Source organism: Scyliorhinus torazame, chromosome 17 (assembly GCF_047496885.1).
Source record: "Scyliorhinus torazame isolate Kashiwa2021f chromosome 17, sScyTor2.1, whole genome shotgun sequence".
NCBI lineage: Eukaryota > Metazoa > Chordata > Chondrichthyes > Carcharhiniformes > Scyliorhinidae > Scyliorhinus > Scyliorhinus torazame.
In genome coordinates this window covers 6,025,571-6,256,343 of record NC_092723.1, presented here as the reverse complement: position 1 = coordinate 6,256,343, position 230,773 = coordinate 6,025,571, and the positions used below count along the sequence as shown (strand labels likewise).

General features: G+C 49.6%; 1 protein-coding gene and 1 long non-coding RNA gene across 3 annotated transcripts; both read left to right on the top strand.

The window, feature by feature from the left end:
• Positions 1 to 20,501: 20,501 nt before the first annotated feature.
• On the top strand, positions 20,502 to 49,706 carry fmoda (fibromodulin a). Of its 2 annotated transcripts, none has more exons than XM_072479956.1 (3): positions 20,502 to 20,668; positions 40,942 to 41,858; positions 46,219 to 49,706. In XM_072479956.1, the coding sequence occupies exons 2-3, from the start codon at positions 40,943 to 40,945 to the stop codon at positions 46,368 to 46,370; spliced, it is 1,068 nt and encodes a 355-aa protein (XP_072336057.1). In that variant the 5' UTR covers positions 20,502 to 20,668; position 40,942; the 3' UTR covers positions 46,371 to 49,706. The 2 variants fall into 2 exon arrangements, with proteins under 2 accessions (XP_072336057.1, XP_072336058.1); XM_072479957.1 differs by lacking the exon at positions 20,502 to 20,668 and adding an exon at positions 20,933 to 21,045.
• Positions 49,707 to 80,684: 30,978 nt separating this feature from the next.
• Positions 80,685 to 184,041, top strand: LOC140393669 (uncharacterized). The gene is made up of 3 exons (XR_011935707.1): positions 80,685 to 80,804; positions 111,978 to 112,130; positions 181,373 to 184,041. It is a non-coding gene; the product is annotated as an uncharacterized lncRNA (long non-coding RNA).
• The last annotated feature ends 46,732 nt before the right edge of the window (positions 184,042 to 230,773 follow it).

Genomic DNA, 230,773 nt, shown 5'->3' with positions numbered 1-230,773 from the left:
TACCGGAGACTTCGGCAACCGCGGGGGCGGGATTCACGGCAGCCCCCGGCGATTCTCCAACCCGGCGGGGGTTCGGAGAATGACGCCCATGATCTCCGCCACTCACTGTTCTAACCATAAGGTCTGACGACACAAAATTCTTCTGTCATTTTTACAATGGAACAGGCTTGCGTAAGCCCGATGTACCACAAAATTATCAACACTATCTCGCTTCCTTTTTCAAACAAGGTACCCCTGAGTTCAGCCTGTTTCCTTCTGAGTTTTGGAAAACCCCCCAGCTCTAAACTATTGTTGCCGGGTACTTTCTACTCACAGAGCTCCCTATACTGCTCCAGGTCTTTCTGGGCAGAGCATGTGACGAGCTTCTTTTCAATGTTGTTTCCTCTGAAATCTACATTTAAATTTTGGTTCCTTTGATGGCCGCTACCAATACTTGACACCCATCCATCACCAGATTTGGTGTAGCGAAGCTTTTAGCTTCGTAACCCTTTTCCGATGTCTGTACAAGGGTCGATGATTTTTCTATTTTATTTAGTTCTCCAGGAGTCTTCCAGCAAGGTTCCAACTCCTCATCGACAGTTTTCCTTTTGATATTTTTAAAATAGATTTAGTTTTCCAATTAAGGGGCAATTTAGCGCGGCCAATCCACCTACCCCGCATATCTTTGGGTTGCGGGGGCGAAACCCACGCAGACACGGGGAGAATGTGCAAACTCCACACAGACAGTGACCCGGGGCCGGAATTGAACCCGGGTCCTCGCCGCCATGAGGCAGCAGTGCTAACCACTGCGCCACCATGCCACCTCCTTTTGGTATTTTTTGAAGGATAGGCTTGCAGACAATGAAGGTACAAACAAACAAGAACTTTATTGGAAAGGTGTTTGCCCTACCACCCATTGGGCAGACTGCCCGTTTGCCCGCACAAAGGGCCAGTGACATCATCAACACGTCATGTGATTGGACTCTTGAAGTGACATTTTTCCAACTGGGAACAAACACGAATACACAACAACTACCTGCTGCCAAAAGGTGAGCCTAATCAAATTACCTAAACTCAAACTGCAAGTCGTGTCAGGCCATGTCAGGAGGGATGTATTGATGGGCACCTTCTTCTGACCTGGACAGGGATATGTGGGAAATGAAGACAGGAAAACTGGGCAAAGCAATATAGAGCTGCTACTGTACGTTGACTGCACCAAAAGCTCCATCGTCACATTGGAGGAAAGGTAGAAACGTAAAATATAATCTAATCAAATTACTGCACTGCGTCAATTGGGGGGGGGGGGGAGCGAGTACAGTCTTAATCTCCTGAGTTGCTCAGGTCTGTTAAGTGAATCAGAGTAAGGCTGTTCTGAAGGTGAAAAGTGGACTCATTCTTGGATCCATAAATGCAGGAGCAATTGGAGGAACAGATGCTTGATGTTGGAAAGTCAGATGATGTTTGGAGAGTGAAACAGCTCAAAACAATGAACCAGAAAATTGATTATAAAAATGGTCCAGCTTCAGTCCCAATGCCGTTGTATCTTGAATCAGTACTTTAAGAACAGAAATGTATAAAGAGGGCAAATAAATCTTCACCTCAGAAAGAATCGCAAAGACACATTTGAATTGTTTGAATTCGGTGAACACTGACTAATAACTCCTTCCTGGGAGACACAATTTGTCTGAGTTCTGGCAGCCGCCGAGAAAATAAATTATGGGCAGCTGGATATCCTGCACAATGATATTTTGGAAGTGTCTCTATGCCAAGGCTCTAAACACTTGTGTGTTACATTTCTTTCGCACAATGAACTCCTGTGAACATAATTAACTGTGAGCGATGGAATTATGGTAGAAATGTACTCAGTTTAAATTTCAAATCAAAGATGAAATGCAGGCATCAAAGATGGGAAAACTGGGGAAAGTATGTGTGGAAGAGGTCAAGGTCAAAATTCAAATAATCAATTGGATAAACAGATCAGAGAACCACCACACGAAAGGCAAATGTGTTTATTGTCTCTCCGGTGGGAGTTAATGATGTGGGCAGCATGGTAGCATTGTGGATAGCACAATTGCTTCACAGCTCCAGGGTCCCAGGTTCGAGTCACTGTCATGACAGAGTCTGCACATCCTCCCCGTGTGTGTGTGGGTTTCCTCCGGGTGCTCCGGTTTCCTCCCACAGTCCAAAGATGTGCAGGTTAGGTGGATTGGCCGTGATAAATTGCCCATAGTGTCCAAAATTGCCCTTAGTGTTGGGTGGGTTTACTGGGTTATGGGGATAGGGTGGAGGTGTTGACCTTGGGTAGGGTGCTCTTTCCAAGAGCTGGTGCAGACTCGATAGGCCGAATGGCCTCCTTCTGCACTGTAAATTCTATGATAATCTATGACTCCGAGGTGGAATTCTGATTGTTGAGAAGAGTTTTGTCTGAGCAGAACTGTTGATTCCATGCATGGTGTGACAATCCTAAATTTAAACTTTGAAAATGTTTGACCTGGAAATTGGACTGAGCTGTCAAATTGGGGAAACAATGCCCCGTGCACAAGTTTAATGAAGCTGACAGCAGGAGCATGACTAATTGCAGTCTCGTTCTTTATTTTTAATTAATGTTAATTATTAGAGGTGTCGATGGACAGATACAATCCAGGTTACACTTTCACCCATTAGGTTCACCATCAGCATCTTCAAACAATGGCTCAAATGCTTGGAAGATAAGTGAGAGTAGTAGCGTGCAGCACCACCAAGACCTCAAAGCATTCTTGCAGCTTTCTGCTTCTGACAGAGTTTGATTATTAAGGGACCAGCAAGTGCGCAGGCAGAAGAGGAAGATCAACTGCCACCAGGAAAGGTCTAGTGTATTGATGGCAGTGGGAGATTCCTGGTACTGTGGAGAGTTTGCCACTTTCTCCTCTTGGCTCCGAATAAAACAGGAGACAAGCATATTTTAGCATTTTGGAGCCAAGTCACCTCTTGAAACATGACAAGGCATTGGGGGGGGGGGGGGGGGGGGGTACATTAAACTGCAGTGATTGCTCACTGGGGAAGAACTAGGGGCGGTACGGTAGCACAGTGGTTAGCATTGTGGCTTCACAGCACCAGGGTCCCAGGTTCGATTCCCTGCTGGGTCACTGTCTGTGCGGAGTCTGCACGTTCTCCCCGCGTGTGCGTGGGTTTCCTTCGGGTGCTCCGGTTTCCTCCCACAGTCCAAAGACGTGCAGGTTAGGTGGATTGGCCATGTTAAATTGCCCTTAGTGTCCAAAAAAAAGGTTAGGGGGGGTTATTGGGTTAAGGGGATAGGGTTGAAGTGAGAGCTTAAGTGGGTCGGTGCAGACTTGATGGGCCGAATGGCCACCTTCTGCACTGTATGCTCTATGTTCTAACTGCACAGCTTATTTTCACTTTCACCATTTGGGTTTGGTCGGGTGAACGCTGGTTTATTCACGGTCAAACGAATCTGCCCTAAGGCAGTAAATACACAAAGTGTTATTCAGGATGACCACCTTGCCGGACATCTTTTCACCACTCTCCCGATGTCAGATTCAATCCCTCGGCCCCCCAGACATAGCTCCTCGACAATATCTTCATCTTCAAATTTGACTGAAAGACATATTTATCTCTCTTCAGACGAACGCCGTTTGGGAGAATTGTCTGAGGACCTCATCCAGATTAGAACATAGAACATAGAACAATACAGCGCAGTACAGGCCCTTCGGCCCACGATGTTGCACCAAAACAAAAGCCATCTAACCTACACTATGCCATTATCATCCATATGTTTATCCAATAAACTTTTAAATGCCCTCAATGTTGGCGAGTTCACTACTGTAGCAGGTAGGGCATTCCATGGACTCACTACTCTTTGCGTAAAGAACCTACCTCTGACCTCTGTCCTATATCTATTACCCCTCAGTTTAAAGTTATGTCCCCTCGTGCCAGCCATATCCATCCGCGGGAGAAGGCTCTCACTGTCCACCCTATCCAACCCCCTGATCATTTTGTATGCCTCTATTAAGTCTCCTCTTAACCTTCTTCTCTCCAACGAAAACAACCTCAAGTCCATCAGCCTTTCCTCATAAGATTTTCCCTCCATACCAGGCAACATCCTGGTAAATCTCCTCTGCACCCGCTCCAAAGCCTCCACGTCCTTCCTATAATGCGGTGACCAGAACTGTACGCAATACTCCAAATGCGGCCGTACCAGAGTTCTGTACAGCTGCAACATGACCTCCCGACTCCGGAACTCAATCCCTCTACCAATAAAGGCCAACACTCCATAGGCCTTCTTCACAACCCTATCAACCTGGGTGGCAACTTTCAGGGATCTATGTACATGGACACCTAGATCCCTCTGCTCATCCACACTTTCAAGAACTTTACCATTAGCCAAATATTCCGCATTCCTGTTTTTCCTTCCAAAGTGAATCACCTCACACTTCTCTACATTAAACTCCATTTGCCACCTCTCAGCCCAGCTCTGCAGCTTATCTATATCCCTCTGTAACCTGCTACATCCTTCCACACTATCGACAACACCACCGACTTTAGTATCGTCTGCAAATTTACTCACCCACCCTTCTGCGCCTTCCTCTAGGTCATTGATAAAAATGACAAACAGCAACGGCCCCAGAACAGATCCTTGTGGTACTCCACTTGTGACTGTACTCCATTCTGAACATTTCCCATCAACCACCACCCTCTGTCTTCTTTCAGCTCGCCAATTTCTGATCCACATCTCTAAATCACCCTCAATCCCCAGCCTCCGTATTTTTTGCAATAGCCTACCGTGGGGAACCTTATCAAACGCTTTGCTGAAATCCATATACACCACATCAACTGCTCTACCTTCGTCTACCTGTTCAGTCACCTTCTCAAAGAACTCAATAAGGTTTGTGAGGCATGACCTACCCTTCACAAAGCCATGCTGACTATCCCTGATCATATTATTCCTATCTAGATGATTATAAATCTTGTCTCTTATAATCCCCTCCAAGACTTTACCCACTACAGACGTGAGGCTCACCGGTCTATAGTTGCCGGGGTTGTCTCTGCTCCCCTTTTTGAACAAAGGGACCACATTTGCTGTCCTCCAGTCCTCTGGCACTATTCCTGTAGCCAATGATGACATAAAAATCAAAGCCAAAGGTCCAGCAATCTCTTCCCTGGCCTCCCAGAGAATCCTAGGATAAATCCCATCAGGTCCCGGGGACTTATCTATTTTCAGCCTGTCCAGAATTGCCAACACCTCTTCCCTACGTACCTCAATGCCATCTATTCTATTAGCCTGTGGCTCAGCATTCTCCTCCACAACATTATCTTTTTCCTGAGTGAATACTGACGAAAAATATTCATTTAGTATCTCGCCTATCTCTTCAGACTCCACACACAATTTCCCATCCCTGTCCTTGACTGGTCCTACTCTTTCCCTAGTCATTCGCTTATTCCTGACATACCTATAGAAAGCTTTTGGGTTTTCCTTGATCCTTCCTGCCAAATACTTCTCATGTCCCCTCCTTGCTCGTCTTAGCTCTCTCTTTAGATCCTTCCTCGCTACCTTGTAACTATCCATCGCCCCAACTGAAACTTCACACCTCATCTTCACATAGGCCTCCTTCTTCCTCTTAACAAGAGATTCCACTTCCTTGGTAAACCACGGTTCCCTCTCTCGACGCCTTCCTCCCTGCCTGACCGGTACATACTTATCAAGAACACGCAGTAGCTGATCCTTGAACAAGCCCCACTTATCCAGTGTGCCCAACACTTGCAGCCTACTTCTCCACCTCATCCCCCCCAAGCCATGTCTAATGGCATCATAATTGCCCTTCCCCCAGCTATAACTCTTGCCCTGCGGTGTATACTTATCCCTTTCCATCATTAACGTAAACGTCACCGAATTGTGGTCACTGTCCCCAAAGTGCTCTCCTACCTCCAAATCCAACACCTGGCCTGGTTCACGTGTTGGATTTGATTGTCTCAGTGCTCTTTCTTAGTGGCCGGCGTAAAGAGAACTTTATTCAGATATACTGCCACTTTGGGTAGCCCCTGGAGGATGCCTTCCATCAATCTCTGGAATATTGCACGAGCGGAAGAGACTCCAGAGGGAAGGCGAGAGTGCCCGTATAACCCCTTTGGGTATTTATGGTCACGGACTTTCGGGTTGTGGTACCCAGCTCTAACTGAAGAGAAGCGTGGCTCCTATCTAGTTTTATGGACAAGTAGCCCCCAGCAAGTTTCATGTAAAAATCCTCCACATGCGACAGTCCATGCGGGAGGCTCTGTTCATAATCATTTTATAATCATCGCAGAGATGAATTGACTTATCCGACTTCAACACTGGGACCACTGGTGTGGTGCACTCTGCAAATCACACTGAGCTTATGATGCCCAAACTCTCCAGGCACTGTAAACTTCATCAGGAAGGCACAGGGTCGTGATCTGAAGTATCTGGGCTGGGCCTCCAGGTTGACATTAATGGGTGTCTTGGCTCCTTTTATTTTGCCTAGACCCTCCTGGAATACCTCCGGATACTTCCCGAGGACCTCATATAGGTTTCCGGTGCCCATCCGAAAACCCAGCTGCCAATCAAAGCGAAGTGTTCGCATCCAATGAAGGCCCAACAGATTGGGTCCTGGTCCCTGTGCCCCTATTAATGGCAGTCTGCTGCCCATGGGTTACTAGGGTCACAGTGGTTCCAATAATGTACAATGGTTCCCCACTATATGTCGGTAACCTGGGTTTAGTATTGCGCAGGTTTACTGGCAGGATTCCTGCTCAAAGCCGTGGGGATGGTGGGGACGGCAGCCCCTGTGTCTGTCTCCATTACTAAGGGGTGTCCATTTACCTGCAGTTAGACCTGAATCGGTGCCACATTATGGACCATGATGCAGTTCAACTGCATCATGTCATCCTCCTCAGATTGGCCAAGTGCAAGTCTCTGTATCGAGGCGACCTCATCGTTTGTCCAGGGCGGGAGGGGTCCTTTGTCGATTTTGCCGACCTCGGTTGCCATGCGTTCTGTGACTGCAGGCTTGGCAATGTGAGCGGTACTCACCGTCATCCTATGGGGAGGTATCACGTTGGTCTGTGATGACCCTTGACCATTGCGTCCCGTTGTATCGTTGGTTGCTTTTCTTTGCAATATGGTCATATGAGCACTTCCATGAGAGGGTGCTGGACTCCAATCTGGGGGTCAAGCAACACCATGGACATTATAGCCCATGGAAGCTTGGAGTTCCTAAACCCCCTTCTCCGCATTCTCGCGGGACAGCATTAGTTCGATGGCTCTGAGTGGCTTCCTCTGAGTGGCCATATTATTAATCCCACACACCACCCAGTCACTTAACATCTCCGCAAGGAATGGACCAGGCACGTAATGCTCAGCCAGCCTTCGGAGTCGAGTTAAAAAGTCTGAAATTGACACCCCCGGGGCCTGCACAGCAGTAATGAATCGGTACCGTTGCATAATCACGGGCTTTCTTTGGGTCATGATGGTTAGATACCAACGCCACCAATTCTGTAAAATATTTTGCCTCCGGAACAACCGGGTAGTTGCGGTTTTTAACGATGCCAAAGATCGATACCCTGCCCTATTCCTGCAACCCAACCTTAAGGCGCAATTTACCATGGCCAATCCACCTAACCTGTACATCTTTGGACTGTGGGAGGAAACCGGAGCACCCGGAGGAAACCCACGCAGACACGGGGAGAACATGCAGACTCCGCACAGACAGTGACCCGAGGTTGGAATCAAACCCGGGTCCCTGGAGGCTGTGGGGCAGCAGTGCTAACCACCGTGCCACTGTACCACCCCATCTTGATTGGCCTGGTCCAGGTCAAGGGTGATATAAAGTGCATGGGATTGTGGGTCGTGTCTTGAGATCGACAGGAAAGCTGGTTAGCAGACAGGAAGCAAAACGTTGGAATAAATGGGTCTTTTTCTGATTGGCAGGCTGTGACTAATGGGGGACCGCAGGGATCGGTGCTGGGACCCCAGCTGTTCACATTATATATTAATGATTTGGGTGAGGAAACTAAATGTAGCATTTCCAAATTTGCAGATGATACAAAGTTGGGTGGGAGGGTGAGCTGCGAGGAGGATGCAGAGATGCTTCAGCGGGATTTGGACAGAGTGAGTGAGTGGGGCAGATGCACGGCAGATACAATACAATTTGGATAAATGTGAGGTTATCCACTTTGGTAGGAAAAATAGGAAGGCAGATTATTATTTGAATGGGTGTCACTGAAAGAGGTGGTTACTCAGCAAGACCTTGGTGTCCCCGTGCATCAGCACGCAGGTACAGCAGGCAGTAAAGAAGGCAAATGGTTGGCCTTCATAGTGAGAGGATTTGAGCATAGGAATAGGAATGTTTTGCTGAAATTGTATAGGGCATTGGTGAGGTCACACCTGGAGTATTGTGAGCAGTTTTGGTCTCCTTATCTGAGGAAGGATGTTCTTGCTATGGAGGGAGAGCAGCGAAGGTTTACCAGGCTGATTCCTGGGATGGCGGGACTGTCATATGAGGAGAGACTAAGTCGGTTCGGATTATATTCATTGGAGTTTAGAAGAGTGAGAGGGGATCTCATAGAAACTTATAAAATTCTAACAGGATTCGACAGGGTAGATTTCGAAAGAACATTCCCGATGTTGGGGGAGTCCAGAACTAAGGGTCAAATGTGTAAACCTTTTAGGACTGAGGTGAGGAGAAATTCCTTCACCCAGAGAGCGGTGAATCTGTGGAATTCACTCCCACAGAAAGTAGTCGAGGCGAAAGCATTGGGTAATTTCAAGGGGGAATTAGACATAGCTCTTGGGGGTCAGCACGGTGGCACAGTGGTTAGCACTGCTGCCTCACGGCGCTGAGGTCCCAGGTTCGATCCCGGCTCTGGGTCACTGTCCGTGTGGAGTTTGCACATTCTCCCCGTGTCTGCGTGGGTCTCACCCCCACAACCCAAAGATGTGCAGGGTAGGTGGATTGGCCACACTAAATTGCCCCTTAATTGGAAAAAATAATTGGATACTCTTAATTTATTTTTAAAAACATGTAGCTCTCGGGGCAAAAGTGATTAAGGGATATGGGGGGAAGGCGGGATCAGGGTATTAAACTTGTTGATCAGCCATGATCATAATGAATGGCAGAGCATGATACCTAAGAAAGACAAAGACCCAACGGAATGTGGGTCATACAGACCCATCTCACTGCTGAATGCAGACGCCAAAACACTGGCCAAAATCCTAGCCAAAAGGTTAGAAGACTGTGTACCTGAGGTGGTCGCAGAGGACCAGACGGGCTTTGTCAAAGATAGACAGCTGAACGTGATAATGACCCCCTCCGGGGAGAGAATACCAAAGGTGATCGTCTCCCTAGATGCAGAAAAGGCTTTCGACAGGGTCGAATGGAAATACCTCATAGAGGCACTGGAGCGGTTCGGGCTTGGAACAGGTTTCACCTCCTGGGTAAAGCTCCTATACAACGCTCCCATGGCGAGCGTACGGACCAACAATACCAACTCCCGATACTTCCAGCTGCACAGGGGCACCAGACAAGGATGCCCTACTGTCCCCGCTGCTGTTCGCTCTGGCAATCGAACCACTAGCAATCGCGCTCAGAGCTGCAAAAAGCTGGAGGGGGATCCGAAGGGGAGGCAGAGAGCACAGAGTCTCACTCTATGCAGATGACCTGCTCCTCTACGTTTCGGACCACAGAGCAGCATGGACGGAATCATCGCGCTCCTGAAAGAGTTTGGCACCTTCTCGGGCTGCAAAGTCACCATGAGCAAAAGCGAGATCTTCCCGGTACACCCACAAGTAGGTTGGGCAGCCCTAACGGGACTTCCGCTTAAACAAGCCCGACACAGATTCCGCTACCTGGGGATCCAGATAGCCCGTGTCTGGAAAGGGATCCACAAATGGAACCTCACCAGTCTGATGGAGGAAGTAAAAAAGGACCTGCAAAGATGGAACACACTCCCACTCTCCCCCGCGGGGAGAGTCCAGACGATCAAAATGAACGTGCTGCCCAGGTACCTCTTCCTATTCAGATCCATCCCGATCTACATCCCCAAGGCCTTTTTCAAAGCACTGGACAAACTAATCATGGCATTCGTATGGGAGGGGAAGAATGCTAGGATCCCAAAGAAAGTCTTCCAAAAACCACATCCAGGGGGGTGCTTGCCCTCCCAAACCTACAACTTTACCACCGGGCAGCGACGGCCGAGCGAATAAGGGGATGGATCAAGGAGCCAGAAGCCAAGTGGGTGCGCGCGGAAGAGGCCTCCTGCATGGGGACCTCCCTCCGGGCCCTCGCCACGGTGGCGCTCCCATCCCCACCCAAACAACACTCCAGCAGCCCGGTGGTAATAGCCACCCTCCTGTCCTGGAACCAATTACGGCAACAATTTGGCCTGACCAGCATGTCGGGTAAAGCTCCCATCTGCAACAACCATAAGTTCACGCCAGCGCTGACTGACGCCACCTTCAAAAGGTGGGGACAGGACAGAAGGACACTGACAGTCAGGTACCTAGACACGGACGGCAGGATCGCAACACTGGGAGAACTGACAGAGAACTAGCCAGGGGGAACGACCTAAGGTACCTGCAACTAAAAAACTTCCTACGAAAGGAGACAGGGACATACCCACAACCACCATGACAGACACTACTGGAAGAGTTACTGGACGCAAGCATACTAGACAAAGGAAACTGTAGTGGCATGTATGACCGACTGGTAGAAGGGGCCGACACCGTATTGGACGCAACAAGAATGAAGCGGGAGGAGGATCTGGGGATTGAAATAGGGTGGGGACTCTGGAGCGAAGCACTGCATAGGGTCACTTCCACCTCCACGTGCGCAAGGCTCACCCTGACGTAACTAAAAGTGGTACATAGACCCCACTTAACAAGAACCCGTATGAGTAGGTTCTTCCCGGAGGTGGAGGATAGATGTGAACGGTGCCAAGGAGGCCCGGCCAACCACGCCCACATGTTCTGGTCCTGCCCCAGACTTGTGGAACATAGAACATAGAACATAGAACATTACAGCGCAGTACAGACCCTTCAGCCCTCGATGTTGCGCCGACCTGTGAAACCACTCTAAAGCCCATCTACACTATTCCCTTATCGTCCAAATGTCTATCCAATGACCATTTGAATGCCCTTAGTGTTGGTGAGTCCACTACTGTTGCAGGCAGGGCATTCCATGCCCTTACTACTCTCTGAGTAAAGAACCTACCTCTGACATCTGTCTTATATCTACCTCCCCTCAATTTAAAGCTATGTCCCCTCGTGCTAGACATCACCATCCGAGGAAAAAGGCTCTCACTGTCCACCCTATCCAATCCTCTGATCATCTTGTATGCCTCAATTAAGTTACCTCTTAACCTTCTTCTCTCTAACGAAAACAGCCTCAAGTCCCTCAGCCTTTCCTCATAAGATCTTCCCTCCATACCAGGCAACATCCTGGTAAATCTCCTCTGCACCCTTTCTAATGCTTCCGCATCCTTCCTATAATGCGGTGACCAGAATTGCACGCAATACTCCAAATGTGGCCGCACCAGAGTTTTGTACAGCTGCAACATGACCTCATGGCTCCGAAACTCAATCCCTCTACCAATAAAAGCTAACACACCGTACGCCTTCTTAACAACCCTCTCAACCTGAGTGGCAACTTTCAGGGATCTATGTACATGGACACCGAGATCTCTCTGCTCATCCACACTGCCAAGAATCTTACCATTAGCCCAGTACACTGTCTTTGTGTTATTCCTTCCAAAATGAATCACCTCACACTTTTCTGCATTAAACTCCATTTGCCACCTCTCAGCCCAGCGCTGCAGCTTATCTATGTCCCTCTGTAACTTGTAACATCCTTCCGCACTGTCCACAACGCCACCGACTTTAGTGTCATCTGCAAATTTACTCACCCATCCTTCTACTCCCTCCTCCAGGTCATTTATAAAAATGACAAACAGCAGTGGCCCCAAAACAGATCCTTGTGGCACACCACTAGTAACTGGACTCCAGTCTGAACACTTCCCATCAACCACCACCCTTTGTCTTCTTCCAGCTAGCCAATTTCTGATCCAAACTGCTAATTCTCCCTGAATCCCATGCTTCTGTATTTTCTACAGTAGCCTACCATGGGGAACCTTATCAAACGCTTTACTGAAATCCATACACACCACAGCAACTGCTTTACCCTCATCCACCTGTTTGATCACCTTCTCAAAGAACTCAATAAGGTTTGTGAGGCACGACCTACCCTTCACAAAACCGTGTTGACTATGTCTAATCAAATTATTCCTTTCCAGATGATTATACACCCTATCTCTTATAAACCTTTCCAAGATTTTGCCCACAACAGAAGTAAGGCTCACTGGTCTATAGTTATCGGTGTTGTCTCTACTCCCCTTCTTGAACAAGGGGACAACATTTACTATCCTCCAGTCTTCTGGCACTATTCCTGGAGACAAAGATGATTTAAAGATCAAAGCCAAAGGCTCAGCAATCTCCTCCCTAGCTGCCCAGAGAATCCTAGGATAAATCCCAGCCGGCCCAGGGGACTTATCTATTTTCACACTTTCCAGAATTGCTAACACCTCCTCCTTATGAACCTCAAGCCCTTCTAGTCTAGTAGCCTGAATATCAGTATTCTCCTCGACAACATTGTCTTTTTCCTGTGTGAATACTGACGAAAAATATTCATTTAGCACCTCTCCTATCTCCTCGGACTCCAAACACAACTTCCCACTACTGTCCTTGACTACTCTTACCCTAGTCATTCTTTTATTCCTGACATATCTATAGAAAGCTTTCTGGTTATCCTTGATCCTACCTGCCAAAGACTTCTCATGTCCCCTCCTGGCTCTTCTTAGCTCTCTCTTTAGGTCCTTCCTAGATAACTTATAACTCTCGAGCACCCTAACTGAACCTTCATGTCTCATCTTTACATAAGCCTCCTTCTTCCTCTTGACAAGTGTTTTGACTGCCTTAGCAAACCACGGTTCCCTCGCTCGACCACTTCCTCCCTGCCTGACAGGTACATACTTATCAAGGACACGCAGTAGCTGTTCCTTGAACAAGCTCCACATTTCTATTGTGCCAATGCCCTGCAGTTTTCCTCTCCATCTGATGCATCCTAAGTCTTGCCGCATTGCATCATAATTGCCTTTCCCCCAGATATAACTCATGCCCTGCGGTATAGACCTATCCCTTTCCATCACTAAAGTACACTTAATCGAATTGTGGTCACTATCACCAAAGTGCTCACCTACCTCCAAATCTAACACCTGTCCTGGTTCATTACCCAGTACCAAATCCAATACGGCCTTGCCTCTCATTGGCCTATCTACACACTGTGTCAGGAAACCCTCCTGCACACATTGGACAAAAACGGACCCATCTAAAGTACTCGAACTATAGCATTTCCAGTCAATATTTGGAAAGTTAAAGTCCCCCATAAGAACTACCCTGTTGCTTTCGCTCCTATCCAGAATCATCTTTGCAATCCTTTCCTCTACATCTCTGGCACTCTTCGGAGGCCTATAGAAAACCCCTAACAGGGTGACCTCTCCTTTCCTGTTTCTAACCTCAGCCCATACTACCTCAGTAGACGAGTTCTCATCAAACGTCCTTTCTTCCACCGTAATACTGTCCTTGACAAACTATGCCACCCCTCCTCCTCTTTTACCAACTTCCCTGAGCTTACTGAAATATCTAAACCCCGGCACCTTCAACAACCATTCCTGTCCCTGCTCTATCCATCCATGTGGAGTACTGGACAGCCTTCTTCGAGGCAATGTCCAAGGTGGTGGGGGTGAGGATGGAGCCATGCCCGAAAGTGGCGGTCTTCGGGGTTTCAGGCCAGCCAGATCTATTTCTGGGGAGGGGGGCAGACGCCCTTGCCTTTGCCTCCCTGATCGCCCGCCGTAGAATCCTGTTCGGCTGGCGGTCAGCAGCACCACCCAAAGCTGCAGACTGGCTGGCGGTCAGCAGCACCACCCAAAGCTGCAGACTGGCTGTCCGACCTCTCGGAATCTCTCCAAATGGAGAAAATCAAATTCGCCATTCGAGGGTCAGACAGCGGCTTCCACAGAACGTGGGAGCCATTCACCCAATTGTTCCGGGACCTGTTTGTGGCCAACAAACAAGCAGAAGAATAGCCAGGTAGCCAAGAAACAGGGGAGAGTAGCCAAAGCATGAGAGGGAGAGATAGACCGGGAGGAGGGAGGGGGGTGGGGGGACACAGCTAAATCTAAGAGGAAGGAAAGGCGAGCCACAAGGGGGGAGGGGTGGCAGGAGCAGGGCGAGGGGGGTAGAGGGAAGACACGGAACAATAGAGGAGAGCCAGGGAGGGAGAGGGGGGAGGCAGAGAAATGTTAGCAAACTTAACGTCCACAGGAACACAGAAAACGGGGAAGACAGGAGGGCCGCAGAAGCGGAAGTGCGTAGAAGCGGAACGAGACGACAACGGCAGCGAACTCTGTCTGGGAGAAGCAAGGGATGACAACACCACGAACAGATGCCTACTTATGTGTGTAAATAATTTTGCCAAGTGTACAGAGCTGCTGCTGTTGAGTGGGGGCATAATACCGTCCGATGGCTTCTTAGGGAAAATTAAAACGTCAGCAGCAGCAGCGACCAGTAGGGGAGTGAGGTGAGTGCTCCATTGGGAGGGTGTGGGAAGACTGAGGCATGTGGGGTCACATCTAGTCAATTACTATTGTATATTCTCTTTTTGCACTATGTTAATGTTCACTCTATTTTGCTGTGTTAGTATTATTATGAAAAACTTTGCAAAACTTTAATTTTAAAAAATATTTTTTAAAATGAATGGCGGAGCAGGCTCGAAGGGCCGAATGGCCTCCTCCTGCTTCTATTTTTAGTGTATGATTCTATGTGTGAAGTAGAAACCTGGGCACATGGGGCATCCGTCACCTCCTGGCTGCGCCTGTGTGCGGATGACTGTAATATGCCACACAGGAGCACTGTAGTGATTTCTGTAGTGACCCGGATGCAGTGACATTCATGGCCACCGGGAGAGGGTGTCCTCCTCCTCCTCAGGGTGCCATGTCTGCGGCACAGGTGCTGCACTGTCTCTTTGTTGAGACGGGATCTTCCATGGCACATGATGTCCGTCAGCTCATCGAATGATCAACGATGTCTGTACACCTTTGGCCATCGCTGGCCTCCTCCTCTGGGTCCCTCCTCAGCCTGATGCATGGCTGGGGTTTCAGGGTATGTGTCAGCCCCCTGCACAAAGGGTTCTGTCTTCAGCCTGCATGGTTGCTACGGCCTTGTATGGTGTCTGCGCTTCTCGGCTGGCACAGGCACCACGAGGGCAGCGACAGCGGGATCGACTCCAGCAAACATAATTTTATTTGGATTGAATTCGAGAAGGAGAGTGATCAACAATCATTTAGGGCTTCCACCCTGGGAGCCTCAAATCTCCCAACCCTCCCCCACCCTTACCATCACTGTCTTCTCTCAGTGTGCCATCCAGTGAGCCATTTGTGCTGGCAAACCACATCAGGAGCCCGACACCCCAACCCTCTCTCTGCCTGGGATATTAGGGGGACTGTGCTCAGTTGCCCTCCACTCATCCACACACCTACCCTTTGGCTGCGAGAAGATTCACAGTGCTGAAGTTGTGCGCTTTAGTGTTTGATCGTTGGCAGCTGCCTTTATGGTGCTGCCTCTATGGTGCTGACACTCCTAGAGTACAGGAACAGTATCTGCCATCAAAGTTTGTTGGACATGCAATGCATTAATTATCCTCTGAGGCATGGCATGTGGGCCCTTGAGGTGGTACTTGAGAGTTGAAGAGTGTGAAGTGCTATCACAACTAGCAAGGCTAATCCCTCATTTGAATTAACCTTCAGCTGTGAAGCTAGAGGCTGCTCACAGTCAAAGAGAGTGAAATTGGCTTTCAGGACAAAACCACAACAGGGCTCTGACTGTTTTGGTAAAACAGACAGGTTGTAGCTGTAGTTGCCCCTGTTATGGGTCTCCATAATGTTTAAAGATGGTTTGAAGGCCTCACAGATGCAAATCCCCTCACCACCCACCCCCCCCACCCCCCCCCAACCCCACCCCTGGCGCAGAGCCAACCTCTGACCTGGAATGCTATAACGCCTTGACCAAGCCCAATCCCCCTGAGGTTTTCCCTGCTCTGCCCCCCCCCCCCCCGCCCCCCCCCCCCGGCCCCCCGCGAGCACTGGGGCAGCAACTTCGGTGCCCTTGAGCTGCCTGCTGAAACATTAAAATAGTTACTCACCTCCTCACTTCCCCTCAGCAGCATTTGCAGCAGCGTCATGTTTTTGAAAAGGAATACTAAACGATGCCCGTGTGATTTCCCGCTGGGGAGTTGGGTAATTCCCAGGAGGCCGCTGCATTCGACTTCAATCTCGCTAATGAGATTGAGATTAATGCAAATGAGGGTTAATGATATTCTTGCCATTTTTGGGCGAGATCCAGAACTCGTTATCCGGGGTGAGTCGGGTGAATCACAAAACGGTTCGCTGCCGCCACAAATCTCGATTTTACCCTCTCCCACTATTCATCCGGCTCGCCCTGATCTGCGTCGGGCACAATGCGGTCACTGAATCGCGCACATTAACTCGGTTTCTCTCTCCACAGACGCTGTCAGACCTGCTGAGTCTGTCCAGGATTTTCTGTTTATCAGATTTCCAGCATCTGCCATATTTTGCTTTTATTCTTGCGATGTTGTGTTGCCGAAATGCGTTTTCACATCTGCCCTGTCCGATCACTACCATCGGTGCCAAGACTGCATGTGTTTTGTTTCTTGGTGTCAACATTTCACACCCATTTGTTCTCTGCGTGATGTGTACATGGAACGTCTGAAATCCGGTGCAGGCTGCAGCCAGAGTTTGAAAGAGAAAAATAACAGGAAAAAGCAAGGTTGAATGTCACATTAATTTATGACTTGCTATGTGGAGCTGCGGTGTATTTTCATGTCAATGAATGAATCGAGTGAGTCGAAGTTTGCATTGCCGATCTGAAAATCCCCGACAACGTTTACCTTGTTGCAACTGCAAAAGCACAGCTGCAATCAGGAGCACCTTCAACACGTGCCTTCCAGATTTCACTCTGGACACCCTGAGAGAGGCCATTAAACCTTTTTTGCAGCAATGAATCCCCATTGCTTTAGAAATTGTCCATATGGCTAAAAGGCTAAAAAAAGAATTGCCAGCGGGAATTCACCAGATCAGTGCTGTTTGCTTTTATGACGGAATTTACCATAAACCAGAGATTAAAGGAAGGCCTGTTTAGCAGCTTTTTTTGTGAGCTGCATTATCTGGGGCATTTTGTTAGGTAAGATGCATTGTACAAATGTCTCTTTGCTGTCAATGTAAAATCTACTGTTTGTTGATTCAGCAAAGATTGTAAACTCTGATTCTGCAACGTTAGACCATGATACCAGCCTGCTTATTTCAGATTTTTGGAGGATTTGTTGATGTCAATCATCTCTATTAATGTTGCATTTCTCTACACATGTGTTATACATGTGTTATATGTGTTATATACATGTGTTATATGCCAGATTAGCTAAAGAAACAATAAGTAGGTGTAAAATACAAAGTAGATTTACGACATGTTTGAAGTTCCAAAGACTGTCGAGCCCTTTGCACAAAATGAACAAATTGAGTCACACCATTTGTCCCGACTATAGAAAAAAATGTGGACCAGCCAAAATGCATTGATCAGTATATCAATCAATCAGCTGTTCAGTCAGATACCTCTGAACCTCAAACAAGTCTCGAGCAGTTCCAAAATTGTAATAGCCCCAATCCTATTCCCAACCTGACTCTGTAGATAACATGGGTGATCATTCGAAACAGAGATTAGATCCCTTACATATGGAAATGATTGGCCTCGTGCCAATTCGAGATCCCTCTCGCCAAATTGTTTGACAACAGTGGAGGAAGTCCATTTGGGATTCAATAGCAACAGTTCTGATTGTCAGAGACATGCGAGTACATTATTTTTTAAATCCATCAGTAATTGGTGCTGTGGATCTATGAGGAGAAGGTTTACCCTCCCAGCACAAAAGCATTCACAATTCGCACCAACATTGTGGCTAACCTTCGGTTTGCCATTCACTGCAACAAAAATCTGCAATCATTGATTTGTTCAACCCTTCCCTCACCTCCATTGTTCAGGGCCTTACCCCAGCAACATTTTTACTCTTTCTCATTGCAGTTATTTTCCTCAGCATTACAGCCTTCATCTCTGCTGCAGGTTGAAAGAGCGACAACTTGACTGCCTCTAGTGGACAATTGGTTTGGACAGATATTTTCAGTCGGTGTTCACTTGCCACCTTGCACCATGGCCTCTGGAATCCTTGAAGGAGCGAACTCTTTTCCCCCATCCTTTTCATTGGAGATTTTGCGGGGCTAGAAGCCAATCGACATGAGGGACACGGTAATAGTTGAGTCGGATTTGGTGTGATAGGGCAGAGTTTTGGATAAGCTTTAGCTTACAGAGGCTGGAGTACCGGAGTCCTTTTGTAGCATCTGCTGAAGATGTGAGATCAGCTCCATGTGAACTGCCAATAGCCAGCTTCGCTTCTCTGTCACAGGGCCAGTGTACCTACAGGCTGTTTGGATGTTTGTTTTTTCCTATTCTGATCTTTTGCCTGTCCTCTTTATCACATTGTGGTGTCTGTGTGTTCATCTTCTTGGACCTCAGGACCCAGAATACCTTCTCCAAATCCCGCCACCTCTCACTCCTTCTTTGAAACTAGAATTCCTAGATTCGGCCTATCGATTCTGCACAGACACCCTGAAAGAACACGCCACCCAGGCCCACATCTCCTCCCCATCTCCACAACCCCACCAAACCAGCACATCCCCGCACACTAAGGGGCAATTTAGCATGACCTGCACATCTTTGGACTGTGGGAGGAAACCGGAGCACTGGAAGGAAACCCACACAGACACGGGAGAACGTGCAAACTATACACAGTCACCCGAGGCCGGAATTGAACCCGGGACCCTGGAGCTGTGAGGCAGCAGTGCTAACCACTGTGCCGCCTCTTCAAGGCATTTCTGAAAACCATTCCTTCAGCAAAACATTTGACCAACCATCAGAATGTCTGACTCTTTGTCTCAGCCGCATTCACTTGCGATTATGTCTAAATGATGCACTTTCAGGCAATTTTCCTCACTAATGTGAATCTTCAGTCTAGAATGAGAGGATTGTCTTTTGAGGAGTCACTCAGTGGACTAAATCTTTATTTTCTAACATTTGGAAGAATAAGAGATGATCTAATTGAAACATATACAATCCATAAGGAGCTTGACAGGGTGGATACTGAGAAATTGTTCCCCCTGGCTGATGAATCTAGAACTGGTTTCACAGTTTCAGAATAAGGGGTTGGGCATTTAGAACTAAGTTGAGGAGAAATTTCTTTGTTTTAAAAGGTTGTTGGATTTTGGAATCCTCTGACTCCACAGATACTCAGTTGTGGAGTATATTCATGACAAGATGGATAGATTTTTGGGTACTAAGGGAAATGTGGCTAACGTGGGAAGATGTGGTCAAGGTAAAAGATGGGCTCTGGTTTTATTGAATGATAAAACAGACCTAAGGGCCGAATGGATGGCTCCTGCTCCCATTTCTTATGTTCTTGATGGGCGGCATGGTAACACAGTGGTTAGCACTATTGCTTCACAGCTCCAGGGTCCCAGGTTTGATTCCCGGCTTGGGTCACTGCCTGTGTGGAGTCTGCACGTTCTCCCCGTGTCTGCAGGGGTTTCCTCCGGGTGCTCCGGTTTCCTCCCACAAGTCCCAAAAGGCATGCTTGTTAGGTGAATTGGACAATCTGAATTCTCCCTCAGTGTACCCAAACAGGCGCTGCAATGTGGCTACTAGGGGATTTTCTCAATAACTTTATTGCAGTATTAACGTCAGCCTACTTGTGACACTAATAAAGATTATTATTATGGAAATGAATTACATTCTTGTACTTTATAATTGAAATCTTTATTTCATTTAAAGAAAAATGAATGGAGGGTTAGGGCTCCTTGGATTCCTTTTGTGGACTGTATTCAGCTGTATTGTTGTTGCTACATTTCTCAAACTGAAACAGCAGGACACACGGAACTGAAATTTCAGAGCAAAGATCAAAGAGATCCCTGGGGAATTGGGGGGTCTCGCTCATCACTTTGAACTCGGAATGAGAAATAAAACTGAGCGTGAAACTATTACAATGGGACGTTGTCACTGAGCAAAGGCATTCTCCTCCTTAATGCGTATTATTCGGGATTGTCACTTTGTTTACATTTTTTTCAAAAGACACAACAAATTGATGAAGGTTTCGTTACGAAGCTTTGTTGTTCTTCTCAGTCCATTCGTATGAAACAGCTTGAAACCTTCGCCCTCGTGCTATTAATTGAAGCCCACGTTTATAATGAGAGAGACAGAGTTAATCAAGAAATGTAAAGGGCAAAAAATAATCATCTCTTTCACAGACAGCTCACAAATGTCTGTGGTACCAAGTTACCACAAGGTTATAAAAGGACACTTGTATATTATAACTGGGAGCAGTCCAGTAATCGGACTGTTTACTGTCACTGGCGTGAAGTCATTCATAAACTTGTAGAATTTTAAACGGCTCCTTGAAACGAGACACCTGAGTTGGAGCAAAGCTAACAGGAGCTTTAACGGGAAGTTCAGGTTGGTACCAGAAAATACAGAATTTCTGCACTTATTGGGTGTTTTTCTTTAAGGTATTTTTACTTACCGCAATATTCAGTTAACCTGGGGTATGGAAGAATGTGTGGGTGCACTTTTGAGACAAAACCTATTAAATCGGGTTCGCCATAATTAAGTTATTGATTCCTGTTTTGCAACATGGCTAAAGAATCAGGTTGTTTTAAACTAACTCAGATCTTTAAAAAATATGACTGGTAGTAATGTGAGTTCATGCTGGTTGTATGTGCCCATTCTAGTCCATGCCATCTTTGCTGTTTGTCTTCATATTAATCCACCGGGCCGGGAAACTGAGGAAGGTTTGAATGGAGCAACAAAACAACAGTCTCTGAACTCCTCAGGTACTTATATTGTATGTGCTGCTCTAATGGGGCTGTGCTTTTAAGTTTGAGGAAAAGGTTAAGTCAATAAAGTCGCGATGAAGTAGGACTGGAGGAGGCTGGTGTGGAGAGTAAGTGCTAGAATAGATCAGTTGGGCCAAATGGTGTGCTTCCGTGCTGTAGATTCTGTGTCGGTCTACATAAGTTGAATTATCCAGGCCATAAGCATTTAAATTAGAAGAGTGATGGGGCGATTCCAGAGCAGCTACCTGATGGTTTAAATGAAGCAACTTCGAAGTTCTTCCAGTTTTGGCTGATTTGTCTCGTGGGTCAACAGTCAACGTTCTGGGAACAATGGGAGCAATGTTGCAGGCTGGTCCCAGAGATACTCTTTTCTGGAGGAAGGAGAGATTCAAAATAAAATTTATTACAAAAACTGAACCTGGAATGAAGCAAAATTCACATTCAAATATCGCAAGATACCGCTTGAAACAGAGACCGTTGCTTGGATATTGCAAAATACTGCAACCAGTCACGTTTAATATCTCAAGAATCAATAAGTGCAAAACATGATTTATTTTTTCCGGTCCAGGATTAGAAGAGTAATGCCTGTAGGATCTAAAGCTACATTCTTCGAGGAATCTGAAGGATATTATCACACTTGTCTGAAGTCTGACTAAAATTTGGCGAACTTTCCAGCAATTTATAAATGGGCCATTTTCTCTCTTTCCTGAGCTTTAAAATAACAACATTTAAAATCCGTTCCAGGGCCACTGCTTGGAATTAATGTTAAATGTTATGTACAATCGCTTCAGACAATCAAAAAGACATAACTTAACCATTTTGACAATCTAATTTTAATTTGAAACGAGCTGTTTATTTTCCCTCTGCAAATAGGTTCGGATTTCAGAGTAAAGAATGATTCTCAAACCGAAATCTCTTATCCTGCAGCATCAGGGCAACTTGAAAATTGGTAGCAGATATAGCCAAGGATGTGATGCATTGTATCAGGAATATGCTGCATGTGCAAGAGATAAAGTGTCACTATCAGGATATTGGCTTTTGTTCTTTTCGAAAGTAAGTCACGGGGCGCGGCGGATTCGAGTTAAACGCTGCGTTTAGCGGAGTGTTTCCTGCACCTGCAGCGTCAAGAAAGACCCCGAGCGTTGTTTTGGTCTCAGCGTTGAGCTCCCCGTCGCGGGCGCACTTTGAGTCACTTTAAGGTTACCCAAGGATGGACGCGCCATTTTTAAAGGCAACCCCAAACTTTCGATCCCCCTCAGCATATCCACTGCAGCCTCTGGGCCCACCCACTTCACCCAACGTCACTCTTCGGGGGCGTTGGGCCTGCGCTCAGCCTGCCTCTTATGGACAAGGCCCCCCTGGGCTATCCCTGGCAAGGGCAACCTGGCGTCTGGGCACCTTGGCGATGCCAGTCTGGAAGTACCGCCCGGGACACCTAGCCATGCCAAGGTGCCAGGTTGGGAATGCCAAAGTACCCAGGTGCAAGGGGGAGTGCCAGGGTACCACCCTGCCCTGTCTCCAATCACCTGGGGGTTGCCGATGGATTGTGGGGGGCCTCCCCCATGTGCCATTACAAATGGTCCATGTTGTGCATGAGATCAACTGATGATGCCCCCCCCCCCCCCACCCCCACCCATTGCTGTGATGTTCCAGGGTCCATTCCGAATTCTGGAGGCAGCCCCAGGCATTTTTTGGGTGTGTCCCAACATCTGCACCTACATTGTCCCAGGCATGATTTCCTACTGGCGTCATGGAGAACTGGGTGTCGGGAAAAGACCTACTGGGCCTTCAATGTCACCCCATTGGCAGGATGCAGATCAGCTTCACAACGGCCTCCAGTGGCTTTCCCAATCCACCATTGTGGGCACCAGCACAAGATCCACGCTGGGAACTTCACAGCGGCACCAATCCGATTTTAGGACCTCCTGCTGTTTACCCACCATTGAACCTGCCGGTGGGGGGGCGTAGGGGAATTTTACCCCTAAGTCAGGTGTTTCCGGCCATTCACGGGCCAAGATCTTCCTATCACGGTGAGCTGATTTTCGGGTGTAGAATGGCAATTGAGTCGTCCCCGCTGTCTCCCAAACGGAGAATTTCGCCCATTGTTCCTCCCTGAGGTTTAGCTCACAGAATTGCTTCAAGAGCATCGCGGGTGGTATTGGCTCCGGCTGAGAGATCTACTCCCTTTCCTCCCTCTTTCAGCAGTAGGCCCTGTTCTGCTTACCCTCCATTCATTCCCCAAGTCCTGCTGTGGTCTGAGAGGAACGCATCACGCAGCACCCTTGGCATGGAGCAGCTTTTATCGTGCAATTTGAAACATCTCTGGTGAATGTTTGTAGAATAATAGCAGTAGCCATAAGAAAGAAACAAGCGATTAACCTGAAGTAGTTGATAATTCCTTCAATTAATGCTGGGGGTGATAGGCGGCTGGTGAAATTCCAGCTACTAAACTTGTTTTTGAAGTTGAAAGAGGATATTGATTGGAGCATTGAGCTCCAAAATGGCTTCACTGGTGTCAAATTGCAACATCTGTTGACCTGTGTACACGCTAACGCCATGGCCAACATGCTACCCAATCTAATTCCCAATGCAGACACCATTTTGGAGTTTTAAGAGCACTTGGAAAGTCTGAAAAATGAGTGCAAACAATCTCAATTTCTCAGGGTGCCCTAGATTAATTCCCGGCCGAATCAATTATTTCAGTGACAATCCAGTCCAATATTAATGACAGACCAAGCAGGCAGCAGTAAATTGCTATTTTCCAAAGACCGACAAAGCAGCCCCTGTTCCATAAAGAAAGAAATGAAGATTGAACATATCAGTTTCAGGAGCTGTCGGTTAAGGGAATAGCCAAGACATCAGGGGGTCCTCCCCGCCTCTCTTCAAATACATTCTCCTGGACAGGCAGACAATGCTCAGGGTTAACACCTTGGGCAGGATTCTCCGCCCCGCCAGCCCCGTTTAACGGCGCGGCGTGCCCACGCCGGTAGCGGGATTCTCTGTTCCTGCAGTGGGCCTAGGGGTTTCCCATTGTGGCCACGTCACACCATCGGGAAACCCGCGGGGATGGGCGCGCTGCTGGCGGAGCGGAGGATCCTGCTGCCGAAGAACTCTGCTGCTCATCTGAATACCAGCCCCTCTGACTGTACAGTACCCCCTCAGTATTGCCCCAAAGTCTCTATTCAGTGGGAATCAAGGGTTCCTCTTTGATAAGGAGCTGGGGCTTCTGTCCGTGGTTTTGACTGACTTTCTTATGACTTATCAAAAGGTTTTTTCTCCATTTCTTGTTTTTAATGTCAACAAGATTCAGGATAGTGGAATATGGAAACTTTTTTTTTGCCTTCAAAGTACAGCATTCTCAAAGTAACACAAACCTGTTTTAGGTTAATGTTTTTGCTTCCGTGACACTGAAAAGGGGCATTATGCACAAGCCTTTCTGTGGGTTTCCATCAATATGCCAAAAATGAATAAACTAGTATATTTCTCATTTTAGGTTTCTTTTACAGTCTTGTTAAGTAATAATAGTCTCCAGTGTGAGGGAAAACCACCAGCTTGTGACTGTTTAACCCGTGGTCTCCTCTTGCGGCAGCTGAACTGTGGGGGAGAAAATATTGAAACCTTTTACCTCACAAAATGCCTTCAGGGAATCGTGAATCTTTGGAGCATTTTTATTGGCAAAACGAATGCAAGAAACTGTGCCGTGTGCGATAGGCCTGGGGCAAGAAAGGAAGTAGTAAAGGAAGGGTTTACAGGCTTCTCTCAATCTGAATCAGTCCACAAATACAATCCTGGAAATTGGCCAGTCACAAATAAGGGCTGTCTGGTCTGCTGACTCATATGATAGATGCCAAATTGCCCCCACAGCGACAGAGCAGGGTGCCAACTCATTCCAATCAGATTGGCTGCATAACCCAACGATGGCCCAACCATTTCAGTCGGTGTTATGGGCCAGGAGTTCATAGAATTTACAGTGCAGAAGGAGGCCATTCGGCCCATCGAGTCTGCACCGGCTCTTGGAAAGAGCACCCTACCCAAGGTCAACACCTCCACCCATCCCCATAACCCAATAACCCCACCCAACGCTAAGGGCAATTTTGGACACTAAGGGCAATTTATCATGGCCAATGCACCTAACCTGCACATCTTTGGACTGTGGGAGGAAACCGGAGCACCCGGAGGAAACCCACGCACACACGGGGAGGATGTGCAGACTCCGCACAGACAGTGACCCAAGCCGGAATCGAACCTGGGACCCTGGACTTGCAAATGTGCTATCCACAATGCTACCATGCTGCCCCCATAGAGACCACCAAAATATATCATGGAGTTCACCTGACCTACAACTGTTTATAGATTTTGGTTATGAGGAGCATAAGGGCCTGCCTTTCAGAGGTTATTCAACAGAGACCTTAGACGCTTTAAATCAAAAACAAAGTTTATTCTACGAATTCAATTAACATTTCTATAAATACACATAGTCAGCATTTTTATCAACTACAAACCTAAATACCCCACACAGCTACAGTACTCTATATTTAACCCTTAATAATTTCCCTTTACTGTTTTTCTCAAGTAACAACATCCATAAATCAGGCAATCCCTTTTACCACAAAACAGTAGGTTTGAATTCCTTCCAGAACACAGTTATTAGTTTGAAGTTACCAAGTGACCTGGAGACACCTTTTTAACGTGCAGAGAGAGAGAGACTCCGAGATCCTTGTAGTCTGAATGCAGCTTCCAACTGTCTGAACAGAAAGTAAAACTCAGGGCCACAGCCCAGCTTCCAGCTCAAAACGAAAGTAAAAACCAGAGCCACAGCCCAGCTCCACCCACACAATGACATCACTCTAGCCATTTGAGAAGACAAACAGTTCTTAAAGGGACATTCCCATGACAGTCGGTGCCTGGTTTAATAACTGCGGCAGCTGTCTGTGGTTTTTGTTCTGAAGTAGGAGCAGATTGAACAGACTTTGCTCAGTCCCTTTCAATGATAATCCAGTGTAAATTTAACAGCAGACCAAATGCGTAGCAGTAACTCGGGCACAGATAGATGATTAGTGAATCATTCAAAATAAGTCATGTTAGCTCTTTAATTTGAAGCTGTAACTGCAAAGACTTTTTCAACACTCTTCCTTCTGATCACAACAACTTACTATTTATTGAGCACTGGGGCAACCCAATTTGCCTTTTTGTTTCACATGGGACAGCTTTGAAAAGGGGTAAGTTACCGCATTTCTTTAATGAGCCTGTTCTCGAAGAAAGAACAGCTTGGGGGCTGCCCCTTCACTTTGTATGAAACACTCAAGAACAAGGCGACGGGCTCATAAATGGCATTGCGGTTAGAGAAACAGCTGCTCACATGACTTAATGGATGCATGCAGAACTATAAAAATAAACAATCTGATTCATCGCTTTGATGTTCCAGAAAGCTGTCAGTCATGATGCTTTTAACAGGCACTTGAGTGTAAAATTCAATGTAAACAATCCCGTTCAAAGCATTAAGCCTCCTCGCCATACACACTGATATCAATACTTCAAAAGGGATGAAATTGACTGTGAAAACCACTTAAAAGGTTTCTATCACTTTAAAGGGATTACTTATACCTTCATCTCACAAACGTTTCAACTTGGCATTGTAACAAACTTTTTTAAAGGTTTTGTGGTACAGATGGAATCACTTTCACTTTATTATGAGAAACTTCTATTTTTTACACACTGATCTCCTGCTTAAATGGTTTAGGGATGTAGATAAGAACACTGTCACTTTATTATTAAGAATGTGTACTTATGAGATGATGAGTGACAGTCTCAATGGTTTTGGGGTACAGATGATCACATTTTCACTTTATTATGGGAAAACTTTAACTTTTGCACACTGCTTAACTGTTTAATGGGTTTTAAAGGCTTCAGATGTGGAGAGCAACCAAAGGACCCCCATCCCACGGAAACCCCCCGATCTGAGCCCCACCAGCTCAGCACAAGCCCTCCTGACCCCCACCTCCCAGGCAAGACTCCCCTCGGCACCCTGGCGGCAATTGTTGGGAGGGTATTGACCACCTTGCCACCATTCAAAATGCAATCTGCCAGGTCCACGCTCCTCAACACTTGCATCAATTCATACCAGCGGGACTCTTGGCTGGGGGGGTGGGGGGGCTGGGTTGGGGGGATTGGGGGGGGGGGGAGTGACTGGTGAATGGCACATCCCACCCAGCAATGACATGCAAAATAGCTCGAATGAGCGATGCCGGATGCAAAATTCACAATCGAACGGAGATTGGGTGGAATGTACAAACCATGGGCGTCATTCTCCGACCCCCCGCCGGGTCGGAGAATGGCCGTTGGCCGCCGTGAATCCCGCCCCCGCCCCCGCCGAAGTCTCCGAAGGGAGAAAAGTCGGTGGGGCGTTAATGGCGCCGCTGCCGCGGAGAATGTCACGGGTCTGCGCAAGGCAGCCGATTTTCGGCCTGCCGATATTCTCCCTTCCGGATGGGCCGAAGTCCCGTCGACGTGATGACCGTTCACGTCGACGTGAATCAAACCTCCTTTTCATCGGCGTGACCCGGTGCTCCAGGCTCACGCCGACCAGCGAGGAGGTGAGTGACGGCCTGGGGGGTTGGCTCTGGGCAGGAAATGGCGTGGCCGCAGACTGATTGCGTGAGGAGAGGTGTGTCTCGGCTTGTGTGTGTGTGTGCGGCCGGGGGGGGGGGGGGGGAGGGGGGGGTGGTTAGAGTAGGTTGGGCTCCGGGGGAGTGCCGGGAGGGGGTCCGTGCCGGGGTGGAGGTTGGGGGGGGGGGGTCCGTGCCGGGGTGGAGGTTGGGGGTTGGGGAGGGGGTCCGTGCTGGGGTGGAGGTTGGGGGGGGGGGGGTCCATGCCGGGGTGGAGGTTGGGGGTTGGGGAGGGGGTCCGTGCCGGGGTGGAGGTTGGGGAGGGGGTCCGTGCCGGGGTGGAGGTTGGGGGTTGGGGGGGGGTCCGTGCTGGGGTGGAGGTTGGGGAGGGGGTCCGTGCCGGGGTGGAGGTTGGGGAGGGGGTCCGTGCCGGGATGGAGGTTGGGGGTTGGGGGGGGGGGGTCCGTGCTGGGGTGGAGGTTGGGGAGGGGGTCCGTGCCGGGGTGGAGGTTGGGGAGGGGGTCCGTGCCGGGGTGGAGGTTGGGGGGGGGTCCGTGCCGGGGTGGAGGTTGGGGGTTGGGGAGGGGGTCCGTGCCGGGGTGGAGGTTGGGGGGGGGGTCCGTGCCGGGGTGGCGGTTGGGGGTCGGGGAGGGGGTCCGTGCCGGGGTGGAGGTTGGGGAGGGGGTCCGTGCCGGGGTGGAGGTTGGGGGTTGGGGTGGAGGTTGGGGGTTGGGGGGGGGTCCGTGCCGGGGTGGAGGTTGGGGGGGGGGGGGTCCGTGCCGGGGTGGAGGTTGGGGGTTGGGGGGGGGTCCGTGCTGGGGTGGGTGATGGGAGGGCAAATGAGTTGGTCCACCTGGCCAGGTGCCAGCCTCCAACAGTTGGACCCATGCGGTCCATGCCACCTGGCTGGGGGGAGGAGGGGATATGGGCAATGATGACATGTCGTCGTTCCCCTCCCCCCCACCAGGCCGTCATGTTTTCAGACCATCCAGCGATGTTGGCCGCCGTGGTGGCAGCCGCTCATGTCTATGTTGCCCTGGATGAGGAGGAGGAGGAGGAGGAGGAGCGTGCCAGAGAGGCGGCGCAGGCTGCCGCAGAGGGGCAGGCGGCAGCCGCCCAGGCTGGAGGGACACCTGACCGACAGGACGAGGAGGGGGAGGAGGACGTCGCGGCCCCACGGCAACGGAGGCACCCGAGGGCGCCCCGTGTGTACCGGGCCCGGCAGTCATACCAGGACCTCACGGACCGGGAATGCAGGAGGAGACTCCGGATGAGCCGGGAAACCGTGGCACACATCTGCCACCTGCTGGCACACCTGTCACCGCGTGGCACTGGCGGGGGACACCCTCTCCCCGTGTCCGTCAAGGTTACGGTGGCCCTGAACTTTTATGCAACGGGGTCATTCCAGGCACCGAGTGGGGACCTGTCCGGCATATCGCAGACATCGGTGCACCGGTGCATCCGGGCAGTGACAGATGCCCTTTATGCCATGGCGCACCGCTACATCCGCTTCCCCGTGGACCGGGCCAGCCAAGATGCCCGGGGCCGTGGGCTTCTCTGCCGTTGCCGGGTTTCCCCATGGTCCAGGGCGCGATCGATGGGATGCACGTCGCCGTGCGGCCACCTGCAGAGAACAGGGCCGTGTTCACTAATAGGAAGGGGACCTATTCAATGAACGTACAGGTGGTCTGCGACCACCGCATGATGATCCTGCACGTCTGCGCCCGTCACCCAGGCAGTGTACACGACTCATTCGTGTTGTCGCGGTCATCCATCCCCGGCATGTACGAGGGACGCCATCCCCGGCTGAGGGGCTGGTTGCTGGGCGACAGGGGCTACCCATTGCGATCGTGGCTGATGACGCCTATACGGAGGCCACGCAATGAGGCGGAGAACCGCTACAATGATGCCCATGTAGCGACAAGGGGAGTGATCGAGAGGTGCTTTGGCGTGCTGAAGATGCGTTTCAGGTGCCTGGACCTCTCTGGGGGCGCCCTCCAGTATCGGTCAGATAGGGGTCGGCCGCATCATTGTGGTGTGCTGCGTCCTGCACAACATAGCCCAGCAGAGGGGCGATGTGCCGCAGGCAGAGGAGGGCGGAGTGGAGGAGCAGCAGGAAGAGGCCCAGTCCTCCCCAGATGAGGGGGATGGGGGGCAATGGTCAGGGCAGACGGGGTAGACACAGACGGGTGGCTGTCCACCGTTACCGGCTGGCCCAGCGGGCACGGGACAGACTGATAGACGCCCGCTTCACTGACTAGATGGGCGTGGGAATCGGGTAGTATGGCCACAGACCGCACACCATGACAACAGCCGACCACCCACACCCCCCACCCATCCACCCACCCAGCACCCTCACCCCCCTCCCCAACCCCACACGCCCCACCCGCATGCACACCACCCCCCCACCCCCAATTGCCGATCCACCGGCGGCACAACGGGCCCGGGCTCACCCAGTTGCGGGTGGACGCGTGTCTATCGCAGGCCATGGAGAATGATGACAACCCGCCCTGCGATGAGCTCCTGGCTCTACATCGTTGGACTATGTCTGACCCATGGCCACAGTACCACCATCCCACCCGGACCCATCCCTGCATGCGGCTGTGACACTGCAGCGCACGGTCCCGTCCTCTGCCCGGGGGATGTTGATGGCGGCCCAGGGGGAAGGGGGCAGACTCACCTGGGGCTGAGGTAAGACCACCCCTCACACACACACTTGCGCTCAACGTACATGACACCCCCGCACACTTTGGACAGAGCACAAAGGCAGCTTCGGTAGGTGTAACATTGACTTTAATAACCAAAGGAGTTCATGCACGTGCCCTAGCGCCTAAAGCTCATCTGTGCCCTGCACCCGTGCCAACTTACCCAGTGTCTAATTGTTTTGGCCTTACGGGCCCTTTGACTACGTCTACGTGGTTCCCCAGACGGTACAGCAGAACTGGAGGTGGACTCCTGTGATTCCTGCCCTCTGACACTGGATCCCTTTGGCGGCCGTTTCCTGGGGCGTCCTGGCCTAGATGGGCCAGGCTGCGGCCCGGGCGGACTGGGATGGCGAGCTGCCAGCCTGTCCTGCCCGTTGCCCACCCGATGCACCTGGGACGGAAGGGGGGGAGTCCGAGGTGTCGCGGGTGTACTGGGACCTCCCCTACAGAGGGAGCCGGGACGGACCACACCACCTCCTCCTCCCTCGGGGGTGCCCGATGGCCCCCAGGCCTCTACATGGGTGGGGGATGCGAACGGACTGGCCATCCGACGCGCCCCCCGACATCTGGCACTGCCAGTCCTGGAGGCCCGTGCTGGTATCGACAGGGGTCTGCAGGTTTGCAGCCATGGAGCCCAGGGGGTTGTCGAACCCTGTCTGCGACAGTGCGACGCCAGCTCGCACATGGCCACTGGCGCCGATGCCCTCAGCGATGGCCTGCTGAGACTGGGCCATGGCCTGCTGAGACTGGGCCATGGCCTGCTGAGACTGGGCCATGGCCTGCTGAGACTGGGCCATGGCCTGCAGAGACTGGGCCATGGCCTGCAGAGACTGGGCTATGGGCCTGCTGAGACTGGGCCATGGCCTGCTGAGACTGGGCCATGGCCTGCTGAGACTGGGCTATGGCGTGCTGAGACTGGGCTATGGCGTTGAGCGCCTCTGCCATCTGGCGCTGGCACTGGCTCATGGCCTCCTGTGAGAGGGCAGCCATTCCCTGGGCCACAGACGCCGCCTGCACGGAAGGCCCCAGGCCTCGCAAACCGTTCCCCATGTCTGACACCGTCGCACCCATTGCCTCCACCGCGGACGCCACCCGTGCGGTGTCAGCCTGGGTGGCACGCATGACCGGGACCACTCCCAGCTCCTGGACGCGGGTGGACTCCTCCACCTGCGACCCGCAGCCGCCGCAAGCCACCCGTCACCCTATTCGCTCGTCTCCGTGTCAGTGGTTGCATCGGATCTATGTGTGGGGTGTGGTAACTGCAGGAACCCGGGATCCATCTGGGCGGCAGATGTTCGCTTGGCCTGGGCTGCCCTCCGACCCGCCCGGTCCCTCTGCTGCTCCTACCTCCACCTGCTGTACCGGGACGGCTGTGTTGTGCGCACCAGTGAGTGTACCAGACGCCTCATCACTAAAGTGCCCAACCGTGGTGAGTGTTTATGCGATGGTGGAGGGTGTTGGTGACAGCAGTGGCGTTGTGTCGTGCTCTTCGTCCCACTCTGAGTCCATGGCACTTTGGGGTGGGGGTTCGTCTCCACCCATTCACTCTGAGTCCACTGTCCGGTATTTCGTCTTCCCGGGTAGGGGTGTCCCGGGTAGTGCTGTCCCGGGTAGTGCTGTCCCGGGTAGGGGTGTCCCGGGTAGGGGTGTCCTGGGTAGTGGTGTCCCGGGTAGGGGTGTCCTGGATAGTGGTGTCCTGGGTAGTGGTGTCCTGGCTCGGATGTGACGGGGGGCCTGTGGCTGCCCCCCTCATCGCTGGGTGGTCGCTCCCGCACGTGACGGGGGGTGTCGTCTCCCTGTTGCTCCAGGTCTCTCCGTCTCCCGTGGTGTGCGAGGGGCATCCTGCGGGCGTCGCATGCTGGAGGGTCCGGGTCTCTCCGTCTCCCGTGGTCTCCGAGGGGCATCCTGCGGGCGTCGCATGCTGGAGGGTTCGGGTCTCTCCGTCTCCCCGTGGTCTCCGAGGGGCATCCTGCGGGCGTCGCATGCTGGAGGGTCCGGGTCTCTCCGTCTCCCGTGGTCTCCGAGGGGCATCCTGCGGGCGTCGCATGCTGGAGGGTGCGGGTCTCTCCGTCTCCCGTGGTATCCGAGGGGGCATCCTGCCGGGCGTCGCATGCTGGAGGGTGCGGGTCTCTCCGTCTCCCGTGGTCTCCGAGGGGCATCCTGCGGGCGGTCTGCATCTGCGGGGATGGGTGCCTGGACGTTTGGTCCTGCGATACACAATGAAGCATGCATGGTTAGACATCAGGCAGTGATCAGGTGATACGGGGGAGGGGGATATAGGGGAGGGGGGAATATGGGGACGGGCTGTTGGTGGCTCACTTGCTCGTGGGGCCCCGACCTCTGCATCAGCAACCTCCCGGTCCTCAGGTCCGCCAGCCAGTTCCAGGGCCCTTTCCTCGTGTACGGTCAGTGGCCTCTCATCAGTGGGCCCTCCTCCAGTCCTCACATGCTCCCTATTGTTGTGTGCGCGCTTCTCCTGGGGGGGGGGGGGGGGGGTGGCAGGGGTAAAAGGCAACAGTGTTCGGCAGGTATATGAATGCACGCCATCGGTTGCGCGTGCATTGCAGAGGTTAAGGTTAGGGCTGGATTCACTTGGGGATATGGGGGAGGGGGGGATATGGGGGAGGGGGGATATGGGGGAGAGGGGAATATGGGGGATATGGGGGAGGGGGGATATGGGGGATATGGGGGAGGGGGGGATATGGGGGAGGGGGGATATGGGGGAGGGTGGATATGGGGGATATGGGGGAGGGGGGATATGGGGGATATGGGGGAGGGGGAATATGGGGGATATGGGGGAGGGGGGGATATGGGGATATGGGGGAGGGGGGGATATGGGGGAGGGGGGATATGGGGGATATGGGGGAGGGGGGAATATGGGGGATATGGGGGAGGGGGGATATGGGGGATATGGGGGAGGGGGGATATGGGGGATATGGGGGAGGGGGGGATATGGGGAGGGGGGAATATGGGGGATATGGGGGAGGGGGAGATATGGGGGAGGGGGGGATTTGGGGGAGGGGGGATATGGGGGATATGGGGGAGGCTCACCCTGCCTGCTCTGACGAGGTCGTTCACCTTCTTGTGGCACTGGGTGCCTGTCCGTGGTGTTAGGGCCACAGCGGTGACGGCCTCTGCCACCTCCCTCCACAGACGCCGGCTGTGGCGTGGGGCAACTCTGCGGCCGTGCCCGGGATACAGGGCGTCCCTCCTCTGCTCCACCGCATCCAGGAGCGCCTCCACATCGCGTGATTCGAACCTCGGGGCTGAGCGACGGCCAGCCATCAAGTCGGGTGTTGCGGTCGGGTGTTCCAGTCGGGTGGGGGGGAGCTGCGCGGCCTTATGAGCCGTCACGCCGTGCAGCGCGTATGACGCTGCACGGCGTGAACCACTGCGCAAGCGCGGATCCCGTTACGTCGCTGCTAGCCCATTTCGGGCCGCAGAATATCGGCCCATTTTTATGACGTGACGCAAGTGGGATTTGCGCCGTTTTTTTGCGCCGATCGGCGGACTTTCCGCCGATAACGGAGAATTTCGCCCCATGTTCGTGCCCAGTGCTGGCGGGTCCACTGGCATGGATTTAAATCTGATTCCTGGGTTGGGCACAGAATGTTGCACCCTGCCGCGATGCTCTGCGGCCCGGCGGGGCATTTCCGCCCAAGGTGAAATAAAATGTCAGAGACCCGTTAGATAGCAGGGCCCTTTTTGGCGCTGCAGGCAGCAAGAAATACCCCCCTTTTTGCACCCAAACCGGGACTCTTTTGCATGTCAAATCGCACCCAATTATTGAATGGGAGAGGAGACTCGAGAGGCCGAATGGCCTACACCTACTCCTATTTCATATGTTTGTGACAAACTATTTAATCCCATAAGTCTAAAATGTTCTCAGAAAGGGTGCAGTAGATATCAAACAATACTTGCATCTGCACAATGAGACATTTCCGTTTTCCCAGTGCTTAGAGTTTGATTTTGATGTTATGCTGCTTGGAGTAATTTACTGAAGCAGGTGACCAATCCAATCCATTTTGCACCATTATGTCCCAAATCCTGCAATAGTAATGATGGTGATATTGTTGCTGTCATTATTACACTGAAACTGACAGCAGCTCCTGGATTTTGCACATGCGCAGTTCTATGTCGAGTTGACGTCCCCCAAGTCTGCAAGCAATTAAAATAATTGAACTGACGGGAACTAGTGATTTCACACCATTAATCTCACTATAAAAATTCTTGAAATAGTTACGTTTTGGTGCCTGAGGTGTGACTGGGTTTTTAAAATGCAGACTCGGTTCATAGTTACTGCTCAAGAGCTCCACTGGTCCTGAAGAAATTAAGTTTACATTTGATTTATTTTTATTTTTTTATCTATTTTATTATCACATGTACCGAAGTACAGTGAAAAGTACTTTTCTGCAGCTGAGGGAATGTACACAGTACATACATAGTAGACAAAAAAAGAATAATCGACAGAGTACATCGACAAACAGTGATTGGTTATAGTGCAGAACAAGGGGCCAAACAAGCAATACATGAGCAAGAGCAGCATAGGGCATCGTGAATAGTGTTCTTACAGGGAACAGATCAGTCCGAGGGGGAGTCGTTGAGGAGTCTGGTAGCTGTGGGAAGAAGCTGTTCCTATGTCTGGATGTGCGGGTCTTCAGACTTCTGTATCTTCTGCCTGATGGAAGGGTTTGGAAGAAGGCAATTCCTGGGTGGGAGGGGTCTCTGACAATGCTGTCAGCCTTCCTGAAGCGGGAGGTGTAGACAGAATAAATGTGGGGGTGACAAGCTTGTGTGATGCGTTGGGCTGAGTTCACCACACTCTGGAATTTCTTGCGATCTTGGACCGAGCAGTTGCCATACCTGGCTGTGATGCAGCTGGATAGGATGCTCTCTCTCGCACATCTGGAGAAGTTTGTGAGAGTCGATGCAGACATGCCAAATTTCTTTGGCTTCCGGATGGCTTCCGACGGCGATCGCGAACGGAGCGGCCGCAGCAAAGACGCTCCCGCATGGCTACGCAATCACGGCTTTTTGGGGGGGGTTTTCCCGGGGAATTTTCAACAACAAAAAAAAATTCTTTAAGCCCCGTGAATTCGGCCCTGCCCAGGCGCAAAGCTCCGATCCACGGAGCTGGAGAGGGAGAGAAAAAAAAAGGAGGGACTGGTCCCGGTGAGCTGCATGTGGAGGAAGAGTGGGGATCGCTCGGAAACGGCCGGAAAGTCGGAGCATGGAGAGGATCACAAAAAACAAAATAAGAATTTTTTAATTCTACCTTCCTTGTTCCTCTCCTGCAAGTTTTTTTTGAAAACTTTTTTAAAGGGAAAAAAAAAACTTTTTTTTAAAAAATCCCTTTTTATTAAAAACAATCGTAAGGGTTTTTTTTTCTTTTGGGGGAAACAAAAAAAAAGAATTTATTTTTCGTACCAAAACCCAGGAAAAAATTAGAAAGGGGCAGACAGAAATATGCCTCCAAATAATAAATTGGGGGGACGGTGAGATGTAAGAAGGAACAGCAGCGAAGGCGAAGGAAAAAAGCAGGAGCTGCGGCCATGCAGGCAGACGACCCCACGGGGCGAGGCGGAGGTTCAGGCGAATCAGGAAGCGGAAAAGCTGGCGAGCCGAGCAGCGGAGCAGGAACAGGACGTGGTGACCATCCCCCCCCCCCCCCCTGCACAAGGGGAGGAATGGAGAAGCGTGCTGAAAACGGAAATAAACGCCATAAAGGAGGAGATTAAAATGGAGATAAACGCCATGAGGGAGGCACTCAGGACGGAGCTCCACACAATGATGAAGGAGATGCTGGCGGAGACGATAGAAAAAATGCAGCGAACCATCAACGGCCTGGAAAGGAAGGTGGAGGTGCAGGGGAAAACTATTCAGGAGTTGGAGAGGGCCGCCTCGGACCAGAGCGACAGGATGGTAACTCAGGAAACCGAGGTGAAAAGGCTGGTAACGACCCAGGGGAGCCTAAGAGGGAAAGTGGAGGACCAGGAAAATAGGTCCAGATGGCAGAATGTTAAAATAGTGGGTCTGCCAGAGGGGATGGAGGGCAGGGATCTAACAGGCTACGTCACCCAAATGCTGGGCAAGCTAGTGGGAAGGGAGAAGTTTCCAAACCCCCCAGAAATCGACAGGGCGCACAGGTCGCTCCGACCCAGGCCCAAAGCCGGGGAGCAGCCCAGAGCGATCATCGTGAAGCTGCACAGGTTCCAAGACAGGGAAAAAATCCTAAAGTGGGCCCAGCAGACGAAAGCGAGCACGTGGGAAGGGAAGACCATAAGGGTGTACCAGGACATTGGGGCGGACCTGGCCAAAAGAAGGGCTGAATTCAACAGGGTAAAATCAGCACTCTACAAAAGTAATGTGAAATTTGGGATGTTATTCCCGGCCAAACTCTGGCATTTGAGGGGAAGGAGCTGTTTTTTAACACCCCAGCGGCAGCGGAGGAGTTCGTTAGAGCGAACAAACTGGGTGGGGGGGGGAACAGCCACAACGGCCATCATGAAAGCGACGGGGATGGAAAAGAGCAGCGGGCAGACCGCAAACAGAGACAATACGATCACGGACTGTACACACGTGTTTGGTGCACTGTGCGGGACTGTGCTGACTCGTTCCCGGGCTCGTTCCACCTCTCAATGCAATGGGGGGGAGCGAAGCAAGGTGAATGAGGGTGAAAAAAGCAGACAGGAGGGCAAGACAAGGGCTAGCAAAAGGAAGGTAAAACAGGATCAGAGCAGGGCAAGTGCTGAGAGGGGGGCCACCGTGCTAGCGAGGAGGGCCAACACGCGAGGGCAGGAAGAAAGGAGGGCTGCGGCGTGCTTCCCGGGGGAGAGGGAGCGCCTGGCACAAAGAGAAGGGGGGGGCAGAAGGGGGGGGGGAGAAAACGGGGGGGGGGGCAGAGGAACAGGGACAAAGGGGGGGGGAGAGGAGTCGGGGGGAGAGCGCAGAACAAAAGAGAAGCAAAGGGGAGGCTGAGGTAGATAAGCAGCACGAACACAGGCCTCGGCAAGCATGGAGCAGGGCGAGGAACCAAGATGGTGCCACAAACAGCCACTCGGGAGGCCTTCAGGACGAAGGGAGACCCTGGAGTGCAGGGGCGCAGCTACATGGTGTACACACAGCTGGCGGCCATGGTGGGTGCCCCCTGGACAAAAGGAAACCTGGGAGCCCTGGGGCCTGACCTCATGGTGAGAGCGGTGACCGCGGCCATTTTGTACGGCCCCCTAACGAAGGGAAACCCCAGAGGGCAGGGGCACACCCACCAGGTAAGTATGGGTGACCCCGCAGGACCAGGGGGTCAAAAACCCCCACCAGGATTGTTACCTGGAACGTAAGGGGACTCAACGGCCCGGTCAAAAGATCCAGAGTCTTCACCCACCTAAGAAGCATGAAAGCCGACATAATCTATCTACAAGAGACGCACCTGAGGGAGAAAGACCGACGGCTGGTAAGGAAGGGCTGGGTGGGACAGACATACCACTCATGCTACGGGACGAGGGCTAGGGGAGCAGCAATATTAATTAGTAAGAGGACGAGGTTTACGGAAACCAAGACAGTTACGGACCCAGGGGGACGGTACGTCATGGTCAGTGGTGTCCTGGAAGGGGCACCTGTCGTACTGGTAAATGTGTACGCTCCCAACTGGGACAACTCAGAATTCATAAAGAAGACCATGGCGGAAATCCCCGACCTTGACACACACCGACTGATCATGGGGGGCGACTTCAACTGTGTACAGGGCCCACTGACCGACCGATCAAACCCCAGAGCAGGGAAAAAGACTGGCATGGCTAGGGAACTAGGAGCATTTATGGAGCAAATGGGGGTGGTGGACCCATGGAGGTTCCTGCACCCGGGAGAGAAGGAATTTTCATACTTCTCACAAATACACAAGGTATACACACGTATCGACTTCTTTGCAGTGGGGAAATCGGTGCTTCCAGGGATCACGGGAACGGACTACTCCGCGATCGTTATCTCTGACCATGCTCCACACTATATGGATGTGAGGTTGGAGACAGACCGTGCCCAGCGCCCCACATGGAGGCTGGACACGGACCTCCTGGCCGACAAGGCCTTCAGTCAGAAAACATCGCGGGCCATAGGTGATTACGTTAGTAACAACCAAAACGGGGAGGTCTCACCCTCCACGTTCTGGGAGGCACTGAAGGCCGTGATTAGAGGAGAGATCATAGCCTACAAGGCAAGCAGTGATAGGGAAGAGAGGGTGGCCAGGCAACAACTGGTGGACTCCATCCTGGAAGTCGACAGAAAATACTCCGAGGCCCCGACCGTAGGGCTGCTGGCGGAGAGGAAAAAGCTGCAAATGGACTTTAACCTGCTATCCACTAGGACAGCAGTGTACCAACTCCGTCAGACACTGGGGACCTTCTATGAACACGGAGACAAGGCTGGCCGCCTATTGGCTCACCAGCTGAGAAAGCAGGCAGCCACGAGGGAAATAGCACAGGTAAAGGACAGCAGAGGCAGACTGGTAACAGAACCAAAGGACGTCAATCGGGCATTCGAGACCTTCTACCGGGGACTGTACACCTCCGAGCCCCCCAAGGGGATGAAACTGTTCCTAGACAGACTGGAACTACCAGTTGTGGGGGAAGACAGACGGGTGGAGCTGGAAGCACCAATAGACCTGGGAGAAATCATGGAGAGCATCAGCTCCATGCAGGCGGGGAAGGCACTGGGTCCCGATGGGTTCCCGGCAGACTTCTACAAAACATTTGCACCAGTCCTGGCCCCACACCTAAGGGACATGTTCGCGGACTCACTGGCCCCAACTCTAGCGCAGGCCACAATCTCACTAATATCCAAAAAAGATAAAGACCTGACGGAATGTGGATCATACAGACCCATTTCACTGCTGAACGTGGATGCGAAAATACTCGCAAAGGTCCTGGCCAAAAGGCTGGAGGGCTGTGTACCAGAGGTGGTCGCAGAGGACCAAACCGGCTTTGTCAAGGGGAGGCAGCTCACAGCGAACATCAGGCGGCTGCTGGACGTAATAATGACCCCCTCTGGGAAGAGAACACCAGAGGTGATCGTCTCCCTGGACGCAGAAAAGGCCTTCGACAGAGTCGAATGGAAATACCTCGTCGAGGTACTGGTACGGTTTGGGCTCTTGTACAACGCTCCCAAAGCGAGCGTCCGAACTAACACCACCAGCTCTAAATACTTCCAGCTGCAGAGAGGAACAAGACAGGGCTGCCCCCTGTCCCCACTCTTGTTCGCGCTAGCCATTGAACCCCTGGCGATAGCCCTGCGGGACGCAAAAAGCTGGAAGGGAATCCGGAGAGGAGACAGAGAGCACAGAGTCTCACTCTATGCAGATGACCTGCTCCTCTATGTCTCGAAGCCACAGGAGGGACTGAAGGCAATACTGCAAATACTGAAAGAGTTTGGAACCTTCTCGGGCTACAAACGTAACCTGGGCAAAAGCGAGGCATTCCCAGTGAACCCAAATGGGGGAGGGAGAGAGCTGGAGGGGCTCCTGTTCAAAACAGCCCAGAACAGGTTCCGCTACCTGGGGATCCAGATAGCCAGAGACTGGACACAGATCCACAAGTGGAACCTGACCAGCCTGGTGGAGGAAGTAAGAAGAGACCTTCAAAGGTGGGGCTCACTCCCACTCTCCCTGGCGGGAATGTACTGCCAAGATTCCTCTTAATGTTTAGATCCATTCCGATCGTCATCCCCAAGGCCTTTCTCCAAAACGTAGACAGTCTAATCATGGTGTTTGTGTGTGTGTGTGGGGGGGGTGGGGGGGGGGGGGGTGTAAGAACCCGAGAATCCCAAAACAGACACTGCAAAGAAGGAAAATCAAAAGGGGCTTGGCCTTACCAAACCTACAGTACTACCACTGGGCAGCAACGGCAGAAGAGTGAGGAGATGGGTACAAGAACCCGACACAGACTGGGTACAAATGGAGGAGGCATCCTGTAAAGGAACGACCCTCCGGGCCCTGGCTACAGTAGCACTCCCATCCCCCTCAACAAGATACGCAAGCCCAGTGTTAGCGGACACGCTGAGAACATGGACCCAGCTCAGACAACACTTCGGGATAACTAAAATGGCCCCCATCTGCGGCAATCACAGATTCCCCCCAGCCATGCTAGATATCACCTTCAAAAGATGGAGGCGAGACAGGGGCACATTGACGGTCGGGGACTTCTACATAGGGCACAGACTGGTGACACTGGATGAACTAACGAGGAAGTGGAGGTTAGCAAAAGGACAGGAAATGAGACACCTTCAAATAAAACACTTCCTCCGCAAAGAGACAGTGGGGTACCCTGGGGCCCCAGAAACCACACTTCTAGGGGACCTGATAGTCCCCCCTTCCCTCTCAGTGTTGTAAAGACGTATGATTGGACCAATGTATGAAAAATATATGTTTATAGTCAGTGCTTGTAAATCATTATTAATATTTACCAACAATTCCTTTAACTCAATGCCCATGCTAAGTAAAGCCAATTGTAAAGTCACAGTCTTGCTCCGATTTAATCTTAATGTATCCACAGAGTAACAAGGTGCCAAAATTAACTCCGTCCATTTTAATTCCCCAGGATGAAGCTGACCCACATGCTGGTATTTGTGGCCCTGTTTGGGGGAGGTGCCTGTCAGTACACTTATGGATATTTCAATTGGCTTTCGCGTATTATGGGATATTCTCGATCATACAGTAATCGCTATTTTGAGACGGAGCTGGAACCTCCATTGCCAACCGATTGCCCTGCTGAGTGCACGTGTCCACGGATCTTTCCCAAGGCTATGTACTGTGACACTCGCAGGTTCAAATATATCCCCAAGGTGCCAGCCCGGATGAAGTACGTTTACCTGCAGAACAATCAGATTGATGGTGTTCCAGAAGGAGTGTTTGACAATGCCACCCACCTGGTCTGGGTCGTCCTCCATGGGAATAAAATCTCCAATGAAAAGATAGGCACCGATGTATTCTCCAAGCTGACAAACCTGGAGCGAGTATACTTAGACCATAACAACCTGAGCACAATTCCTTTCCCCTTGCCAAAGTCGCTGAGGGAACTGAGAGTTGCGGGGAACATGATTTCAAAGGTTCCACCCAATGCATTGGAAGGGCTCGACAACTTAACAATGCTACTGCTGAATGACAATCAGCTGGAAGATATTGGAGGGTCCCTCAAAGTTTTAAAGTCTTTATCCTTCTTGGACCTCAGCAACAACCATCTGAAGAAGCTTCCTGATGCACTTCCAAACTCACTCCACCAGCTTTACCTGGACTTCAATCACATCAGTGTCATTCCCAATGAGTACTTCAAGCAATTTCCTAAACTTCAGTATGCAAGGATGTCAAATAATGAACTGACAGATAACGGGATACCTTTAAACACATTTAATGTGTCCAGTTTAATTGAGTTGGATCTCTCACATAATAAACTGCAGAAGATTCCTCCTGTCAACGAGAACCTGGAAAACCTGTACCTTCATGCTAACAAGATCAAAGGTAAGTGAGATATGATTCCATTATGAATGGGCTACAATGCTCTCCTAAGAGTTTTCAATGAAGTTGACCCCAAAGGAGAGGTGGTGACGTCGTGGTATTGTCACTGGACTAGTAATCTAGAGACCCAGGGCAATGCTCTGGTGACCCAGTTTCAAATCCCACCACAGCAGATGGGGAAATTTGAATTCAATAAAAAGAAATCTGAAATTAAAAGTCTAATGATGACCAGAAACCCATTATTGATTGTTGTTTTTTAAAAACCATCTGGTTCACTAATGTGGTCGAGGGAAGGAAATCTGTCACCCTTACCTGGCCTGGCCTACATGTGGCTCCAATGTGGTTCACCCTTAACTGGCCCTCAGGTCAACGGCAACAGGGATGCGCAACAAGTGCCGGCCTTACCAGTACCGCCCCCATCTGCTGAAGGAATAAAGGAAATTCCTAACTGTCCTCATCCACAACTTGTTACCAATAATAGAGAAGCTGGGAAATATTATCCTTCCCATCCTCACTACAGAATTTGAATGCAAAAACTCAAAGCTCTCTGAGGGATTGTCAGGGGTCATTCCTTTTGGATCAAAACCTGAAGCCCTGCCTGCTTTCTCAAGTGAACATAAAATATCCCGTGGCTCTATCTGCAAGGAGAGCAGAGGAGTTATCCCCAGTGCCCAGGACAATATTTATCCTTCGATAAACATCACAAAAGCTGAACACCTGGTCATTATCACATCGCTGTTTGTGAGAACTTGTAGCATATAAGTTGGCTGCTGTGTATCCTACATTACATCAGTGACTGCACTTCAAAAGTACGTCATCGGCTGTGAAGCACTTGGGACGTCCCATGGACGTGGAAATGCTGTATAAATGCAAGTTGTTTTTTTTCTTTTCACCTGAAGTAAAGCTACATTTCAGGAGCGAATATTCAACAGCGTCCATTGCCATGTTACACTGTCACTCACTTCACCACATTGTCCACAGAGAATTAAATCTAACGCTACCAATTAACTAATATCATATATCTACTTAATAAAAACTAAAGGAAACATCTGTTGACTATTCATAGGTGGCGTTAAATGTATTAAAATTTGCTACAATGTCCCTTGGTCTCGCAGGAAAAATAACAATCAACTGCTCAACATTTCCTACTAACTCCCTTTGTGCAATGCACGAGAGGTTGTCACGAGGTCAGGGTAATGTTTAGCTGTGATATCCCCTCTTAACAATAGGTTTCTACACCCAATATTTAGTGCCACACATGAAAAGCGGCCATTTGGACCAAGTGCAAGATGCTGGTTATAGGTACAATCCATTGGGGAATTATACCCCAGAAAACACCTTTAGAAAATAATGGTGTGAACCACCTCAGAACGCACTTATTTATTTCAAAACACAGTGGATCTTGTTGCTATCTGCATGCAGCCAGGGATTCCTAAGGATCTTTCAATAAACCCAGAGAAGGGCGGCACAGTGGTTAGCACTGCTGCCTCAGAGTGCCAGCGACCCGGGTTCAAATCCGGCCTTGGGTGTCTATATAGACTTTGTACATTCACCCCGTGTCTGCGGGGGTTTCCTCCGGGTGCTCCGGTTTCCTCCCACATTCCAAAGATGTGCAGGTTAGGTGGACTAGTCGTACTAAATTTCCCCTTAGGGTGGGGTTGCAGGAATAGGGTGGGGAAGTGGGCCTAGTTAGGGTGTTCCTTCGAAGGGCCGGTGCAGACTCGATGGGCCAAATGGCCTCCTTCTGCACTGTAGGGATTCTATGATGATAAATATTGGTCTGTTTTAGCTGTTACGATTTGACCTCCGTCACTGAGAGCTATTTTTGGGGGTTACGCTGACTCCTCCTTCTCTGTGTGGTACTTACATCGCTCTTTAATTCACTTTGCTAACCCTCATGAATGCACTCCAGGAAAAGGAAGGTTTTATGGTCAGCTGGATAATAAATCAGAATTGGGGGTAGGTGTGAAAATAACAGTGTTAAGTCAGAGAAATGTATTCGGGCCATAGCTTTAGTTTCATTGTCAGACATTGAAAATGTATATCCAGCAGATATGCACAGAGTTATGGGCTGATCAGAGGAATCTGTCAAATCTAAAGGAAAAAAATGTGCAAAACTGTTCAGATTAAATTCAAAGGTTTGGGGAAATGGGAGAGGATTCTTGCCTCATTCAGATGTCCCTGCTTCATAAACAGGCAGTGCTGAGGCTGGACAGGCGTTGTCACATCATCTCCCTTCAGTTCATCAAAAACTCCACTTTGATCATTTTGTAGTTCTGGAAAGGACTGATTGATGAACATGTCCACGTAAAATACTCTTTTATTGACTTCTCCTATGGACCCAATAGTATTGCACATATCAGCCTCTCCAAAGATTCGCCCCTCCCAAAGGGGGGGGGGGTGCGTGCGTGCGCGCGTGTGTGTGCGTGTGTGTGTGGACAAGGCAAAGAAGGTCTTTAGTTAAAGCTAGTATCGTGTTAACCCACAGTGAGAGTATGTTAAACAGTTAATGATTCAATAAAATAGTGTTGCACTATTTCAAGTGTTGGTGACCTGTATGTGTTCCACGGATCCAGAACACCCCACACATCAGCCAGCAGCACCGGGTCATTTCCTGTAGCGGCCTAGTTTATCCATGAAGGACCTGCCTTTTCAACCTTGTCCCTTCCCTGAGGTGTGACAGTCCTCAGGTTAAATCACCTCTCTCTCAAAAGGACAACTTTCACGTTTTTTCACACATTCTTATTGGACTGCTGTGACGCTAGGCTGGGTAAACACAGCAGATTTCTTTTGCCCTAATGGGCATGAGAGTGATCCTTGTGATGTAACAGTCTGACACTGCCATGGAGCTATTTTCCCTTAACCGCTGGAGAGGAGATCACTGACATGCGCCTCACCGCACTTACATTGCTGGCCATGGCTAAGATATTTCAGCCCCTCATTCTTCACAAGGCTGTGGGAAACGGTGACACTTTGAAGATGTCACTGGCCCCTCCTGAACCCGAAACAGCACCTTCAGTGGGCTGGATGAGTAGAGGGCAGGTGAAATAAAGGGGAGATGGTGAAGTGCCAATTGAGATGCGAGAAAAAAAATATCCTGACTGCTTGTGTTTATCAATCATCACTCAAATGATTTGCTGCCATTATTCAAAACTGATGGCCAGGAACAAGGGAGTTCGTCCATTGAGCCAGTGCCAACAATCAGGTTACAATTAGTGGAATATTACCCAATGCTTCACTGGGGCCAGGAGCAACCATAAGGGAGGGAGGAGAAGATCGGGGAGGGGAGATCATGGAGGGGGCAGAGGTTGTAAGCGTTGGGGGTTGGGGTAGATGAGGGAATGACGTGGTTTCTGTGAAGTTGCTTGCTTGTTGGGCCTTGAGAAAACACTCCTGCTCCTCCAGACCCACAAGGAGTGCTGTAAAGTCACTTCGACCTTATGGATCCGGCCCTCGACACCTCTTTTCACCCATCAGGTTTCCCGAGATCCAGAAACCCAGTTAACATTCGTCAAAAATAAAACCCTTTAAAAGATTTCAATGACAGTCTGCCCCCTGAGAGAGGAATGCACGTCCACCGGCCCCATTTCTCTCGCCCATTAAAAACAGAATTGGAATCAGGTTTAGAATTTTTTTTAAATTACTTCCCAGCCAATCAAAATTCACTAATTCTTGAGTGGTTAAATTTGTCAGTTTTTTCTGTCCAGGGAATCCAATCGTTTGAGCTTAGGTACTGCATTGAACTAAGGCAAGAGTGGTATTTTAGACTAGTTTTGATTGCTGGAATAGGTGGGGCGGCGGGGGGCGGGGCGGGCGGTGGAGTGGGGTCATGGGGGAGAGATGGGGGGTAGCAGAAGGGGTGTTTCCGGAGAAGGGTCAGAGAGCAATTTTCCAGGCTTTTTCCCCCCAAAATTGGCCTGGGTTTTGATCTGATATTTTGCATCTCTTGGGAGATCACTAGGTTTCGGTGTAGTTCTGGTGACTCTGGTGAATATTGTGCACACAAACCACAGCTGCATGGGAGACGAGTGATGGAGCAGTGGGTCTGTTCCTGTTCGTCATTGTTTTCATGAGATGAAATTCTCCAGGATGTCTCTACCCCTTCGGTCTGCTCTCCGCTCAGGAGTATTGTAGAACTGATGCAGAGACCCTGGTGTCACATTTATACTGCGAATGGCTCAAAGAACTGAATCAGTCACTGAGTGATCTGAACAATAAGCAATGGAACTCAGTCATGTGTTTTGTGAACGGCTTAAATGATGGACGTTCCAAAGGGTTTGATTGTATCTGATGTGCTGCAATTTATTAGTACTTTGTACATTTCCAAGCATGTCTCTGACGTTTCAGTTTGTGGTATTTGCAGAGTTTACTGTGGACAGCTTCTGTAAAACCATGGGATGGATGAGTTTCTCCAAGATTCAAGTGATTCGACTGGATGGTAACAGCATCAGACAAGATAATATCCCACCAGAAATGCATCAATGCCTTCGCCGAGCAAGGATAATAAACATTTAATGTGTATTCACCAATCTTATCATGCAAACTTTCTTCTATAGCTGGAATATATAACTGATTGGACAACTAGCTTCTTATCTTCAGAGACTTTTCTCTATGTTATCTGCCTCTTGGAGCAGGTGATTTGTTGCAGCAAGTTGGAGAGCTATTCCTCCTTGGACCTACACAAGAAATCGTTCCCACAGCATCTGGAACATTCTATCATGCATTACAGTGTTCGAGTGGGCAATCGGACTATAAGTGGTGTGTGATTGGCTGCAGGATAAGCTACCGCAGCCAGACACGTCTAATCATACCCATCACATACTCAGCTGCAGGCAGTCCCTTTTTGAACTAACTTTATTTACACCTCCCCACCTTTAGGCAGGGCGATTAAACAAAATGCCCAGCTCTTGCAATTTAATGCACCTCACATCAAGAATTTCCACTGAGACCCTTATTAACTTTTTGCTTTACACCCTGGGCTCATAGTCGCTGGTTTAGCTCAGGTAGCTTGACAGGTGGTTTCTATGCCCTATTTTGGAAGGCCCTACCAAACTCATGCCTCAATGTACATGGGGTTGTGCGCCACAGTCCTCTGGTTTAATTTTTTAAAAATAATCATTATTGTCACAAGTAGGCTTACATTAACATGACAATGAAGTTACTGTGAAACCCCCCTAGTCGCCACATTCCGGCGCCTGTTCGGGTACACCGAGAGAGAATTCAGAAGGCCCAAATTACCTAATTTACTAGTTTACTGACTTAATACTGAGTCACTGCTGCCTGCGGTGCTGAGGATCCGGGTTCGATCCCGGCCCCGGGTCACTGTCCGTGTGGAGTTTGCACATTCTCCCCGTGTCACCCCTACAACCCAAAGCTGTGCAGGTTAGGTGGATTGGCCACGCTAAATTGCCCCTGAATTGGAAAAAAATATAATTGGGGTACTCTAAATTTTTTTTAAACTTAATACTTGATCCAGGGTACATCGAAGTTGCGTCCAGCATGTAGGATACAATCTTTCAACCATTTTTCAAATAGCATTTGTAAAAGAATCGTAATTTCTATTGAATTTTACATTTCCATCTTTTATTTTGAATCATTCTTATTTCATTGCTTTTAATTCTTAAGTGTGTTACAAAGGAACAGGAAACCCATGATCTATTGATTATTCTTTGCTATCAAATCTTTAAATCTATTTCAAAAATGAAGACACCACAATCCTTTTTGTGATTTAGCATCTTGTCTTCCTGAGTGACAAGATTGGGAACTTTAAATTCATCCATTTCAATGCTGTTCAATTTCAGAGAGCCAGCTGACGAAGATTAGAACTGGAGCTTAATCTCTTTACACTTGATAAACTTTTACTTACAGAGACACACATGGCAAACACACACCTCCAAACCCAACAACCATAGTTTATTGTTCCGACATGCAGGAATGCACGTGAATTCCCAGTTCATACCCACCATCTGAATACAATTGAGCACTCAATTAGTATGAATTAATGATTAACAACCGATTCCCAAATCCCTGTCCTGCTAGTTTCTATTGATCTATTTTAAATGTGCCAAATTACACAGGGTATAACCCAATGTGTTGGAAGTCTGGTAACTGCTCACCAGATATCCTCATCTGTGAGAGTCAGCAGGCTAATTTATTATTGGAGGCATCATAACGATAGCTGTTCCTGCCCTCACCCTGTGGGCAGCACAGTGGTTAGCACTGTTGCTTCACAGTACGAGGGTCCCAGATTCGATTCCTGGCTTGTGTCATTGTCTGTCCGGAGTCTGCAGGTCTCCCTGTGCCTGCGTGGATTTCCTCCGGGTGCTCCGGTTTCCTCCCACAGCCTGAAGATGTGCAGGTTAGGTGGATAGGCCACGATAAATGTCCCCATATTGTGCAGGGATGTGCAAGTTAGGTGAGGTCGGGGGAGTTGACATGGGTTCATTCAAAATGTTGGTGCAGACACGATTGGCAGAATGGCCTCTTTTTGCACTGTAGGGATTTTGTGATTCTAACTACACTTCAGTGCAAGAGCGACTGGATAGAAACCAGCAACGGAAACCGGGCTGAATTTGTATTCCACATAGTTCAAGTGTGACTGTGGACAGCTGTACTGTACTGCCTAGTGTACCAATTGATCCAAGGGCCAAGAACCAATCCATGGACTATATCCCCGGCCATTTCTACATTTGATTAAAAACAAAATGCATCCCGAGTGAAAAGGAGGGGAAAGAGGAGTTTGATTCAGTCAGGCAGCTCGAACCAACTGCAGAGACATAAAATATTTTAAAATCCCCTTCAAGTGGTAGCATCGTGGTTAGCACAGTTGCTTCACAGCTCCAGGGTCCCAGGTTTGATTCCCGGCTGGGTCACTGTTCCGAGTCTGCACGTTCTCCCCGTGTGTGCGTGGGTTTCCTCCGGGTGCTCCGGTTTCCTCCCACAGTCCAAAGATGTGCGGGTTAGGTGGATTGGCCATGCTAAATTGCCCTTAGTGTCCAAAACTTGTTAAGTGGGGGTTACTGGGTTATGGGGATAAGGTAGATATGTGGGCTTCAGTAGGGTGCTCTGTGTAAGGGTCGGTGCAGACTCGATGGGCCGAATGGCCTCCTGCTGCACTGTAAATTCTATGATTCTATGATAAGTGCCATGTCACCACATGTCTGTCATTGTACCCTGGTGAGGGAAGTGTTATATTAAGGAAGATGTTAATGCAGCTGGGAAGGGAACATCTGTCAGTAATTAACACCATTGTTTTCATGGAGTCACTGTGTTCCACCAGCCCGCAGTCAGCAACTGCGGACATAATGTGCTGTAACTATTCCATGATTCGATCGCCTTATTCCACTCACAGCGATGTTGACATTGAGATTGGCACCAGTTCAGGGGTCATTTGGCTGAGGTGGCCCATCCACATGTGCAGAGATACTGCTGACCTCTTGAGCTCAGTTCCTGCTCAGCTGCAGAGTTTTACAAATATTGCTATATTGTGTGTACCAGGTATTAAAATAACTTATTTTTGATGGGCAGCACAGTAGCACCAGTGCCTAGCACTGTGGCTTCATAGCGTCAGGTTCAATTCCCGGCTGGGTCACTGTCTGTGCGGAGTCTGCACATCCTCCCCGTGTGTGCGTGGGTTTCCTCCGGGTGCTCCGGTTTCCTCCCACAGTCCAAAGACATGCAGGTTAGGTGGATTGGCCATGATAAATTGCCCTTAGGAGGGGTTATTGGGTTACTGGGATAGGGTGGAAGTGAGGGCTTAAGTGGGTCGGTGCAGACTCGATGGGCCGAATGGCCTCCTTCTGCCCTCTATGTTCTCTGTACACAGCTAACCTGAATAGCAATCCCCCCCCCCCCCCCAAAGTCCTCTCGTGACCCTGGTTCACTTCCTCCACCTCCTTAAGCTGCATCAGCGGTCATTCCTCAACCTCTGTGATAGACCTCTAACCCCACTTCCCCTCCTCGATGACACTGTAAACATTTCAGTGAATCATCAGGTTTCAGGTCATAGAATCATAGAATTTACAGTGGAGAAGGAGGCCATTCAGCCCATCTAGTCTGCTCCGGCCCTCGGAAAGAGCACCTCACCTCCACCCTATCCTCGTAACCCAGCAATCCCACCCAATCGTTTTGGACACTAAGGGCAATTTATCACGGCCAATCCACCTAACCTCCACATCTTTGGACTGTGGGAGGAAAGCGGAGCGCCCGGAGGAAACCCACGCAGACACGGGGAGAACGTGCAGACTCCGCACAGACAGTCACCCAAACCAGGACTCTAACCTGGGGCCCTGGGGCTGTGATGCAACTGTGATAACCACTGTGCTACCGCGCTGCCCTATAATAATCTTTTATTGTCACAAGTATGAAGTTACTGTGAAAAGCCCCTAGTCGCCACATTCCAGCGCCTGTTCGGGTAAGCTGGTACGGGAATTGAACCCGCGCTGCTGGCCTTATTCTGCATTACAAACCAGCTGTCTAGTCCACTGAGCTAAACCAGCTCATTTTCCTACCATAGGTCCTATGTTAGCAATCCTTCTTCAGATCTCAGAAAGACCAATCAGTGAAATAATGAGTCTCAACCAAATGTAAATAAAAACCGTAAAGAGCCGTCTCCTCTGCATCAGCCGCTAAGCAACTTAAAATCAAACTGACTATATTGTTTTTCTGTCTATACTATGTACACATTGTGGTAGTCTGTGTTAGAAGGATTACGGTACCTGGTAATGCCGGAATATCATTGGTGGAGAATTTACTTGTTCCCATTGGTTAAGCTTGTATGTTAGCTCCGCCCTGCGTGGCGGGGCATAAGAACCCGTGCCACCCCAGCAGCTTCCTTCTGTACCTGCGCTGCTGGGGAAAACATCGAGCGTATTAAAGCCTTCAATTGTCTCCAATCTCGCTTCTGGAGTTATTGATCGTGCATCAATTTAATAAGCTAGTTTTAAAGGATGGAGCTCCGAATCAAGCTGGAGTGTCTGCAACTCAGCCCCCACGCGGCAAACTCAGCGGCAACCTTCAAGCACTGGCTGGCGTGCTCCAACGGATATCACGGGACGTCCGAAAAAACACCCACGGGAGAACAGAAACTACAAGTTCTGCACTCGAGGGTGAGCCCCGAAATCTATACCCTCATCGAGGATGTGGACGATTTCGAAGCAGCAATGGAGCTGCTGAAAGGGCATTATATTCGCCCTGTAAACCAGGTCTACGCCCGACATCTACTAGCGACGAGGAGACAAATCCCTGGGTAATCACTAGAAGAATTCTACCGTGCACTCCTGGTGTTGGGGAGAAACTGCAGCTGCCCGCAGGTTTCGGCGAGCGACCACACAGAACTTCTTATCCGGGACGCTTTCGTTGCAGGTATGCTGTCCTCCCAAATCCGCCAGCGATTGCTGGAGAAAGAGACACTAGGCCTCAAGGAGGCAAGGGCCCTTGCCGGCTCCCTGGACGTGGCCTCCCGAAACGCCCGCACTTACGGCCCCGACCACGCGGCAGCCCCCTTGGCAGCGTGGAACCCCTGCGCGGCCGACCCCGAGGCATCTCCCATCCCCCCACAAGCTTGTGCTGCAAGACGGCCTGGCAACCCCGGGTTGCCTGGCTGCTATTTTGCGGGCAAGCCAAGCACCCCCGACAGCACTGTCCGGCCCGTTCATCCATCTGCAAAGGATGCGGCAAAAAGGGCCACTTTGTGGCGGTATGCCAGGCCCAGGCGGTGGCTGCGGTCTCCGGAGGCGAATACGGACCGCCACCACAACCCTCGCCACGGTCCCCGTGCGACCAGCGGGCGCCGCCATCTTCCTCCTCCAGGGCCACGTGTGGCCTCCGGGCGCCGCCATCTTGCCCCACGGATGCCGCGTGCGAGGGATGGGCGCCGCCATTTTGTGCACCCCCAGCCATGTGCGACCAATGGGCGCCGCCATCTTGGATGGACTCCCAGGACCCCAGTTCGGCTGACCACACACCGCCCGAAGAGAACTTCCAACTGCTGCCACGAGTAGCCTCGGTGACCCTGGTCCAGTCTTGGCCCCGAACACTCTCGACTGCTACGACGACAGTGCTTAACAATGGGCATGAAACATCCTGCCTAATCGACTCTGGGAGCACGGAGAGCTTCATACACCCCGACACGGTAAGACGCTGTACTCTCCCCGTCCACCCCGTTAATCAAAAAATCTCCCTGGCCTCCGGATCTCACTCAGTAGAGATCAAAGGGTTTTGTGTAGCTAACCTCACGGTCCAGGGAAGGGAGTTCAAAAACTACCGACTCTACGTCCTTCCCCACCTCTGCGCGGCCACACTCCTTGGGTTGGATTTCCAGTGCAACCTCCAAAGTCTAACTTTCAAATTCGGCGGCCCGATACCCCCCCCCCCCCCCCCACTGTCTGCAGCCTCGCGACCCTGAAGGTTGATTCACCTTCCCTGTTTGCGAACCTCACCCCGGATTGCAAACCCATCTCCACCAGGAGCAGACGGTACAGTGCCCAGGACCGGATCTTTATTAGGTCAGAAGTCTAACGGTTACTGAGGGAAGGTTTCATTGAGGCTAGCAACAGCCCAAGTAGTGGTTGTAAAGACCGGGGAGAAGCATAGGATGGTCATCGACTACACTCAGACCTTCAACAGGTTTACGCAGCTTGACGCGTACCCCCTCCCCCACATATCCGACCTGGTCAACAGGATCACGCAATACAAGGTATTTTCCACGGTGGATCTTAAGTCCGCCTCCCACCAGCTCCCCATCCGCACTAGTGACTGCAAATACACTGCCTTCGAGCAGATGGGCGGCTCTACCACTTCTTAAGGGTTCCCTTCAGTGTTACTAATGGGGTCTCGTTCTTCCAACGAGAGATGGACCGAATGGTTGACCAGTATGGCTTACGGGCCACATTCCCGTACCTCGATAATGTCACCTCTGTGGCTACGATCAGCAGGACCACGACACCAACCTCCGAAGATTCCTCCAGACAGCAAAAATCCTTAACCTCACATATAACAAGGATAAATGTGTGTTTAGCACCGACTGCCTAACCATCCTCGGCTTCGTAGTGCTTAATGGAGTTATAGGCCCCCACCCTGAAAGCATGCACCCCCTTATGGAGTTCCCCCTCCCGCACTGCTCCAAGGCCCTGAAGTGCTGCCTAGGATTTTTTTTCCGACTATGCCCAGTGGATCCCCAACTATGCGGACAAGGCCCGTCCACTGATCCAATCCACGTTTTTTCCCCTGTCAATAGAGGCCCGCCAGGCCTTCAGCCGCATCAAAGCAGACATTGCAAAGGCCACGATGCACGCCATCGAAGAGTCCCTCCCCTTCCAGGTCGAGAGCGACGCGTCCGACATAGCTCTGGCGGCCACCCTCAACCAAACGGGCAGACCCGTGGCCTTCTTCTCCCGAACCCTCCACGCCTCCAAAATCTACCATTCCTCAGTCGAAAAGGAGGCACAGGCCATAGTGGAAGCTGTGCGACATTGGAGGCCGTCAGGAGATTCACTCTCCTCACTGACCAACGGTCGGTTGCTTTCATGTTCGATAATGCACAGCGGGGCAAGATAAAAAACGACAAGATCTTACGGTGCAGGATCGAACTCTCCACCTACAACTATGAGATCTTGTATCATCCCGGGAAGCTAAACGAGCCTCCGGATGCCCTATCCCGCGGCACATGTGCCAACGCACAAGCGGACCGCCTCCGAACCCTCCACGGGGACCTCTGCCACCCGGGGGTCACTCGATTTTTCCACTTCATCAAGACCCGCAACCTGCCCTACTCCATCGAGGAGGTCAGGACAGCCACCAGGAATTGCCAAATCTGCGCAGAGTGCAAGCCGCACTTCTACAGGCCAGAGAAAGCGCACCTGATAAAGGCTTCCCATCCCTTTGAACGCCTCAGTATGGACTTCAAAGGGCCCCTCCCCTCCACCGACCGCAACACGTACTTCCTTAACGTGATTGACGAGTACTCCCGGTTCCCATTCGCCATCCCCTGCCCCGACATGACCACAACCACCGTCATAAAAGCCCTCCATAGTATCTTTACGCTGTTCGGTTTCCCCGCCTACATACGCAGTGATAGGGGGTCCTCCTTTATGAGCGACGAACTGCGTCAATTCCTGCTCAGCAAGGGCATTGCCTCGAGCAGTACGACCAGTTACAACCCCCGGGGAAACAGATAGGTAGAGAGGGAGAACGGAACGGTCTGGAAGACCGTCCTACTGGCCCTGCGGTCCAGGAATCTCCCAGTCTCCCGATGGCAGGAAGTCCTCCCGGATGCCCTCCACTCCATCCGGTCACTGCTCTGTACCACAACCAACCAAACACCTCACGAACATCTCCTTGTCTTCCCCAGGAAGTCCTCCTCTGGGACCTCGCTCCCGACCTAGCTGGCAGTTCCTGGACCCATCCTGCTCTGAAAACACGTGCGTCACACAAATCAGACCCATTGGTAGAAAAGAGTCCATCTCCTCCACGCTAACCCTCAGTACGCCTACGTGGCGTACCCCGACGGCCGACAAGATACGGTCTCCCTACGGGACCTGGCACCCGCTGGATCCCCACACACACCCCCGCCACCAGCCCCACCCTCCCTCTCACCGGCGCACCCCACAGCCGCCCCTTCCCAGGTGGATCGGTCCTTCCACTGGCCCCGTCTAGGCCCTCCCGCCCACAGGCGCACCCCACAGCCGCACCCTTCCCAGGTCAGTCGGTTCTTCCACCGGCCCCGTCTAGGGGTGATGAAGCTGCCACAGAAGCCGAAGCCATGCTTCCGGAGTCACAGATGCTCAAACCTCCACCGGCATCACCACCAAAGCTACGACGATCGCAGAGGACGACCAGGGCCCCCGATCGACTACTTGCTTCATTTTGAAATGTACATTACTGTTGTAATTAGTTAAAATGTAATAAGGCAAAACGCTGTACGGAGGTATTACGGTACCTTCATAACTGTAACTTCTACCACTTTTACCACGTAGTAATACAAAGCTACCCCCTCCGCCGGACTATTTTAACAGGGGGTGAATGTGGTAGTCTGTGTTAGAAGGATTACGGTACCTGGTAATGCCGGAATACCATTGGTAGAGAATGTTCTTGTTCCCATTGGTTAAGCTTGTATGTTAGCTCCGCCCTGCAAGGCGGGGTATCAGAGCCGGTGCCGACCCAGCAGCTTCCTTCTGTACCTGCGCTGCTGGGGGAAACATCTCGCGTATTAAAGCCTTCAATTGTCTCCAATCTCGTTTCTGGAGTTATTGATCGTGCATCACACATAAATGTGAAAAACAATGGTTTCAGGAGCTCTGGTCAGTGATAAGCCGGGACCTGTGTTAATAACAATTTTCTGGCGTGGTTTTATGTTAATCATTGAGTGGACAGTTTTTTTCAGAATCACATTTTGTACAGGACTGGGGTAAGTCTTCAACCTTCAATACCCAAATAGCATCCAATTTCTATACTGAGCTCCATGCTGCTAACCAAACAGATTGCACACTTCCCTCAAGATGCACACAAAATGTACAATTATTTGCAATAAAGATATCAATGCAAATGCATCTTATTTTGTTCAATGTAATTATAGCTCATTTAAATACAAACTGATATGTGCACATTCCAGATTATGCAAGAATTTGGGCAGGTTGATGTTTAATCGGTGGCAATATCCATCCGTGGACCGGTAAAGGCTTCAATAATTAATTTTTAAAATGCAGTTTAAATGCAATACAACCCAATCATAATTCAACTCACTTATAATTTAATTTTGTGATTTATTTGGAGATAATTGGATTTGAGAGCGAACATTCTCACATTCTTAAAAGGTCACTCATTTAATTGCCGGAGCTTAGATGTGTACGAGGTACGAAGACATGATGGTTTACAGTATTGAAAGATATAACGGGGGGTGATCCTCCAGTTCAGAAACTTAAGTGCTGATGTCGGGATTTCTATGACAACTAAATTGCCGCCGGTCCCGGAGTAATTCAGGATCCGTTAATGGGCTGGCACTGGCGCCACGCGGAACACGATCGATTGCAATGAAAAACGGTGTGCGATTCGCCGGATTCGGGAATGCCACTCAAGGGGCTGACAAGCTACAGCCACATATCAGCACTCCACCAAGGTCTGGGGCACTCTGTTTGGGCGGTGGACGAGGCACAGGGCAGGGCTGCCCTGTCACAGGCAGCTATATACCAAGACCACCTGGACATTGTAGCGGTGCTCCAGGGCTTGGCCCAATCACAATGGGTTTTGGCTGCGTGCATCGACGGCATTGCCCAGGTGCTGGCTGACCTGAGCCAGTCCCAGAAGGAGGTGGCACAGTCCCTGTACTCCATGGCCGCGAGCATTGAGACCCTGGTCGAGATGAGAGGGGACCTCCAGGACTGGGCCAGGTGGCAGGCGAGCACCAGGGCTTCACTTCAGTCACAACCCCCCATCCCACGAAGACACCTGGAGGCCATTGGGCACCCCGAGGGAGGAGAGGATGATGAGGCCCATGTAGGTGACCCCCGCCGGGGAGGTGCCGGAACTACGCAGTGCCTCAGACCCCACCCCTCCTCTCCCTGGCGCATCTGGTGGGCAGTGGTCTGAACAGGGTGGCACCACGTCACCTGGGACACCCGAGCACCTGCCGGACACATCCAGGCGCGGCCGCTCCGGAGGACGGCCGCCAAAGGGGAGCCAGGTCACAGGACGGGAATCGCAGCAGGCCGCCTCCACCTCTGGCTGGCGATCCACCGAGGTGGATGATTAGGGTCCCTGAGGCCAGAAAGGTAGACATCAGTTAAATTGGCACAGGTGCAGCATGCAAGATGGCGTTAGGGGCTAGGGTACAAATCATTATAGGGGTCGGTGGTGGTGCAGGGAGGGTGGTCATGGGAGGGGACGATCAGCTGGAGAGGGGGTTGGTGTGGGGATGCGATGAGATGTTCCTGCGATTAGAGTGTCCGTGCCCGCCGGCCCTGGGGCACTGGTTGTACGGCCTCCGGTGACTGCCCGGGCCCCATGCCCTGCCCATCCTGCCCAGCTCTCACATCCTCCCCATTGGACGAGGCCTAATGTTCATCCTGTTCCTTAGCACGTCAGCCCTCTGCTGCGCGATGTTGTGGAGGACACAGCAGGCCATCACGATGTGGGAGACCCTTCTAGCTCTGTGCTGGATGGCGCCACCAGGCAGCTGAACTGCAACTTCAGGATGCCAAAGCACCACTCAATCGTGCCCCTGGTCATGGCATGGACGTCGTTGCAGCGGGTCTCCGTGTCGATCTGCAGCCTCCGGATATGCATCATCAGCGGATATCCTCTGTTACCCAGGGGCCCACCCCTCACTGGGGGGGTGCGCTTTGGAAGGTGTCAGGAACCGGTGAGTGTGCCAGGCTGAAGGCGTTGTGCACAGTGCCCGGGTACCGGGCGCAGACGTGCATGATGTGTAGCTCATGGTCCCACACAATGTTGCTCGCCAACATTGAGGGCATTTAAAAGTTTATTGGATAAACATATGGATGATAATGGCATAGTGTAGGTTAGATGGCTTTTGTTTCGGTGCAACATCGTGGGCCGAAGGGCCTGTACTGCGCTGTATTGTTCTATGTTCTATGTTCACCAGCTGCACGGTCATGGAGTGGAGCCACTTTTGGTTTGTGAAGACCGGCCTGTCATGGGCTGGTGCCCGTGTGGGACATGTATCCTGCCAATCACCCCCTGGGCCTGTGGCACCCCGGCGATGGCAGTGACACCCGTTGTCTGGGCATCCTGGTGGGCTCGGTCCACATTGAAGTTGATATATTGTGCTGAGCGGGCATACAGGGCCTTTGTGATGGTGCGGAAGCTCCTGTGCACCGAGGTCTGTGAGATCCCAGATAGGTCCCCACTCACTGCCTGGAAGGACCTTGTGGCAAAAAGGCTGAGGGCAACTGTCACCTTGGCGGCCACGGGGAGTGGGTGTCCTCCCCCATACCCCGTGGTGCCAGATATGCCATGATCCAGCAGATGTGTCGCTCTGTCCCCTTGCTCAACCGGAGTCTTCGGCGGCCTGGCTGGTCCAGCAGGTCCTCGAATGACAGGCGCTGCCGGTACACACGAGGCCTGATGTGGCGCCTCCTTCCCGCCTCCTCAGGCCGAGTCTCTGGGAACATGTCCTACCTCCTCTCTCTCCTCAGCAGCTACGGCCCCTCTTTCCCGATGTTTAAAACCACAAGTGAACCTCGCCATCGGAAATTCCTCCTGGCGGAGGCGAAGCATCGCGGAGACCCCGGAGACTACCGGCTCAGACCGGTCAATGATATGCCAACGGTGTTTACTATATGTGCGCAGGAGAATGCATTGACACCACTGTTTGGGTACCGGAGCCATGGCAGTCCATCGGGCGTCCGGCACCGGCCACAGTTTTTTGGCTCAAGTGCAATTCTCCGCCCAAGCGCGTTTCGCGATTCCAGCTGGACTGGGCAGACAATTCCGCCCCATTTTCTTTGAAAGACAAGCAAGATCAAGATGTAGTCATTCACTGCTTGAAGGGAGGAATTGTCATTGGGTACACTGACCCTATTAAAACTCGATTCTATTGAAACTGGTGGTTAGGGTGTCCCTCAGTGAATGATGAACTTAGCAGAACACAAGTTGGGCGAATCTGACGGTGAGGGAGCCAGTATTGTCAAGATTCACGTGGAGCTCATTTATGGCACTAAGTGCCCCTGAATACAGGCTGGAATCTCGCCAACGCCAAACATCCCGCCAAACGCACCCAAAAGCGGACTTTAACTTTTGCCGGCTGAATTGCGGCCAATGTCTACCACAGGCCCACTTTCACTGGCCTGTATAGGCATTGGGTTTCCGACAGCTCCACACGAGCGTCAGGCTTAAGCAGCTTTTGGGATGGTCATGATGCAAGAGCAAAGCGATGACGGATTCACAAGAAGGTCAAAGGCAGAGAAATAGAGAATGCAGCGGGTTGTAAATACACTGATGTAATCTCACTTTAGCAAAGCTGATTCTGAGTTAGGCATGTTGTTGGCTGTGGTCATTGAGGATCCTCATCGAGACTCCAGTCTGGAATATAAAGGACACAGTTAACGTCTATGGTTTTCCATGTGCAATGGTAATGTAATCCTCATTTGCTCATCTTACGAAACGCCAAATAAATACTTCAAGAGCTGGCATGATCAGTCAGATAGAACCTTTGTGCCAATGGATTTCTTTAAAATAATTTCTCACTGTGCGTCCAATTATTTGAGATAACAAGACATCTTTTTCACTGAGTCGAGTTCTGCTAAGTTCTTTGTTCAATGAGGGACACCCTAACCATCAGTTTCAATAGAATCTAAAATTGAGGGGGGGGTTTCAGAATATGGTAATTACTGCTAATTAAATACAACTTTGGTTTTGCTTTGTAAAGAACGATCCAATCTAGACCTTGGAAGGCATCCAATTTCATAAAGCTTTTGCCCAGTCTCTTTAGCGTGAATTAATGCTAATAGGCAGTTTGCCACCTACTTAATGGTCTGACTGAACACTTTAGTGGCACTGGAGCATTGAGACAGCACTGCACAATTTTAAATGTCTACCTTTGTAAAAAATGCCCTTGTTACGGTACAAATTATTCACACAGGAGCACGTTTTTTAAAAATCAGTTTTAATGTAAATTAGGCTGTTCGCTATCGGCCAATACTTGTATTTCACAATAATACCCTGAGGAGTGAAACCTTTTTTATAAATGTTTTTTTATTGGGTTTTTGAACAAAGTATATTTACTGTTATGTACACAGAATTATATATATATATAGAAGAGAAGGGCACACCCAAACATACCCCCAAAAAAGTAATAATAAAAAATAAAATAAAAAATAAAAGAATAACTGGTAGGGTGTTGTGCACCAGCTCAACAGCAGCTACGCTGTACAACTGGCAAAATTATTCACAACACAAGTAGGCGACTATTTGTGTGTGTGTGTGTGTGGGGGGGGGGGGGGGGGGGGGGGGGTGGAGGGGGGGTGCAGACTGGGGAGGTAAATATACATTTGGGTGCCGGAGAAACAATTACAGTGGGCAATACTCGAATGGGTTTGGTGTTGGTGTTGTCACTTGCTTCTCCCGGATGGATCTTGCTGCCGTTGTCGTCTCGCGCTCACCTCCGCTTCAGCCGTTCCTCCCGCCTTTCGCCTGGATTCTCCTTGTTCTCTGTTCCTGGAGATGCCAAGTTTGTTATTGTATCCCGTGCCCTCCTTCCGGTTGTCATTTCCCTGCCTCCCCCCCCACCTCCCTGGTTCTCCTCTTTTGTTCTCTGTCCCTTCCCTCTCCCCCCTCCCCCCCCCCTCGTCTGCCCCCTCCCCCCCTCCTGTGGTACGCCTTTCTTTACTCTCAGGTTTAGCTCCCCGTCCCCCCCCCCCCTCCCGGTCTATCTCTTCTTCTCATGCTTTGGCTACTCTCCCCTGATTCTTGGCTACCTGGCTATTCTTCTGCTTGTTCGTTTGTTGGCCACAAACAGGTCCCGGAACAATTGGGTGAATGGCTCCCACATTCTGTGGAAGACATCGTCTGACCCTCGGATGGCAAATTTGATTTTCTCCATTTGGAGAGATTCCGAGAGGTCGGACAGCCAGTCCGCAGCTTTGGGTGGTGCTGCTGACCGCCAGCCAGTCTGCAGCTTTGGGTGGTGCTGCTGACCGCCAGCCGAACAGGATTCTACGGCGGGCGATCAGGGAGGCAAAGGCAAGGGCATCCGCCCTCCTCCCCAGGAATAGATCTGGCTGGTCTGATACCCCAAAGACCGCAACTTTCGAGCATGGCTCCACCCTCACCCCCAGCACCTTGGACATTGCCTCGAAGAAGGCTGTCCAGTACCCCACAAGTCTGGAGCTAGACCAGAACATGTGGGCGTGGTTTGAGGAGTATAAACCTGAAATAAAAACAGAAAATGCTGGCAATGTTCAGCGGGTCAGTGGATATACAGACAGATTTAACGTTTCAGGTTGATGACTTTTCAGCAGAACTGGAAAACGTTTGAGATACGATGAGTTTTAAGAAAGTAAAGCAAAGAAATACAAACAGATAAATAGAACAAAAGTGGAGGACAGTGATAGCGTGGAAGGTGCGAATGATTAAATAGCGATTGAGGTCAGCGCAATGGCTTTCAAAAGTAAAATAACAAGAGTTTGGATGAGCTGTTGACATGTTATGTTGCGTTGTTGCCACACGAGACAACGTTGGCACCCTGATCAGCAATGTCTCTGTTTTAAAATTCTCGGCCTTGTTTTAAAACCTACCCATTGCCCTGCCTCCCACTCTATTCCTGTAACCTCCTCCAGCCCTGCAACCCTCTGAGATCAATGCCCTCCAATTCGGGCATCTTGTACACATGGATTTTCATTGCTCCACAGCTGCCTCATCCCGAGGATTTCATCACTAAATATCTCTGCCTCTCGACCTTTCTCCTCGCTCTGCTTAAAAGCAGGCTCTTGCTCGCGTGTCTTAATATCTCCTTACGTTGCTCGGTGTCAAATTCTGTTTCATTGGGTAAGATTTTAAGAATGGTGAATGATTTGCGCTTGCTGTCCTGAGAGTTGGTGCCTTATGCACAGGGCCGACCTTTGAACTCCCAATGCTATTTAGCGCTCACCTGAGCGTTGATCGGCAGGGGGTGGGACGTCTGTCCGCTGTTGGAAGGAAGTCCCACCCACGAGAGCTGTCTGCCAATCGGATTGGTCAACAGCTCTTCAACCCGGCCATGCACAGCGCTGCAGTGGCCAGAGGCGGCACTGCAGTACTCTGTCTGGAACTAAGTCACGGGAGCTTTGAAAAGATAAGTCCTGGGGTCCTCGGGGTGGGAGGGTAAGGGCTACCGGGGTGAGGGTCGGGAGAGGGAGGCTATTGGGGGGGTAGGCCAGGTTGTGGTGGGGGGGGGGGGGGTGATCTCAGAACTCCAACATCCTGGATGCGAGGTCACCTCAACTTTAGAGAGTACCCACCTTCCCACCGAGATGGGGTAAGGTTTATCTGTCACTTCCCCACCCTGCTCACACCCAAACCCGCCAGCCTAGAAATTGAGGCTTTGCGGGATAAGGCCCTTAATCGGTGAATAGGTGGGTCTGATGAATGGAGAATTTCAGAAGTATTGTATGATTGGTGCAGTAAGGGGATAAAAAGTTGGGTTAATGTGTGTATGACTGCTGTTGTAGTATTCTTTTTAAAATCCTGGTTTGCAAGACAGGTAGGCTTTTTTGAGCCAGAGGTGCAATTAAAGCATCATAAAAGTTTGGGCAAATGGACTTGTATTTATATTAAGAGGGTTACCTGCAGAGTAGTTAATTGGAGACATTGTGTTCTGTTTAATGAGGTGATGTAGTTAATGGGAGGAGCAATGGTTGCAGCAGTCAGATATTAAGGGTTTTTTTTAAACATAGAATTTACAGTGCAGAAGGAGGCCATTCGGCCCATCGAGTCTGCACCAGCTCTTGGAAAGAGCACCCTACCCAAGTCCACACCTCCAACCTATCCCCATAACCCAGTAACCCCACCCAGCACCAAGGGCAATTTTGGACACTAAGGGCAATTTAGCATGGCCAATCCACATAACCTGCACATCTTTGGACTGTGGGAGGAAACCGGAGCACCCGGAGGAAACCCACGCAGGCACAGGGAGAACGTGCAAACTCCGCACAGACAGTGACCCAGTGGGGAATCGAACCTGGGACCCTGGAGCTGTGAAGCAATTGTGCTAACCACCTTGCTACCGTGCTGCCCTTAAGTTTCTATCAGGGTTTTAGTTTTTGTCAGGAAGTGAGCCGCGAAGGTTTCTGAAGAAATACAGCCAGAGATTCCGCATTATTCTGACAAGGGATCAGGCCTTTAAAGCAGTTTCAAAAGATATCGCTTTCCCAAAATGGGGTTTTCAAGACATCTCTCTACAGTAAGTATTGCTGAGTGTTAACTGTATTTAAAAATGGATTGGGATCTTAGATGGTTCTGTTGTTTGAGTGGGAATAAAGATAGCAGTTAAGGGTTATTGCGTCACTGTGTTGATTAACATTGTTTAAGGGGTAATTGTGAGCTATTTTTCATGTTCAATGTTAAAGATATTTCCAAACTGTGTTAGTAATAAAGTTTGCTTAAATTTACCATATGCCTATTTTGCATGAAAACTGTTTCCTCTGTGCTGTTTGTCTGTTTGTGTGTGTGTGTATAGAGAGCGTGGGGATAGTTAGAAAGAATGGCTTAGGAAGCTTATTAGATAGTCATTTGTATTTTTTGTGCCTATTTAACTATGATACTGTACAAAGTAAAAGTTTAGCTGTGCTTAAAAGTTATGAAAGCTGGTGACTGCAGTTTATTGGGGCTTAGTCAAGGACTTGGGTATTTTAAGTAATGTCTAATTTCTCTTGTGTTGCGACTCCGGGTCAAGTGGGGTCGGAATTGATCGCCCTCTAGCCCAGGGAGTCGCGCCATTTGCAACAGAACATTTGGTGTTAAACTCCAATTATGTCCCAGTCTGGCTGGTATGCACAACAGGACAGCACCAAGATGACATGCAAGGATTTGCTACAACCTTTATTCTTGAATAAATCATCCAAAGAGATGTTGGAACAAATTAATCTGTCTCAAGAAACAGCCAAGGCATTTAAGTCAGTCGCAAACATCCTTTTTAAATTGTATGCTTATTTGATTGTTTTGTTTGAGTTTGAGATATACATTTCCAACGTCCTCTGTCATAATTTATCTTCAAAGGATTTTCAATGTGGATCTTGGCCTATGTTGCTCCACGTTGACAATTGTCCACAAGCCATAAGGGCATTCCAAAGATTTTATGGTATATTTAGCAGAAAACCATCAAAACAGATTAATTAGGAAAATTGTTTCAGATCTAATTTTATATTCAGGCTGAATTGATCTTCTGATTTCTAAAACTTAGGGAGGAACACTTAATTATCCAATAATTAAGTGGGCAGCAGGGTAGCACAGTGGTTAACACAGTTGCTTCACAGCTCCAGGGTTCCAGGTTCGAATCCCGCCTTGGGTCACTGTCTGTGCGGAGTCTGCACGTTCTCCCCGTGTCTGCGTGGGTTTCCTCCGGGTGCTCCAGTTTCCTCCCACAGTCCAAAGATGTGCAGATTAGGTGGATTGGTCATGATAAGTTGCCCTTAGTGTCCAAAAAGGTTGGGTGGGGTTCCTGGGTTTTGGGGATAGGGTGGTGGGCTTAAGTCTGGTGCTCGTTCCAAAGAGCTGGTGCAGACTGGATGGGCCGAATGGCCTCCTTCTGCACTGTAAATTCTATGATTCTATGATTCTAATCTTGGCTGTTTAGTGTAGCACTTAGGATTTGGGTTTATTGTCACGTATACCGAGGTACGGTGAAAAATATTGTTCTGCGTACAGTCCAGACAGATCGTTCCAGACACGAAGAAACTTAGGACATATGTTAGATACACAATGTAAATACATAGACACAGACATCGGTGAAGCATACAGGAGTGTAGTACTATTCAGTAGAGAGATGTGTGAAGAGATCGGAACAGTCCATAAGAGGATCATTCAGGAGTCTGGTAACAGCGGGGAAGAAGCTGTTTTTGAACCTGTTTAGTGCGTGTTCTCAGACATTTGTAACTCCTGCCGGTGGAAGAAGTTGGAAAATAGATTAGCCCAGGTGGGAGGAGTCTTTGATTATACTGCCCGCTTCCCCAAGGCAGCGGGAGGTGTAGACAGAGTCAATGGATGGGAGGCGGGTTTGTGTGATGGACTGGGCTGTGTTCATGACTCTCTGAAGGTTCTTGCGGTCTTGGGTCGAGCAGTTGCCATACCAGGCTGTGATGCAGCCTGATAGGATGCTTTCTATGGTGCATCTGTAAAAGTTGGTAAGAGTCAATGTGGACATGCCAAATTTCCTTAGTTTCCTGATGAAGTAGAGGCGCTGTTGTGCTTTCTTTGTCGTGGCGTTGGCGTGGGTGGGCCAGGACAGATTGTTCGTGATGTGCACACCTAGGAATTTGAAACTGTGAATCGGCAGCCCACGGTCGTGCCTCTCCGTGTATTCCCTCCTCCCTCTCCCTTGTAAGCCATGGCGCCTGTTCGCCGTTTTTTAAAAGCACAAGTGAACCTCGTCATCGATAATTCCCCTAGTAGCGGCGGAGAATTGAGGAGGCCCTGGAGAATACCAGGTCAGACCCACTAATGATATGACAAGGGTGTTTACCGTATATGCGGAGTGGAACGTGTTGACGTCGCTGTAGAGGAACCCGAGAATTGCGAAACCGGCGCCCACTACAATTTTACCGTCAAAATCGATTCTCCGCCCAATCGCGTTTCCCGATACCGGCGTCGGCTGACGGAGAATCCCACCCAGGATCTCTCCGATCCTATGGCTCAGTTGAAACAGGGATAGGGGCTGTTCTTGTCGATATTTAACCCTCAACGAGCACCACTGGAACAGTTTAATTGGTCACTTATTTCATTGTTGTCTATAAGAGCATGTTGTGTGTTTCTCTATATTACAATCTTCCACAGTAATTGTAACCCGATGTGATCCTGTGTTGGCAAAACAGTAAAAGGCACAAATCAGATACAGAAAGTTTGTTCATCCTCCCACCCTTGCGAATTTCTCATATGTGTGATCAGGGCTATTTTCCAAACGTATCTTTGGATAAGATCTGAAGAAACTAGAATTTCTTATATCAACTGCTTGATCCTCACTCCTTCCCCTACTTTATAATCTATCCTTTCATGTCCCACTGCCAAAGACTGATGCTTGAATAAATAGGATGTCAGTCTGTCTCTTTAACTTGCGACTATAAAATGTTAAGCAATTGGGAATGATTTTTGCTGGAATTAATCAAAATATAGTAATCATCAGGGGCTGGTTTAGCACACTGGGCTAAATAGCTGGCTTTTAAAGCAGACCATGGCAGGCCAACAGCATGGTTCAATTCCCGTACCAGTCTCCCCGAACAGGCGCCGGAATGTGGCGACTAGGGGCTTTTCACAGTAACTTCATTTGAAGCCTACTTGTGACAATAAGGGATTTTCATTTCATTTTATGTGTATCAAGATAAAAAAATATCTTTTGGCAATTCGGAAATGAAACATTTCCAAAAGCACCTAATATCGGCCCCAAGTTATTGCCATTTAGTTGTAGCACAGGCCGTGTGGAGTGGCTTTTTATTGTGTCACGGCAATGCACCAGCTTCCCTGTGAGAATAGCCTTCCTCCATGAAGCACTGGAACTTCATGTGTCCTTCCCTGTCTATTCTCATGGCTTTTCCATTTTACCATTGCTATGTTTAAAGATGGTGTGGTATTTTGGACTAATTTTGAATTGACTTGAGACATTTGCACACTCATTTGGAACTAATCCAGCACATTGATAAGAGAGAGGAACTTCAATGCATCTGCTTAAGTAGCGAATGGCTCCAGGTGCAATGAAAATGTAATTAGAATTATGTCTCCACCCAGCCCCTTCATCATTTTTCTAAATGTTTCACCTTAATATACTTCTTCGTGTTCCATTCAATTTTAATCTAATTTTAACAGTTGTAATTACAGGTGATCTGAAAATCCTTATAATCCAGCCAGAGGAGTGATCAAGTGCCTCAGTAAGCTGATGAATTAGCGTGCCGCACTGTATAGTGGAGCAGTACAGCACCCTTGCGCCATTCCCCGCACCGTGAGATCTTGTTTCAGCTGGCTACCAGAAAGAGGCACAGCGACGGATCAATTCACACCTCCATGTAAACGTCGAAGGGAAAGTTAGACAATCAAGAAACCTCGAGATCGAGGAGCCCTCTGAGGGAATGATGGGAAAATGGAGGAAGAAAAATAACTCAGGAATGGAGCAGGGTAAATAAAAATTAAACGAGGCAACATTACATTTTTTAAAATATTTTTATTGGCATTTTGCACTTAATGTCAAAACTTTGCGGAACAATACGAAACAACAATAATAAACAACTCTGTAACACCATCAATACAGGTACCACAGGCTGTCTCGTGTCTGTATCAATGGGCCCAGTTCTATCTTTTCTAAAAAACTATAAGATACACTCAAATGGAAATAGAAGTGTTCTGGTCAGGACTCTTAACATTTAGTGATACATGTTACACACAGCTTTACAGATGTATCCACAACTATTGCCAAGCCAATTTACCCCCCCCCCCCCGCCCCCAGTTTGTTGCTGGTTGTGAACAGGTCTGTAAAGAGTTTTGTGAACTTTTTCCACGTGTTGTGGAATCTCTCCTCAGATCCCCTTCGAGAATTTTATTTTTTCTAATTGCAGGAATTCGGCCAGGTCGAAGAGACACCCTGGCTCTACGAGCCCCCTTGGGGATGAGTGACCATAACATGATAGAATTTTTTGTCAAGATGGTGAGTGAAGTAGTTGATTCGGAGACTCGGGTGCTGAATCTTAATAAAGGGAACTATGAGGATATGAGGCGTAAGTTGGCCTTGATAGATTGGGGAGAGTTACTTAAAGGGATGACAGTGGATAGACAATGGCAAACATTCAAGGAACGCATGGAGGGACTATAGCAACTGTTCATTCCTGTCTGGCACAAAAACAAAGGGAGTAAGAGGGCCAATGCATGGCTTACAAAGGAAATTGGAAATAGTATCCGATCCAAGGAAGAAGCATACAGATTGGCCAAGAAAAATAATAGGTCTGAGCATTGGGAGCAGTTTAGAATTCAGCAAAGAAGGACAAAAGGATTGATTAAGAAAGGGAAAGTACAGTACGAAAGGAAGCTTGCAGGGAACATAAAGACTGACACTAAGAGTTTCTACAGATATGTGAAGAGAAAGAGATTGGTAAAGAGAAATGTAGGCCCACTGCAGACAGAAACAGGGGAATGCATAATAAGGGACAAAGAAATGGCTGAGCAATTGAATACATACTTCGGTTCTGTCTTCACAAATGAGTACACAAATCAGATCCCAGAAATGTTGGTGAATGAAAGGTTTACTAAGAGGGAAAAACTGAGGGAGATCAACATTAGTAGCGAAATGGTGCTGGGAAAACTGATGGGATTGAAGGCGGATAAATCCCCAGGGCCTGAGAATATGCATCCCAGAGTGCCTAAGGAGCTGGCTTTGGAAATAGTGGATGCATTGGTGGTCATCTTCCGGGATTCTATAGACTCTGGAACTGTCCCTGCAGATTGGAGGGTAGCTCACGTCACTCCGATATTCAAAAAGGGAGGTAGAGAGACAGCAGGGAATTATAGACCAGTAAGTCTAACATCGGTAGTGGGGAAAATGCTTGAATCCATTATCAAGGACTTTATAGCTGAACATTTAGAAAGCAGTGGCAGGATCAGTCAGAGTCAGCATGGATTTATGAAGGGAAAATCAGCTTGACAAATCTGTTGGAATTCTTTCAAGAGGTAACCAGTACAGTCGACAAGAGGGAGCCAGTCGATGTGGTATATTTGGACTTTCAGAAGGCGTTTGACAAAGTCCCGCGTAAGAGATTATTGTGCAAAATTAAAGCACATGGGATTGGGGGAAATGTATTGAGGTGGTTAGAAAACTGGTTGGCAGAGAGGAAACAAAGAGTAGGGATTAATGGATTATTTTCAAATTGGGAGGCAGTAACCAGTGGGGCACCACAGCTGGGACCCCCGTTATTCACAATATATATTAATGATTTGGATGAGGGAACAAAATGTAACATCTCAAAGTTTGCAAATGATACCAAATTAGGTGGGAGAGTGAATTGTGATGAGGATGCAGGGATCCTACAGCAAGATCTGGAGAGGTTGGGCGAGTGGGCAAACCAATGGCAGATGCAGTATAATTTGGATAAGTGTGAGATTATTCATTTTGGATGCAAAAACAGGAAGGCAGATTACTACCTGAATGGTTGTAAGTTGGGAGAGGGGAGCGTGCAGCGGGACCTGGGGGTCCTTGTGCACCATTCGCTGAAGGTAAGCATGCAGGTGCAGCAGGCGGTAAAGAAGGCTAATGGTATGTTGGCCTTCATTGCGAGAGGTTTCGAGTATAGAAGCAGGGATGTGTTGCTGCAAGTGTACAGGGTCTTGCTGAGGCCACACTTGGAGTATTGTGTGCAGTTTTGGTCTCCTTCTCTGAGGAAGGATGTTCTTGGCTTGAGGGAGTGCAGCGAAGGTTTACCAGATTCCAGGGATGGTGGGACTGTCATATGAGGAGAGATTGACTAGGGTAGGATTGTTCCCGCTGGAGTTCAGAAGAATGAGGGGGGATGTCATAGACACTTATAAAATTCTAACAGGACTAGACAGGGTAGATGCAGGAATATATTCACAGTGATGGGTGTGTCCAGAACCAGGGGTCACAGCCTGGGGATTCAGGGTAAACCATTTCGGGCAGAGATCAGGGCGGGATTCGCCGACCCCCCCGCCATGTCGGAGAATCGGTGGGGATCGGCATGAATCCTGCCCCTGCCGGCCGACGAATTTTCCGGCACCGGAGATTCGGCGGGGGCAGGAATCGCACCGCGCCGGTCGGCGGGCCGCCCCCGGCGATTCTCCGGCCCGCGATGGGCCGAAGTCCCGCTGCTGTAATGCCGGTCCCGCCAGCGTGAATTAAACCACCTCCCTTGCCGGCGGGACCAGGCGGCGCGAGCGGGCTCCGGGGTCCTGTGGGGGGCGCGGGGCGATCTGGCCCTGGGGGGTGCCCCCACAGTGGCCTGGCCCGCGATCGGGGCCCACCGATCCGCGGGCGGGCCTGTGCCGTGGGGGCACTCGTTTACTACGCGTCGGCCTTGTAGGTCTCCGCGATGGCCGACGCGGAGGTGACTCCCCCCTTGCGCATGCGCGGGGATGACGTCAGCAGCTGCTGACACTCCCGCGCATGCGCGGACTTCCGCCGGCCGGCGGAGTCCCTTCGGCCCTGGCTGGCCTGGCGCCAAAGGCCTTCCACGCCAGCCGGCGGGACGGCAACCACTCCGGCATGGGCCTAGCCCCTAAAGGTGAGGGCTTGGCCCCTAAATGTGCGGAGCGCACCTTTGGGGCGGCCCGACGCCAGAGTGCTTCACGCCACTCCATCCCGCCGGGACCCCCCGCCCCACCGGGTAGGGGAGAATCCCGGCCAAGGAGACACTTCTTCACCCAAAGAGTGGTGAGCCTGTGGAATTCATTACACAGGAAGTAGTTGATGCTAAAACTTTGAATATATTTGATATAGCACTTGGGGAGAATGGGATTAAAGGCTATGGGGAGAAAGCAGGATTAGGCTATTGAGTTGGATGATCAGCCATGTTCGTGATGAGTGGCGGAGCAGGCTCGAAGGGCCAAAAGGCCTCCTCGGGCTCCTATCTTCTATGTAATGTGCAAACTCCACACGGACAGTGACCCAGGGGCAGGATTCGAACCTGGGTCCTCAGCGCCGCAATCCGAGTGCTAACCACTGTGCCACATGCCACCCCACCATCGTTTTCTTGACGATTTCTGCATCATCCCAGTTTGGGGGGGTATATTTTTACCAAGACTATGAGGGAGCCTTCCAGGGTCTCACTGACCATTATGTATCACCCCCGCCCCCTCGAGTCCACCACTGTCCTCATTCCCATGAATGAAACTATCCTGTTAATTAGTATGGCCACCCCTCTCGCCCTGGTTTTGAAACATGAAATTAACCATTTGTCCCACCCACCCCTTCCTTACCTGCAGTCAGTCCCTATCTCTGAAGTGCATCTCCTGCAGGAAGGCTACATCCACCCTCAGATTCTTAGATGGGCGAGGACTCTGGATCACGTCACCCGCCGTTGTAGCCCACATGTTAAATGTTACTATCTGGATGTGGCGGGGGCGGCTGCCCCTCCCCTCACATCCTGGGGGATCAGCCATAGTCACCCTGTGGGCCTTGCCCTGTTCGTTCAGGCCTACCCTCACTTACGGGCCATTCAAAATGGCCACCGACTGCTTCTTCTTTTTCGCCATCTCCACATGTCGTCTGTTGCAATGAGCGCTCTACCCTACCCCCACCTCTTCACCCCCTCTGTTTCTCCCCTTGTATCCCCTACCCTTGTGCTCCTCCCTCCTAATTCTCCCTGCCCCTTCACTTTACCCACTTCCCTGCCTCCCCAAAACACCCTCTCCCCCTTTTCACCCTTTGTTTCCCCTGAAGTTCTGTTTTTCCCTTTCCCTCTGTCAGGCCGTCCCTCCCTCCCGGGAGGCGCGCCGCGGCCACCTCCTTCGCGGTACTCCCGTACACCAGCCTGCCCGCTAGTGTAGCAGCTCCCCGAACAGTTAGTTTCTCCTATTTATTCCCTGACTCCCTCTCTCCCCCATCCCTGCTCCCTCCGAACCTCTGCTTGTGTTTCCCCGCCCCTCTCGACCTCTTGCAGCCTACATCTGACCTTTGCCCTCTATCGTTGGTTGCTCAGTCCATTTTTCTGGACAAGTTTGTTGGCTCTCTCTGGTGTGTCAAAGTAAGGTTCTTTACCCTGAAGCTTGGCAAGGTAGACCATGCCAAACCTTACCCCACATTTGTAGAACGTGGATTTGGCACCGTTGAATTGTGCCCGACGCTTGGCCAGGTCGGCACCAATGTCCTGGTACAGGCAGATGGAATGTCCTGCCCACGTACACCCTCTCGCGCTCTTCGCCCACCTCAGGATCCTCTCTTTGTCCTGGTAACTGTGGAGCCTCACAGTTATTGCCCACAGTGGCTCCCCAACCCTGGGCCGCTGCCGATGCGACCTGTGGGCGTGGTCTACCTCCCGAGGCTTGGCGAAGCCCACCTCGCCAACCAGCTTCCTGAGTATCACTGCTACACATTCCCTCCATCCGGCAGCCCCACCATTCTCAGATTCTGCCGATGTGCTCGGTTCTCCTGGTCATCAATTATGTCCTTCAGCCACTTCTGGGTTCTGACCAGGCTCGTTACCTTGGCCTCCAGTGGCACGGCCCGGTCCCCTTGGTCCGTGGCGGCTTTTTTGACGTCCCAAGTAATTGTATCCTGGCCTCTAGCTCTCACTTCATGGGTGAGATTCTCCGACCCCCCCGCCGGGTCGGAGAATCGCCGGGGGCTGGCGTGAATCCCGCCCCCACCGGTTGCCGAATTCTCGGGCACCGGAGAATCGCCGGGGGCTGGCGTGAATCCCGCCCCCACCGGTTGCCGCATTCTCGGGCACCGGAGATTCGGCGGGGGCGGGAATCGCGCCGCGCCGGTTGACGGGCCCCCCCAGGCGATTCTCCGGCCCGGATGGGCCGAAGTCCCGCTGCTAGAATGCCTGTCCCCCCTCGATGTTGGGGCTCGGCCCCCAAAGATGCGGAGCATTCCGCACCTTTGGGGCGGCGCGATGCCCGTCTGATTGATGCCGTTTTGGGCGCCAGCCGGATTAAACCACCTGTCTTAACGGCGGGACAAGGCGGCGCGGTCGGGCTCTGGGTTCCTTGGGGGGGGTGCGCAGGGGGGCTATCTGGCCCTGGGGGGTGTCCCCACGGTGGCATGGCCCGCGATCGGGGCCCACCGATCTGCAGACGGGCTTGTAGGGCACTCTTTTCCTTCCGTCTTCGCCACGGTCTCCACCATGGCGGAGGCAGAAGAGACCCCCTCCACTGCGCATGCGCGGGGATGCCGTGAGCGGCCGCTGACGCTCTCGCGCATGCGCCGCCCGCAATGTCATTTCTGCGCCAGCTGGCGGGGCACCAAAGGCCATTCTCGCCAGCTGACGGGGCGGAAATCAATCCGGCACGGGCCTAGCCCCTCAAAGTTAGGGCTCGGCCGCTCAAGTGGCGGAGGATTCCGCACCTTTGGGGCGGCGCGATGCCGGACTGATTCTCGCCGCATATGTCCATTGCCCCCCCTCATGGAACCGTCGCAGGTTCCACTGCGATCTCTACAGCTGCAGGAGGTCTCTTCCCATCTCCTCCCTGTGTCTCCGGAGCTTGGGGGTGATGAAGTTTGTCAATTTGCCCCATCAGCGCCTGGATCTGCGCTGGATCTGTGCCGGGCCTGTGCCGGGCCTGTGCCGGGTCTGCGCCGGGTCTGTGCCGGGTCTGTGCCGGGTCTGCGCCGGGTCTGCGCCAGGTCTGCGCCAGGTCTGCGGTGGGAGCGCTGCGGGTTCGATCCTCGCCAGGTTCTGGGCCTCCACATGGGGTTCCCTGCTCGGAGGCTGACGTTACCCTCCCCTCATCCCCAAGGGCCTTTTGGCAGGGCGGTTGGTTCTTTCCCATCCTGCCTGTCACTGCGGGCAATGTGGGAGGTTAAACAGGGGGATTATAGGTACTTTCGATGCTCAATTGTTGGGGTTAAAAGGCCGTAGTCAAAGTTCTTAGGCGAGAGTCACCTTTTGTGCAACCACTCAGCTCATGGCTGCCACCGAATGTTCATGAAGCAGCATTGATAAATATAAATTATATTCATTGGGCACAATTTAATGTGCAAAAAATCAGAGACCTGGGGCGTCATTCTCCGACCCCCCAGCGGGTCGGAGAATGGCCGTTGGCCGCCGTGAATCCCGCCCCCGCCGGTTGCCGAAGTCTCCGGTTGGCGGGCCCCCCCGCTCGATTCTCCGGCCCGGATGGGCCGAAGTCCCGCCGAGAAATTGCCTGTCCCGCCGGCGTAAATTAGAGTACCTATTTACCGGCGGGACAAGGCGGCATGGGCGGGCTCCGGGGTCCTGGGGGGGGGCGCGGGGCGATCTGACCCCGGGGGGTGCCCCCACGGTGGCCTGGCCCGCGATCGGGGCCCACCGATCCACGGGCGGGCCTGTGCCGTGGGGACACTCTTTCCCTTCCGCCTCCGCAACGGTCTCCACCATGGCGGAGGCGGAAGAGATTCCCTCCACTGCGCATGCGTGGGAAACTGTCAGCGGCCGTTGACGCTCCCACACATGCGCCGCCCCGACATGTCATTTCCGCGCCAGCTGGCGGGGCAACAAACGCCGTTTCTGCCAGCTGGCGGGGCGGAAATCCCTCCGGCGCCGGCCTAGCCCCTCAATGTTGGGGCTCGGCCCCCAAAGATGCGGAGCATTCCGCACCTTTGGGGCGGCGCGATGCCCGTCTGATTGACGCCGTTTTGGGCGCCAGTCGGCCGACATCGCGCCGTTGGGGAGAATTTCGCCCCCTGTTCTTGGTGCACGCAGCTCCAAGAACACCCCCGCTATCTAACGGGGCCGGTTTGTTTGGCCTCGGTCGTGAATGCCCCACCGATGCGGCACCCACCACATTTCCTGCACTGAAGAGCTGAGCTTGCCAGTGCAGCGAGAGTATTCGCCGACTGGGGCGGCATTTTACACGTTTTATATCGTTGCTCAGAGGCAGAATAACTGATTGGGTTTTTATTTCCATAATCTTCTGGGAAGGAAGCATGAGCAATGTGTCAGAGCCCACGGCACGTGACACACTCTTATTAAACAAAACGATCACTGTCAACATGTTGGTGTGACGTTCCTCAGCCTCTATTTTGCTGTAGGCTTTAGCTGATTTATTTTGAGGGGAAGACTGGCAGACAAGTAAAACCCAGACAGTAGGCGACTGAGAGGTGATCTTATAGAGGCCGGTAAGGACGCCAAGTGAATAAAATGGACAGTTGGAGTTCAGTGAGCTTGCACACTGATGAAGAAATGAAGGAATTAAGGTTGGAAATTCATCCGCCAGTTAGCATTGTGAGGCTGTGTGGAGTTGTGTGAAGCCCAGGCTGAACAGAATTGTCCACAATATTGGCGGCTCCATGGATCGAATCACCTTTGCCCCATTCCGCTGCCCGCCTCGAAAAGGCCAGTCTGAGTTATTTGCTTAATCATTTTATCAATTGATCAGCATTTCAAAAGAAAATTAAAATATTGGTCTGAAGGAGTTATTCTCAATGTCAATAAGATAATATCAATAGAATCAGTGAATAACACTCTAAGTCTGCTCAAATATTCTGAAAGTCATTCAAATCAGTCATATTAAACGTTGTCACCCCCTGGTGGTGCTAATGAGCTCCTGCTACTTTAAAGCAAATAATGGATGAAATGTCCCCGGGACTGGGTTGGAGTCAATTGGGTCATTGGGGAGTTTGGGACGAATCTTCAGCCTTGCCAGCATTTATCCGCTGACAGAGCAGCCCCGCGCCCCCCTCCCCCACCATGTCAACGGAGGCGATCTTCCTGTCGGAGCTGGAGCAGACGGGCCGGATTTTCCCTGGGGCGCCGGGACCCTGACGTCAGAAACAAATGGCGTCCCGACGCCCAAGAGAAAATCCAGCCCAATTCCACCTCCGTTTGTTTCTGCTGGGTCAATTTTAACACCACTACTGGTCCAGCAAAAACCCAGTGGGGAAGGGCAGCACGGTGGTGCAGCGGTTAGCACTGCTGCCTCACGGTGCCAAGGTCCCAGGTTCGATCCCGGCTCTGGGTCACTGTCCGTGTGGAGTTTGCATATTCTCCCCATGTCTGTGTAGGTTTCGCCCCCAAAATCCAAAGATGTGCAGGTCGGTGGATTGGCCACGCTAAATTGCCCCTTAATTGGAAAAAATGAATTGGGTACTCTAAAAATTTTTTTAAAACAGTGCGTCGTCAAAACCCAGCTTGGTAACTTACCTGTCAACATCTCATTCCCTTGCCACCTTCTCTGCTGAGGCAAAAGGCAAACATGACTCCTTGAGGCAGGAAGGGTCCTTCTTTAAATATGCAGATTGCATTTTGATGTCATTGGGACCCAACTGCTATTTTGACGAGTGCACTGAGTGTTTTACAGAGGAATCTCTCAAACAAATAGCACAGAAAGAGACCATTCAGCCCACCTTGCTGGTGTTTGTGCTTCACTGGAGCATTGTCTCATAGAATTTACAGTGCAGAAGGAGGCCATTTGGCCCATTGAGTCTGCAGCAAACCTTGGAAAGATATCATGGCCAATCCACCTAACCTGCACATCTTTGGACTGTGGGAGGAAACTGGAGCACCCGGAGGAAACCCACGCAGACACGGGGAGAACGTGAAAACACCACACAGACAATCTCCTTTGTGCCCTGTCCGATTTCTCGACATCCTTTTCCTAATCCGGTGACCTAGTCGCAGTGACAGTTCCCCCTCAACACTGTTGACTTTGCAGTTGTCGAGTAAGTCACTCAGTTGCATTAAACTGCTGCAAAGAATGAACTCTTCACCCAACAACATTGGAGAAGCACCGTTACCACACAACGGCAGAGCTTTTAGAAGCAAGGCCCAATAGCAACTGGTAATGGCCAGTCAATGCCAACCTTGCCAGCAATCCCAATGTCTTTAGAATGAATGAAAATGTTAATCTGTCAGCAGGCTTTGTAGAAATAGGAATGAATCAACTTGATCTGTATAAATGCGATGCTAAAATGAGAGAATTCCTAAATTAAGCACCTGCCTTCACACCATCTAACTTCCCAAAGATTTGAGTAAACCACCTACACAGTATCAATATGTTAATTAGTTGAAATGCTTTAGTTGGGATCTTTCAATGACACCCTTGTGTGGATCATTCAATATGGGTATAGGACTGAGAAGAACTATCGCACAAGAAATTCTTTAAGGATAATATACATTATTTTTTGGAATAAGTTGCACATTCCAAATCGTCCCACAGGAAGAGTAGGCCCATGAACCTGTTCCACCTTTTCGATAGATCATGGCGGATTTGTGTCCGAACTTATCAACCCACCTTGCTTTCCATAATCATTAATACACCTACCGGACAAGAAAGTGGGACAGACAACAGGCGTGAAAACCCTGGGGGTCACATATGCAATGAGAACAATTAGAATTACTTGTCTCAATGCTCAAACCAAGTGTTCCTGTTCAGAGGTTAACAGGAAGATGGCTTTATTACAGCAGAGCTTACCCCTTTATTTCATTGTGTCCTGCGTGAGCCGCGATTCAAAAATTTTAGAAATGTATCAATTTCTCCAAAATGACACCGTTCTTCTTGAAAATCGGAAATTCCACGCAGAAAATTCCAGTGCTACTGCTCTGGTTTACATTGTCCAGACAGCTTGCCTTTTTATTTGAAATGTGTTAAACATGTCAGACCTGGTTTAGTGGTAGTATTCTAACCTCTAAGAGCATTCAAAGCCACATTCCTGAAACTTGATCACATAATCTAGGTTGGGGCTTCGGTCCAGTATTGTCAGAGCACTGGACTATTGGAGGTAGGGCGGCCCGGTGGCGCAGTGGTTAGCACTGCTGCTTCACGGCGCCGAGGACCCGGTTCGATCCCAGCCCCCTGTGTGTGTGAAGTTTGCACATTCTCCCCGTGTCTGCGTGGGTCTCACCCCCACAGCCCAAGATATGCATGGTAGGTGGATTGGCCATGCTAAATTGCCCCTTAATTGGAATCATTAAAATAAAACATCTGTATTGTTGGAGGTGCTGCTATTGAGCTGCTATCCCGGGCAGAATTCTCCGGCCGTTTCGATTCTCTTTTCCAGCTGGCAGCGCACCCTCCACCTGTGGATATCCCGGCGGCCATGGGGTGTCTTCAATGGGAAATCCCATTGACAAGAGGCAGGAGTAGTAAATCCTGCAGCCAGCGAACGACGCAGATGTTGGACCAGAGAATCCAGCACCCTGTCTCGTTCTCCCAGATGGATGTTAAAGGTCCTTTGGAGCAGAACAAAAAGTAGACAAATCCTCCCGGTGTCCCCACCAACATTTTCCCATCAGCCAAATCGACCAAAGCCAATGATTTTCTCAATTATTTCATTGTTGTTTGTGAAATCTTGCATATTGTTTGTCGTATGTACATGAACTGTGACTAGAACGTATTGACTCCTGTTTTACATAGAGTATAGAACATACAGAGCAGAAGGAGGCCATTTGGCCCATCGAGTCTGCACCGACCCACTTGAACCCTCACTTCCACCCTATCCCCCTAACACAATAACCTCATCTAACCAGAGGAAACCCACGCAGACACGGGGAGAACGTGCAGACTCCGCATAGACAGTGACCCAGCAGGGAATCGAACCTGGGACCCTGGCACTATGAAGCCACAGTGCTAACCACTATGCTACCACGCTACCCAAAGTTCTGGCACTTCGTAAGGATATCGTAAGCTGCCATAACAGTGCAAATTCATTCTTTCTAAAGGGCCTGACAAGAACATACAAATTGCCAAGCCTCTACAATCTCACCCATGTTGCGAAATACTTTCTGCCCCTAGGAGGCAGCAGAGACTAGCACATCTGACTTTGAAATAACCGGTTATGCGAGATGGTTCTTGCAATCCTGCTCCACAAGAGTGCATGGTATAGTTAATTCTCAAACAGAGAGCGCACCCCACAATGGGTCAAACACATCGTCAAATATTTGTTCTTGCAGCCTGCCCCATGGAACTGAAAACCAACTTTGTAAACAGAACGATAAAAACAATTCAACTGCATTGAACAATTAGGTTTAATTTCTCTGATTATCAGCTGCATTACTGCTGTTTATTGCATCAAATTGGTTTGTGTTAACATGCATCATAGAATCATCATCATAGAATTTACAATGCAGAACGAGGCCATTCTGGCCCTTGGAAAGAGCACTCTACTTAAGCAGCCCACACCTCCACCCTATCCCCGTAACCCCACCTAACCTTTTTTGGACACGAAGGGGGCGATTCCCCAAAATGGAGCCCAAGTGTTCACGCCGTCGTGAACGCCCTCGCGGAACGGGCACGGGGATGATCGATTCTGGCCCCCACTGGGGGCCAGCACGGTGCTGGAGCGGTTCATGCCTCTCCAGCCTCCCCAGTGCCAAATGGGCACCCGCCAACCAGCGCATGCGTGGGGGACTTCGTTAGCGCTGGCCCCGACTCAACATGGCGTCGGTGTTCAGGGGCCGGCCGCGCCGTAAAGTGGGCCCGGGGGGCCCCGATCGCGGGCCAGACCCCATCGGAGGTCCCCCCCGGGGACAGAGCCCCCCCCCTACCCCCACAGGCCGCCCCCCCGACCGTTCACGCAGAGTTCCCACCGGCAGCGACCAGGGGTGAAGGGCGCCGGCGGGACTCTGTCGTAACCGCGCGGCCGCTCGGCCCATCCGGGCCAGAGAATCGGCGGCCTCGCCGATTCCAGCGGCCCGCGGCTGGCGCCGTGCCAACTGCGCCGGTGGAATTGGCGCCGATTCTCGGCACCTCGGAGAATCGCGCGCCGGCGTCAGGCCGTCATGCCGCGGTTGCGCCGATTCTCCAGCCCGGCGCGGGGCTCGGAGAATCACCCCCTAAGGGGCAATTTAGCATGGCCAACCCACCTAACCTGCACATCTTTGGACTGTGGGAGGAAACCGGAGCACCCGGAGGAAACCCATGCAGACACGGGGAGAACGTGCAGACTCCGCACGGACAGTGGCCCAGCCGGGAATCGAACCTGGGACCCTGACCGAGGCCGGAATTGAATCCGGGTCCCTGGAGCTGTGAGGCAGCAGTGCTAACCACTGATTTAGCATGACATTCAACAATAGCTTGCATTTACGTAGCACCTTTAATGTGGCTGAAACATTTCAAGTCACTTCACAGGTAAGTTACGAAACAAAATCTTACTTCAAGCCACCTAAGATGATGCGAGGAGCTGACCAAAGAGGCAGGTTTAATGACCATCTTTAAGGAGGGGAGGTGGAGAGGGGGAGGTAGGGAGAGGGAGAGGGGGAGGTAGAGAGGGGGAGGAGGTGAGGGAGGGAATTGTTGAATCCTCCTGTTTCGCTGGTGCCACCTTTACCTTTGACAGCACCCCAACGGGGAATTATGAACAATTGTGGGTCAGGACAAGCTTGAGTGAAGTTAGGAATGTCAGTAATATTTCAGGAGCCCGCTCTGTGGGGTGTCAATGGTTCCTTTTCTCAAGGCAACATTTAAGAAACAGTAAAGCAGAACTGCAAGTGCCGTGTTTCCATCACCAATTTGACCTTTGCAACCCACCGTTGTCAAACGTCAAGCAACACCTAAAATTAACGAGAAAAATCCCCCAGGACGTGGAACAGAGATTTCTGCCTTTCCCCAGGTGGCAGGCACTGAAATCTTGTTCTGAAACAAAGCACGGCCATTGTGTTCTTTGTCCTCAAGCAACAGGCTTTTAGTTTATTTTGTGTTTGCGGAGGCCCCCTCGCTCGCTGTCTCTCGATCAGCGGTTCTCAAATGCATTCATCGGCAGACCACTTAGATTGTGGGGGAGGAAACCCTTACTCCACCTTACTTAGCAGTGCAAAATGAAACTGATTGGAATCAACACAAACTTATGGCAACCCCCTCCCCCCTTGCCTTACACCTAGAAAAACAGGCAGCCAATATTCCCGGCTTTCATTTCTCGTTCAACAGCTCAATTTCTTCACTCTTTCTTGTCAGAGGTTTCATTTCCCTTTACAGTTCCAGACACGCTGGATTAGCTGCAACCATGTACGAGAGGTTGGGGGGAGCGGGGGGGAGGGGGGGGGGGGGGGGGTCACTCGCTGTGGGCTATCAACCTCACCTGGAAATTTACACTAAGATTGAGCTCAAGCATTGTTTGCTGTGATGGAAACTGATTCAGCTGGGGGAGGGGGGGAGTCTTGTTTATTTGGGCAGAGCAAACAAAAATCCATGCCATTGAGTGACTTCTATCAGCCCACCCACAGTTAATACTCAGGTCTGGTTGTCCTTGAAACAAGTATTTTATTTTCTATTTCAGTCACTGAATTGAAGCAAGGTGAGGGAGGCTTTTGCGTACTATTTGTGGCAAAATCGGGCACACCTGGAAGAGGAACAATTTTGCCAGTTATGCCAGCTTATTTCGTACCAGCGAATGAACGCGGTTATCACATTCTTATGATCTTAAAAACCTCTTGTTGTTTCTCTTGAGCATTTTTGGGTTAACTGTGTTGTCAGCGCAGAGACGCAACACACTCGAGAGAGACCCAACCCCTCACATGTTCAGCTTATGTTTAATTACATTTTCTCAGTCCTGCTCCCCAACTTGCCTCTCCCAAAGGTATTGAAGGCTGAACATCTGTTTGCAGTTCCACATCTGCAAGAAAATGGAAAACAAGTGTGCACTTGTGCAAAGGCTTGATTGAATCTGCCAAATGGGTGGTGAGTGCCCAGTTTAGGTTTGTGCTGCGCTTGTTAATCCTTCCCCCCCCCCCTCCCCCCTCCCCCACCTCCCGTAGCCTAATACAAATAGGTTGCAGTTGTAAAATTGGTGTAATCTTCGTATTTAGGTGCCCATTTATAGCATTTCATCATGAAGCCACTAAGTCACTTCCTTAGACTTACCGCTCCCTCCCCATCTTGTTTTTCCATCTGGTGGTATCCATTCTACTAACTCTCTGGTGGGGCCAAGTCCAATTCAAGGATATTAAATATCTGGGTCGGGATTCTCCCCTACCCGGCATGGCGGGGGGTCCCGGCGGGATGGAGTGGCGGGAACCACTCCGGCGTCAGGCCGGCCCGAAGGTGGGGATTTCTCCGCACCATTAGGGGCCAAGCCCTCACCTTGAGGGGCTAAGCGCCCGCCGGAGTGCTTGGTGTGCCGCCAACCGGCATGCCGCGATTCCTGCCCCCGCCGAATATCCGATGCCGGAGAATTCAGCAACCGGCGGGGGCGGGATTCATGCCAGCCCCCGGCGATTCTCCGCCCGGCGGGGGGTCGGAGAATCCCGCCCATGATTCATGAAATATGTAAATAGATTGTTTTCACTGGAACGACGGAGGTTGAGGGGCGACCTGACAGAGGTTTACAAAATTGAGTGGCATAGACAGAGTGGAGAGTCAGAGGCTTTTTCCCAGGGTGGAAAAATCAATTACCAGGGACCATACGTTTACGGTGCGAGGGGCAAAGTTTAGAGGAGATGTGCGAGGCAAGTTTTTTTTTCACAGAGGGTAGTGGGTGCCTGGAACTCGCTGCCGGGAGAGGTGGTGGAAGCAGGGATGATAGTAACGTTTAAGAGGCATCTTGACGGATATATGAATAGGACGGGAATAGAGGGATACGGACCCTGGAATTACAGACGTGTTTTAGTTTAGACGGGCAGCATGATCGGCGCAGGCTTGGACGGCCGAAGGGCCTGTTCCTGTGCTGTAATGTTCTTTGTTCTTTGACCCTGCCAGTCTCAATGTTCTCGCTGCCACGATGTCCTGCACAGGCGTCTGTCCAGTGCTGAGTAGCAATTTCTCACTGGTGATGCTATTTTTTCATGTGATATCTAGGATCTTACGTAGGCAGCAGTGGTGAAAGGCATCCAGCTTTCATGGCACATATGCTGTTGCTGTTCTCTTCTATATCTCGCTGGCATAGATTGGGATTGGATCTACAGTGAACGTGTCGAATAGCAGCTTCATGGCTGTGTTGAAGGATTTGGATGTTCACACCATGTGAAGCCACAGGAAAACCAATGCGGTTTTGCTAATTCTTGTGTGGACGTTGATCTCTCCATCAGCCTCCCTGGAGATGTTGCTTCCTAGGTCGGGTTAGAGGTCTAATTTGCATTCCCCTTATGCCCCACATTTCCAACAGGAGCAAAAGTCATGGCCGACCTTTCCCTTTGTTAACCCAGGGATGATGAGGCTGTTATATTTTATATATCAGATCTGTGCAGAGATGGCACTACTTTCTATATATAAGAACTTTTTTGGAATTCTTTAAAATATCTTTGCAGTCACACAACGTCTGCACTGATATTTCCAATTCAAGCTCCCAGTTCTTTCTACCGTTAGCTAACTTTCCTCTAAGTCCACACCCAGGCTTAACCAGTCAAGCACAGTGAGCATCAATAGTAATCAGATTCCCATAATCAAACACAGAAAAATTGAACACGCTAAAGGCGAATTGTGGAGGTCCAACTAACACTTCTGCTGAAGCTAATTAGCTCAGTGCAGCCCAGAGATCAAACAAAGGACTGTCTTGCTTTGAATGACTTAGTTACTCACTGGATCACCTCCTATCATTTTATAACCTCACATTACTTACAGAAAGTGGCAAGGAATCAATTTCTCTGCAGTTGCTATTTCTGTCAGTTATCCATTGCTGCAAAATGCCCTCCCCTCGGATTCTAATACAACAATTTGCCTTTAGGTCCTGTGCTGCTTTAAAGAAGCAACTTGCATTGATGTCATAGATCATAGAATTTACAGTGCAGAAGGAAACCATTCGGCCCATCGAGTCTGCACCGGCTCTTGGAAAGAGCACCCTACCCAAGGTCAACACCTCCACCCTATCCCCATAACTCAGTAACCCCACCCAACACTAAGGGCAATTTTGGACACTAAGGGCGATTTATCATGGCCAATCCACCTACCCTGCACATCTTTGGACTGAGGGAGGAAACCGGAGCACCCGGAGGAAACCCACGCACACACGGGGAGGATGTGCAGACTCCGCACAGACAGTGACCCAAGCCGGAATCAAGCCTGGGACCCTGGAGCTGTGAAGCAATTGTGCTATCCACAAGGCTACCGTGCTGCCCTAATGTAGCTAACATTTCTTGAAGCATCCCAAAGAACTTTGCAACCAGTGATTTATTCTTGGAGCGTACCTGCTGTTATATGGATGCAGAATAGATGCTAACTTGGCAAGAAGCAGTCTCGCACAAATGGCAAATAAGATGAATGACTAGTTAGTTGACTTGAGGTGAAGCCAGCCTTGGGGGCTGTTCTTCAAATAAGCTCCATAAAGCCCAGGTGAACCAGTAAAATAGTGTTGTGTCCCTGATCTTGTCACGCAATGAATCTACAGGACTGCTGGTGACTTAGCCAGAACTAGAATTTATGAATGTACACGTGGTAAGGTAATGATCAGATACAGACCAAGTTATCATTGAGTTACATTACACACTCCTGGAACCACCCTTATGTATGACTGTCTGACACCACCTGCTGGTGGGAGGTCACACTGCTGAGTACATGGCCACCTGCTGGTGGGAGGTCACACTGCTGGGTATATGTAATATTATCTACAGGCATATCACCACAAATAGGATCTCAATTTAACACTTCACCTGAAAGAAACAGCACTGGTGAATGTCCTCACGGTGAGTTACACAGCTTTCATGCTAATTGAATCCAATGTGCATCCACTGGCGAGATATTTACAATGGATTTATTCCACAGGAACAGGGTCATTCATCTCAATAGGTCTGTGCCAGTGATAATGCTCCGAAGGAGCCTTGATCCACGGGTGCGATTTAACTAAATGCAACTGTCGTGTTAAGCATGTTGAGATAACACGGGCTGCAACTGGATGCAGCTATATCTCAAGTAGACTCCAGACCTTGAGTTTAGATCAACTTGATTTATTGAACCTGTCACACAGTTAGCACAGTTCTCTGTGAGTTCAACACTCTGCTAACCTAGCTGTGATTTCTCTATCTAGACTGAACCAGACTAGCTCTTCACCACGTGCTGTATGCGTTACGTGATATGTACACTGGACTCACTCTGCAGATGGCCCTAGTGGAAAGAGGGGGAGTATGAGTGCCTCGTGCCTTTTATAGTGGGAAACCACCTCCCAAGTGTTCCGCCTGCTGATTGGTTATGTCCTGTTCCCTGTGCTCATTAGCTGCCTGTCTGTATCTCATTAAGTGCCTGTCAGCATATCATGGCAGGAACAAAGTCCCACAGTGAGCACGTTTAGCCGCGTGGTTCCCGGTTGGTGTCTGACCCTGTCACAAATGAGTCGGAGTCTTGTATATGTGTCCCAGTTGTAGCGGTTTTTTGGCAAAATTTCTGGACTCTTTGAGATTCAAAACTGCACCCTTGAAATTTCAGTCTAAACCTCACTCGTGCAGTGCTGAGGTCCCAGGTTCGAATCCCGGCTCTGGGTCACTGTCTGTGTGGAGTTTGCACATTCTCCCCGTGTTTGCGTGGGTTTCACCCCCACAACCCCAAGATGTGCAGGTTAAGTGGATTGGCCACGCTCAATTGCTCTTTAATTGGAAAAATAATAATAATTGGGTCCTCTAAAAAATTTTTAAAACCTCACTCTTCAGATTTTAGTCTATGCTACCATGTATGGTATTGAGACATCAAAATGGGAGTGAAGAGGATTGTGATAACCCTCACGAAGCCCACAGGGCTACACTGATAGATCTCCCTGTGGGAATTGATGGAATACCAATTTCCCCGCGAGTGGGTGGAGGTCTACCCAGCTGGGGCTCGTTACTTAGGCCTTTAAATACCGGCCCAAACTGGGACTGGTACTCTCGCTGGTCCCCGACAGGAACCCTATTGTTGTATGCCGCAATAGTGGCCTTAACCTTTAAGTTTATATTAAAGTTAAGTGAACCTTTTTTCTCGGTCTCCTGGATCAGTCCTCTGGCGATGAGGAAAAAGGAAAGCAAAAAAGTGTTTCTGGCCAACATTGCCGTAACCAAATAGTCCGACAAGAAAATGAAATGAAGGAGATTCGAAGGTGCCGATGTTCGGGAAGTTGGAGCCACACAATGCAGGTGGACAGGATTGTGGTCAATTTGCTGAAAGAATGTGATACTTCTTCCCGGAAACACATAGACACAGAAGACTGACAGCAGGGGATTCTCCTGACCGTTTGTGGGGCACCAACGTTCAGCATCATCAAAAGCCTTACCTATTGGCAGACCTAACCCTGGACCGAAAAAGAGCCATTGAGCTGTCTATATCTCATGAAAACACAAAGAGGCCCAGGAACCCCAGGGTTCCATCAATTACAATGCCAACAGTGTCAGATGACCCCTAGACAAGAGTACGACGCCCCCTAGGGACGCTGCTCAGGTGATCCACCCGTCTTTATGTCAACAATCAGGTAAACGTTACCAAGACAAGGCTCGATTGCCACGGGCTACGGCAGACAGATGGGAGATCGCCCCAGAGGACTAGAGAGAGCAGTCACAGCATTGCTGGGTGGTCGCAAGACCTGCCAAAACCAAGGTTGCCAGAATTGGCAGGGCGCATACTGTTCCAGCCAGAAGACGGAGCCACTTCTGGACAGGGCCTTATACATTGACCAGGAAGAGCTGATAGAATGGAACTGCATCACCGCCCCCAAGGTGGCCCCGATCCGGATTCAGCTCCAGGTCAATGGTCACCTCCTAGACACAGGAGCCACAGGAGACCTTCTTCCCAATCCGAATGGGCACCCTCAGGCTTACACGACACCGGGGACAGATTGGCAACATATACAGGGGAACCATTAAAAATCGTAGGAGCCATCGTGACCTTAGTCACCGACCAACAACAGTCCGACTTCCATTGATTGTTATACAGAACCAGGACCCAGTCTTTTAGGCCAAGGTTAGTTGCAGAAACTTTGCCTCGACTGGCAGCAGATCTTCAAGATGTGCACTGGCAACTTATATGAGATCCTTGGGAAATATCCAGGAAAGTTTTGCAGGTAGGCCTTGGGAAAATAAAAAGGGCCTGGGAAAAAATTTATGTCGATCTAGAGATCCAGCCTAAGTACTTTAGGGTATGACCGGTCCCTTATGCCCTCCCCACGAAGGTGGAAACTGAATTGCAATAGTTGCAGACCTGAGGCATTGTACGCCCGGTCCAATTCACGGAATGGACAGCACCAGTGGTCCCGGTGTTGAAGCCGGACAGGTCAGTCCGCTTTTGAAGCAGTTATGAGAATACGGCGAACGGCGCCTTATGCTTGGACTGGTACCCCATGCCTCACATCGAGGACCTGCAGGCTGACCGGGGGCCACACAACAACCTGGAAGACGTCCTCCAGCGATTCTCCAATGCAGGCCTGCTAAAGAGCAGCACGTGCGTGTTCCAGGCAAAGGAAGTCATGTAGCCTGGAGGTCGCGTTAATCGGGATGGCCTGCACCGATTGGAAGGAAAAGTACAGACCATAAAAGGAGCCCCAACAATGGCAAACAAAGCAGAACGAAAGTCATTCCTGGTGCCTGTAAATTACTGTGGGAAATTCATACTAAATCTAGCTACCCTGCTGGCAGCCTTCTACCCAGTCTTAGCAAACGCTGCAGGCAGAAATGTTCACCAGGGTAAAAAGGCAATTGCTGACAGCTAAAATACTGGAATACTCTGAACCCTCAAGACCGCTCATCCTCACCTTTGAAGCTTTGTCTTATTGAATTGGAGCGGTCTATCCCATAGATGGGTCAATGGCATTGAACAACCAATAGGGTAAGTGTCCAGGATCCCCGGCTGACACGGAGGGGCGATACGCCCAGATCGTGAAAGAGGAATTGGTTGTGGTTTCAGCAGTGAAGAAGTTCCATCAATGTGTCTTCGGACCCCGTTTCACCATGATTATGGACCATAAACTCCTATTGGGCCTCACCAAGGAGAACAAGGCAATTGCCCCGATAGCCTGGGCCTGGGTCCAACGCTCGGTGCTACTATGAGCAGCCTATGAGTATACATTAATGCATCCCCCAGGAGCGCAGATGCATTAAATCGGCTACCACTGTCCATAAACCCACCCCCACTAGTGATGGACAAAGTTGTGATAACCTTAAACCCTACCTGTGACACCCAAGCAGATCCACACATGGACTCAAAGGGATTCTGCACTGATGAACGTGTGCCACATCGTCCTGAGCAGTGGGATCCAGGGAGCCACCACGGAAAATGATAGCCCTTCCTTGTGACGTGGCAAGAACTCAGCGTAGACATTGGTATAATTCTGTGGGAAGCGCGAGTGGTCGTCCCACGACCAGGCCAACGTACAATACTGCAAGAACGACACAACTGATATCCTAGCGTCTCGAAAATGAAGATGAAGGAGGTGTGCATGGTGACGTGTACTGACTGACCGAGGACATCGGGCACGTGGTAAAACTGTGCTCAACTTGCCAGGAGAGATGTTACCTCCTCCTGTTGGCCTCGCTCCACCCCTGGGAATGGGAGAGCACCCCTGGGAATGGGAGGGCAGCCCTGGGAATGGGAGGGCAGCCCTGGGAATGGGAGAGCAGCCCTGGGAATGGGAGGGCAGCCGTGCGAATGGGAGGGCAGCCCTGGGAATGGGAGGGCAGCCCTGGGAATGGGAGAGCACCCCTGGGAATGGGAGAGCAGCCCTGGGAATGGGAGGGCAGCCCTGGGAATGGGAGGGCAGCCCTGGGAATGGGAGGGCAGCCGTGGGGGTGGGGGCATGCTTATCTTGCTGGACCATTCATGGGATTAATGTTCCTGCTTCTCATAGACGGTCATTGAAAATGGCTGGACGTGTACCGGGTGGCCTCCACTACCTCAAGAGCCATAGTGCAAAACTGCACCTGTCATTCAGTTTCCACGGAGTACCAATAGTCCTTGTCACGGACAATGGGACCTCATTTACCAGCAAGGAGTTCCAGACATTCATGTGTACCAATGGAGTGTGTACCAATGGAGTGTAACACATTCACCTCGCCCCAATACCATCTGTCCTCGAATAGTTTAGCCGAGCGGGTGGTCCATTCAAATGCGGCATGAGGAGGCAGCACACAGTCTCAATATGAAGCTGGCACAATCCTGGTTTAACTACAGGACCATGCTGCACGTAACAACCAACCAATGTGGCTCCGGGAGAACTACTCATGGGTCGACGCCACAGTACCCACCTGAGTTTAACGTTCCCGAATCTCAACGGGAAAGTGGATGCAAAGCAAGACTTACAAAAACAAACACGTCACAGCCACTGGACGCAAGACAGAAAGACAGAGTTTTCAGAATGGGAGACGGCGTACATGTCCGTCATTTTGGGGACAGCTCTCAATGGATCCCAGGGGTGGAGAAACCAGGGCCGGTATCATCAAGACAAGGGGAAAAAAACATGTGTGAAACACGAGGACCACCTCGGGTGCAGGGAGCCCACCTTAGGGGGAGCCACGCCAGGCAAATCGGTACCCTCACCATCCTTCATGCATCCGACAAACCAGAGGCACAGCCCACCAGGAACCAATGTCTGAGCCAACAGGATTATGAAGACTTGGCCCCCGATATGGACACCAGACGACAGAACTCCCAGGGGATGGTGCAGTCGAAGATTTAGGTTTAGATTTAGATTTATTGCCACATGTACCGAGGTACAGTGAAAAGTATTGTTCCGCGTACAGTCCAGGCAGATCGTTCCGTAATGAAAAACATTAACATACAATAAATACACAATGTAGGTACATAGACGCATCGGGTGAAGCACACGGAATGTTGTGCTACTCAGTAGAGAAGATGTGTGGAGAGATCAGTTCATTCCATGAGAGGGTCATTCAAGAGTCATGACCAGATGAAACCCCAGCTGTGGCCCTTCGGCGCTCCACGTGAAACAGACGCCCCCTGATTCGCTATACGCACCCGGCCCTGCTCTGCCCCGCTGGCAGACACGTGGCCACACACGAAGCGGCAAAGAAGGCCCCATCAGCAGGACACTGAGGGGCATGATTTGGATTTGCAGTGGGAGGGATCTGATAACCCTCACGAGACCCACAGGGATACACAGATAGATCTCCCCAGTGAGTCTCAGAAAATATGAGCTTCGCCATTAGTGGGCGGGGGACCACCCAGGTGGGGCTTGTTATTTAACCCTTTAAATACCCATCTCAACCGGGAGCAGGACTCTCGCTATCCCCCAACTGGGACCCTCTTGGTGTATGCTGCGGAATAAACTTAAGTGAACCTATTTCTTGGATTTCCGAATGATTAAAAGGATGATAAGAAGATAGAATTAGATAAGGTGATGTCTACTACTTACACTTTGAGTAGAACTATTTAATTTGCAGCCAGACCAATAAGATCACTTTTGGACAGATGTGCTCATCTTGGCAAATCTTGTAAACCAATTCTTCTTCTTGAGGTCCCCGCCCAAAGGTAGGTCTGATCCTCAGCGTTGCAGTCTTCACCTGCGCTGGGTTAAGGAGGCAGGTCCCAAAGCCACTGCAGCCGGAATGGGGATTGAACTCCATGCTGTTAGTGTGGTGGTATGTATTAGGGGTAATACGGTACACCATGAATGCCGAGGAGCTATTGGAGGACAGATGCTGGATCCCGATTGGATCCGCCGCCTACTGGGCTCCACCCAGATAGGCGGGGTATAAGAACCTGGGTATAATCCCCGCAGCTGAATTCTGTGACTGAGCTGCTGGGGAACGAGTCTGAACAAGTCTGCTCAATAAAGCCTCGATTGAAGTTCTTTACGTCTCGCCTCGTGTGTGATCGATGGTGCTACAATTTATTGAGCAAACTTAAAAAGGAATATGGAGCTCCGGATCGCCCCGGAGTGCCTGCGAATCGGCCCCCAAGCAGCAAACGCAACATCGGCGTTTAAACACTGGCTGGTGTGCTTTGAGGGATACCTCCGAACGGCCCCCGGCAGACCAACAGAAGACCAGAAGATGCAGGTCCTGCATTCCAGGGTGAGTCCCGAAATCTACTCACTCATCGAGGACGCGGAAGAATTCCCAGCGGCCCTCAACTTGCTGAAGGAGATCTACATTAAGCCCGTTAACCAGGTCTACGCACGCTACTAGCTCGCGACGAGACGACAAATCCCCGGGGAATCGCTAGACGATTTCTTCAATGCTCTAACGATCCTGGGACGTAACTGCAACTGCCCAGCGGTTACGGCGAACGAACATACGGACCTCCTGATCAGAGACGCTTACGTAGCAGGTTTGGCATCGTCGCAAATTCGCCAGAGACTTTTAGAGAAAGACTCGGACTCACAGAGGTACGGGCCCTTGCAGCCTCCCTCGATGTGGCCTCCCAAAACGCCCGCGCCTATGCCCCCGACCGCGCTGCAGCCCCTTGGGCTGCGTGGACCCCCGCCGCGACCGACCCCCGGCAACCCCAACCCCTCCGCAAGCGTGCGCAGCCAGAATCCCAGACCACCCGGGGGGCCCCCGCTGCTACTTTTGCGGACAGTCAAAACACCTCCCGCCAGCGCTGCCCGGCCCGCTCGGCCACCTGCAAAAGCTGCGGTAAAAAGGGGCACTACGCAGCGGTGTGCCAGTCCCGTGGGGCCACCGCTATCTCCGGGGAACAAATGGGACCAACGGCTCAACCCCCCCACCGACCACGGGCGGCCAACGGGCGCCGCCATTTTGGACCCCGGACACCGCGAGGGGGGGACGGGCGCCGCCATCTTCCTACCCACAGGCCGCGTGCGATCCATGGGAGCAGCCATTTTGTCCACCCCCGACCGCGTGCGATCCATGGACGCCGCCATCTTGGCTGACAGGCAAGGACCCCGGCGTGGACGGCTCCACACTGCCAGAAGACAACGATCTGATACACCAACCATGTTTGGCATCGGTGACCCTCGACCAGTCGCGGCCCCGGACGCTCCAGACGACAACGACAAAGGTTCTGGTGAACGACCACGAGACGCCGTGTTTGATCGACTCGGGGAGCACGAAGAGTTTTATTCACCTGGACACGGTAAAACGCTGTTCCCTTGTAATTCGGCCAAGCACCCAAAAAATATTCCTGGCGGCGGGTCCCCACTCCGTTGAAATCAAAGGGTTCTGCATCGCAAACCTCATGGTGCAGGGGAGAGAGTTCAAAAATTACCGGCCGTACGTCCTTCCCCACCTCTGCGCTCCCACCCTCCTGGGGTTGGACTTCCAATGCAACCTCCAGAGCTTAACATTCAAATTTGGCGGCCCTATTCCCCCACTATCTGTGGCCTCGCGACACTCAAGGTCGAACCGCCCTCCCTGTTTGCGAACCTCACCCCGGATTGCAAACCCGTCGCCACTAGGAGCAGACGGTACAGCACCCAGGACCGGACGTTTATCAGGTCCGAAGTCCAGCGGCTGCTGAAGGAAGGCATAATCCAGGCCAGCAATAGTCCCTGGAGAGCCCAGGTGGTAGTAGTGAAGACAGGGGAGAAGCAAAGGATGGTTGTAGACTACAGTCAGACCATCAACAGGTACACGCAGCTAGATGCGTACCCTCTTCCCCGCATATCCGACATGGTCAATCGGATTACACAGTACAAGGTCTTCTCCACAGTGGACCTCAAGTCCGCCTACCACCAGCTCCCCATTCGCCCCGGTGGCCGCAAGTACACTGCCTTCGAAGCAGACGGACGGCTATACCACTTCTTAAGGGTTCCACTCGGCGTCACGAACGGAGTCTCGGTCTTCCAACGAGAGATGGACCGAATGGTCGACCAGCACGGTTTACGGGCCACGTTCCCGTACCTCGACAACGTCACCATCTGCGGCCACGACCAGCAGGACCACGACGCCAACCTCCGCAAATTCCTCCAGACCGCTAACGCCCTCAACCTCACCTACAACGAGGAAAAATGCGTGTTTAGCGCCGACCGTCTAGCCATCCTTGGCTACGTAGTGCGTAATGGAGTGATAGGCCCCGACCCCGAACGCATGCGCCCCCTCATGGAGTTCCCTCTCCCCAATGTACCAAAGCCCTGAAACGCTGCCTGGGCTTCTTTTCTTATTACTCCCAGTGGGTCCCCCAGTACGCAGACAAGGCCCGCCCACTAATCCAGTCCACTACTTTTCCCCTGTTGACAGAGGCCCGCCAGGCCTTCAGCCGCATCAAAACGGATATCGCAAAGGCCACGATGCGCGCCATCGACGAGTCCCTCCCCTTCCGAGTCGAGAGCGACGCGTCCGACGTAGCTCTGGCGGCCACGCTCAACCAAGCAGGCAGACCCGTGGCCTTTTTCTCCCGGACCCTACACGCTTCAGAAATCCGCCACTCCTCAGTAGAAAAGGAGGCCCAGGCCATAGTGGAAGCTGTGCAACATTGGAGGCATTACCTGGCCAGTAGGAGATTCACTCTCCTCACTGACCAACTGTCGGTAGCCTTCATGTTCGATAGTGCACAGCGGGGCAAGATAAAAAACGACAAGATCCTGCGGTGGAGGATCGAACTCTCCACCTACAATTATGAGATCTTGTACCGTCCCGGAAAGCTGAACGAGCCGTCCGATGCCCTATCTCGCGGCACTTGTGCCAACGCACAAGTGGACCGTCTCCAAGCCCTCCACGAGGACCTCTGCCACCCGGGGGTCACTCGTTTCTACCACTTCATAAAGGCCCGCAACCTCCCGTACTCCGTCGAGGACGTCCGAACAGTCACCAGGAACTGCCAAATCTGCGCAGAATGCAAACCGCATTTTTTCAGGCCAGATAGAGCGCACCTGATAAATGCTTCCCGTCCCTTTGAACGCCTCAGTTTGGATTTCAAAGGCCCCCTCCCCTCCACCGATCGCAACACGTACTTTCTTAACGTCGTTGACGAATACTCCCGCTTCCCCTCCGCCATCCCCTGCCCCGACATGACCGCGGCCACCGTCATTAAAGCCCTCGGCACCATCTTTACCCTGTTCGGTTTCCCCGCCTACATCCATAGCGACAGGGGGTCCTCCTTCATGAGTGACGAGCTGCGTCAATTCCTGCTCAGCAAGGGCATAGCCTCGAGCAGGACGACCAGCTACAACCCCCGGGGGAACGGGCAGGTAGAGAGGGAGAACGGAACGGTCTGGAACACCGTCCTACTGGCCCTACGGTCTAGGAGTCTCCCAACTTCCCGCTGGCAGGAATTCGTCCCGGATGCCCTTCACTCCATCCGGTCCCTGCTGTGTACCACCACTAACCAAACGCCTCACAAGCGCCTCCTTGTCTTCTCTAGGAGGTCCGCTTCTGGAACGTCACTTCCGACCTGGCTGGCGGCCCCGGGTCCCATCCTGCTCCGGAAACATGTGCGGGCGCACAAATCAGACCCGCTGGTGGAAAAGGTACATCTACTCCACGCAAACCCGCAGTACGCCTACGTGGCGTACCCAGACGGCCGACAGAACACGGTCTCTCTGCGGGACCTGGCGCCCGCCGGAGCTCCCCCCCCCCCCAACACAAATCACCTCCCCCTCACTCCCGCCGGTGCACCCCACAGCCACCCCCTTCCCGGGGAGATCGGTCCTCCTCCCAGGCCCGTCCAGGAGTAAGGAAACAGAAGGGGACAGCGCGATGCTCCCAGAGTCGACCAGACCCGAGCCAGCACCACCACCACCACCCGGGCTGAGACGATCGGAAAGGACGACCAGAGCACCATCTCGACTCATCGAATCGACTTCAGATGTATATAATTCAGGGGCCCAGTAAAGCGGCATTGTTGTAAATAGTTAACGCTGCAAATCGGGTAAAATGTGAATAATTCGGTGGCCCAGTAAAAGCGGCATGATTGTATATAGTTCAATGGTTAAGGTACCGACCCTGTAAACCCCGACCACCATACCACCCACCACCCCGCCGGGTTCATTTTTAACAAGGGGAGAATGTGGTAGTATGTATTAGGGGTAATATGGTACACCATGAATGCCGAGGAGCTATTGGAGGACAGATGCTGGATCCCGATTGGATCCGCCGCCTACTGGGCTCCACCCAGATAGGCGGGGTATAAGAACCCGGTTTACTCTCCGCAGCTGCATACTGTGACTGAACTGCTGGGGAACAAGTCTGAACAAGTCTGCTCAATAAAGCCTCGATTGAAGTTCTTTACGTCTTGCCTCGTGTGTGATCGATGGTGCTACAGTTAGCCCATCACAGGCAAGGCTACGGGCCAAGGACTGGAAAATGGGTTTCGAGTAGATAGGTGTTTGATGGCTGGCGCAGATGAGATAGGCCAAAAGGTCTCTTTCTGTGCTGTATGACTCTATAACTGACCCAACCAGCCCCCTATTGAGACTAAATTGCTGTGGCAATGTACACTTCTACATTTAAGGCAGCACGGTAGCATAGTGGTTAGCACAATTGATTCCCGGCTTGGGTCACTGTCTGTGTGGAGTCTGCACATCCTCCCTGTGTCTGCGTGGGTTTCCTCCGGTTGCCTCCCACAGTCCAAAGATGTGCAGGTTAGGTGGATTGGCCATGATAAATTGCCCTTAGTGTCCAAAATTGCCCTGAATGTTGGGTGGGGTTACTGGGTTATGGGGATAGGGTGGGGGTGTTGACCTTGGGTAGGGTGCTCTTTCCAAGAGCCGGTGCAGACTCGATGGGCCGAATGGCCTCCTTCTGCACTGTAAATTCTATGATTTATGTTGCCGCCTAGAGCTACGGATAGTGCTGGGAGAGACTCCAATTCCTTTCCATCACAGGGATGGCCGGGAATCGCTCCCTGTCTTATTGCTTGCCTTCGTCATATGTTGGAAGGATTTACAAGTAAATGCTGAACCTGTTTAGCTGCATTCCTTGGCCATCAAGACCTGGAGTGGGACTTGAACCTAGAACTCTTGGTTCAGAGGCTGGAACATTGACCAACGGCGCCACAAGTGAGCCAATTAGAAGGCAGCGTATTCACTCGTCCTTCTGGAGCGGTGATTTCATCTCGTCTTCTGCTGACTGGCCTTACGGAAAGGGACTTCACGGCAGGGGGTGAGGGGAATTTTGATAAGGGCCTCAAATCTTGCGCTGGCTGTTAATTTAAATGGTAGTCTGGTGCTAACCATGATACTGAGAGGCTGCACACCTCAGCAGGGCATCATAGTTTGTGTCGTCACTTCAATCTAGCCTGCACTACATAAAGTCTGATTGCACCTCTTAAAGAGGATCTGCTTCTGGCTGTAGAGGCAAGTGGCTGGGGGGAATGTGTCACATCTGCAGCTGGGCAAGGAACATACTACAGGGTTTTCCGTGACACAGCACTGGAGAGGCCGGTGCAGGAGCTGGTCAGGAAAATGGATGTGCTCTACCCATAAGGGGTCAGGATTCCGCACAGGAACCAGATGTCACCGATACTGAGTGGGCAGGGAAAGGAGATAGTAATTATGGCTGGCCGTGTAGTCTCAAAGGACAATATGTAACACCTATTTTATTTTATTCTTTTTTAAATTTAGACTACCCAATTCATTTTTTCCAATTAAGGGGCAATTTAGCGTGGCCAATCCACCTAACCTGCACATTTTTTGGGTTGTGGGGGCGAAACCCACGCAAACACGGGGAGAATGTGCAAACTCCACATGGACAGTGACCCAGAGCCGGGGTCGAACCTGGGACCTCAGCGCCGTGAGGCAGCAGTGCTAATTACCACACCACTGTGCTGCCCCTGGCCAATATGCAACACTGAAAGAGGTTCAATGACCTCACATAAGTAATTAAGGTCAGTGAATGCAAATTCAATGCCATAGCCTTATATATAAAACCCAAACATATCACTCCTTTTTGCCCCCTCTTTCACTGCTTATTCACCCCTTTCCTGAAATGCTGGCCCATCACAGCACATGAAGGAATATAGATACAGTCAACAGCGACCATCATCAGTGAACAGAACAGCAATTTGTATTTATAAAGCACCTTAATATAGGAAGGCAACGCCCAACACTTCACAGGGGAGCTATCAAACAAGACTGACATTGAGCCACTTGGAACAGATGATGAAAAGCTTCATCAAAGAGATATGTTTGAAAGAGAATCTTAAAGGAAGAAAGCGAGGTAACGAGGAGGAGAGGTTTAGGGCAGGAATTCCAGAATAATGGGCCCGGCAGCTGATGGCACAGCTACCCCGCCCCCACACTGACTCGCTGTGAGATACGCTAAATCAGCAAGTCAAGGGGGGAGTCCGAGATTTCCCTCTTCTCTTTCGCTCAGTGAATCATTCCATGCATTTACCGACTGAGCCACAAAATCACCTTACGGACGACAAACATAAAAATATTTGTGAAAGTGCCCCCGCTTTCTTAGCTCGTGACATCTAAATTATTCCAAAGTTGCTACTTCCTGGAAATCTTTTCCAATAATTTGCTGTCGACTTAGAGCCAGAGGGTCACCACAGCAGAGAAGGAGGCCGCTATGCCCATTGGGCTCCTGCTGGAAAGAGGAGCTTTATGCTCCCAGTTTTAGTTTATTGGCTCAGGTTGAAATTGTGTTCCTTCTTTCTTCGGTAAGGCGTATTACATTTTATCTTTCATGTGCACCCATTTGATGTCTTGCACATGTCTAAAAGGCCTCCTTTCAACGCTCAGTTATACAAATGTGATTGGCACAAAGTATTTAGGAAACAGGTGCAGCAACAGCACACTCCTTGTTGAATTCATTTAATAATTAATACTGCGCAAAATCCGTGTATAACGTGCAAACATTCAATCAGAAATACTGGGAGTACAGCAACCCTTGTGTTCCCCACCTGTACAAAAATGAAAGGGAATGTGTTTCCACGGATCATCTTAGCCTTTTAACAAGTGCCGCCTGCTGTGGCATCAATGGGGAAGCTGATAGACCTTTCCTGGTTGGAGAGGATTTGAATTGGTGCAAGCCGGGCTGTATTTTGTTCGTGCTCCACCTGAGCTCTCAGCAATCACACACTTTGGGCCATTTGTAGCGCAGAATAACAGATCGATGTGACCAGCTCTGGTGAATAGCTCTTTTGATTTCCCTCTGCAATGTGTGGTTTCACAGACTCCCTCTTGTTGACACAGCTGGGACATGCCGTTTCATTTCCAGCTGATAGGGTTGAACTGGGAGCCCCTTTTCACCTGCAGTGGAGAGTTTTTTTTTAAAGTTGCACGTTGCTGTGAAGTGGTAAACCTCGGTCGAAGCTGAAGCTTTTTTGTGCGGTGCCCTACATAAGGGCGGCAGCAGAGCAAAGGAACCATGAAGAAAAACAACTCTCCACGTGTTCGCTGCTAACAAAACCCACAACAGATATTCTGGTCAACCCCATGGGCCCAGCGGGATATTACAGTCCCATCCAAACCGAATGGAGTTTGAAATGGCTCCGTATGGCGGGGCAAGACCGTACAATGCTAGCCCACAGCTATCTTTACTTTTTGTTCATCTCCATCCAGATTGAATTGGTGGATTTTTCTCCCACAGGGTAATCCTTCCTCTCCTGGGAGCATCAACTCGAACTGGGGTAAAGTTTTCTTCCAGATTGAGACCTAGCACAGGGCATGATAGCACAGTGATTAGCACTGTTGCTTCACAGCGCCAGGGTCCCAGGTTTGATTCCCGGCTTGGGTCACTGTCTGTGCGGAGTCTGCACGTTCTCCCCGTGTCTGCGTGGGTTTCCTCCGCGTCCTCCGGTTTCCACCCACGACTCCCGAAAGACGTGCTTGTTAGGTGAATTGGACATTCTGAATTCTCCCTCAGTGTACCCGAACAGGCGCCGGAATGTGGCGACTAGGGGATTTTCACTGTCACTTCGTTGCCGTATTAATGTAAGCCTACTTGTGACACTAACAAGGATTATTATTATTAGATAGCCAAGGCTGTTCTCCTTTGGTCTCCAGGGGTCTAGACCCTGTATATCGAGATGGAAGAGTCACAAACTCGGGGGCTCTGATTGGAACCAAAGAGGGCCCGAGGGAAACTTTATTTATTCAGCGAGTGGTTACAATCTGGGATGCAGGGTCTGAGTGAGGAGGAGGCAGAGTCACTGACTGTGAGTGAAGTGGAGGCAGAGTCACTGTCTGTGAGTGAGGAGGAGGCAGAGTCACTGTCTGTGAGTGAGGAGGAGGCAGAGTCACTGTGAGTGAGGAGGAGGCAGAGTCACTGTCTGTGAGTGAGGAGGAGGCAGAGTCACTGTCTGTGAGTGAGGAGGAGGCAGAGTCAGTGTCTGTGAGTGAGGAGGAGGCAGAGTCACTGTCTGTGAGTGAGGAGGAGGCAGAGTCACTGTGAGTGAGGAGGAGGCAGAGTCACTGTCTGTGAGTGAGGAGGAGGCAGAGTCACTGTCTGTGAGTGAGGAGGAGGCAGAGTCACTGTCTGTGAGTGAGGAGGAGGCAGAGTCACTGTCTGTGAGTGAGGAGGAGGCAGAGTCACTGTCTGTGAGTGAGGAGGAGGCAGAGTCACTGTCTGTGAGTGAGGAGGAGGCAGAGTCACTGTCTGTGAGTGAGGAGGAGGCAGAGTCACTCCCTGTGAGTGAGGAGGAGGCAGAGTCACTCCCTGTGAGTGAGGAGGAGGCAGAGTCACTGTCTGTGAGTGAGGAGGAGGCAGAGTCACTCCCTGTGAGTGAGGAGGAGGCAGAGTCACTGTCTGGAGTGAGGAGGAGGCAGAGCCACTCCCGCTGAGTGAGGAGGAGGCAGAGTCACTCCCTGTGAGTGAGGAGGAGGCAGAGTCACTCCCTGTGAGTGGGGAGGAGGCAGGGTCCCTCCCTGTGAGTGAGGAGGAGGCAGAGTCACTCCCAGTGAGTGACGAGGAGGCAGAGTCACTCCCTGTGAGTGAGGAGGAGGCAGAGTCACTGTCTGTGAGTGAGGAGGAGGCAGAGCCACTCCCGCTGAGTGAGGAGGAGGCAGAGTCACTGTCTGTGAGTGAGGAGGAGGCAGAGTCACTCCCGGTGAGTGACGAGGAGGCAGAGTCAGTGTCTGTGAGTGACGAGGAGGCAGAGTCACTCCCAGCGAGTGAGGAGGAGGCAGAGTCACTCCCTGTGAGTGAGGAGGAGGCAGAGTCACTCCCTGTGAGTGAGGAGGAGGCAGAGTCACTCCCGCTGAGTGAGGAGGAGGCAGAGTCACTGTCTGTGAGTGAGGAGGAGGCAGAGTCGCTCCCGGTGAGTGACGAGGAGGCAGAGTCAGTGTCTGTGAGTGACGAGGAGGCAGAGTCACTCCCAGTGAGTGAGGAGGAGGCAGAGTCACTGTCTGAGTGAGGAGGAGGCAGAGTCACTGTCTGAGTGAGGAGGAGGCAGTCACTGTCTGGAGTGAGGAGGAGGCAGAGTCACTGTCTGTGAGTGAGGAGGAGGCAGAGTCACTGTCTGTGAGTGAGGAGGAGGCAGAGTCACTCCCTGTGAGTGAGGAGGAGGCAGAGTCACTGTCTGTGAGTGAGGAGGAGGCAGAGTCACTGTCTGTGAGTGAGGAGGAGGCAGAGTCACTCCCTGTGAGTGAGGAGGAGGCAGAGTCACTCCCTGTGAGTGAGGAGGAGGCAAAGTCACTGTCTGTGAGTGAGGAGGAGGCAGAGTCACTCCCTGTGAGTGAGGAGGAGGCAGAGTCACTGTCTGGAGTGAGGAGGGGGCAGAGTCACTCCCAGTGAGTGACGAGGAGGCAGAGTCACTCCCTGTGAGTGAGGAGGAGGCAGAGTCACTGTCTGTGAGTGAGGAGGAGGCAGAGCCACTCCCGCTGAGTGAGGAGGAGGCAGAGTCACTGTCTGTGAGTGAGGAGGAGGCAGAGTCACTCCCGGTGAGTGACGAGGAGGCAGAGTCAGTGTCTGTGAGTGACGAGGAGGCAGAGTCACTCCCAGTGAGTGAGGAGGAGGCAGAGTCACTCCCTGTGAGTGAGGAGGAGGCAGAGTCACTCCCTGTGAGTGAGGAGGAGGCAGAGTCACTCCCTGTGAGTGAGGAGGAGGCAGAGTCACTCCCTGTGAGTGAGGAGGAGGCAGAGTCACTCCCGCTGAGTGAGGAGGAGGCAGAGTCACTGTCTGTGAGTGAGGAGGAGGCAGAGTCGCTCCCGGTGAGTGACGAGGAGGCAGAGTCAGTGTCTGTGAGTGACGAGGAGGCAGAGTCACTCCCAGTGAGTGAGGAGGAGGCAGTCACTGTCTGGAGTGAGGAGGAGGCAGAGTCACTGTCTGTGAGTGAGGAGGAGGCAGAGTCACTGTCTGTGAGTGAGGAGGAGGCAGAGTCACTCCCTGTGACTGAGGAGGAGGCAGAGTCACTCCCTGTGAGTGAGGAGGAGGCAGAGTCACTCCCGCTGAGTGAGGAGGAGGCAGAGTCACTCCCTGTGAGTGAGGAGGAGGCAGAGTCACTCCCGGTGAGTGACGAGGAGGCAGAGTCAGTGTCTGTGAGTGACGAGGAGGCAGAGTCACTCCCTGTGAGTGAGGGGGAGGCAGAGTCACTCCCTGTGAGTGAGGAGGAGGCAGAGTCACTCCCAGTGAGTGAGGAGGAGGCAGAGTCACTGTCTGAGTGAGGAGGAGGCAGAGTCACTGTCTGAGTGAGGAGGAGGCAGTCACTGTCTGGAGTGAGGAGGAGGCAGAGTCACTGTCTGTGAGTGAGGAGGAGGCAGAGTCACTGTCTGTGAGTGAGGAGGAGGCAGAGTCACTGTCTGTGAGTGAGGAGGAGGCAGAGTCACTCCCAGTGAGTGACGAGGAGGCAGAGTCACTGTCTGTGAGTGACGAGGAGGCAGAGTCACTCACGGTGAGTGAGGAGGAGGCAGAGCCACTCCCGCTGAGTGAGGAGGAGGCAGAGCCACTCCCGCTGAGTGAGGAGGAGGCAGAGTCACTCCCTGTGAGTGAGGAGGAGGCAGAGTCGCTCCCTGTGAGTGAGGAGGAGGCAGAGTCGCTCCCTGTCAGTGAGGAGGAGGCAGAGTCGCTCCCTGTGAGTGAGGAGGAGGCAGAGTCACTGTCTGTGAGTGAGGAGGAGGCAGAGTCACTGTCTGTGAGTGAGGAGGAGGCAGAGTCGCTCCCTGTGAGTGAGGATGAGGCAGAGTCACTCCCTGTGAGTGAGGAGGAGGCAGAGTCACTCCCTGTGAGTGAGGAGGAGGCAGAATCACTCCCTGTGAGTGAGGAGGAGGCAGAATCACTCCCTGTGAGTGAGGAGGAGGCAGAGTCGCTCCCTGTGAGTGAGGAGGAGGCAGAGTCGCTCCCTGTGAGTGAGGATGAGGCAGAGTCACTCCCTGTGAGTGAGGAGGAGGCAGAGTCGCTCCCTGTGAGTGAGGAGGAGGCAGAGTCGCTCCCTGTGAGTGAGGAGGAGGCAGAGTCGCTCCCTGTGAGTGAGGAGGAGGCAGAGTCGCTCCCTGTGAGTGAGGAGGAGGCAGAGTCGCTCCCTGTGAGTGAGGAGGAGGCAGAGTCGCTCCCTGTGAGTGAGGAGGAGGCAAAGTCGCTCCCTGTGAGTGAGGAGGAGGCAGAGTCGCTCCCTGTGAGTGAGGAGGAGGCAGAGTCGCTCCCTGTGAGTGAGGAGGAGGCAGAGTCACTCCCTGTGAGTGAGGAGGAGGCAGAGTCACTCCCTGTGAGTGAGGAGGAGGCAGAGTCACTCCCTGTGAGTGAGGAGGTGGCAGAGTCACTCCCTGTGAGTGAGGAGGAGGCAGAGTCACTCCCTGTGAGTGAGGAGGAGGCAGAGTCACTCCCTGTGAGTGAGGAGGAGGCAGAGTTACTCCCTGAGAGTGGGGAGGAGGCAGAGGCACTCCCTGTGAGTGAGGAGGAGGCAGAGTCACTCCCTGTGAGTGAGGAGGGGGCAGAGTCACTCCCACTGAGTGAGGAGGAGGCAGAGTCACTGTCTGTGAGTGAGGAGGAGGCAGAGTCACTCCCTGTGAGTGAGGAGGAGGCAGAGTCACTCCCTGTGAGTGAGGAGGAGGCAGAGTCACTCCCTGTGAGTGAGGAGGAGGCAGAGTCACTCCCTGTGAGTGAGGAGGAGGCAGAGTCACTCCCTGTGAGTGAGGAGGAGGCAGAGTCACTCCCTGTGAGTGAGGAGGAGGCAGAGTCACTCCCTGTGAGTGAGGAGGAGGCAGAGTCACTCCCTGTGAGTGAGGAGGGGGCAGAGTCACTCCCTGTGAGTGACGAGGAGGCAGAGTCACTCCCTGTGAGTGAGGAGGAGGCAGAGTCACTCCCTGTGAGTGAGGAGGGGGCAGAGTCACTCCCTGTGAGTGAGGAGGGGGCAGAGTCACTGTCTGTGAGTGAGGAGGGGGCAGAGTCACTGTCTGTGAGTGAGGAGGAGGCAGAGTCACTCCCTGTGAGTGAGGAGGAGGCAGAGTCTCTCCCTGTGTGTGAGGAGGAGGCAGAGCCACTCCCTGTGAGTGACGAGGGGGCAGAGTCACTCCCTGTGAGTGAGGAGGAGGCAGGGTCCCTCCCTGTGAGTGAGGAGGAGGCAGAGTCACTGTCTGTGAGTGAGGAGGAGGCAGAGTCACTGTCTGTGAGTGAGGAGGCGGCAGGGTCCCTCCCAGCGAGTGAGGAGGAGGCAGGGTCCCTCCCTGCGAGTGAGGAGGAGGCAGGGTCCCTCCCTGCGAGTGAGGAGGAGGCAGGGTCCCTCCCTGTGAGTGAGGAGGAGGCAGGGTCCCTCCCTGTGAGTGAGGAGGAGGCAGAGTCGCTCCCTGTGAGTGAGGAGGAGGCAGAGTCACTCCCTGTGAGTGAGGAGGAGGCAGAGTCACTCCCTGTGAGTGAGGAGGAGGCAGAGTCACTCCCTGTGAGTGAGGAGGAGGCAGAGTCACTCCCTGTGAGTGAGGAGGTGGCAGAGTCACTCCCTGTGAGTGAGGAGGAGGCAGAGTCACTCCCTGTGAGTGAGGAGGAGGCAGAGTCACTCCCTGTGAGTGAGGAGGAGGCAGAGTCACTCCCTGTGAGTGAGGAGGAGGCAGAGTCACTCCCTGTGAGTGAGGAGGGGGCAGAGTCACTCCCTGTGAGTGAGGAGGGGGCAGAGTCACTGTCTGTGAGTGAGGAGGGGGCAGAGTCACTGTCTGTGAGTGAGGAGGGGGCAGAGTCACTGTCTGTGAGTGAGGAGGGGGCAGAGTCACTGTCTGTGAGTGAGGAGGGGGCAGAGCCACTCCCTGTGAGTGAGGAGGAGGCAGAGTCAATGATAACTTTCGAAAGTGAATTGGGCATGCTCCTGAATATTCAGGAGGGCTGCAGGTCGAGGGCCAGAGATTGGGACGAGCGAAACTGCCCTTGCAAAGAGCTAGGAGGGACTTGATGGGCCAAAAGTCCTCCTTCTTTGCTGTATTCCTTCCATGATTCTACAATGCTTCCGTGAAACGCCTTGAGACATTTTCATTGATTTTTAAGGGAGCCATGAGAAAGTAAAGATGTTGTTGCTGTGTCCTCTGAGAAGCTGTTAATAATAATAATCTTTATTGGTGTCACAAGTGAGCTCACATTAACACTGCAATAGGGACAGTAGCGGCTGTATCCTTGCATCCCCATTGGCCGATCACTCCATCGGTTGTGGTGATACCGAATATGTCTGGCAGAAGCTGCATCAAATTGTTTACTCTCGTTCTCCGCTTTGCTTGTCAACAGAAACAAATAGACATAAGGCTTTAAAAACAAAAGTTGAACCAAAGTAATTTACCCCCTTGGCTGCTTCAAGTGTACAGTGTGTAGTTTAATGAGGGTTTCCGTGGTACAACAGATGGATGCGTTACTTGAAAGAAGGCACCCTGAATGTGTCTCCCGGTTGCCCCTTGCCAAATCAGTTACGCAGCAAAGGCCAGTGCTTTGCAATCGGTTGGGTTGTATTCAGACCCATTTTTTCTTCAAACTCCCAGCACCCCAGAGGCATATGTTACATTTCTCCAACACCTGAGTAAAACTTGAAACTGGGTAATGGACAAGAAGCCGGGTAATTTAGAGACCTCTTGTTAGGCATTCTGTATTGAGGATGATTTGCTCCAACTCCTGTTCAATGAGTTTCGAGATCATTAATAAGTCCAATATACAATCTGCAGACAGGGATGATGGTGCATTGATTGATCGGTTGTTTGGAGGTTTGTGTGGAGCCAGGAGAGTGCTGTTGATGAGTTAGAACTCACTGTGGTCAAGAGCGGCACGGTGGCGCAGTGGTTAGCACTGCCGCCTCACAACGCCGAGGCCCCGGGTACGATTCCGGCCCCGGGTCGCTGTCCGTGTGGAGTTTGCACATTCTCCCCGTGTCTGCGTGGGTCACACCCCCAGAACCCAAAAGATGTGCAAGGTAGTGGATTGGCCACGCTAAATTGCCCCTGAACTGGAAAAAAAAGTTTCAAAAAAGAACTCACTGTTGTCAGTGTAGATTTGAAATTCACTGCCGAATTTCTAGATATTGTTGAGTGGCATAGCATGATGGTGACTAGAAGGAGGCCAAGGACAGACCCTTTGGGGACACCAGAGTTAATGGTGTGGAACGGAAACCATTGCAGGTGATCCTCCGTCTGCGATTAGATCGGCAAGAATGACGGCAAGTGAATACAAGCCCAGCCAGCCGGACGAGGGTGGAGAGCCATTGGGAAAATAGTTTGTTCAACCACGGCAACAGGCTAAAACGGTCAGGGGAATAATTTATCTTTGTCACAATGACACAGTCGCCCGTCACTCCCACTGCAAGACAGTGAGTAAACAGAGAATGTCATTTTAAGATTGTGAAAGAACCAGAGGAGAGATAAGAAAGATTTCTGTTTTGCATAGTGAGTTGTTATACTCAGGGTTACACTCCCTGAAAGGGTGGGAAATGCTGATTCAGTCACAAATTTCAAAGGGAATGGGATAATTACTTGAAACGGAAGAAAGTTCAGGGGCACTGGGAAAAAGCCAGAGTTTCAGATTGAACGGACAGTTCTTTCGAATAGCCAGCACCGACACTATGGGCCGAATGGTCTTCTCTGCTGCATCATTCCATGCCCTGACAACAGGCATGAAACAAACCTGTGCTTGGAAAATATAATTGTTTCAATTTCATAAAATTTGCTTTTCTATAATATCTTTCACAACCTGAGAATATGACAAAGTGCTTTACGGCTTCTGGAGCCTCGGCGATTCTCCACCTCGACCGGGCGAGTTCCTGACAGCGAGGCTCACTTGTGCTTTTAAAAATCCTGAAACTGCCGCTTTGGCTGCTGAGGGGGAGAGCGGGGGTACGGAAAGTGTCCAACATCGCCACAGTTTGCTGCCAGTTGTGCTGCTGGCCGGGGGGGGGGGGCTACTGCCAGGGCCGGGGGGAGTAGCAGGCGGTGACCAGGAGGTAGGCTTTGGGGTCGAGGTGGACGGGCACGGAACATCATTGCCGCAGCCGGACAGGCAGTCAGGAAGCTGCGCACTCCGCTAACAGCCCACTGTGAACTTTAAAAAAAAAAAAAAATTTAGAGTACCCAATTTTTTTTTTCCCCAATTAAGGGGACATTTACTACCTAACCTGCACATCTTTTGGGTTGTGGGGGTGAAACCCACGCAGACATGGGGAGAATGTGCAAATTCCATCCGGACAGTGACCCAGGGCCGGGATTCAAACCGGGTCCTCAGTGCCACAGTCCCAGTGCTAACCACTGCGCCACATACCGCCTGTGAACTTAGGGCCATGGGTCATATGGATGTCCCCCCAGGCCACCCCCCCCCCCAGGTACTCTCTGGCTCCAGCCGACCCATCAGCCATATGGGCGCTCTCCAGCGCAACCAGTGCCATCTTGTTGGCTGGGATGAGTGTGTGTGGGGAGTGTAATGTGAATGTGCGCTACAGCTCGTCAGCCTCCCGAATGTCAATCACGGACCTGACGAATCCCGCACCGTTTGTCATTGGAATCGATTGTGTTCCACGTGGCGCCGGTACTAGCCGCTCCACAGTCGCTGAATCGGTCCAGGTGCGACGCCAGTTTTGCTTTTGTGAAAGTCCATGAATCCTGCCCTGACATAAACACTTAGTCTCGAGAACGGCGACTCCCATCAGCCCTAGCTCTATTTGGTTTTGTACTGACGAGGTCTGTGGCTTGTAATCTGTTGCAAAGTATTCATGGCAAACTGTCATTTATTTGTTCTTTGCTCATGTTCAAATGTGAATCCAGTTGGACATTGAACCAATAAAATATTGTTTTTTAAAAAAAGAATAACTTCTTCCACATTGATCTTTTACGACCACCTTGGAGACGAGGGAGCTTCACTTTAACAGCACCTTAGAAAGAGCAAACCCAACTGTGCAAAACTCCTTTGAGCGTCACCTTACTTTTGTGCTCATGATTTAGGAGTGAGGTTTGAATCCACAGCCTTCTGACTGAGCCATGTTCGTGCTGTCAATTGAGCCACAACTGACACGCAAGTGGAAACTCATATTGCAAGAGTTTCTGGACATCACAGTCAGAAGCTATTCACAGTCCAATGACAGGTATCTCTGTGTTCAGTACCAGGCTACTCAATCTGCACGCAACGGTTTTGTAAACTGAACTCTGACAAATGTCAACAGGGTTCTGTAGAAATATGGGGCGGATCCAAAACTCCTTCGATCTTTCAATTCCATTTTCAATTCGCATTAATTTCCACGTCAGTCCCTTTGGTTCCAAACGTTGCTTTTGACCTGCCTCGGGAAATTTGCCCGACCTTACAGCTGTGAATACAGGAGAACCCAGCAGCTGATTATATCGTGTACTCGCGTCAACCTTTGTCCGTGTGTTTGTCCCAGTTCAGTGAGCTCCTTCTTCCGACACACTGTTTGCACAGAACCAGGTGAAATATTACAATTGAATTGGACGTTGCATTGTAAATGTAGCTTAACAATGGCCTTGCATATTCACAAAAGTACAGAGTGTTCATTTAACCTATCTTCATTCGTTCCTTTGGCTGTTCCCATCCATATACTCACAATGTGAGACTTTCCCGCTCCAAGACATTGCCAATTTTCGCATTAAATAAAAATCACTTTGAAAAGAAAACTAAATGCAAAGCTCCTTTGGGGTTCCATTTGATGGTTCCATTGAGAATGTCACTTTTTAACGCCATACCAACAACAACCTACATTTGTATAGCGCCTTGAAAGGTAAGAAAATGCCCCAAAGCCTTCCCAAAAATGGAGGTGGAGCAAAAGAAGGAGATACGAGGAGGACTGCCCCAAAGCTTGATCAAACCGTGAGTTTTAAGGGGGATTTTAAAGAAGGAGATGGAGAAGGCAGCACGCCCACCAGAGATAGGTGAAGGCAAATGCAGGAGAGGCCTGAGTTAAAAGAACAGGTAGTGAAGTTGTAGAACTGGGGGAGGTTGTAGAGATAGGGAGGGGCAAGGGCATGATGGGATTCAAATGTGTCTGGACTTTGATGAGTTGGTTATTTTCGCTAACGTAGTGCTCAGGATGGTATAATTAGTCTCGGCCTCTCTGCGTGAGGAAGGAGAATACATCGATCTGAAGTTGCCACTTGTGATAACCATTGAACAACAGAATGAATGGACATGGGTGAGAACAGTGTCAGACTCAAAGGTTTTGTTCTCCTTGCTGCACACTCCATCTCACTTAGCAATAAGATGCACACAATCATTTGGATGGGAGACCAGCACCTGTGGAAGTTTTGACATCAGTTAATGTCTTCAGCCGAGGAGGGGAGAAATACTCACAAGGCAAAGAATCTGACATTCAAACAAGGAATTTAATGACTCGCGAATGCTCTACCTGGTGGGCTTGAAATAGAGGGCAGGGTTTAAATAAATGGGAACAAGGTTCCATAGCGAGCGTGTTTCCTGGCCTTGCAGCAGTGAGAAACACAATGCTGTAGAACGGCACCCCGGGTTAGACAGGGGTTTCAGCAGGGAGCGTGGGGCCCAGGCCGCACTTTGCCCAGTTTTATGCACTGAGGAGTTCCACTCGCCGGAATTCTTTAGTGCAGTGAGAGATTGAGACGCCATTTCTTAATGGCGTCCCGATCTCTGGAGCCCCGGAAGCGACCCCCAACCCCTCCAAGCCCCAACGCATTATGGGAGGGCCCCCACACCCCCAACACCCACGCAGGGCACCCCTGGCCCGATCACCACTGTGCAAAAAATGTCAGCTTGGTACCTTGGCAGTGACAACCTGGCACCCTGGCAGAGCCCCTGCCAGCTTAAAGTGCCATATGGGCACTTGGCAGTGCCAGGTTGGTACCCAGGTGGCATTGCCAATGTTCCAGGCAAGCAATGCCATTGCTCCAGGCAGGCAGTGCCAGGGTGCCTGGGTGGTACCAACAGTGTCAGAGTACCACCCTGCCCAGAGTGCAAGCACCTGGGGGCTTCCAATCCCCTGGGAGACCCCCATGAGTGCCATTCCATCTCGTCCCCATTTGTGGAGACCAGTACTGCCTCAAAGGGATCCATCCTACAATGGACGGGGTTTTACATCGCAATATCTCGCGAGATCTAACGTGATCTCACAAGGCGTTGCGAACTGGGTAGATCCCGGGAGTGGGGTCTCCCGACTTTTATCGACCGTGCTGTTCCGCAGCGAGCTGCCTTTCTGGCTCAGCGAGGCCATTTGATCATGTGTGAAATCTCCTTCCTTAAGGTCACAGTTGTGGCAGGTTTCAGACTCCAGCGAGGGTGAAATGGAGTTGGGCAGGGGGCAAAACAGATGGTCGGGATTGGCCATCTGCTAAACATTCCTGAAATGGGAAATCTGGCAGGTGTATAATGGAACAGTTTCACTCATATGCCTGATCCCTTTGTACCACACTCACAGTCAATGTCTGCCCCATCTCCCTTATGAATACTTTCTAAAAATAAATTTAAAGCACCCAATTCTTTTCCCCCCCCCCCAATTAAGGGGCAATTCAGCGTGGCCAATCCACCAACCCTGCACATCTTTGAGTTGTGGGGGTAAGACCCATGCAGACACGGGGAGAATGTGCAAACTACACACGGACAGTGACCTGAGGTCGTGATCGAACCCGGGTCCTCGGCGCCCTGAAGCAGCAGTGCTAACCACTGTACCACCATGCTGTCCCCTGCCTTATGAATACTAACCTGAATTCTGAGTCATTGCATTTTTTAAACAACATTGGTGAACCTTGCTTACAGGATGTCCAAAGCAGTTTACTCCCATACCAGCTGAGGTTATCCATGAGGTTATCCTTCTCAACCTTGCCCCTTGCCTGAGTGTGGTGACCCTCAGGTTAAATCACCACCAGTCAGCTCTCCCCCCCCCCCAAAGGGGGGAGCAGCTGATGGTCATCTGAGACTATGGCGACATTGATGCAGCCAACAAACTACTTTAAAAGTTTGGTCACTGTTGTAACCTGGGAAATACAACACTCAATTTGTATCCAAACTCCCACAACCAATGTGACAATCAGTTGTTGCGATGTTGATTGAGGGATGCATGGTAGCACAGTGGTTAGCAATGTTGCTTCACAGCGCCAGGGTCCTGGGTTCGATTCCCGGCTTGGGTCACTGTCTGTGCGGAGTCTGCACGTTCTCCCCGTGTCTGCGTGGGTTTCCTCCGGGTGCTCCGGTTTCCTCCCACAAATCCCGAAAGATGTGCTGTTAGGTGAATTGGACATTCTGAATTCTCCCTCAGTGCACCCGAGCAGGCGCCGGGGTGTGGCAACTAGGGGCTTTTCATTGCAGTAACTTCATTGCAGTGTTAATGTAAGCCTACTTGTGACAATAATAAAAATTATAAATATTGGTCAGGTCACAACAGTAACACCCCTGCTGTTTCCCATCCAGCTGAGAGGGCAGGTGGACCCTTGGTTCAATATCTCATTCAATAGAGTATCTCCAACGATGGAACAGGGTGTCAGTGCATTGGAGTGTCAGCTTGATTTTCCTGCTTGTGTGCCAGAGTGGGAATTCAGAGACAGGGGTGTTAGCAACCGATCTCACACTTCAAGAGTTAGCCTTCAACTTTAATGTCAATGAGGCCAAAAGTGAAGATCACTTTGTAGGGTCAATAAGAATAAGGAATAATCAGGTGGGAGAAATACTAAAATAGTTCAAAACATGCCTGCGTTTGTTTATTGAATATCACAGTTGTGAATCATTGATGAAAAAGAAGGAATCAGAAAGTAACAGAAATATGTGGTCAGGACTCCCCACTTGTTCTACTGCACAACCTTCCTGTGCTTATAGTGGATTGTGATGTGTTGGGTGTTCTGGATCACAGACAGGTCACCAACACTTGAAATAGTGCAACACTATTTTATTGAATCATTAACTGTTTGAACATACTCAGACTGTGGGTTAATATGATACTAGCTTTAACTAAAGACCTTTGCCTTGTCCTAACCAGTCGATGCACTCAGCACATGGTGAATTCGGTGTTGCGGGCTGTGAGCTCTGTCCTCCTAGCTAGCTGCAACTCGAATGAGCGGGAACTCTGATGGCCCCTGTCTTTATAGTGTGTGTGCTCTCACTGGTGATTGGCTGCGGTGTTGTGTGTGTTGATTGGTCTCACTGTGTGTCCATCAGTGTGTGTCTGCACCATGATATACTGGTGTATATTATGACAGATTGGACTTAAAGTCCTTGGGCGGGATTCTCTGATCCTGAGGCTAAGTGTTGACGCCATCGTAAACGCCGTCACATTTCACGACGGCGTCAACAGGCCCCTCAGGAGCAGTGATTCTGAGCCCCTCAGTAGGCCAGCACGACACTGGAGCTACCCACGCTGCTCCAGCTGCCGATGCCGGCATCAAATGGGCGCCGCGGGTCTGCGCATGCGCAGTGCGACTGGCGCGAATGGCGCCGATTCTCCGTTCTCCGGAGAATCGGTGGACCGACGTCAGGGCGGTGTCGAGCGATTCCCACCCGACCCAGCGATTCTCCAGCCTAGCGTAGGCTGAGAGAATCCCGCCCCTTATACTCATCAACAAATCCACCCACAATCTGGCCTTGTACTAATTGTACAGTCTGGTTTAGCACGCTGGGCTAAATCGCTGGCTTTTAAAGCAGGCCAGCAGCACGGTTCAATTCCTGTACCAGCCTCCCCGAACAGGTGCCGGAATGTGGCGACTAGGGGCTTTTCACAGTAACTTCATTGAAGCCTACTTGTGACAATAAGCGATTTTCATTTTCATTTCATTTCATTCTCCAGCCTTGCATCCCCTCTTGTCCATTGTATCCTCTGGTTCTGACTCCCCGCCCCCTGCTCCACGATCTGTGGCATGGCCTTCAGCTGCCTTAGCCCTAGTATCTAGAACTAATTCCCCAAACACGCTCTGCCTCATTCATTTCACTCTTTGCATTGAAAATCTGCTCTCTATAATCAGACACCCTCTTATTTAACACCCTACAATTTGTCTGCCTCCGGTCTTCGCTTCACCTTTGAAGTACCTTTGGGGAATCTTTCACATGAAGTGAACTTTATATGTTCCAGCTGTTGAATAACAAGGTTGTAATTTTATCGTGGTGTTTAGGCCACCGCACGAACTGGGAGAGCAACACTGAGGTGGTTTGTAACTGGGACTTGACTCCGATCATTGGGTTTCAACCTTGGCTTCTTTGTTACTTTTCTGATCTATAAGTGAAAGAAAATACTGTTCCGCCCAGAACACTCTTAACTCTGTTTATTGGCTGTTAGTTCTGTACCTAGAGCAGCTGCTGTTGTTCCACAATCTTAATGTCTGATAAGGGTCACAGTCCTATACTAATGCTATCTCCCCAGATAACGTGTGTGCGCAGAGTCCAGGTAAGAAGGCCAGGCATGGCACAAGGTCATCCAGCTGCGACCTCTCTCTCTCCACGCCCCCCCCCCTCTAAAGTTTCACATGTGTAGAGCCACCCCTGGATAAGGTGTAAGAGGACATTTTTCATGGAATCCATGTGGATTGAAGGTTGCCAACTGCGATTAAACGTATAACTGGAGCTTTCACCGCATGACTTGCCTCAATGCTCCAGCCATTTATACGGCCAACACGTCCATCCTTTAACTCGCTGAATCAAATAAGACTCATTGCCCAATCGGATGATGCCCAGTTGTTTCCATTTTCAAAAGAGAAATGTTCAAAGAAAATGACACAGAAAAAACCCCCAACCTTTTTAACGTTCCAATGCGTTTTTTCTCCAGAGTTATGTTCAGACTTATGCTGGAGATTGATCTACAATTTCTGAAGACTCCAGGCTAATCCTGGAGGGTTGGCAACCCTGCATCAGTCATTATCTACAGGAGGAGAACAAAAGGGAACGGATTTCAATGCCTTTCAAGGAGGAACAAGAGAAGGTATTATCGAGAGCGAATGGGTGGTGATTAACCAGTATTTTGGTGTACTTTTACTGTACACTGTAATAATATATAGACACAGAAAATTGGAAAATAACTGCAAATTAGCTGGGTATTCATCTATTGCCATGGGAACCTGCAGCACATGAACTGTTTACCGCTTTGTCTACATAACCACATCAGTGCACTTCAAGTAATTCATGGTGTAATGTTTCAGAGAATGTATTTCTTTTTCTCCTGTTTCACAATGAGGCCTGTTTTTCTTTGGGTTGTGGGGGTGAGACCCACGCAGACACAGGGAGAATGTGCAAACCCCACACGGACAGTGACCCGGGACCGGGATTGAACCCGGGTCCTCGGTGCCGTGAGGCAGTGGTGGTATTCATGCCCACCAACGTGGCAAATGAACGCTGAATTCGACTGACTGCACACTGGAGAAACACACGTGTGTTCTTTGAATTTTATCCGTAAAGTGATGTTTGCGACCAAGGCATCTTAAAAACTCAGCAACGTAAAGAGAGCTGAGATCGCTCCGAGCAAATAGCTTAGAGGATCCCATGGTCCATTAATTTCTAGCAGCTGAGGGTTAAAATCTTAAACCGAACCATGATGAGGTGAAGTTTAGTAAAGAGTTGACAGAAATGACAGGTCAGTCTGAAAGGAAACTTTTTTTTTCTCTTTGAAAGACTATGTGCTGCAATGGTTTACAATGCAACCCTTTCTCCCCAGAGACCTGCATTTGTATCAAGCTCCGAATGAATAGAAACAAAAGTCTCCTTTGCTAATAACTAAAACAAGGGACAAACGTAAAGGATGCTTAGGCAGACTGTTGTCGACGCAAACCCAAAGCACCAATGGGCACTAATTGCAAGGTTCACTCACACCTCATTTCGTACGACTGCCTGAATTCACAAATCAATCCACACGCGTTCCCCAGTTGAGTCGGAAATGTGTTGGGCCTTGGGCGCGGTGGCGCGGCGGTTAGCACTACTGCCTCACGGCACCGAGGGCCCGGGTTCAATCCCGGCCCCGGGTCACTGTCCGTGTGGGGTTTGCACATTCTCCCCATGTCTGCGTGGGTCTCACCCCCACAACCCAAAAGATGTGCAGGGTGGGTGGATTGGCCACGCTAAATTGCCCCGTAATTGGGGGAGAAGAAAAGAATTAGGCACTTTACATTTTTATTTAAAAAAGAAAATTGTTGAGCCTTCATTGAATAAATGGACCACATTTACTAACATCAATTGGGACACATAGGGAGACACACAGCACAGAATAGGGCAATTCAGCCCACTGCCCCAATTCTACCTTTTCGAAAGAGCAGTCCACGTTAATCCGTATCCCTGTAAACTCCTCAGCCTCACTTACTGTTCAAATTCCTTTTCACATTATTTATGAAAGCAGCTTCTATTGCTGCTTCAGGTGGAGCTTCCCAGATCCTGGCAACTCTTGAGTGAAGCAAATTCTCCCCATCTCCCCTCCAGATCTTTTGCAAATTATTATATTCTATTGAGTTAAGAGATTATTGACCCACTTGCCAGAGAGAATAGTTCTCCTCTCTCTACTCTTTAAAAAAAACCTATCATCATAGAATCCTAAAGTGCAGAAGGAGGCCATTCGGCCCATCGAGTCTGAACTGACCCTTGGAAAGAGCACCCTACCTAGGCCCCCCCCCCCCCCCCCCATTAACCCCCGAACCCAGTAACCCCACCTAACCTTTTGGATACTAAAGGGTAATTTAGCACGGTCAATCCACCTAACCTGCACATCTTTGGACTGTGGGAGGAAACCGGAGCACCCGGAGGAAACCCACGCAGACACGGGAGAAAGTGCAAACTCCACACAGACAGTCACCCGAGGCCGGAATTTAACCCGGGCCCCTGGCGCTGTGAGGCAGCAGTGCTAACCACTGTGCCACCGTGCCACCATCATCTTGAAAATCGCTATAACTATAAGTTGTCTGCTGTTCTTTGTTCTTTAGGGTGGTATCATGACTGGTACAGGCTTGGAGGGCCGAAGGGCCTGCTTCTGTGCTGTATTGTTCTTTATTCTTTGTTCATATAAGTCGGCGTTGAAGCCCCAAAAGGTTCCTCCCAAAATGAAAGTCAACTTATACATTGAGGGGCAGCACTGCTGTCTCACGGCGCCGAGGTCCCAGGTTCGATCCCGGCTCTGGGTCACTGTCCGTGTGGAGTTTGCACATTCTCTCCGTGTTTGCGTGGGTTTCGCCCCCACAACCCAAAGAAGTGCAGGGCAGTTGGATTGAACACACTAAATTGCCCCTTAATTGGAAAAAATAAATTGGGTATTCTAAATTTTTTTTAAAAACTTATACATTGAGTATAGAAGTGAACCGCTGGGGTGGGTGCCTGTGGTCGCCATCTTTGTCATCTGCCCTGTGGGCCCTATTCTGTACGGGCACATTAAACTCCTGTACATCTTTGCAACACCACCTGTATTGTCTGTTTGATACCTTACACCCAATTACAGTAACTTAAATTAATTTGTGGGGTGAAAACTGGAGACTGATGTGAGTGTAGCATGTCATGGCTGAAAAGGAGGGTCGACTTATACATCACGATCTACAGTAGATCAATTGTTAACCTTCTCTGTTCCCAGCCGAACAGTGTTAAGGGGAGATAATAATAATCTTTATTGTCACAAGTAGGCTTACATTAACACTGCAATGAAGTTACTGTGAAAAGCCCCTAGTCGCCACATTCCGACGCCTGTTCGAGTACACAGAGGGAGAATTCAGAATGTCCAAATTACCGAACAAGCACATCTTTAGGGACTTGTGGGAGGAAACCGGAGCACCCGGAGGAAACCCACGCAGACACAGGGAGAACGTGCAGACTCCGCACAGACAGTGTACCAAGCCGGAAATCGAATCTGGGACCCTGGAGCTGTGAAGCAACAGTGCTAACCACTGTGCTGCCGTGCTGCCCTTTTTCTGCTTGGAGGAACTAGACATATGGGGCTGGATTCTCCTGACCGCTAGCTGCGTGTTTCTCGGGGGTGCACCATTTGCTGGCGGCAGGATTCATAATCCCACCACTTGTCAGTGGGATGTTCCATTGAAACCCACGGGCGGGGGTGCACTGCTGGCGGGAATATGGAAACCCAATGACCGGAGAATTACAGCCTGTTTAATTTACCGGAGCCACGCAGTGCTCCGAAACACTACCAGCGTTTTCTTCATTTATACCCCTCCTCCTTAATAGTAACTAAAAGCCTGTTTCCCTGGTGCCATCCTGGTAAACATTCTCTGTACCTTTTCTGATACCTTTATATTTTACCTGAAGTGTGGTACCAAGGATTGCTCACAGAGCTACTGCTGAGGCCTAACTGATGATGTGTAATGTTCTGACATGATCTCTTGTTTTTCAATTCTATTCTTCTGGTCACAACCCCAAGCAACCCATATGCATTATAACCACTTTCTCATCTTACCCTATCATCAGTATCTGGACCCCAAACTCATCTACATATTTCGACAATGCACCATTTACTGTCTTTTTATATTATGTCTTCAAATGTATCGTTTCACACCTTTTGCACATTGAACTCCATCTGCCCGCCTCACCATCATCCTGTCGCCCTTGTAATGAACTAACTTTGTGGAACCCTACTCCTGATAGAGGACCTCTCGAGCAGTGGAAATAGAGCTGTAACGTTGCGGCCCGGATTTTATGAGTTCATTGCTAGACTGACCTTGCAAAATGATCACTTTTGTAAATATAGGTCATATTTTCACTCATCACTTGTGAGATTGGTTGGAGGACGAGGTGGATGTGTGAAATGGATCCCATCTGGAAGGGGTGCTACTCTGTCTAAGGCACTATTTGTTTGGTGAGATGTAAATCAAGGACCCATTCAGGAGGATGCAGAAAGCCCTATGAGATGATTCAAAGAACAGAAAAGGTTACCCCTTAGTCAACAGTTCCAAAATAGATTTCAGTGGGCATATGTTATTTGACTTTTGTGGTCCAAATTACTGTGCACAGGTTAGCTGCCATGTCTGTTTACACAACAATGTTACGAGGATATGCTTAAAAAAAACACAATTTTTTTCAGATGTTTTTTGAAAAACACAATAAATTGAAATCCTATTTAAACAATGAACCAAATCTACAACTTGCATTCCACTCACGTGGTATTAAAAAGGATCAGACATGCAGACCCTCTAGGAAGAGTAAAATTCCAAATCCCCTATTGGCTTTTACACTATCTTGAAGCTGCTCAAACGTTTCTCGGATGAGACATCAAAATGCAGTTAGCTCTTCCACAAAACAATGATTACAGCAGATATGGCAATTGAATGCCTCCGGAACATACAGCCAGCAGCGCTGTTAAAAACTTTTTTATCGAGGCCAGCATTTATTACACATCCAGAATTGCCCTTGAAATGTTGATGGTGAGCTGTCTTCTTGAACTGCTGCAGTTGATGTGTTGTAGGTACACTCACAGTGCTGTTAGACAGAGTTCCAAGATTTTGACCCAGCAACAGTGAAGGAATGACAATAAAGTTCCAAGTCAGGATGATGGTGGATTGGAGGGAACCTTGCACACGGTGTTCCCATGCACCTGCTGCCCTTGTCTTTCAAACTGATCGAGCTCATGGGTTTAGAAGACGTTGTTGAAGGTGCCTGGGTGGGTTGCCGCATTGCATCTTGTGGGTGGTACACTCTTGTCGTGAAAGTATTACACCCAGATTTGCAAAGTAACCATCCTAAGATGCGAAATCTGTTACAAACTGAGATCTTTTAGGAATAATAATGTGGAAGTCTGCTCTATACAACTTCATCCAGTAAGACAACTGAACAATGCGGCTGACCTCCACGATTCACGCTGGCCGACCTTCGCGACTCATGCCTGCCGACCTTCGCGACTCATGCCTGCCGACCTTCGCGACTCATGCCTGCCGACCTTCGCGACTCATGCCTGCCCACCTTCGCGACTCATGCCTGCCCACCTTCGCGACTCACGCTGGCCGATCTACACAACACACACTAAGTTTGCTTACCTGTAATGCGAAAAGTGAGCCTGCCTGGTCATCATGGTCATCACCTCAAAAGGATCATGATCTCACTTGAATCAAGTTCAAGGGAGGAGAGGGCAATGTGCATATCAGGTGCAAGTAATTGTAGTTGCCATAGTCCCAGATGACCACAGGCTGCTTTCCCTTTGAGGGTGAGAGCTGACTGGTGGTGATTTAACCTGAGGGTCTACACACCTCAGGTGGGGGCAAAGATTGAGAAGGCAGGGCCATCAGGTGCAGACTCCAGCCAGTTCCTTTGTGCCGTCTTTATCTTTGTGAAAATGGAAAATCTAACTTCGCACATGTAGGTCATCGTGAAGGGCAGTAGCAACAAAATACTTGTTTTACTCAGCACTGGATATTCCTGGGAGATGCTAATCCAGAATGCTTGCAGCCTCATTTGCTTTCGACTTGTTTTTGATGTGGTATCACAGGTCAGCTACAGTCTTTTAATTTGGAGTCAGTTCTAAGTTAAGAACTGACTCTGGGGTCTCAACCTCAAAAGGAACATTTCACCTACCAATTCTCTTTCAAAATCTGAAACTTCTCCTCTCATTTACCTGTACTTCTCTGCATATAACACACATGGTCTTTGCATCCTTGTTTGCATTGGTACAACTGACAAAACCATACCTCAAGAAATCATCTTTACACTGCTTTGTTCCCGAGTTAAGTTTCTTCTTTGTAGGCTGTTAACCAGAGGCCCTGAAGCTCTGTACAGAAATAACACTAGCACTGCTCTGACCTGCCCTGGACTCACCTGAGCAGCTCTCTCCAGCAGATTGTGTTGTGAGATCCTGTCAAATCGGTAAACTGTTTATTTGAGTCTCTGGCTGTCTCTTACCTTCTAAAAGAAAGATCCATCTTCACAGACACTCAGGAGCAAATTCATCATGGCCAATCCACTTAACCTGCACAGTTTGGACTGTGGGAGGAATCTGGAGCACCCGGAGGAAACCCACGCAGACACAGGGAGAATGGACAAATCCCACACAGACAGTCACCCATGGTTGGAATCGAACTAGGGGCTGTTTAGCACAGGGCTAAATCGCTGGCTTTGAAAGCAGACCAAGGCAGGCCAGCAGCACGGTTCAATTCCCGTAACAGCCTCCCCGAACAGGTGCCGGAATGTGGCGACTAGGGGCTTTTCACAGTAACTTCATTTGAAGCCTACTTGTGACAATAAGCGATTTTCATTTCATTTTCATTTTTCACTTGGGTCCCTGGCACTGTGAGGCGACAGTGCTAACTACTGTGCCGCCAGGCCGACCCCATGGCGGGCACTTGACGTCAGGTGAACATGCAGGGCGCGTGACCTGCTCTCTGCTGCCGCTTCTGGCTGGAAGACTCCACTCAGCCTCATTTATTTTCAGTTAAAAGGCCGCCATTCTCAATGTGAAAGTTGGTCGCGGTCGTTGAGTGCTCTCCCATGAACGTGACAACCACGGGAGTGACACGACTGAATGCTCCATGACCCTCCAAACAGCCACCTTTGTCCCACTAGCGGGTCGCAACCTCCACTTTGAAAAACCCTGGACCACAGTACATCAATGACAATTGTAAATGGTACAGTAAAGTATTTTAAAGTCAATTTCAGTCATTTCAAATCAGCTGAGTCACAAGTGGAACACTGGGCATTCTTATTAACAATACTTATCTTTATGGTGAACCTATTGTCACCTGCACTCATAAAACCGCACATAGTTGCCATATTTAAACACATCACTGAGTGTCCTTTACTGTAAAGGTAAAAAACAATGGTCATAGATCTTGAAAAGCTGATTACTCACCTTAGTCTGGGCCTCACTGAGGCCTGAGGCCTGAGGCCATGCAGAACCAAAACATCCCAGAAACATTCTGGTTCCAATGACAACATCAAATCTTCTTAGCAACTCAAATTGTCCAAAATAATGTCATTGATTCAGAATTGTCATCTGGCACCTTCACCAAGCAAAACATTGAAAAGATCGAAAACTGGCCTGAAACAGATGAGAGAGTGTGAGAGAAGGAAACCTTTATATCGTTCTACCTCAGAGACTGGAAACCAGATTAGCGAATTTTCCACTTGGCTAGTCACAGCACACCCGGGTTATCCTGCTTCTCAAAAATATATCCTCCGCCTCCGGAGCTCGCACTCTCCAGGCCTTGTCGATTGTCGCCACGTTGGCATCACAGGGGTGCACTGGCCACATGTGAACCTCACAGAGAAAGTGTGAAAACTACAACTGTGAGGACGAGTCTCTCCCTCAACCAATCAACGCCACCCAAATAGTGTAAGTGGGCATTTATTAATTGTTATTTGTGGGATATTGCTGGGCACAAATTAGCTGCTGAATCTGCTCACGTAAGAACAGCGAATTAACTTGAAAAGCAATTGATTGGATACGATTTTCCAGCTGTTGGGTTGTTAATTGACTCCGGGTAGGATTCCTGCCTGAATCCCACTTCCGAGAGCTGCTGACCGACCACATGGCTGGCAGCCCTCTCCGGCAGCAGTGCCACTGAGAGCAGTGGCCACTGATGGAATTGCATCCAGTCCCCAACAATCATTGTCGGAACTGGGGAGAATGCGATGAGGGATCTTTCCAGGGCCAGCCTGAAAGGCTCTTTTGGGTGGGAAGGGAGGGGTGGGGTGTGGGTAAAGGATTGTTTCGGGTGGGCATTGATAAATGAAGTACCATGATCTCTGTTGGGCTCATCCCACTGCCGGGATCTCCGTGACTTCCCTTCTGGTAAAATACCAGCGGCAGCCAAAGGAAGCCATTAAGTGGCCATTAATTAGCCTCATAAGGGCCTCAATTGGCCCAAGTGTGTTCAGGCTGCTTGACCCTTCCCTGTCACTGTTAAGGTACCAGTGGAGGTGGGGAGTCGATGGGCGCAGCTTGGGGTGCGAGTGTCACTGCCAAGTCATCCCTAAATTGCTCTTGTGATATTTACTGATGAGTGCACTTTAAAAAGGAAGGTTTTCATTGTTGCTCCTTCTCTTGGTTAATTCTTCCTTCCATTTGTCCATATTTAACTTATCCAATTGTTCGGAACCGGTTACTTTAATTTCAACCTATCAAGCATTTCTTCCCCAAAGCCTTGCTTGATCCTTTGGGATGAGACACCTTTGGGATGTGGAAATTTCCAGGCAGGAGGTCCTGGAATTTCCACATTTGGGGGACTAAGTTCTACTGCCGGATTTGAATGGCTCCGTTTGGCTGCCATTTTGAGCGAGCAGCCCGATGTCAAGGTCCGGCGGCTGCCGCGCCCTCCTCACCGCAAAGCAAATCCTACCCCTCCCCCACTGACAGGTAGGGTCATCCTCTGCCCCACCACCAAGGGAATTTGGGTCACCCCCCCACCACCACACCAAGCGAACCTGAGGGTAACCCAACCTCTCCTGTGACCCCTCATCAGACAGCCAACAGAGACCCCCTCATCAGAACTTCCCATTAGGCACCCCCATGTCAGATCCTCATATCAGACCCCCCCATCGGGCCCCCAACAGAGACCCCCTCCCCATCAAATCCCCCATCAGACACCCCCATCAGACCCTAAGAGGTAAGTACTTTCACTTTCTCATTTTCTCAGCAGAAATTACTTAACTGCTTTTGATGTGGTGATGACTGTCAATCATAGCTAGATGTTATAAACATCGTGGTTAGCTTGATAGCAGGGTACTTGAGATGTATTTAAGCATGAAGGTAAATTACAATAACCAACCTAGACACGTGGCTGTCTAGAAGATTACAGCCTATTAGAAGCTATTTATCTTTGAAAGTAAATAGAAGCCTCGCAGATCGAAGATTCTAAGGCTTTGTATGAAGTAACAGCTGATGCTTTCCACACTTCTGTCTGAGGCAGCAGGTGTAAGGGACAGGTAAGTGAAAAAACAATGATTTTTCATTCTTTCTGCCTCGACTGCTCTTTAGCTTCCAGGTAGGGGTGACTGATGGGTGGGTCTCTGATATGGGGGGGTGGGCGGGGTTCTCTGATGGTGGGTCTCTGATATGGGGGTCATTACTGGGGAGTTTCTGATATGGGGGTGTCTCTGTTATGGGGTTTCTGAAATGGGGGTTGCCGATTGTGGAATCTCTGAATATGGGGGTTCTCTCTGATGGGGGTTCTTTGATATCGGGAGGTCTCTGATATGGAGGGGGTCTCTGATTATAGGGGTCTGGTGGGGGGTCTGATGGGGTTGCCTGATTGGGGGGCTTGTGGGTGGGCAGGGTTTGTTTTGTGGGGGGGGAGGATCTCCAATGGGCTTTGGGGGCAGCTACCTTAAATACCCACACCCCCTTGACCCACCGCGGGATCCACCACGTCAAGGCCATTCTGGAAAATACCTGCACCAATCTGTGCCTGCATCAATCCCAGCCGAGGGGCTGGGAGCATCATGGCGGCCTGGAAAATCAGGCTTCCTGTTTATAGGATGCAAATGGGTTGAAATGACATGATTGCATCCTCCCATCAGCAAGGGGCGTGTAGCTTGCTGCTTCCTCGGGTGGGGGACGAGAACATCGAAACGGGCACCGATCCGGTTTTAGCCCGACACTCGATTCTCCAAGTGACATGGGACTCAAAGCAAATCTACAGAGGGCAGCATGGTGGCACAGTGGTTAGCATTGTTGCCTCACAGCGCCGGGGTCCCAGGTTCGATCCCGGCTCTGGGTCACTGTCCATGTGGAGTTCGCACATTCTCCCAGTGTTTGCGTGGGTTTCACCCCCACAACCCAAAGATGTGAAGGGTAGGTGGATTGAACACGCTAAATTGCCCCTTAATTGGAAAAAATGAATTGGGTACTCTAAATTTTAAAAAAAAATCAACAGAAAATAAATAGTCAGCAGATGTGTGGAAAAAAGATGTCCGTGGCCATTTCTGTACTGTGAAGGCCATGTCATTCTGGTGGACCCAGTTCTCGAGAATATCAAAACTTCAGGGGCTTTTTATTCTTCATTCATTGTGGGAGGTACACTCACAATTATAACCACAAACCAGAGTTCAGTCCAACTTTTTCACGGGTCTCCTGGTCTGCTGTCAGTAAAATAACCCCTTCATCCTGTTAAGCAGGTTTGAAGAACAGGTCTCTGTGTACCTGACAAGGCCAGTCTGCACTGGACGTGCTATTAAAAAACCTAATGAGCGGATTGATCAAGATATGCTTCCCAGTATAATTTAGCTAGTACCTTGAGACAAATTCCAACAGAACATGAAACATTCAGGGTGACCTGACCTGGTTTGCATTCTGTGGCATTTACTTTCCTCACTCTCAGTTCCTGCCTATTGGCTGTGTGGTGTCACTGACACCATTGCCTTGTTTCTGTTCGTGACTGAAGGACATTTAGATGACGCCACAACTCTCTGGTCTCAATTTCCAGTTTGCAGCTGACTTGAAATTCGGCACACCGATTGCACAGAGGGTGGGCAGTATGTGTTATATCTCAAAGAAAATTACTCCTCACACTGATGCTAATAAGAATGAATCTTTTTTTCTGTCACTCATTTTCTCTGCATCATGTTGCGATTTTTGTTTATTTTTACGGGACGTGGGCTTCGCTGGCTGGGTCAGCATTTGTTGCCCATCCCTCATTGCCCTTGAGGAGGTGGTGGTGAGCTGCCTTCTTGAACCACTGCAGTCCCTGTGTTTAGGTACACCCTCAGTGCTGTTAGTTCCAGAATTTTGACCCAGTGGCAGCGAAGGAACGGTGATATTTATAATCTTTATTAGTGTCACAAGTACGCTCACATTAACGCTGCAATGAAGTTACTGTGAAAATCCCTTAGTCGCCACACTCCGGCGCCTGTTCGGGTACACAGAGGGAGAATTCAGAATGTCCAATTCACCTAACAAGCACGTCTTTCGGGAATTGTGGGAGGAAACCCAAGCACCTGGAGGAAACCCACTCAGCCACGGGGAGAACGTGCAGACTCCACACAGTGACCCAGCGAGGAATCGAACCTGGGACCCTGGCACTGTGAAGCAACAGTGCTAACCACTGTGCTACTGTGCCGCCTTCAGGATGGTGAGTGGATTGGAGGGGAACTTGCAGAACTCCCCTTCCCTCTCAGTTAACAGGCATAGAACCATAGAGAAGATACAGCACAGAAGGAGGCCATTTGGCCCATCCCGCCAATGCCAGATTTGATTGGTTGACATATTTGACATTCTTGATGAAGCGGCCCCTCTCATTCATGGAGCATGCTGGGTAACAGGGATTTTCCTGTGTAGTGAATTCTCCAGCTCTTCAACACATTCTGTCAAGCTTTCAACTGGCAGAAAGTACGGACTGGGCCCGTGAGACAATGTCAACAGCATCGTACAGGGGGCACTGTTGTAGCTTGATTGCGGCCAGCAGTGAATTCTCAATTGACGGTTGATTTTCTCATAAAATCTGTCTTTTGGCCACCATGCTGGTTCAAGTCTTGTAGAAAATTCTGTTCTACTCACCAAAATAACAGTGCACTTTCATTAAAATGAAATGTGTGTTCTACACGGACGATGAGGTAGCTTCAGGCTCTGGGCCATGATCTAACTGCAGTAAAATGCCTTGTCATTCCGTGGAACTAATTCTCAAGAATATCAAGATTTCAGGGGCTTATTTTCACCTTCCAGTGATTGAGGACAATCACGGCCGTCTGCGGGGTGGCACTCAGCTCATGTGACCTGTTCCATGCACCCAGAAACTGTTCAGTCTCACCTTTTCGCAGGGTCTCCCCCTCCGCCCTCAGAACAACATCTCCATCAGCCTGTTAAGCCGGCGGAAAAGTAGGTCTCCGTGTTCCTGACCAGGCCCCCAACAGCCTTGTCGAGGAAAGCAGGCACCCACGGAAATACGCACACAACACAACAGTGGCCACAGTGACCCAAATGGAAACTAGATGAAACAGGCTTTTTAACTTGGCTGGCAAATAACTGTTCCGAAGCAAGCGGCGAATGGACAAATTGCTCCGTCTCACCACGCACAGGAATCTCTGACAATACAGTCATCATTCGAATGGTTATTTTGTAAAAAGAAAACATTAAGAAAGAAATAATTAAAAAGATGTTTATCACCAATATTTATTCATACTCGTGTGACACAAGTACAGAAAGTATAAACCTGCAGTCTCAATGTGCCAAAAGTATAAACAACAATAACGTAACACTAAAAAAATTTCGTCAAAGAGATAGATTTTAAGGAGTATCTTAAAGGGGGGAAAGACAACAAGAGGGGCAGAGAGGGAATTCCTGAATTCAGGGAGGGAATTCCTGAGCTTCTCATGGCCTTGGCAGCTAAAGGTACGGCTGGTAAAGGTGGAACGAGGAAAGTCAGGGGATGCAAAAAAGGCCAGAACTGGAAATGCAGGTATCCTGCAGGTGCTGGAATCATAGAATCAGAGAACTTACAGCGCAGAAGAAGGCCATTCAGCCCATCGAGTCTGCACCAGCCCTTGGAAAGACCACCCTACTCAAGCCCCACGCTTCCACCCTATCCCCCTTTATCCCTGTAACCCCACCTAACCTTTTATGGACACTAAGGGCAATTTAGCATGACCAATCCACCTAACCTGTACATCTTTGGATTGTGGGAGGAAACCAGAGCACCCGGAGGAAGCCCACGCACACACGGGGAGAACGTGCAGACTCCGCACAGACAGTGACCCAAGTCGGAAATCGAACCTGGAACCCTGGAGCCGTGAAGCAACTGTGCTAACCACTGTGCTACCGTGCTGCCCACGGTAGCAGGAGGAGGTTACAAAGTCGCAAATAGGAAAGGACCCATTACAGTGCACTTTCGCAGACTTCGTTGGTGAACACAAAAGGCATTCATTCGTAAGTGGCATGGTGGCCAATGGGGAGTTTGCGTGTGGGCCACGGAACTGAATTGTTGAGACCTGTTATATTTTGTTCTGTGCCTGACTGCATTAGACATGCTTACAGGCCTGTCCATAACTCTACCTGCACGTCTCTAAATTACATCCGATCAGTATTGTTTGATGTACTTTGCCTTTTTCTAAATTCTGTTCAATCTTCTTGATGTTCTGCAGTATAAACCTTGCCCCTACAGCCCGCTGTCTTATTTTATTTCACATGGTCTTCTTGTATTGAACACGAGTTGCATTGTGTTGTTGATTTTCTGATTTAAGCACACCGATGTAATTAAAGATAAAACAAGAGCAGCTCTGACATTGATCTGACCAATTGGGACTGTGTGACTCGTGGCATCCATTTTGTGGATGGTTTAGCATCCAGGGGTTGGTTTAGCACAGTGGACTAAATCGCTGGCTTGTAATGCAGAACATAGCCAGCAGCGCAGGTTCAATTCCCGTACCGGCCTCCCCGAACAAGTGCCGGAATGTGGCGACTTGGGGCTTTTCACAGTAACTTCTTTGAATCCTACTTGTGACAATAAGCGATTATTATTATTATTATTATTATTATTTGTGCAGTGACAGTGGTGTTGTGGGTGGAGAGGATCTCGAGCCTGTGGTGTTGGGAATATGTGAACCCAGCCAGTAACAACTCTATCTGTGCTTTTTTTTAAATTTAGAATACCCAATTCATTTTTTCCAATTAAGGGTCAATTTATCGGGGCCAATCCCCCTACCCTGCACATCTTTGGGTTGTGGGGGCGAAACCCACGCAGACACGGGGAGAATGTGCAAACTCCACACGGACAGTGACCCAGAGCCGGGATCGAACCTGGGACCTCGGCGCCGTGAGACTGCAGGGCTAACCACTGTGCCACCATGCTGCCCTAACTCTATCTGTGCTGATGTTAGTCCGAAAACAAGGGGCAAAATTCTCCGTTTGGGAGACTACGGGCACGAATTAACCAAATTAATTCTGTCCGGGATTAGCGGGGTCTTCCCGGCCCTTGTACCTTGGCTCTGTTGACCGCCCACTTCCTCTGCAATGGGGCAGCGCTTCTGAGGAGTTCCTGGAGGGCTCCTGATTGAGCTTGGCCATTGGTGATACACCCCGGGTCAGTGGATCCGGCACCGAGTAATGACCCGCTACTTCCCCCCAGCCAGGACAGCCACCCCCCAGCAAGCCCGACAGTTTTCAATGATTTTTCAGTGGGTTGTTTTAGATTCCCGCTTTCCCATTCCCAGCCATGGCGGCCTGTCCACATTTGTAAATATTTGTAGTAATTCATGTTCTCAAAGCGTCCGCCAGAGAGGAGCGGAGCACCATGGAACGGTGGAACATACAGTATCCAACCTGCCAATTACATACAAATACATGCAAATGCCACCGGCATGGGACATAAACCTCATTATTGCCACCAGCGGGAGACGGGAGCGTGGTGCCCGAATCACAGCTGGGCGCGGACCTCAATTTTGGCCAGACGCCCGATTCTGCACCCAATGGTGGTTGGCGCCTACGGCGTCGCGAGGCGGAGAATTTCACCAAAGATGCCTTTTCCTGGTCTGTCTCTGGCCAAAAGGCACTTTGCCAACGACCTCAACACCTCGGCTTCCAGACCAGAAGGTAACTGTGGCTAACTCCCCTGAAGGCCCAGTAGAGTGTGCGGCCCATTTTCCGACACAGGGCTGGCCTGTTTTACGGTAGCTGAACACAGCTGAAGCCTCTTCTTACTGAGCTGCTGATTAGTATGCAGCGACCCGCTGTGTTTGCGGAGACGGGGTAAAGGCAGGAGTGAGCCGGACGGGGCTGCCATGCACAGTAAGACCGGCTGCTCACCCCCGTTGTCAAGGCTCATTGGCAAAGAACGGCGAATGGATGAAATCTGAGAAAGCTGGCAGTGTGTGTGACACAGTGCCTCTGGGTGGAAGCAGTGCCTTAGCAACAAGGGGGAATGAATTTTTTTTTAAAGTTACGGTGATGAAATTCGAAACCCCAGAGCAGATTGATCTGAAAATTCTCCCTATTTGTGAGAGAGAGCCTCCCTTCCCATCAGCCTCACTGCATTGGAAAGTATAATAAATGTGCCTCCGTTTGTGTGTTTCTGTTAAACTGCTCTTTATAAAGTATGTGTGCAAAACCATTGACCCATCGGAGCTCTCCGAACGAGCAAACCTTGCCAAGGCCTCCTACACATCCTGTGGCAAACAGCACAACCCAAACACCCGACGTCACGCCAGAACCCTTACCAACAGACAGCTGATTGGCCTTCCTTGTAGCCAATAGCCAGGCGCTCCTTTTCTTTACCCCCCCCCACCCCTCCACCCCACTTCAACAGAACAAAGGGAGTGGGGGGGGGGGGGGAAGTACACAGTTTGAGCTCAGCGAAGGTCAAGAATTTGGTAATAGATCCTTCTGTTTATGCAAAATACTTCAGATGACAGGAGCAACTGTTGCGTCTCCTGCTGAAAGGAACAGTCCTTGATGTTTTTTTTAATCAGAATCCAGCCACAATTACACACATTGTAACCCATTCAGCTCTTCAGCTGCCGCTCCCGTCTGCCATGTTTGAATTCCACCCTCACCACGCATCAGCTGAAAAGTAACGCAACAGAATTTCTCTTTATTTCATCTGAATCACAGGAAAGCGACAACACGTCAAACGCTCCAGGCAAGAAAATGAAGATCCCTGCAGTCTGCCAAGTCAAGTTAGAATTGCACATTTACCCACCCGAATATATTGATTCAGGCTCATCTGTGGCCACTTATTTGAGTTATGTACAGCAGGGAAGCAACCCCTAATTCACTTTTTATAATTTAGAGTACCCAATTCTTTTTTTTCAATTAAGGGGCAATTTGGCGTGGCCAATCCACCTACCCTGCACATCATTTTGGGTTGTGAGGGTGAGACCCACGCAGACACGGGGAGAATGTGCAAACTCCACACGGACAGTGACCCAGAGCCAGGATCGAACCCGGGTCCTCAGCGCCCTGAGGCAGCAGTGCTAACCACTGCGCCACCGTGCTGTCCCACCAACCGTAATTCTTAAAGAAAAATCTATACCCTGAAGAAAACCACAAAAGATAGTGTTAATTGTCCCATTATAAACAGCATAGTAACAGGATACAAAATGTTGCCGTTTTCCTTTGTGAATGTTTTAATTCTCCAGCCTCAGGCTTCACTGCTGAGAAATTGGAAACTGTAATTAGACAGGGTTGTACCACCCATTGAAATGAGCTGCACACAACAATTAGTCACCAAAGACCAGAACTGTAAATCGGCCGTTTAAGTTCGCGGGATCGTCGTTATGGGCCATCGTGAATGAACCAAAGCTGGGGAAATGCGAAGAGTTTCTTTTTTAAAATTTACTCACAACAAAAGCGTTCCTGAAATTCGGGACAGGTTCTGGCACAATGGGTTAGCACTGCTGCCTCACAGCGCCAGGGACCCAGGTTCAATTCCGGCCTCGGGTGACTGTGAGGAGTTTGCACTTTCTCCCCGTGTTTGCATGTGTTTCCTTGGATTTAGATTTTGTTTATTGTCACGTGTACCGAGGTACAGTGAAAAGTACTTTTCTGCGAGCAGCTCAACAGATCATTAAGTACGAGAAAAGAAAAGAAATGCACAATAGGGCAACACAAGGTATACAATGTAACTACATAACACCAGCATCGGGTGAAGCAGACAGGGTGTAGTGTTAATGAGGTCTGTCCATAAGAGGGTCGTTTAGGAGTCTGGTAACAGCGGGGAAGAAGCTGTTTTTGAGTCTGTTCGTGCGTGTTCTCAGACTTCTGTATCTCCTGCCCGATGGAAGAAGTTGGAAGAGTGAGTAAGCCGGGTGGGAGGGATCTTTGATTATACTGCCCGCTTTCCCCAGGCAGCGGGAGGTGTAGATGGAGTCAATGGATGGGAGGCGGATTTGTGTGATGGAGTGGGCTGTGTTCACGACTCTCTGAGGTTTCTTGCGGTCCTGGGCCGAGCAGTTGCCATACCAGGCTGTGATGCAGCCCGATAGGATGCTTTCGATGGTGCATCTGTAAATGTTGGTAAGGGTTAATGTGGACATGCGAATTTCCTTAGTTTCCTGAGGAAGTATAGGTGCTGTTGTGCTTTCTTGGTGGTTTCCTCCGGATGCTCCGGTTTCCTCCCACAGTCCAAAGATGTGCAGGTTAGGTGGATTGGCCATGATAAATTGCCCTTAGTGTCCAAATGTTAGATGGGGTTACTGGGTTACGGGGAGAGGGTGGAGGTGTGGGCTTAAGTAGGCTGCTCTTTCCAAGGGCCGGAGCAGGCTCAATGGCCTCCTTCTGCACTGTAAATTCTATGAACCATGATTTTTGGAATTTTGAACTGGCTTTAAGTTAATATCCACCGATAATCTATTCAAACCAAATGGGTTTTAAAATGGTCTATAACTGCAAGTCCTTTCATGCGAGTTGGAGACCATTTGTCTGTATGTTGATGCATTGTTTAACTGGAGGTATCAGAGCCCAGGCTGATCCTCACTGAATTGCTTTCTGACAAGGAATTTTCTGTAATGGCTACAGGACTACAGGAGCTGAGCTTTAGAACAAAGAACAAAGAAGAATATAGCACAGGAACAGGCCCTTCGGCCCTCCAAGCCTGTACCAGTCATGAGGGGCTGTTTAGCACAGGGCTAAATTGCTGGCTTTGAATGCAGACCAAGGCAGGCCAGCAGCACGGTTCAATTCCCGTAACAGCCTCCCCGAACAGGCGCCGGAATGTGGCGACGAGGGGCTTTTCACAGTAACTTCATTGAAGCCTACTTGTGACAGTAAGCGATTTTCATTTCATTTCATTTCATACCGGTCATGATACCAACCCTCAAAAATAACAAAGAAGAATATAGCACTGGCCCTATTGTGAGTCTTTGTAACCTTGCTGCCTTCGGGCCTCATTCTAAATGTTCTGGATAAAAGCTTTGACAAAGGGTCATCTGGACTCGAAACGTGAGCTCTTTTCCCTCCCTACAGATGCTGCCAGACCTGCTGAGATTTTCCAGCATTCTCTCTTTGGATTCTAAATGTTCTATTCATTTCCCGTTGTACTCACCAAGGTGCGGGAATTGAACACTTCCCAGGCGTACAAATTGCCCAAGATTATTGGTGCGACATGGCAAATATGTTCTCTCATCTGCCCCAACGCCATATCGGAGCCTCAACCTCAGAAGAGCATTTGCCCATTCTCCCAGTGTGCCAAAGTTCCCCACACTCACCATGCTGCGGCCTGCTTTCAGAGACATTGTGAGTTATCAGCAAATTAGAGACCAGTTTTGCGCCGTAGCGATTTATTAAAATGAACTACCTGGGGACACTCACACCTTTGACCCGATCAGAAGGTTGTGGAGACCCAGTCCAGAAACCTGAGCACAATAGTTTGGGCTGGCATTCCAGTGCTCGCCCGACCGAGACAGTGCCACACAGTCAGGGCCCAGAAGGAAAACCTATTTGCACCAATATTCCTATTTCCCTGTTTTACTGGGGGGGGGTTTCCTTCTGCGAGTCACCAGTCCGAATTCTCCGGCAGTTGGGATTCTCTGTTGCCGCCGGCAGTGCACCCCCGCCCACGGGTTTCCCGGCAGGGAATCCCGTCGCCAGCGAACGCCGCACCGCCGAGAAGCACGCGACTGGGGGATGGGAGAATCCAGTCCACCATCTTAACCTTTCTCCTTTCTCCGTTCTCTCAGGCGAATTTAACAGATGCCTGTGGTGCTATTTCAAAGGGGAGCAGGGAGTTATCACCGGTGCCCTGGTCAATATTTATCCCTCGATCAGCATCGCAAAAAACGGATTACCCTGTCATTGTCACGCTCCTGTTGTGGGAGCTTGCTGTGCACAGATTGCCATATTTCATAGACCACAGCAGTGTGACCCAGTTCAAAATGTACCTCATTGGCTGAAAAGTGCTTTGACACGTCATGAGGTGATGAAGCTGCAATAGAAACTCAGGTCTTACTTTCATTGAGTTAAGGCTCCCAAAATGCAATTCAAGTAAGTCTGTCATAGCAGACAGCGACTTCCATTTTGAGTGGGATTGAACGCACTGAAAAACCCTCCTCCTGTTTCCACTCTTCTATTAAGATGCACTCTCCCTTTTAGTCATGTCAGTAACTTTGTATTTCAAAGGCACAATTTTGCAGTTCAAATCACTCTCATGAAACGAAAACAACTGATTACTTTAATATTTTAAAATAAAGAGGCAAGATGAGGTCAGGGTTGGTTATCGTGCTCAGTAATCTCACTGACAGTCAGTTGTGAAATTTGGCACTCGCAGTCCTGGCTACTATTTATCTCTGAAATGATCATTACGTTGCTCAATCTGTTAACTGTCAGTTTAACATTAAATAAGATTACCACTGTAACCCCTTCACTACCAGGAAAGGAATACACACCCAGCATTTCTGAAATGGAAAGATTTGTCTTTGGACTGATTCATGACAAAGAGAGCCGATGATCAATTTAAACCCAAAGTTTTGCTCTGTAATCATGTGGCAACCGATTCTAAAAAAGATCGGGGATTGAAGTAAAATCAGCAACAGAAGATCGTAACTGGACAATTCCAAGGGGGCAGATTGGCTCTTCTGTGCTGGGGTGTTTAATACTCACCTGGACAGTCGAGTACCCAGAGGTTAACAGCTGGGAGAAACTGTTCACCTTGATGGGGCTTAACCTGCTTTATCATTGCCATGGAAGGGACGTCAAGCAGACCACTGGGCGGGCCCACTCTTCACCCTCCAATTGTTTTATATCCATTGTTCCCAAACAAAAAAGGAGCTTTTGAAGAAGTCTTAAGTCATTCATATATTTAATACTTGACATGATAGAAGACCAACTCTTGGCTCCCCAGTTTCCTGCGTTATAAAAACACCTCGGCATGGGCTTTACAAAGTGAGGAACGTTGTCAGGTTAAAGCTTAATCTGACAGCAGGGTTGCTGGCTCACAGATACTTGTTTAAAAATTATTTTTTTTCCAATTTTGGGGTAATTTAGCGTGGCCAATCCACCTGCCCTGCACATCTTTGGGTTGTGGGGGTGAGACTCACGCAGACACGGGGAGAATGTGCAAACTCCACACGGACAGTGACCCGGGGCAGGGATCGATCACGGGTCCTTGATGCCGTGAGGCAGCAGTGCTAACCACTGCGCCGCCATGCCGTCTCTGGCTCACAGACACGTAAGGGATAAAGATTATGACGACAACTTGAAACAGAGATACCAAATGTAATAATATCAAGATGGATATAACCTGACATTTGGCCAACCAATCTTTCTATCCGATTGCCCACAGACCAAGGAAAGAATTGACGGAAATTTTGAATGATGGCCTCTTTAACTTGGCATCGATAAACTGCATGGGCACCACGCCATGGGTTACTGATTTGAGACGTTGGTCAGCATGGCTGGCAGAAAGTGCAAAAGACCTAGTTGGTGGAGAGAGTTCACAATTTGGGTTCATCTGTGGAGTGGGCAATTCAGTCAGGCAAGCAACATCACAGAGTATTGTTCTGGAGATCACAGCACCATTCCTGGCCCCATGAGAATAATTCCAAGTGTACTTTTGCTCGGCATTTTCTCCCCTGTTGTTTGTAGTATATATAAATGATATGGAGGAAAATGTGGGTGATCTGATTGGTAAGTTTGCGGATGACATGAAGATTGACGGAGTTGCTGATAGTGCCGAGGATTGTCAGAGGACACAACAGGATATAGATGGGTTGGAGACCTGGGCACAGAAATGGCAGCTCGAGTTTAATCCGGATAAATGCGAGGTGATGCATTTTGGATGAATTATGCTGTGAATGGCAGAACCCTTAGGAACACAGGGTTAACGGTCGGGTTCTTGGCAATGTGGAGGAGCAGAGAGATCTTGGGGTCTATGTTCATAGATCTTTGAAAGTTGCCACTCAAGTGGATAGAGCTGTGAAGAAGGCCTATGGTGTGCTAGCGTTCATTAGCAGAGGGATTGAATTTAAGAGCCGTGAGGTGATGATGCAGCTGTACAAAACCTTGGTAAGGCCACATTTGGAGTACTGTGTGCAGTTCTGGTCGCCTCATTTTAGTAAGAATATGGAAGCCTTGGTAAAGATGCAAAGGAGATTTACCAGGATGTTGCCTGAAATGGAGAGTAAATCTTACGAGGAAAGGTTGAGGATGCTAGGCCTTTCCTCATTAGAACGGAGAAGGATGAGGGGCGACTTGATAGAGGTTTATAAGATGATCAGGGGAATAGATAGAGTAGACAGTAAGAGACTTTTTCCACGGGTGGAACAAACCATTACAAGGGGACATAAATTTAATGTGAATGGTGGAAGATATAGGGGGGATGTCAGAGGTAGGTTCTTTACCCAGAGAGTAGTGGGGGCATGGAATGCACTGCCTGTGGAAGTAGTTGAGTCGGAAACATTAGGGACCTTCAAGCGGCTATTGGATAGGTACATGGATGATGGTAGAATGATGGGGTGTAGATTAATTTGTTCTTAATCTAGGACAAAAGTTCGGCACAACATCGTGGGCCGAAGGACCTGTTCTGTGTTGTATTTTTCTATGTTCTATGTTTAACATTAACATGCAGAGGGATCTGGGTGTGCAGGTCCACAGTTCCCTAAAAGTGGCATCACAGGTCACCAAGGTGATTAAGAAGGCATATGGCGTGCTTGCCTTCATCAGCCGGGACATTGAGTACAGGAGTTGGGGAATCACGTTGCAGCTGTATAAAACCTGGGTTAGGCCGCATTTGGAATCCTGTGTGCAGTTCTGGTCACCACATTATCAGAAAGAGGTGGAAACTTTGGAGAGAGTGCAAAGAAGGTTCACCAGGATGTTGCCTGGCCTGGAGTGTGTTGGCTATGAGGAGAGGTTGAATAAACTAGGATTGTTTTCACTGGAACGATGGAGGCTGAGGGGAGACCTGATAGAGGACTACAAAATTATGAGAGGCATAGACAGGGTGGATAGTCAGCATCTTTTTCCAAGGGTGGAAGTATCAATTACAAGGGGGCACCGGTTTAAGGTGAGAGGGGGAAAGTTTAAGGGAGATGTGTGGGGTAAGTTTTCCGCACAGAGAGTGGTGGGTGCCTGGAACGCGCTGTCAGGGGATGTGGTGGAAACAGGCACATTAGCAACATTTAAGAGGCATCTGGATGGGTACATGAATCGGGAGGAAATAGAGGGATACGGACTGAGTAAGGGCAGAAGGTTTTGTTTTTAGTTCGGGCATCATGATCGGCACAGGCTTAGAGGGCCGAAATTCTTTATTCTTTGTTCTTTGTTCAATCACCTGTGGAAATGATGGGAGTGTGTACACCACTGGTTATAAACATCCAGTGAGCTAAAGTGGCAATTGAAGAGTTAGGATCTTGTTTGACAGTATGGGCCGCCACAAACGGGCAGACACTTTGGGTGGTGGGTGATACAGGCCGCTTTTAAATTGGCGGCGGCCGCATCGTTGGGGATGATTAGGCAGGTAAAGCAATTAACCAACCCGACTTTCAGGCTCTAATTGACCCCAAAAAATTTGCTTTAAGACACCATGCCACAATGAAATGAGCAAGATTCTCAGAAATAAAACATCCCGGCATAGATCCTGAAAGCAAAACCCTCAGTCTATTGTGTATGTGATGACTATGAATCTTTTGCACTATGGCACCTATCGTCCCTGGATACCATTCACTGTGCTCTACTTTGTTCTTTCTGCCTAACATCTGTCAGATGAGCAGCTGAACACCAGCGTGCCGGCTGCCTTGAGCTTAGCACGTCTCTGTTATCTGCTTTTTGTTCCACCTCATTCAACGTTCCCTGGATCACTGCTGTATCAATCATCCCTTCCCTCCACTCCAACACCCCCACCCCCCACCCAGCCCCTAGCAATTTTATTCCAGATTCTTTGTGAATTAAGGTCATGTTCATTAATATCAATGGTGATAACCTTATCCCGTAAGAGGCCTGAATTTAGTGCGAGACACTCTGAGCTCTGCTCACGGAATTGGAATGTTAAGATTTGCAAATGCATTTTGTCTCAGTTTACTTTCCCGTAGTGATCACGGCGCTGGAAAGGTGCTGAGACTCACACAAGAGGAGGGAATTTTTCTTCATGTCATGTAATAGTACCTTTCTGAAAGGCTGCGATACGGAGGGAGTTTTCAGGTACAGCCAGGGCTAATCTTACATTGATCGGCCCCGAGGAATCACCGATTGGAACCGGTGGAAAGATTCTCCCCCTCCATTCTCGGTACATTTTCCATTTTATACTCATCGTTTCTTCTAAAATGTTAAACATGGCTCAGTTGGTACTGTCACCTCTGAGTCAGAAGGTTATAGTTCAAGTCCCACTCAAGGCCTTTGATGAGATGTTGAATTGAGGCCTTGTCTGTTAAGTCCAATAATAGCATATGTCTCTTCCTTCAGACGGCTCAATAGAATGACAGGCTGTTCCAGTTCCTCCCAGACCCTAATGTTCCAGCCGTGTCAATCTGTAGGTGAGCCAATGTTTATCACCTATCTTAAACAAAGCAATTGCCGTACAATTGTTGATATATGATGTCTTCCCTCTCGGGGAGATGTAAGATCCTTGGTCGTGTCTTGAAGATGTTTTGAGGAATTACTGCTGGTCTCCTGGCCAATATATAACCAACAGTCAACTTCAGATTACCTGGCCATTATCACATTGCTGTTTGTGGAAGCATGTTGGGCTGGATTCTCCGATTCTTCAGCTATGTCCGCAGTATCCATCTGATCTTACGACCAGAATGTCAGAACCGCCCGCGCATCGATCCTCCACCAGGGGAGGGGGGGCTAGAGGCTTCCTAAAGCCCCCGGCTTTATCTGTGGATACGGCCACAGAATGGCCGGGTCTGTGGCTGCGTATGCGCACGGCGACAGCCCGTGGTGGCCACGCCACACAACATGGCGCCGGCTGTGTGCAGACCCGGCCTACCACAAACTGCCCCCCAGTAACCCCCCTTGCCACCCCCCACCAGTTCCCCCAGCCCCCGCTGAAGCCCCCCCTGCCAGCAGAACGGCTTCCCCCCCCCCCCCCCCCCCCCCCGTCCCCGGAAGTTGTGGGGACACGCGGCCCACACCGTCGGGGACTTGGCCCATTGGGGGCCGAGCATCGGGGGAGGGCCTCAGACGACGCCCTGAGGCCATCCCGACGGCTGAGTTCGGTAAAGCGCCACCGCCCACAATTCCAGCGTAAAAACGCTTTCTCAGTGTCGGCGATCGGAAATCCAGCCCATTGTGGGCAAATTGGCTGCCATGTTTTAGAAGTGTTTCATTGGCTGTGAAGCCTGTGGCAACGAATGATGCCGAACAAATGCAATTAAGTCTCCCTTTTGAAATAGAACTGACAGAAGTAAGCAGGAATGTGGTGATATAACCATGTCCACAAACTACACCTCCACGCCCTGCAGCAGCGTTGCTATGTGCCTTTTGAGGCAAATTACCATGGTGATCAGCCCTTTAAATTCAGGTTTTTCTTCTCTACTCTATATTTTGTTTGGAGTGTGTACAAACAGGTTATATACTGGCAATCATCTGGAACAGCTCAGCCTGTGTCTGCCACAGCGAGAGCAAGCTGCTAATTTGTCAGTTTTAACCCTCCCTTCTCAGAGTCAGGCATCCTCTGAAGTTGTAACGGTTGAAACTGAAGGTGTTGACTCCTCACAGGGAGGTGGTTCTGCTGCATGATGTGGGCGACATCTGATCCCTCACCCACTAACCATTACGTGGGAGTCTAGAGCGAGTGAATTTCTCCCCCCAAAATATACTTAATTCAGAACATTCCCAAAAACACATTTCATAACTTTTCAACGTTACATAAACAGCAAAGCAGATCAGTTTCTATCAGTACAGAATGCGGCCCTCTGAAGTATCTCACTGTACTAACAGCTGATATTCACCAGATTCATTTCATGTCAAACATAGAGTCCAAGGGGTTTAACATGGGCCAGGATTTACTCTGCCGGCACAGCATGTCTCCCAGCGACAAATGCAGGGGGACATTTAAATTGCTGTTTACTTTGGTGGGTCTGCAATACCCGACTGGGCAAAAAGGACAATGACATCCTGCCCATGTTTTCCAAGCCCTCACCCTGACAGGCAGGCATTAAACAGCACATGGGTTTTCTCCATTGAACCTTTGTGACACTTCCTCCAATCTTCACTCGTGGTGAGCACTGCTGCCTCACAGCGCCAGAGACCCGGGTTCAATTCGAGCCTCGGGTCACTGTCTGTGCGGAGTCTGCACGTTCTCCCCGTGTCTGCGTGGGTTTCCTCCTGGTGCTCCGGTTTCCCCCCACAGTCTAAAGATGTGTGGGTTAGGTGGATTGGCCATGATAAATTGCCCCATAACATCCAGGGATGTGCACTCGTAAATGGGCAGAGTGCTCATTTGAAGAGTCGTTGTGGACTCGATGGACCGAATGGCCTCCTTCTGCACTGCAGGGATTCTGTGATCCCTCAGTACAGAGCCCTGGACCAATCTGCCACTCTGCAACACGAGACAGTCCTTTGTATTGGACGATCAGCAGGTTTCCGACGACCCAAAGAGAAGTAGGTTTCCTTTTTTCCCAAATAATATAGAAGTATGCTATAACGCATTTCAAATCCAATGATTGGGATGATTGGGTTTCTAGTGGTGGAGATGGGCCACCATTGGTGGCAGGTTCCCTGGCAGCATGGCCAGCGAACCATGGAATACGTCATTGGCTTTGGCAGGACGGGAACATCCCACCACCGGCCAATAATGAGCCCCCGCTGCCGCTGGAAAGATCGTTGCAGTTTGGAAGGTTCTGTCGAAAGAGCATTGGCGAGTTGCTGCAGTGCGTCTTGTAGACGGTACACACTGTGTGTCGGCGGTGGAGGGAGTGAATGTTTGTGAATGGGTGCCAATCAAAAGGGCTGCTTTTTCCTGGATGATGTCGAGCTTCTCGAGTGTGTTTGGAGCTGCACTCATCCAGAGAAGTGGGGGTATTTCGTCACGTTCCTGACTTGTGCCTTGTAGATTTAGGAGGAGCTTTGGGGAGTCAGGAGGTGGTTACTCAGCATAGGGTTCCTAGCCACTGACCTGTTCTTGTTGCCACATCATTTATATGGGAATTGAAACCATGCAGTTGGCCTCGCTCTGCATCATAAACTAGCTGTCCAGCCAACGGAGCTAAACCGGTCACCTGGTATGCCCCTTACAATGGCGCACGGTACTGGTCAGTGTCCGACAATTGGGTGTTTCTGCCCTATTGAGGTTATTCTCTTTATCTGGATGAGCAGTGTGCTGTTACAGACCCTGTATTGGTCTATTGGGTTATGTGGGGTTTTCTTTATCGTATTGTGGGGGAGGAAATCGGCCCCTCCTCCTAAACCACTCAACTTGTGGGTGTTTTGGCGATTCTTCTCCTCTTCGATAGTGGGTGTCCCCGGTTGAGGTGGTGCACTGCCCTGGGTGTGGTTCGCAAGAGGTGGACCAAGCTGGGTGATAAGGCTCGGAATGTGCTCATTGTACTGGGGTACTGACTTCTTTGTGTAAGAGTGTACTAGACTAGGCCAGGTCTGGTGCTGTGGTTGGCATCCTGTTGTCCCCTTCTTCTGAGGATGTCCCTTCTCGTAGGCAGTTACAAGGGACACCCCGAGAGAACATGGAACATAGAACATACAGTGCAAAAGGAGGCCTTTCGGCCCATTGAGTCTGCACCGACCCACTTAAGCCCTGACTTCCACCCTATCCCCATAACGCAATAACCCCTCCTAATCTTTTTGGTCACTAAGGGCAATTTATCATGGCCAATCCCCCCCCACTGTGGTGATATGCATTACTGTAAATGCACAAGGGGTTAATGTACCTACACCACACCTAGCTAGACACTAGAGGGAGCACCAGAGACATCATGACACAGACATTCAACCAACAGGTCAGTAAGTAGGACACGACCAATGGGCAGTCACGACACACCCAGACATGACACTACCACAGGGGGGCATTACACCAACCCATATAAAAGGACACAGCACACATGCTCAGCCTCTTTCCAGTGGAGACACTTAGTGAGTACAGACAGGGTTGATTGAAACACATCACACTCACCACGTGGATTGTAGCAGACTGGTTAGTTAGTCTGAGTAGCTATATCAGGATGAACAGTAGCGTTGAATCCAAGTAGGAGAATTGTCAATAGTTCATTAAACGTATTGAAGCTAACACCAAGTCTGAACCTTCCTTTGTCAGAGTGCACATCAAGGAAGCAGCTTATGCTACATCAAGAGCATAAGAACGCCCCCCCCCCCCCCCCCCACCTCCGCTTATAGTTGGGACCTTCTTTTGTCTGAATGAGCAGCTTTCTCAACTGCGGAGGCCAATCACAGCTGAGTACAATTCTGATGTCACCTGACGGGCAGGCGGGCATTCCAGCAGGGAATGGAGGATAGGAATAACGAGAAGGGACCCAATTTGATTTTCCCCGTCTCTAACCCGCAGGTGTTCAGGTTAGCTGTAACAATCTTATCTGTTACCCAGACTGAGAGCACCGACTGGAGTTTGGACCTTGACATTTCCTTGCTTTGTTTGCTGTTCACGTGTTTGCAAGATTAAGAAAGGCTGTGATAAAGTGATAGTGATTAGTTAATTGTTTGTTGTCTACTCGGCTGTGACATAACAGCAAATGTTAAATTCAATCTCACGGGGAATTAAAGGTCCGGCCAGAAAGAGCAGCTTAGTGCAGGTGGTGGTGAGAATGTGAAAGAAGGAAATACTTGCATTGATGTAGCGCCGGCGTTTCAGCGAGGACCACAAAGGCTTTGGAGCCAACAAAGAGTTTTTGAAGTGTGGTCCCTGTTGTACCACCGGATACATGGCAAGCTCCCACAAACAACAGTGTGATTGTGGCCAAATAATCTGTACTTGTGACGTTCACTAATCGGTTAAATATTGGCCAGAACAATGGGTTAATTCCCCTCGTCTTCTTCAAAGCATAGCCATGGGGATCTTCTACGTCCAACTGAGAGAGCAGGCAGGGTCTCAGCTTGATCCCGAATCCAGAAAGGCAACAGCGCTCCCTCAATGCTGCACTGTGGAAGCCTCGATTCTGTGTTGAAGTCCTGGAGTAGACTTGAACCTTCGACTTGCTTCACACCGAGCCACAGCTCGCACATTGTGGTGAAAGATCATCAACTTGAGACTCTCTCTCAGGCAGAGGCTGCGAGATCAGCTGCTCGGGCAACTCCAGCATTTTGGATTTTTATTTCAAGTTTCCAGCATCCGCAGTATTTTGCTTTTCTACTTCGATGATCTATTAAAGGGGTATATTTGCCCAGCTATTCCTTTGCCATCTTTGTCAATACACATGCAGCTTTTACAGAGCACAGAACGCTTTTCCATTGCTAACAGGTGGGGTGATAATCATTAGAAGCTGAATGAAATCCAGAGCGATGGGGGGAGAGGGTGGGAAGTCGAGTTAGATTTCCACCCTTCTGGCAACGCATCAGAGCAGCCATGAAGAGAACATGGCCTTCTTCTGTGTTCACTTCTAATGCTTCAATAGAAACTTCTGAATCCTCATTAAAACTTGTATGTTTGCCCTATAAACTTGGTCAACCTGCAACAGACACTTCAAAGCACTGGAGAGCGGTGCTCCATAAGAGCCTGACCACTCCCAAGCCAACGTTTCCTGCATCAAGACATTAATCCCTCAAAAACTGGTCAGCCATGATGTCTGTATGCCTGACGTCATACTCCCGAAGCAAACTCTCCACTCGGGATGTGGCTGCGGCAGGAAACTCCCGGGAGGGCAACGGAAACATTTTGGGGATGTTGTCAAAGTGTCTCCGAAGAGGTCAGACATCCCTGCTGACTGACCTGGGGCGTCATTCTCCGACCCCCCCGCCGGGTCGGAGAATCGCCGGGGGCTGGCGTGAATCCCGCCCCCGCCGGTTGCCGAAGTCTCCGGCACTGGATATTCGGCGGGGGCGGGAATCGCGGTGCGCCGGTTGGCGGGCCCCCCCGCTCGATTCTCCGGCCCGGATGGGCCGAAGTCCCGCCGATAAATTGCCTGTCCCGCCGGCGTGGATTAAACCACCTTTTGAACGGCGGGACAAGGCGGCGCGGGCGGGCTCCGGGGTCCTGGGGGGGGGCGCGGGATGATCTGGCCCCAGGGTGGTGCCCCCACGGTGGCATGGCCCGCGACCGGGGCCCACCGCTCCGCGGGCGGGCCTGTGCCGTGGGGGCACTCTTTCCCTTCCGCCTCCGCCACTGTCTCCACCATGGCGGAGGCGGAAGAGACTCCCTCCACTGCGCATGCGTGGGAAACTGTCAGCGGCTGCTGACGCTCCCGCGCATGTGCCGCCCCGACATGTCATTTCCGCGCCAGCTGGCGGGGCAACAAAGGCCGTTTCCGCCAGCTGGCGGGGTGGAAATTCCTCCGGCGTCAGCCTAGCCCCTCAATGTTGGGGCTCGGCCCCCAAAGATGCGGAGCATTCCTTACTGTGCACAAGTTTTGGGCGCCAGTTGGCGGACATCGCGCCGTTTCGGGAGAATTTTGCCCCTGGTCCCTGGCTTCTGAGTGACTGAAGTGGAGAAGGTTCCTTCAGGAAGGTACTGAACACATCGAGAGACTTCAGCAAGAACACGCAGAGCCTCAGTTGAGGTGTCGACGAGAGCACATAAAACGTCAAGTATCTCACTTACCCAACTCTTCAAGCCCCACCTGCCTCCCATGTGGCAGGGGTCGGCAGGTTTATCCGACATCTCAGAACCCGCTGAACCAGGGTGGAAGTACCATCCTCAATCTCGAGGGGCGACATGGTGGCACAGTCGGTTAGCACTGCTGCCTCACAGCTCCAGGGTCCCGGGTTCAATTCCGGCCTCTGGTCTGTGTGGAGTCTGCACGTTCTCTCCATGTCTGCGTGGGTTTCCTCCGGGTGCTCCGGTTTCCTCCCATGGTCCAAAGATATGCAGGCTAGGTGGATTGGCCAGGCTAAATTGCCCCTTAGTGTCAAAAAAGGTTAGGTGGGGGTACGGGAATAGGTTGGAGGCGTGGGCTTAGGTGGGGGTGCAGACTCTTGGGCCGAATGGCCTCCTTGTGCACAGTAAGGATTCTAGGATTCTACGACTGCCTAGAGAAAAGGCACCCTGAACATTTTCAATTGAAGAGAAATGAAATGTTTGCACATTAATCCTTGTTGCTAAAGTGTTAATGTTTTGTTGTTCCTAAAACAATACATTTTTCAGCAAACTGCGTGGGGTGTTTAAAGTTTATAATATTGCAACAGAACCTTGGAGAGAAAATACTGTCAAACACTTTGGCAGATTCACTGAAAATGTCACCGTATCCAGACAAATTCTTTGAAATATTTAAGGCAAAACGAGAGTGGCGAAAAGAGAAAAATGTAATTAAATCCTGAAGGAGGACGCATGGGAATTTATATATGTTGTGTAACCAGGGTGAAAGTGGGACAAAGTGAAATAAATGTGTCACCAAAAGCAGGAATTGTTGTAAATTGTTGTGTCCGACAGAGTTTCCTTGATTGGGCGTCGAGGAGTCCCACTTTAAAATAGTTACAAACAGCCCATCCTCAGTTGGGGGGCTGTTTTCTCATCATTCTGCCGCAGTCAGCAAAAACATTCATTGAAGAAAGCTGCTGGCTGAAAAGAAATGGTGGCGTGGTTACTGTTGCTGCAGCACCTGTATGCAAAACAGGGCGTCTGCGTGCCAGAAATAATCTGTGGGAGTGCGAAGTCTGCAGGCTGCTAAACTCGTTACTGTACACACGTCTTCAAGGGGCTTAATGCTTCCTGTTAGCTAAAGGTGGCTTGTATTATCATCACATTTGAATGGAAACAATCTGTGAGTGTGTTTTGGAACTGAGGTCGGGGGGGGGAGGGGAAGGGACCGCAGCTCCGGCAGACAATGATCAGCCCTCAGAAACACTCCAGGACCCAGAGGCATTTACAGGAATCGTCTCCTGATTCTGGTAGATGTATGACTGTGGCTGCGGCAGGTCGAAAGGCTGCAGATACCGAAGGGTGCTGTCCTCTGAGCATTATCTGTCACAAACCAGTGAACCTTTTTGTCGGGGTGGTATCCAAGTCGCAAGAAAACCTTTCTTAGTCATTTCCATTGTCGGTGGAGACAGAACAATGACTCTTTGTTCACCAGGGAAACACTCTAAAAAGGCAGATGCAGCGAGTTCCACTTCAGTGCCTCAACTTTTTGCTGTTCACAGTTTACTCCAATAGAACTGTTCAGAATTTGTCAGTGATTTCATTTTTCCAAATTGCCACTTTAATAAAATTAGATTTCTACTTCCCACCTCCACTTTCACCAGCGTCAAGTCTCCCCACACAGATCACATCCCAAGTGTCAGTAACACCAAAGTCCAGCTGGCTGCTTAGCTTAATAATAATAATAATCTTTATTATTGTCACAAGCAGGCTGACATTAACACTGCAACGAAGTTACTGTGAAAATCCCCTAGTTGCCACATTCCGGCGCCTGTTCGGGTACACGGAGGGAGAATTCAGAATGTCCAATTCACCCAACAGCACGTCTTCCGGGACTTGTGGGAGGAAACCGGAGCCCCCGGAGGAAACCCACGCAAACACGGGGAGAACAGGCGTTGAGTCATCACAAACTCTTCACGACGAAGTCCCAAAGGGCACTCATTTGAAATGTTAGCATCCCTCGAAGGGCATGGAATGTGTGTTTCCAGCATCTTGGGCGCGATTCTCTGCTCCCGCGCCGTTTCAGAGAATCGCCTGGGTCGCCAAATTTTCCCGCGACACTGGTCCGACGCCCTCCCGCGATTCACGGAAGCGGCCAGATCAGCACAATCGCGTTTTGCGCGGCGCGGTCCAGTGAATCGCCAGAGACAGACAAAATGGCGATTCACCGGTACCCCCGCGATTCGCAGTGCCGGATGGGCCGAGCGGCCTGCCCAAAACGGCGGGTTCCCCCCGGCACCGTCCACACCTGGTCGCTGCCGGTGGGAACAGCGCGGGATCACTGGGGGGGCGGCCTGCGGGGGGGCGAGGGGGGATCACCGGGGGGGGCCTCAAATGGGGTCTGGCCCGCGATCGGTGCCGACCGGCCTCTCTGAAGGAGGACCTCCTTTCTTCTGCAGCCCCGCAAGATCCGTCGGACATCTTTTAGCGGGGCGGACCCGGGGAGGACGGCAACCACGCATGCGCGGGTGACGCCAGATATGCGGCGCCGGCCGCGTCATGTATGCGGCGCCGCCTTTATGCGGCGCCAAGGCCTGGCGCACGTAAATGACGCGGCACCGCTCCTAGCCCATTTTCGGGCCCTGAATCGGTCGGGATAGGGGCCGTTTCGCGCCATCGTGAACCTCGATGGCGTTCACGACGGTGCGAACAATCTGCCTCCATTTCAGAGAATCGCGCCCCTTCTGTTTCCTGTATCAGACTTTCAGCACTATTTTGCTTTTCTCCTGCAGTTACTCTGTCAAAAGCAGCGCTTTATGTTGAACTATCCTCCAGTCTCACAAACCATTCAAAGACCAGTGAAAAAGGCAGCTCTCTCTGGGTAACATTGGCCAACTGGTTTGGGAGCAGGAGGCTGGCGGTACAGACAGCTGGCCCAGAAAGCAATCTACGATTTGAAAAAGAGGCACAGACAAGGGAGAAGCCTGGTTATACCACAGCTCCGGCAAACCAAGAATTTGTTTGTTCCCATCTGCTCAAGGGCCTGCAGATCGAGAATTGGCATCTTCAGTCACCAAAAATCATGCCAACTGGCACAGAGACAAGTTTCCCCATGGTTTCCACCTACAAAGAATCTGCCATCACCATCACCATTCTGTCTGATAGAAAATATACTCAGTTAAGCAAAGAACAATACAGCACAGGAACAGGCCCTTCGGCCCTCCAAGCCTGTGCCGGTCATGATACTAACCTTTGCCAAAACTCTCAGCACTTCCTTGTGCCGTATCCCTCTATCCACATCCTGTCCATGTGTTTGTCGAGATGCCTTTTGAACGCCGTTAATGTATCTGCTTCCACAACCTCCCCTGGCAACGCATTCCAGGCACTCACCACCATCAAGCTTTCAGTTCTGAATGAAATTGGTTCCTATAATAATTGCTTATTGTCACAAGTAGACTTCAATGAAGTTGCTGTGAAAAGCCCCTAGTCGCCACATTCCGGCGCCTTTTCGGGGAGGCCGGTTCACTTTTCCTGTAAAAGAATAGTAACCGTCTGGAATTCTGCCTGATTTCTTCTTCTTAATCCAGAGATCCCCACTGCTGTCACCATCCCCTCCGAACATTGACACAAGGCATTGATCGATTCTGGGATCTTCCTACTCAGTAAATCACTTCAAACGCTCGCTGACCAACTGGCTAAAAAAAATAAGTGAATTTAGAAAAGAGAGGATGTGACTGAAATCATTAGCTCCAGCCTTTCGGAATATGAGCTAATTACCCTGAGGATAACATGGCAAAGAAAGGGAAGTAGCAGGAGCTGCATTTTTCAGCCCTCCTTGTGGGCCAGGAGAAAATAGGAAATTCCTCCCAACCCCTGGAGGAAGCCCTTACCACTCACAATGATGACTGATCTCCCTGCCACCATCCCTAAAGATAATCTCTCAATCTCATGACCAACCTACCCATCTTCCGACTCCGCCCAACCTTTGCCCCGAAATGATCAGAGATTGACCTTTAGGAATTCCCCCATCTGGTTTTGTCACCCGGTCAGTAGTCAAACTATCAACGTGACTGGCAAGCAAAGGAAGTAAACCGTGGTAATGAGGCCCCGCTGTTAAATTGCAGCTCCAGCCATGATGAGGTCCACTCCACGCCTGCATCTTCTGCTGCTTTCCTGTAAACATTAGGCCCATTGTATAGGACTGAGAAAGTTGAGCAATGAGAGATGCGATAGAAGGAAGAGTGGCGAAAAACTGAAGGGCATTTGAAAAAGAAAATAAATGAACATGACAGGATTTAGAGCAAAGCGAAGAAACGTATGTTGAAATCGGAGCTGCAATGAGTGGACGGAATGTGCTTTCATGCACATGCTCTCACTCTCATCCATGCTATTATAGAGGTACAGACACACAACTTTTTTCCATGGCCGTTGGAAGAGGGAAATCAGGTTCGTCATCATTTCTGCATTGCTTGGATTTTTTAATATCCACATCCATTTCTTACACTGCATGGCACGATCCGTGGGGAAAGGTTTAGAGGAGATGTACAAGGCAGGTTTTTTACATGACATAGACAGAGAACATACAGTGCAGGAGGAGGCCATTTGGCCCATCGAGTCTGCACCAACACACTCAAGCCCTCACTGCCACCCTATCCCTGTAACCCAATAACCCCTCCTAACCTTTTTGGACACTAAGGACAATTTAGCATGGCCAATCCACCTAACCTGTACGTTTTTGGACTGTGGGAGGAAACCGGAGCACCCGGAGGAAACCCATGCAGACACGGGGAGAACGTGCAGACTCCGCACAGACGGTGACCCAGCGGGGAATCGAACCTGGGACCCTGGCGCTGTGAAGCCACAATGCTATCCAGTTGTGCTCACCTGAGAACAGGCATGACCCACAGACCACCTGGCTCGCTGGGAGGTGAGGTTGGTGGTGGTGGTGGTTGGCGGGGGGGTCACTGGTGAAGGGATTGTGCTCATTCCTATTGCAGAGGTGGAGAGACACCCCTGCTGCTCCTGGTCCAACTGGGTGAGTTCAACAACAATAATTACCTAGAATTGGGTGACGCAGGGAAAGCAGGCCAACCCTGAACAGAGAATTAGGCCTGATGTGTACCTGCTTATCCAACAAACACCTCAAAAGGGTCCAGCAACAGGTGTTTGATCTCTGGCAAAGATTAGTGGGAGACTAGAGGACTGGGAAATCTTTAGGGGGCAACAGAAAGCTACTAAAAAAGCGTAAAATAGATTATGAGAGTAAAGTTGCTCAGAATATAAAAACAGATAGTAAAAGTTTCTACAAATATAAAAAACAAAAAAGAGTGGCTAAGGTAAATATTGGTCCTTCAGAGGATGAGAAGGGAGATTTAATAATGGGAGATGAGGAAATGGCTGAGGAACTGAACAGGTTTTTTGGGTCGGTCTTCACAGTGGAAGACACAAATAACATGCCAGTGACTGATAGAAATGAGGCTATGTCAGGTGAGGACCTTGAGAGGATTGTTATCACTAAGGAGATAGTGATGCGCAAGCTAATGGGGCTAAAGGTAGACAAGTCTCCTGGCCCTGATGGAATGCATCCCAGAGTGCTAAAAGAGATGGCTAGGGAAATTGCAAATGCACTAGTGATAATTTACCAAAATTCACTAGACTCTGGGGTGGTCCCGCCGGATTGGAAATTAGCAAACGTGATGCCACTGTTTAAAAAAGGAGGTACCCCTGTGTTTACGTGGGTTTCGCCCCCACAACCCAAAGATGTGCAAGGTAGGTGGATTGAACACGTTAAATTGCCCCTTAATTGGAAAAAATGAATTGGGTACTCTAAATTTAAAAAGAAAAAAAAAAGGAGGTAGGCAGAAAGCGGGTAATTATAGGCCAGTGAGCTTAACTTCGGTAGTAGGGAAGATGCTGGAATTTATCATCAAGGAAGAAATAGCGACGCATCTGGATGGAAATTGTCCCATTGGGCAGACGCAGCATGGGGTCATAAAGGGCATGTCGTGCCTAACTAATTTAGTGGAATTTTCTGAGGACATTACCAGTGCGGTAGATAACGGGGAGCCAATGGATGTGGTATAACTGGATTTCCAGAAGGCCTTTGACAAGGTGCCACACAAAAGGTTGCTGCATAGGATAAAGATGCATGGCATTAAGGGGAAAGTAGTAGCATGGATAGAGGATTGGTTAATTAATAGAAAGCAAAGCGTGGGGATTAATGGGTGTTTCTCTGGTTGGCAATCAGTAGCTAGTGGTGTCCCTCAGGGATCAGTGTTGGGCCCACAATTGTTCACAATTTACATAGATGATTTGGAGTTGGGGACCAAGGGCAATGTGTCCAGGTTTGCAGACGACACTAAGATGAGTGGTAAAGCAAAAAGTACAGAGGATACTGGAAGTCTGCAGAGGGATTTGGATAGGCTAAGTAAATAGGCTAGGGTCTGGCAGATGGAATACAATGTTGACAAATGTGAGGTTATCCATTTTGGTAGGAATAACAGCAAAAGGAATTATTATTTAAATGATAAAATATTAAAACATGCTGCTGTGCAGAGAGACCTGGGTGTGCTAGTACATGAGTTGCAAAAAGTTGGTTTACAGGTGCAACAGGTGGTTAAGAAGGCGAATGGAATTTTGTCCCTCATTGTTAGAGGGGTGGAGTTTAAGACTAGGGAGGTTATGCTGCATTGTATAAGGTGTTAGTGAGGCCACACCTGGAGTATTGTGTTCAGTTTTGGTCTCCTTACTTGAGAAAGGACGTACTGGCACTGGAGGGTGTGCAGAGGAGATTCACTAGGTTAATCCCAGAGCTGAAGGGGTTGGATTACGAGGAGAGGTTGAGTAGACTGGGACTGTACTCGTTGGAATTTAGAAAGATGAGGGGGGATCTTATAGAAACATATAAAATTATGAAGGGAATAGATAGGATAGATGCGGGCAGGTTGTTTCCACTGGCGGGTGAAAGCAGAACTAGGGGGCATAGCCTCAAAATAAGGGGAAGTAGATTTAGGACTGAGCTTAGGAGGAACTTCTTCACCCAAAGGGTTGTGAATCTAGGGAATTCCTTGCCCAGTGAAGTAGTAGAGGCTCCTTCATTAAATGGTTTTAAGATAAAGATACATAGTTTTTTGAAGAATAAAGGGATTAAGGGTTATGGTGTTTGGGCCGGACCATGATCTCATTGAATGGCGGAGCAGGCTCGAGGGGCCAGATGGCCGACTCCTGCTCCTAGTTCTTGTGTTCTTATAAGTTACCATTTAAAGAGCCAACCTGGGACGCCTGTAATAATGGGCCCTGTGAATTCCGCTCAAGTACAAACGGTCATACAGATTGGGGGCAGGTTGTCCGATTCGTCAGCCAATGAGCTTTGTTCCAGTATCATGCCAGGGAAGCAGGCAGAAATAGGGCGGCATGTGGCGCAGTGGTTAGCACTGGGACTGTGGCGCTGAGGACCAGGATTCGAATCCCGGCTCTAGGCCACGGTCCATGTGGAGTTTGTACATTCTCCCTGTAAGCATAATCCAAAGATGTGCAGGGTAGGCGGAGTGGCCACGCTAAATTGCCCCTTAATTGGAAAAACAAATAATTGTGTATTCTAAATTTATAGAAAAAAAGAAACCGGCAGAATGCCTCCCAGTTTCCATCCCAATGTACTCAAGGTGCACTCTATAGTTAATTTATCAGTCTGAAATTGACTGTTCCACAAAGTTTTCATTTTCATGCTTGTGTAAGTGGGTGGGGGGCTGTCGGGTTGGGAACGGTAGGGGAGCTGGTGCGGGGAGATGGGGCAGGGAGGTGGGGGGGGGGGGGGTGCGGAGATATTGGGGAGGTGGTGTCCATGGAATGTCCTGATTAGATCACCTCCCAAACATTTTACTTTGTGTAAATTGATAACAGAGCCAAGGGGACAGCTGCCGTTTCGGGAAAGGCTTGGGCCGAGTCGGTGAAACAGGCTGTGGGGGCTGAGAGCAATGCTCAACAATTGAAGCTTTGTCCCTGATCACACAAAATAGCTACAGCTTCCAAACTTTCGCAAACAGTTGTAAGGCCTCCCCCGTAAAGGCAATTAATTTGCCATCCTGCCAAGCTGCTGTTCTGCCCAGACGTGCCTGTAAACCAATCAGGAGCAGAGACAATATGAACACCCACCCTGGAACCAGGCAGAATTGAACAGCTGGGTTACAGAGGGCAGGGCCTAGACCTGATGAATCATAGGAGGAGAACCCCCAGGCATATGCAGCTCACTAAAGCGCAGATGCTTTTTCTTTAAGACGCATAACATTTTCTTTTGTACGATCTTGGTAATACAGCGTTTCAAAAAAAAAAAGTTCAGACAAGAGCAGACAGCTATACCACAATAAAGTAGAGAATATATGCCTGGAATGAATTTTGGATGGCGAATCCACTCGCCTTCATTCCCAGTGTCCCAATGCTTTCCTTGCTGGACATAGAATCACAGAATCCCTACAGTACAGAAGGAGGCCATTCAGTCCATTGAGTCTGCACCAACCCTCCGAAAGAGCACCTACCTAGGCCCACTCCCCCACCCTCTCCCCATAACTCCACCTAACCTGCGTGCTGATATGCATAAGCAATCTTGTATATAATAAAATGCACGACCTCCGACAAACAGGTGGCAGTGTAAACCTACCACGTGATTCTGTGCCCCGAGGAGTTGGGAGTAAGTTGTGTTGGTGGATAGATGTATTTTGCAATAGCTCTAGAATAGTTAGTTAGTGTTAGTAGTTTGTTATATGTTTATTCCAATTATCTTTACCACGCAGTTGTTTCATAATAAATCTTTTGAACTCGTCAAGAACTAGATGTTCTGTGGTGCATCATTCATATCGGCCAGTCTCCAGAACATGACACCTGTAAATTCCTGGACACTAAGGGGCAAGTTAGCAAGGCCAATCCATCCAACCTGCAAATCTTTGGCCTGTGGGAGGAAACCGGAGCACCCGGAGGAAACCCACACAGACACGGGGAGAACGTGCAGACTCCATGCAGACGGAATTGAACCCGGGCCCCTGATCCTGTGAGGCAGCAGTGCTAATTTTTGTGCCACCCTGACGCCCTCATATTGCAATAATTCCGTGTGTTTGCTTTTGGTGCAAGATCAGAGGTCAGATTTCTGGCAGTTTTGTCCAGATGTTGGGAGTATTACTGTAAAGATTTTAAAAGTGTTGTTTGTAATTGTTTCAAAATAATTAAACGCCCAAGTTAAAGATTTACAGGAACCCAAACGACAGAAATTAACAGATTGCATCTGAGAAGGAACAATGCCAGACATGTAACTATGAATCAGAGGCCAGGAGGCAATCCGTGTGAGTTCAGACTCGATCAGGGGCCAGGTTTTTCCGTCCTCCCTGGCGGCTGCGATTTCCTGGTGTCACCGAAATGAATGGGGTTTTGGCTGGAACGTCAAATCTTCCGTTCTCGCTCACAACGGGTCGCGCCATGGACGGGACTGGAGAACGCCAGGGCCAAGGATAGAGAGGGAAATGAGAGTCTCAGCACTTGTCAAACTTTTTCAGCCTTCCATAGACTCAGGGATGGCGTTGCCACGGCGATGTGTGCCTATGTGATATGAATTTATTTCATCAGATGATCAAATACATGGTGAACTGCTTCAAAAGGACTTTGATAAAGCAAGCGGTCACTGACTGAAGGTGGCTGCGAGGTCGCCTCACATCGGGCATGAGAAGTTTGCCAGTTTCTGGGAGTTTCAATCTGAATTACAATTAAGACCTGACAAGACTGCCTCCTATAGAATTTTCCACTAGTTGATGCCATGAATTACTTTAAAGATGTACTAAACCTGTACTGGCCACCACCTTTTACGTTTCTGTAAAGCGACCTCTCACGCAGAGGCAGAAAGAATACCAGGGCAATGACGACATGGAAGGTGTTCTTCCGACCTCATCAAGATGGAGGATGGATCATTCAGGAGTTAATAACAATAACCAAGGTCTCTTCAGACACAAGCGAATCAATTTCCTTCTGAAATCGCTATGGGGAGATAGGTCATTTGACAGAATTAATTTTTTTTATTTTAACACCCCCAAGCTACTGAGAAAAGAGTCTGGAAGAAATCTGCCAAAGGAGCACTATAACACCAGCTCTCTCTCCCCTCTCTCTCACAACTTCAAGACACTAGCTCTGTTACAGTTTGAGGCCCCTCACAGAGAGAGGGCGAGATTCTCCATTGGCTGACACGGTGATCGGGCAGAGAATCGGTTCCGAATCCGGGCCGGCGATCGTTTGACGCCAGTTTGCGATTCGCTGCGACTCCAAACCAGCGTCATCATGACGTGCACCGCGCGCAGTCGCAATGCCGTTGGCACCTCATTGGCCGGCCCACTCACGATGCGTCGCCCCCCAATGGACTGAGTTCCCGACAGCGTGGGACACGTGTTCTCACAAAAATCGTGACCCCGACGTGGCGGCTGCGGACTGTGTACAACGCCGCTATACTCGGCCGGGACCGTGCTGCTGGCTGGGGGGGCTTCCACGTAGGTGGGGGAACTGGTGGGGGTTGACCAGGGGGTGGGCTGTGGGGTCGCAGTTTGTGGGTTAGATCCACGCACGGCCGGCGCCTTGTGTACGGCGCGGCCGCTTGAGGTCATCAGCCGCGTGCAGGCGCAGCCCAGACCCGGCCATTCTCCGGCCGTTTTCGGCAAGGGAGCTGGGAGTTTTGGTCGGCAACGGTGCTAGCCCCCCACCAGTCCCGGAATCGGGGAGGTGTTCGCACCAATTTCTTATGCCTAGACTTCCTGCGGTTTCTCCGTTTGAGCCGCAGGAACGGGGAATCCTGTCCAGAGAATTTTCAAACAAGAAGAATATTAGGTGCAAAAATCATCGACTTTTGAAAAAGACGGATAGCGTTTGAAAAAAGAGACTGTGCCCAGAAATTAGATTTTACATCGACTTTAATTACACAGACATTTCAACACCACCATGGAAAGAATTTTGCCTCAGTCACGGATCCCAGTGAAGGACTCATAAACAGTGAACTTTCTATTTTGGCTTTTTGTCAATTAATTTTAATTTCGCCGAAAAGTAACCCCTAGCATATAACTTGTAACTTTGCATGCATGTGTGCGCGCATAAGTTTATGTGTGTGTGTTCATGTGTGTGCGTGTGTCTGTGTACGTGTTTGCGTGTGTGAATGTGTGTACAAGCGCGTGTGTGTGTATGTGCATGCGTGTATACATGTGAGCATGCGTGTGTGTGAGTGTGTGTATGCATGTGTGCGTGTTTGTGCATGTGTGTTTGTGTTTGTGCATGTGTGTGTGTATGTATGTGTGTGTTTGTACACGCGTGTATGTGTTTGCTTTTGTGTGTGTGTTTGTCCATGTGTGTTGTGAAAGTTGAGACATGGGTTCACCTTTGTATATTTCTGTATATCTTTATCTGGGTGTGTTTTCCGCTCACTGGGGAAGCTTCTAGAAATGATAACCCAGGACAAAATTACTAGGGGATTTTCACATTAACTTTATTGCAATGTTAATGTAAGCCTACTTGTGACACTAATAACGATTATTATAAAGAGTAACATAATAGTCTTGGACAAATGAAAGTTAATTTGGGAAAGCCAGTTCTGATTTCTAAAGGGCACATCACAGAATCATACAATCCCTACAATGCAGAAAGAGGCCATTTGGCCCATCGAGTCTGCACCGACCCTCTGAAAGAGCACTTGAGCCAAGCCCACTTGCCTGCTCTTTCCGCGAACCCTTTAACCTAACCTACACATCTCGGGACACTAAGGGACAACTTAGCATGGCCAATCCACCCAACGTGTACGCCTTTGCGCTGTGGGAGGAAACCCACGCCGACACGGGGAGAAAGTGCAAACTCCACACAGACAGTGACCCGAGGCCGGAATTGAACCCGGGTCCCTGGCGCTGTGAGGCAGAAGTGCTAACCACTGTGCCACCGTGCCACCCCATCATGTTAAATGAACTTGCTGGAAATTTTGATGAGATACCAGGGAGGATTGATGATGGCAACACTATTGATGTGGGTGGACTTCCAAATGCACTGAAAGTGCTACACAACAGACTGTGAACTAAGTTAAATCTCATGGAATAAAAGGGACAGTAACAACATACTAAATTGATTGAGTGAAAGAAAACAGAGAGTAGTGGTCTTTTTCAGATTGGAGGGTAGCTAATATACCCCGCTATTCAAAAAGGAAGGTAGGGAGACAGCAGGAAACCAAAGGCCAGTGAGCCTAACGTCGGTCGTAGGGAAGTTTCTAGATTCCATTATCAAGCATTTGGAAAGCAGTGATATAATCAGACAAATTCAGCATGAATCGATGAAAGAGAAATCAAGCTTGACAAATCTGCTGGAATACTTTGAAGATGTAACGAGTAGAGTTGACCAGGGAGAACCTGTGGATGTGGTTTATTTAGACTTTTAGAAGGCTTTTAATAGGGTCTCACATAGCAGATTACTATGTAAAGTTAAAGTGCATGGGATTGCGGGTAGTGTCTTGACATGGATAGAAAGCTGGTTAGCAGACAGGAAGCAACACATTGGAATAAATGGATCTTTTTCCAAATGGTAGACAGTGAGTGGGGTGCCATAGGGATGTGCGCTAGGACCCCCAACTGTTCACATTATATAATAAGGATTTGGACGAGGGAACTAAATGTATCAGCTCCAAATTTGCAGATGATACAAAGTCGGATGGGAGGGTGAGCTGTGAGGAGGATGCAGAGATATTTCAGCAGGATTTGGACAGGCTGAGTGAGTGGGCACACGCATGGCAGATGCGGTATAATGTGGATAAATGCAAGGTTATCCATTTCAGTCGCAAAAATAGGACTGAATGGGTGTAAATGGAGGGAGGTGGATACTCAGCGAGATCTTGGTGTCCTCGTGCACCAGCCGCTGAAAGTAAGCGTGCAGGTGCAGCAGGCGGTAAAGAAGGCAAATGATAAGTTGGCCTTAATAGTGAGAGGATTTGAGTATAGGAATAGGAATGTTTTACTGCAATTGTATAGGGCATTGGTGAGGCCACACCTGGAATATTGTGGGCAGTTCTGGTGTCCTTATCTGAGGAAGGATGTTCTTGCTATGGAGGGAGAGCAGCGAAGGTTTACCAGGCTGATTCCTGGGATGGCGGGACTGTCATATGAGGAGAGACTAAATCGTTTTGGATTATATTCTTTGGAGTTTAGAAGTGGATCTCATAGAAACTTATAAAATTCTAACAGGATTAGACAAGGTGGATTCAGAAAGAATGTTCCCGATGGTGGGGGAGTCCAGAACTAGGGGTCATAGTTTGAGGATAAGGGGTAAACCTTTTAGGACTGAGGTAAGGAGAAATTTCTTCACCCAGAGAGCGGTGAATCTGTGGAATCCGACAGAATGTACTTGAGGCCAAAATGTTGTGTAATTTCAAGAAGGAATTAGATATAGCTCTTGGGGCTAAAGGGATCGAGGGATATGGGGGGAAGGTGGGATCAGGGCGTTGAATTTGATGATCAGCCATGGGCATAATGAATGGCAGAGCAGGCTCGATGGGCCGAATGGCCTCCTCATGCTACTATTTTGATGTATGATTCTAATAATAATAATATAATAACAATCGCTTATCGTCACAAGTAGGCTTCAATGAAGTTACTGTGAAAAGCCCCTAGTCACCACATTCCGTCACCTGTTCGGGGAGGCTGGTACGCGAATTGAACCTGAGCTGCTGGCCTTGTTCTGCTTTACCAGCAAGCTGTTTAGCCCACTGTGCTAAACCAGCCCCTCTGTGTACCGTTTTATATAACGTTTATCGTGGAGTTCCCCAGGGGTTAATCTGATTCCATTCTCTGCCTGATATATATTAATGAGCTTAGATCTGGTGTACAGGGCACAGTGTTCCAAGCTTGGGAGCACTGCGAGCCGTGGAATAGGCAGACAAGGTGCAGATAGAATTTGATGCGATGAAGTGTCAAGTGATTTATTGTCCGTATCCCTCTATTCCCATCCTATTCATATATTTGTCAAGATGCCCCTTAAATGTCACTATCGTCCCTGCTTCCACCACCTCCTCCAGCAGCGAGTTCCAGGCACCCGCTACCCTCTGTGTAAAAAAACTTGCCTCATACATCTAATCTAAACCTTGCCCCTCGCACCTTAAACCTATGCCCCCTAGTAATTGCCCCCTCTACCCTGGGGAAAACCCTGACTATCCACTCTGTCTATGCCCCTCATAATTTTGTAGACCTCTATCAGGTCGCTCCTCAACCTCCGTCATTCCAGTGAGAACAAACCAAGTTTATTCAACCGCTCCTCATACCTAATGCCCTCCATACCAGGCAACATTCTGGTAAATCTCTTCTGCACCCTCTCTAAAGCCTCCATATCCTTCTGGTAGTGTGGCGACCAGAATTGAACACTATACTCCAAGTGTGGCCTAACTAAGGTTCTATACAGCTGCAACATGACTTGCCAATTCTTATACTCAATGCCCCGGCCAATGAAGGCAAGCATGCCGTATGACTTCTTCACTACCTTCCCCACCTGCGTTGCCCCTTTCAGTGACCTGTGGACCTATACTCCTAGATCTCTATGACTTTCAATACTCTTGAGTAATGTGATGAATGCCAATAAAGATGTCAACATAACAATCCATGTGCTATCTCGGTCTGTGCTGAAAATGCCCCACCCGTGGCCAGCACCAAACATGGTCAGCCTAATGCACTTTACATTGAGCTGACCGTTGTCTGGGAAACTAGGTCAGTTTAGTGGGCCACAGCCGAGTCCAAATCCAACAGGTGAAAGAAAATGATTTTTATTGCAAAGCAATTATATTTATAATTTCCATCAGATCCCAGCCGGGTCTGCTCTGTCAGTTCCATACCTGGCCGACTTTATATAGAACTCAATCATGAATGTCCTCGGGTTCCCTGCCCCCTTAATGAGGGAGCTCATACTCCGCATGACTCCGAGGGAGACTGATTACTCCAATCCCATAGGTCTCATACGGGTTATAAAAGACAGACTCGGACTGATAGCATTGCCTGGAAGGGCGGGTCACAACAGGACTCAAAATCACCACCCCGAGCTTCACTTAGCGCTTGTTAAAATGGCAGACCTGTTGCTAGACTGTCTGGGCACTCTTTAGTTACACTAGTCAATTGTTGAGGTCATTCTACGCAATACTACAGGCTCAGCTTCAATTTGAACCGATTCATTCTATAGAAACTTTCATTGAACAGTAAAGTTCGGAGGCTGCAGTTTCACTGATCCTGTGAAGCAAATGCTTGAACAACAGAAAAGCCTTTTGTATTACGGTTTGATTTAGAGCTGTGCTCATTCTGCCCAATTTCTACCTCACTACTGAAGTAGGCTAATAAATTGTTCATTGTTTTGCAGCACGGCAGCACAGTGGTTAGCACTGTTGCTTCACAGCTCCAGGGTTCCAGGTTCGATTCCCCGCTGGGTCACTGTCTGTGCGGAGTCTGCACGTTCTCCCCGTGTCTGCGTGGATTTCCTCTGGGTGCTCCGGTTCCCTCCCACAAGTTCTGAAAGACACGCTGGTTGGTGAATTGGACATTCTGAATTCTCCCTCCGTGTACCCGAACAGGCGCCGGAGTGTGGCGACGAGGGGCTTTGCACAGTAACTTCATTGCAATGTTAATGTAAGCCTACTTATGACGCTGAGAAAAAAATTAGATTGTTTGCAGAAATAGCTTCAATGTCTCCTCACTGGCATGTTCACTGCTTTTCATCTAATTTTTAAAAACGTGCCCGGATGCACTTTGTTTTAAACGCTCAATGTTTTTTTTTGTTTTAAAAAAAATTAAATTTAGAGTACCCAATTCATTTTTTAACAATTAAGGGCCAATTTAACGTGGCTAATCCACAACCGTGGGTTGTGGGGGCGAAACCCACGCAAACACGGGGAGAATGTGCAAACTCCACACGGACAGTGACCCAGAGCCGAGATCGATCTGGGACCTCGGTGCTGTGAGGCAGCAGTGCTAACCACGTGCGCCACCGTGCTGCCCTTTAAAAGCTCAATGTTGACGCGTTACTCTTTTCCACGTTACAATATTGGTTACTACGTCAAAAAATAAATCATTGACCATAAAACACTGCGGAATGCCCCTGAGCTCATGAGGGAGGTGAGATGTAAAAGTAAATCTCTCCTTCAATTCCTAAAGGTGTCAACAATACTCCCATGAAGGATGGTGACGTTCCCCCTCCTGAGTGAGAAGGTCCAGGACGTTGAATCTGAGCAAAGCATCCGGGCTGGGAATGGTTGGTAACCCACGGGTGCTGCATTGTAGGAGGTGTTCTTCCTCATGGGTGAGGTGTTAATCTGAAACCAAATGAAGCCAGGCAACACATTTTCAATAGTTTGAACATATTTAGTGATCAGCTTGTGATGAAACCCCTTCTCAGAGCTCAGCTGCTTCCTGTGATACACCACCAACATTTTGTTCAGTTTTTCTGACAGTCAGCCGCAACGGTCAACAACAGGCTTTGTTTCGCTTTGTTCTCATCTTATCACCTTGTATAAATGTATATCTCCTTGAAAGTGCCAACACTGACTATCAGCTGGGTCATGGAGCTACTGTTAATACCTGTCCACTAAAACACCCAAACTAAGTCGCTCGCTACCAGGCAATGTTCTGCCATGTCCAGGGAAAAAGCATCCATATTTATTTCACCTTGGAATGGTTAGATTTGAAATGGACAATGATTGAGATCCCCAAAGATCCAGTCTTGAATGAGCTTTGGTTTTCTCCAGCTAAACATTGGGAAGACTAAAACCATCGTTTTGACCCCATCACTGACTGTCGATCGTTACCACCAATTCTACCCAACCCGGGCCGTTATCTGAGGCAACCTTTGTGCCTTACTTTGCACCAAATTGATCTCCTGACCAAATACCCTCTCCATCACAAAGATTGTCTACATCCACCTTTAAACATCATCGTTCCAGGCCTCTGTCCAGTGAGCATCAAGGGAGGTTAAGATTGGACTTGACTATGTCCATTGCCTGGATTTAAATGTGAAGCATGGTCCATTTGGCAAGTCAATATTACACATACGATGTAGTAGTGGGTCCTTCAGCTCATCTAGTCTGCTCTGTTATTCAATGCGATCATGACTGATCTGATCTGATAATCCTCAACTCCACTTTCCCGCCTTATCCCCATAACCCTTGGTCACAATTCAATTAAATGGGAAAAAAGTCCCATAGCGAGCACGTGTTTCCCAGTGCTCACAGAGCTGAGACACACATGGCAATAAAACGCCATTCACTTACCCCCTCGCTTACCCCCCCCCCCCCCCCCCCCCCCCCCCCCCCCAAAATAACACCTACACAGGACATCTCCAGCCAATCACCAAAACACGGAAAATGCCAGTCTGGCACATTGGCAGTGCCAACCTGGCACCCTGGTAATGCCCCTGTCAGCTGCCAGCACCACCTGGACACCTTAGTAGTGCCATACTGGCAGTGCCAAGGTGCCCAGGTGACATCAGCAATGCCAGGATACCACCCTACTCAAAGGGCATGCAGCTGTGGGTCTCTGATCCTCTTGGAGATCCCCACAAGTACCATTCTGTCTGGTCCCCATTTGTGGAGACCAATGCTGAACTGCAATCACCCAAGTTCTCCGAGGCAAAGGGGATAGATCCCGTGCCTCGGGTACCTCGGCAATCTGCACATTAGAGTGAGAGTAGGTGTCTCGCTTTAATATGCAGATTTGCTAGGGGCAGCACGGTGGCGCAGTGGGTTAGCCCTGATGCCTCACAGCGCCGAGGTCCCAGGTTCGATCCCGGCTCTGGGTCACTATCCGTGTGGAGTTTGCACATTCTCCCCGTGTTTCCATGGTTTCACCCCCACAATCCAAATATCTGCAGGCTAGGTGGATTGGCCACGCTAAATTACCCCTTAATTGGAAAAAAAAATGAATCAGTTACTCCAAACTTATTTTAAGAAATATGCAGATTTGATAAAATGTGATCCCGTGGGTTTACATCGTAACATCTCACAAGATCGCATTAGATCTCGCGAGGTGTTGTAAACCGGGTAAATGCCGGGATTGGGGGTCTCCCGGCTTCTATCGGCCACCCAGCTCCACGGCAAGCTGCTTTTCGGGCCCAACGTGGCCGATACTCAACCTCTCCTGATAAGAAAGTCCCTCCACACCCGATCAACCTCGTTAATCTTCTCTGGACTGTGTCCAATGCCAGGATATATTTCCTGAGATAAGGGGAGCAAAGCTGTTCACAGTATCCCAGGTGGGGTCTGACAAGTGCCTTGTACATTGTATCATGTAATGGCATGAGTCAGCACCTTCAGAATAGGTTGGATGACCACAGCTTTGACTGGCTTATGAATAGTCGCCCAGTCACCAGGGAGCTTAAAAACAGAACAGAAGATAAAATGTTGGACATTGGTACAAAAGGTGAAGTCACACAGGATCAGGGGTGAGCTGGCGAGGTGGATACAGAACTGGCTAGGGCATAGAAGGCAGAGAGTAGCAATGGAAGGGTGCTTTTCTAATTGGAGGGCTGTGACTAGTGGTGTTCCTCAGGGATCAGTGCTGGGACCTTTGCTGTTCATAGTATATATAAATGACTTGGAGGAAAATGTAACTGGTCTGATTCGTAAGTTTGCAGATGACACAAAGGTTGGTGGAATTGCGGATAGCGATGAGGACTGTCAGAGGATACAGCAGGATTTAGATTGTTTGGAGACTTGGGCGGAGAAATGGCAGATGGAGTTTTATCCAGACAAATGTGAGGTAATGCACTTTGGAACGTCTAATGCCGGTAGGGAATATACAGTGAATGGTCGAACCCTCAAGAGTATTGACAGTCATAGAGATCTAGGTGACCACAGGTCACTGAAAGGGGCAACACAAGTGGAGAATGTAGTCAAGAAGGCATACGGCATGCTTGCCTTCATTGGCCGGGGCATTGAGTATAAGAATTGGCAAGTCATGTTGCAGCTGTATAGAACCTTAGTTAGGCCACACTTGGAGTATAGTATTCAATTCTGGTCGCCACACTACCAGAAGGATATGGAGGCTTTAGAGAGGGTGCAGAAGAGGTTTACCAGGATGTTGCCTGGTATGGAGGGCATTAGCTATGAGGAGCGGTTGAATAAACTCGGTTTGTTCTCACTGGAACGAAGGAGGTTGAGGGGCGACTTGATAGAGGTCTACAAAATTATGAGAGGCATAGACAGAGTGGATAGTCAGAGGCTTTTCCCCAGGGTAGAAGGGTCAATTACTAGCGGGCATAGGTTTAAAGTGCGAGGGGCAAGGTTTAGAGGCGATGTACGAGGCAAGTCTTTTACACAGAGGGTAGTGGGTGCCTGGAACTCGCTGCCGGAGGAGGTGGTGGAAGCAGGGACGATAGTGACATTTAAGGGGCATCTTGACAAATACATGAATAGGATGGGAATAGAGGGATACGGATCCAGGAAGTGTAGAAGATCATTTGTGCAGTGTGAAGTGTGCAATTTGGCAGCTGCGCCTTCACAGCTCAGCCTGAAACCTCTGGGACTTTCTTCCTGGCCCCTCTATCTCTCTTTCCCCCACTAAGATACTCCTTTAGATCTACCACTTTACTTAGTCCAATATCGGCAAATGTGACGTGGTGTTTGATGACACTTATGAAGCACCTTGGGCAATTGCACTACAAGTCACTATTGAAATGCAAGTTGTTGTTGTTGCAAAAGATGGGTGGTTTATATGACGTGCTGGCAAATATTCCGGCCACATTTCTGTATCACGTTGACAATATTATCACAGAGGGGAGATGAAAAAGGATTTGCTTTGAATGTTGGTTTTAAAAAGCAATGCATATTCTCATTAATTCTGCAAAGGAAGAAGCGATGAAAGGTGGTTATTATGTTAATTGGAAGTTGCTTCTTTCAGAAATGAAACAATGAGTGATTTGTCAGTTTGTCTGAGCATTCAGGCGGACTCCTCTTGCTATTGTCTTGGCGGGGGTGGGGGGGGGGGGAACCTTTGATCTCTCTTGGTCTGAAAAAAGGGGCAGATCTTTTTGACACGGAACGGGAGACTGCAAGAACAAAGCATAGAAACCACGGCAGGCAGTCAAGCTTTTGTAAAAAGATTGCAGTTACTGAGACAGCTAAATGCTGCGAGGTAATGAAAAAAAAGACAAGAACTTTTCTAACGCAGAGGCCAGAGTGCAACCAATGGAACCACCGGTGAAGCACTCGTTCAGTTGACAGGGATGTTAGTGCCAGGCTGTAGGCTGGAATATATTTCATGGAATAGAATTCATAGAATTTACAGTGCAGAAGGAGGCCATTTGGCCCATCGAGTCTGCACCAGCCCTGACGAAAGAACACCCCACTTAAGCCCATACCTCCACCCTATTCCCGTAATCTAGCAAACCCATCTAACCTTTTTGGACACTAAGGGCAATTTATCATCACCAATCCACCTAACCTGCACATCTTTGGAATGTGGGAGGAAACCGGAGCACCCGGAGGAAACCCACGCAGACACGGGGCGAACGTGCAGACACCGCACAGACACTGACCCAAGCTGGGAATCGAACCTGGGACCCTGGAGCTGTGGAGCACTGTGCTAACCACTGTGCTACGGTGCTGCCGTAGACCTGTAGACTTCCTGCAATTTAAATCGAGTAACATGGCCCACCAAAAATCACCTTATTTTGTATAATTTTTTCAATATTAGCTCCACTGATTAATTCACTCTTATCGCACCCACTGCGCGCATATTTCTGCCGCATGAAACAACTTGATTATTCAAACATGATTTTGTCACATCTAGTGTTAGTCTGTCAATTGCATTAAAGGAATGCATGTGCAAAAAGGAAAGACTTTAATACATATGGTGCTGTTCATGAGGACCAGGTATCCCCAAGGGTCTGGGTTCCAGTTACTGTCGTAATGCAGGAAACACGGCAGACAATTTCACACAGGCTGCATCACCCACAAACAAGCTGTGCAGTAATGGTCAGATGATCTGTTTCTGGGATGTTGATTGAGGGAAAAATATTGGCCAGGGCACTGGGGATAATGGAATCCCTACAGCGCAGAAGGGGTCCATTTGGCCCATCAAGACTGCACCGACCCTCCGAAAGAGCAGCCGACCAAGGCCCACTCCCTCACCCTATCCCCGGAACCCCACTTGACATTTTGGACACTCAGGGGCAATCTCGCATGGCCAATCCACCTAAACTGCACATCTTTGGATTGTGGGTGGAAACCGGAGCACCTGGAGGAAACTCACGCAGACACGGGGAGAAAGTGCAGACTCCGCACAGTCACCCGAGGCCGGAATTGAACCGGCGCTGTGAGGCAGCAGTACTAACCACTGTGCTGCTTTGTCACCCTTGCTTCCCTTTACTTCCGTGAAGTAGAACCTTGGGATTAATACATTGATCTGAATAGGCAAATGGGTGTGGATCTGTCACCTCAAACTGCACAAAACTCCCTCACTACTGGAGGGCAACTTTGACTTTGATGTTCTCGCCCTGGAGTGAAACTTGAACCTTTCTGATGCAGGGGCCAGATTGCTACCAATGGAGCCACACCTTATACACCAAAAGGCATGGATATCTGATTCAGTTGGCAGGGGATGGTATTGGCAGGTTTTTGTATCAGTAGTTATTGGGCAACGTGAGTCAACTCTTACAAAACCTGTATTGCTCAGACAATTTAATGGTTTACTGAATCTGACAAGGTATCATTTGTCTGAGGTAAATTTACCTCATATCCATGGGCATGTATAACCTGTTTCACATACAAACAAACGCTTCCGACTTTAAACGCCTACACAACCAATTTAATAATACAGAAAATCCAGTTCAGTCTAGAATGAGCAGGTAAAAAATAGCATGAGGAATTTGGGTTTAAAATAAAAGCCCATGGCTAAACTCAAACAAGACTCCAAGTTGATGGCTCTTATAATCTATGTGAACAATAACCAAAATGTATGGTGTATTGAAACAGTTGCCTTAAAGAGTTAAAGCCTTACTCCCAAGATAGGATGGTCTACAAGGTCCCACAGCGGCTTCATCCTTGAGCGTTCATGGAGAAAGCATGACCTTGCATTTATCGATTTATTTTTCATGTCACTTCTGAGGACGCAGACTGGAACAGGAGTGCCCTCAGCCTTGGTTCCCTTCACTATCCTTTGTTCCACTGAAATCAGGATAAGCAGCACTCCAGCCAAGCTGGTGACATCAGCCTGACAGAGAGCAGATTATTGTGTCACTCATGTACAACAATGTAATGAACTCAGTGACATATACCTGTTCTGACTTACTCTGCTCCCCAAGCAATAGGCTGCTGGGCAAAACACTTTTCCATGAAGATTGTTCCCCCTTCAAAGCTTCTCCTGGGACTCCATGTCAACAGTAAGTTTGGATCTCTCCTGGGTACAGTGCAGAAGAGTTTATTGAAACACAGTCAGTGCCTTACCAAATCAGAACACCTGGAAATGTCTGTGAAGCATGAGGAGTTTGCGCAAGTTTGTTCTCAAGAGAGACCTGAGCAGGGATCTGCTTGAGGTCTTGGAAGTTGTGAGAGAGTTCAATAGAGTGGACATGGAAGAACTGCTTCTGCTTGTGGGTGTATTCAGACAAGGATTTTGGGAAGGCGAAAAGATTTAAATTCAAGGCATTGCTGAATCAGGATATAATTGTAGGTCAGCAAGCACAGTGGGCGATAGTGAATATGGGAATGGATGCAAACAACACCTTTCGTGACAATGGGGCATTTACCTCTTCATCTTCCACAATTGCTCGACACTAGCCTGTAACATGATTGATGACATCATCCACCTCCAGCATCTCCCTGTTCATCCCTGCTCTCTGTTGACTCCATTCTTAGTCATCCAATCTTGCCAAAACATCTTCAGCAGCCACTATTCCTCCCACTCAAGAACATTGCTATTCACGGCGCCGAGGACCTGGGTTCGATCCCGGCCCTGGGTCACTGTCCGTGTGGAGTTTGCACATTCTTCCTGTGTCTGCGTGGGTCTCACCCCCACAACCCAAAGATGTGCAGGTTAGGTGGATTGGCCACGCTAAATTGCTCCTGAATTTGGAAAAAAAAAGAATTGGCCTCTTTAAATTTATTTTTTAAAAATGTTACTATTGTAAGGTCCAGAAAGGAGCCCACACCAAGCCTAAGAGATTGAGTCAAAGGAAAAAGGTTTAATGCAACAGGACAAGAGTATTGAGCAGTTACTGTATTGCAGGAGCCTGCTCACAGTTCATGGCCCTCCAGTTTTATACAGGATGTAGAAAGGGGACGCCCTGTCCCTCAGTGAGGGAGTTTCATTCGTGTCCCATGATCTGCTTAACCACAGATATGACAGTGACCTCTGGAATTCTCTCTATCGTTCCTTCCTCATCTACATGATGTGCCTTTGGGAGCATAATACGAAGTTTGGGGCTTCACAGGTACATTGAGAACACCCAGCCCTACCTCCCTCCAACGTCCCTGTGCTGCCAGCCTGTTGCCTTTCCAAAATCCAGTTCTGGATGTGCCTCAATTTCTACTCGCTAAACATTGCAAAGACTGAAGCCACCATCTTCAGCCCCACCACACTTTCCATCACCTTGCCACCAATTCCACGGTCTCAGGTCAGATTATACTATTCAGTCCCTCCGTGCCCTGCTCAATGTTAGGCTGCGTTTCTAACCCTTATGTTCTATTGAATGCAGAATCTGCCTCATTCCATTTACACTACATTGTTGCGTCTCCTTCCACCTCATACCAGCTGCTGCTGATACTCCCCCCATCAAAACCTTTGTAACCATCAAATCCAAATATTGCAATGCTCTGCTGCCTCGGCCTCCTAACCTCCAAACTACCACTTCAGTTAATCCCTACTGCCTGTACCCTATCCCACTCCAAATCCTGCCAGCGCCCTCCTGCTTGCTTCACTAGGTTCCTCCAAGTTTAAATTCTCATCCTTACCTTTAATCGCTTCTTGGATCCCTCCTTCTTACCTCTGTGACTTCCTAACCTCCTTCAACACATCTCCCAACATGGGGCTCCCCCACCCGTAAGCCCCACACTTTGGAAAGAGATCAAAAAACTCCTCTGCTCACTCAGCTTCCTCCTCACTCACTCCTCACATTGAAAAAGCTTTGAGCTCGGTGTCCATTTTTATCTGATTACAGTTTTGTGAAGAACCTGAGAACATTTTTCGACATTTTTTGTTATTCTGGGTGTGAGTGTCGCTGGCTATACCAATATTTATTGGGAAGATGGTGGTGAGCTGCCTTCTTGAACTGCTACAGTTTCTGGACACCCACTGTGCTGTGGGGGAGGGAGTTCCTGGATTTTCACCCAGCGATATATTTCCATGTTTGGATGGTCAGTGGCTTGGAGGGGAACCTCCAGGTGGTGATATTCCCATGCACATGTTGCATTTATGGTAGCATTACAGGTTTGGAAGATGCTGTCAAAGGGGACTTGTTGAATTGCCTTTTTTTTATTCGTTCCTGGGCGTAGCCGGTTGTGCCAGCATTTATTGCCAGCATTTATTGCCCATCCGTAATTGCCCTTGAGGGGGCAGTTAAGAGCAGTTAGGAGTCAACCACAGTGCTGTGGATCTGGAGTCACATGTAGGCCAGACCAGGTAAGGATGGCAGATCCGCAAAGTGCATTAGTAAACCATTTAGGACAATCGACAATGGTTTTCATGGTCATCAGACATGTGACTTTTAATTGCAGATTTTTATTGAATTCAAATTTCACAATCTGCTGTGGTGGGATTTGAACCTAGGACCACAGAGTACTCTGGGTCGCTGGATTACTAGTCTAGTGACAATACCACTGCTACACCGCCTCCCATGCAATGGGATAATGGTACGATGCAAAAGCAAATTATTGTTGTTGGTGGTGGTGGAGATGGTTCATCCTGCCTTTTTGAATCCTGTCTCAATTTGATGAAATTTTCAAACGTAAGCACCTTTGTCCATAGCCATAGCTGAAAATGATTTAGGGAGCTGTAAACAGCAATTGCTGCACATCCAGAAATATACTTTCAGCTGAGGATAGAACCCATGATTTTCTCAGTGAACACAATAACAACGGATTCGCCAAGTATCTCTTCCATCTCTTCATCATTTGATACCGTTAACCATCAGGAGTTTTCAGTGGCTACTCATTTCCATTTACACCTACTTACTGCAAATAGATTGAAAGTGCGTTCTTCTAAAGTGGAGCAGAGATCAATATCCAGTTGCTTGACTCAAATAATGTAGAAGAAAGTTACACTTCATTATTACACCAGAAGTGACACAGCTGACATCTATGTACCACTAAGATACATCCTCAGAATGTCCCAAAGTTGCCAATTTTCATATTTCTTTTCTCTCTATTAACCTGTATCAATGTTGAACAGTTCCAGCTGGGATGACACATAGATATAATCTTTCTGGATGAACACTTACAGATTTTTGAATTTCAGCAAATATTGGGGGATGATGGGAGGGGTGAAATGTTGCATTGATTTTCCAGGTGAAACACTTGGGGAAAAATCCCCAATTTAGGACTGAAAATTGCTAAACCACAAAAATCCCTGACATGCATCGAATCCCATATTATTATTACTATTATTATTATTATTATTATTATTAATTTGGGTGCCACAACAACTGCCTAAACCAGGTATTAATCCTTTGATAATGTTAATTGTATGGCCTAATGTCTATTTATGGACCATCCCATTAAACTTTCTTTTTATTCCTTTGTGGGATGTGGGTGTCTCTGGCTAGCCCAGCTTTTGTTGCCCACCTCTAATTGTCCTTGAGAGGGTGGTGGTGAGTCGCCTTCTAGAACTGCTGTCCCCTTGAAGTGTAGGTACATCCGCAGTGCTGTTAGGGAGGGAGTTTCATGATTTTGACCCAGCGACCGTGAAGGAACTGTGATACATCTCCAAGTCAGGATGGCGAGTGACTTGGAGGGGAACCTCCAGGTGGTGGTGTTCCCGTGCATCCACTACCCTCGTCCGTCTACATGGTAGATGTTGTGGTTTGGAAGGTGCAGTTGAAGGAGGCTCGGTGAGTTGATGCAATGCATCTTGTGGATGGTACACACAGCTGCCATGGCGCGTCGGTGATGGAGGAATCAACATTTAAGGAGGGTGATGGAAGTTGGCTGGTTTGTCCAAATGCTTTGGAGCTTCTTGAGTGCTGTTAGAGCTGCACTCATCCAGGCAAGGGGTGAGTGTTCCATCAGACATGTGACTTCATGGGCGGCACGGCAGCACAGTGGTTAGCACTGTTGCTTCACAGCTCCAGGGTCCCAGGTTCGATTCCGGCTTGGGTCACTGTCTGTGCGGAGTCTGCACATTCTCCCCGTGTCTGCATGGGTTTCCTCCGGGTGCTCCGGTTTCCTCCCACGAGTCCTGGAATACCTGCTTGTTAGGTGAATTGGACATTCTGAATTCTCCCTCAGTGTACCCGAACAGGCGCCGGAGTGTGGAGACTAGGGGTTTTTCACAGTAACTTCATTGCAGTGTTAATGTAAGCCTACTAGTGACAATAAAGGTTATTATTATTACGCCTTGTAGATGGTGGTCAGGCTTTAGGGAGTCAGGGGATGAGTTACTCATTAACAGGATTCCTCACCCCTGCCCTGCTCTTGTAGCCACAGTATTTATTTATATGGTTGGGCCAGTTAAGTTTCTGACTGAAATGGTAACCCGCAGGATATTGGCGGTGGGGATTCAGCGATGGTAATGCCATTGAATGTCAAGGCTGCTGGAGATTGGCATTAAAGAGATGAATCAATCTTCCTAAACGTAACTTTATGCGAAGCTACGGGAGGAGATGCAGCAGGAGTGTTTCTCCTCAATCCATAACACTCTTTAGGGAAGCTGCTGACCCATACCCTCCCTCCTCTCCCCCACTCCCAATACCCCATTTCCTGCACTTACCTGGTGGCCACTGCTGGCAAAGCAGCCATTCAAATTGGCCCCATGGCAACCAAGGAACAGCCTTCGGAGGCTTTACCAGCGCTGGGCACTCTCTGCGATTATCAATCCAAGGACCAGCAGTGGGACATGATCTTTGGGCTAACATATTCAAGCACACATTGCAGTCCCATTGGCTGGATCAGGCCCAAGGTTGGGCACTTGCCAATTCCTACCTTACAGCCTGTAAGACTCTCCTGTTGTGTTGGAAGAAAAAGCTGGTCAGGCTGCTCTTAAACGCTATCGAGCGACAGGTGTGTTTAGGGTGGCATCAAACCTTACTGTGATGCTCTATGAGGTTGAATAGTTGATCAGCATTCACTATCTAGCTCCATACATGTCTAATGGAAATCTGGTTGCAGTACATGAGGGCACCAAAGTAAGTGCACAAAGGAAATGCCCTCAGATTGGAAGAAAAAAAATGTGATGACACAAAAAGGCCCAGGGTCAGTGTCTCATTAACACCAATTGCTGTCTAGGTGTAAGACTGAATCCACTCTGCCCTATCTACAATTCTCAAATATTCACTTGGATGTAGCTCCTGTGGAGTATAAAGACCAGCATGGTGTGGATGGGCCGAATGGCTCATTTCCATGCTGTATATTCAGTGTAACAAGCAGGGAGGGCCGGACGTCCTCACCGTCGATTGTGCGTTTTCTTGACAACAATAACATAGGCCCGAGCAGTGCCTCGCATTTGTTGTTACAATTCACCCTCCAGTAATGGGAAAATGGAACAATTGTGGCACGGTTCACAAAAGCAAGGTTTGCTGCTGAATGGAAATGTAGCACAACACTCAAAGGATAATGCCCCTGCCTTATAAGAGGCGGCTGGGAGACACAGCTATTGACTTGAAATAATCTGGATGGCCCAGAGTGGGAAGGGAGCTTGCCCGAGCTAATCATGCATTTGATTTCAAACTTGCAATGTACGCAAGGGAGACAAAAGTCGTCATTCATCATCCTTCTGCTCCACTCAATGGGGTTAGCTGTGTCACCCATTTGATCCCGGCTTGCACATGGTATGGGGGGGGTGGGGGGTCGGTTCAAGTCAAGCCACTTCAGCCCGCACAAATCCCAAGTGATTTACATGCTAAGCTTTCAACCAACAATTAAACAACTAACCTGTTGGAAAGCGTACAAAAGAACTGTTGTTTCTCACAGGCCTGGAGCCCCCCCCCCCCCCGCCCACGGAGACACCGGGATGGCGCAGGATGTGATTGTACTTGTTTCAGAGCGAGAAAAAAAAATCAAGGCACAGATGGCTGCGAAAGAATTTGCATAATTGTCCGCAGCTCGTTATTGATAAACATCTGAGGTTGGTTCAGCTTCATACTTCCACATGTTCCGATCAGATGGACTGGGTAACTTAAAACTGAACTGCGCACCATGTACAGTAATAACTCATTAGAATAGCCAGCTGGTTTCAAACTCTCTTAAAGAGACAGTCCCTTTGCCGAATCTATTTTGCTTATCCACATGCATACCGACCATACCCAGCTCTGTCGCACCGCCACTCCTCTCCATGTATTCTACACTTTTCCAAATTTTTCCGATGGACTTAAAGAGGGATCCTTGGCTGAGTCTGAATATGTTGCTACCTCCTCAACTTGTGTCCATCTTTCCTGCAACTCTGTTTGGAGCTCTTCAATCAGGTTTCTGTCCTTTCCCCAAAGAATCCATAGTCAGAAATGAGTCTGTGATTGCGGCAATAAATAACCCTCCTCACCTGTCTCGCCCTGTTTGTAGCCCTAGACACACACCGTCCTCCTTCACTGACTCAGAAACAAAGCACAGCTCAAACTGAGTGAGAGCGCTTGGTGAGTGAGAGAATCATTGTAAACTGTCTTTAGGGGAGAGCTTTGTGTCATCATTTGATGGGGAATGTGACATACTGGCTGTGTTGCACCCGACAGGCGGCGTGGTCAGGAGATCCCTCTGGCGGGACCTATCCATAGCTCGCGAGATCTAATGCGATCTCATAGAGCATACAGTGCAGAAGGAGGCCATTCGGCCCATCGAGTCTGCACCAACCCCTTAAGCTCTCACTTCCACCCTATCCCCGTAACCCAATAACCCCTCCTTTTTTAAAATAAATTTAGGGCACCCAATTCATTTTTTCCAATTAAGGGGCAATTTAGTATGGCCAATCCACCTAGCCGCACATCTTTGGATTGTGGGGGCAAAACCCACGCAAACACAGGGAGAATGTGCAAACTCCACACAGACAGTGACCCAGGGTCGGGATCGAACCTGGGACCTCGGCGCCGTGAGACGACAGGACTAACCCACTGTGTCATCGTGCGGCCCCTCCAATAGCCCTCCTAAACTTTTTGGCCACTAAGGGCAATTTATCATGGTCAATCCACCTAACCTGCATGTCTTTGGACTGTGGGAGGAAACCGGAGCACCCGGAGGAAACCCACGCAGACACGGGGAGAACATGCAGACTCCGCACAGACAGTGACCCAGCGGGGAATCGAACCCGAGACCCTGGTGCTGTGAAACCGCAGTGCTATCCACTTGTGCTACCGTGCTGTCTCTCGTGAAACGTCGCAATGTGATTCCCACCTATTGTGAGACAGCTAGTTCCACTCTAAGATGCGCACCCCAAATCTACCCGAGGCATTGGGATCTAATCCCTTCGCCTCGGAGATCTCGGGCAAGTGCCGCTCAGTGCTGGTCTCCACAAACAGGGACCAGATAGAACGGCACTTTGTGGGGGTCCCCCAGGGGATTGGAGGACTGTGTTTGCTCTGTGGGCAGGGTGGCACCTTGGCACTGCAGGTGCCACTTGGGCATCCTGGCACAGCCAACCTAGCACCATGGCAGTGCCACCTGGGTGCCAACCTGACTCTGCCAAGGTGCCCAGGTGGCACTGTGAGCTGGCAAGGACACGGCCAAGGTGCCCAGCTGGCATTTTTCCTGCACCAGGGCCAGCAGATGCCCTGCGCATGTGAGGTTCATGGGGGGCCCAAGGACCCCCTTATAGGTGAGCTGGGGCTTTGGGCGGGTTCAACGGTCACATCGGGAGGTCGAGAGATTGGGGCGCCATTTAAAAATGGCATTCCGATGTCTTCCTGCACTGAGGAGTTCCGGCAAGCAGATATATTCAGTGCAGGAAACAGGACTAAGTGTGGCCTCGTCAGCGAGTTCCCCGCTGAGGCCCTGAATTGAACCAGAGTCCCGACACACAGCATGGTGCTTCACAGCACTGAGAGTGTCAGGAAACACCCGGCTAAACGAGCTCGTCAGGAGACTCTGGTTCAATTTGGTTAGACCACACCCGTGATCTAGTCTCAGCTTTGCCAAAGAGTCACCCAGACTGGAAACGTTAGCTCCCTTCTCTCTCCACGGATGCTGTCAGACCTGCTGAGAATGCCCAGTGTTTTCTGATTTTGTTTCAGACTCCAGCATCCGCAGCAGTTTGCTTTTATCAAACTCACCCCTTTGACTCAGCTTTTAGTCACTGCCCCAGGGGCCTCCAACGGCCTAGGAGACCACCCTCTTCCCCTCGGTGTAATTGCGCCTGGGTCATGTTTGTGTGGACCAGTGCTGAACATAAGAACTAGGAACAGGAGTCGGCCATCTGGCCCCTCGAGCCTGCTCCGCCATTTAATGAGATCATGGCTGATCTTTGTGGACTCAGCTCCACTCTGGGCGAGGTGTCCCAGGCACGGGGGTTCAAACTGATCAAAGTACAAAGAAAGAACAATACAGCACAGGAACAGGCCCTTCGGCCCTCCAAGCCTGTACCGGTCATGATACCAATCTTGGCCAAAACCCTCTGCACTTCCTTGTGCCATATCCTCTATCCCCATCCTATCCATGTGTTTGTCACGATGCCTTTTGAATGCCGTTAATGTATCTGTTTCCACAACCCCCCCTGGCAACGCGTTCCAGGCACTCACCACCCTCTGCGTAAAAACCCTTCCTCGCACATCTCCTCTAAACTTTGCCCCATGGACCTTAAACCTATGCCCCCTGGTGACTGACCCCTCCAACCTGTGAAAGAGTGACTGTCCATCCATTCTATCCATGCCCCTCATACTCTTGTCAACAAGTATTCAAGATGTTAACAGGAAAAGACAGGGGAGATAGAGATAAACTATTTCCACTGGTTGGAGATTCTAAAACTAGGGGCTTAGTCTAAAAATTAGGGCCAGACCATTCAGGAGAGATGTTAGGAAGAACATCTTCACTCAAAGGGTGGTAGAGGTTTGGAACAGCACTTGAGGCTAGATTTTAAATCTGAGATGGATAGAGTTTTATTAAACAAAGATATTAAGGGATATAGATCACAGGCAGGTTAATGGAGTTAGGACACAGATCAGCCATGATCTCGTTAAATGGCGATACAGGCTCGAGGGGCTTAATGGCCTCCTCCAGTTCCTATGATACCAGGGGAACAGAAATGGTGACTCAGCCGACTGTCCAAAGGAGGTCGTTCATCTTCTTGCGCCATTGTGTGCCAGTCTGCCTGGTGAGGCTCGGTCACCTCTGCCTCCGGCAGATTAAGGATAGCGGGCTGGAGCCTCCTGCCCACCCTGGAGAAGAGGGAGTGGTTTGGTATATCTTAAGCCAAGAAACTGTAGGTTCCTTTGTGGCAAAATGGGCAACGGCCTGAATTTTATGCCCGATACAGAATTGGACACTTTCAATGAAGAATAGGACACTTTAAATTAAGCCACAGTGATGCAGAGGCAGCGACGAAGACTTCAAGGCAGACCAGAGGAGGCAGCAAATGAGGTCCACCTTCACTGCCAAAGGCCCTGAGATGACCTAGACTCAGAGGTTTGGACCCACAGCTCGATCCAATTCATCGGCACGGGGTCATTTCAGAGATAACGGTTTTATTGTGTTTTAAAATAAACTTGGGTTGAATTGTGAACTTTGTTCATCTCGCAAATAAGGACACCTGGGTAAAATGTTTGAATAATAAACTGGTCAAAGTATCTGAATTTTACAGACAACACCTTCTTGCTAGAGTATGAATTCATTCTTGAACCTTAGAAATATTAATAAACAATAATATTTTTGTTAAACTATTTTTAAAGTTTGGAGCACGATAATCCCTGGTAACACCTCCAATAGCTGAGACATAGCTAAATTGCACTTCTTTATGTTTCAGTCTCCTGGGCGGCACAGTAGCGCAGTGGTTAGCACTGCTGCCTCACGGCGCTGGGGACCCAGGTTCGATCCCGGCCAAGGGTCACTGTCTGTGTGGGGTTTGCACATTCTCCCCGTGTCTGCGTGGGTTTCACCACCACAACCCAAAGATGTGCAGGGTAGATGGATTGGCCACGCTAAGTTGCCCCTTAATTGGAAAAGAAAGCAATTGGGGGGAGGGCGGCATGTGGCGCAGTGGTTAGCACTGGGACTGCAGGTGCTGAGGACCCAGGTTCGAATCCCGGCCCTGCTCTAGCGATCTGCTCTATTGCATCTCACACTATAAAAAAAGGTGCGTGGCTTCCTCATGCCTGTACTCAGTGGAAGACCTTGGGGGCGCGTCACGCTGCACTTCTCCCACCCAGCCTGAGTTGCAAGGTCAACCAAATGCGCAGCTGCGTTTTATTGCAAGTAGTGCAGCAATCTGACTGTGATTGCCAAGCCACGGGCGATATTGCCCAACATCGTGTCGATGACAATGAGCCAAAAAGTACAAAGTGCTGAATCAGTGACGCTAGCACAGCAGCGAAAAGGGATAAAAGCAGGTTTTGCTTTGCTTTCCGGCCTCCACTGGAGAACATTAGAACTTAGCTGGAGCTGTTGGTGAGTGTCGGGTTCTGTTTCCTCAGCTGAACACCTTCAGGCATATTCTGCCACTACAGGATGAAATAAAGTCAAACAGGAATAAGGGAGTTTCCTTTGGAAGAAACCTTTGAAAAACAATCACCCCATAAAACACTTTTGAATGTGAGTGTTGGAGAATGGAAGCTTTTCCCACTTATCTACCGTTGGTATCAAGGGGCTGAATTATGCAGAGGCAGCAGATGTCCGACTGTCAGATCTAAAAGCAGGCGGTGATCCTGTTTATATTTTATATCATGGATCTATGCAGAGATGGCACTGTTTTTATGTTTTATTTAGAGCACTTTAAAATGTCTACCCCATGCTTCAGTTTTAACTTTGAGCTCTTTGTGTAGTTTACTTTTCCCTGAGTCCACACCCAGGCTTTATCAATCAAGTACAGTGAGTATCAATAGTAAACAGACTCATGTAATCAAACACAGAAAGATTGAACCTTCTGTCACTTGCAATGGGAACTGGGCACGCATATTGCCAGCCAGTGCACAAACAAGGGGTACCGACGAGAGCTACTATCCAATTAAGAATGGTAACACGTGAGGGTCGTGAAGGTTGGCCAGCGTGGGTCGCAAAGGTCGGCTGCGTGGGTCGCGAAGGTCGGCTGCGTGGGTCGCGAAGGTCGGCTGCGTGGGTCGCGAAGGTCGGCTGCGTGGGTCGCGAAGGTCGGCTGCGTGGGTCGCGAAGGTCGGCTGCGTGGGTCGCGAAGGTCGGCTGCGTGGGTCGCGAAGGTCGGCCGGGTTGGATCCTGAAGGTTGGCCCTTTGGTAAAAATGGATCCCCGGAAAAAAAGTTTGAAAAACACTGGTCTATGGAACCGTAGCACATGGGAACGTCAGGCATTCCTCGATAGCTTCCTGTACCATTTTGTGAGCCTTCACATCTCCCAGCCCATCTTCTTTTTTTATAAAAAATATATTTTATTAAAGTTTTCAAACACAATTTTTCCACCTTACAAATCAATCAAAAAAGATAACACAATAACTAATAGATAACATTATTTAAATCAAATAGTGAACTAACAAAGTAACAAAAAATAGTGCTCCCCCCCCCCCTTCCACCCCAACCAGAGCAAAACAGGTTCCCCCCCTTCCCTCCCTCCCCCCCCCCCCCCCCCCCTCCCCCCCACACACACCTCTGGGCTGCTGCTGACGAGCTATTTTCCCTTAACGTTCTGCGAGATAGTCAAGGAACGGTTGCCACCGCCTGGAGAACCCCTGAACCGATCCTCTCAACGCAAACTTCATCTGTTCCAGTTTTATGAACCCTGCCATATCATTTATCCAGGCCTCCACGCCGGGGGGTTTCGCTTCCTTCCACATGAGTAAAATCCTTCGCCGGGCTGCCAGGGACGCAAAGGCCACAATATCGGCCTCTTTCGCCTCCTGCACTCCCGGCTCATCCGCTACCCCAAATATCGCTAACCCCCAGCCTGGCTTGACCCGGACCTTCACCACCTTTGAAATCACTCTTGCCACTCCCCTCCAGTACTCATCCAGTGCCGGACACGACCAGAACATGTGTGTGTGGTTCGCCGGGCTTCCCAAGCACCTCCCGCACCTGTCCTCCACCCCGAAGAACCTGCTCAGCCTCGCTCCCGTCATGTGTGCTCTGTGTAGAACCTTGAATTGTATCAGGCTAAGCCTGGCACACGAGGAAGAGGAATTTACCCTACTTAGGGCATCAGCCCACAGACCCTCCTCAATCTCCTCCCCCAGCTCTTCTTCCCATTTTCCCTTCAGCTCCTCTACCAGCGCCTCCTGATATATTTCGGACACTTTGCCCTCCCCGACCCAGACCCCCGAAATCACTCTATCCTGGATCCCCTGTGTCCGGAGCAGTGGAAATTCCCTCACCTGTTGCCTCGTAAACGCCCTCACTTGCATGTATCTAAAGATATTCCCCGGGGGCAACTCATACTTTTCCACCAGCGCTCCCAGGCTCGCAAACGTCCCGTCAATAAACAAATCTCTCAATCTCCTAATTCCTGCCCGATGCCAGCTCTGGAACCCTCCGTCCATCCTTCCTGGGACAAACCTATGGTTGTTCCTGATCGGGGACCACACCGAGGCACCCGTCACACCCCTATGTCGCCTCCATTGCCCCCAGATCCTTAATGTTGCCGCCACCACTGGGTTTGTGGTATACCTTTTCGGGGAGAGCGGTAGCAGCGCCGTCACCAGCGCCTTTAGGCTCGTTCCTTTACAGGACGCCATCTCCAGCCTCTTCCACGCCGCCCCCTCTCCCTCCCTCATCCACTTACAAACCATCGCCACATTGGCGGCCCAGTAATAATCGTCCAGATTCGGCAACGCCAGTCCCCCTCTGTCCCTGCTGCACTGCAGGAACCCCCTCCTTACCCTCGGGGTCTTCCCTGCCCACACGAAACTCATAACACTCCTGTCTATTTTCATTAAAAAAGCCTTAGTGATCAAAATGGGGAGACATTGAAACACAAAATGAAACCTTGGGAGGACCATCATCTTGACCGCCTGCACTCTGCCCGCCAGTGAGAGCGGCAGCATATCCCACCTCTTGAAATCCTCCTCCATCTGCTCCACCAGCCGCGTCAGATTGAGTTTGTGTAAAGTTCCCCAGCTCCTGGCTACCTGAATCCCCAAATATCAGAAGCGCCTTTCCGCTCTCCTTAGCGGCAAGCCGTCTATCCCTCTTCCCTGATCCCCAGGGTGTACTACGAAAAGCTCACTCTTCCCCATATTAAGCCTATATCCCGAAAAATCTCCAAACTCCCTCAATATCTGCACAACCTCTGTCATCCCCTCCACAGGATCCGCCACATACAGCAGTAGGTCATCTGCGTAGAGTGACACTCGGTGTTCCTCTCCCCCTCTAATCACCCCCCTCCATTTCCTAGAGTCTCTCAACGCTATGGCCAGTGGTTCAATTGCCAGCGCGAACAGTAATGGGGACAGAGGGCACCCCTGCCTTGTTCCCCTGTGTAACCGAAAATACTCTGATCTCTGCCGATTTGTGACTACACTTGCCACTGGGGCCGCATAGAGGAGTTTAACCCAACTGACAAACCCCTCCCCGAACCCAAACCTCCTCAGCACCTCCCATAAATACTCCCACTCTACCCTATCAAATGCCTTCTCTGCATCCATCGCTGCCACTATCTCTGCCTCCCCCTCCACTGGGGGCATCACTATTACCCCCAACAGCCGTCGCACGTTAACATTCAGTTGTCTCCCCTTTACAAACCCTGTCTGGTCTTCATGTACCACCCCCGGGACACAATCCTCGATCCTCATCGCCAGCACTTTTGCCAGCAACTTGGCGTCTACATTCAGGAGCAAGATAGGCCTATATGACCCGCATTGCAGCGGATCTTTCTCTCGCTTCTGGATTAATGATATCGTCGCCTCCGACATTGTCGGGGGTAGAGTCCCCCCTTTTCTGGCCTCGTTAAAGGTTCTTGCCAACAGCGGGGCCAACAACTCCATGTACTTCCTATAAAATTCCACCGGGAACCCGTCTGGTCCCGGGGCCTTCCCTGCCTGCATGTTCCCCAGCCCTTTAGTCACCTCGTCCACCCCGATTGGCGCCCCCAGACCTGCCACCTCCTGCTCCTCCACCTTCGAGAACCTTAGTTGGTCCAAAAACTGTTGCATCCCCTTTTTTCCCTCCGGGGGTTGGGACCTATATAGCCTCTCATAAAAGGTCTTAAACACCTCATTTACCTTCCCTGCACTCCGCACCGTAGTTCCCGTTTCATCCCTAACTCCCCCTATTTCCCTCGCCGCTATCCTCTTACAAAGCTGGTGGGCCAGCAGCCGACTCGCCTTTTCCCCATATTCGTATCTCATCCCCTGTGCCTTCCTCCACTGTGCCTCTGCCCTCCCTGTGGTCAGCAGGTCAAACTCCGTCTGAAGTCTTCGCCTCTCCCTATATAGTCCTTCGTCCGGGGCCTCCGCATATCTTTTGTCCACACTCACAATCTCCCCCACTAATCTCTCCCTTTCTTTGCCCTCTTTTTTCTCCTTGTAAGCCCTAATGGAGATCAACTCTCCCCTAACCACCGCTTCCCATACTACCCCCACCTGGACCTCACCATCATCGTTGGCCTCCAGGTACCTTTCAATACATCCCCGCACCCTTCCACAGACTCCCTCATCCGCTAATAGTCCCACATCCAGTCGCCACAATGGGCGCTGTTCCCTCTCCTCTCCTAGTTCCAGATCCACCCAGTGCGGGGCATGATCTGAAATGGCTATGGCCGAGTACTCCGTTCCTTCCACCCTCGAAATCAGTGCCCTACTCAAAACAAAGAAATCTATCCGGGAGTAAGCCTTATGAACATGGGAGAAAAAGGAAAACTCTTTGGCCAACGGCCTAGCAAATCTCCACGGATCCACTCCCCCCATTTGCTCCATAAACCCCCTTAGCACCTTGTCCGCTGCCGGCCTCCTTTCGGTCCTGGATCTAGACCAATCTAACCCTGGAACCAGCACAGTATTGAAATCCCCCCCCATTACCAGGCTTCCTACCTCCAGGTCCGGGATACGTCCCAGCATCCACTTCATAAATACCGCGTCGTCCCAGTTCGGGGCATATACGTTGACCAGCACGACCTCCATTCCCTGCAGTCTGCCACTCACCGTCACGTATCTGTCCCCGCTGTCTGCTACAATGTTCCTAGCCTCGAACGACACCCGTTTCCCCACCAATATAGCCACCCCTCTATTTTTCGCGTCCAGCCCTGAGTGGAACACCTGTCCCACCCATCCTTTCCTTAACCTAACCTGATCCGCCACCTTCAGATGCGTCTCCTGAAGCATGACCACGTCTGCCTTCAGTCGTTTTAAGTGCGCAAACACTCGGGCCCTCTTAATCGGCCCATTTAGGCCTCTCACATTTCACGTGATCAGCCGGATTGGGGGGCTGCCCGCACCCCCCTCCCCGCCGACTAGCCATCACCTACTCTAGGCCTGTCCCACGTCCAGGTCCCGCGCACCCACCAGTCCCCCAGGCGGCGCACTCCCGTCCCGACCACCTCTTCCCTTGTCAGCTCCCTCTCGATCCCAGCAGCAGCAACCCAGTTATCCCCCCCCCTCCCCCCCCCCCCCCCCCGCTAGATCCCCATCTAGCATGGTTACTCCCCCCATAATGCTTCCGAAAGTCAGCTGACTCCAACTGACCCCGGCTTCCCCCGCTCTCTCCTTGACCCCCCCGTGTGTGGAGCTCTCATCCTCCTTGCGCCTATCTTCCCGCCATCATCTCCCTCACGTGGGAAAAAAACCGCGCTTTCCTAGATCAGCCCCGCCCCCTATGGCGCAGCTCCCCCTACAGCCCTGTTCTCATTCCCCATCCCCCACCTATGTCCCTTTTTCCACCGGCGCCCACATTTCTCAGTGTCCCCCCGTCAAAGAAAACAGGGATTCTTCTCTTCCCTTTCCCCTCCCCATCTATCGTCCCGATACGGTGAACCTCCCATTCCCCAATTTACATTTCTGTACATCAACGTCGTCATCTCCGCCACAGCATCAGTCCCTCAGTTCTGGTCCAATTTCTCTTTTTGGATGAAGGTCCATGCCTCTTCCGACGTTTCAAAATAGTAGTGTCTATCTTGGTACGTGACCCACAATCGCGCCGGTTGCAGCACTCGTATCACCGCATTCTCCCACCTGCTACTCCGTACCTTCTTGGCCCAGCTCAAAACAGCCTCTCTGTCGGTGAAGCGGTGAATTCCCACCACTATTGCCCTTGTGGTTCTCCAGCCTTGGGTCTCCTCGCAAGGACCCAGTGAGCCCCTTCCACCTCCAGGGGGCCTGAGGGGGCCTCAGCTCCCATTAGCGAATGGAGCATCGTGTTCACATAAGCCCCAACGTCAGCTCCCTCCACTCCCTCGGGGAGACCCAGAATCCGGAGGTTCTTTCTCCTCGATCTGTTCTCCAGGACTTGGAGTCTTTCAATACACCTCTTGTGTAGCGCCTCGTGTGTCTCCATTTTTACCGGTAAGCCCAGAATCTCATCCTCGTTCTCAGCTGCCTTCTGCTTCACCCCACGGAGCTCTATCGCCTGGGCCTTTTGCGTTTCTTTTAGCCCTTCGATTGCCAACAACATCGGCGCCAGCACCTCCTTCTTTAATTCCTCCACACACCGTCTAAGGAATTCCTGCTGATCCGGCCCCCATGCCGTCTGGTCTCCATCCGTCGCCATCTTGCTTCTTCCTTCTCTTCTCTGCCGCTGCTCCAGAGGATCCTTCGCAATCTGGCCACTAGCACCGATCTTTTCCATACACACTAGGGGGGACTCCTTACTTCGTCACCCCACACTGGGTTTGGTCCGAAAAAATTTCCGTTGGGGCTCCCAAAAAGAGCCCAAAAGTCCGTTAGAGCGGGAGCTGCTGAAACGTGCGGCTTAGCAGTGCATCGCCGCAACCGGAAGTCCTCCCAGCCCATCTTCAAAGGTGTGGAAAATTCCAAGCAAGGATTCTCAGGTTGGGACTATGTCGAGGTTGGATGTAAGGTAAAGATCCCTCACCCCAAGTCTCAGAAGAGCACTCCTGCTGGAACGGTCTGACATTCCCGTTTACCATACAATCCACCTTTGTAGTTGTCCTGCAAAGACTTTCAAGGCAGTAAAGGGTCTATGGGTAGCACGGTAGAACTCGTATGTCCTTTGTTCTATGATGTTTGCTTGCATGATACTCGCGACTGTCCAAGTTCATTTTGCAGAAGATACCTAAAGTCAGCTGAGAGGAAACACCCCCCATCTCATTGCTCTAGAATTGAATTTATCCCACTTTGAGTATTCTAACTCACTATATCACGCGTTTTGTTTCTAAGAGTAAATGAGTGGCTCAAGGTTTTAAGGTTCAATAATCATTTTGGCCTGTGTGAATAACAGCACCTGATGTGTACTTTTGAATCTAATTTATTGCATTATCTTGTTCCAAATACAGGTAACCAAAAAAAGACCAAAGATGTTGACGAAACATCTAAAGTGATCTTTGTGACAGTTAAATAGGCATTGTTGGATGAACCTCGGGATGATGTTCACGATGACATGTTTAAGGCCACATTCCAGTGTGAGTGTCTTCCTCGCCAGGTTACAATGATTTTTCAGGCAAATTTATTGAAGTTGAATTCAATTTCCCCAAACGGAATGGCTCACCATGTTTTCCCTGGCTGGGGTTCAGGAACCAGAGGATACTGTCTCGGGATGAGGGATATTAGGCCTGAGATGAGGAGGAATGAGGAGGATGGTGATGAATCGTGGGAATTTTCTCTTCCAGTGGGCTGTTCTCCAGTGGGCTGTCCTCCAGTTTCCTCTCCTCCAGTGGGCACGCCTCCAGTGTCCTCTCCTCCAGTGTTCTCTCCTCCAGTGTGCTCTCCAGTGCGCACTCCTCCAGTGGACTATCCTCCAATGGAATCTCCTCCAGTGTGCTCTCCTCCGTGGGCTGTCCTCCAGTGTCCTCTCCTCCAGTGTGCTCTCCTCCAGTGTTCTCCCCTCCAGTGCTCTCTCCTCCAGTGTTCTCTCCCCCACTGCGCTCTCCTCCAGTGGGCTCTCCTCCAGTGGGCTCTCCTCCAGTGGGCTCTCCTCCAGTGTTCTCTCCTCCAGTGTGCTCTCCTCCAGTATCCTCTCCTCCAGTGCGCACTCCTCCAGTGTGCTGTCCTCCAGTGCTCTCTCCTCCAGTGTGCTGTCCTCCAGTGGCCTCTCTCCCAGTGCTCTCTCCTCCATTGGGCTCTCCTCCAGTGGGCTGTGAAGGCTCAGTTGTTGAGCAAGTTCAAGAGTGAGATCAGTAGATTTCTGCACATTGAAAACATCAACAGATACAGGGATAGTGCAAGAAAATGTGTTGAAGTGGAAGATCAGCCATGGGCTCATTGAATGGTAGAGCAGACTTATTCAGAGGGCTCAACGGCCAACGCTTGCTCCAATTTCTTATATTTTTATCTTCTTATGTTTTGAAGTAACAGAGGCATACAGGCATACAGTGACCATTATCCTGGCTGTTTGAGAGCAGGCCTGGATCCAATTTGTGGCTGAGCTGTTTGTGGAAGAAATGTTTTAATGTTCATCGGGAGGGATTTTCTGAACCCTCTCTGCAACCTGCCATTGGCTGGCCGCAGGATCTTCCAGACCCGCTGCCGTCAACGGACTTTCCCGTTGGTCGCACCCTCTGCCTCTGGGGCCACTGTCAGGACAGGAAGTTCCCATCGGCAGGAAGAATTCGGTCACTGTCTCAATCCCCATATGGAAAATGGTCATTTGGGTAAGATGCCCAGCACATGAGTCGCCGTACTACCCAGAATGTCATTCTCCGCTGAAGGAGTCCGGGCCGTCTTGTGAGTGAGGAAATGGAAGCAGAAAGAAAATGTTACCTTATTCGAGTTTTGTTCTGTGACTGTTGTTGTGAAGTAATTGCGTTAGATTTCCAGCACAAGGAAGGGTGGGTTTTCGAATTGTGATGGAACTGGGAGCTGCAAGATCAGAGTTTCTTTTCCAGTTCATTGTTTCAGAAACAGAAATGGTGCAATGGAACAAACCCAGCTTATTGTTGATGTTTTCCATGTTGGCACGCTGCGAATTCCATAATTTGTGGGCCAGTTCCCCAGTGGCAAAAAGGCTGGTGCAGATGGAGCAGACTTTGTGGGGCCAGTGTCGTTGTGCGTTCAATGAACCGAAATAATTTCACAGTGCGACACAAATAACAAAAGATCCACAAGTGACTTCCAAAGTGAATCCAATGATGCAATCCACAAAACAAATGCTAACTCCACGTTGTACAGCTGTTTGCAACTCACTTCCATGGTGCATAAAGCTATGGCAAGTGTGCTGTATGAAGTCGGAAGAAAAATCTATGATAAAACTGCATGTTGGTCGGTGGCAACAACAAGTGGTATTTTTTTTTGGTAAAAAATTTAGAGTACCCAATTCATTTTTTCCAATTAAGGGGCAATTTAGCGTGGCCAATCCACCTACCCTGCACATTTTTGGGTTGTGGGGGTGAAACCCACGCAAACACGGGGAGAATGTGCAAACTCCACTTGGACAGTGACCCGTGGCCGGGATCGAACATGGGACCTCATTGAGACCACAGTGCTAACCACTGCGCCACCGTGCTGCCCCCAATGACAAGTGGTATTGATGTAGCACCTTTATGTGACTAAAAGTATCTCAGTTCAATGCAGAGGAGTATTATGAAGCAGAATTGGACACCGGGTCAGTGCATAAGATGATATAACGGTGGTTTTAAAAAGAAAAGTTGGCATTCATATAGCACTTCTGACACGGTAGCACAGTGGTTAGCACTGTTGCTTCACAGCACCAGGGTCCCGGGTTAAACTCCCGTCACTGTCTGTGTGAGTCTGCACGTTTTCCCTGTGTCAGTGTGGGTTTCCTCCGGGTGCTCCGGTTCCCTCCCACAAGTCCCGAAAGACGTGCTGTTAGGTAAATTGGACATTCTGAATTCTCTCACAGTGTACCCGAACAGGCGGCGGAATGTAGCGACTCGGGGCTTTTCACAGTAACTTCATTTGATGCCTACTTGTGACAATAAGCAATTTTCTTTTCATTTCAGTGTTAATGTAAGCCTACTTGTGACAATAAAGATTATTATTATTATAATACCACTGGGTCTCAAGTTATTTATACCAGTGAAGTGTAGTCACTGTTGGCATGTAGCAAATGCAGCAGCCAATTTCCACAGAGTGAAATCCCACAAATAACAATGCAATATTGACCAGATTATCTCTTTTTTGTGATGCTAATTGAAGGATGCAGGACACCAGTGATAACTCCCCTGTTTTTCGTCAAGATAATGTCATGGGATCTTCGCCCAAGCTGGGGCCTGGGTTAAACATCTCATTGGACAGACAGCGTCTCCAACGACGCAATGTTCCCTCGGTGCTGCACAGAGTTTGATTTTAGTGCTCAAGCCCTGGGATGGGCTGAAACCCAGAACATTGTGACCGAGGCGCAAGCGTGTTACTAACTGGGCTACGGCTGACACTGACGGACAACAGCTTGGTCAAAGATGTAGGTTTTACGGAGAGCCTTAAACGTGGAATGGGAGTTGGCGAGATGGAGAGGTTTACAGGGAGAATTCCAGAGTGTAGGACCGAGGTTTCTGAAGGCACGGCCACCAATAAAATCAACGGTGTACAAGAGGCCTGAATTAAATGAGCAAACGTAGCTTGTGGAGAGATCTGGGCTAGAGAGAGGTATCAGTCAACGAGAAACATGTGGCCGGGGGACCGAAGAATCCAGTCCATTGTTACAGAGGGAAAGACAATCACACTCTTATAATCAAGACCATTGATTAGTGACGGCAGCATGAATCGAATCGCAGGACACCAGCAACATTCCTGCAAAGTCCTAAAGTTTAAAAAAAATAAATTTAGAGTACCCAATTCATCTTTCCCAATTAAGGGGCAATTTAGCGTGGCCAATCCACCTACCCTGCACACCCTTGGGTTGTGGGTATGAGACCCACGCAGACACGGGGAGAATGTGCAAACTCCGCACGAACAGGGACCCAGAGCCGGGATCGAACCTGGGCCCTCGGTGCCGTGAGGCAGCAGTGCTAACTCCCGCCCAACATTAGTGGGTATGAATTGCTAGTATGATTGCAAGAACTCACCATGGAACTCTTCCAACAGCTCATTTCATTTGCATTCCTGTCGGCAAAATAGGAGCTATGATTTGGGTCATTGAATAAATTCAACAGAAATGATGTATGTTTTATATGGCAATGATCCAGATGCCACCAAATTGTTATTAAAGGCCATAGGCTAAGAAAGACTGACCACTTGTCCTGTCTTGTTCACTGATGCACAATAATCTGAGAGCTGTTAATCTGGGTTCTGTTCATCACTTAATATTAGAAAACAAAAGCCAACCCGACCTCAGTATTTCTGTCCTATCCGATGTTTGCCATCTGTAAAGCCAGGGGCCTTAGTCATATCTTCAAGATAGGCAAACACAAGAAAACAGTAAGTTGGATCCTGAGGCATTAGGTGTTGATCAGATCTGAAGTTTTATCGAAACGGGGCAGCACGGTAGCATTGTGGATAGCACAATTGCTTCACAGCTCCAGGGTCCCAGGTTCGATTCCCGGCTTGGGTCACTGCCTGTGCGGAGTCTGCACATCCTCCCCGTGCCTGCGTGGGTTTCCTCCGGGTGCTCCGGTTTCCTCCCACAGTCCAAAGATGTGCAGGTTAGGTGGATTGGCCATGATAAATTGCCCTTAGTGTCCAAAAAGTGCCCTTAGTGTTGGGTGGGGTTACTGGGTTATGGGGATAGGGTGGAGGTGTGGACCTTGGGTAGGATGTTCTTTCCAAGAGCCGGTGTAGACTCGATGGGCCGAATGGCCTCCTTCTGCACTGTAAATTCTATGAAACCAGAAAAAAAATTAATGCATTGCTATCTGGTGTCAGATTTTCTTATCTGTGGCTGACGTCTCTGAACTGTTAGCTGTGACCGCAGAATTCCCCTGCCCACTTCTCATTGTAAAGTGAGTCAGGAGCCATGGTGCATCAGACCACAAGTGAAATTACACATAGTAATAGAACTTGGGATGATGGCTCTACCATTTTAAACTTGATATGTCTTATTACAGAAAGCGACTTGGAATGGCAATGCAATTCGGGCAGCATGGTGGCACAGTGGTTAGCACCTCTGCATCACAGCTCCGGCCTCGGGTGATTGTCTGTGCCGAGTCTGCACATTCTCCCTGTGCCTACGTGGGTTTCCTCCAGGTGCTCCGGTTTCTTCCCACAGTCCAAAGATGTGCAGGTTAGATGGACTGGCCATTGGAAATTACACCTTAGTGTCCAAAGAAGAAAGGTTGGGTGGGCTTACTGGGATACTGGGATAGGGTGGAGGTGTGAGCTTGGGTAGGGTGCTCTGCCCAAGGGCCAGTGCAGACTCGATGGGCCGAATGGCCTCCTGCTGCACTGTAGATTCTATGATTCTAATTTTCCTTGGGAGGCGGTTTGAAATTCTGCAAGTTTAGTATTCAATATGCCGTACAGAAATTCAAAAACCAATCCCTCTGACTGAGTGAAATTTGACATTTAACCTGTTTCTACCCACCATTTTCCGATTCAGGTCCACCAGGTTTCTTCAACAAGGGATCAAGTAGCTTTGAAGAGTGCAGAATCTTATTAAAATATTTCTCTTTTTACTATTGAGATTAATTAATTATTCAACAGGGACATATTTCTAATTTCTCATTAAGCCTGGAGTTATGCCGAAACTTTTCCTTTGCTCTTTGTACACTGCTAAAACATCTTTGAGTTTTCCTTAATCTTGCTTGCCAATACATTCTATGCCTCTCTTTGATTTCCTTTTTGACTTGATCCCTGTACTTTCTAAACTCCTCTAGGCTGTCTGCAGTGTTGACTTTTTTGTGACTATCATAAGCTTTCCTTTTCTGTCTAATGTTCCCCTGGATTTTTCTAGACAACCATAGGGGTCTAGGTTTGGTAACACTATTCTTATTTTTGGAGTGGACATACCTGCTATGCGCCCGAAGGATCTCACTCATTTGTGCTTCCCACTGATTTATCCTGTCGCAGTCTTGTCCAGTCCACATCGGCCAAATCACTTCTCACTTTTGTTAAATTTGCCTTCCCCCAGTGTAGAACTTTTACTCCTGATTTACCTCTGTCCTGATAGGGTCGCCACTGTCACTACACCCACTTGACCGTCTTCATTTGCAAAGACTAAATCCAGAATTGCGTCTCCTCTCATTGGGTTTGGTTCTTGCAGTTCAAAAACAATACCTGGATACCGTACATGAATTTTTCACCCTGAATGCCCCTTAAATTGTTTGAAACCCAGTTGATATTGGGGTAGTTAAAGTCTCCGGTTATTATTGCCCTCTTATTCCTACAGGCAGAAATTTGTCGACATATATCTTTTTCTATCTCCCCCTCACTATTTCGGGGTCTGTAGTGTCCTCCCAGTAGTGTGACTGCCCCTTTTTATTCCTAAACTCAACCCATAAAGCCTGATTTGCTAACCCGTTCATCCCTTCTCACAACTGTAATTGATTCTTTACTGGGCGGCACGGTAGCACAGTGGTTAGCACTGTTGCTTCACAGCTCCAGGGTCCCAGGTTCGATTCCCGGCTTGGGTCACTGTCTGTGCGGAGTCTGCACGTTCTCCCCGTGTCTGCGTGGGTTTCCTCCGGGTGCCCCGGTTTCCTCCCACAGTCCAAAGATATGCAGGTTCGGTGGATTGGCCATGATAAATTACCCTTAGTGTGCAAAAAATAAGGTTAGGTGGGGTTACTGGGATACGGGGATAGGGTGGAGGTGTGGGCTTAAGTGGGGTGGGTGCTCTTTCCAAGGGTCGATGCAGATTCGAGGGGCCGAATGGCCTCCTTCTGCACTGTAAATTCTATGATTCTATGATTTAACCTATAATGCTGTCACCTACTCTATCCTGCCTGAAAACTCTGTATCCTGAAATATTGAGCTGTCATTTTTGCCGCTCCTTTAGCCAGATTCACATCATCGCAACAACATCCTACTGCCATGTTTCTATTGTGCCCTTAGTTCATCAGCCTGGTTTGCAATACTTCTCACATTGAAACATAAACAGTTCAACTATATCAATTTCCTTTGCTGACGCTTTTAACCCTGGTTTCTTTTGTCTTTCCAAGTCGCTGACTACATCACTAACCAATGTTCTACTTCCTCTTTCCTGATCTGAATCTGACCTTTGGCTTCAAATCCCCCTGCCAAACTAGTTTAAAACCTCCCCAACAGAACTAGTAAAAGCAACCCCCCCCCCCCACCCCGAGAAAACTGGTCCCAGATCTTCCTGAGTGCAACGCTCCCGACTTGCACAAGTCACAACTTCCTCAGAACCAGGCCCCATGCCTCAAGTTTCTAAATCCCCCCCTGGTACATCATTTCGCCAGCCACACACTCATCTTATTCCTGCTCTCACGAGCTCGTGGAACTGGGAGTAATCCTGAGATTGCTAGGTTTGAGGTCCTGCATTTAAATTTATCTCCTAACTTCCTATATTCTGCTTGCAGATCCTCGTGCCTTTGTTTACCTACGTTGTTGGCACCTATGTGTACCACAACCACTGACTGTTCACCCTCCCTCCCCAGAATGCCCTGTAGTTGCTCCATTACAATGCTGACCGTGGAGCCAGGGGGGGCAACATACCATCTTGGCTTCACAGCTGCAGCCACAAAAGCGTCTGTCTGTACCCCTCATTATTGAATCCCTTATCACTCTAGCCCCGCTGCTCATTTTCCTACCTGGCAGTGCAGCAGAGCCACCCACGATGCCATGAGCTTAGCTGTTGCTGCTTTCCCCTGAGAGGCCATCCCCTCCAACAGTATCCAAAGCGGTATATCTGTTTGAGAGGGGGATGACCACACTTCCTGCATCCTGCACTTCCTTCTTGAGCCTTTTACTTTTTCTGATTGTCACCCATTCCCTTTCTGCCTGTGCAGTCCTCCGTGGTGGTGTGGCCACCTCACTGAATGCCCGAGCCGTGGCATTCTCAGCATCGCTGATGTTCCACAGTGAGGCTCCAGCTATTGCTGCATCCATTGTGCATATCCTCATTTGATCCCACATTAACATGCATGTAGCCCTGTATAGTAGCTTCACCAGAATAGCACCTTTTACATGTGGCCTGGTTCTGCTCCTGCGTGCTCTCCTACACTCTGATTGGACCAGTATTGGACTCCTGACACGATGCTCATGGTAGAGTGAGAATTTGTTGGATCATGAGGTTACAGACCGTGGTTGAATACAATTGTGCTGGTGCTGATGATGACCCACAGTGTTTCCAGGATGGCCTGTTTCAAGCTGCGATATCGGTTCTGGAACAAATCCATTTAGCATGGTGGTAATACATGTGCTCAGTGCAAAGACAAGTCTTTGGCTTCACGTGGATTTACAGTGGCCACTCCCACCAATACTGTCATGAACAAACGCTCCTGCAACAGATAGACTGGTGAGGATACGGACAAAAAGGTTTTTCTTATGTTGGTTCTGTTATCATCTGCCACAGGCAGCTAAATCCATCAAGACTGAACTTTTATTCAATATGGAGGAGTACCTGAGGGAGGGTGGTAGGCGATAAGCAGCTGGAGGTTTCCTTGGCTATGTCTCAGCTGATGGCATGAGACTCCATGGGTTCCAGAGTAAACATTAAATCCATTGTTATGATTCCGATTGTTGGGGCAGCACGGTGGTGGAGTGGCTGCACTGCAGTCTCACGGCGCCGAGGTCCCAGGTTCGATTCTGGGTCACTGTCCGTGTGGAGTTTGCACATTCTCCCCGTGTTTGCGTGGGTTTCGCCCCCACAACCCAAAGATGTGCAGGCTAGGTGGATTGGCCACGCTAAATTGCCCCTTAATTGGAAAAAAAAGATTTGGGTTTTTTAAAAAATAATTTTTTTTTAATGAGTTTACGTCTGACTGCGAAAATGTAACTCGGCCAGATGTAGGTGTATCCCTCTAACTCCGCGCTCGCAGTCTTTTTTCCGTTTAACGCTAAATTGCCTGCTGCAATTTCTGGACCCAATTTCTTAATATCTCCCTCGCGTAACAGAAGAGATCAAAGATCACAGGGGATGGAAAGGCGAGAAGAGAGATAAAGAGGGACAAGGCCATGGAGGGATTTGAGAACAAGGATGCAAACTCTAAAATCATTGTGTGGCTGGACACAATGTATGTCACAGAGCACAGAGGTGGATGTGAACAGACTTACTGATTTGTCTCAAACCACGTCAACTGGTCTCGTCTGATTAAGAAGTTAAAAGGGATACATGATGGAAGGGAAACATGACAAAAATATAATTAAGATGGATGCCAGGAGATTTATTTACTGTAGAATATTTTGGAAGGAGAAAGCTGTGTTACTAACGCTGAAGACACACAATAATTGTTGAATAAAAAGCAGACAAAAAAATGTTGGTTACTTCAGTGAGGAAGAATTTCTATAGGCAAATAAATAAATCCTCAAAGATTAAAAGAGTATCTCAACACTTAACAATGTGACATGGAAATGGCTTCAGCACCTTTCCTTTTTTTTTTACAAATTTAGAGTACCCAATTATTATTTTTTTCTAATTAAAGGCCAATTTAGTGTGGCCAATCCGCCTGCACATCTTTTGAGTTGTGGGGGTGAAACCCACACAAACATAGAGTACTTTAGCACCTTTCTAATATATATATAGAAAATGATATAGAATTTACAGTGCAGAAGGAGGCCATTCGGCCCATCGAGACTGCACGGGCCCTTGGAAAGAGCACCCTACCCAAGGTCAACACCTCCACCCGATCGCCATAACCCAGTAACCCCACCCAACACTAAGGGCAATTTTGGACACTAAGGGCAATTTATCATGACCAATCCACCTAACCTGCACATCTTTGGACTGTGGGAGGAAACCGGAGCACCCGGAGGAAACCCACGCAGACACGGGGAGGATGTGCAGACTCCGCACAGACAGTGACCCAAGCCGGAATCGAACCTGGGACCCTGGCGCTGTGAAGCAATTGTGCTATCCACAATGCTACTGTGCTGCCCACAAATATGTATACATATTTTATTTAAGGCACAGTGGTTAGCACTAGGGGATTTTCACAGTAACTTCATTGCTGTGTTAATGTGAGCCTCCTTGTGACAATAAAGATTATTATTATTTTCTTTCCAAAAATGGAACTTCAAACATTTCCTATTTTTTGAAAGCTTTGGCTGAAAATTGTCCCCAAAGGGTATTTCTTTTTTTCAGACAAAGTCTAAAGACTGGCGCAGTGAATGATAAGCAGAGTCGTCAAATCAGTTAGTGCCCCCAGAGGAAGTTCACCAATGACAAACCAAATGTATCCTGTCACCCATTGCACCATTGAGTTAACTAGTGTTTTGAGGGAGCTGAGATCAGTCATGTGACAATATTATAGCATCACTGATCAGCTCACCACCTCTGTTTACAAACTCTTAAAATGTCTTGCAACAGAAATGTTGAAATCATCATTTAAGGAAGTGAGATATTACAGTCGCAATCTGATTCAGTTTTGCACACGCACACACCCTCGGCCTCACTGAGGAGGTTAGTGATGAGTCTGTTGGGCCTTATCGAATATCGGTTTGCTGCCTTTCGCACAAATGCAATTTCTAAACCCGCTTCCATTGCCCACATTCTGGTAACATCATCAGCTGCGTCGCGGTACGACAAGCTGTCCTTACCACATCCTATCCAGGCGCCTGAACCAACCATCCAATTGTACAACAGCACCTGCCTTAATGAACAAGAACAGCATGTGATAACCACAAAGTACATAAACACTTGTATTTTCAGTTTAGCATCCAATGTGACCCTTACAATGCCCCTTTGAGGAGAGCACATCGACTGCTGTATAAAGGAATCATAGAATTTACAATGCAGAAGGAGGCCATTTGGCCCATCGAGTATTGATTGGCCCTTGGAAAGAGCACCCTACTGAAGCGCACACCTCCACCCTAACCCCGTAACCCAGTAACCCCACCTAACCTTCTTGGACATAAAGGGCAATTTATCACGGCCAATCCACCTAACCTGCACATCTTTGGATTATGGGAGGAAATTGGAGCACCCGGAGGAAACCCACGCAGACCCACGGGGAGAATGTGCAGACTGTGCACAGATAGTGACCCAAGCCGGGAATCGAACCTGGGACCCTGGAGCTGCGAAGCAACAGTGCTAACCACTGTGCTACTTTTCCGCCGGAACATAGTTGATGGCCTCAGAACGACTTAAATATTATCTGTAACCTTTTGACATTCAAATAATAGGTTATTGTTCGAAAATATACTTTATTCATTATATTTGTTGAAAAAAGTACCTTCCAAAACATTTCAAATTGAATCTTACAGCAATAAAATCCACTTTTTGCTCTTTATATTTGCAATGTACATTTCATGTCAGGTATGTACAGCCCAAGAGGTGATCGAAAGTTTCCAGCCCCTTCAGCCGAAAGGCCTTTAACAATAACTTTATTTCCCACAGTGCCTCTTCTGTGACTTTCCCAAACTTTAAGTGACTGAAGTTGAGGTTAAGCCTTTGTCGTCATTCACGTGTCAGATGTTTAGAGTTATGTCATTTTCTTACTCTCCCTGTCGTCGGGAGACACATTTTGCAGTACATTCCAAGACCCCGATTGGGTTGCACCATCCCACTCCCCTGAATTGGCTGCTCTTGTTGGGCAGTAATGCGAGCAGGAAGCTTAACTGCATAGATGAACTCGATTTGTCCTAATTGTTCAAGAAAGGATTATCGGCTACGAACCGGGGTGAACATTTGTGGGGTTTGCCCTTCCCTATCGGAAAGGCACTGAGGCCAACTGTTGTGCCTCTTACTACTGCCCCAATTGAGAGCAGCTAATCTGGCCCAGACTCACCCCTTTTTCAATGCTGAGCATTGTGCAGTCATTAGGGAACATCCCCACCTCTGACTTTACATTGATGAAGCAGCTGGAGATGGTTGGACCTAAGACACTACCCTGAGGAACTCCAGCAGTGATGTGCCGGGACTGAGGTGACTGACCTCCAACTAACACAACCGTCTTCCTTTGTGCCGGGTATGACTCTAACCAGTGGAGAGTTTTCCCTCTGATTCCCATTGACTCCAGTTTTGCTTGGGCTCCTTGATTCCATACTTGATCAAATGCTGTCATGATGTCGAGGGCAGTGATTCTCTTCTCACCTCTGGAGTTCAGCTCTTTTGTCCCTGTTTGATCCTGGGCTGTAATGAGGTCAGGAGCTGAGTGACCCTGGCGGAACCCAAACTGAGCGTCCGTGAGCAGGTTATTGCTGAGTAAGTGTCGCTTGATAGCATTTTTTCTTTTTTAAAGTAAATTTAGAGTATCCAATTATCTTTTTCCAATTAAGGGGCAATTTAGCATGGTCAATTCACCTCCGCTGCACATCTTTGGGTTGTGGGGGGCGAAACCCACACAAACACGGGGAGAATGTGCAAATTCCACACGGCCAGTGACCCAGAGCAGGGATTGAACCTGGGACCTTGGTGCCACGAGGCAGCAGTGCCTTGATAGCACTGTTGATGATACCTTCCATCACTTTACTGATGATGGAGAGTAGACTGATGGGTCAGTAATTGGCTGGGTTGGATTTGTCCTCTTTATTGTGTACAGGACACACCTGGGCAATTTTTCACATTGCTGGGTAGATGCTAGTGTTGTCGCTGTACTGGAACAGCTTGGCTAGGGGGCGGCAAGTACTGGAGCACAAGTCTTCAGTACTAATCTCTCCATCTGCCCTAAAACCTCCAATGAACTATGGTCCTTGTGTTCCTGCACCCCTTTTAGAATGATTGAACATGGTTCTTAAAGGATTATAGTTTCCTTGGTGTGTTTGAAGCTCTTAAATTCAACAATGTTTTTTCATAACATTTAAGTAACATAGTATGGGATATTTCTAAGTTCTACCAAGAGTATTCGAGAAACTCAAGGGGTTAAAGGCGAACGAGTTGTCAGGACTTGATTAAGTTCACGCTCGGGTTTTGATGGAAGTGGCTGCAGAATTAGTGGACGCATTGGTTGTAATTTTTCATAACTCGCTAAATTCTGGGAGGATATCGGAATATTTGAAAACATCCAATGTGACTCCCTTATTCAAAAAGGGTGAAAGACTGAAGACACGGAATTATAGGCTTGTTAGTTTAACATCTATTATTGGCAAGATGCTGCAGTAAATATTCAAAGAGGAAATAGCTAATCATTTAGGAAAGGTGAACACAGTCAAACCGAGTCAACATGGTTTTATGAAAGGTGAATCATGTTTGACAAATTTGTTCAAATTCTTTGAGGATGCAACAGGAGGGTACATAGAGGGGAATAATTGGGTGTAGTGTATTTAGATTTCCAAAAGGCATTTGACAAGCTGCCACATAAGAGCTGATGCATAAAGTCAAAGCCCATGCAAGTGTGACAGCATAGAGTGAAAACTGGCTGTGACATAGGAAACAGAGAGTTGGAATAAATGGGTCCTTTCAGAGTAGAAAGATGTAACGAGTGGAGTACCTTAGGGATCAGTATTTGGCCTCCAATTGTTCACTATTTACTTTAATGTCCTGGAGGAAGGAACAGAATGAAAGGCTTCCAAATTTGCTGATGATACAAAAATAGGTGGAAGGGCATGTTGTGATGAGGATATTGTGATTCTGCAGTGGATAGATTGATTGGATGACTGGACGAAAACCTGGCGAATGGACTTTAATGTGGGGAAGTGTGAGGTTAAGCACTTCGGTAGGAGGAATAACAAGGCAGACTAGGTGGAGAGAGACTGCAGGTGAGTAAAGTGTAGAGGGATCTAGGTGTTCGAGTGCATGACTCACAAAAAGCTAGCAGGCAGGTGCAACAAGTCGTTCGGAAGGCAAATGCTTTTTGACCATTATTATAAAGGGGCTGGAGATTAAAAATAGGGAGGTTTTGTTACAATTACACAGGGTGTTGGTGAGGCCTCACCTGGAATACTGTGTACATTTTGGGTCCCTTTAAAGGATATAGTAACATTGGAGGCAGTCCAAAGGAGATTCACCAGGCTAATTCCTGAGATGAGAGGGCTGTAAGAGAGACTAAATAACCTGGTTCTGTATTCCTTGGAGTTTAGAAGAGTGAAGGGTGACCTTATTCAAACATGTTAGATCCTGAGGGGGCTTGACAAGGTAGATGGTGAGATGTGTTCACTAGTGGGGGATGTTGTGTTAAGCTTCTTCACGTAGCATAAGCTGCTTCCTTGCTGTGTACTCTGACAAAGGAAGGTTCAGACTTGGAGATAGGTTTAACACATTTATTGAACAGTTAACAATTCACCTACTTGAGTTCGACTCTCCTGCTGATCTTACCATAGTAACTCAATCTAACTAACCAGTCTGCCCTAATCCATGCGGTGGGTGTGATGCTTCCTGATCTGCCCCTGTGTCTCTGAGTGTCGCCTATGGAAAGAGGAAGAGCATGTGTGCCCTGTCCTTTTATATGGGTAGCCCCTTTGTGGTAGTGTCACCCCTGGGTGTGTCTTGACTGCCCATTGGTCGTGTCCTATCTTACTGACCTATTGGTTGAATGTCTAGGTGTCATGATGTCTCTGGTGTTCCCTCTAGTGTTTATTTAGTCTTAGGGTATTTGCATTAACCCCTTGTGTATTTACAGTGATGCATATTAGCACATGAGAGTCTCAAACGAGAGGACATAGCTGCAAGCTAAAGGGATGGTCATTTACAACTGAGATGAGTAGAAGTATCTTCTCACACAGGGGCCGGGATTCTCCCCTACCTGGCAGGGCAGGGGGTCCCGGCGGGATGGAGTGGCGGGAACCACTCCGGCGTCGGGCCGCACCTTTAGGGGCCAAGCACTCACTGTGAGGGGCGAGGCCCACGCAGGAGAATTTCCGCTCCACCGGCTGGCATGGAAGGCCTTTGGCGCCACAGCTGGGGCCGAAAGGACTTCGCCAGCCGGCGGAAGTCCACGCATGCGCGGGAGCGGCAGCGGCTGCTGACGTCATCCCCGCGCATGCGCAGGGGAGGGGGTCTCTTCCACGTCGGCCATGGTGAAGGCTATGGCCGAGGCGGAAGGAAAAGAGTCCCCCCGCGGCACAGGCCTGCCCGCGGATCGGTGGGCCCCGATCGCGGGCCAGGCCACCATGGGGGCATCCCCCGGGGCCAGATCGCCCTGTGCCCCCCCCCCCCCCCCAGGAGCCCACCCGTGCCGCCTGGTCCCGCCGGTAAGAGAGCTGGTTTGATTCTCGCTGGCGGGACTGGCATTCCAGCAGCGGGACTGGCCTAAATAGGGCTGCTGGGAGGAGACAGCTGCCAACCAATCAGATTAGTCGACAGCGCCCTTGAGGTGTGACTTCCTCGCTGTGACCCAGCCAGTGCCAGATGGGCTGTGTCCCCTGCTGACTCTTCAATGGCAATGTGGGAGAACCCACATTGGCAGCAGGGTAGCACAGTAGTTGGCACTGTTGCTTCACTGCTCCAGGAACCCAGGTTCGATTCCAGCCTCGGGTCACTGTCTGTGCGGAGTCTGCACGTTCTTCCCTTATCTGCATGGGTTTCCTCCGGGTGCTCCGGTTTCCTCCCACAGTCCAAAGATGTGCAGGTTAGGTGGATTGACCATGCTAAATTGCCCTTAATGTCCAAAAACGTTGGTTGGGGTTGCTGGGTTGTGGAGATAGGGTGGAGGTGTGGGCTTGAGTAGGGTGCTCTTTCCAAGGTGCAGACTCGATGGGCCGAATGGCCTTCTTCTGCATTGTAAATTCTATGATTCTAACCCACCATCCAGAAAACATTGCCCAGTGTATTTTCAGATGAATTTGCAAGGGACAGCATGTAGGTGAGAAAAAGAAGAGGGTTAAGGATAGAACCTTTGGTACAATGTGGGAGAACCCACATTGGCAGCATGGCAGCACAGTAGTTGGCACTGTTGCTTCACTGCTCCAGGAACCCAGGTTCGATTCCAGCCTCGGGTCACTGTCTGTGCGGAGTCTGCACGTTCTCCCCTTATCTGCGTGGGTTTCCTCCGGGTGCTCCGGTTTCCTCCCACAGTCCAAAGATGTGCAGGTAAGGTGGATTGGCCATGCTAAATTGCCCTTAGTGTCCAAAATTGCCCTTAGTGTTGGGTGGGGTTACTGGGTTATGGGGATAGGGTGGAGGTGTTGACCTAGGGTAGAGTGCTCTTTCCAAGAGCCGGTGCAGACTCGATGGGCCGAATGGCCTCCTTCTGCATTGTAAATTCTATGAAATATGAAAAACAGAGGTAACTGTGCACATAAATTATCAATAGCTACTTAAGACAATGTACTGGTGGGTATTAGGTCTTTGTGAAAATGAAACCCAGCAAGATGAGAGAGGGGAGCAGGAAAATTGGCAAGAAAAGGAAAAAAAGGAAGTAATTTGGACACACACGATAGTTCAGCACGCTTGTTTCTGATACAACCTACTTTTATAGATGATAAACATTCTATATTTACCAGTATCATTGAACGGAGTTAATGGCTCCCTTCTGTTATAGTTATTTTTGTTATAATTACGTATTAAATTTCCATTTTATTTGCTTGCTGGATTTTGAATTTTGAATCCCGGGTGACCTTTCTGTCATCTCAGTTGGTTTTACAAACGGTTGGAGATGTTTTTGGTGACATATACACCACTGTGTGCTCTGTTTTCTGTGTCCACACCACATAAAGAGTGTGTACCTGTGTATATTTTCAGTAAATACATAACACAAGGGCCAGAATTTAGATGTAAAACTTGTTGATGTTAGTATTTGCTGCGTGTGAACCTCAGGTACTTTAACTGACTGGAAACTCTTTGTCCAACCCATTGTGATCCTTAGAATTCAGCCATGTTTGATGGGACAACAAAATTGAATGGAAAAACTGATGGAAGAATGCAAATATCAAAAAGGCTTGTCCTTACTTATCACTATTAACAATGTGAATCTTCAACTAAGTGCGGCCAGTGTCAATAGCTTGATAATTTTAACACAGAAAATCAGTGGTTAGGCTGGAAGTTTCAGCGACAACTATATATGTGGACGGCATGGCGGCACAATGGTTAGCACTACTGCCTCAAAGCAGCAAGGCCCCGCGGGGATCAATTGCAGCTTTGGGTGACGATGTGGAGTTTGCACTCAGGATACTCCGGTTTCCTGCCACAGTCCGAAAGTGTGCAGGTTAGGTGGAGTTACGGGGATAGGGTGGGGGTGTGGGTCTAGGGAGTGTGTTCTTTTGGAGGGTAGGTGCAGATCCGATGGGCCGAATGGCCTCCTTCTGCACTGCAGGGATTCGGTGAATTCTATTGATAGAGCACGGTTACGAAGCCACCTCACTGGAGAATTATCAAACAGAATTTCAAACTTTACTCATTGGGTATTGGAAAAGGTGACCAAAGTTTATTGAAAAGAGGCAGGTTCCGAATGGTTGTTATGTTCATTGTTGGAGCCACAAAGAGAAAGAATTAGCGGTGCCACTCATCGAGTTCGTACAACAAGTGCAAGGGGTTTATTTACAAGACAGTAACAGAGAAAATAGGAGCAGGAGGAGGCCATTCGGCCCTTCCAGACTGCTCTACAATTCATTGTGACCATGGCTGATCATCCACCTAAATAGCCTGATCCTGCCTCAATAGCCCGATCCTGCCTCAATAGCCTGATCCTGCCTCAATAGCGCGATGCTGCCTCAATAGCCTGATGCTGCCTCAATAGCCTGATCCTGCCTCAATAGCCTGATCCTGCCTCAATAGCGCGATGCTGCCTCAATAGCCTGATGCTGCCTCAATAGCGCGATGCTGCCTCAATAGCCTGATGCTGCCTCAATAGCCTGATCCAGCCTCAATAGCCTGATCCTGCCTCAATAGCCCGATCCTGCCTCAATACCCTGATCCTGCCTCAATACCCTGATCCCGCCTCAATAGCGCGATGCTGCCTCAATAGCCTGATCCAGCCTCAATAGCCTGATCCAGCCTCAATAGCCCGATCCTGCCTCAATAGCCCGATCCTGCCTCAATAGCCCGATCCAGCCTCAATAGCCTGATCCTGCCTCAATAGCCTGATCCTGCCTCAATAGCCCGATCCTGCCTCAATAGCCTGATCCTGCTTCAATAGCCTGATCCCGCCTCAATAGCCTCATCCTGCCTCAATAGCCCGATCCTGCCTCAATAGCCCGATCCTGCCTCAATAGCCTGATCCTGCCTCAATAGCCTGATCCTGCTTCAATAGCCTGATCCCGCCTCAATAGCCTCATCCTGCCTCAATAGCCCGATCCTGCCTCAATAGCCTGATCCTGCCTCAATAGCGCGATGCTGCCTCAATAGCCCGATCCTGCCTCAATAGCCTGATCCTGCCTCAATAGCCTGATCCTGCTTCAATAGCCTGATCCCGCCTCAATAGCCTCATCCTGCCTCAATAGCCCGATCCTGCCTCAATAGCCTGATCCTGCCTCAATAGCGCGATGCTGCCTCAATAGCCTGATCCTGCCTCAATAGCGCGATGCTGCTTCAATAGCCTGATCCTGCCTCAATAGCCTCATCCTGCCTCAATAGCCCGATCCTGCCTCAATACCCTGATCCTGCCTAAATAGCCTGATGCTGCTTCAATAGCCTGATCCTGCCTCAATAGCCTCATCCTGCCTCAATAGCCCGATCCTGCTTCAATAGCCTGATCCTGCCTCAATGGCCCGATCCTGCCTCAATAGCCCGATCCTGCCTCAATAGCCTGATCCAGCCTCAATACCCTGATCCTGCCTCAATAGCCTGATGCTGCTTCAATAGCCCGATCCTGCCTCAATAGCCTGATCCTGCCTCAATAGCCCGATCCTGCCTCAATAGCCCGATCCTGCCTCAATAGCCCGATCCTGCCTCAATAGCCCGATCCAGCCTCAATACCCTGATCCAGCCTCAATAGCCCGATCCAGCCTCAATAGCCTGATCCCGCCTCAATAGCCCGATCCTGCCTCAATAGCCCGAGCCTGCCGCAATAGCCCGATCCAGCCTCAATACCCTGATCCAGCCTCAATAGCCTGATCCCGCCTCAATAGCCTGATCCCGCCTCAATAGCCTGATGCTGCTTCAATAGCCCGATCCTGCCTCAATAGCCTGATCCAGTCTCAATAGCCTGATCCCGCCTCAATAGCCTGATCCTGCCTCAATAGCCTGATCCTGCCTCAATAGCCCGATCCAGCCTCAATACCCTGATCCAGCCTCAATAGCCTGATCCAGCCTCAATACCCTGATCCTGCCTCAATAGCCCGATCCTGCCTCAATAGCCCGATCCTGCCTCAATAGCCCGATCCTGCCTCAATAGCCCGATCCAGCCTCAATACCCTGATCCAGCCTCAATACCCTGATCCTGCCTCAATAGCCTGATCATCCACCTAAATAGCCTGATCCAGTCTCAATAACCTGCTCCTGCCTCAATAGCCTGATCCTGCCTCAATAGCCTGATCCTGCCTCAATAGCCCGATCCTGCCTCAATAGCCTGATCCTGCCTCAATAGCCCGATCCTGCCTCAATAGCCTGATCCTGCCTCAATAGCCTGATCCTGCCTCAATACCCTGATCCTGCCTCAATAGCCTGATCCTGCCTCAATAGCCTGATCCTGCCTCAATAGCCTGATCCCGCCTCAATAGCCTCATCCTGCCTCAATAGCCCGATCCTGCCTCAATAGCCTGATCCAGCCTCAATAGCCCGATCCTGCCTCAATAGCCTGATCCTGCCTCAATAGCCTGATCCAGTCTCAATAGCCTGATCCTGCCTCAATAGCCTGATCCAGTCTCAATAGCCTGATCCTGCCTCAATAGCCTGATCCAGTCTCAATAGCCTGATCCTGCCTCAATAGCCTGATCCTGCCTCAATAGCCTGATCCTGCCTCAATAGCCTGATCCTGCCTCAATAGCCTGATCCAGTCTCAATAGACCGATCCTGCTTCAATAGCCCGATCCTGCCTCAATAGCCTGATCCAGTCTCAATAGCCCGATCCTGCCTCAATAGCCCGATCCTGCCTCAATAACCTGATCCTGCCTCAATAGCCTGATCCTGCCTCAATAGCCTGATCCAGTCTCAATAGCCCGATCCTGCTTCAATAGCCCGATCCTGCCTCAATAGCCTGATCCCGCCTCAATAGCCCGATCCTGCCTCAATAGCCTGATCCAGTCTCAATAGCCCGATCCTGCCTCAATAGCGCGATGCTGCCTCAATAGCCCGATCCTGCCTCAATAGCCCGATCCTGCTTCAATAGCCTGATCCTGCCTCAATAACCTGATCCAGTCTCAATAGCCTGATCCTGCCTCAATAGCCTGATCCAGTCTCAATAGCCTGATCCTGCCTCAATAACCTGATCCTGCTTCAATAGCCCGATCCTGCCTCAATAGCCTGATCCTGCCTCAATAGCCCGATCCTGCTTCAATAGCGCGATGCTGCCTCAATAGCCTGATTCCGCCTCAAAAGCCTGATCCCGCCTCAATAGCCTGATCCTGCCTCAATAGCCTGATCCAGTCTCAATAGCCTGATCCTGCCTCAATAGCCTGATCCTGCCTCAATAGCCTGATCCTGCTTCAATAGCCCGATCCTGCCTCAATATCCCGATCCTCCCACAATAGCCCGATCCTGCCTCAATAGCCTGATCGAGTCTCAATATCCTGATCCTGCCTCAATAGCCTGATCCTGCCTCAATAGCCCGATCCTGCCTCAATAGCCCGATCCTGCCTCAATAGCCCGATCCTGCTTCAATAGCCTGATCCAGTCTCAATAGCCTGATCCTGCCTCAATAGCCCGATCCTGCCTCAATAGCCCGATCCTGCCTCAATAGCCCGATCCTGCCTCAATAGCCCGATCCTGCCTCAATAGCCTGATCCAGTCTCAATAGCCCGATCCTGCCTCAATAGCCCGATCCTGCTTCAATAGCCTGATCCAGTCTCAATAGCCCGATCCTGCCTCAATAGCCCGATCCTGCCTCAATCGTCTGATCCTGCCTCAATAGCCTGATCCTGCCTCAATAGCCTGATCCTGCCTCAATAGCCCGATCCTGCTTCAATAGCCCGATCCTGCCTCAATAGCCCGATCCTCCCACAATAGCCCGATCCTGCCTCAATAGCCTGATCGAGTCTCAATATCCCGATCCTGCCTCAATAGCACGATCCTGCCTCAATAGCCCGATCCTGCCTCAATAGCCTGATCCAGTCTCAATAGCCCGATCCTGCCTCAATAGCCTGATCCTGCCTCAATAGCCTGATCCTGCCTCAATAGCCCGATCCTGCCTCAATAGCCCGATCCTGCCTCAATAGCCTGATCCTGCCTCAATAGCCCGATCCTGCCTCAATAGCCCGATCCTGCCTCAATACCCTGATCCTGCCTCAATAGCCTGATCCAGCCTCAATAGCCCGATCCTGCCTCAAAAGCCTTATCCTGCCTCAATAGCCTGATCCTGCCTCAATAACCTGATCCAGTCTCAATAGCCTGATCCTGCTTCAATAGCCCGATCCTGCCTCAATAGCCCGATCCTGCCTCAATCGTCTGATCCTGCCTCAATAGCCTGATCCTGCCTCAATAGCCTGATCCTGCCTCAATAGCCCGATCCTGCTTCAATAGCCCGATCCTGCCTCAATAGCCCGATCCTCCCACAATAGCCCGATCCTGCCTCAATAGCCTGATCGAGTCTCAATATCCCGATCCTGCCTCAATAGCCCGATCCTGCCTCAATAACCCGATCCTGCCTCAATAGCCTGATCCAGTCTCAATAGCCCGATCCTGCCTCAATAGCCTGATCCTGCCTCAATAGCCCGATCGTGCCTCAATAGCCCGATCCTGCCTCAATAGCCCGATCCTGCCTCAATAGCCTGATCCTGCCTCAATAGCCCGATCCTGCCTCAATAGCCCGATCCTGCCTCAATACCCTGATCCTGCCTCAATAGCCTGATCCAGCCTCAATAGCTCGATCCTGCCTCAATACCCTGATCCTGCCTCAATAGCCTGATCCTGCCTCAATAGCCCGATCCTGCCTCAATAGCCCGATCCTGCCTCAATACCCTGATCCTACCTCAATAGCCTGATCCAGCCTCAATAGCCCGATCCTGCCTCAATAGCCTGATCCAGTCTCAATAGCCTGATCCTGCTTCAATAGCCCGATCCTGCCTCAATAGCCCGATCCTGCCTCAATAGCCTGATCCAGTCTCAATAGCCTGATCCAGCCTCAATAGCCTGATCCAGCCTCAATAGCCTGATCCTGCCTCAATAGCCTGATCCAGTCTCAATAGCCCGATCCTGCCTCAATAGCCTGATCCTGCCTCAATAGCCTGATCCTGCCTCAATAGCCTGATCCTGCCTCAATAGCCCGATCCTGCCTCAATAGCCTGATCCAGTCTCAATAGCCCGATCCTGCCTCAATAGCCTGATCCAGTCTCAATAGCCTGATCCAGCCTCAATAGCCTGATCCAGCCTCAATAGCCTGATCCTGCCTCAATAGCCTGATCCAGTCTCAATAGCCCGATCCTGCCTCAATAGCCTGATCCTGCCTCAATAGCCTGATCCTGCCTCAATAGCCTGATCCTGCCTCAATAGCCCGATCCTGCCTTAATAGCCTGATCCTGCCTCAATAGCCCGATCCTGCCTCAATAGCCTGATCCTGCCTCAATAGCCTGATCCTGCCTCAATAGCCCGAACCTGCCTCAATAGCCTGATCCAGTCTCAATAGCCCGATCCTGCCTCAATAGCCCGATCCAGTCTCAATAGCCTGATGCTGCCTCAATACCCTGATCCCGCCTCAATAGCCCGATCCTGCCTCAATAGCCTGATCCAGTCTCAATAGCCCGATCCTGCCTCAATAGCCTGATCCAGTCTCAATAGCCTGATCCAGCCTCAATAGCCTGATCCAGCCTCAATACCCTGATCCTGCCTCAATAGCCTGATCCTGCCTCAATAGCCCGATCCTGCCTCAATAGCCCGATCCTGCCTCAATACCCTGATCCTACCTCAATAGCCTGATCCAGCCTCAATAGCCCGATCCTGCCTCAATAGCCTGATCCAGTCTCAATAGCCTGATCCTGCTTCAATAGCCCGATCCTGCCTCAATAGCCCGATCCTGCCTCAATAGCCTGATCCAGTCTCAATAGCCTGATCCAGCCTCAATAGCCTGATCCTGCCTCAATAGCCTGATCCAGTCTCAATAGCCCGATCCTGCCTCAATAGCCTGATCCTGCCTCAATAGCCTGATCCTGCCTCAATAGCCTGATCCTGCCTCAATAGCCCGATCCTGCCTCAATAGCCTGATCCAGTCTCAATAGCCCGATCCTGCCTCAATAGCCTGATCCAGTCTCAATAGCCTGATCCAGCCTCAATAGCCTGATCCAGCCTCAATCGCCTGATCCTGCCTCAATAGCCTGATCCAGTCTCAATAGCCCGATCCTGCCTCAATAGCCTGATCCTGCCTCAATAGCCTGATCCTGCCTCAATAGCCTGATCCTGCCTCAATAGCCCGATCCTGCCTCAATAGCCTGATCCTGCCTCAATAGCCCGATCCTGCCTCAATAGCCTGATCCTGCCTCAATAGCCTGATCCTGCCTCAATAGCCCGAACCTGCCTCAATAGCCTGATCCAGTCTCAATAGCCCGATCCTGCCTCAATAGCCCGATCCAGTCTCAATAGCCTGATGCTGCCTCAATACCCTGATCCCGCCTCAATAGCCCGATCCTGCCTCAATAGCCTGATCCAGTCTCAATAGCCCGATCCTGCCTCAATAGCCTGATCCAGTCTCAATAGCCTGATGCTGCCTCAATACCCTGATCCAGCCTCAATAGCCTGATGCTGCCTCAATAGCCTGATCCCGCCTTTCCCCCATATCCTTTGATCCGCCTAGTTCCACATGCTATATCTAACGGCTTCTTCAAAACACACAATGTTTTGGCCTCAACTGCTTTCTATGGTAACCAATTCCACAGGCTCACCATTCTCTGGGTGAAGATTTTCCCTCACCTCTGTCCCAAATAGTCTACCTCGTATCCTCAGACTGTGACCCCTGGTTCTGGACACCCCCACCATCGCTGTGAAGGCCAACATGGGCCTTCTTTACCACCTGCCGCACCCGCATGCTTACCTTCAGTGACTGGTCTTATTGCATGTTTCCCTCTCCCAATTTATAGCCATTCAGGTAACCCGTACCAGCCTCCCCGAACAGGTGCCGGAATGTGGCGACTTGGGGCTTTTCACAGTAACTTCATTTGAAGCCTACTTGTGACAATAAGCGATTTTCATTTCAATAGTCAATCTTCTCATTTTTGCAACCAAATTGGATAAACTCTCATTTATCCAAATTATACTATAGCCGCCATTCATTTTCCCACTCGCTCAAATTGTCCAAATCACACTGAAGCATCTCTGCATCCTCCTCACAGCTCACCCTCCCACCCAACTTGGTGTCATCTGCAAATTTGCAATTATTACATTTTGTACCTCATCTAAATCATTAATATATATTGTGAATAGCTGGGGTCCCAGAAACGATCCCTGCGGTACCCCACAAGTCACTGCCTGCCAATTTGGAAAAGACCCGTTAATTCCTACTCTTTGCTTCCTGTCTGCCAACCAGTTTTCTATCCATCACAATATACTACTCCTGTGGGTGGCATGTGGCACAGTGGTTAGCACTGGGACTACGTCGCTGAGGACCCGGGTTCGATTCCTGGCCCTAGGTCACTGTACATGAGGAGTTTGCACATTCTCCCCGTGTCTGCATGGGTTTCACCCCTACAATCAAAGATGTGCAGGGTAGGTGGATTGGCCATGTGAAATTGTCCCTTAATTGGAAAAACAATAATAATTGGATAATCTAAATTTATTTTAAACATATATAAACAGCCCCTATAAATTTGAAACCCTTCCTTCATCCCCTTCGCTAAGACTTCACCTTCCTGAGAGTCAAAGAAACTCAAATATGTTCCCCCCTCCCCCACCCCACCCCGCCTGAGTCAGTCCGACCCCCCGAAAAAGGCCTCTAGGGGCCCTGGTTCCAAGTTCATGAGCACAACCCCCAAAATGACCCTGGAGACCCTCTCTCCGACAAATCCCTTATTACACAGAACTATCCTAACCGGGGGGGCTCTCCCCCGCCCCCCCCTCCTATCTTCCATCCTCATAACTCCAGGCCCTGCCTACTGGGCTTGACCCGCCCTGTCCCATTGTGACCATCGAGCCCCTCCCCCTCCCAGAATCCTCCCATCCACTTCCTCTCTAGAACACCTCACCCAATATCGGTCCCCTCCCCCCCCCCCCCCACCTTTTCACACCTCCTAGGCCCATCAAAACCTGTTCTACCAGGCTCTCATGGAAGCAGCCCCTCCCCCCACCACACTCCCGCTCACTGCCCAGTTTGAGCTAGCCAGTGTGAAGGCCCCCGCCCAGGCCTCACATCCCTCCAATCCCCTACCCCCTGCCCGGCCCCAGGAAAACAAAGAAATCCTCTTCGACACACAATGTAAACACACAAACCCCAAAGAACCATCATTGCTTTGACAAAGAGTCAATGGACTCGAAACGTTCGCTCTTTTCCCTCCCGACAGATGCTGCCAGACTTGCTGAGATTTTCCAGCATTTTCTCTTTCGTTTCAGATTCCAGCATCCGCAGTAATTTGCTTTTACCCAACTCTTACCTTGTCCAAATAAGCAACATCTACTCACTTAGCACTTATAACAAACATGCTGTGAAAAATAGAGCTACATACACTCCTCCACCCCCCTACCCTCATTCCAAGACCAATTCTCAGTCCCATTTCTCACTTCTGCCCCAGTCCTGCCTTCACAAATGCCTCTGCCACTTCCACCGTCTCAAAATTAAATCAAAGTCCTTGGATTTGTAGGTCACACTCAATTTAGCTGGGTACACTATGCCGAACCGCACCCTGCTGCTATTCAGTACCGTCTTCACTCGGTCGAAGGCCGCCCGCCTCCTCGCCAACTCCACAGTAAAGTCCTGGTATATACGTATACCAGCTCCAGCCCACTGCACCTCCCGCTTCTGCTTTGCCCAACACAGGACCTTCTCCTTCACGTGGTACCTACGGAAACAAATAATCACAGCTCTCAGCGGCTCATTCTCCTTTGTTTTAGGCCTCCATGCCCTTTGAGCCCAATCCAGTTTGTACCAAGAGGGATCGCCCCCCCCCCCTTCCCAACATCTTGGCAGAATACTCCATTGGCCTCGGTTCTCCACCTTTCTGGCAGGCCCACAATCCTCAGATTTTGCTGCCTAGATCTGTTTTCCAGGTGTTCCACTTTGGCTCTCAGACCCTTATTGACCTGCACCACCCTCTGCAGCTCCTTACCCATCGAGGTGAGCTGATCGCTGTGCTGCGTCAAGGCCTCTTCCACTCCCTTCAGTTTCTCACCCTGCTCCTGCACCTTGACCGGTGTCCTCGACACCGCCGCCTTCCGCCACCGGGGCAATCGTCTCCTCCACCAGCACCTTCACTACTACCACCATCTCCTCCCTCATCACTTCCGTGTGCTTTGCAAACTGTTTTTCAAGTTCCACAACCGTCACCTCGGTCATCTCTTCTGCCGAGGGCAGTGCGGCCCCACCCAGAGACCCAGCCTCCACCTTCCTTCCAGATGCTGAGCCGACCCTTCCACTCTCCGGCGAACCTTCATTCGCCCCCTTCTTCATGGCAGCTTTCCTTTGCGTTTTGGCCATCTTTCTTCCTTATGTCTTCCTGCCCTTATTCAATCAAAAATTGCCCCTGGGACCGGGCATTAAATTCTAAAAAGCCAAGTCTCAAGCAGGAGCCACCCAATGTGCGACCTCCTCCTACATGCCCCCACCGAAAGTCAACCGTCTGGAAATACCTTTGACTTGTACTCACCATTGTAATGCAGGAAATGCAGAGTAACTATGAGTGTAACACTGGTCGATTCATCCGAAGTTAGTGATTTAAATCACATATTGATGGCTCCAAATGCAGCGCAATTGTCAAGGGAAAATTAGCGTTTCTGGATTATTCCCACAAATCCGACGCTTGGGAGCCAGTAGGTAATGGGCCGTCTAAAGAGTTTCTGAGGTGATATAATGAAGTGAATGGTGTGAAATAAATTGTTGATTTGTGGGATGCAGGGTTTGAACCTTTGTTCTGGATGCAGTAAGATGGCGAGGCTTCGAGACTCAGCCTGTGATCAGGGAGAGTCTCATCAGTAGCAAGGGAGCAGAACGGAGCAATTAGTGCCAGGCTATGGACATTGTGTTTTGCTGGACTCGATGAAGCAGAGACCTATGCAGACCAGGATATTTAAGGAAGTCAGTCTACTCTCTGCTAGGTTCTGTCTCCTGCAGCATCAGAGAGATGGGGCTCGACTGGAGAACACCACAAATAAACTCTCCCATTAATATCAATGAATGATTGGATCGATTTGAAATTTCTGTTCACTCTTGTTAGACGTTTTAGTTGCTGTGATATGAAGAGTCTAAAGTTCTATTCCTTTTTCACCAAACACACATTTATTTCATTCCAACAGCCTTTGCACAAAACTCTCACTGTAAATCACCTGACAGAGGCCACCTGAAGCCCCTTTACATATCAGTGTCAATTAATGGATACTTAACATAAATGAGACAACTAATTGCAATGTCTCTTAACCCATTACTTAACAACTCTCTCCATATTTATTTCCAATTTTTAATGCTCACAAACTGTTAGTTTTGCTTATCAAAGCACATTATGTCCTCTGGACTTTGCTTCCATTTCTGGGCTGGCTTATTTATTTCTCCTTCCTCCCCTGCTGAGAGCCATGCCTGGTTCCACAAATACAGCCTCAGAAATACAGCCTCTCTCAGGTCCCTCGCCCAACAGGATCAGGGCTAAGAATGTCAGTGAGCTGCCCGGAGGCTATCACAGTCAGTCCAGATCCGATCCATGCACGCACATTCTTCAAAGACAATCAAGAGACAGAGCCTCAGCCAACCACCTCCAGACACAAAATCCCAGGTTATGTCACTACATTTGCAAAGTGCAACTAATTCAGGGTTGACTGCGGAGATCAAACTTCAGGTCTTCTCAGTCTGTGCTGTTAAATATCAAAACACAAGCTTTACAGATGGTGGGGCCTCGCTTTCCAGCCTCCAAAGCACAGCGGAGAGCAGATTCCCGCCGACACTGCCTGTCCCACAGCTATTCCATTACTGAACGAGGGCAAAGTGGTTGCAGGCCGGACTTCACTCACCACTAAGGAGGATGTCCCGCCTCATAGAGCTGCTGGTCAGTTAGATTTTCCAGCTGCTCTCCAGCCCCTGCAGAGAAAGCGCGTCAGTGGACAGAAGAAGAAATTAAGAAGTCTGCCAGGGACTGCGTCCAGGTCACTGGAGGCCCAGGAAAGTTCAAGGGGCGCCGGGTCGGGAGGGGAGGGTAGGCCTGGGGAGGGGGCATGCAGGGGATGATCAGCGTCTCGTGGGAGAGGCCAGTGGTTAGGGAGGACTGGAGGCCACTGGGTCTTGTGTGTGAGGGTAAGGTGGGTCGGTGGTCACTCTGTTGAACTTCACAAGCGGACAGCTGATGGCGGTGCTTCTTCCTTCCCACTTCCCACTCAAACTCAGTTGATGGTTGGCCCTCCCCCACTCAAGTTGAATCTTTTCGCCAGCCTACAAATTGGAACTGGGTGGGAAATGACACTTAAGGGGCCAATAATAAGCCACTTAAAGGCTTGACTTGGGGCAAGGACAGGCTTCCCGTCCTCGGCCTTGCCTGCCCGAGCATAACATCGCTGTGTGATTGGGGCTGACGGGAACCCAGAGACAATCCCGTCCCTGCAGTTTCATGCTTCTCCCCCGCCCTCCCCACCACCTAAGTGCCTGCCAGAGGGGGAATGTAAAATTCTGGTCAAAGTTCATGTACGTATGTCACTGGAGCAGCTCGACCAAGCAGAATTCCGGTCTACTAAAAATTCTATCCCAATAGGACACTTTAGTGATTTATTGCTTCGCATTATTGCCTAAATCCTTTATTATAGCAATATTTCACTGCTCCCCACCTTCACTCTGAAACATTCGCAGACAGGCCTGTGTGAGATAGCACCGCGAGAGATTTGACGGGTAAAATGAGGCAGGTTTCTCATTTCCTTTTCTCATTTATGCTCTCTTTACTGCCATCCAATAAGAATCATCGTGGTTTAAAAGAAAGCTGCATGGGAAGTTCCCAAGCGGGATTCTGTGCTGATTTCTCTCAATTCAGTTGAGGCATCAGTCCAGGATCAACAATCGGTTTCAGGGCCTCAGAACGAGGGAGGAGGAAAGTGGGCAGAGTCCCCGGCAGAGGCTGCTCATTATTACCCATTGAGCACTGAGTTGTGTGGATAGCTGCTAAATAACGAGAGCGAGTGCTGTGTAAGCACGCTTTGCCAAGACCGGCTCTCCTGAGTGCCATGAACTGTTGGGAGAATTGAATTGTAAAATTGCTTTTAAGATGTCATAAACTACTTGTGAGGTTGGCTTTGAATTGCCTAACTGCTTGAGTAAGTAGGAATTTCCATCATTAAGACCGAAACCAGGATCTTGCTATACACTGCCATGGCAGGTTTGGTGGTGGGGGGCATTTACTCAGGTATGTGGACACACTTTAATAAGCACACGGGAAGTGGTGGCGATGGATGCAGAGAAAGCATTTGATAGAGTGGAGTGGGATTACCTGTGGGAAGTGTTGAGGAGATTTGGATTTGGAGAGGGGTTTATTGGATGGGTTCAGCCTCTATACAGGGCCCCGGTGGCAAGTGTGATTACAAATAGGCAGAGATCTGACCACTTCCGTCTATACAGAGGGACAAGACAGGGATGTCCTCTGTCCCCGTTACTGTTTGCGTTGGCAATTGAGCCACTGGCCATAGCGCTGAGGGGCTCTAGGAAGTGGAGGGGAGTACTCAGGGGAGGAGAAGAGCACCGGGTGTCACTATACGCGGATGATTTGTTGTTGTATGTCGCGGACCCAGTGGAGGGGATGCCCGAGATAATGCAGACACTCAGGGAGTTTGGGGAATTTTCAGGATATAAATTGAATATGGGGAAGAGTGAGCTGTTTGTGATGCACCCTGGGGAACAGGGCAGGGGAATAGATGATTTGCCGTTGAGGAGAGTAACAAGGGATTTTCGGTACCTAGGGATCCAGATAGCCAGGAACTGGGGAACCTTGCTTAAGCTTAATTTAGTAAGATTGGTGGAGCAGATGGAAGAGGACTTTAGGAGATGGGACATGGTGCCCCTGTCACTGGCGGGTAGGGTGCAGGCGGTTAAAATGGTGGTCCTTCCGCGGTTTCTTTTTGTGTGCCAGTGCCTCCCTGTGATGATTACAAAGGCCTTTTTCAAGAAAGTGGATAAGAGCATTATGATTTTTGTGTGTGCTGGGAAGACCCCAAGAGTGAAGAGGGGGTTCCTGCAGCGTAGTAGGGATAGGGGGGGACTGGCACTGCCGAGTTTAAGTGACTATTATTGGGCCGCCAACATATCAATGGTATGCAAGTGGATGGGGGAAGGGGAGGGAGCAGCGTGGAAAAGACTGGAAATGGCGTCCTGTAGGGGAACCTGCCTGCAAGCATTAGCGACGGCGCCTTTACCGTTCTCCCCGAAGAAATACACCACAAGTCCAGTGGTGGTGGCAACGCTGAAAATTTGGGGGCAGTGGAGACGGCATAAGGGAGTGACGGGTGCCTCGGGGAGGTCCCGATAAGGAACAACCACAGGTTCGTCCCGGGGAAGATAGATGGGGGATTTAAAGCTTGGCAGAGAGCAGGGATTGTGAAATTGAAGGATTTGTTCCTAGGCGGGACGTTTGCGAGTCTGGGAGCACTGACAGAAAATATGGGTTGCCACCGGGGAATGCATTTCGATATATGCAACTGAGGACTTTGCCGAGGCAACAGGTGAGGGAATTTCCGCAGCTCCCAGCTCAAGAGATTCAGGACAGAGTGATTTCGGGGGCATGGGTGGGGGATGGTAGGGTGTCAGATATATATAGAGAAATGAGAGACGAGGGGGAGACGATGGTGGAGGAGCTGAAGGGAAAATGGGAAGAGGAGCCGGGGGAAGAGATTGAGGAGGAGCTGTGGGCAGATGCCTTAAGTAGGGTAAACTCTTCGTCCTCATGCGCCAGGCTCAGCCTGATACAATTCAAGGTTCTACACAGGGCGCACATGACTGGAGCAAGGTTAAGTAGATTTTGTGGAGTGGAGGATAGGTGCGGGAGATGCGCGGGAAGCCCAGCGAACCACACCCACATGTTTTGGTCATGTCCGGTACTGCATGGGTTCTGGGTGGGGGTGGCGAATGTGCTTTCAAGGGTGGTGGGGGTCCGGGTCGAGCCAGGCTGGGGGTTGGCGATATTTGGGGTTGCGGACGAGCCGGGAGTGCAGGAGGCGAGAGAGGCCGATGTTTTAGCCTTTGCGTCCCTAGTAGCCCGGCGAAGGATATTACTTATGTGGAAAGAAGCTAAACCCCCAGGCGTGGAGGCCTGGATAAATGACATGGCGGGGTTTATAAAACTGGAGCGGATAAAATACGCACTAAGAGGTTCGGCTCAAGGGTTCACCAGGCGGTGGCAACCGTTCCGCGACTATCTCGCAAAACGATAAGGGAAATGGGAAAGGTAGCAGCAGCAACCCAGGGGGCAGGGGGGAGGGAGGGGAGGGCCCATCCGGGCCCGCAGGGGTTTTGTACAGGTGTTTGTATATGAGTTATTTATATTGGTTTTTGTGACTTTATTATTTTGGATATTGGCTCGTTTTTATTTTTGTTGCTGGCAGTTGCCGTCTAGTTAATATATTATTTATTCTTAAAAAAAAATGGTCATCATCATTATTTATATTGTTTTAAAGTTGCAAAAGGGGAAAATTTTGTACTGTCTTTGTTTGACCGAAAAATTTGAATAAAATATATTTTTTTAAAATAAGCACACGGGGAGTCCACACTGAGTAAAACAAGAGTTTTATTTACGCAAGCGAAATGTGCACGACTCAATAGATCCCTCCAGTTTCCTCTCTCTGGTCGGTGCCTTATTGGCTGACCTTTTATACGAATTGGCATACCCCTGCCCCTAGCGGGGGAGCTCACACTCCGCAAGGAGCCCGGGGAAGACAAACATTCCCATCCCGCAGGTTCCACACGGAATATTACAGAGACCTTCCCCCCTCCTTCTAGGTCCATGGCGGGAAGCTGTGTGGGGAGTATGACAAGCAATACCAGAAGTGTTTGCTTGCGAGCTCCCAAGGGAGATCCCTCGTTCAAAGGCATGTGGTGCCTGCTTGAAGGACCCAACTTTGGGAATGGAGGAGGCAATTCCCACTGATGCCATTTCCCTCTTCCCACGCTGCTGACACCCTTCCCCCAGAAGCCCCATTCTGCTAATCCCCTCCCACCATCACTGGCCTCTGGCCTGGGATTTTGAGATGATGCGAGGTCTGAGCTGGGTTCAGCCACCGCCCTCCTGGCAGTACTGCCATTCAATAGAGCTGCTGGCCTCTGATTGGCCAGCAGCTTGTAGCGAATAGCTTTCACAACCCCCCTCGGGTGCTTGGTCCCAGGGAGGGCCCACTGCTAGCACGTGAGGTGGTCAGACTTCCCTGAAAGAGGCAATAAGACCATAAGACATAGGAGCAGAATTAGGCCACTCGGCCCATTGAGTCTGCTCCGCCATTCAATCATGGCTGATATTTTCTCATCCCCATTCTCCTGCCTTCTCCCCATAACCCCTGATCCCCTTATTAATCAAGAACCTATCTCTCTCTGTCTGAAAGACACTCAGTGAATTGGCTCCACAGCCTTCTGCGGCAAAGAGTTCCACAGTTTCACCACCCTCTGGCTGAAGAAATTCCTCCTTATCTCTGTTTTGAAGGATCGTCCCTTTACTCTGAGATTATATCCTCTGGTTCTAGTTTTTCCTAAAAGTGGAAACATCGTCTCCACGTCCACTCTACCCAGGCTTCGCAGTATCTTATACGTTTCAATAAGATCCCCTCTCATCCTTCTAAAATCCAACGAGTACAGACCCAGAGTCCTCAAACGTTCCTCATACGACAAGTTCTTCATTCCAGGGATCATTCTTGTGAACCTCCTCTGGACCCTCTCCAAGGCCAGCACATCCTTCCTGAGATACGGGGCCCAAAACTGCTCCCAATGTAGTTGTCTCACTGGCTGCCTACCCAACTCTCACCAAGTCCCATTCACCCATCACCGTGACACTCTCTGATCCACGTTCATTCCAGCAAATTATGAACTTCCAGTCAATACTTTAAAAAGATGACACCAGGCAAACTATTAAAATGGCTGCTGCAAACCACAGAATCGTTTGTCATTTTGAACTACAGACAGTCCTGAGTCTCAAGCAAACACCAAAGTGAATTTTGACATTCACAGCCATCCAGGGATTTTACACTTCCGCCTGTTTAAGGATGGACCATCAACAAAAGAATGAGAGCACTGCAGTTAGCTCTGCTTCACCACGGACAAAGGAATATCGGAACCCCATGTGTCTTATATTGACCTCCCGTTGTATTATGATGGCTCCTCATTCAAAGTGGACGTTTTGAATTTCAAGGCAGCCAAACAACATCATAGGATGCTCCATGAACAGCCCTGTTTTGGAAAAAGGTCTTTGAATGTGTACAAGTCACATCACGAGGAAGCTATTTTGTTGTTCACTTTTAAAATAACGGCAAGAAGGGCGGCACGTTGGCGCAGTGGTTAGCTCTGCTGTCTCACCGTGCCGAGGTCCCAGGTTCGATCCCGGCTCTGGGTCACTGTCCGTGTGGCGTTTTCCCATTCTCCTCGTGTTTGCGTGGGTTTCGCCCCCACAACCCAAAAATGTGCAGGCTAGGTGGATTGGCCAGGCTAAATTGCCCCTTAATTGGAAAAAATGAATTGGGTACACTAAGTTTAAAAAAAAATAATGGCAAGATGTGTTCTGTGCACAGAGACCAATCAGTAAGCCACTGAACCAGCTGTAAGTCATCAAAGCAGCCTAGGTAACAACCAGCCATACCTTGACAGTGAGAGAAGGGCTCCCCCCCCCCCCCCCCCCACCCGAACCTATTCCAACTTTGAGTTCGCCTGAAAACCAGCCTCCTGGAAATTCAACTGCAAGAAGCCTCACAGCTTACTGACATTCCGCTGCTTCAGAAGACATTCATTTCAACTAAAGCATTGAGAAACTACAGGCCTGCCATAAAAGAAACTGAGACAATCCTAATTCTTAATTGCATTGTTTCACCTTCACCTGTACCTAACCTTTTGTGTGTGTGATATGCTGATTGGAGTGAGTGAGGTGCAGTATTTTAACCATGTGGGCCAAGTGTGGGGTAACAGATAACCTGCTTTATTTTTTAAACTCACAAGAAGCTTGCTGCTGAAATTTATTGAAATCAGAGAATCACACTGAGGAGGAGAAAGTGTGCTCACCTCTTAAATTAAAACATTGTTTGCAGGACATAAAAATAAACTTTTTTTCCACAACGCTGGTTAAAAATGGCTAGATTTAAAATTTTCACCCTTGTTTACAAATCCTCCCCCCCCCCCACCCCCCCCCCCACTCTCACACCCCTAATTTTGGCCCTTTGTTAATTTGTATTTTAATTGCTCAACCAGTGGTGCCCTTCCCGTCACCTGTCTGAGACTTACGCTCTGCATCTATCACCTCTATCATCAGCCCCCCCTCCCCCCCACCCCCCCCCCCACCCCTTCTGTTCCTCCTTTATAAAGCTCCTTGAAATCCATCTCTTTAACAATTGCTTTTGGTTACCTACTGTGTCTCTCAGCGTCAAACCTTGCTTGATATTTGTTCTTGTGAAGTGCTTTGGGATACTTCGATCTGTTAAGGCGCTTCATAAATAAAAGTTGTTGGTGTTTGAAGGGAAAGCAAAGAGATATTTGCATCTGTCGTTCGTCAGCTCATGAAAAGCCAAAGCAATTTACAGCCACTTAAGTATGTTCAAAATGTAGCCGCTGTGAGAATGCAGGAACCCTGACAGACAATTTTTGCACAGCAACATCCCACAAAACAGCAACGTGATGATGCCCAGATTGTGTGTTTGTTTTACGTTGAGGAATATTGGTCAGGTCGCTGGGGAGACCTGTCCAATCCTTCTTTAAAATTGCGCCATGGGATGTTTTAGATCATCACTGTTCCCACAAAAATAGACTGGAGATTTTCGAACAAGGATTAGGAAATCAAAACAGTGTATTTGTGCTGGTGGATTAGTAGGGAGAGAGGTTCAGCCATGTTCCGAGCTGACTGCATTCTCAGTAAAACCCAGCGTAGACGATTCACAATAGGGTTAACATTGTCTCCCCTTTTACACAGCGGGCTTGGCAGAAATAAACTTCTGGAAATTCTTTTTATAGAATTAATGTTCGAACCTCAAACAATGAGTAATTTAGAAAGTCCTCACTTGCATGCGTGATCTCAACAGAATAAAATGCAAATACGAAGGTTTTTTGTTTACAAATTGAAATCTACTTCCTGTTTTAAAGGCCATTATGGTTTTGGCTTCCAATATTGTTACTGGTCGAGACACTCATATAATAGCACCCCTGAATATAACAGTCCTTCAGAAGGGCAGCTCCTCAAGGACAACTTGGGATGAGCAACAATGCTGGCCTTGCCAGTGATGGTCAGATTCCACGGAAGAAGAAAACAATTCTAATCTTCCCCGAATTAAGTTTCCGGCCTCAACTAATGACTCATTGACCAATGCACACACAAAGCAATGTTTCCCTATTTCATCATCAACAGTTTCTGGGTTATCCAGGCAGCACGGTGGCACAGTGGTTGAAACTGCTGCCCCACTGAGCCAGGGTCCCTGGTTCAATGCCAGCCTCGGGTGACTGTCTGTGTCGAGTCTGCACGTTCTCCCCGTGTCTGCGTGGGTTTCCTCCCACAGTCGAAAGATGTGTGGATTAGGTACATTGGCCGTGCTATATTGCCCCTTAGTGTCCAGGGCTGTGCAGGTTAGGTTGTGAGGATGGGCAGAGGAGCGCAGACTCGATGGGTTGAATGGCCTCCTTCTGCACTGTAGGCATTCTATGATCATTCTTTAACGGACACCCCAATTTTAAAATCCTTGTTCTTCTTTTTCAGATCTCTCCATCCGCCCCGCCATCTTTTTCTCTACAATTGTGTCTAATCCTACACCCCTCTGACAAATTGACACTCCATTTCTGGCCTCTCCCAGACTCCTGATTTGCATAGGCAGCTCGTTAGCACAGTGGTTAGCATTGTTGCTACACAGCGCCAGGGTCCCAGGTTCAATTCCCAGCTTGGGTCACTGTCCGTATGGAGTTTGCACGTTCTCCCCGTGTTTGCATGAGTTTCGCCCCCACAACCCAAAGATGTGCAGATTAGGTGGATTGACCACGCTAAATTTCCCCTGAATTGGAATTTTTAAATTTTTTAAAACTAAACCTCACCCCACCTCCGCCTTCCCTTATTTAAGATGTTGCCTAAAATATAACTCTTTGACCACGATTTTGGTCCATCTGCCCTAATTATCTCCTCAGTGTTAATTTTCCTCTGATTAAAGTTGAGTCATAATCTTTATTGCTTGAGTTTAGTGTAGACACAATTTTCTCCGTCTTCAACGCTTCACTCATTTGCATTTTTAAATGTCAAAGACGAGGATCTATTTATTAATCTACGCAGTTTATTGCTACGCTCATCTTCTGAAAAATGTGCAGGCAATTTTATAATATAAATAACATGTATTAGAGCAACAACACAATGTGATAAATATCTTTATTGTAACAATTTCTCTCTCGTAAATTTTCCAGCTAGCTTGCTTCATATGTCAGTGCTGCAGGCTGTCGAATTAGCTCATCTCAATGCACTCAGCTAGCATCGGTGAGTCAGAAACTCCCAGTTCAAGTCTCACCCCAGGGCCCGATGGGCAGGAAAGTCGCCTCCATAAAGTGGTCAAACAGGTTGATTGTTAACTCACATCTCCAACAGGTGCCAATGACAGGCAGTAAAAGTGGGAGAGATTCCTGGTCAGCTGTGTGATGGAAAGAAATTCGGGACGTCTGTCACACTGTACACAGGTCAAGGCTACGATATTACAACATGGATGGAAAAGTGCATGTTGCTAAAGCAACTCAGACTCTGCGTGATCTGCAACACACAATGCAGTCAACACGAGGTGGGGGGGGAGTCTCAGTAGTCCTCAATGCCTTTGGCTGAGGGGTGAACAAAAATATCCATCCCACATCCCCCCTCCGATGTTGCCCCCTGCAGCCACTTCCTGCCCTTCCCTCTATCGTGCCTCAGTTAGCGCCAACACCTCCAGTAGAGGAAGGGTGGAAACTGGTGAACATTTAAAACATTTTAGCATGTCCAGTGATGTTTGGTTCTGTTTGTCTAATTATTCACAGTAAATCCCTCACAGAATTGAGGAATTGTAACTCAGGACAACAACAGAACACTTTACTGGCTGCCCTTAACATTGTCATCAAAATCACTGCTATTTTGGTGTTTCGAGCAGAACATCAGAGTCCCACGGACCCAAGATATTTATTCTGTTTCTCTCTCCACAGAGGCTGCCAGACCGGCTGAGTTTTTCCAGCATTTTCTGTCTTTATATCAAGTCACAAAGTTCCATCCAACAACAACACATGTTCGAGCAGAGCCACCAATTCATCATAACAATCCTCTCCAATGGTTACAGCCATTCCCAGAGCTAAATAGTGATCAAACATCTTCTGTTCACAGAGCCAGAATGCATTGTCCTTTGGTGAGAAGCAGCAGCGAATGTTCCTTGATTCCCCAGGAAGATCAAGGTCAGAATAAAATTCATCCCTGGCATTAAATCCGAATGTGGGGCAGCACGGTGGCACAGTGAGTTAGCATTCCTGCTTCACGGCGCCGAGGTCCCGGGTTCAATCCCGGCTATGGGTCACTGTCCGTGTGGAATTTGCACATTCTCCCCGTGTCTGCATGGGTCTCGCCCCCACAACCCAAAAGATGTGCAGGGTAGGTGGATTGGCCATGCCAAATTGCCCCTTGTGGGCAAAAGAAATTGGATACTCTGAATTTATATTTAAAATTCCAATGTTGCCAGGGCGGGAAAATTGCAGCTTTGAGGAGCGATTGGATAGGCTGGGGTTGTTTTCCTTCCAGCCGTGGAGCCTGAAGGGTGAACCAATAGAAGTTGACAAAATTATGAGAGGCCAAGAGAGAGTCGACATAGATTTCAGGTGGTTGGTGGAAGAATTGGATGAGACTTGAGGAACAACCTTTTCACCCAAGGGGTGGTGGCCATCTGGAAACCACAGCCCGAATTTGGTGTTTGAGGTTGAAACTCTCAACTCAAGTTACCTGGATCTGCATCTGAAGTGCTGGAACCTACCAAGGATCCAGACCAGGTGCTGGAACATGGGATTAAAATGAGCGGCTGGTTTATTTTTTCTCTTTTGTGGCCGGCGCAGACACGATGGACTGAATGACCTCTTTCTAAGGGCAGCACGGTAGCACACTGGTTAGCACTGTTGCTTCACAGCTCCAGGGTCCCAGTTCGATTCCCGGCTTGGGTCACTGTCTGTGCGGAGTCTGCACGTTCTCCCCGTATCTTCGTGGGTTTCCTCCGGGTGCTCCGGTTTCCTCCCACAAGTCCCGAAAGACGTGCTTGTTCGGTGAATTGGACATTCTGAATTCTCCCTCAGTGCACCCGAACAGGCGCCGGAGTGTGGTGACTAGGGGCTTTTCACAGTAACGTCATTGCAGTGTTAATTGAGCTTACTTGTGACAATAATAAATATTATTATTATTAAGTGAATCAGGTCAGAATTTTTGAAGAATTACTCTTTCCGACAAAGACCAACAAATGCCCAGAAACAGTGTCCGGAATATTCCACCCGCCTGTCGTGGGCTTCCCGGTGGTGGGTGGGTGCATACAGCAGGAAACCGCCCGGACAGCGGCGCAAGCAGAAGATCTCGCCGCCAGACAATGGCTAACGATCTATATCACCGCAAAACATCCCCTGGGGGGGGGGACGGAAAATCCCACCCAGTAAGTAACGAATATAAAGACTTTGCATTCGTATAGCGCCTTTCACGGCTTCTGGATGTCCAAAGAACTTAACAGCCAATAAAGAACTTTTGAAGTGTTGTCACTGTTGTCATGTAGAAAACGCACAGCAAACTATCAGAAACAGCAATGTGACAATGACAATGATATTTGTGTAGTGCAGAATAGATATTGTCCAGGGCACTGAGGGATGTCTCCCTTATTCGTCTTCAAATAGCACCATGCCATCTTGTATGTCCACCCGAGGCTTTGGGTTAAAGTATCGTCCAAAAGTTGGCACCTCCAACAATGCAACACGCCCTTATACACCACTGGAGTGTCAGCCTTGATTTTTATACTCAAGTCCCAGAGTTGGCCGTGAACCTGAAACCTTGTGATTGAGAGGCAAGAGTTCTACTCAATGAGCTACTCTGAAAACAGCGGACTTAAGCCTAGAAGCACAGCGATTCTAAAGGTTTAAAAATGAAGAACCTGGAAACAAAACGGAAAAGTTAAAAACCTTACAGGAGGAGTCAGTTAACTAATTAAATCTGGTATTTAAAGTTAGCACCAAGACCATGAAGCTGGATTGCTGTGAAAACTGAATTGGTTTACCAATGTCATTTTTTCCCCTTTCTGAGGAAGTGAGTATTTTTGGTGAGATTGCTCGGCTATTTCGGAGGACAGTTCAAAGTCAACCACATTGCTGTGGATTTAGAGTCACATTCAGGTTAGACTGGATGAGGAGAGATTCCCAGTAACCCCAGATGGGTTTTACAGGATTGATGGTCACCATTAATGGGACTCGAATATATATTCCCATTTTACTTTGCTTGAATTTAAATTTCACAAGCTGTGGTGGGATTTGAACCCAGGTCATTACCTGTTATTCACCATCCACAAAAAAAACCCAGAAGACCTAGGGCGCCGTTCAATGGACATGAAACAAATTCCGCTTCCCGACGTGTTTGGCGGGATGTTTCTTGGCGGCTGCAGCGCCGATATTCATCCCGCTATTCACTGGGACGTTGCCGGGATTTTTGGGCCTTACAGAGTTTCTCCTCTCCAAGGCCACACTTCAGTGGTTTCCTGCACTGGGGAACTGAGCTCACCAGTAGGACTGCCTCCTACGGGGCACCATTTTGACCAGCTACCCCAATCTGGGCACTCCCTACTTCAGGCTCTCCTGCTTTCTGGACACCCCCTTTCACAAACCCAAATCTTTGGCGGCCCCTGGAACCTCCCCTCCGCCCCCCCCCCCCCCCCCACCCCCGCTCCCTCCCCCAGTAATGGGCAAGGGACCCTCGGGCCCAACATCTTAAAATCCCAACCTGGCACCTTGGCAGTGCCTCTGACATCATATCAGTGCCACCCTGGCACTACTAGGGTGTCAGGTTGGCAATGCCAGGGTGCCCTGGTGCCAGGGGGAGTGCCAGGGTACCATCCTACCTTGTCCCCGACCACCCAGGGGTCTCCGATAGCCTGAGGGACCCCCTTGAGGTGTTGTCACGTCGGGTCCATGTTTGTGGAAACCAGAACTAACCGGCGCCTGGTCAAAATCTCCAAGGCTTGTCCATTGACCCCCGGGTGCTGGGTGAAAGTGACGGTCTCAGTGTTTAAATGGTTCATTTAAATATAATTATCTGGATCACGCCCAGCGAGGCCGTGATCCAGGTCGCACCAGGCAGAGCAAGTTGGGTGACTTACAATCGGCTGATTTGGGGCTCTTGCGGGATTCACCCATTGCGCCCAGCTCCTGGACAGGTGCAGCCCGGTGGCTGAATTGTGCCCCTGGTCTTTAAGGTAGGAAACCTGCCAGTCATGCCTCCACCCATGAATGAATAAAATATACCAAAGCTTCATTGTAATCTGATCTCCATTGTGAAGTAACCCGTTCATAATCAGTGCCCTGACCCACATCAGAAACACGGGCAATTCGGGAAAAATGTCCCCCAGCAAGAAAGGGAAAAGACGAGGTGCTGAATTCTCTGTTATTGGGACTATGTCCCCACGCCGTCGTAAAAACTGGACTTTCACACCAGTAAAACTGTCGTGAAAGGGCCACATATTCCTAGCCCTGCAGGGAACTAGCAGGGACCCGGCGTAAAAATTTGCTGCCGATACGGGCCCCCGCACCTCCGGGTCTGCGGCCGCGCATTCGCACGGCGGTGGCCTCCAGCGGCAGCGCCGTGCTCCATGGCTGACTCAGACTGCGGAGCAGGGCTTTAAAAATAGACCCCCCCCCCCCCCCCCCCCCCGATCGGCCGCACGCCCAACCCTGACCGCCCGCACAAACATTGCCCGGCTGCGTTTAAGCCCCCCTCCACCCCCTACCCTCCGATCAGTCCGCCCCTTGAGTCCGTAGCTGCCACGCTAGTTTCCTGACCGGTATGACCATATCAGACTTTGGCCAGTTGGGGACGGGAAATGGAAGAGCGGGCCTCCAGCAACGGCCCCAGGCTCTCTGAGTACGGCACTTTTCGGGGGCCGCAGAATCGGGGAACTGCCGCCGGGCCCCGATTCCATCCCCCCCCCCCCCGGCGCCGGATGCGATTTCGGCGGATGCGGAGGATGCAGCCCGAGGTGCTTTTGTGGGAAGGTTTTGCATTGGCTCAATCTGTTAACTCCAAATTAAATTAAATTGTACAAGAATGTTGTGTCAGATTGGCAAACACTGAGCATGAGGAACTTTGAAGATAAGTTTGAATCTGAATGTTTTTTTTCAGTTTAGCCATGGGCACAAAACTGGTAGATGTGCCAACCCAACTTCATCAGCAAAAACACATTTACTGTCAAGTATACGAGGTAACAGCTTGAAGCTGACATTGGAAGAAATATGTGGGATTTGTGTTCAATAACATTCCAGTGCACTGCCAAGAAACAGGTGATTTGAAGCCAGTCATTGTCCTTATTCATTGGACTCACTGCTGTTTTGTTCTTGATTTAAACAGACCCACCCAGTTTCACAAAGTCCTCACCCACTACAGATATTTTTTGTTTTGTCATTCTGCCTGTGTGAGAAAGGAAACCAGGTAGCTGCTGCCAGCAAATGATAACCCTCTTTATTTTCCAATGCACTATAAGTTTCAGAATAACGTCAGAACCCTTCTCCCTAGCCATCCAAACCTGGTGAACTTTTCTTGTTCCATGGAAGTGAAAAAACAAACAAACTGCAGCACCTGGAGATAAAGGTTCTGCCAAAATATGCACAGGGAATCTGATCGACAGTTTCCCCTCCACCCCTGGCCACGTTGTAAAGTTAATGTGCGGCCTGTGTTGGGCTACAGACGCACACGTGTGTGCACGCTCGTCCAGTGATCCTATGCTTGATCACTGCGCCCGCACATTGCGGAAAACTGGATGTTTCTGACCACGGGCCAGAGGCATGAATGAGCTCGTATCCTTCCCCCACTCCCCACCCCCTCCCACCACCCCCAGCAGCAACACCCAGTCCAGCAGCGCAGTTTTGACAAAGGGTCACCTGGACTCGAAACCTTCGCTCTTTTCTCTCCCTACAGATGCTGCCAGACCTGCTGAGATCTCTTTGGGAGCGCAGTAATACTCGCTGACACCCACACATACAGTCAATTGGAGACAGTTTAGTGGAGGAGTGCAGCAAATTCCTCTGGAACTATCCCCGTGGGCCTACAAAATATGGTGTGGAGATGCCGGCGTTGGACTGGGGTGAGCACAGTAAGAAGTCTTACAACACCAGGTTAAAGTCCAACAGGTTTGTTTTGAATCACTAGCTTTCGGAGCGCTGCTCCTTCCTCAGGTGAATGAGCAGTGAAGGAGCAGTGCTCCGAAAGCTCGTGATTCAAAACAAACCTGTTGGACTTTAACCTGGTGTTGTAAGACTTCTTACCCTACAAAGTATGGTTTGGCGATAAAATGAGTTTCGTGAAACTTAAACACAGAAGAATATTTTTTTCCACATCCTAAAAGTCATTGCACTGCATCATTTGCGATGCTTTGAGACATTTTGACGTGTTAGGCTGTATGTGAATTGGCTACTACTCTCGCCCAACTGTTTCATTTGCTTTGTTGAGGTGGGGATTTCTGCAGTGGAATAAAGAGTTGACATTTTTTTTGCATGAAGTTGTCTGCAACCACAAATCCAAAACAATAGTTATGAGTCATCGAAGAGGCGTAATAATTACTGTATGTCAGTGCAATCTGCAGCAACAGTCTCCGAATGATTATACAGGTCGGCTCTGACCTAGAAACTTCTAATTTCTGTCTGTCGTGGTTCTGAAGTACCACAGCTGTAAGGAGAGAAACATGGGCACGTTGTTGACAGTACTCGGCCCAGCTGCATCATCCACATGAAAGCTTCGCGATGCAAAGGGTACACAGTCAAGCATTGTGGCTGAGTGAAGCTCTTCTGGCTCCAGGCTGTTTAGGTGATGGGATAGATTAGGAAAATGGCTTTCATTGGCAGGGAGGGGGCGGGAGACAATGTCTCGCTAACAGAACCTGCTGGTTTGGGTTCCAACCGCACAACACTACTTTGTAAGCAAAGAGTTGAAAAGAGCTGGAAGATTTCAGAGTGAGATTGGGGCAATAGTGCAGGATGAGTGCAGTTTGAGGGCAATTACCCATACTCACAGCCAATACCTGGGGGGGGGGGGGGGGGGGCTATATTGTGTTTAACATATTGTGTTCCTACATCACAGCCTTTTCAAAATGAAAAAAAATAAGATGGCCATTTAACTTTTATTTATACTTTGATAGAATCAAAGACTCATAGAATTTACAGTGCAGAAGGAGGCCATTCTACCCATTGAGTCTGCACCGGCCCTTGGAAAGGGCACCCTACCCAAGCCCTCACCTCTACCCTATCCCCATAACCCAGTAAACCCATCCAACCTTTTTTGGATACTAAGGGCAACCTAGCATGGACAAACAACCTAATCCGCACACCTGAGCTCCCGGAGAAAACCCACGCAGGCACAGGGAGAACGTGCAGACTCCGTACAGACAGTGACTCAAGCCGGGAATCGAACCTGGGACCCTGGCGCTGTGAGGCATCAGTGCTAACCATTGTGCTACCGTGCCACCATAGGTCGTGGGCATCACTGCCATTAGTTGCCCATCCCGAATTGCCCTTGAACCGAGCTGCTTACTGGGTCATTTCAGAGGGCAGTTAAGAGTCAACCACTTTACTGTACAAAGCAGGTAGAACATAGAACATACAGTGCAGAAGGAGGCCATTCAGCCCATCGAGTCTGCACTGACCCACTTAAGCCCTCACTTCCACCCTATCCTCGTAACCCCATAACCCCTCCTAACCTTTTTGATCACTAAGGGCAATTTATCATGGCCAATCCACCTAACTTGCATGTCTTTGGGAGGAAAACCGGAGCACCGGGAGGAAACCCACACAGCCACGGGGAGAATGTGCAGACTCCGCACAGACAGTGACCCAGCGGGGAATCGAACCTGGGACCCTGGCGCTGTGAAGCCACAGTGCTATCCACTTGAGCTACCGTGCTGCCCTAAGGATAGTAGATTTACTAAACTGGCAGTAATGAGCCAGGCGGTGTTTTTTTGGCAATCAGAGGTAGTTTGACAGAACTGCTTTCAATTCCAGGTTTTTGTTGATTAATTGAATTTGAACCCATGCTCCCGGAGAATTAGCTGGGGTCTCTGGGTCATTAGTCCGGCGATATTCCCGCTACACCTCTGTCATTCCTCCCCTGCTGTCCTCAGGGTGCCAGCTGCAGTTACCGACGCTCCAGGACAGTCCTGGAATCTCCGGAGAGGTTAATCTCCGGGAAAGGGTTGTGAGAAATCAATGAGAGGAATGAGAAAGGGCAACAGAAATAAATTACCTTCTCTCTGAACATTTGTGTTCATTACTGTGATGAACGGTTACTGTATTACTGCACCCTTATCATCATGTAAGGTGATGTCCCCTTTAAGACCAGGCTTGGAACCCTGGGGGACTCCGCCTCCGGCTCCTCCCACCTGGGAGTCGTATATAAGGGCTGCCTTGCAGGCAGCACCCAGTAAGCACCCGTCTCGGCACCAGGCTAGTTCTTAGCTTATTAAAGCCTTCTTTACCGTTTTATTCTCTAGCGACGTTATTGAGGGTACTACAATTATCGATAAAGAGATCAGATTTGGAGCTGCTGGCTGACACTGTGGGATCCTCCAGTTAGTTAAGGAATAGTCTGTTCCTTTTCCAATTGGATGAGGAAGGTGAGGCGCTTTGAGGAGAGACATGTTGGGTGACCAATGGCAGGAGTGTGGGGGAGGGGCATTTAGAGGCAGGAAGGCATGTGATGAAGCTTTCCAGAATGTACCTCCCTTGGGCGTGGCACACCTCCCCGTACTGGGCTGACGTTCCACAGAAGGTAGATAGGTGGACATGACCACCTCACCGAAATGGTCGTGCCACAAGATTAAGAGAGCGGGTGTTGTGTGTGGTGAGGCTGATAGCTGAGCAGGCGCCTGCCGTATCTACCTTCCTGGCGGGAAACTCCATTGTGCTCAGTCACAGCAAACCTCCCAGCTTTTTGTTTTTGTCTCCCCGTCCAAGGACACCAAGACTATTGGAGATCACATCCTGTCACCCCGGGAACGGGCAGCTTGATCTACTGATTTACCCTAGTCCGTCTTTGTGATCTGGGAGGCGATTATTATGCCCAGATTCTGAGTGATCCCGTCAAATCTGAAATTGGGAGGTTTGGAATTTCCTTATCCACACAGTGATTTCTTCCTGTTCTAAAATAAGTCCCAGCAGAAGGCCTTTTGGTGACTTTTTTAAAAAATGGGTTATTTGTTATGTTCACATCCATCCCTCAGATGTTTGAATCACAACATCCCAATCACTCGTCTCACTCACACTATCAGACACGCAACTCACAGAGTCACAGAAATGTGACGGGGCAGAAGGAAGCCATTTGGCCCATTGTGTCTGCACTAGCCCTCCAAATGAGCATCATGACTTCCCCTGTACCGCTGCACATTGTTTCCAGTCAAATAATCATCTAATGCCCCCGTGAATGCCTCTATCAAACCTCCCTCCCCTTTCAAGGCAGTGCACTCCAAACCTGAACCACTCAATCACCTGAGGCCAGAATTGAACCCGGGTCCCTGGCGCTGTGAGGCATCAGTGCTAACCACTGTGCCACTGTGCAGTCCCCTTGTCATTTTGAACATCTTGACAAATCTCCTCTTTGCCTTCTTCTCTCCAAGGAGGACAGTCCCAACCTCTCCAATCTATCCTCATACCTGAGGTTTCTCATCCCTGGAACCATTCTTGTGAACCTCTTCTGCGCTCTCGGCAATGTGTTCACAACCTTCCTATTGAGTGGCTCCCAGAACTGTCCACAATACTTCGGCTGAGGCCTAACTAGTGCCTTGTACTCTTTGCCCCTCCACCTGTCCTGCCACCTTCAATGATCTATGCACAAACACACCCAAGTCCCTCTGGTCCTGCACTCTCTTAAGAATTGTGTCCCTTATTTTACGTGGTCTGTCCATTTTCTTCGTACCAAAATGAATCATCTCACGCTTCTCCGCATTGAACTGCATCTGCCACCTATTTGCCCACGTCACCACCTTGTCTATGTCCTTTTCAAGTTCTATACTGTCCTCCACATAGAACAATACTTCAAAGTTTTATGTCATCCGCAAATATTGACATTGTTCTCTACACTTCAAGATCTAGATCATTAGTGTATATCAGGGGAAGCAAAGATCCCAATACCGACCCCTGGGGAGCTCCACTAGGTTAGATATCAATAATGTTAAAGCCAAAGAGAGTTGTATTTATAAAGGGCAGCACGATGGCAGAGTGGTTAGCACTGCTACCTCACGGCACTGAGGACCCGGGTTCGATCCCAGCCCCGGGTCACTGTCCGTGTGGAGTTTGCACATTCGCCCCGTGTCTGCGTGGGTCTCATCCCCACAACCCAAAGATGTGCAGGGTAGGTGGGTTGACCATGCTAAATTGCCCCTTAATTGAAAAGAAAATAATTGGGTACTCTAAATTTATTTTAAAAACAGTAGGAGTGGAACATATTTTAATGTTTTTTTTTAAAATAATCTTTATTGCCACAAGTAGGCTTACATTAACACTGCAATGAAGTTACACTCAGGCGCCTGTTCAGGGACATTGAGGGAGAATTCAGAATGTCCATATTTCCTAACAGCACGTCTTTCGGGACATGTGGGAGGAAACCGGAGCACCCGGAGGAAACCCACGCAGACATGGGGAGAACTTGCCGACTCCGCACAGATAGTGACCCAAGCTGGGAGTCGAACTTGGGACCCTGGAGCTGTGAAACAACAGTGCTAACCACTGCACCACCATGCTGCCCAAACAACATCTCCAACTGTATGTTCTAACTTAGCAATGTTCTTTATTTGCACTTTTGCCATATGATGCTCTGATTAAAACGTGACAGAACTCCCATATGCTCAAGATCCTGATGGACACCCAGGCATTTGTCGACTTTGCTCTGCTGTTTGCCAGTAGACAGTGTGTGGAGGAGCCCAAACTCCACCCTGGCTGAGGTGTTGGGTGAGTATAGTGAGCTGAGCCCCTCCCTTTCCCGCCCGGGAAAATGGCATTGAATCTCGAAAACGCTCCCTGCAATGACACCCAGCCCGTCAGTCCGCCTCGTCGTAATCTCGCCACAAGCTCCACGGGCAGATAATGCGACGTCAATAATTCAACAATGCCACGGCTGAGGAGGAGATCATTTGCATGGTTATGAATACTAATGGTTAGCAAAGGATAAGAGTGGCTCAAAAATGCATGAAATATTCATTCATCTTTTCTGTCGTAACCAAACTGACATTGACACACACAGCTCCAGATCTGTCCACCTCTTGCAGAGACAGCTTGTGCGTGCAAATGCACCAATATTTTATAACACGCGCTAATACCAAGAAATTAAGTCGATCATCGCCGTCTGTGCTTCCCTCAGTGCACAGAGAATAAACGTTAACAGTCATGCCAAGCTACAGATTGCCCTCGCAAAGTAGAATGGACAAATAAAATGGGAAAAATTGATATTAAGATATATTAGCATAAATCAGCACAGCATTTACATAGTTTTGTCAGCACAGGCAGAAATATAACGTTTTTTTAATGCTCGTGTATTATGCCCATCACACAGAAATTTATTTTTAATATATATGAAAATGAAGAGATTTTTTTTTTTTATTGCCAAGACAGGGGTGCACATTTAGAAATTTAAACGTATGTGTAAACCCTGACGAATGTTTGCATGTATGAATAAGCAGCTGTACACTGTGCTCATTGCTTGCTATTAACGAGACAATTTAAATATGTAGATTATTCTCAAGGGGCCCTCAGCCAGTCGCCAGGAATCCTGATGTGAATGTGACTGGGGACATTGCCCTCAGGTGAGGGGCTGTCCTCGAGTTCACCATTTTGTTCAAAGACTCTGAGCTCGTCCGTACATTAAGGGAAAGAATGTTTACCTCACAAATTAAAAACCTTCTTTCATTGAAAATGTGGGGATCGAGACTGGATTCTTCCAGTAAGAACTAAAAGGGGTTTATTGACAGTTGGCAAAGGCAACTATATGCAGGCACAGAGTGGCGATGGTCAGGTCGTGTCTCTCCAGCTCCAGGCTCCCACATTGCCCCAGCTCCTGCTCCCAGGGCCCCACGCTTTCTCTCTATTGGTTGGGATTTTCACGCTCACACGCGATTGGTCCTGCGCCGGTTACATGAACAACAATGTCTGCCCTCTTAATGGGGCCATGTCACCACATCCCTTCACCCCCCCTTAAGTGGCTCATTATGTTTTACAGAAGTAAGCTATATACACGTTCTATATACAAGGTCAAGAGACATGAGGGAATAGAGTTTATCGCAGAGTCTGGCTGTCTGGGGACCTTCGAGTCCTCGCGGACCTCCTTCGGCCCCCAGCCAACTCCACCGTCTCCATAATAGTCTTGTTGTCTGCAGAAGACCACAGCTCAGGAGAATCCACCTCTGCTGTAGGACTGATCACCTCGCCAGCTCACACCCGGAATGCTGCCGGCGCTGAGCCTGAAATTCCCGGCTCCCTCCTCTCTGGAACAGCCACAGGACTAGTCGGATCCACCTGTTCTGGTACGCGAGTTATCGCCCCGGCTCCTCACATGGTCGTCATGCTTCTGCACAGTCCAGCCATTGAAGGTTATCACATGCAATATGGGTCCCGAATGGGACACGATCCGGCCTGCTGACCAGACTGGACCACAGGCGAAATTCCGAAGTAGAACCAGGTCACCCATAGGAATGATCTGCCACCCTCTTGTGAAATATGTTTATTTTTCATGGGAAGCCTGATGGGCCTCCACCCTCCCTGCCAAATTTGGAAATTTAAGTACAAACAAATTCAAAGGCCATGGCCGTGGGCAATTCGGGCGGCGCGACCCCTGTTGTGATATGGGGGGGGGGGTTTGTAGGACAACAGGAAGTTGGCCAGCCGATGATGCAACATTGGTCTGATCGCTTCTTCATGGCATTTTTAAAAGTCTGTGCGGCCCTTTCCTTTCTGCCAACCTGTTGGATTCAGGGTGATACTGGGTCGTTTTGATTTGCCATTTGTCTGAGCAAAGTGTTGGAAATTGCCCCCAAAAGCAGGGGTGCCATTATCAGACACAATGGCTTCTGGTAGACGTGCATATGGTGAATAACCTGCGTAAGGTGTCCACAGTAACACATGAGGTCTTAGATCTCGTCTCTTGTTTGGATAGCCATTTGGAAAGAATGTCTACCTCGGAACATTGGGCCCAAGGAAGGGCCTGGGTAGGCGGCCTGTACTCTGGTCCATGGGCCACCGGAC

Bases quoted from the DNA above. Each gene is read 5' to 3' on its own strand.
- fmoda (XM_072479956.1), top strand. From the start codon at position 40,943: ATGAAGCTGACCCACATGCTGGTATTTGTGGCCCTGTTTGGGGGAGGT. The intron at 41,859-46,218 runs GTAAGTGAGATA...TGGTATTTGCAG, and splicing joins TCATGCTAACAAGATCAAAG to AGTTTACTGTGGACAGCTTC.